Genomic DNA, 262452 nt, shown 5'->3' on the forward strand with positions numbered 1-262452 from the left:
TCCGTCCTGACCTGTCCTGTGCCAGGAGCAGCTAGAGCTGTTCTTGGTTCCCCAGCCCCTGACCCTGACTAGTCCAAGTCCTTAAGGACCCTTCCTATATCATCTCCATTCAAGGCCAAGGTCAGGGACACCAAAATGCTGGGTACTTGCTCCACCGCCCACTTTCTGTGGGACTGTGGATAAGCCACTGGTCCTCTCTGAGTTGTCTGAAGAGTTGCTACCATGTGTTGGATACTTATCCTGTACTGGCCACTTACCCTATTTCATTCCACCATCTCTCCTTCCTTTCTTTCCTTCCTTCCTTCCTTCCTTCATTTTGTGGTGCTGTGACACTGAGTCTCCCCAGGCTGTTCTCAAGCTTCAAGGTCCTCCTGACTCGGCCTTCCCAGTGCTGGGGCTATTCCCAGGCATTCAAAACCATGCCCTGCTCTGAGACAGTAGTCCCTTACTCCAGGGCACGCAGGATGTGAATGCAAAGCAAGAACCCTACCACCTCATGCTTCCTATGGCCACGCTTCCCTTTTGCTTTTGTTTTTTAATTTTTTTTTTATTTATTTAGGAAGGAGAGAGAGAGAGAGAAATGGGCACACTAGGGCCTCTAGCCACCATAAACAAACTCCAGACACTTGTGCCACCTTGTGCATCTGGCTTACATGGGTACTGGAAAAGCAAACCTGGGTCCTTAGGCTTCACAGGCAACCTGTTTCCCTTTTTTTGACTGAAGGTGGGGGCCAGGGGACGATCAGGACTAGATGAGAAAAACAGGTCCATCCCACTATGATCTGGGCATGGTGACACACACCTGTAATCCTAACACTGGGGAGGTAGAGGCAGGAGAATCAGGAATTCAACGTCATCTTTGGCCACATACAGAGTGTGAGGCCAACTTGGGCTACATGAGACCTTATCTCAAAAACAAAACAAAAAACTGGCTGGGCATGACGGTGCACACCTTTAATCCCAGTAGTCAGGAAGCAGAGGTAGGAAGGTCGATGTAAATTGGAGGCCACCTTGAGTCTACATAGTGAATTCCAGGTCAGCCTGGGCTAGAGTGAGACCCTACCTCAGAAAAAGAAAAAAAAAAAAAAAAAAGGGCTGGAGAGATGGCTTAGCAGTTAAGCGCTTGCCTGTGAAGCCTAAGGACCCCGGTTCGATTCCCCAGGACCCACATTAGCCAGATGCACAAGCGTCTGGAGTTCATTTGCAATGGCTTGAAGCCCTGGTGTGCCTATTCTCTGTCTGTCTTTCTCTCTGTGTCTGTCACTCTCAAATAAATAAATAAATAAATAAAAACAAAGCAAAACATAAAAAAGACTACTATGAAGTCTGGGAGATGGCTCTTTCTACTCACATCCTCAGAACCCATGTATAGCCAGGCCAGATGTGGTAGTATGAGCATCTTTGATCCCGGTGCTCTTACAGAGAGGTGGGAGGCAGACACAGGAGAAACTCACAGCCCTGGTCTAGGCAGTGGCGAATAGCAAGACAGCCTGCCTCAGGCATGGTGGAAAGTGAGGAGTGACACCTGAGATTGTCCTCTGACCTCCGTGTGCATGCCTTGGCATACATGCCTGCACTCACACATGTGAGCACACACATACACACAGACACACATACACACAGATCAAAAAAACAAAAACCATCATGGCTCCAGAGGGCCACTGTTCAGACAGGAGCTGGCCTCAGGCCCTCCCCATCCCACCTGTAGCAAGCCTGGGATTGGAGCAAGAGGGACCCAAGGCTGGCCTGGTGGTCAGTTCAATATCAGCACCCCTGCCACGTGAGCTGGCTTCCATCCCGGGAACTTGCCCTGTCTGGAGGAAACAACTCCGCTGGGTGGGCACAAAGCCAGTGTCTGGCAGACCCAGACAGGTCTCTGGGTTCCAACAGGCCCACTGTTTGTGCTGGAAGGTGCCCCAACCTCAGCCCACAGCTCAAGCAGGGATCATTAGGGGCAAGCTGGGAGGGGACTAGACTCAGCTGTCCATTCCTTTTTATGGGCACAGGGACCATTTTCCAAACAAAAGTTGGGGCATGTGGGCTAGAATAGAATTCTTTTCTTATCAAGTTATTTTGGTGAAATTATTTTGTCTGACAGGATTATAAAAATTAGCTCACCCCAGGTGTGGGGGTTGTAACTTAGTATTAGGGCATTTGCCTGACATGGGTGAGACCTTGGTTTCCATCCCAGTAGTACAAAGAAAGGAAGGAAAGAAGGAAGGGAGGGAGGGAGGACCTGGGAATGTAGCTCAGTGGGCAGAATGCTTATGTAACGTGCACGAAGCTGTGGTTCTGGCTCCAGCCACACAGAGCCTGGGCATGGTGGTGCTCACCTGTAATTCCAGCTCTCAGCAGGTGGAGGCAGGAGGATAAGGAAGACGGTCAAGGAGCATTTATCCTCTCACATGTTTTCTAGGTCCGGAGTCTGGGTGCAACTCAACTCGGTCCTCTTGCTCAGGGTCTCCCTCAGGCTGCCATCAGGCAATGAATGGAAGCTGGCCATCCTTGTAAGGCTGGTAGTGTCCCTCAAGCTCTTGCCCCATGGGCCTCCCACAGCCCAGGAGCTGCTTCCTTTCCGAGCAGGCCGGGGAAGGAGGATAGGGGAGGAGGGGAGTGAGAAGAACATGAAAGCTAGAAGCCTCTGTCTCTGTTTATTTATTTATTTATTTATTTACTTATTGTTTAAAATTTTATTAGCATTTTCCATGATTATAAAAAAATATCCCATGCTAATTCCCTCCCTCCCCCCTACACTTTCCCCTTTGAAATTCCATTCTCCATCATATTACCTCCCCATCACAATCATTGTACTTACATATATACAATATCAACCTATTAAGTACCCTCCTCCCTTCCTTTCTCTTCCCTTTCTATCTCCTTTTTAACTTACTGGCCTCTGTACTAAGTATTTTCCTTCTCATGCAGAAGCCCAATCATCTGTAGCTAGGATCCACATATGAGAGAGAACATGAGGCTCTTGGCTTTCTGGGCCTCGGTTACCTCACTTAGTATAATCCTTTCCAGATCCATCCATTTTTCTGCAAATTTCATAACTTCATTTTTTTTTTTTTTTTTTTTGTTTTTCGAGGTAGGGTCTCACTCTGGCTCAGGCTGACCTGGAATTCACTATGTAGTCTCAGGATGGCCTTGAACTCTCGGCGATCGTCCTACCTCTGCCTCCCGAGTGCTGGGATTAAAGGCGTGCGCCACCACGCCCTCATAACTTCATTTTTCTATACCGCTGAGTAGAACTCCATTGTATAAATGTGTCACATCTTCATTATCCACTCATCGGTTGAGGGACATCTAGGCTGGTTCCATTTCCCAGCTATTATAAATTGAGCAGCAATAAACATGGTTGAGCACGTACTTCTAAGGAAATGAGATGAGTCCTTTGGATATATATCTAGGAGTGCTATAGCTGGGTCATATGGTAGATCAATCTTTAGCTGTTTTAGGAACCTCCACACTGATTTCCACAATGGCTGGACCAGATTGCATTCCCACCAGCAGTGTAGAAGGGCTCCTGTTTTTCCACATCCCCGCCAACATTTATGATCATTTGTTTTCATGATGGTGGCCAATCTGCTCTGTCTCTGTGAGATAGGTATAGAGTGAGAGCCTCTTGCCACTGTAAACAAACTCCAGATGGGTCACATTGTGTATCTGGCTTTATGTGGGTACTGGGGAATTGAACCCAGGCCAACAAGCATCAAGCATTGCAAACAAGTGCCTCTAACCATTGAGCAATATCCTCAGCCCCTCTATCTTTGTGTGTGTGTGTGTGTGTGTGTGTGTGTGTGTGTGTAAGCCAGAAGATACTTGGAGTCTCAGGTGTTGTTTCTCAAAAACACCGTCCATCTTTTTTTTTTTTTTTTTTGGCAAGAGAGAGATAGAAAAGAGACCAACAGAGAATAGGCATGTCAGGGCCTCCAGCAGCAGCAAATAGACTCCAGATACATGCGCCACTTTGTGCATCTGGCTTTATGTGGATACTGGAGAATCAAACTCAGGTCATTAGCCTTTGCTGGCAAGTGCCTTAGCCACTGAGCTATCTCTCCAGCCCTCCTCCACCTTTTAAAATTTTATTTATTTATTTGAAAGGAGAGAGAGAGAGAATGGGTACACTAAAGCCTCTAGCTACTGCAAACAAATTCCAGATGCATGTGCCACCTTGTGCATCTGGATTTACGTGGGTGGGAACTGGGGAATCAAACCTAGGTCCTTTGGCTTTGTAGGCAAGTGCCTTAACCACTAAGCCAACTTTACAATCTTCTTTACCTTTTTTGAGACAGGTTGTCTCATTGAACTGGAACTTCCAAGTAGGAAAAAAAGAGCTCCAGTGATACTCCTGTCTCCTCCTCACCAGCACTGAGATTGCAAACACCACCGTGTCTGGCCTTTTCAGTGGGTTCTAGAATCAGCCTCAGGTGTTCATGCTAGCAAAGCAAGCACTACCCACTGAGTCGCCCATGAGTGAAAGTGATATTCCGTTGTTTTGCCATATTATTTTTTTTAATTAAATTTTTACTTATTTATTTTTAGGGAGGGGGAGACAAAGAATGGCAGCAATAGGGCCTCCTGCCACTGCAAACAAACTCTAGACTCATGTGCCACATTGTGCATCTGGCTTTACATTGGTACTAGTAAGTGCCTTTAACCATTAAGCCATCTCTTCAGCCCCAAGATTTAAATATAAAAGTGTGAGCTCACAGTGCCCTCGGGGTCTTGCCAAGGACGCATGCCAGGCTGGGCGCGTCTGCTGGCGAAGCTGCATGTGCAAGGTGGTGGGGCTCGGCAGCCCCGCTGAGGCTCCCCGGGGGTTCATTAGAGCCGCCTCTCTGTGAGGGGCTCTGCCTTCTGGCCCCTATCTATCTTACGTTGCCCCCCAGTACAGCTTGCAGGTCTTAATTGTCTTGAGGAGTTCATATATTTGGTAGCTAGTTTGGACTCTTCACCTTGGGTGGCCTTCTCATAGGGTTGGACCATGTGTATTTGAGTATTTGAACTAGAGCTCTCAATAAACATGACACATGCTGTTAAAAAAAAAAAGTGTGAGCTCAGAGGGCTAGAGAGATGGCTTAGCTGTTAAGATGCTTGCCTGCGAAGCCTAAGGACCCATGTTCTTCTCTCCAGATCCCACATTAGCCAGATGCACAAAAGTGAGGTAGGTGCAAGGTTGCACATGCCCACTAGGTGGCGCAAAGTGTTTGGTGTTCAATTGCATTGGCTGAGGCCCTGGCATCGCATTTCTCTCTGTATCTCTCTGTTTCTGTCTCTCTTAAAATATAAATTAAAAAAAAAATTAGGGTGTGGTGGAGCATACTTTTAATTGCAGCACTTGGGAGACAGAGGTAGGAGGATTGCTGTGAGTCCAAGGCCACCCTGAGATAACAGAGTGAATCCCAGGTCAGCCTGTGCTAGAGAGTGAGACCCTACCTTGAAAAAACCAAACAAACAAAAAAGTTAAAAAGTGTGAGCTTGGGCTGGAGAGATGGTGTAGTGGTTAAGGTGTTTGTTGGCAAAGCCAAAGGACCCAGGTTTGATTCCCCAGGACCTACATAAGCCAGATGCACAAGGAGGCACATGTGTCTGGAGTTTGTTTGCAGTGGCTAGAGGCCTTGGTGTGCCCATTCTCTCTTTCTATCTGCCTCTTCTTCTTTTTTAAAAATAAATAATCTTAAAAGAAAGTGTGAGCTCATGCCTTTAACACCAGCATTGGGAATGTTGAGGTAGGAAAATTCACACCCCGGGCTATAGAGTGAGTTCTAGGTCATCCAGGTCTAGAGTGGCACCCTGCCTCAAAACAAACAGGGCTGGAGAGATGGCTTAGCAGCTAAGACATGCGAATCCTAAGGATCCGTGTTCAACTCTCCAGACCCCATATAAACCGGATGCACAAGGTGACGCAAGTGTACAACATTGCCCATGTACACAGATGGCGCACGTGTCTGGAGTTCGACTGCAGTGGCTGGAGACCCTGGTGTGCCAATTCATTCTCTCTCTCATTAAAAAAAAAAAAAAAAATACACACACACACACACACAAAAGACACTTGGGAGGCAGAGGTAGAAGGATTGCTGAGAGTTTGAGGCCACTCTGAGATTACATAGTGAATTCCAGGTCAGCATGAGCTGGAGACCCTACCTCAAAAAAACAAACAAGCAAAAAAAGCTAGAGAGATGTCTTAGCGGTTAAGTGCTTGCCTGTGAAGCCTAAGGACCCTGGTTTGAGGCTCGATTCCTCAGGATCCATGTAAGCCAGATGTACAAGGTGGCACATGCATCTGGAGTTCATTTGCAGTGGCTAGAGGTCCTGATGTGTCCATTCTCTCTCTCTCTCTTTCTCTCTGCCTCTTTTTTCTTTCTGCCTGTTTGTCATTCTCAAATAAATAAAAAAAAAACCACAGCAGATTTCTTTTTTTTTTGAAAAAGGAACAAAACAAAAAGTGTGAAAGCTGGAGCTGGGAAGATGGCTTAGTGGATAAAAGTGCTTGCTGCACAAGTTTAAGAGCCTTGTTTTGCCATATTCTATTTTATCCCATTATTGTTGTTATTTATTCATTTATTTATTATTGGAGGTAGGGTCTCACTCTAGCCCAGGCTGACCTGGAATTCACTCTGTATTCTCAGGGTGGCCTCGAATTTATGTTGATCTTCCTACCTCTGCCTTCCAAGTGCTGGGATTAAAGGTGTATGCCACCACACCCAACACTATTATTTTATCTTTGAGAAAGAGAGAATGGGTGTGCCAGGGCTTTTCAGCTGCTGTGAAAGAACTCCAGACGTGTGTGCCCCTCGTGCGCATGTGTGACATTGCATGCTTGCATCACTTTGTGTCTGGCTACGTGAGACCTGGAGATTCAAACATGCTTTTGAAAGTTTCACAGGCAAGCGTCTTAACTGCTAAGCCATCTCTCTAGCACTAAAATAAAATATTTTAACTAAATCAATAAAATAGAATAATTTTTTTAAAATATGGAACACTTCACGAATTTGCGTGTCATCCTTGCGCAGTGGCCATGCTAATCTTCTCTGTATCGTTCCAATTTTAGTATATGTGCTGCTGAAGCGAGCACTAAAATAAAATAATTTAAAATATTTTTTAAAACTCCCTGTCTCTTGTAAATAAATGATTTTTAAAAAGGGGACTGGAAAGCTGGGTGTGGTGGTGCACACCTTTAATCCCAGCACTTGGGAGGCAGAGCTAGGATTGCCGTGAGTTCAAGACCATACATACTGAATTCCAGGTCAGCCTGAGCTAGAGTGAGACCCTACCTTGAAAAACAAAAGAGAAGAAAAATTAAAAAGAAAAGGGCTGGAGAGAGAGCTTAGCAGTTAAGGCACTTGCCTGCGAAGCCTAAGGACCCAGGTTCAATTCCCCAGTACCCAAGTAAGCATGCACAAGGTGGTGCATGCATCTGGAGTTCACCTGCAGATGTTGGAGACCTTGGCACACGCATTCTCTCTCTCTATCTCATGTAAATCAATTAAAATTTAAAATAAATAAATAAAAACTTAAAAAAAAGAAAGAAAAACAAAAACCAATAAATAAATAAGCCAGGCATGATGGCGCATCCCAGTACTCAGGAGGCAGAGGCAGAGGAGGATAGTCGTGAGTTCAAGGCCACCCTGAGAGACTACATAGTGAATTCCAGGTCAGCCTGGACTAGAGAGAGACCCTACCTTGAGAAAAACAAAAATAGAAAGAAAGAAGCAAACAGTAGAGGGAAGAACATTCTAGGCTGAGAATATGCAAAGGTGGGAGAGTTCTAGGAGCCTTGTAGAACAAAGAGGTGTAAGAAGACAGCCACAGAGGAGGTTCTGACCACTCAGGACTGTGGTCATGATTCCCTTGATGGAAACCAGAAAGAAGTTATGGAATCTGACTGCACATTGAAGGATTCCTCCTCGCCTCTCCTTCCTGGTTTTAGAATTCACAGAAAAACAACTGTTTGGGCACATTTGAAATAACAGTCCAAGGGCGGGTGGCAGCCAGGAAGCCAACCTCAGGGCTTCACAGGGGTCTGGAACACTGGGGGAGGTACCAATGGCTGCCACAGGGGTGAGCTGGGTCTAATGAAAGCCTGGATGTGTCCAGGAGCCACAGAAGGGGAGGCACAGTGAGGGAGATGGTCAGATGCTTCTGGAGGATGGAGGGTGAATTGAATTTAAAGAACTGCTTCAGGGCTGGAAAGATGGCTCAGCAGGTTAAGAGAACTTAGTACTCAAGTTCAATCCCCAGCACCCACGTAAAAAGCCGAGTGTGGAAACATGCTTGCAATCCCAATTCTGAGCAGGGCAGAGACAGGAAGATCACTGGGGCTCATTAGTCAGCCAGTCTAACCAAAAACGAGCCGCTCCAGGATCAGTGAGACACTCTGTCTCAAGGAAATCGGAAAGGCAACAGAGGGGACTGTGGAGATGACTCAGTAGTTAAAGGCGCTATTTGCAAAGTCATTTGGCCAGGGTTCAGTTCCCAATGCCTACAAAAAACACAAAGCAGGGCTGGAGAGATGGCTTAGCGGTTAAGCGCTTGCCTGTGAAGCCTAAGGACCCCGGTTCGAGGCTCGGTTCCCCAGGTCCCACGTTAGCCAGATGCACAAGGGGGCGCACGCATCTGGAGTTCGTTTGCAGAGGCTGGAAGCCCTGGCGCGCCCATTCTCTCTCTCCCTCTACCTGTCTTTCTCTCTGTGTCTGTCGCTCTCAAATAAATAAATAAATAAATAATTTTAAAAAACACAAAGCAGCACAGGTGTCTGGAGTTTGTTTGCAAAAGTAAGAGGCCCTGGAATGCCCATGCTTTCTCTTTCCCTCTAAAATAAATGAAACAATATGCATATATTTAAATTATTTATTTATTTATTTGAAAGAAAGAGATTGGGGGCAGTGTTTGGATATCCCAGGACCTCCTGTGACTGCAAACAAACTCCAGACACATGCACCACTCTGTGCGTCTGGTTTTAGGTGGGTACTGGTGAACTGAATCCAGACCAGCAGGCTTCGTAAGCAAGTGCCCTAATTGCTAAGCCATCTCTCCAGCCCAAATAAAAATATCTTAAGAGGCTAGGCATGGTGGCACACACCTTTAATCCCAGCACTCAGGAGGCAGAGGTAGGAGGATCAGTATGAGTTTGAGGGCACCCTGAGACTCCATAGTGAATTCCAGGTCAGCCTGAGCTAGAGTGAAATCCTGCCTAGAAAAACCAAAGACAGGGCTGGAGAGATGGCTTAGCGGTTAAGCACTTGCCTGTGAAGCCTAAGGACCTCAGTTCAAGGCTCAATTCCCTAGGACCCACGTGAGCCAGATGCACAAGGGAGCGCACGCATCTGGAGTTCATTTGCAGTGGCTGAAAGCCATGGCGTGCCCATTCTTTCTCTCTCTCTCAATCTCTCTCTCTCTCTGTCACTCTCAAATAAATAAAAATGAACAAAAAAAAAATTAAAAAAAAAGAAAAACCAAAGACAGAGAGAGAGAGAAGAAAAAGAAAAGCAATAAAGGAGGACATGGGACATCTTTTCTCTGGCTTCCACATAGGGTACACACACACATTCACACTATCCGCACACCAAAAAATAAATAAAATAAGAAGCCTGATTGCAGTGAGTTCAAGGCTAGCCTGGGTTACAGAGTGAATTCCAGGTCAATCTGGGCTAGACTGAGAACCTGCCTTGAAAAAAAGTAAAATAAAATAAAAAGAGCCCCTTTAGGAAAAAGATTATGCAATTTTTATGAAGAGGAATATTTATTTAGATAGAGAAAGAAAAGCATAATTAATTACTGGAGACGTGGAGCTGGGATCCATTCTTCTGACATCTTTCTGGGCAGTGCGTCAGGAATTCGGACTGGAAACACTTCCTGAGTGTTCCTGGACTTCCTCCCTGTCTGCAGCACTCCATGACTCCCTGTGACTCAGCCCTCCCAGGGTCTCACCAGGGGCAAAAGCTTCATTACAGTGAGCTCACCTGGAGAGCCTGGGGGCCAGCAGGGCCACACAGGGTACAGACCACATCATGCTTTAGGAAGGAGGAGCTTTGGGTACCAGGAGTGTGGGTCTGCAAGTGGGGGTGAATATTGTCAAGAATGGAAAGCCTGACGCCATGGTGCACGCCTTTAATCCCAGCATTCGGGAGGCAGAGGTAGGAGGATTGCTGTGAGGTTGAGGCCACCCTGAGACTATGTAGTGAATTCCAGGTCAACCTGGGCTAGAGTGAGACCCGCTGGACTGGAGAAATGACTCAATGGTTAAGGCACTTACCTGCAAAGCCAAAGGAACCACGTTTGATTTCCCCAACCCACGTAAACCAAATGCACAAGGTGGCACATGTGTTTGGAGTTCATTTGCAGTGGCTGGAGGCCCTGGTGCACCCATTCTCTCTATCTCTCAAATAAATAAATAAAAATAATTTTTTATTTTGTTTTTCTTTTTGTTTTTTTCAAGGTAGGGCCTAGCTCTAGCCCAGGCTGACCTGGAATTCACTATGTAGTCTCACGGTGGCCTGAAACTCATGGCAGTCCTTGTACCTTTGCCTCCCAAGTGCTAGGATTAAAGGCATGTGCCACCATGCCCAGCATATAAAATATATATATTTTTAAATGGAAAACTGGAGAGAAGACTCAGTGGTTAAGGTGCTTGCCTGCAAGGCCTAATGACCTCAGTTCAATTCCCCATTATGTACATAAAGCCAGATGCACAAAGTGGCACATGCATCTGGAGTAAGTTAACAAGGAGACATAAAGGGAAGAGAAAGGAAGGGAGGAGGATACTTAATAGGTTGATATTGTATATATGTAAGTACAATGATTGTAATAGGGAGGTAATATGATGGAGAATGGAATTTCAAAGGGGAAAGTATGAGGGTGGGGAGGGAGGGAATTACCATGGGATTTTTTTTTTAGCTAAAAACCTGTATTTTTAAGTCTAATGTAATGTTTAACAACCTGCGGTTAATCAAACATTAATTTAGGTAGCTTATCCAAATGGATCTCGCAGATGTACTGGTGATGGAAACCCATCAGGGCATCACTCGACCACTGAGCACATGGTCAGCCTTTCCCCTCCTTTTCCATCAGTGTTCCCACAAACTGCCTGCCAAGGGTGGTTAATTACAGACCCGAGTCACTGCCCATACACTTGGTTTCAAGTTATGTTTGGGCTGAGGTGGCTTAACGGTTAAGGCGCTTGCAAAAGTCAAGGAGCCTAGGTTCGATTCCCCAGTACCCTAGGCGGCGAATGCATCTGGAGTGAGTTTGTAGACCAAAGGCCTTGGCGCGTCCATTCTCCATGTGCCTTTCTCTTTCAAGTAAGTATGAAGCTCCTGTCCAATCCACTTCCAACCTGATCGCACATCCCAGTTGGGTTGGAAATCACTCAGGGCAGCGGACATGTTGTGGAAGGGAAAAGCGTGCGAATACGCGCGCCCTGGGCACTTTAGCCCTGAGTGAACACCGCCTGCCCCCTCCGGGCCCGGGAACGGCGATGTGGCTCGCGGTTAAAGGGGCCGCCCGCGGCGGGCCAAGCGGCCCCAGTTATGCGCGAGCGCGTACTGTGGCGCCGCAGCTAGACCCCCGCGGCCACGTGCAGGCGCGGCGGGGGATTTTTTTTTTTATAATCATGGAAAATGTTAATAAAAATTTAAAAATTAAAAAAAAAATGGAAAACTGGAGAGAAGACTCAGTGGTTAAGGTGCTTGCCTGCAAGGCCTAATGACCTCAGTTTAATTCCTCATTATGTACATAAAGCCAGATGCACAAAGTGGCACATGCATCTGGAGTCCATTTGCAGTGGGTAGAGACCCTGGCATGCCTCTGTCTGTTTCTCTTCTCTTTCTCTCTCTGCTTGCACATAAATAAATAAAAATATTTTTTTAAAAAAGTGGGTGGGCCGGGCGTGGTGGCGCACGCCTTTAATCCCAGCACTCGGGAGGCAGAAGTAGGAGGATTGCCATGAGTTCAAGGCCACCCTGAGATTACAGAGTCAATTCCAGGTCAACCTGGACCAGAGTGAGACCCTACCTCGAAAAACCAAAAACAAACAAACAAAACAAAAAAAGTGGGTGGGATGGAGGGATGGCTTAGCAGTTAAGGCATTTGCCTGCAAAGCCAAAGGACCCAGGTTCTATTCCCCAGCACTCATGTTAGCCAGATACACAAGGAGGCGCATATGTCTGGAATTTGTTTGCAGTGGTTGGAAACCCTGGCATGCCCATTCTGTCTCTCTCTCTCCCTCTTTCTCTGTCAAATAAATAAATAAATAAAAATAAAATATTTTTTTTTAAAAAAAAAAGAGTGGAGCTGGCATGGTGGTGCATGCCTTTAATCCCAGCACTCAGGAGGCAGAGGTAGGAGGATCGCCGTGAGTTCAAGGCCACCCTGAGACTACAGAGTGAATTCCAGGTCAGTCTGAGCTACAGTGAAAACCTACCTTGAAAAACAAACAAACAAAAAAGAGTGGAGATTCCAGTGAGACAGGGCTGAAGAGTGGATCAGTGAGGGGACAGGGGATAGCTAAGGAATTAAGACAGGCTTCGGTAACCTCCCAAGCAAGTAAGGCCAGGCCTGTCTCGGTGCTGTCGCCAGAAGGGCTCTGCCTGGCAAGGAGAGGCCTTCCCAGTTTGCTGAGGCTCAGGGCCCCTCCTGGCCTAGGCCCCATCCTTCTCATCCCTCACTCTGGAGCCCAAGCTGACTTGCTGAAGGGCCGTGGGAACTGGCAGGCTTGGCACGAGCTGGCTCAGGCCCTTGAACCAGGGGATTAACACCCAGACTTTGTTATCACAACCAGGGTGCAGGAAGCTGGGCTGTGTCCAGTAAGACAGATGGGCACAGGCTTGGGACCTGAGAGTGAGACTCCATGTGCTGAGTCAGTTTCTCTAGGATAGTTCCTTCCCTCCTCCCCTTCTTTCCTTCCTTCCTTTTTTTTTTTTTAAACTTTATTTTTATTTATTTATTTGAGAGAGAGAGAGAATGGGCATGCCAGGGCCTCTAGCCACCACAAACGAACTCCAGATGCTTGTGCCCCCTTATGCATCTGGCTAATGTGGGTCCTGGAGAATCGAACTGAGGTTCTTTGGCTTTGCAGGCAAATGCCTTAACCGCTAAGCCATCTCTCCAGCCCCCTTCCTTTCCTATTTTATTTATTTATTTGTGTGTGTGTGATAGAGAGAGAGAGAGTGAGGGTCTCTTGTCACTGCAAATGAACTCCAGATGCTTGTGCCACTTTTTGCATCTGGCTTTACATGGGTGCTGGGGAACAGAACCTAGTCTGGCAGGCTTTGCAAACAAGTGCCTTTCAACCATGGAACCATCTTCCAGCTCCGTTCTGATTAGGCTGGAGAGATACTAAGATTACTAAGTACTAAGTAAGACCTAGAACTCAATCATCCTCTAAGAACAACTGGTTCCTTCTAGGTGTCATGCTCCAGTGCTAGGGACACAGAGAGCAACACGCAGCTCTGCTCCTGGCCTGCTGAGGCCTTGGGACAAGTCGGCCAGATGTACACAGTTCCTAAATCTATCTGGAGTTCTCACAGGCTTCTCAGAAGTGGGGACAAGAGTGTATTTGCCAGGCATGGTGGGTCACACTTTAATCCCAGCATTTGAGAGGTTGAGGTAGCAGGAGTCATAGATTTTTGAGCCTAGCCTGGGCATCAGTGTGAGCGCTCAAGTCAGCCTGGGCTAGAAGTAGTCCCTGCCTCAAAAAAAAGCAAAAGTAAAATGAATAAATAACTAAAAACCCTTCTTTATTTCCTTCCTTCCCTCCCTTGTTTTTTTTTTTTTTGTTTTGTTTTTTGGTTTTTTTTTTTTTTTTTGCTTTTTTGAGGTAGGGTCTCACTCTAGCTCAGGTTGACCTGGAATTCACTATGTAGTCTCAGGGTGGCCTTGAACTCACGGTGATCCTTCTACCTCTGCCTCCCGAGTGCTGGGATTAAAGGCATGTGCCACCATGCCCAGATCAGCATGACTTTTCTTTTTTCAGCATGACTTTTATAGGCAACAGAAATGCAATTTATGGGGCTGGAGAGATGGCTTAGCGGTTAAGCGCTTGCCTGTGAAGCCTAAGGACCCCGGTTCGAGGCTCGGTTCCCCAGGTCCCACGTTAGCCAGATGCACAAGGGGGTGCACGTGTCTGGAGTTCGTTTGCAGAGGCTGGAAGCCCTGGCGTGCCCATTCTCTCTCTCTCCCTCTATCTGTCTTTCTCTCTGAGTCTGTTATAAATAAAGAAAAAAATTATAAAAAAAAGTTACATTAGAAATGCAATTTATTTTGAGACAGGGTGTCTCAAGGTAGCTCAGGCTGACCTCAAACTCACTATATAGCCTTGGCTGTCACCAAATTCCTGACCTCCTGCCTCTAGCTCCCAAGTGTTGAGATTATAGCACACACTGCTACACATAGCTCAGAAATATAATTTTAACTGGTTTAAGGAAAACTAAAAGCAAAGAATGTGGGCTGGAGAGACAACTCAGTAGTTAAGGTACTTGTCTGCAAAGCCTGACAACCCAGGTTCAATTCCACAGTACCCACATAAAGCCAGATACACAAGGTGATGCATGTGTCTGGAATTTCTTTAAAGTGGCAGAAAGCCCTGATGTGCCCATTCTCTCTCTCTCCCTGCAAATAAACAAACAAAATATTTTTTAAAATGGAGGGGGTAGGCTGGGGAAATGGCTCAGCAGTTAAGGCATTTGCCTGTGAAACCTAAGGACCCCAGTTCGATTGCTCAGGACCCACACAAGCCAGATGCATGAGGGGCACATGTGTCTGGAAATAGTTTGCAGTAGCTAGAGACCCTGGCATGCCCATTCTTTCTCTCTCTGTCTCTTCCTCTGCCTCATTTGCTCTCTCAAATAAATAAATTTAAAATATATACATATAAAGTTAAAAAAAAATACAAAGGGCTGGAGCTGGAGAAATGGCTTAGCGGTTAGGGCACTTGTCTGCAAAGCCAAAGGACCTAGGTTCAATTCTCCAGGACCCACGTAAGCCAGATGCACAAGGTGGTGCGTGCATCTGGAGTTTGTTTGCAGTGGCTAGAGGCCCTGGTATGCCCATTCTCTCAATATCTGTCTCTCTTTCTCTCTCTCAGATAAATATTTTTTAAAAATGCAAAGTGCTGAAAGAAAAAAAATCTACTATCAGCCAATAATTCTATATCTAGCAAATATTTCTGCCAAAAATGCAGCTTAGGGGCTACAGAGATGGCTTAGTGGTTAAGCACTTGCCTGTGAAGCCTAAGGAGCCTGGTTCAAGGCTCCATTCCCCAGTACCTATGTAAACCAGATGCACAAGGTGGCGCATGCATCTGGAGTTCGTTTGCAGTGGCTGGAGGCTCTAGTGCACCCTCTCTCTCTCTCTCTCTCTCTCTCTCTCTCTCTCTCTCTCTCTCTCTCTGTCTCTACCTTTTTCTCTCTCTGTCACTCTGAAATAAATAAATAAAAACGAACAAAAAATGCAGTTTAGAAGAGCCAGGTGTGGTGGTTCATGCCTTTAATCCCTGCACTCGGGAGGCAGAGGTAGGAGGATCGCCATAAGTTCAAGACCACTCTAAGACTACATAGTGAATTCCACATAAGCCTGAGCCAGAGTGAGACCTTACCTCAAAAAAACAAAACAAGCTGGGTATGGTGGTGCACATCTTTAATCCCAGAACTCCGGAGGCAGAGGTAGGAGGATCACCATGAGTTCGAGGCTACCCTGAGACTACATAGTGAATTCCAGGTCAGCTTGAGCTAGAGTGAAACCCTACCTCGAAAAACAAAACAAAACAAACAAACAACAAAAAAAAAGCAGCCTTTTCAGACAAAACAAAACAAAACAAAAAAACCCACTGGCCCCAGACATCCACAGGTAGGATTTTAGGCATGGTTGGCTCCAACCAATTAAATGATGACATCAGTTATCATTCTGTCTCTCTTCACCCTCCATCCTCTGTGTTGCTCCAAGGGGTGGTGGAGTGATGCCAGGAAAACCAGCCTCCTGCCAGCCAACAAGCCCTCCAGGAAAAAGCTGCCTCTTTCCAGATAGTTCCAGCCACAGACCTGGGGATCATCAAATTGGCTGCCTATCCTGGAACTCACAGCAACCACGATTAGCTAGACCTGAGTCATGTACATATCCTCAGAGCCAAGAGGGTGGTGGCAGTCCCACCTGAACCGCAGACACTGAGAAACTGGGTGGAGCTATCAGCAGCTGGGAAGAAAATGCTGTGCTAAGAGGAGCCACGCAGGGCCTCCTGCAGGACTTGGATTCTCTTACCACAGTGTCTTCAAAACATCTGCTCTGTGGCCAGGGGCAGTGACACATACCTTTAATCCCAGCACTCAGAGGTAGGAAGATTGCCAACAGTTCAAGGCCAGCCTGGGCCTAAAGAGTGAGTTCTAAGCTGGGCGTGGTGGCCCACGCCTTTAAAACCAGCACTCGAGAGGCAGGGGTAGAAGGATCCCCAAGAATGCAAGGGCACCCTGAGACTTCACAGTGAATTCCAGGTCAGCTTGAGCTAGAGTGAGACTCTACCTCCAAAAACCAAAAATAAATTAAAAAAAAAAAAAGTGAGTTCTAGGTCAACCTGGGATAGAGTGAGATACCCTGCCTTGAAAAACAAAACAAATTAACAAAACAAAATCTGTTGTTTTGTGTGTGGTATGTGGTATGGCCACCTCTAAATACCTCCTGGGGGCTGGAGGGATTGGCTTAGCAGTTAAGGTGCTAGACTGCAAAGCCTGAGGACCCAGGTTTGATTCCCCAGGACCCATGTAAGCCATATGCACAAGGTAGTGTATGCATCTGAAGTTTGTTTGCAGTGGCTGGAGGCACCCATTCTCTTTCTCTCTCTCTCTCTAATAAGTAAATCTAAATAAATAAATACCTCCCAAGTATTATTTTTTTTAGAAATTTATTTATTTGTGCGTGAATGGGGGGGGGCACACGCTTGCCATGGCACCCATATGGAGGTCAGAGGACAACCTTGAGGTATTTGTGGTCTTCTTCCACCTTCTCTGAGACAGGATCTCTTGCCACTGCAAAGGAGCCTCAGTCTAGCTAGCCAGTGAGCTCCACCTTCCATTGTCCAAAGTGCTTTGGGATCATAGATGCGTAAGTTGCTCTGAATGTGCCTTTATATGGGTGCTGGGGAGGATGGAGCCATTTCCCCAGCCTGGCACCAGGCTTCTGGTTTTTTAGGGAGTGCAAGCCAAAGACAGACAGAGAGAAAGAGAATTGGTGTGTCAGGGCGTCAGCCACTGAAATCCAACTCCATGCACTTGCACCCCTAGTGGGCATGTGCAACCTTGTGCTTGCCTCACCTTTGTGTGTCTGGATTACGTGGAATCTGGAAAGTTGAACATGGGTCCTTTGGTTTTGCAGGACAGTGACTTAACCACTAAGCTATCACTCCAGCCCTTCCTCTCCTATTTTTTATGTCATTTCTTTTGTTTTGCCTTCATAGTATGCAGGTCTTGTGTACTTAGTGACAACCACTGTAGATCATACATGCAACTACCACTTTGTGTCTGGAAAATGGCATTCCAAGCACTTCTTCCCATCCTTTGACTCTTAGATTTCTTTTCTACCACCTGTTCTAGTCTACAATGGTCTGAAGCCTTGGAGGATGTAGTAGAGATGAACTCTCCACTGTCACTTCTTAGCACATTGATGAGTTGTTTTTGTTTTTGTTTTTGTTTAATTTTCGAGGTACGGTCTCTGTAGCCCAGGCTGATCTGGAATTCACTATGTAGTTTCAGGGTGGGCCTTGAACTCATGCAATCCTCCTGCCTCTGCCTCCTGAGTCTCCTGAGTACTGGGATTAAAGGCATGCGACACCACACCCTGCTTTTTTTTTTATTTTATTTTGAGGTAGGGGGTCTTGCTCTAGCCCAGGCTGACCTAGAATCCATGTAGCCTCAGGGTAGCCTTGAACTTACAGCAATCTTCCCACCTCTGCTTCCCAAGCGCTGGGATTAAATGTGTGCTCCACCACACCAGGCTACCATTTGATGAATTCTGAGTCTCCTAGTAGTTACCACCATCTTAAAAGAGAAGCTTCTCTAGCCAAAAGTGAGGGCAGCATTAATATATGGGCATAAACATACAAATTTAGACAGTTTGGTGGGCACAATATAAGTATTTAGCCAAACAACAGTAGCAGTTTCCCCCTTAGGGCTTATGGCCTTCCCAGCCTTTGGTTTTTGTTTTATGTTTTTTCGAGGTAGGGTCTCACTCTAGCTCAGGCTGACCTGGAACTATGTAGTCTCAGTGTGGCCTCGAACTCACAGCAATCTAATCAGAGAGCAGTTGGTTACCCATGTAACAGTCATGCCACTATTGCACAAGTGGGCACAGCTTGTCTAGTTGGTTGGTTGTACATCTCCCAGCAGAGTCCTCTGCTGGTGAAGACTGTTAATGACTTTTCTCTCCCAGCAGGGCGCATAGCACTTTCCAGCACTAAGGCAGTTAGTCAGCAGGGAGCCTTCCAGCTCAGGGAACACAGCCTCTACTAGCTGTGGCAGCTGAGACCCTAAAAGAAAGGGATAGGAAAGGGGCATGGGGAAGTATCCAGGGCAATGGGCAGTTTGCCGATGTCCAGTCTGCTGGGGAGCGTGGCACTGGTGCTTTCATCCACAGTGGAGGCTCTGGACCCCACAAACAAGGATTGGGCACCTGCTAGCTGTGAAGTAGAGTCAAGAGCTAACGGAAATGAAGTCAGCCAACCGTCCTGGTCCCTAGATGCAGAAGTTACAAGGAGTTGGTAAAGACATAAGCAAATTCATATAATAGCTATTAACGGTGGAATGTGAGGTTTGATTCCTCAGGACCCACGTAAGCCAAATGCACAAGGTGGCGCAAGTGCCTGGGTTTTTTTTTTTTTTTTTTTTTTGCAGTGGTTAGATGCATGGTGCCCCCATTCTCTCTCTCTGCTTCTCTCTCTCTAGCTGCCATTGTCTGTCTCTCTTTCTCTCAAAATTAAATAAATAAATAATTAGGGGCTGAAGAGATAGCTTAGTGGTTAAGTGCTTGCCTGTGATGCCTAAGGACCCAGGTTTGAGGCTTGATTTCCCAGTACCCATGTAAGCCAGATACACAAGGTGGTACATGCATCTGGAGTTCGTTTGCAGTGGCTAGAGGCCCTGATGCCCCCATTCTCTATCTCTCTCTGCCTATTTCTCTCTCTGTCTGTCTGTTGCTCTCAAATAAATAAATAAAAATAAACAAAAAAATTTTAAAAAATAATTAAAGCTGGGCATGGTGGGACACGCCTTTCATCCCAGCACTCGGGAGGCAGAGGTAGGAGGATCACCATGATTTCGAGGCTACCCTGAGAATACAGAGTGAATTCCCGGTCAGCCTGGGCTAGAGTGAGACCCTACCTCAAAAAAACCAAAAATAAATAAATAAATAAATTAAAGAAATAAATAAAAATATAGATGAAGGCTGAAGAGATGGCTTAGCGTAAGGAGTTTGCCTGTGAAGCCTAAGGACACAGGTTCAATTCTCCAGTGTCCACATAAGCCAGCTGCACAAGAGGGCACATGCATCTGGAATTTGTTTACAGTGGCTAAAGTCCCTGGTATGCCCATACTCTCTCTCTCTCTCTCTCAACTAACTAACTAAATAAATAAATAAAATATTCAAATGGAAAAAGTGAGTCCCATGGCTTAAAAAAAAAATAGATGAAGCCAGGTGTGGTGGCGCATGCCTTTAATCCCAGCACTCAGGAGGCAGAGGTAGAAGGATCACTATGAGTTCAAGGCCACCCTGGGACTACATAGAGAATTCCAGGTCAGCCTAGGCTAGAGTGAGACCCTACCTTGAAAAAAAAAATAGATGAGGGACAAGTTGGAAAGAAGGAGGGATTCAGTGGAAGGGAGATATAGGAAGAGGAACAAAGAAGCGTGGTGGGAGTGGATTATGATCAGGGTTCATTGTGTATGTGTATGGAGCTTGTCAATAAAATCAAGACAGGGGGCTGGAGAGATGACTTAGCAGTTAAGGCTCTTGCCTGCCAAGCTTCAGGACCCATGTTTGATTCTCCAGATCACATGTAAGCCAGATGTACAAGGTCACACAAATGTGCAAGGTTGTACATGCGCGCAAGATGGTGCACTTGTCTGGAGTTCGATTGCAGTGGCTAGAGGCCCTGGCTCACTAATTCTTTCTTTTTCTCTCTATCTCTTAAAAAAAAAAAAAGCTTAAAAAAGGCTGGAAAGATAATCTAGCAGTTAAGGTGCTTGCCTGGGAAGCCAAAGGACCCAGGTTCGATTCCCCAGGACCCATGTAAACCAGAGGCACAAGGTAGAGCATGCATCTGGAGTTTATTTGCAGAGGCTGGAGGCCCTGGTGTGCTCATTCTCTCTCTCTATCTGCCTCTTTTTCTCTCCCTCAAATAAATAATATTTTTTTAAAGGCTAAAAAATACAAGACAAAGACTGTACCCCCTTGCCTGCTGGGGTACCTGAGGAGAGAAGGCAGGTCTGAGGCTGGTTGGGAGGGAGGGAGCAAGAAAGCAGGGCTTCTGAGCTGGCAGACAAAGGGCGTGTGTTCTTAGCCAGCTCACTTCCTGGGTTTCCATTGCAGGAAGTTTGGCACCTGCCTATCGGTGACGGTGACAGCGATATACAGAGCTGGTGCAGGAGACTCTTGGCTAGGACAGTCCCCTCCATTGGGAGCAACAGCAGAGTTGGAACAGAAGTCCAGGGGTGCTGGGCGGCTGGTGAGTGCTGGCAGTTGGACCCTCACACTGTCCTCAGACTATCCCAAGCATGGAATAGACTGGGGAGAGGGAGCTGGATCCTGGGCTGAGTCACTGTGACCTTCAGCAAGGCCCTACATCAACCCATGGGAGCCTTATTGCCCTTGGGGGAGTGTGATGGAGGTATGGGGAGGGGGCTGGGTCCATTTTGACCTTACTTAATCATCTCTTGGGGTCTACAGCAAACCTCTGGCTGGCACTGTCCAGTTTCTGCCTCAGTGGCTCCCTCCTTCTTCCAGGGGAGGTTATGGGAGTCCTTCAAACCTGCTGGGGGCATGCACTATAGGTTAGGTGAAGGGTGCAGGCAACCTCATTGCAGTGTGGAGCTCTGGTCCCCGGGCTGTATCTGTGGAAGGTGACAGTGGTTCTGTCTCTGGGGCCAGCAGAGGAGTGTGCCCAGGGGCACCCTCTGTTCTTGTTTGAACCCTGCTCTGCCCCTTGGCCTTGGCATGGCTCTGATCCTCTGCAGTGTCTGATCTGGGAAACACCTACCAGCCCTGGGGTGCAGAGCCTAGGGGGTTAAACAAGATGTTTGAAACGGACTCATGGAAGCCACTAGAAATGACAGCTACTGTTGGTGACTGCCTTTCTTACTTCAGGAATCAAATGGAAAAGGATGGAGTGACAAAAAGGAGGCCACCAGAGAGTGAGGGACTTAGAGAGACAGAGGCAGGGAGGATAGGGCTAAGGGCCAAGGCACTCCCTCCTGACCTCCAGTAGGCATGTGTCCTTCAATAGCAGTCCCAAGACCTCTCTGGGGGCGGGGGGCTGGCTGTGAGATGCAGGAGGGTGCTGAATCCTGTCTGGCTGACCCCTAGATGGCTCTGGGTTCAGCGCTCCCCTGGCCCAGGCCACTGTGGCTTTAATCAAAAGAACAATCTGTTTGCCTGAATCAGACCCGGATTCCTTTTCCCAGCAATGCTCTGAGGCCTCCAGGGACCTGAGCGGCCCATCCCCGCCCCAGCCCAGGCCCCAATGGCCCAGGCTCTGCGTTCCCTGCCCAAGCAGTGTGGACTCCAGTTTGCGGAGGCTGGGGACCAGTAACGCGGTCTAGAGGGAGCACAGCTGACCCCGTTGCCTACCTCAAATCTCCTAAAGGGGCACCCTGCCCCCCCCCCCCCGTCCCCCGCAGGACCCTGGGGCCCACTTGCGGCGGGATTAGTGACCCTACAGTCAGTGGCAGCTCAGGACAGCCAATCCAGGCTATCTGCTTCTCTGTGGGTCACTGAGAACCCGCTCCCAGGTGCATCCCTTAAAAAGCTCCAACTCTAGCCTAGGTTGACCCCCTGACTATGCGCTCCTTTCTTCAGTTTTAGCGCCGAATCCCCAACCATGTTTCAGGAGTTAGGCAGCGGCGCCTCCTCCCCCCGCCACACCCCATGTTAGAGAAGAACCCGAGGAAGGGTCACCCACTTTAGTGTAAGCTGTCTCTTAGGACCCTCGTCCAACCTGGATGTCAGCATCCTTCTCCACCAGACGGGACAGGTGGGGCCTTTAACCCAGGTGACCTAGGGGGGGGGGGGGGATAAGGATCACTCAGGGTGCACAAAGGAGGGAGGTGGGGGTGGGAAGCGGAGGAGGAGGGGGAGAGGTGGAGGGAACAAAGGGAGGGGGAGGGGCGGCGGGCAGGTGGGGGGGCAGGTAGGGGAGCGCGCGCCCCCTCCCCCCGAGCGTCACCTTTTATGGTAAGGCGCGCGGGGCGGCGGGGCGGAGGGAGCGAGGGGCGGGAGCCGAGGGGCGGAGGCCGCCGCTCTGCGCCCCGGAGGGCGGACGTCGGGCTGGAGCCGCCGGGACGTGCGGCAGGTAAGCGGGGTGCGGCGGTGGGGGGTCCCGTCCCGGTGTCCGGGCCCCGGCAGCGCCCCCGGTGGTCGTGCGGGCAGCCCTGCGCCAGCGTCCCCCCTCGGCCCCCGCCGGACCCCAGCCAGCCTCTGCGCGCCCCGGTGGGAGGGGGGATTGCGGGGCGGGGAGGTGCTGTCTCTCCGTCCCAGCCTTTCGGGTTCGGTCCGGCTGTCTGGGAGACTGGGGGACGGCGAGAGGGTCCTGACCCTGCCCCGGAGCGGGGCGCGCTGAGCGGAAGCTGCCCGCACAAAGAGGACAGCGTCCCGCACATGGATCGAATTAAAGTCCCCGGCGGTGACCCGGACAGCTGCCCCTGCTTGGCCGTCTGAGCCAGGGCGCCAGGTTTCCGAAGCTGGGGTTGGGGGTGGTGGGGGTCCACGGGCTCTGTGCTCAGGCCGGGTCAGGCGAAGGGAAGAAAGGCCCCCAGGAGCCCTCTCTCTGGGCCTCTGATGCGTGCTGGGAGCCGGTGGGGTGTGCGGAAGTGGCCCTCTCCAAGGTGTGTGGCACCCCAGATCTGAGGACCCAGGGGAGAGGCTGAGCAGCAAGCACCCCGATTCCTGCTTTCAATAGTGGGAAAAGCTCTCCTCCGGCCCCTGGGCTCCGCCTCCTCCTCAGCCCCCCACCCCGGGCGCCAGGGGAGCAGCTGTCCTCCTCTGGGCACCTATCAAGTGCCAAAATCTCCAGGGCCTTCTCCTGTATCCGCTCAGCCGCCCTGCAGGGCAGACTTCTATTCACCTTATGAATAAAACCAGTCCCAGAGAGATTGAATGGCCCGCTGGAGGTCCCCCACAGTAGGAAAGAGGTGTGGCCCAGCGAGAGCCCAGCTCGCTGCCTCTTGCGCTTTCCTGGGGCAGGAGAGGATGGTACCGGACCTTCTTTGAGGCTGCAAGGTGGTGCCCTAGGGCAGCCTGGTGGGGGGATTCCCACCTCCAGCAACGTTTAATTCTCGTCCCAAACTTACACTGCCTTATGAAGGTATTAAATTAGAACTAGTTCCAAAAGTGTTTTTGTTTTTGGAGATGGGGTGCAAAGGAGTAGGGGGGGTGCTCCCTGCAGCCAGCCCATACCCTCCTTCCCGCTGCAGCCTGTAACCGGCCTGGGTGGCTGCCTGGCTGGCTGGCCTGTGGGCTCTCAGCCTCCTTCCTTCCTCTTGACAGGAAATGACTTTCCTTCCCTTTGTTCCCACTTTCTCCGCTTACCAAACTGGATCTCTGATTCGACCTCCGGGGGAAAAGGATGGGGGTGGAGGGTCCTCTGGATGTGGCGGGCCGGGAGGTTGTCTCATAACTCCCCTCCCCCCAGGGTGAACTCGGGGACTTGCGACCAGAGGGAAGCACAGGCTCCCCCTCCTCATGCGATCTGACAGGCTTTGAAATTCCCCAGGGCAGTGCCTTCCCTTGGGGGCCTCAGGTCTCCGCTGCCAGTTTGGGAATGACGGGGCGGGGCCAGGAGGAGGAGAACCGCTCCCCAGCTGTGAACATCTGGCCCCAGCCCGGAGCCTTTCTGAGAAAGCAGGCAATCAGATTGTTTCCCGGAGGAGTGAAGTAGGGGTCAGAGTGGCTGGGAAGGAGATGGAGGGGCCCCGAGCCACCGCAGTCTTCAGGGAACTGCCCCCAAATGTGTTGACCACACACGCAAGAGCCTGGATCAAGCCGTTGTAGGGTGGGGGGGGGGGGGAAATGATGCCATCCAGGGAAAGAAAGGTCCGAGGATCCAGGTTGGATAACACCCTGGCAGAATTTCAAGCATGCTGCCTAGGGCGTGGGAAATGCACTTGAACTCTTAGGACCCCACCGAGCCCACTTGTGAGTGGAGGGCATGATCCAGCCTCTTGCAGCTGACTTGGGAATCATTAGGCTTTAATTCTTTTAAAGTTGGATTTATTTACTTGTATGTGTGTCAGTGTATTTGTGTGTGTATGGGCACGCCTGGGCTTCCTGCTGTCCCAACAAAGGCCAGAGGCTTGAGCTATGTTGACGGATGTGGGGGGCTTAGAAGCTGAACCTCGATCAGCAGGCTTTGCAAGCAAAGAGCTTTAACCACTGAGCCATCTCTTCCCAGCCCCCATCAGAGAGTTTTGTTTTGTTTTGTTTCAAGGTAGGGTTTCACTCTAGCCCAGGCTGACTTGGAATTCACTATGTAGTCTCAGAGTGGCTGTGAACTCACAGTGATCCTCCTACCTCTGCCTCCCAAGTGATGGGATTAAAGGTGTGTGCCACCACGCCCAGCTGGACTTTGTGTGTGTGTGTACACACGCATGCACTATGGTACTCTTGTACAGGTCAGAGAATAATCTTGTTTGAGGCAGGTCTCTTGCTCACTACTGTGTTGACCAGGCTAGCTGACCCTTGAGTGCTTACAAGTGATTTTCCTGTCTGTCTTCCTTCTTACACAGATGCACCAGGACAGTGCCCGGTTTTGGGTTCTGGGGATCTGAACTCAGGTACTCACACAGCAAGCCATCTGTCCAGCTCAGAATATCATCAGAATTTTGGGATGCATGGAGCTGATGGCACAGTTCCTTGCATATGATAAATATGACTTGCTATTTCTGTTTAAATCCCAGATACCCTCTAAAATCACACAGTAGATTCTGTGAAGGTGAGGAGGGGCAGTGAGACAGTTTTACTGCCTGTGTGTGTGTGTGTGTGTGTGTGTGTGTGTGTGTGTGTACGTATATATATGGTGTGCATGTGCTTGTGCACAGGTATGGAGGACAGCCCTCAGGTAGTCCTTGCCCTCCACCTCATCTGAGGCAGGGTCTCTCCTCATTCAAGAGCTTCAGGGAGATTCTCTTGTCTTCACTTCCCTTCTTCCATTGTCACACCGGGATCACAGAACCCTGCCTTAGCTTCTGCCACTCCATATGGTGTCATTTCCCCTGCTCCCTGCTTTATATTATCAGACTGCACTAGATACATTTCTTCCCCCTGAAATAGAGTCTCACTGTAGCCCAGGCTGACCTGGAATTCACTATGTCGGCCTTGAACTCACGGCCATCCTCCTACCTCTGCTTCCCCAGTGCTGGGATTAGAGGCGGGAGCCACCACGCCCAGCATTGGAACTCACTCTGTAGCCCAAGGCTGGCCTCACTCGTGGCGGTCTTCCTACCTCAGCTTCCCAATGCTGGGATTTAAAGCTTTATATAGATTTTAAACCAAACAAACCAAAGTGGAATTTAGGATCCTCGGCTGTTTTGTTGGTCTTATTCTCCATCAGCTATTATCCCACAAAGGCCCCCACACACTGAGATGCCTAGAGAGGCCTGTGAGTGGCCCACACTACCTAACCCCACTGCTCAAAGTCCCACTGCTCCCCAGCCCCCCGCGACTCCCCCACATCTGCGGCTGAGCTGCAGTATCTTGTCAGAGTGACCCAGGCGGAAAGGAGAGAGATTAAAGCACATTTTCCATCATGAGCACCATGGCTGGGTGCCTGGCAGGACTTCTGGACTGAATGTGGTCCAAGTCACCCACCTCAGCCGTGAGCCCAGAGGCTGCTGTCTATAGGAACTGCTTGCTCTTTCCCAACACGGGGAAAGAGATCCAAGCTTTGATGCCTGCGCTGTACACTGCTCGGGGCACCAACGACTGGAGACAGGCAAGGTTATCAGGAGGAGTCAGACACCACAACACGTTGATAGTGAGCCAGAGGGTCCACTGATGGGCCTGTCATCACCCTGTAGGAGCAGATGGCCATCCTGTGCTGAGAGCCATAAATCAGGGGGGCTTCAGGGAGGAGGTAAGGTTTAAACTGGTCCTCCAAGGGAAAGCTGAAATTCACCTGGGGTGGGGGGAGCGGGAGGGGAAGAGTATAGGGCAGAACCCCTCAAGAGGACTAGTTTGTAGCGCAGGCGATAGGACAGCTTGCTGTCTCCTCAGCGGGTGTCACTCTAGCCCAGGTCGATTTGGAACTTGCTGTAGCCCCAGGCTAGCCTTTTAAAAAAATTGTTTATTTATTTATTTGACAGAGAAAGAGGGAGAGAATGGGCATGCCAGGGCTTCCAGCCATTGCAAACGAACTCCAGTCACATGCGCCCCCCTTGTGCATCTGGCTAAAGTGGTTCCTGGGGAATCGAACCTGGGTCCTTTGGCTTTGCAGGCAAACTCCTTAACTGCTAAGCCATCCCTCCAGCCCCAGGCTATCCTTTTTACTTTTTGTTGTTGTTGTTATTTTTATTTGTTTATTTGAGAGCAACAGACAGAGAGAGAAAGAGGCAGAGAGAGAGAGAGAGAATGGGCGCGCCAGAGCCTCCAGCCACTGCAAACGAACTCCAGATGCATGCGCCCCCTTGTGCATCTGGCTAACGTGGGTCCTGGGGAATCGAGACTCGAACCGGGGTCCTTAGGCGTAACAGGCAAGTGCTTAACCACTAAGCTATCTCTCCAGCCCCAGGCTAGCCTTTAAAAAATTTTTTTTTATTTATTTGAGAGTGAGAGAGAAATGCAGATAGAGAGGATTGACATGCAAGGCCTCTGGCTACTGCATATGAACTCCAGATGCATGTACTACCTTGTGCATCTGCTTTATGTGGGTACTGGGGAATAGAACTCTGGGCCTTAGGCTTTGCTGGCAAGTGCCTTAACCTGCTGAGCCATCTCTCCAGCCCCAGGCTAGTCTTGAATTCATGGTAATCCACCTAGCTCGGCCTCCTGAGTGCACCAACCACACCTGGCTTACTTGTCTCTGGCTCCCAGAGCCTGCCCCACCTTCCCTGCCTCCTGCTCTGACCTTTGGGCTCTCTTTCTCTGCAGCAGAGCTGACCAGAACCTCCTAGACTTGCAGTTCTCTTCCTGGACAATCAGGACATCAGGTGAGGGAGGGGCTGATGGCTGGTATGCTGGGCAGGTATCTGTCAGCTGCCTGGGGCTGGGTATTGGAGAAGCTGTCCTTGGGAGGTGGCCAGGGAAAAGCGATCTTTAGTGAGTTGACATAGGGCTGCCCTTTTCTCTGGGCATAGGCCACTGGGAGGGGCAATCTGGGCGTGTGGCCCCTTGTGGCCAGGGTACCCAGTGAACACCTGTCCTCCCTGAAAGCCATCTTCTGCCCTCCCTCTCTCTTTCCCTCCTTTCCATGCTCACTGGAGAGCCCAGGCTGGCCCAAGCAAGCAGTCATCCTGCCTCAGGTCCCTGTCTGGTGGGGATAGGGATGGATGGGGCTGGGCCACCAGCATGGGAGGCAGGTGGCTCCTGAGTGCTCTGTCACAGCCTGAACCCCCACTCTGCCCCGAACACCAGCAGGTGCTGTCATGGCCTCCAAGCCAGAGAAGAGGGTGGCCTCGTCGGTTTTCATCACCCTGGCACCCCCTCGCCGTGACACGGCTGTGACTGAGGAAGTGCGCCAAGCAGCCTGTGAGGCCCGACATACCCTTCCCTGGGAGACCCCTGCCCCCCCAAAGACGCCCGGGGCTGGCTCAGCTGGGAGCCTCAACCGCAGGAGTCCCTCCGGCGGGGCTGCAGGCTCAGTTCCAGTTGTCTCCTCCCAGCTCTCCAACGGAGGTGAGAGAGGACTGACTTCAAGGGAACCGGGATGATAGTGACGTCACTGAGGTGGGGAGGAAAGGGTAGGCGGGCTCCGAGGCACCCGTTCATCAAATGCTAACTCTGGAACCCGTCTGTCTTCTTATGACTCCTGGCTCCTCCAGTCCTCAGCTGTGTGCTGTTGGCAGGTTGGATACCTTTCTGTGCCTTAGTTTTCTTTTTTTTTGTTGTTGTTGTTTTTGATGTGTGTGTGTGTGTGTGTGTGTGTCTAATTTTATTTATTTGAAAAAGAGTTTGAGAGGGAGAGAGACAGAAAGAGAATGGGTGCGCCAGAGCCTCTAGCTGCTGCAAACAAACTCCAGAAGCATGCGCCCCCTTCTGCATCTGGCTTATGTGGGTCCTGGGGAGTTGCACCTGGGTTCTTTGGCTTTGCAGGTAAGTGCCTTAAGCACCAAGCCACTTCTGTACCCCCTAATGTTGCTCTTTTGAAGTAGGGTCTCACTACCTGGAATTCACTATGGAGTCTCAGGGTGGCCTCGAACAAACAGTGATCCTCCTACCTCTGCCTTCCAAGTGCTGGGATTAAAGGTGTGTGCCACTGTGCCTGACTTTCCTGTGTCTTAGTTAACTTACTTTGTAAAAGAGGAAAACTTGGTGCTAGAGATGGCGTGGCAGTTAAAGACACTTGCTTGCAATGATGGCCCTGGTTCAGTTCTCCAGCGTCCATGTAAAGCCAGACGCGCAAAGTGACACATGCACCTGGAATTCATTTGCAGTGGCAGAAGGCCCTGGTATACCCATACTGTCTCTGATTCTCTGTCTCCCTCTCTTTGTTTTCCTCTTTAAAAAAAAAAAATATTTTGGAGCCATCCTGAGACTAGATAGTGAAATCCAGGTCAGCTGGGCTAGAGCGAGACTCTATCTCGAAAAACTTAAAAAACAAATTTTGGTGCTGGAGAGATGACTAGAATAAGACCCTACCTCAAAAGAAAACAGAAGCTGGGCCTGGTGGAGCATGCCTTTAATCCCAGTACTTGGGAGGCAGAGGTAGGCTGTGAGTTTGAGGCCAGCCTCGGATTACAGAGTGAACTACACAGGTCAGACTGGGCTAGAGGGGGACCCTAGCTTGAAGAAAACAAACAAAACAAAAACAAAAACAAGCTGGGCGTGGTGGCGCACGCCTTTAACCCCAGCACTCCAGAGGCGGAGATAGGAGGATCGCCATGAGTTCGAAACCACCGTGAGACTACATAGTGAAAAAAAAAGAAAGAAAGAGAGAAAAGAAAACAGAAAGAGCAAGTGTCTTAATGTAAGGAGAGGCTGCAAAGGTGAGAGGGTGCATCTGTCTATTCATAGCTGGTCAGGATTGCTTCTCTGAGATCTAAATGACAGGCTGGTTAGGGAGAGTGGGAACAGCCAGAACTAAGGCTCTGAGGCACGAGTAAGTTAGGCTGTTTTACTCCCTCTTTTGGGCTCCAATGCTTGCTCGCTGTGTGATTTTATTTTTATTCTTATTTTTTTTTTGAGGTAGGGTCCCACTCTAGCCCAGGCTGATCTGGAATTCACTATGTATTCTCAGGATGGCCTCAAACTCATGACAATCCTACCTCTGTCTGGGACTAAAGTCATGCACTGCCATGTACTACTTGATTTCTAGCCCAGGCTGACTTGGAATTCACTGTGGAGTGTCAGGGTGGCCTTGAACTCATAGCGATCCTCCTACCTCAACTCCCAAGTGCCTTTTGCGCTGGGGGTGGAAGCCAAGGCCTCAGGCATTGAGCTGCACTGGTGAGCCTTGCTGTTTCCTCTTGCTGGGCCTGGGTTAGGTTTCCTCTTCTGAAAAATGGAATTTCAATTATGCATGGGACGTGTGCTTCCGAAATGACTTTTCCTTTATTGGTGCCTGGTCTGAGCTGATCGGGTGGCCAGGTGACAGGAAGCCTTGCAGTTCTCTTTCCTGTCACTCCCTGTTGGGTTGGGTAGGAAGGAGGAAGGGTGACAGCCTGGAAGGGTGACAGCCTAGGATCTGGGGTGTGGGAACCGGACTCTTCATCTGACAGAGGACCGTGCTGCAACAGTGAGGCTCCAAGATGCACAGAATGAGACATCTCCAGTGGCCCCGTGACCTGGGAGCACAGACCAAAATATTGGCCTTTTGTTCCAATGATTCAAATTGGCTTTGCTTTCTATGTAGTTGATTAATACGCTTAGAAAGGACGTTACACCAAACCGGTTATATGTACATATAGAGCACATTTGATTACTGAAATAGATTTAAAGAAGGGCACAAGAGCTTAAAGTTATTTTGTCCAACCTTTTAAAATGTGGTTGTCCTGTGGCAGCATAGGTCATATCTGAGGCATAGAAAGTAGGCACATCTTATCCTGTAAATAAATATCTGATAGCTATAAATACAGGCAGAACCTGTTACCAGTCTTGGAGACAATACAAATCTAAACCAATTAACTTAATCTAGAAATTGTCAGAAAAGGACAAGTGAGACAGTATAAAGTCTTAGCACTTGCACTTGAAAACATCTTTTTTTTTTTTGTTTCCGAGGTAGGGTCTCACTTTGGTCTAGGCTGACCTGGAATTAACTCCGTAGTCTCAGGGTGGCCTCGAACTCATTGTGATCCTCCTACCTCTGCCTCCCAAGTGCTGGGATTAAAGACGTGCACCACCACGCCAGGCAAAAACATCTTTTGATGAGTCCAGACATCTGTGTGGGTACTAATTACCCAGGGAGAGCTTGAAATTATTTCTCTCAGATAAAGACCACTGTTTCAGCATGAGACCATACCCTAAAGTAGGGGAATATGTCTTTTTTTTTTTTTTTAATTTTTATTAACATTTTCCATGATTTTTTTTTTTTTTTTGAGATAGGTCTCACCCTAGTCCAGGCTGACCAGGAATTCATTATGTAGTCCCAGATTGGCCTCGAACTCTCAGTAATCCTCCTACCTCTGCTTCCCGAGCGCTGAGATTAAAATTGTGCACCACCACGCCAGGCTCAAGAGTTAATTTTGTTATTAGCACTGGACTTGAGATGCCAGAAATGAGACAGTTACTTTACATATAATAGAGCAGAATCAGGTCTTTGTTGAGCCACAACAGCTAAGTTCTAATACAACCCTAACAGGGGCATAATGGTTATAGTGACTGAAATTAAATCACTTGGACCTAAGTGATTGAATCTAGTGATGGTCATTCAATAGGATTAGCTATCTTTAAAGTCACAATGTCTTTAGGTATGAGTACCTCATCCTTGGAAATTAAACACTTATACGTGAACCTTTATCTTAAGACTCAGTTTCTCCAATAGTTAAAACCTTGATGAAGCCAGGCATGGTGGCACACGCCTTTAATCCCAGCACTCGGGAGGCAGAGATAGGAGAGGTAGGAGGATCTCTGTGAGTTCGAGGCCACCCTGAGACTATATAGTGAGTTCCAGGTCAGCCTGGGCTAGAGTAAGACCCTACCACAGAAAAACAAAACCAAACAAAAAACCTTGATGAATACAGGACCCTAAAATATGGGGCTGAGTGATGGCTTAGCGGTTAAGGCACTTGCCTGAGAAGCCTAAGGTCTCAGGTTCGATTCTCCAGGTCCCACATAAGCCAGACGCACAAGTGGAACATGCGTCTGGATTTCGTTTGTAATGGCTACAGGCCCTGGCGGTCCCACTCTCCCCCACCACCCCACCTCTCTCTCTTTCTCCCCCTGTATTTCTTTTCTTTTAAAAATATTTTATTATTTATTTATTTGAGTGAGAGAGGAATAGGCAGATAGAGAGAATGGATGCACCAGGGCCTCCCAGCCACTGCTAACTCCAGACCCATGTGCTCCTTTGTGCATCTATCTGGCTTATGTGGGTCCTGAGCCATTTCCTCAGTCCTTCCCCTCTATTTCTTTTTTTTTGTTTGTTTGTTTTTTTGTTTTTTTTGAGGTAGGGTCTCATTCTAGTCCAGGCTGACCTGGAATTCAATATGGAGTTTCAGGGTGGCCTCAAACTCACGGCAATCCTCCTACCTCTGCCTCCCGAGTGCTGGGATTAAAGGCGTGCGCCACCACGCCCGGCCCTTCCCCTCTATTTCTAATAAAGAAAGAAAAAAAGAAAAACCAAATATGGTGGCACACACCTGTAATTCCAGCCTTCCTGAAGCAAAGGCAAGAAGGTCAGCAGTTCAAAGCCACTCTCTACTATACGTCAAGTTAGAAGTTTACCTGGACTATGTACCTGAGACCCTGTCCCAGGTAGCAATATCACACCTTGGATAAACCTCATTGGCTACAAATACCACCACTGTGGAAAACCAATTAGTAGGATTAAAAATAAACAATTAGCTGGGCATGGTGTTGCAAGCCTTTAATCCCAGCACTCAGGAGGCAGAGGTAGAAGGATCCCTGTGAGTTTAATGCCAACCTGAGCATAGTGAATTCACATAGTCAATTCCAGGTCAGCCTGGACTAGAGTGAAAACCAAACCCTACTTCCCTACCTCAAAAAAATCAAAAAAAAAAAAAAAAGAAGAAGAAGAAGAAAAGAAAGAGAGAGAGAGAGAATATGGATTCTGTTTAACTAGGTATCAGAACAGGCCATTAAGACATGTAATTAAATCAGTATAAGGGGCTGGAGAGATTACTCAGCAGTTTAAAGTGCTTCCTTACAAATTCTCACAGCCTGGATTTGATTCCCCAGTACCATGTAAAACCAGAAGCAAAAAGTGTTACATGTGTCTGGAGTTTGTTTGCAGTGGCAGGAGGCCCTGCTATGCCCATACTCTCTCTACTTCTTACAAATAAATAAAAATTTAAAAAAATAAATATAAGATTAATAGGAGGTACTTGGTACTTATAACCTAGTCTATAGCCTATGGTGAGCCAGGTGTGGTGGTGCACACCTTTAATCCCAGCACTTAGGATCACTGTGAGTTCAAGGCCACCCTGAAACTATATAGTGAATTCCAGGTGAGCCTTGGGCTAGAGTGAGACCCTGCCTTGAAAACAAAAATAAAGAAAAAGTAAAAATAGAAAATAAACAATTAAGCAAAAAGAAAGCACCGTAAGAAAGCTGGCCTGGCCATTCCTCTGGAGACCAGCTAGCATCTGACATCTCATCAAGTGCTATCCGCTTAGGCATCCACCTCTCATCCTGGGAAGAGTTTCCCTGTGCACACAAACACACACACACATGCAGACACACATACACACAAACACACAGGCACACACACGGGGGGAGGGGAGGATAAACATTTGCACACAGCCGCTGCTTCACTCTTGCCTGTGTTGATTTTTCTCGTGGAATGGTATCCTTACTAATAATCCCAGCACTTAAGGCTACAGCAGGATCATCCCCCTTCATTAGGGTTGAGGTGGAGGGATGCCCTCCCACACGTCCCTTGCATTCTTGCCATTTCTTTTCTTTTCTTTTCTTTTTTTTTTTTTTTGGTTTTCGAGGTAGAGTCTCACTCTAGCCCAGGCTGACCTGGAATTCACTATGGAGTCTCAGGGTGGCCTTGAACTCATGGCGATCCTCCTACCTCTGCCTCCCGAGGGCTGGGATTAAAGATGTGCGCCACCACGCCCGGCCATCTTGCCATTTCTTCACAGCCTGTTTTCCTGAAAACGTGAGGTGGGGCTGGGAGACACCTCAGCTTTTTACCTCTGAGAGTGGAATCCTGACTCATGAGCTTGTCCAGAATTGGGTTCCCACACTCCATCAGCCCATCAGTCACCCCTTCACCCCAGGGCTTGTCCCAACACAGCTGGGCCCCACCTAGGTAAGGGACTTCTGACCCAGCCAGGCTGCATGGGGTTCAGAATCTAAGTTGCATATTTATTTATTTATTTATTTTCTAACAGAGAGAGAGAGAGAGAGAGGGAGAATGATGGGGCACACCAAGGCCTTTTGCCACTGCAAACAAACTCCAGGTACATGTGCCACTTTGTATATATGGCTTTACATGGACACTGGGGTTTTGAACCTCAAGCTGTCTCTTTCCCATAGAACCGCATGCAGCATAGCTTCCTCCGGCTTTCTGTCAGCTGGTCTACAGGGAGGAGGTTTGCAGCTCAGCTCCAACTTGACTTTTTAGTGACCTTGCAGCCCAAGCATGTGGAGTCTTCAGTAACAGGGTCTTACTGTCTATTCCGAAGAGCCTCGGCAATGGCCTGTAGTACTTTGTATGCATCAACCTCCCTGGCCAACAACCACTGGAAGGTATCTCATCCTTGGCACTGAAAATTTTCTAGTAACATTCTATGACTTCTGGGTACGCCATAGTCCAAAGAAGTAGGTTTCCATATAACTTATTCATAATGTCTTAGATTTTGATTAACTCTCCCCCTACCCTTCCTTTACTCAATCTCCTCCTCTGACCTCACTTAAGCCATTTCACCCCAGTAATCTGTTCTTCTACTTACATATCTACAATACCATCCCCTAAGTCCTCCTCTCTCCTGCCTCCCTTATAGCCTTTCCTAGCTTACTGGCCTCTGCTACCAAGTTTTATTCCAACTCACACACAAGTCTAAGCATCTGTAGCTGGAATCCACACATGAGAGAGAACATGTGGCATTTGGCTTTCTGGGCCTGAGTTACCTCAATTAGTGTAATCTTTTCCAGATCCATCCATTTCCCTACAAATCTCATAATTTAATTTTTCTTTATCATTGAATAGAACTCTATTGCATAAATATGCCACATCTTCATTATCCATTCATCAGTTGAGAGGCATCTAGGGCTGGTCCCATTTCCTAGTTATTGTGAATCAAGTGGCAATAAATATGTATGTTCAAGCATCTCTAAGGTAGTGAGATGAGTCCTTAGGACATATGCCTAGGAGTGATATAGCTGGGTCACATGATAAATCTATTTTTACCTGTCTCAGGAACTTCCACAATGCCTATACCAGTTTACATTCCCACCAACAGTATAGAAGGGTTCCTCTTTTTCTGCATCCTCACCAGCATTTATTGTCACTTGTTTTCTTTTTTTTAATATTCCTTTCTTTTTCTTTTTCTCTTTTCTTTTTATTTATCTGAGAGCAACAGACACAGAGAGAGAAAGAGAGAGAGAGAGAGAATGGGCATGCCAGGGCCTTCAGCCACTGCACACTAACTCCAGATGTGTGCGCCCCCTTGTGCATCTGGGCTAACATGGGTCCTGGGGAATTGAGCCTTGAACTGGGGTCTTTAGGCTTCATAGGCAAGCGCTTAACCACTAAGCCATCTCTCCAGCTTGTCACTTGTTTTCTTAATGATGATCATACTGACAGGAGATGGAATCTCAAAATAGTTTGATTTTCATGGAAAATGTTAATAAAAATTTTTAATTTAAAAAAAATTTAAAAAAATAGTTTGATTTGCATTTCCCTAATGGCTAAGCAAGCACTTTTAACTGCTGAACCATCTCCCCAACCTTTTTTTCTTCCCTTCCTTCCTTTCTTTATTATTTTTGTTTGTTTATTTGTTTGAGGTTAGGGTCTCATTCAAGCCCAAGCTGTTCTGGAATTCACTCTATGGTCTCCAACTGGCCTCAAACTCACAGTGATCCTCCTACCTCTGCCTTGTAAGTGCTGGGATCAAAGGCATGAGCCACCACACCCGGCCTTTTCTTCATTTTATTTATTTATTTGAGAGAAAGAGAGGAAGAGGCAGATGGAGAGAGAAAATGGGTGTGCCAGGGCCTCCAGGCACTGGAAACTCCAGATGCATGTGCCACTTTGTGCATTCCAGGCCAGTCTGGGCTAGAATGTGACCCTATCTCAAAAAAAATTTTTTTGGGGGGGGCCTGGAAGGATGGATTAGTGATTAAGGCACCTGCCTGCAAAGCCAAAGGACCCAGGTTCAATTCCGCAGGATCCACGTAAGCCAGATGCACAAGGTGGCACATGTGTCTGGAGTTTGTTTGCAGTGGCTGGAGGCCCTGGTGCACCCTTTCTCTCTCTTTGCCTCATTCTCTCTGTCAAATAAATAAGTCAATAAAATATTAAATTTTTATGTGTTTGTGTGTGTGTATGTGTGTGTGTGTACATTCCCAGGGTCTCTCACCACTGCCAACAAATGCCTGTCCTGCTTTATGTTGGTAGCTGAGAAATTGAACCCAGGCCAGCAGGCTTTGCTACCAAGCTCCTTTATCTACTAAGCCATCTCTCCACCCCCGTTTGTTTTTAAATATTTTGTTTTAATTTTTACTTATTTAATTATTTGAGAGAGAGAGAGAGAGATGAAGAGGCTGATAGAGAGAATGGGCATGCCAGGGCCTCCAGCCGCTGCAAATGAACTCCAGGTGCATGCACTATCTTGTGCATCTGGCTATTGTGGGTCCTGGGGAATGAAACCTGAGTCCGTTGCCTTTGCAGGCAGGTGCCTTAACCACTAAGCCAGCTCTCCAGCCCTATTATTTGTTTAGTCAGTCATATGTACGTGTGTGTGTGTGTGCGCGCGTGCGCACGCGCGTGCCTTCATATGTGCATACCAAGGACTTTCACCACTGCAAGTGAATGCCAGACACATGCATCACTTTTTCTGTCTGGCTTTACATGGGTACTAGGGAATTGAACCTTGGCCAGCAGGCTATGTACCCAAACACCTTCAACAGCTCAGCTACCTTGCAGGTCCCCTTCTTGGGTTATTTTGAGTGACCACATTTCCTACCAGGTTCCTAGGGCTTCCGCGGTAACATAGGAGTCCGAGACCGCTAGTGTTTGTTGCCCAGAGTCATGAGAGTTCCAACCCACAGCACCTCATAACTGTCACCAGGATCTGTTTGGGAATCAGGGTGGCAGTTGCCATGCTCCCCAGTGGAGGGCTCTCAAAGCACGTGGGGCGATACTCCCCTGACTCTGTAGGGAAGCTGTTTGTAGCCCACTTCCCAAGAATGCAGAGAGCGAGCGATGGAGTGTGGAGAGGCATCTTCTTTATTTTAACATTTTGTTTTTATTTAATTAGTTATTTGAGAGAGAGGGAGAGAATGGTCATGCAGAGCCTCTAGCCATTGCAAACGAACTCCAGACACATGTGCCACCATGTGCATCTGGCTTACGTGGGTCCTGGGGACTCGAACCTGGGTCCTTAGGCTTTGCAGGCAAGTGCCTTAACTGCTGAGCCATCTCTGCAGCCCAAGAAGCACCGTCTTAGGGGCTGACCATGCTACGCCCCATCAGGGCCTTTCATCAGGGGCTTCTGCACTCTGGCTCACGTGGGCAGGGCTGCGCGAAGGGATGTCACAGCTGCTCTTCCCTGAGTCCTGGCCGTGGGCTGCTGGCTGCAGATTCCTCATCTGTGTCACGCTCACAGTAGCCATCAGGACTCGATGCCTTCTTTCCAACTGACAATTTAAGAGTTGTGGTGGCACATGCTTTGAATCCTGGTACTCGGGAGGTTAAGGTAGGGAGATCACTGGGCCAGCCTGAGACTACACGGTGAATTCCAGGTCAGCCTGGCTAGAGTGAGACCCTACCTTGGGTGGAAAGAAAGAAAGAAAGAGAGGGGGGGGGGAGGGAGGGAAAGAAAGAAGGAAAGAAAGAAAGAAAGAAAGAAAGAAAGAAAGAAAGAAAGAAAGAAAGAACGAACGAAAGAAAGAAAGAAAGAAGGAAAGAAAGAAACATAGAAACAAAGAAAGAAACAAAGAAGGAAGGAAGGAAGGAAGGAGGGAAGGAAAGAGAGAAAGAGAAAGAAGGAGGAGGAGGGAGGGAGGAAGGAAAGGAAGGAAGGAAGACAGGAAAGAAGAAAGGAAACAGAAAGAGAGAGAGGGTCAGGCATGGTGGCGCACGCCTTTAACCCCAGCACTCAGGAGGCACAGGTAGGACCATCACCGTGAGTTCAAGGCCACCCTGAGACTACATAGTGAATTCCAGGTCAGCCTGGGCTAGAGTGAAACCCTAATTCAAAAGAAAAGAAAAGAAAGTGAGAGGGAAGGAAGGAAAAAAAATCCTCCCTCTTGCCCAGAGGTACACAGCAGTCAGTGATGTTGGGCGGAGCCAGGTCCTAGTGAGTCTGGTCCTGAGCCTTTGGCCCTACTGTTTGGTCAGCAGACACCTCCCCGCCTCACCCTTGTCCCCAGTGGAGAGATTCTGGCTACCCTGGCTCTCTTCCTGTTACAGAATGCGCTCCCCCACCGCCTCCCCTGAATGATGAGGACACCCTTGCAGACCTGGAGCTCCTCCCGCCGCCACCTCCTCCGTCACCCCCTCCAGCCTTCCTGCCTCCCCCGGATGAGGAGCCCACTATCCCAAAGGGGGTGTCGTCACTCATTTCGGACTTGGAGCAGCTGCACCTGCCCCCTCCACCACCCCCACCACAGGTACTACGCAACCCTGGACCCTGTGTGTGTGTTGGTGGGGGGGGTCTGGCCTCTCCAGGATTTCCAAGGTGATGTGGTCCCTTGTGCCTCAGGCCAGTCAATCTTCAAAGCTCTTCCAAGTTCCTAAACTGGTAATAATTGTTTTTGGATTTTCAAGATCCCTAGAGAGGGCCACCACCCACTTTGCTCCTCAGACACCCCCTCACCACCCCTGCCCCAAGGAGGACATGTCCTGGGTCTGACCCAAACCCCCATGAAGCCTAAGAAATCCACTTAACCCTTTGTCCTTCACAGAGGCCATGGCATGGAAGAGGGGTCGGGACCAAGGGCTGGGTCCCTGTAGACCAGCATCCTGAGCGAACATCCCAAAAGAGCCCTTAGACCTGGGAGTCAGGACCAGAGAGATGGCTCAATGGTTAAAGGTGCTTTCTTGCAAAACCCAATGGCCTGGGTTCAAGTCTCCAGTACCCACATAAAACCAGGTGCACAAAATGGCGCATGCATCTGGAGTTCATTTGCAGTGGCAGGAGGCCCTGGTGCATCCATGCTCTCTCTCTTTCAAATAAATAAATAAAAATATTTTAAAAGATCTGGAGAGATGGCTTAGTAGTTAAGGAGCTTGCCGGCAAAGCCAAAGGACTCAGGCTCGATTCCCCAGTACCCACACAAAGCCAGATGCACAAGGTGTGTCTGGAGTTTGTTTGCAGTGGTTAGACGCCCTGGAGCATCCATTCTCTCTCTCTACCTCCCTCTTTCTCTCTCTTTCTCAAAAAAAAAAAAAAAAAGTCAGGCATGGTGGCACATGCCTCTAATTCCAGCACTTGGGAGGTAGAGGTGAGAGGATCGCATGAGTTCGAGAACACCCTGAGAACACAGAGTGAATTCCAGGACAGCCTGAGCTAACGTGAGACCCTATCTCGAAAAACCAAAAAATAATAATAAAAAGTAAGTCAAGGGACTGGAGCGATGCCTCAGCAGTTCAAAGCACTTGATTGCAGAGCCTGCCAGCTAGAGCTCTGTCTCCCCAGCACACCTGTGACAACGGGAGGCGGAGTCAGGAAAATCTAACCGGAAGCAAGACACTGTCTGAAAGAAGGTGGAGCACAGATGCGTGGAGGCTGTCCTCTGACCTCCACACACGCACACACACACACATACGTACACAGGTAGATAAGTAGTTTTTGTTGTTGTTGTTTATTTTAATTTATTTATTTGAGAGTGACAGAGAGAGAAAGAGGCAGAGAGAGAGAGAATGGGCGCGCCAGTGGCCTCCAGCCACTACAATCGAACTCCAGATGTGTGCGTCCCCTTGTGCATTTGGCTAATGTGGGACCTGGGGAATCGAGCCTCGAACCTGTGTTCTTAGGTTTCACAGGCAAGCACTTAACCACTAAGCCATCTCTCCAGACCAATAAGTGTTTTTTTGTTGTTGTTGTTGTTGTTTTAATTTTTTAAAATTTATTTTCGCATGTGTCATGTGTTGTTCTAATTTTTTTTTTTAATTTTTATTTATTTATTTATTTGAGAGAGACAGACACAGAGAGAAAGACAGATAGAGGGAGAGAGAGAGAATGGGCGCGCCAGGGCTTCCAGCCTCTGCAAACGAACTCCAGACGCGTGCGCCCCCTTGTGCATCTGGCTAACGTGGGACCTAGGGAACCGAGCCTCGAACCGGGGTCCTTAGGCTTCACAGGCAAGCGCTTAACCGCTAAGCCATCTCTCCAGCCCTGTTGTTTTAATTTTTTTTGTTCATTTTTATTTATTTATTTGAGAATGACAGAGAGAGAGAGAGAATGGGCGCCCCAGAGCCTCCAGTCACTGCAAATGAACTCCAGATGCCTGTGCCCCCTTGTGCATCTGGATAACATGGGGCCTGGAGAATCGAGCCTCGAACCGGGGTCCTTAGGCTTCACAGGCAAGCACTTAACCGCTAAGCCATATCTCCAGCCTGTTGTTGTTTTTTTGAGGTAGTGTCTCACTCTAGTCCAGACTGACCTGGAATTCACTATGTAGTCTCAAACTCTTGATCATCCTCCTACCTCTACCTCCCGAGTGCTAGAATAAAAGGTGTGCTCCACCACACCGGCCTTTTTATTTATTTTTAAAATTATGAATCTTTTAATTTATTTATTTGCAAGCAGAGAGAGAATGGGCATACCAGGGCCTCTAGCCATTGCAAACAAATTCCAGACGGATGTGCCCCTTGTGCATATGGCTTACATGGGTCCTGGGGAATTGAACCTAGGTCCTTTGGCTTCACAGGCAAATGCCTTAACAGCTAAGCCATCTCTCTAGCCCCACGCAAGCTTTTTAAAAACGAATAGGAGTTACCCAACACTCGGGAGGCAGAGGTAGGAAGATGGCCAAGAGTTTGAGACTGCATAGTGAATTCCAGGTCAGTCTGAGCCAGAGTGAGACCCTATCTCAAAAAAAAAGAATAGGAGTCAAGCTGGGCCTGGTGTTGCAGGCTAATCCTAATTACTTAGGAAGCTGAGGCAGGATTGTAAATTCAAGGCCTGCTTGGTCTACAGAATTGAGCTCAAAGCCAGCCTCACCAACTTCACAAGATTCTGTGTCAACATAAAAAGCAAAAAGAGGGGCTGCAGAAATGGCTAAGCAGTTAAGCACTTGCCTGTGAAGCCTAAGGACCCCAGTTTGAGGTTTGATTCCCCAAGACCCACGTAAGCCAGATGCACAAGGTGGTGCATGCATCTGGAGTTTGTTTGCAGTGGCTGAAGGCCCTGGCATGCCCATTCTCTCTCCCTCTTTATCTGCCTTTTTCTCTCTCTGTCACTCTTAAATAAATAAAAGTAAACAAAATTTTTAAAAAAGGCAAAAAGAGGGCTGGGGATGTAGGTCAGTGGTAGAGCACTTTTCTTCCATGTATGAGGAAATCCCACTGGTAGAAGGAGCCCCGGGCAGAGAGTGGGGAAACCCTGGCCCCCTCCGCTATGATAATCTTGCTGAGCTCTCAAAACAGGTTACTTCTCCAGCCTCGAGTCCCTCCTCTGTACAGTGGGGCTAACTGCCTGGTGGTGCCTAGATGATCAGAGTAAGGTGGACCTTATTTATGGGACCCCCACCAGATGACTTCTCTCATCTTCCCAACCTGTGTCCCTACAGGGTCTGTCAAAGGGACCTGTCCATCCTCAGTCCAGCCACCTCAGATCTTCAGAAGAGGAGCTGCCTCCTCCACCAGAAGAGCCTGCCACCTTTGCCAAAAGAGAGGCATCCACAGGTGAGGCCACAGGGCTGGTCCCCCTGCCTCAAAGGACCAGCATGGGCTTTGGGTGGGAGGTTGGGGGAAGCAGGGCCCCCACCACAGTGCCTGCCCGAGGTCACCTGACGGATGGCTGTGCCACAGTGCATCTACTTAATGCTGCCTTCACCTGCCCTCTTCACAACTAAAACCCTTTGAAGTATTAACCCACATCGTTTACTGTGATGCCAAAAGTTTACTAATTGATTGATTGATTGAGAGAGACAGAGAATGGGTGCACCAGGGCCTCTAGCCACTGCAAACAAACTCCAGATGTATGTGCCACCTTGTGCATCTGTCTTTATGTGGGTACTAGGGAATTGAACCTGGGTCCTTTCACTTTGCAGGCAAGTGCCTTAACTGCTAAGCCATCTCTCCAGCTCCACATACCCTTTTGTTGTTGTCGTTGAGATAGAGTCTCTTGTAACCCTGGTTAGCCTCAAACTCACTGTATAGCCAAGGATGACCTTGAACTCCTGGGATCACAGGCATGTGCCACCACACTGGGTTTCATGCCATGCTGGGATTGAACCCAGGACATGCTAGGCAATTGTGCTACTAACTGAACATGGCCACAACCTCCCCCCACTTATTTTTTTTGAGGTAGCGTTTCACTTTAGCCCAGGCTGACCTGGCTTAGTGGTTAAGGCACTTGCCAACAAAGCCAAAGGACCCAAGTTCAGTTCCCCAGTACCCACGTAAAGCCTGATACACATGGTGGCACATGTGTCTGGAGTTCATTGCAGTGCCTAGGAGTCTCTACTGCATTCTTTATCTCAAATAAAGCCTGAAGTGTGGGCTGGAGAGATGGCTTAGCAGTTAAGCGCTTGCCTGTGAAGCCTAAGGACCCCAGTTCGAGGCTCAATTCCCCAGGACCCACATTAGCCAAATGCACAAGGGGCCGCACACATCTGGAGTTTGTTTGCAGTGGCTGGAGGCCCTGGTGTGCCCATTCTCTCTCACTCTCTGTCTTTCTCTCTTTCTCTCTCTCTGTGGCTCTCAAATAAATAAAAACAAACAAAAATAAATAAATAAATAAAGCCTGAAGTGAGAGAATCACAGTGAGTTCAAAGCCAGCCTGGAATACAAAGTAACTTCCAGTCAGATTGAGCTAGGATGAGACTTGTCTTCAAAACAACAAAGCTGGGCATGGTGGCACACATCTTTTTTTTGGAAGGAAATGGTTTATTTTCAGCTTACAGTTTTGAGGGAAAGTCTACCATGGCATAAGCAGGCATGCCAATGCCACATGTCATTTTAGCAGGGGGAATGCAGACAGATTAAGTGGGACAAGGTGTAAAACCTCAAGGTCTGCCTCCAGCGACACACTTATTCCAGTAAGACTCCACCTTCTAAAGGTTCCATGACTTTCCTAAGTCATGCTTCCAGCTGGGGAGTAAGTATTCTAACACTTAAGTCTGTGAGGGACATTTAATATTTTGAATGGAAACCATTATATTCTCCCCTTGGGGCACACATCTTTAATCCCAGCATTTGGGAGACTGATGTAGGAGAATCACTTTGAGTTCAAGGCCACCTTGGGCTACAGAATTCCAGAACAGCCTGGGTTAGACTGAGACCCTACCTTGGAAGAAAAAAAAAGGGGAGGGGAGGGTAAAAAAAAAAAGTTACCAATTTTGGACTTTGTTTTTCAGAGTAGGGTTCTCATCTCATGCTAGCCCAGGCTGACCTGGATTTTACTCTGTAGTTCCAGGCTGGCCTCGAACTCACAGTGATCCTCCTACCTCTGCAAATTAAACCTGTGTCTGGTTTTTGAGTCAGGGGGTGCTCAACTGCAGCGCACAGGGGCTGTTCTGCACTTGCTCTGCATCAGCATGTGCTGTGGCTCCTGACTCCTCACAGCGACATAGCACTCCCTGGTAGAGACATGACCTTGGTGGATGGAACCAGCTGCCTCCTGGTTGAAGGGTTTTCAGGTGGTTTCTTGTTGGAACCGTGCTGAAATGAGTCACCTTCCACATAGGTTTTTCCAACTTCTGCAAAATTGTTCTGAGGTAAATTCCTAGAAGAGGAAGTGCTGAGGCCAAAGGACTGGTACATTTCTCAGTTTGGGTTTTTCTTTTTTTTTTCTTTCAAAATCACCCTCCTTAGTCATCATGGTCAGCAGCGTGGAGCCTGTTTTCTGTAAGCCTCTTCAGCGCTGTGTGTGGCTCGTTTAACATGGCTGTGAATTGCTTCCAAGGGAACCCTGCCCCAGGCACTAAGCATATAGTCATGACTAATGCAGAATTCACCTTCCCAGGCCCTATAGGGAGAGGAAGCAAATTGCTTCATTTGAAAGAGAGAGAGGGAGAGGGAGAGAATGGGCACACCAGGGCTTCCAGCCACTGTAATCAAACTCCAGACTCATGTGCCACCTTGTGCATTTAGCTTATGTGTGTCCTGGGGAATCGAATCTAGGTCCTTCAGTTTTGCAGGCAAACATCTTAACTGCTAAGCCATCTCTCCAGCCCCTCCCTTTTTTGAAAAAATTTTTTATTTATTTGAGACAGAAAGAAAGAGTAGTCAGACACAGAGAGAGGGAGAGAGTGAATATAGGCATGCCAGGGCCTCTTGCCCCTATAAATGAACTCCAGACACATGCACCATTTTGTGCATCTGGCTTGACATGGGTACTGGAGAATTGAACCTGGGCTGTCAAGGTTTGTAAGCAAGCCCCTGTAACTGCTACACCATCTCTTCAGCCTTACTTGTCTTTCGGTGGGATGTTTTGTTGGTTGGATTTTTTTGAGGCAGGATCTCACTCTACCCCAGGCTGATCTTGAACTCATGGAGATCCTCCTACCTCAGTCTCTGGAGTGCTGGGATCAAAGGCGTGTACCATCACATCTGGCCAATGCTGCATGTTTGGTTTTGGCTTTGCAAGAGGCACTTACGTTCCCTTCCCAGAATTCATCACAACTCTCTTGGGTTCATCAGATGCCCTGGGCATTACAGGCTGGACCCTGGGTACTCTGGGTATGTTCTGGGCGGTGATGGGGTACACAGTCAGTCCTTCTGGACTTAACTGGTAGCAGCCGGTGTCTCCTTTCTACCCTAGATGTCTGTGGCTTCTGTCACAAGCCAGTATCTCCCCAAGAGCTGGCTGTGGAAGCCATGAAAAGGCAGTACCATGCCCAGTGCTTCACCTGTCGTACCTGCCGCCGCCAGCTGGCTGGACAGAGATTCTACCAGAAGGAGGGGCGGCCCCTCTGTGAAGTCTGCTACCAGGTACACCCCCACCCCCGCTCCAAGTCGTTGTATGCCACACGCTGAGCTGCTCATTTGAGTGGTGTCACGTTATTTCATGGCCCATAAAGCTTCGGAGAAGGGTGTGCCTTGGACCCATTTCACACATGGAGAAGCTGAGGCTTAGAAAGGTGAAAGAACGCAATCAACAGCAGTTTCCTGCAGCTGTTATAATGTGTTCCTTGGCTTTCTGGCACTATACTAAAGTACCTGGGACAGTTCAGTTATAAAGAGAAAAGATTTACAGAGGAGGCAGGAGGAGCAGAAGTTCAAGGCCAGTCTGGGCTTCATAGCAAGCAAAGCCAAAGGACCCAGGTATTCCCCAGGACCCCCGTAAGCCAGATGCACAAGGTGGTGCATGTCTGAAGTTGGTTACATGTAATCCAGAGATTTGAACTTGGGAAAGCTCAGGCATCCCTAACCACTGAGAAACCCCCAACCCACAGGAAAGATTTTTTGTTTGTTTGTTTGTTTGTTTTATTTATTTTGGTTATTTGAGATAGGGTCTTGCTTTAGTCCAGGCTAACCTGGAATTCACTATGTAGTTTCAGGGTGGCCTCAAATTCATGGCATTTCTCCTGCCTCTGCCTCCCGAGTATTGGGATTAAAGGTGTGTGCCACCATGCCCAGCCAAGAAACTCTTTTTAAAGTTTTTTATTATATAATTTTATTTATTTATTATATTTTATTAACAACTTCCATTATTGTAAACAATATCCCATGGTAATGCACCCCCTAAGGTGTATGTATGTATGTGTGTGTGTGTGTGTGTGTGTGTATATATATATATTTTTTTTTTAACTTATTTATTTGAGAGAAAGAGGGGGGAAAGAGAGAAAGAGAATGGGCATGCCAGAGCCTCCAGCCACTACAAACGAACTCCAGATGCATGTGCCTCCTTGTGCATCTGGCTTAACCGCTAAGCCATGTCTCTAGCCCTCAGTAGTATTTTTTATTTTCAAGGTATAGTGTCATTTTAGCCCAGGCTGACCTGGAATTCGCTGTGTAGTTGGCCACAAACTTATGGCAGTCCTCCTACCTCTGCCCTGAGCGCTGGGATTAAAGACATGTGCCACCATGCCTGGCTTCCAGCAGTATTTGAATATATAAAATAAATAAGGGAATCCAAAAAGGAAGAAACTCAGAGTAGGACATGAGATGACACCAGAGGAAAAGTTAGTCATTTATCTCAGAACAAAGTGTGGAGCTGGACGTAGTGGCCATGGAATGGCTCTGAGGCAGTGACTCTGCACCCCAGGCTACCCTGGAGAAGTGTGGCAAGTGCGGAGAGGTGGTGCAGGACCACATCATCCGGGCACTGGGCCAGGTCTTCCACCCACCTTGCTTCACGTGTGTGGCCTGTGCCCGCTGCATCGGGGATGAGAGCTTTGCCCTGGACAACCAGAACCAGGTGTACTGCGAGGCTGACTTCTACAGGTAGGAGAGGGCCCTGGGCGCTGGTGCGAAGGGAGGGCAGGGTGCGACGCAGCCAGGACGGAGGGGTCAGGTCAGCACGCCCTGATCTACCTGTGTCTGGAGAAGCCATCTTCCTGTTGAACTCCCCACATATTTCAGCAGCACCTGCTGGTGGCAAATGCCTTTGAGCCCCTGTGCTTCACCAGGCACACCATCTGAGTTCATTCGGCCCTCAGCCCCGCATAGATGGGGTGTGCTGGTGCACGCCTATCATCCCAGCACCAAGGAGGATCGGAAGTTCGAGGTCATCCTTGGCTTTGTAGGGAGTTTGAGACTAGACTGAACTACATGAGGCTCTGTCTCAGGAAGAAAAATAAAATAAAATAATGTAAAATAAAAAGCCCCGCCCTGTCGTATGGGTGGGCACAATGAAGGGTACGTTTTCCCTAAAGTGGAAGCCAAGCCACACAGCAACTAAGAAGTTGGTGCGTATCAATACCTCAGCTCAAGGACTTGACTTGCGGCCTCGACCCTAGACCCTAGACCACACTGCCTCCCTGTCTTCCTCTCCCTCTCTGACTCTAATAAATAAATAAATAAGTAAATAACTTTTTAAAAGATAAGATAGGCATATAGGGTAAGTAAAAACAAAGCGATGCCATGGTCCCAGGTCCACCATTGCACTTGTCCCCAACATCCCCATCGCTTCTGGGCCTGCCAGGAAGGGTTCGTGCAGGTCTGGGGGAGCCCTGGGAGGACTGCTGCAGCCCGGGTTCCCTCCCACCGTCGTCAGTGTGAACACCCCTCCTGCGCGGGTCTCCCTCCCTCCAGGAAATTCGCCCCGGTGTGCAGCATCTGTGAGACTCCCATCATCCCCCGGGACGGGAAGGATGCCTTCAAAATCGAGTGCATGGGAAGAAACTTCCATGAAAACTGCTACCGATGCGAGGTGAGTGGAGTGGAGCCGGGGTGTGAGAGGGTCACGCCGAGGCCCTGGCCAGCTGGTGCCTGCAGCCCTGGCTGGGTCGGGGACACACCCACGGGCAGCTGAGTTGGGGGGCTTTGCTCACTGCCCACTAGCAGAGATGGAGAATGAAAATGACACTCGGCCTTGTCCATCAGAGCTCGAGATTGTGGTGGACACCAAACTACAACAGCATGAGCCCAGGGGAAACAGAGGACCCACCCTGTGCCGAGGTGCATGCAGCCACGAGGTTTCTGATTGGCCCATCGTGGTCACGTGCCGCTCCTGGACCAATCCCAGGGCCTGGGATCTGGCACGCTAGGATTAACAGCCCTTCCTGGCTGGTTGGCAGGACCCATGAAAGGGGCAGAGAGAGGGGGTCCCTGGCAGGCCCACGCTGATGGCCTTTGTGGGGGTTGGAGAAAGCATGTATAAATGGGCTCTAGATGAAGGCTGTGGTGGGCTAGGAAGATGACTCAGCGGTTAAAGGCATTTGTTTGTAGCTGGGATTAAAAACATTTTCTTGGGGCTGGAGAGATGGCTTAGCAGTTAAGCGCTTGCCTGTGAAGCCTAACAACCCCGGTTCGAGGCTCGATTCCCCAGGACCCACGTTAGCCACGCGTCTGGAGTTCGCTAGCAGTAGCTGGAGGCCCTGGCGCACCCATTCTCTCTCTCCCTGTCTCTCTGTCTCCCTGTAAATAAATAAAAATTTTTAAAAAGGCGCACGCCTTTAATCTCAGCACTTGGGAGGCAGAGGTAAGAGTATCACTGTGAGTTCAAGGCCATCCTGAGATTACATAGTGAATTCCAGATCACCCTGGACTAGAATGAGACCCTACCTGGGGGGTCTCACACAACTTTAACCCCAGGAGTTGGAGTTGGGAGGCTGACATGAGTGAGTTCAAGGCCACCCTGAGACTACAGAGTGAATTCCAGGTCAGCCTGGGCTAGGAAGATACGCCACCTCAAAAAAAAACAAAATGAAAAGCATTCTCTTATCAGGTACGGTGATGCATGCCTGTAATCCCTGTACTAGGCAGGCTGAGGCAGGAGGGCCATAAGTTCAAAACCAGCCTAGACTACACATTGAGACCCTATCCAAGAAAGGAAAGGTATTCTTGTAGATTAGGGAACATGTACCCTAGGTCTTGCAGCTTGAACAGAGGGGGAGGAAGTCCAGAAAGAAGGAAGAGCTTGTGAAAAATCTACTCCAAGAACAAACTTCCTGAAGAATCAGAGAGATGGAAGTTTCTAGGTGTGTCTGAAGTGTAGAGGGCCTGAGGCTGTGTGGTGCTGGAGAGATGGGAAGGGCCTGGTGGGCACGTAGGCTGCAGGAAGGGGTCAGGCAGATATGGGAGGCTGCTTAGAGGCTGGTACCGGACACCCAGTAGAAAACACCCTGGGAGTGGTCACACAGGGCATTGTAATCAGAAAAGGGTGGCTAAGGCTACAATCACTTTATAGCTCTCCTGTCACCATCTTAAAGCTCTTTTTAAATTATTTTTTATGGGGCTGGAGAGATAGTTTAGTGGTTAAGGTGCTCACCTGCAAAGCCTAAGGACCCAGGTTCAACTTCCCAGGACCCACTTAAGCCATATGCACAAGGTGGTACATGTGTCTGGAGTTCATTTGAAAGTGGCTAGAGGCTCTTGTGTGCTCATTCTCTCTTTCTATAAGTAAAAATAAAATAAAAACATATGTTGGTGGAGAGATGGCTCAGCAGCTAAGGCACTTGCCTACAAAGACAGAGGACCCAGGTTCCATTCCCCAGGACCAATGTAAGCCAGATGCACAAGGTGGCACATTCATCTGAAGCCCTGGCATGCCCATTCTATATCTCCTTCTTTCTTTTTTTTTCTTTTTTTTTTTTTTTTTTTTTTAGGTAGGGTCTTGCTGTAGCCCAGGCTGACCTGAATTCACTGTGTAGTCTCAGGATGACCTTGAACTCACAGTGCTCCTTCTACTTCTATCTCCTGAGTGCTGGGATTAAAGGCGTGCATCACCATGCCCAGTTTATATCTCCTTTATCTGTCTCTCTCTGTCTGCCTCTTTCAAATAAATAAAAATAAATTGTTTTAATGCTAGGTGTGGTAGTGCAGCCTTTAATCCCAGCATTTGGGAGGCTGAGGTAGGAGGATTGCTGTGAGTTCAAGGCCAGCCTGAGACTACATAGTGACTACATAGTGAATTCCAGGTCAGCCTGGGCTAGAACCAGACCATCCCTCAAAAAACAAAAACAAAAATTAAAAAAAAATTATGCTTGTATGTGTATGGACATATCCATGTATGCACCAGGGTCTCTAAATAAATACCAAATGCATGTACCACTTATTGCTGGGGAATTGAACCTGGGTTGACAGTTTTGCGAATAAGTGCCTTTAACTTCTCTGAGCCATCTCCTCAGCCCCCATTTCAGAGTTTGTTCTTGGTTTTTTGAAGTAGAGTCTCACTCTAGCCCAGGCTGACCTGAAATTCGCTATGTAGTCTCAGGGTGGTCTTGAACTCATGGCGATCCTCCTACCTCTGCCTCCAAAGTGCTGGGATTAAAGGAGTGTACCATCACACCCAGCTTTTCAAAGTTCTGTCTGTCTATCTATCTATCTATCTGTCTGTCTGTCTGTCTGTCTGTAAGCAGAGAGAGTATGGGTGCACCAGGGTCTCTAGCTACTGAAAACAAACTCCAGGTGCATGTGCCACTTTGTGCATCTGGCTTTATGTGGGTCCTGGCAGGCTTTGTGAGCAGGTGTCTTAACCGCTGAGCCATCTTCTCTCTCCTCAGCCCCCATCTGGTAGTTCTTTCTTGTTTGTTTGTTTTTACAAGGTAGGGTCTCAGGCTGACCTGGAATTCACTCTATAGTCTCAGGGTGGCCTCAAACTCACTGTGATCCTCCTATCTCTGCCTCCTGAGTGCTATGGGATTAAAGACATGCGCCAATGCCTGGCCTCCATCTGGTAGTTTGTTTTTTTTTTTAACATATTTTATTTAATTATTTATTTATTTATTTATTTGAGAGAGAGAGAATGGGTGCACCAGGGCCTCCAGCCACTGCAAACAAACACCAGGTGCATGTGCTCCCTTGTGCATCTGGCTTACGTGGGTCCTTTGGCTTTGCAGGCAAATGCCTTAACTGCCAAGCCATCTCTCCAGCCCCATCTGGTGGTTCTTAATCTTTGGTCACTTTCCTTTGTCCTGAACCCTGCAGGTGATGTTGCAGGTCTGTCTGGGGCTCTAGAATCCCCTCCATTCCCTCCTAGTTCCCAGGACAAAGGTGGCATTTTTAATGGGCGTCACCTCTTCAGGGGGCCCTAGGGCAAATCTCTCAATCAACCTGTGAGTAATTGTAAATGTTTAATCACTCACATTTATTGATTTATGGGCCTAGCAATTGATTTAAAGAGCTATGTGGAAGCAAGGAGCTGTTTTAACTGCTGTTGTCAGGGAAACAGGGGAAAGAAGTTGATCAGTTACTTCATGGGTAGGTTGCCTTGGTGATTAGAGTTCAAAGTCTGATAAGTCATCCATGAGGAAGACGAAATATAGCTGTCACCACCATAATCCTAGTTAGGTCCCTAAGTAAGTGGTTAGCATTCCTTTTTTATTTTATTCATTATTCATGAGAGAGACAGAGAGAGAGAGGCCAACAGAGAATGAGAATGGGTATGCCAGGGCTTCCCAGCGCTGCAAGCAAACTCCAGGTGCATGTGCACTTAGTTCATCTAGTTTGTGTGGATAGTGGAGAATCAAACCCGGGTTCCGGGCTTTAGGCTTTTCAGGCAAGCACCTTAACCTCTGAGCCATCTCTCCAACCCCTTTTCCTTTTTCCTGTCTCTCTTTCTTCCTTTTTCCTTTTCTTTCCTTTTCTTTCTTTCTTTCTTTCTTTCTTTCTTTCTTTCTTTCTTTCTTTTTTTTTTTTTTAAAGGTAGGGTCTCACTGTAGCCCAGCCTGCCCTAGAATTCACTATGTACTCTCAGGGTGGCTTTAAACTCACAAAGATCCTCCTACCTCTGCCTCCTGAGTGCTGGGATTAAAGGCACGTGCCACCACGCGACTGGAGACTAGCATTCTTTTTTTTTTTTTTTTAATTATTATTTATTTATTTAGAGAGGCAGAGGATGGGCGTGTCAGGGCCTCTAGCTGCTGCAAACGAACTCCAAAAACATGCGCCATCTTGTGTATCTGTCTTACATGGATCCTGGGGCATCAAACCTGGGTCCTTTGGCTTCTTTTAAGCATGGCTAGGAAGCAGATGACCCCCGTTTATCCATGATCACCTTAACCAAAGCTGCCTGCCTGGGTCAGTCAGGATTCCGACTCTCTAGGGATTACAGTTTAGAAGACAGGTGTGGTGGCACGTGTCCCAGCACTCCCAACGCTTGAGGTAAGAGAATTGCCATGGGTTTGATTCTAGCCTGGGTTCCAGGTCACCCTGGGCTAAATGGAGACCCTGCCTCAAAATAAAAACGAATACAACAAAAAAGATGGGGAAACAGGTTCAAAAAAGTGCTTTTGTCCGGGTGAGTCTAGCTGCCTTCTCCCACAGACTTATGATACGGGGGTGTGGTTGAGGTCTTTTCCACGCCCGATTCTAGCTCAGGAGCAGTTGCAGTTCCCCACTGGGGCTTGAGGTTTGTCATTGGATGCCCTCACAATGCTTAACAAGTGGACATTGTGAGTGACCCAGATACCTGAGATTTCCTTATCACCTGGAGACCAGGGTGGAGTTGCAGAGAAGAACCACACGAGGGCGCTCCACCCTGCTAGCTACTGAGGAACCCAGATTACAAACCCTGGTCCCTGCTAAATCCTGATGGCCAGTTGTGTACCCAAAATTGTCTCTATGGGAACCAGATCAGGTGTGTGCAATTTCTGGTCCTTGAACTGAAATGCTGAGCAGGAATTGTTCTGATCCCGTCATGACTTCAGCATGTGCCCAGGTAAGGCCCAGATAAGTGCAGGCAAAAGGGTGAAGTCAAGACTGGAGAGATGGCTCAGCAGTTAAGGTGCTTCCCTGCAAAGCCTAATGACTGGAGTTTAATTCCCCAGTTCCCATGTAAAGCCAGATGTACAAAGTGATGTATGCATATGGAATTTCTTTGCATAAGCTGGAGGCCCTGGGGTACCTACTCTCTGTTTTTCTATCTCTGTGTACTTGCAAATCATTTCGTTTGTTTGTTTGTTCTGTTTTTTGAGGTAGAGTCTTACTCTGGCCCAGGTTGACCTGGGATTCATTATATAGTCTCAGGCTGGCCTCGAACTCATGGCGATACTCCTACCTTTGCCTCCTGAGTGCTGGGATTAAAGGCGTGCGCCACTACGCCTGGCTAAAAATATTTTTTAAAAAATGGTGAAGGGCTAGAGAGATGGCTTAGTGGTTAAGGCATTTGCCTGCAAAGCCAAAGGATCCCGGTTCAACTCTCCAGGACCCATATAAGCCAGATGCACAAGGTTGCACATGCATTTGGAGTTTGTTTGCATTGGCTGGAGGCCCTGGTGTGCCCATTCTCTCCCTCCCTCCCTCTCTCTCTCTCTCTCTCTCTCTCAAATAAATAAATAAAATTTAAAAAAAGAAGAAGAAATGGTGAAGGGCTGGAGAAATGGCTTAGCAGTTAAGGTGCTTGACTGCAAAGCCTAAGGACCCAGATTGGACTCCCCAGGACCCACATAAGCCAGATGCACAAGGTGGCACATGTGTCTAGATTTTGTTTACAGTGCCTTTTCTCTCCCATTCTCTCTTGCTCTCTTTAAAATAAATAAATAAATATTTTTTTTTAAAGGCCAGGAAAGGTGGCATACACCTTTAATCCCAGCACTTGGGAGGAAGAGGTAGGAAGATCACCATGAGTTCAAGGCCACCCCGAGACTACATAGTTAATAACAGGTCAGCCTGGGCTAGAGTGAGACCCTACCTCTGAAAACAAAAACATAAAAAGTGGTGAAGTCACCAAAGTTTGAGCCCCAAATCCCACTCATTGTGCTGGAACGTGGGTCAGTGCTTGTTTAGCATCAAGGCCTGGGTTCGATGCCAGCGCCTCATGAAACCAGGTGTGGGAGCTCACTCCTATAATCCCAGCACTATTGAGATGAAGACTAGAGGGTCAGAAGTTCAAGGTCATCCTTAACTACATAGCCATCTGAGCTCCTGTCTCAAAATACATAAGTTAAATTAAGTAAATATATGGGGTTGGGGCGTGGCTCAGTACTAGAGTACTTGCCTAAGTGTACTTGGTTCCATCAGCAGGATTGAAAATCAAAGGCTCCTTCATTCAGCCTGGAGACCTGATCGGATCCAAGCTCTGAGAACGGCAACAACCCTTGCCCCTCTCTGGACTTCAGTTTTCCCTCCTGCAAAGTTAAGGACTGAAAGCTGTGCGTGGTGGCACACAACTTTAATCCCTGCACTAGGGGAGGCAGAGATAGAAGGATTGCTGTGAGTTCGAAGGCACCCCGAGACTACAAAGTGAATTCCCAATCAGCCTAGGCTAGAGCAAGACCCTACCTCATAAAACCAAAAAATAAATTAAAATACTGCTGGATTGTGGTGGCACACACCTTGAAACCCAGAACTTGGGAGGCTGTGGTAAGAGGATCACAGTGAGTTTGAAGCCAGCCTGGAACTAGAGTGAGTTATAGGTCAGCCTGGACAAGAATAAGATCCTATTACAGGGGGGAAGAAAAAAGGGGGCTGGGCTGGATTCAGGATTCATTTTTTCACTTAGCACAGGCCTGGTCTGTGCCTGGCTGGTCTTGTCAGCTGGTTTCTTCTGCTTTATGTACCTTACATTCCAGAGGGCTGCCAGGATTCAGACCCTGTAGCCTGGGCATCTGATGACCCCTCCAGGGTCTCCCTCTAGTGTTCTCAGCTCTCCCTTCCCAGTCTGTGGTCACCACACACCTCCCTACATCCCTGCATCTGCTATAACCTCATGGAGACCTGGCCTCGCGTGGTGGTTTGAATGTAGTGTCCCCCTTGGCCTCATGTGTTTGTGATGAAACCTTATGCCCCATCTCCACCTCCATCTCCACCTGGCGGAGCCTTTGGGAGGCAGAGTCTAACTGGAGGAGGGTGTCACTGGGGGCAGACCTTGAGGTTGATTAGCCCAGCTCTGCTGTGTGTTAGTTATCTAGCTCTTTTTTGTTGTTGTTTTTGGTTTTTTGAGGTAGGGTCTCACTGTAGCCCAGGCTGACCTGGAATTCACTACGCAGTCTCAGGGTGGCCTCGAACTCACTGCGATCCACCTTCCCCCGCCTCCCAAATGCTGGGATTAAAGAGCTACCACAAGGGGCTGGAGAGACGGTTTAGCAATTAAGGCATTTGCCTGCAAAGCCAAAGGATCCCGGTTCAATTCTCCAGGACCCACATAAGCCAGATGCACAAGGGGTGCATGCATCTGGAGTTCCTTTGCAGTGACTGGAGTGCCCATTTCCTCTCTCTCTCTCTCTCAAATAAATAAATAAAATGTATTAAAAAAAAAAAGAGCTACCACAAGCCGGACGTGGTGGCACATGCCTTTAATCCCATCACTCGGGAGGCAGAGGTAGGAGGATCGCCATGAGTTCGAGGCCACCCTGAGACTACGTAGTGAATTCCAGGTCAGCCCGGGCTAGAGAGTGAGTGAGACCCTACCTTGAAAACCCAAAAAATATAATAATAAGAAATACATAAAAATAAAGTGCTGCCACACCCAGCTGAGCTAGCTCACTCTTGCTGCGCCCTCCTGTTGAGACAAGATGTGAGCCAGTTCCCTGCTTTGCCATGCCTGACATCCCATGTCCCCTCTACGCTGTAAGTTGCCTCTGTTTAGTCAGGTGTTTGGGCCCAGCCACGAGAAGAGAACTGTTAGACCTCGGCATTAGGAGGGAACACGGAATGAGGAGCCATCCTCCTCAGCCTTGGGAGGTGCAGTCATTTAGTTTCTCCAGCAAATGCTGAGTGAGTTTCGTGCCCCCTCCAAACACACTCACACCCGTGCCTTTGTCTCCCCAGGACTGCAGCGTCCTCCTGTCTGTGGAGCCCACGGATGAAGGCTGTTACCCCCTGAACGACCACCTCTTCTGCAAGCCCTGTCACGTGAAGCGGAGTGCAGCAGGGTGCTGCTGAGGCCCTGCCACGGCTCCTCCCTGACTCAGTTTCCCTTCCTGCCCTGCTTGTGCCCACCTTTCTTAGCCTCTCTGGGGACCAACAGGCAGCTCAGCCCTGCAGATCTGGGAAGCAGAGTCCCGAGCCCCCGTGGCATGGCCTCTCCCGGTGCAGACATGGGTTGTAATGCACAGTGTCCTCCAGGCTTTTGGCTCCTCCTTCCCGGCCACCTGCAGGCTCCTCACATCCCACTTTGCCAATGGCCCCTCTGCAGTGCTGGCCCTGACCTGCTAGATGACGCCTGAGCCCCTGACCCTGACCCTTAGCTGTGTAGCAGACAGTGCTGAGACCACTTTAGCATGGGGGGGGGGTACTGAGCTGTTTGAAGAAAAACTCCTAGATCCTGCTTAAAAAAAAAAAAAATGCTTTGTGAAAACTGTGAAATCGAAATAAGAAACTTTGTTCTTTGGATCTGGGGGAGATAATTTCATGCCTTTACTCTCAGCACTCAGGAGGCAGAGGTAGGAGGATCGCCTTGAGTTCGAAGCCACCCTGAAACTACAAAGTGAATTCCAGGTCAGCTTGGGCTAGAGCAAGACCCTACCTCAAAAAAACACAAAAACAAGAATGTGACCGGGGGCTGGAGAGATGGCTTAGCAGTTACGGCACTTGCCTGTGAAGCCTAAGGACCCATGTTTCACTCTCCAGATCCCACGTAAGGCAGATGCACAAAGTGGCACAAGGTGGCATGAGCATGCAAGGTGGCGCACCCATCTGGAATGTGGTTACAGTGGCTGGAGACCCTGGCGTGCCAATTCTCTTCCATAAAAAAGAAAATGACAAAAAAGAAAAAAGAAAAAAATAATGTGACTGAGCTGGGCGTGGTGGCGCACGCCTTTAATCCCAGCACTCGGGAGGCAGAGGTAAGAGGACTGCTGTGGGTTCGAGGCCAGCCTGAGACTCCATAGTGAATTCCAGGTCAGCCTGGGCCAGAGCGAGACCCTACCTCGAAAAAAAAAAAAAAAAATGTGACTGAGTAGTGACCCAGCCATGGGCCATGGGTCACCCCCCTCCAGGACATGTCATGCTGAAGTGGGGCTAGAGCCAGGAGGAAGAGAGTGGTAGCCTGCCCCTCCTGTCAGCTTCACTGAGTCCTCCGTAGATGTAGACTGAGTGCCTTTGGTGTACTTGGGGAACAGGAATGCAGCTAAGTGTCCTTCCCAGGAGGTGCCAGGGTGGGCATCTCTTTGGCCTCCCCATTGTATCCCCTGAGTCCTCCTTGAGCCCTGCAGACAGGCCACACATAACCACTGCCTCCACTGTGTGCATCTGTGGATCTTTCCCTTTAAGGAAATCCACTTGTTCTGCTTTGTGAATTCTAAGGCATCTTGTAGAACAATTAAACACGTGCTTTCTTCCCTGGGCCTTGTTTCTTTCTTCTTCTTATTATTATTTATGTGCACAGTGTGTATCAGCCATGTTGGTACCATTGTTAGCCCCCTCACTGTCCTCTCCCCTCCACAGGGACCCTCCTCGTTGGGGAATGTGGGTTGTGCATTGTGGGGGTGGCCATCAGTTATGGGGAAGAGGCAATGTCTCGGTGCATAATGTCCCAACATGTGGCTCTAACAATCTTTCCGCCCCCTCTTTCATGAATTTCCCTGAGCCATGTCGGGTTCGTTTTAGGTCTGCTTCGGTGATGAGGCCTTGGGAGCCTTTGTGTCTCTGGATCTCTGGTTTGGTAGTTGAGTGTTCTCTGTGTCTGTCTCCACCCTTGCGCTGGAACCAGGTTCACCAAGGAAGCAGCACTCTTGCTCTTTTCCCCAATTACTCTATGGTTCCAGCTGGGGCCCTGGTGAGGTGTGATGGGCTGATTCTCTCCATCTTTCCTTCCCCAGAAGGTGCGGATGGTTAGGTGGATGCCATCTTGACTGGAAGACCTTGTTTTTTTTTTACGTAGCGTCTCACTATAGCCCAGGCTCACCTGGAACTCATTCTGTAGTTCCAAGTTGGCCTTGAACTCATGGTGATCCTCCTACCTCAGCCTCCTAAGTGCTGGGACTAAAGGCGTGGGCCAGCACACCTGTTTTGTTGTATATGGTGTGTGCAAATGTGCATGCCCCCTGCCCACACATGTGGCAGTCAGCAGAGAGTGTCAGGTGTCCTTCCCTGTCACTCATCTGTGTTTTTTCATAAGATGGAGTCTCTTTGTTTGTTTGTTTGTTTAAGAGAAAGAGGCAGATAGAAATAGAGAGAATGGGTGCACCAGAGCCTTCAGTCACTGCAAAGAACTCCAGACACATGCCTTGTGCATCTGGCTTACGTGGGTCCTAGAAAATAGAACCTGGGTCCTTTGGCTTTGTAAACAAGCACCTTTAACTGCTGAGCCGTCTCTCCAGTCATGTTCAGTCGGAACGGCTGACCAGCAAGCCTGTCATTCTGCCGTTGGTGCTCTGCACACCCAGATGTTTACATGAATGCTGGGGAATCAAACTCGGGGAACTCGGTCTCCTCGGGCAAGCGCTGAGCCTTTTTTTTTTTTTTTTTTCGAGGTAGGGTCTCACTGTAGCTCAGGCTGACTATGGAGTCTCAGGGTGGCCTTGAACTCACGGCAATCCTCCCATCCTCCCACCTCTGCCTCCCGAGTGCTGGGATTAAAGGCGTGAGCCACCACGCCCGGCAAGCACTGAGCCTTTTGAGAATGTTTTGTTATATTTGGGGGGAGGTGGAGGCAGGATCTCATTCTAGCCCAAGCTGGCTTGAAACTCACTGTGTAGCCCGGGGTGGCCTTGAAGTCATGTAGCTCCTCCTACCTTAGCTTCCTCAGTGCTGGGACTAAAGGTGTGAGCCGTAAGCCTGGCTCCCAGGCAGGGTCTCACCCTAGCTCAGGCTAACCTGGAACTCACTCTCTAGGTCCAGGCTGGCCTCAAACTCACAGCAATTATTCTACATCTGCTTCCCAAGTGCTGGGACTAAAGGCATATGCCACCATCTCCAGCTTTTTTTTTTTTTCTAAAGTTTTAAAATATTTTATTTATTTGAGAGAGAGAGGCAGATAGAGAGAATTCGCTCAGTGCACCAGGGCCTGCAGCCCCTGCAAACGAACTCCAGATGCATGTACCACTGTGTGCATCCAGTTCTACATGAGTACTGAGGAATTCGATTTGGGTTGTTAGACTGAAGGCAAGTGCCTTAACTGCTGAGCCATATCTCCAGCCACCGCCCCAACCTTTTTTATGTATTTGCAAACAAGGAGAGAGTATGGTAGCCCCAGGCTCTTGCAGTGACAAAGGAACTCCAGATGTATGTGCACTTTGTGCATCTGGCTTTATGTGGGTACTGGGGAACTGAACCCAGACCCTCAGGCTTTGCCAACAGGTACCTTTAGTTGCTGCTCCATCTCCCTGTAGTGTCTCAGAAAGACGGAAGGCATCACATCATGAGGGACTCCTAGAAAGTGGGGTTTGCTCAGGAAGTAGAGAGGAGGGTTCATGATCGGTAACTTGGGTCCTTGGAATCCAAGTGCAGCCTCAGCTGTTATGGGGAGAGAAGCAACGATGGCCCAGCACGATGGGAGGCACGAGGCTCAGGACATGTCTGCTGGGTGCTGTGACGTTTGACTTTCTGTCACATCCTCATGGTTGCAGAGTGATCTTGTTCTGAGTGGGCGGCTGAAAAGGCCCTTCCAGATCCCTGCTCTTAGCAGCTTCTAGTGGCTCCGTCTGATTAATGTAATCCGGTGTCACATTCCCTCCTGACCCAACTTGACTCTATCTGGTCATGTTTGGAGGGGTGCTCACCTGCAGGGATTCTGGAACATGTTTTTGCTTTCCCAGCTGCACTCGTGTGTGTGTGTGTGTGTGTGTGTGTGTGTGTGTGTGCATGTCACTATGTACGTGCAGGTCAGAGGACACGTTCAGAAATTCAGATGTGGGTCCTTGCCTTCTGCCTTGTTTGGGGGAGAAATTCTTATGATTCACCACTGCAAATACCAGGTAAGCTGGCCTTCTAGGCATTCCTGTCTCTGCCTCTCTTCTCACCCAGGGCATGCTGGGATTACAGACGCTAGCACGGTAATGTCCGGCTTCTATGTGGGTTCTGGGGGATCTGAACTCAGTTCCTCCTGCCTGTGCAGCACTTTACTCACTGAGCCATCACCCCAGTTCCCAGCTGCAAATTTGTGGCTCTATAAGGGGACAAATCCAGGGAGATTTCTACTGTGTGCCAGCTCTCCTTTCCCCAGTACCACAGCCTTCTCCATCCCTCTTTCTCCTGCTTCCAACTAGAGCCACCTGGGCAAAGCTGACTTTCCTTCTGTGGAGCGCCCCCTATGGACAGAGATAAAATGCTGTGTAGGTGTGGGGGGGATTCAGCGTTGAAACAGGTTCTCAAATGCCCCAGGCTGGCCTCAAACTGGCTATGTAGCTGAGGCTGACCTTGAACTTCTGGCCCTCTGTCACTACAGATGTGCATCATCATGCCTCCTATGGTTTCAAAGGCAGTCTTCTTTCTTTCTTTTTCTTTTGTTTTTTGCAAGGCGAAGATGGAAACCAGGGCCTTGTGCATGCTAGGTAGACCGTTTAGCACTGAGCTAAACCTCCAGCCCTTCAAAGTCACTCATTTTTTTCTTTTGAAATTATTTATTATTTTGTTTGGTTTTTGTTTTTCAAGGTAGGGTCTCACTCTAGCCCAGGCTGACCTGGAATTCACTCTGTAGTCTCAGGGTGGCCTCGAACTCACAGTGGTTCTCCTACCTCTGCCTCCCGAGTGCTGGGATTAAAGGCGTGTGACGGGCTGGAGAGATGGCTTAGCGGTTAAGTGCTTGCCTGTGAAGCCTAAGGATGCCGGTTCGAGGCTCGATTCCCCAGGACCCATGTTAGCCAGATGCACAAGGAGGCGCATGCGTCTGGAGTTCATCCCATTCTCTCTCTCTCTCTCTCTCTCTCTGCCTCTTTCTCTCTCTATCTGTCGCTCTCAAATAAATAAATAAAAATAATAAAAAACAAACAAACAAAAATAAATAAATAAATAAAGGTGTGTGCCACCACGCCCGGCACAACTTTTTTTTATTAACAACTTCAATGATTATAAATGATATCCCATGCCCTCCCTCCCCGCACTTTCCCTTTTGAAACTCCATTCTCCACCATATCCCTTCCCCCTCTCAATCAGTCTCTCTTTTATTTTCATGTCATGATCTTTTCCTCCTATTATGATGGTCTTGCAAAGTCTCTCTGCTTTTTAAATTTTAATTTCATTTCTGCATGTGTTTATGCATGTGTTTGTGTATTAGCACACCAGGATCTCTTGCCCCTGCAAACAAATGCTAGATGTATGAACCACTGTTGCACTTTGGTTTTATATGAGTGCTGGGAATTAAGCCCTGGCTGGGTGTTTACTTTGGTAGCACAGATACTAAAATTGAAGCCAGGTTGGTAAGCTTTGCAAACCAATATCTTTTGTTTTTGTTTTCAAGGTAGGATCTCACTTTAGTCCAGGCTGACCTGGGACTTGATCCTCCTACCTCAGCCTTCCAAGTGCTGGGATCAAAGTAGTGTATCACCCACGGCAAACTAGTTCCCTTAAATGCTGAGCCATCTCCCCAGCCCCTCAATGACATGGTTCTTTTTTAAAAAGAATTTTTTTTACTTATTTGAGAGAAGGAGAGAGAGGAAGGTAAGGTGAGAGGAGAGAGAGAATGGGTGGGCCAGGGCCTCCTGCCACTACAAATGAACTCCAGATGTAAGTACCACTTTGTGCCTCTGGCTTTACATGGGTACTAGGGACTCAAACCCAAGCTGTCAGGTTCTTTGAAGCACATGCCTTTATCCACTGATCCATCTGTCCAGCCCCAAAGACTATATATATAATTTATTTTTTATTATTTTATTATTTTATTTTTTTTCTGAGGTAAGTTCTCAGTCTACATCAGGCTGACCTGGAATTCACTCTGTAGTCTCAAGGTGGCCTCAAATTCACAGTGATTCTCCTACCTCTGCCTCCCGAATGCTGGGATTAAAGGTGTGCATCACCACGCCCAGTTTCCAGAGACATATTTCTTTTTCTTTTTTTTTTTTTTTTCAAGATAGTGTCTCACTCTGCCTCAGACTGACCTGGAATTCACTATGTTATCTTAGGGTGGCCTCAAACTCACAGTGATCCTTCTACTTCTGCCTCCCTGTGCTGGGATTTAAGGCATGCGCACCAAGCCCGGCTTTTTATTTTTTTTTAAGAGGCCGAAATTGCCTTTCTTTCTTTTATTTTTTATTTATTTGAGAGAATGAGAGAGGGAAAAAGGCAGACAGAGAGAGAGAATGGGCGTGCCAGGGCCTCTAGCCACTGCAACCAAACTCCAGACACATGCGCCACCTTGCGCAGCTGGCTTATGTGGGTCCTGGGGAATCAAACCAAGGTCCTTTGGTTTTGCAGGCAAACCTCCAGTTCCCAAAGACGTGTTTTGTTTTTATTGTTTTGGTTTTTTGAGGTAGGGTCTCACTCTGGCCCAGACTGACCTGGAATTAACTCTGTCATCTCAGGGTGGCCTTGAACTCATGGTGATCCTCCTACCTCTGCCTCTTGAGTGCTGGGATTAAAGGCATGCGCCACCACACCCGGCTAAAGATGTGTTTTTTTGTTTGTTTGTTTGTTTGTTTTTTTGAGGTAAGGTCTTTTATACCCATGTTAGTTAGAGAGACAGACAAAACAGAGAGCAAATGGGCATGCCAGGGCCTCTAGTCACTGCAAACGAACTCCAGATGCATATGTCACTTTGTACATCTGGCTTTATGTGGATACTGGGGAACTGAAACCTGGTCATTAGGCTTTGTAGACAAGTGCCTTAACTGCTGATCCATCTCTTCAGCCCCAAGGCACTTGTTTTCAAAGCCTGCTGGCCCAGGCTCAATTACCAAGCCACTCACACAAACCTGACACAAAAAGTGGTACAAGGGGCTGGAGAAATGGCTTAGTAGTTAAGGCGTTTGTCTGCAAAGCTAAGGGATCCAGGTTTGATTCCTCAGGACCATTGTAAGCCAGATGCACAAGGGGCACATGCATCTGGAGTTCGTTTGCAGTAGCTGGAGGCTCTGGCATGCCCATTCTCTGTCTCTCTTCTATTTCTCTCTTTCTGTCTCTCTGCTTACAAATAAATTAATTAAAATTTAAAAATAATCATTTTAAAAAAGTGGTACAAGCATCTGGCTTTTGTTTGCAGTGGCAAGAGACCCTGGTGGGCCCATACACACACACACACACACACACAAATACATATGCATAAGTAAAATTATGTTTAATATTATACATATTGGGAAGGAGAGATGACTCAGCAGTTAAGGCATTTGTCTGCAAACCCTAACAACCCAGGTTCGATTCTCCAGTACCCACATAAATCCAGATGCACAAAATGGCACATGCATTTGGAGTTCTTTGCAGTGGCTGGAGGTCTTGATGTACCAATTCTATCTGTCTCTTTTCTCTCAGTGTCTCTTTGCTTGCAGATAAATATATTAAAAAAAATATGTAGGGCCAGGCATGATCCCAGCACTCAGGAGGCAGAGGTAGGAGGATCGCCATGAGTTCAAGGCCACCCTGAGACTACATAGTGAATTCTAGGTCAGTCTGGGCTAGAATGAGGCCCTACCTAGAAACAAAACCAATAAATAAATAAATAAAATTATACATGTAATATAATCAAATAATATATATATTTTAAAGTCTGGGGCTGTAACTCAATGGTGGAACATACTTAACTAGCATGTAAAGAGGTGGAGGCCCTGAGTTCCATCCCCATCACCAAAACAAAAGAAACAAAATATTTATGACCTCAAGTAGATCCCTGAGAGACAAGGAGAAGAGCTAACAAAGCGGCGACGTGCAGTAAGAATCCCCAGTGGGACACGCATCCCCTAGGCAGGCCCTACGACCGGGCCGGGGCTGCACCTGAGGGCAGGTGCGGCTCACGGCCGCTAGAGGGCAGCATGGGCCAGAGAGCGAGACGGGCCCGCGCCCCAAGTTATCAGGCCTCTCACCTGCTTCTCGGAACACGAAAGGGAAGGGGTCAGCAGCCCACCCTCCAGAGCGGAGAGCTGGTTGTCCTGAAGCAGAGAGAGAGAGAATTCACTACAAAACCGGAAAGTGAGAAGAGTGAGTGATGACTCCGTGAGATTGCCTCAACTGTCCCAGGAACATGTCCTCTTTGCAAGACCTGTGATCAAAGCCCTCACTAAGGGGTTGGGGACTTACCTCAGTGGATGAAAGCGCAAGGCTCTGGGTTGGGTCCTCAGCACTGAAAATAATAAGATAGATAGATAGATAGATAGATAGATAGATAGATAGATAGATAGATAGATCGATCGATCGATCGTACCATCCATACATCCATACATCCATACATACATACATACATAGCAAGAGAACTAGACATCAGGGCCAGATTGGTGGTGCACACCTTTAATCCCAGCACTCCGGAGGCAGAGGTAGGAGGATTGCCGTGAGTTCGAGGCCAGCCTAAGACTACTACATAGTGAATTCCAGGTCAGCCTGGGCTAGAGTGAACCCCTGTCGCAAACTCCCCTAGTTTGGCTCCACTAGTCCAAAGTCCCATCTGCTAAGGAGGTGAGGCTTGGTGTCCCCTTACCTGGGAATCTGGGCTTGACGCAGTAGACAGTCTTGCTACTTGCTACAGTGAGGAGCCTTGAGCCTTTCCAGGGGTCACTTTAGTTCATGGTACCCTTTGCCCAAAGCCACACTCAGGTGCTTGATGGTGTGATCTCACTTGTGCCCGCTACTCCAGGGATCGCTGCTAGGAAGCCAGGCGTGGAATGGAGCTGGTGGTCATCCTTGGCTATGTAGTGAGTTGAGAGACCAGCTGGGGACAAACATATAGTAAAAACAAGATGAAAACAGGGAATATGGAGAGAGAGATCAGAAAGGCATGGGGCAGGAGGGAGGCTGATCACACAAGGACAAATTTCAGTGATGTAGCAAAATAACTTATGAACTAGGTAACGCTGACGTTCCCAAACCAGAACAAAGGCACGTCACCTCAGAGTGAGTGCAATGGTCAGAGCTCCATGGCAGAGTCAGGATCAAAGTCCAGGGACACCTCTCAGGGCATCCTTTAGAGACCAACTTCAGAAACATCCATGTTCTAGAATGTTCCAGAAGTCATTGTGCAACCCTGATGCCGAAGGCCAACTGAAAAAAAAAAAAATCTAAGCCGGGTGTGGTAGCGCACGCCTTTAATCCCAGCACTCAGGAGGCAGAGGTAGGTGGATCACGGAGAGTTCGAGGCCACCCTGAGACTACATAGTGAATTCCAGGTCAGCCTGGGCCAGAGTGAGACCCTACCTCGAAAAAACGAAAAAACAAAAACAAAAACAAAAAAAACTTTGATGTGCTCAGCCTTTTTTGTTGCTGTTGTTCACTTAGTATTTGAAACAGGGTCTCACTCTGGCCCAGGCTGACCTCCAGCTCACTGTGATCCTCCTATCTCAGCTTCCCGAATGCTGGGAATTATGGGTGTGAGCCAACACACCCAGCCAGCCCTTCTTAAAAGTGCCGAGTTTTGATCCCACACCCCTGACTTGCCAGTGAGCTGTAATTTCCCAGTTCCCTGCAAAAGGACCTGACATCCTGTGTGAATCGTGAAACTTCTCCAAGGACAGTGGGGCTGAGCTACAGACAAAACCCTCCCATGACCTACCTTAAGAAAACTTTGAAGGCTGGAGAGATGGTTTAGCAGTTAAGCACTTGCCTGTGAAGCCTAAGGACCCCATTCAAGGCTTGATTCTCCAGGACCCACGTTAGCCAGATGCACAAGGAGGCGCACGCGTCTGGAGTTCATTTGCAATGACTGGAGGCCCTGACGCCCATTCTCTCTCTCTCTCTCTCTCTCTCTCTCTGCCTCTTTCTCCTGTCTGTCACTCTCAAATAAATAAATAAAAATAAAACCAAAAAAATTTTAAAAAGAAAAGAAAGCTTTGAGGCCCAGCAAGGCTGTAAGACATTACCACACAGTTTTCCCTTCTGGTTGCCCAGCTGTGGGATTGTAGCCTCTTATCCTTTAGCTGTTTTATAGCTGTGTAAACTACAGATGGGTGAAGATTCCATCCTGTTTGACATAGGTTTCCCTAACTCCCTTGTAGAAAGACTGGTTTGTACACTGATTTTGGTATTACTGACCTATAAATGTGTGTGCTCTGTGGCTGCCCTTTTAAGCTGTGAACACTCACCTGCTCCCCCAGCGAGTTTAAGGAAATGTTTAATGTCTGTGTAGGTGTGTGGGAGCCAAACCTAGAGGTGGAAAGTAGTGTCTTGTGCAAGGCTAGGCAAGTGCTCTACCGCTGAGCCATACTTGCCAGGCAGAAAGTAACTTTTTTTTTTTTTTTAAGTAGGGCCTGGAATTCACACTATGTAGTCTCAGGCTGGCCTTGAACTTCCTACCTCTGCCTCTCAAGTACTGGGATTAAAGGTGTGGACCACCACACCTGGCTAAAAATAACTCTTTTTTAAAAAAATTAGGGCTGGAGAGATGGCCTAGCGCTTGCCCGTGAGGCCTAAGGACCCCGGTTTGAGTCTCAATTCCCTAGGACCCACTTTAGCTAGATGCACAAGGGGGCGCTCGGGTCTGGAGTTTGTTTGCAGTGACTGGAGGCCCTGGTGCGCCCATTCTCTCCCTCTCTGTCTCTCTCAAATAAATAAATAAAAATAAACCAAAAAAATTTAAAAAATTATTGGGGGCTAGAGAGATGGTTTAGCAGTTAAGCGCTTGTCTGTGAAGCCTAGGGACCCCAGTTTGAGGCTCAATTCCCTGGGATCCACGTAAGCCAGATGCACAAGGTGGTGCATGCATGTGGAGTTCGTTTGCAGTGGCTGAAGGCCCTGATGCGCCCATTCTCTCCCTCCCTCTCTCTCTCTCTCTCTGTCTATTGCTCTCAAACAAATAAAGAAAAACAATTTTTTAAAAAAATTATTGGGCTGGAGGGATGGCTGAGGTGTTTGCCTGCAAAGCCAATGGACCCAGGGCCGATTCCCCAGGACCTACCAAGCCAGATACACAAGAGGGCGCATGCTTCTGGAGTTCGTCTACAGTAGCTGAAGGCCCTGGCGTGCCCTTTATTTTTCTCTATCTGTCTCTCTCTCTCTCTCTCTCTCAAACTTTTTTTCTCTCAAATAAATAAATTTTTAAAATTTATTTTCAAGCAGAGAAAGATAGAAGAGACACCAAGAGGGCCAGGGCCTCCAGCCACTGCAAGTAGACTCCACGTGAACTGGCAACTTTGTGTATCTGTCTTTACATGAGTACTGGGGAATCGAACTCTGGTTGCAGGCAAGTGCCTTAACCGCTGAGCCATTTCTCCAGCCCCTGATAATAACTCTTTTATTTGTTTATTTATTTAGTTTATTTATTTGAGAGTGACAGACAGAGAGAGAAAGAGGCAGATAGAGAGAGAGAATGGGCGCGCCAGGGCTTCCAGCCACTGCAGACGAACTCCAGACGCGTGCGCCCCCTTGTGCATCTGGCTAACGTGGGTCCTGGGGAATTGAGCCTTGAACCGGGGTCCTTAGGCTTCACAGGCAAGCGCTTAACCACTAAGCCATCTTCCAGCCTGATAATAACTCTTAATCCCAGCACTTGGGAGGCAGAGCCAGCATAAGACTACATAATAAATTCCGGGTCAGCCTGAGCTAGAGGGAGACCCTACCTTGAAAGACAAAAAGAAAAGAAAAGAAAAGAAAAGAAAGGAAAGGAAAGGAAAGGAAAGGAAAGGAAAGGAAAGGAAAGGAAAGGAAAGGAAAGGAAAGGAAAGGAAAGGAAAGGAAAGGAAGAAAAGAATTTCCTTATCTAATAGGTGTGTATGGATAGTTCCTTTGGCTTGGGTGGGTCCTTTGGGGATGTCCTGTTAATAGTGACCTACCGGCAGGAGGAAAGTGTGTCAAACAAAGGAGAGAAGAGAGGAAAGCTAGCTGCGAGGAAGGGAAAGAAGTGGGAGGAGGGATCCAGGCTCCCTTGGGTTACCTTCTGCGGCAGCTACTTGACCTGGAGATATCCTCTGGAACCTTAGAGGGGAAGGAGGGGCAGGAAAAGCTGGCATTCCCTTCATTCCTGTTTGGGGTGAGGCTGGAGAGGTGGAAGGAGAGGATCGGTTATGTCTGACAAGCAGCCCAGTTTCTGCAGGCTTAGGGTTAGGGTTAGGGGCAAGCAGCCTGCTGGGATGGAGGTCTTAATGGAGATGAGATGCAGTCACAACTGCAGCAGCTATCATTTCATGAGCCATCTGTCCACATGGCTGCCTCATGATTCTCTGAGCCCCACATTTACACAGGGAAGTAAAGATTCCAGGTGACTTGATAGCACATGACATTTAGCCAAACCCTTTCCCTTGACCTTAGCCTCCCAGATATGCATTCACTATCTCCCTCCCCTGTTTAGCTTGTTTGGGGTGGTGTCTCCTGTAGCTCAGGCTGGCTGCCCTTCAATTTACTACACGGCTAAGGATGACCTTGAGTCCCTGACCCTTGTGAACTAATGTTCCCTAGAAGGTAGCCACCTCCACATTAAACATCCTACAAGGCTGATTGACTGATTAGAGGTGATTGTGGAGAGTTAGAATGTTACAAGTGCAGAGCAGATTATCATGGGCTATCTTATTTCCTTTAATAGCCATTTATTGCCCACTTCTGTGTGTGACCTAACACCCTTGTGACTATGATGTAAATCCTTTGGAATGTCTGAACAGACCCCTAGCTTCCACCAACCCAAAAGCTACAATGTCATCAGATAGCATCTGAGGCCCATAGCCGAGATTCCCCTGCTGTAACCTGCCCACCTGATGTTCCCACCAATGCTCCAGCCCAATAAGACATTACAAAGAAAAGAAAAAGACTGGAGAGATTGCTTAGTGGTTAAGGCTCTTGCCTGCAAAGCCTAAGGACCCAGGTTCGATTCCCCAGGATCCATGTAAACCAGATGCACAAGGTAGCTGGAGGCCCTGGTGTGTCCATTCTCTCTCTTTGTCTGCCTCTTCTCTCTCTCAAATAAGTAAATTAAAAAATAATTTTAAAGAATAAATTGTCGGGGCTGGAGAGAATTCTCAGTGATTAAGGCACTTGCCTGCAAAGCCTAACACCTGGGGTTTGATTCCCCAGTACCCATGTAAAGGCAGATGCGCAAAGTGGCACCTGCATCCGAAGTTCTCTTGCAGCGCCACAAGGCCCTGGGAGACCCATTCTCTCTGTCTCTGTTCCCTCGATCTCTCTGTGCTTGCAAATAAATAAATAAAGTTAAAATAAATAAATAAATTTCTTTGAGATGAGAGAGGTGCTTTTTTTGTGTTAGTACTTCTTTTTAAAAAATTTTCAATTATTATTATTATTTTTTTTTATGGAGGAAGGGATTTATTGAAGCTTACAGATCCAGGGGAAGTTCCATAACTGGCAGAAGAAGCTGGCCTGCCTTCACAGGCCCAAGCAGACAGAGAGAGAGAAGCACAAGCCAAAAGCCCAATTATTATTATTTTTTGCTTGTGTGTACATGTGTGTGTGTGAGTGACCCAGAGATGTGGGGTGTTTGGTATATGGGCCCATGAAGCCCCCCATGCGCTCACCTGCTTCTGGGTACACTCACCTGTGGTTGCCAGAACAGAATGCCAGATATCCACCTGCATTGCTCTTCCTCTAGCTTTTTCTTGAGCCAGTCTCCTACTGATCCCAGAGCTTGCTACACTCTGGGGATTCTCAGGCTTCTGTTCCACTATGGAACTGGAGTTATAGGCAGGTGTACCCATGCCCATCTGTTTACGTGGACCCTGGGGATTGAATTCCAGATGTTTCTCAGGCCTCCTTAGGGCCTCATGCTTGCACAGGAAGTGGTTTTAACCTCTGAGCCATCTCTCTAGCCCTGTGCCTCTCGCCTACATCTCAGAAGCGCTGGGGTTACAGGTGAATGTCACCTTGTCCAGCTTCCTCCAATACTGTGGGCTTCCTTCTCGTGTAGGAAGATAGAATCGTGGCATTCCTGGTCACATTTAAAGGAGACACAAGAACTGAGAGGGGAGTGCTCTGTGGCCTCCTGGGCTGGATCCCGGAACAAGGAAGAGGTGCTATGGGAAAGTTGGGGACTCCCATGATGCCTAGCACTGGGTGAATCTTGCTGTGCTGATGTCTCTGTCTTTGTTTTGACAAGTAGATTGTAGTAGAGTGAGACTTCCACCAAAGGGAGATGGGGAGGTGGCTTAGCAGTTAAGGCGCTTTTGCTTGCAAAGCCTGATAATCCAGGTTTGATTCCCCAGTACCCATTGTAAATCTAGATACTCATGGTGACACATGCATTTGGAGTTCATGGGCAGCAACACTAAGACCTGGCATGTTCACTCATTCTCTCTCTCTACTTGCAAACAAATAAAAAGAAATATTTGTCAGGAAAAAATAAAAGGTTAGTATTTCAGAGGTGCAGGTCAGAGAAGAAAGCCTGGCACCTGAGCTGAGGACTGCGCTGTGGCAGGTGTGAGGACCAAAAGAGGCCAGCCAACAGCTAGTCCACTGACTGGAAGAGACAGCTGAGGAGCGGAGCGGGTGGCCCAGCATCCTTGGGTCCCTGCTTGTCACCAGGCCCTACACAGGGACAGCAGAATTCTCGATTTTAGAGCCAAGGAACCTGGAGGACTTAAGAGTCCAGCTGCCTGTCATCACACGGGTGGAGATCGCTCATACATCTGGCTAGTGAGCCAAGGCCCAGGTGTCCTGACTACAACAGGGCTCTTCCTGCCCCTCCCACGGCATATTACCTGGAGGCATCTCCGGGGGAGGACAGTGATGGAATGGGGTTGTGCAGATGAATTGGGGTCAGCTTTAGGACTAGGCTGATCAGGTCCAGATGGTCCTGTCCTGGGAAGTAGGGCAGAGGCCTGAGGGGTGAGAGTTGACTTGCCCCAGATGGATGAGTTGAGTCACTGGGGGCAAAGCTCACACTTCCTTCTTCCTGTGTTCTTTGATCCCAGCTTCCTGGAGGGAGGCATAGCCTGGATTCCTGGGGTGCTGGCTGTTCTCTCCCTGTTCTGCCCTTTGGTTTTGTTTGTTTTTTTTTATTCATTTAGAGGCCTGGAGAGATGGCTCAGTGGTTAAAGGTCTTTCTTGCAAAGCCTGTCAACCTGGGTACATTTTACCAATATCCACATAAAGCCAGACACACAAAGTAGCACATGTGTCTGGATTTTGTATGCAGTGGCAGGAGGCCTTGGCGTACCCATTCATTCTCTCTCTCTCACTCAAATAAATAAAATTTAAAATTCAAGCCGGGCATAGTGATGCACTCCTTTAATCCCAGCACTCGGGAGGCAGAGGTAGGAGGATCGCCATGAGTTCAAGGCTACTCTGAGACTACAGAGTGAGTTCCAGGTCAGCCTGAGCTAGAATGAGACCCAACCTCGAAAAAAAATTAAAAATTGTCAAGCCAGAGGGCCAGAGAGATGGCTCAGCATTTAAGGAGCTTACCCACAAAGCCTATCAACCTGCCTTTGATTCTCCAGTACCAATGTAAAGCAAGATGCACAAAGTGACAAATGCATCTGGAGTTTGTTTGCAGCAGTGGGAGGCGTTGGGGTGCCCATTCTCTGTCTATCTCTCTCTGCTTGCAAGTAGATAAATAAAAATTAGGGCTGGGAAGATATCTCAGTGGTTAAAAGGTGATTGCTTGGTTTTTCTTTTTCTTTCTTTCTTTTTTTTTTTTTTTCCCAGTTTTTCAAGGTAGGGTCTTACTCTAGCTCAGGCTGACCTATTAACTATGTAGTCTCAGGGTGGCCTTGAACTTACAGTGATCCTCCTACCTCTGCCTCCCAAATGCTGCCTCTTTCTCTCTTTGTCTGTTGCTCTCAAATAAATATTAAAAAAATGTTTTAAATATATATATTTTTTAAAGACTGAGGGTTGGAGAGATGGCCTATCAGTTAAGGTGCTTGCCTGCAAAGCCTAAGGACCCAGATTCGATTCTCCAGGTCCCACATTAGCCATATGAACATCATGGCACATGCATCTGGAGCTCGTTTGCAGTGGCTGGAGGCCCTGGCATGCCCATTCTCTCTCTGTCCCTCCATCCCTCTGTCTCTAATAAATAAATGAATAAAATGATTTTTAAAAAATTTAAAGACTGGGAAGGATAATTATTAAATTATTATTATCTATTGGGAGAAGTATAGAGCCAAGGAAAGGCACACACGTGGCTATAGATCCCACATGGAGGACCTGGAGGGGGAAAAAAAAGACAAGGAAAGAGGAAAGAGAAAAGCAAGTTCAAGGAACTCCTGCCATATGGGGAGCAGGAGGGGGTAAAGGAGCCCATGTGGAGAGTAAGGGCTAGAGGGCTTCACAGCTGGAAGCTCCCAAGTGGTCAGAGCGCCTGCCCTCCCCTTGCAAAGGTATTTATAACCTTAGTGGTGGGCTGTTTCCAGCTCAGGTGAACCAGAGGGACAGCTGGTTGGTTTGGGCTAGGGGCTGTCTCAGAAAAAGGTTTGCCCTGACACCAAGTTCCAGGGGCTGAACTTGACCAGCTACAATGTTTAAATCCTATGAAGGACCTCCCTCCCAGGAGGGGTTCTGGTTGTTTGTGGAAAAGCAGGTTCTACGCAAGAGATAAGAAGTCAACCATCTTTGATTTCTACCAAGCACAGACTTTCCTGCCTTTTTTACCTTCAGAGTCTAGTCACCCTAACTGTACCCCCCTGTCAGCATGATGGCCAGGATTTGAATCCCCAGTATCCATATAAAGCCATATGAATAAAATAGCACATGCATCTGGAGTTCATTTGTTGTGCCCATCCCTTCACTCATTCTCTCTCTCCTCTCTCTCTCTCTCTCTCTCTCTCTCTCTCTCTTGCTCACTCGCTCCCTATCTCTGCTTGCAAATAAATTAATTAAAATATTTAAATAAATAATGTTTTTAAAAGAAAATTGCTCACTGGGCATGGTGGTACACGCCTTTAATCCCAGCACTCAGGAGGCAGAGGTAGGAGGATTGCCATGAGTTTGAGGCCACCCTGAGACTCAATAGTGAATTCCAGGTCAGCCTGGGCTAGAGTGAGACCCTACCTCAAAAAACCAAAAAAAAAAAAAAAAAAAAAAAAAAGAAAGAAAGAAGGAAAGAAAGGAAGAAAATTGCTCATGTTGGTGTGGTGGCTCACATCTTCAATCCCAGCCTTCTGGAGGCAGAGGTAGAAGAACCACTATGAGTTCAAGTCAAAGTCCAACCTGAGCTTCCAGAGTGAGTTCCAGGTCAGCCTGGGTTAGAGTAAGACCCTATTTTGAAAAAGCCAAAAACTTGGGCTGGAGGGATGGCTTAGCGTTTAAGGCGTTTACCTGCAAAGCCAAAAGATACAGGTTCGATTCCCCAGGACCCACATTAGCCAGATGCACAAGGGGACGCACACATCTGGAGTTTCTTTGCAGTAGCTGGAGGCCCTGGCATGCCCATTATCTCTCTCTCTCTCTCCCTCTACCTCTCTCAAATAAAGAAATAAATATAAATAATTTTTTTTAAAAAAAAGAAAGAAACCAGTGTGCTGTGTGATGCTCCTTGTGATTGCTAAAGGCTGCTGGGAACCTTGAGAAAACTTGCTGCTGAGGACATTTTGTCTGCTAGAAACGTTGTCTCCATAATCCTACAGGTAAAAATTAAATTAGGGTCATGGGAACAGTAACAGTAACCCCATCTCTGGTGTTTGCCATAACCATTGCCACAACCAGCTCTTTCCAGTTTGGCTACAACACTGGAGTCATCAATGCTTCTGAGTCGATCATAAACTATGGAAGAGAGGTTAGAAGATCGTCCCAGTGATGGGCTGGTCACAGGCCTCTGGGCCTTGTGTGCGGCCATCTTTTCTGTTGGTGTCGTGATTGGATCCTTTCCTGTTGGACTCTTTGTGAACCGCTTTGGCAGGCACAATTCAATGCTTAGTCAACCTGCTGGCCCTTGTTGGGGGCTGCCTTATGGGGTTTGTCAAAAGACCTGTGGTAGTTGAAATGCTGATCCTGGGCTGCTTGATCACGGGCAGCTTCTGTGGACTCGGCACAGGTTTTGTGCCCATGTACATTGGAGCCGTGTCTCCTACTGCCTTGAAGGGTGCCTTGGCACACTAAACCAGCTGGGTATCATCGTTGGAATTCTGATGGCTCAGATCTTTGGACTAGAATTCATTTTGGGGTCTGAAGAGCTGTGGCCTGGGCTCTTGGCCTTAACCATCGTTCCAGCGATTTTACAGAGCACACTTCTGTCCTGAAAGTCCTTGATTCTTTCTGAAAGGAGGAAGAACATGCCAAGGAGATCCTCCAGCGCTTGTGGGGCACTCAGGATGTGGCCCAAGATACCCAAGAAATGAAAGACGAGAGTGCCAGGATGGCACAGGAGAAGCAAGTGTCCCTGCTAGAGGTCTGCCATTCCTCCAACCACCAACCTCACTGCCATCATGCTCAGCTCTCCCAGCAGCCGTCTGGGATTAATGCAGTGTTCTCTTACTCAACAGGAATCTTCAAAGACGAAGGTGTCGGTGAACCAACTTATGCTGCCCTCGGAGCTGGCGTGGTTAATACTGTCTTCACTATAGTTTCTGGTAGAAAGGGCAGGAAGGAGAACTCTGCATACGACGGGCCTTGGAGGCATGGCTGTTCTGTCCTCTGTCTCTATGTTGTTGAAGGATGATTAGGATGCCATGAGCTTTGTCTGTATTGTGGCTGTTTTGACCTATGTGGCCTTCTTTGAGACCGGACTGGGCCCCGTTCCCTGGTTAATTGTGGCCGCGGCAGTGGCTGGCTGTTCTAAGTGGACCTCCAGTGTTCTGGTTGGACTTCTCTTCCCCTCAGCTGCAACCCGCTCAGGACCCTACGTATGTATTGTCTTTGCCTCTTTCCTTATTATCTTCTTGGTCTTCACCTTCTTCAAAATCCCTGAGACCTGGGGCAGGACCTTTGAGGGGCAGGCTCAGTCTGGAAAAGGCTCTGGGATGGAGATGAGCATGCAGCCTACCGAGGAGCCCCCCTGCCAATGCTTGAGGCCGGCCTCCACCTCCCTTGCAACATGCCGCTGCTTGGTCTTTTCTCACCCCACACACTGCAAGACCCTCTGATGAACCCATCGCTGGGGTTAGGTGGATCATCAACGACTTCTTAAATATTTCTTTTTTTTTGGACATTCTCTTCTCATTTGCAGAGACCCACTGAGCCTACCTTCATTTCGGAAGGGATGGGCTGCATAGTGTATGACCACTCTGCCAGTTCTTCTTCCTTCAATTCTCAGAGTCTCCCCACCAGGACAGGAGGGTGCAGTCCAACCTTAGCTTGCCAGGAAACAAACAGATATCTATACAGTGTGGAGGGCCATGGGGAATTAAACAAGAACACCTTCCTCACTTCCGTACAGCTAACTCTGCATAGCAGAGTAACTTGAGTTTTATTTATCTTTATGTTTTATTACATAAATATTTATTTTTAAGTGTAATTTTACAAAATAATGAAAGCAAAAGGAAATTGAGGTTGAAGGGAGGTATTTAAGAGGCGTTATAGGATCTAGGACGTTCGATACTGGAAAGGTTATGATGCAACTAAAAGGGAGAATTAACTGAAGTGGGAAATGGCATTTGTTATTGGTGGACATGTGAGCTGGTCCCTGGCATTTGCATGTGGCCCCTTAACAGTTCTCTGTGTTCCAGATACAAGCTTGTCACTGGCATTTCTAAGAAGAGTTGTGTGCCTGTATTAAAATGCTCCTGGTTTCATATGGCACTCTTAAAGATAATTTTAACATAGTGTTACTAAAATCTATGGTTGCCATTAAAGTAGGCATTGTAGTTAGTGTTGTTCATTTTGGTTGGAGTCCAGAGAAGGGAAGGCTATTTGCGGGAAGCCTTCCCACTTTTCCTGGACCAATCAGCTCCTTCCCCTTATAGTGGATTCACTTTTTAAAAATAAGTAATCTCACTACCCATCTGGGTGGAAGAGCCATTCAAATTATAAACCTAAAAACAATGCTCCTTGGTAGAGGGTTGTTATTTTTCCATTTTGTTCTTTAAACAATTTTCTGTTGATTTTTGTTTTAGTTTGCTGCTTGAAAGGAATTTAGATGAGAATGTTCAAAGCTAACTTGGAATTTGTAATCTCCACTCTGGGAGGAATTTCTTCCTGAAAAATTATTCGGTTTAAGTATGTTGTTGCCCTAGGGTAATGCCATGCCTTCTGGGTCTGTTACCACGTCAAGCTACTCTTGTTACCATGTTACTGTGATGTTTGCCAAGTGCTCTGGGGGGCCTTGACTCTGTCTGGCAGACACATGAGGGGGACAGTGTGGGTAAGTGTTCAGCGTGGCCCATGCTGAAAGACAGGAATGCATGTGCACTGTCACTTTGCTCTGGTGACTTGTTTCTTTGTACCTGTACCTCCTTCTGGATGGAATATATTGAAACTCACCCCTGTGTACCTAAGCAACACTGCCTCCCTCCCCTGGGTGGAGTTTGTTCCCAGCATCTAGATTCAACTTGTGGCTCCATTTTCCTGTTGGCAAAAGGATGGTTCTTTCTTTGTGAGGTTAAGGATGGAGCTCAGGCTCACTGGAGCTAGGAGACAGAATGGAATAGGAAGGAGTGACGTCAGAGCAAGTGGCTCCTGGGGACTGCTTGTGAGGAGAGGGAGGCTTTGAACTTTCTTTTAAGGGAGTGAGGAACAACTTTCAAGTGTGGTGGAAGAAATGGCAACAGTTACTCCTGCCACAAGTCACATATACCTCCACAAGCACTCCCTCACTCCCCAGTTCTTTTTTTTTTTTAATTATTTTTATTTTTATTTATTTGAGAGCAATAGAGAGAGAGAGAATGGATACGCCAGGGCCTCCAGCCACTGCAAACAAACTCCAGATGTGTGCACCTCCTTGTGCATCTGGCTAAGGTGGGACCTGGGGAATCAAGCCTCGAACTGGGGTCCTTAGGCTTCACAGGCAAGCTCTTAACCACTAAGCCATCTCTCCAGCCCTCCCCAGTTCTTTATAAATGGAGATGACCCTATTGACACTCTCCATAGGTTGCCAGATCCAACTGCCCCTCCTTGGTGCTTACACATTTCAGACCCTCTTGGCAAACCCTCACATATAATGGTATTTCGGTCCTTGGTGATCCTTGTGGTCATTGAGCCTTTGGAATCAACTCACATAGCTATACAGAGGGGTCTGTTGGAAAGGTGGCTTGGCTCTCACTGTTCCTCTCTGCTCCTGGCTGAGTTGGTGGTAATGCAAGGTGGAGGATTTTCCCAATTCTCAGTGACCAGGTTGTGAATATTTCCAGGTGGGCATTCTATTAATGTTACTGAAGTTCTTGTTTCAAAATAAAAATTCTTAATGAAAAAAAATAAAAGAAACCAATTACTTGGAAGAGAAGAAGAAGGAGGAGAGAAAGAAAGAAAGAAGGAAGGAAGGAAAGAAAAGAAGGAAGGAAGGAAGGAGGGGAGAAAGAGAAAGAAAGGCCAGGCATGGTGGCACACGCCTTTAATCCCAGCACTTGGGAGGCAGAGGTAGGAGGATCGCCATGAGTCCAAGGCCACCCTGAGACTACAGAGTGAATCCCAGGTCAACCTGGACTAGAGTGAAACTCTACCTCAAAAAAAAAAAAAAAAGAAAGAAAGGAAAAAAAAAAAGAAAAAAAAGGGCTGGAGAGATGGTCTAGCAGTTAAGTGCTTGCCTGTGAAGCCTAAGGACCTCTAAGGACCCTGGTTTGAGGTTCAATTCCCCAGGACCATTGCTAACCAGATGCACAAGGGAGCACACGCATCTGGAGTTCATTTGCAGTGGCTGAATGCCCTGGCGTGCCCATTCTCTCTCTCTCTTTCTGCCTCTTTCTCTGTCTGTCACTCTCAAATAAATAAATAAATAAACAATAGAGTCTTTAAAAAAAATTAAAGTAAAAATCAAATTATCGCTCACATGTATGTGTGCGAGCGTGTATGCGTACATGCACGCACCCATGCGTGTCACGGTCTCTTGCTGCTGCGATAAAATGTTTGTCTGGCTTTTTGTGAGTGGCTGAGGAATTGAACTGGGGTTGGCAGGCTTTGCAAACAAATACCATTAACCAAGCCATCTTCCCAGGCTTTGGGAATTTTGTTGTTCTTTTTGTTTGTTTGTTTGTTTCTGAAGCAGGGTCTCATTTTAGCCCAGGCTGACCTGGAACTCACTCTGTAACCCAGGCTAGTCTTGAAGTCATGGTGACCCTCTTATCTCAGCCTTCCAAGTGCTGGGGTTAAAGGTGAGTTCTACCACACCAGGCCCTGCTCTGCACTTTGGGTCCAGGCTGGATGGCCTGTGTTTGTCCTGCCTTCTGAGCACCTCCACACCCTCTCTCTAAAGTCCTGGTAAGTTTCCACTTGGCCCCCAACTATCTGAGTCAGGCTTGACTAGTCACCCAGGACATGCTACAGGAAGTTGTGGACTTCCTTCTCCCTGGGGCTGAGTTCAATCACCCTGATGTTTCCTTCCCTGCCTCTCTACAGGGGCTGATCAGATATGGGACAGAACCATGCTTAACCAATCACTGGAACAAAAAAAAAAAAAAAAAAAAAAGAATTCAGGGCAGGGCAGAGCTTCTAAAGGCTAAGTGACAGGAACCTCCTGGGCTCAGGACAGGAGGAAATAACCCCAGCTACAGTATCCCCAGTGGCTAATGCTATCAAGGGCTTCCAGGTGCCTGGAGCTAACACAGAGGGCATCTGGAGAAGGTGGTAGAATTGGAGCCATGTAAAGCTCTTGGTTGTGGCCGGGTATGGTGGCGGACGCCTTTAGTCCCAACGCTTAGGAGGCAGAGGTAGGAGGATTGCAGTGAGTTCGAGGCCACCCTGAGACTATATAGTGAATTCCAGGTCAGCCTGGGCTAAAATGAGAGAAAAAGCTCTTGGTTGGGCTTTAACCCAGGATTTAGGGTGCTAGACTTTCAAGGTCATACTAAACATCCACTGAGCCAGTGGTCTCCAGGTTCTTGTCTTATGAATTCAAAGAATGAAATCCATACATCATAGAGGGTGACATTCAGAAAGATTGTAGTAGAGAGCTTATTATGGAGCCTAAGGGACGGAAGGAGGGTCCTGAGCAGATAATCTGCCTTGTAACTAATCTGGGTTTGTTAATTCTTAAATTTTTGTTTTGTTTTGTTTTTTGAGGTAAGGTTTCACTCTAGATCAGGTTGACCTGGAATTCACTATGTAATCTCAGGGTAGCCTTGAACTTTTGGCAATCCTCCTACCTCTACCTTCCGAGTGCTGTGATTAAAAACGTGTGCCACCATGCCCGGCTTCATTTTTTAATTTATTTGGGAGCAGAGAGAGTGAGAATGAGTATGGGCGAGCCAGGGCCTCCAGCCACTGCAAATGAACTCCAGATGCATGTGCTACTTTGTGCAGCTGGCTTTCTGTGGGTGCTGGGGAATTGAACCTGGGTCTTTTGGCTTTGCAGGCAAGCACCTTAACTGCTGAGCAAATTCTCCCCAGAATCTGGCGGGGGGAGGGGGTTAATAGCAAGGGGAACTCCTTTGAGGAGAAAGAAATCTAGGGAGAGAGTCAGGTTTAAGGAAAAAGAGATAAGAAGAGATCTTGGGAAAACTTCTTTAAGGAAAAAGAGATAAGGAGTTTTCCTCTTATAGGCTCAAGAACATTTCATTTATTTTCTTTTCTTCTTCTTCTTTTTTTTTTTTTTTTTTGAGGTAGGGTCTCACTGTAGCCCATGCTGACCTGGAATTCACTACATAGTCTCAGGGTGGCCTCAAACTCACAAGGATCCTCCTACTTCAACCTCCGGAGCGAGTGCTGGGATTAAAGGCTTGTGCTACTACACTCAGCTCAAGAACATTTCTAGTCTTCAGCCACTTTTACTTTCAGGGCCCTGTTCACCCTAAATTGTCTCAGCATTATGTCTCCATGTTATAGAGAGAACAGTAAGCATGCAACTGTCATTAAACATGAACAAGCGTAGCCGGGTGTGGTGGCGCACACCTTTAATCCCAGCACTCGGGAGGCAGAGGTAGGAGGATTGCCATGAGTTCAAGGCCACCCTGAGATGACAGAGTTAATTCCAGGTTGGCCTGGACCAGAGTGAGACCCTACCTCGAAAAACCAAAAAAAAAGAAAGAAAGAAAGAAAGAAAGAAAGACAAACAAACATGAACAAGCATGACATCCGCAACAGGCCCGGTAGGCGACTTTGGGTAATGTGTTTTTCTCCTGCTGTGACTGGTTTCCCTCTCTTGGGGACGTGCCCAGTCGGCCAAGGGCTGGTTTATCTCAGATGTGAGAGCCAACTGAAGTAAGACTCCTGGGAAGGGTAGGAGGCTGGTTGGGCTAGGCTGAAGGGCCTGGCACAGGGGAAGAGAAAAGACTGCTGATTGCTACAGCGAAGAAGAGGAGGTGAGGGTCAGGGAGGTTAGCTGGGGAGCCCTTGGAGGAAGGTCAGTTGCTTGGCCATGGATCATGAATATTGGAGTGGCCACACCCTTAGGGTAGAAGTGTCAACATACTGAAGCCTGGGCAGGACCAATGTTTATGGAATCTGTGAGTGACAGCTTAGAGTGAGGTGACTTAGAAAGAATTTCAACCAAGTCATGTGGAAAACTGTTATGGACCATTGGCCTTCTAGAAATTCCAGTCCTCTTTTTCCCGCTCTACTACAAGCCTGTAGAGTGCTATGGAAGGCTCTAGAATAAAAATAAAATTGAAAAAAAAAAAAAGAGCTGGGGGATGGGGATATGGCTCAGAAGTGGAGTGATTACCTAGAGGCTGAGTCTCACAATAGCTCAGTCAAGTAAAGTGCTGCCTCAGAAGCATGAGGACGTGAGTTCGAGCCCCAGTACCCAGGTACAGTGCATTGAGGTACCGGCCTGTTACCTCAGCACTGGGGAAGCAAAGACAGGAGGAACCCTGAGGCTCAAGTGTCTGGCGTTTGTTTGCAGTGGCTGGAGACCCTGGCATGCTCATTCTCTCTCTCTCTCTCTCTCTTTCTCTCTCTCTCTCTTTCTCTGCCAAATAAATAAATAAAAATAAAATATTTTTAAAAAAAGAAGGTGGATGATGCCTGAGGAAAAACATTAGAGATTGTGTTCTAACCTACAAACACAGGCACAAAGAAACTCAAGTAAATCAGATGCTTGCTTAGGCGCCGGTTTTAATCCCCAGAGACAGAGAGGAGTAAAAGAAGGGAGGAAGTAAAAAGAAAAAGGAGCTTGGGCTGCAGAGATGGCTTAGCAGTTAAGGGACTTGCCTGCAAAACCTAAGGACCTATGTTCGACTCTCCAGATCCCACCTTAGCCAGATGCACAAAGGTCAGGCAAGTGCAAGGTCACACATGCCCACTAGGTGGCACAATTGTCTGGAGTTCAATTGTAGTGGCTGGGGCCCGGGAGTGCCAATTTTTCTCTCTCTCCTTCTCTAAAAAAAAATAAAATAAAATAAATTATAAAGGTAAAAAGGAGGCTTATTGTGATCCTATTAGACCATTGGCACCGCAATTCCATGTATGTTTGTCACCATGAACCCATGAGCAAAACAGCTCCATGGCTCCTCCAGGCAGACCAAGGATACCAGGCACTTGTAGGAACCCAGCTGAACTAGAGTTAAGTATTAATTTAAAACAAAGATTCAAAACCAAAAAAAAAAAAAAAAAAAAAAATCAAGTTCTATTCCTTTGACCAGGAAGAAGCAGCTTTCCCTCAACCAAAGCCTAAGGTTATTTATTTATTTAGGTTTTTCGAGGTAGGGTCTCACTCTAGTCCAGGCTGACCTGGAATTCATTATGTAGTCTCAGGGTGGCCTTCAAACTTGTGGTGATCCTCCTACCTCTGCCTCCTGAGTGCTAGGATTAAAGGCGTGCGCCACCACGCCTGGCTACATAGGTATTTTAAATCCTGTAGAGGGGGATTGTGTGTTAGCATGGGTCCCTTCCTAGTGTATCTGCAAAGCAGGAGGTGAGGGTCATCCTGCCATGACTTCCAAGACTGCTAATGGCTGCCTACCCATTACAGTACCAACCTCTCCGAATTTGTAATTGTGCCTTGTCAATTCCTTGCAGACAAGAGGAAGTCCTGAGGTTCTGTCCCAAAGCTGCACAAATATTTGTCAGGGAGGAACTCATCTCTGTGCCTTCTCCTGAGTGGGATAAGGAGGCAGGTAAGTCACCCTATGGTGAAACAAACAAGACGTGCACTTTGGTCTCCTGTCTCTGAGGCAGAAAGGACATGTCTCACACTTCTTCTTCTCACAGTCTCTCTCCTGTCCTGATGATGCATGAGTGTGAGCAAGGGACCGTGAAACCTGAGCCACAGGCCCTAGCTGCTGAAGACAAGTCATAACTACTGGGAGGTGACCAAATGATAGGATCCTGGAATCCCCAGGCTGCTGATTTGCACAGGGTTAGGAAGCTGGGCATCTGGTCTCCGAGACACAGTGCCTGTTTTCCATTCCAGGTCTCAACTCCCACAAACTAGTTTCACTATTCTTCCCCCTTCTTCTCTCTCTCTCAAATAAATTATTTGGCTGGGCATGGTGGCACACACTTTTAATCGGGAGGCAGAGGTAGGAGAATCACCCTGAGTTTAAGGCCACCCTGAGACTACGTAGTGAATTCCAGGTTAGCCTGGGTTAGAGTGAGACCCTACCTCGAAAAACCAAAAAAAGGGCTGGAGAAATGGCTTAGCGGTTAAGCACTTGCCTGTGAAGCCTAAGGACTCTGGTTCAAGGCTCAATTCCCTAGGACCCATGTCAGCCAGATGCACAAGGAGGCACACGCATCTGGCATTCGTTTGCAGTGGCTGGAGGCTCTGGCGCGCCCATTCTCTCTCTCTCTCTCTATCTTCCTCTTTCTCTCTCTGTCTGTCGCTCTCCAATAAATAATAATGAAAAAAAAAAAAAACTTATTTGGGCTGGAGAGATGGCTGAGCAGCTAAGGCACTTGCCTGCAAAGCCAAAAGGACCCAGGTTCAATTCCTCAGGGCCCATGTAAGACAGATGCACAAGGTGGCACCTATGTCTGGAGTTCGTTTGCAGCAGCTAGATGTCCTGGCATGCCCATTCTCTCTCTCTCTCCCTCTCTCAAATTAAAAAAAAAAAAAAAGAGAGAGCGGGGTGGGGGAGGGAAGGTATTAACATGGGATTTTTTTTTATAATCATGGAAAATGTTAATAAAAATTGTGAAAAGATAAAAATAAATTAATTAATTTAAAAAATAAAATTAAAATTAAAAAAAAAAAGAGCCAGGAGTGGTGGTGCATGCCTTTAATCCCAGTACTCAGGAGGCAGAGGTAGGAGGATCGCTGTGAGTTCAAGACCACCCTGAGATTACATAGTGAATTTCAGGTCAGCCTGGGCTAGAGTGAGACCCTATCTCAAAAAACCAAAAAGATATATAATAATAATAATAATAGTAAAAATATTTGGGAGAGACAGAAAGAGGCACATGGTATGCCAGAGCCTCCAGCCACTGCAAATAAACTCGACACAGGTGCCACTTTCATCTGGCTTTACATGGGTATTAGAGAATAGAACCCAGGCCATTGGGCTTTGCGAAACAAGCACCTTTAACCCCTAAACCATCAACCCCGTTGTACTTTTAAATCCCTTGTTTCTGTTCCTCCTCGCATCGTCTCACATTGCCAGAAGGCTTTGCAAGCAAGCACTTTAACCACTGAGCCATCTTCCCAGCCCACTCACAGTCTAGGTTCTAGTGCTCACAGCTACCTGTTACCTTGAGAGGGGGTCAGTGGCCATGATTCCAAAGTGCATCTTTTTTTTTTTTCAAGGTAGGGTCTCACTCTAGCCCAGGCTGACCTGGAATCCACTATGGAGTCTCAGGTTGAACTCAAGGCCATCCTCCTACCTCTGCCTCCCGAGTGCTGGGATTAAAGGCGTGCGACTTTGGTTCATGACCAGTATAGAGTATACTGTCCTGTCCTGAGAAGGAAAAAAAGGTCTGAAATGTCCTAATTGTCTGTGGTGATGAGCTACACGTTCACACTAAGTCTTTCTTTCTACAATATTTTTTGTTTGTGTTTTGGTCTTTTTTTTTTTTAATTTGAACATTTGCTTTCAGTCTTAGGATTTTAATTATTTATTTATTTGAAAGTGAGCGAGAGAGAAAGAGGCAGAGAGAAGGTGAAAGAGGGAGGGAGAGAGAGAAAAAAATTTGTGTACTAGGGCATCCAGACACTGCAAATGACCTCCAGACACAATGTGCCACCTTGTGCATCTGGTTTACGGGGGATCCTAGGGAACTGAACCTGGGTTCTCTGGCTTTCAGGACTTAACCAATAAGCCATTTCTCCAGCCTGAGTCTTAGTATTTTAAAACTCTTTATTTTATTTGTTTGAAAAAGAGAGAGAGAGATTGGGCATGCCCGGGCCTCCAGCCTCTGTAAATGAACTCTAGATGCATGCACCACCTTGTGTATCTGGTTTACTTGTATGTGGCTGCTGGGAAATCAAACCTGGGTCCTTTGGCTTCATAGGCAAGTGCCCTTAACTGCTAAGCCATCCTGCCTCCCCCACCCCATGTTTTTGGTCTTTTTTATTTACTTATTTTTATTTATTTTTATTTATTTTACTTATTTATTTTTATATTTTATTTATTTATTTGAGAGAGAGAAAGAAGCAGAGAGAGAAAAAGGAAGAGGGAGAGAATGGGCACCCCAGGGCCTCCAGCCACTGCAAACGAACTTCAGATGCATGAGCCCCCTTGTACATCTGGCTTATGTGGGTCCTGGAGAATTGAACTGGGATCCTTTGGCTTTGCAGGCAAACATCTTAATGCTAAGCCATCTCTCCAGCCTTGATTTTATTTTATTTATTTATTTATTTATATATTTATTTATTTATTTTTGAGGTAGAGTCTTGCTTTAGCACAGGCTAACCTAAAATTCTCTATGTAGTCTAAGGGTGGCCTTGAACTCACAGCAATCTTACCTCGGCCTCCCCAGTGCTGTGATTAAAGGCATACATTATTACACCTGGCTACAATATATATATATATATATATATTTTTTTTTTTTTTTTTTTGAGGAAGGGATATTTATTGAAGCTTACAGATCCAGGGGAAGTTCCATAATGGCAGAAGAAACTGGCCTGCCTTCACAGGTCCAAGCAAAGAGAGAAGCCAAAAAACCAAAAACCAAAAGCCACATAGCACACTTTAGGAACTCTAGCTAGGCACACTTTGCATATCTTTAGATTGAAATCTGAAACCCACCACCACACCTTAAGATCAACCCAGTAACACTGCCTCTAGCCAGGTGGCTGCAGATGAAAACTACAAAGTAAGAAAACACTGAAAATATTGGGGGCCATCTATTCAAGCTACCACATTTCACCCCTGGCCCCCAATAGATTCATAACTATCACATGTTGTAAATTGTACTCAGTTCAATTAAAAAGGTCCCCACAGTCTTGACCAATTTAAGATAGTAAGCTCTGTAAAAATCAAACAAGTTAAATACTTTCAAGGCACAGAGTAATCATTTTCAACTGGTACATTGCATGGCAAGGAGAAACTAAAACAATGCAAACTCAACCACCATCAAACAAACATCAAACTTCTGCAGTTCAAGTTCAGTATAACCAGAGACTCAAGTCCACCCCTCCAGCTGGGCAGAGTAGCCAGGGAACACTTCCATCCTAGGCCAACAGTGCGCACTATGTGGCTACAATATTTTTAATTATTTATTTGCAAGCAGAAAAAAGTAAAAGAGAGACAGAGATAGACAGAATGGGCCTTCAGCCACTGCAAACAGACTCCAGATGCATGAGCCACTTGGTGCAACTGGCTTTATGTGGATACTGGGGATTCAAACTCCCGTTGTTAGGCTCTTCAGGCAAGCACCTTAACTGCTAAGCCATCTCTCCATCCCTCTTTCTCTTTCTTTCTTCTGCTATTTTAAAAAAATATTTTATTTGTTTATTTGAAAGAGATACAGAATCCAGGCATGGTGGCACATGCCTTTAATCCCACCACTCAGGAGGCAGAGGTAGGAGGATTGCTGTGAGTTCAAGGCCACTCTGAGACTACATAGTGAATTTCAGGTTAGCCTGGGCTAGAATAAGACCCTACCTCAAAAAACAAAAAAGAAAAAATAAAAATAAAGAAAGTGATAGAGGTAGAGAGAGAATGGGTACACCAGGGCCTTTTGCCACTGCAAACAAACTTCAGGCGCATGCACCACCTTGGGCATCCAGCTTACATGGGTCCTGAGGAACTGAACCTGAGTCCTTTGACTTTGCAGGCAAGTGTCTTAACTGCTGAGCCATCTCTCCAGTGTCCCCCCCCCCTTTTTTTTAAATTACCAAAGGATGGGCTAGAGGAGATGGCTCAGTGGTTAAAAGTGCTTGCTTGCAAAGCCTGATGGTCATGTTGAATTCCCCAGTACCCCTGTATAAAGCCAGATGTACAAAGTGGCACATGTGTCTGAAGTTTATTTGTAGGGGCAGGCAACCCTGGCACACCCATCCACACATTATCTGTCTCTGTCTCAATCTCTGTCTCTCTCTCTCTCTCTGTCTCAAATACCATAAATATATTTTTACTTTATTTTATTTTTTCATAAATATATATTTTTTATTTGCCAAAGATGAATTCAAGCACAAAAGAAAAACCACCCACACATTTAGCTAGACTGAAAGACAAAGAGGCCACTTCAGTGGAAATAGCAAGCCAGGCATTTCAGAGGCACCAGACACCTTTGTTCTCTGGATGCTGGGGAGCGTGGAGATGGGGGACAGGAGTTCCCCCAGAGTACAAAAGAAAATGTCAAACAGGCAAGTGGAGCTGAGCCCGTGACCCAGATTTGTCCTTCATCTGAGTACTGAACAGGTTCCAGCTCTTTTATTTTGGGATCTCTAGTCGTAAAATGAGGCTAGTAGGGCTCACAGCTTAGTGTCAGTGAGGTATTTATGAACTCTAATTACTGTTTGGAAAAGGCTTTGAGATCCCTCAGATTAAAAAGTGCCCATTGCGGGAGGCAAGATGGACTGGTGTGGCTTTGAGGGCAGATATATTTTGTGGGTGTCACTGTGGTTGTTTACTGAGGCAGTGGAAGGGGGTTGGTTAAGATCACATGGCACAATTTTGCAACGTGACCCAGAACAGAGCGGCAGGAAACTTGCACGGGCAGACGTCACACTAAATGGTGCAGAGACATTTCGCTGAGGATGCATCTGTCCCCCAGAGGCAAAATGCTTAGCTCTGTCATGTACGAACAGGCCGAGAAGGATCTGGCGGTGCCAGTTAGAAACGCACATACTGGCGAACGGTGGCGGTGGCGCAACCCCCAGCCGCCAAGGTACGTGGGTATGTTTGTCCTGGTAAAGTGGTGGACACCTTGCGGATGGCAATCTGAGATGGCAGTTTGAGAGGAAGCTTAAAGACCCCATTGGTGAGGAGCTGAACGAGAAGTTGGCCAACAAGTCCATTTCAGCTACGTGGCGGTGTCCCACGCATTCCTGATGAAATTCCGATTGGGACGGTCCAGGGCGGCAGCCCCGAGCGGTGCGTGTCTCTCGAGGGGTCTTCCGTGACCACCTCCTTCCCCCGAGGTCTCTGCAGCAGCCTGCAGGTGCTGACACCGCGCAGGTTTAGGTGCGGGCGCATGGGACAGTGGAAGGAGCACACGGCGCGCACGGACACCGGGAAGGAGATGGGCTTCCGCGTGGTGGTGGACGACAGCTTTGTGGGCACGTCCCCCACAGGGCCCCGCTCGAGGGGCTGCCAAAGAAGGGGGCGCCATAGGCGCTAGTGGGATCCATCGGTGAGCAGGGGCCTGGGTCTTCTCTCCTGGTGGACCAGCAGCTAGCCCTGGGGCTCGGGAGAGACTTCAGCCCTGATGGGTGGAGCAGTAAGGACAAACACACAGATGCCGAGGAGTCTGCTAGTCCCCTTTCCTCGGCCCTTGCTGCACCTGCTCCTTCTAAAGTTACCCTTAAAGTCCTGTTCAAAAAAAAAAAAAAGTCGGGCGTGGTGGTGCAGTCTTTAATTCCAGCACTCGGGAGGCAGAGGTAGGAGGATCTCCAGCAGTTCGTGGCCACCCAGAGACTGCATAGTGAATTCCAGGTCAGCCTGGACTAGAGAGAGACTCTACCTTGAAAAACCAAGAAGGAGCTGGAGGGATAGTTTAGCGGTTAAGGCATTTGCCTGCAAAGCCAAAGCACCTAGGTTTGACTCCCAGGACCCACATAAGCCAGATGCACAAGGTGTCCAATGTCGAAATTAAAAAAAAATTTTTTTCTTAAAAAAAAAAAAAGAGCTGAGCCATGTCTGGTGACACACGCCTTTAATTCCAGTACTTGGGAGGCAGAGGTAGGAGGACTACATAGTAAATTCCAGGTTAGCCTGAACTAGAATGAGACTCTGCCTTGAAAAATCAAAAACAAAACAAACAAACAAAAAACAGGTGCACAAAACAAGCATACAAACAAAAAGCTGGGCATAGTGGCATATGCCTTTAATCCCAGCACTTGGAGGGAGAGATAAGAGGATTGCTTGATGATCAAGGCCACCCTGAGACTAAATAGTGAAAATTCCAGGTCAGCCTGGGCTAGAGTAAGACCCTACCTTGGAAATCTAAAAAAAGAAAGAAAGAAAAAGAAAAAAAGAAGGCCAGGTGTAGAGGCACATGCCTTTAATCCTAGCATTCGGGAGGCAGAGGTAGGATTGCTGTGAATCTAAGGCCACCCTGAGACTATACAGTGAATTCATATCTTCATCACTAGTGATAATAATGAAAAATGTGAAAATGTTGTCATGAGTTGGTTCTCTTCTCCTTGTAGATACTCCTTTAGGAAGAAAAATGGGGCTTCTCTGAGGAACAAAAACTCAGCGGAAAGGAGCTGCTTAGATAGCTCAGCAAGGAAGGATCTCACTTTAGCCCTTGGAATGCATACAGACATGGAAATGTGTTGGCATTTTTCCCCCTCAGTATTTTTTGAAAATATTTTTTATTTATATATTTGAGAGAGAAGCTGGGCGTGGTGGTGCACACCTTTAATCCCAGCACTCAGGAGGCAGAGGTAGGAGTATTTCCGTGAGTTCAAGGCCACCCTGAGACGACACAGTGAATTCCAGGTCAGCTAGAGTGAGACCCTACCTCGGGGAAAAAAAAAAAAGAAAAAAGAGAGAAAGAGAGAAAGAGGCTTAGAGAAAGAGAGAATGGACACACCAGGGCTTCCAACCGTTGCAAACGAACTTCAGATGCATGAGTCCCCCCTTGCATATCTGGCTTATGTGGGTCCTAGGGAATCAAACTAGGGTCCTTAGGCTTTGCAGTCAAACGCCTTAACCACTAAGCCATTTCCCCAGCCCTTCCTCAGTATTTTTATCAGCATAACTTTGGTCAGCAGCCCTATAATATTTTGGAAGATCATATGGATTTATCATCAAGATACAGCATTTGCTTTGTAAATCTATTTTTTTTTTTTAATAAGGGGCAGGGCTGGAGAGATGGCTTAGTGGTTAAGTGCTTGTCTGTGAAGCCTAAGCACCCCAGTTCGAGGCTTGATTCCCCAGGACCTATGTAAGCCAGATGCACAAGGTGGTGCATGCATCTGGATATGAGCATAACAGCAAGCCTCTCACACAAACTGCCTTTAGCCCAGTCCAGACAAAGCTCTTTCTTCCCCTCATAAGCCAAACCTCACAGTCCATAGTTCTTACTGCATTCAGGTCTTTCAACTCTGACCAGAATAGTCCATCAAGTTTTTACTTATAGCACTGCAAGGTGTCTCTTAGGCCAAGGTTTCAATCCTTCCACATTCTTCAAATCAGTCCCAAAAGGTCAAAAGCCACAAGTGAGGTTTCTAGCAGCAACTACCCCACTGCTTGGTACCAGTTTTACCATTGTGGTCAGTTTCTCCTTGCTGGAACAAACATTCAACCAAAAGCAGCCTGTGGGAGGAAAGGCTTTATTTTGGCTTACAAATTTCAGGGGATAATATTTCCCCTGAAATAATTTCCATGATAGCAGAGAAAACTGATGGCATAAACAGAGGCTGGACATCACCTCCTGGCCAACATCATGTGGACAACAACAGCAGGATAATGTGCCAAACAATGGCAAGAGGGAACTGGCTATAGTTCCCATAAGCCTGCCCCTAACAATACATCGCCTCTTTGAGGCTCCAATTCACAAATTGCCACCATCTGGGAACTTAGTATTCAGAACACATAAGTTTATGGGGAACACCTGAATTAAACTGCCACACCATGTAAGCCAGATGCACAAAGTGGCACATACATCAGGAATTCATTTATTTAGTTAAAAATAAATAAATAGCCAGGTGTGGTGACACACAGCTTTAATCTCAGCACTCGGGAGGCAGAGGTAGGAGGATTGCCATGAGTTCGAGGCCACCCTGAGACTCCATAGTGAATTCCAGGTCAGCCTGTGCTAGAGTGAGACCCTACCTCAAAAACAAACAAAATAAATAAACAAACAAACTGGCTGTGGTGACACACAACTTTAATCCCAGCACTCAGGAGGCAGAGGTAGGAGGATTCCAGGAGGCCGACCTGAAATTCACTATGTAGTATCAGGCTGGCCTTGAACTCATGAAGATCCACCTACCTCTGCCTCCTAAATGCTGGGATTAAAGGCGTGTGCCACCATGCCTGGCCTGGCTTTGTTTTTTTCTTGAAAAAAAAAATATATTTTAAAATATTTTTTGTTCATTTTTATTTATTTATTTGAGAGTGACAGAGAGAGAGGCAGAGAAAGAGACAGATAGAGAGGGAATGGGCATGCCAGGGCTTCCAGCCATTGCAAATGAACTCCAAACGCTTGCGCCCTCTTGTGCATCTGGCTCACCTGGGTCCTGGGGAATTGAGCCTCGAACCGGGGTCCTTAGGCTTCACAGGCAAGCACTTAACTGCTAAGCCATCTCTCCAGCCCTGTTGAAAATATTTAATTAATTTATTTATTTGAAAGAGAGATAGGAAGAAAGAGGCAGATAGAGAATGGGTGCATTAGAGCCTCCAGCTCCTGCAAACAAACTCCAGCTGCATGAACCACCTTGCGCATCTAGCTTTATATGGGTACTGGGGAACTGAACCCAGATTCTTAGGTTTTACAGCCGATTCCCTTAGCTGCTAAGTCATCTCTCCTGCCCCTCCTTTTTTTTTTTTTAAGGTAGGGTTTCACTCTAGCTCAGGCTGGCCTTGAACTCATGGTGATCCTCCTTCCAAGTGCTGGGATTAAAGACATGCACCACCACACCCAGCTCCCTTGCTTGGTTTTAGAGATAGAGTCTTGATATGGGGCTGATGGGATGGCTAAGCAGTTAAGGCATTTGCCTGCAAGACCAAAGGACCCAGGTTCGATTCCCCAGGACCCATGTTAACCAGATGCACAAGAGGGCGCACAAGTCTGGAGTTTGTTTGCAGTGACTGGAGGCCCTGGCACACCCATTCTCACTTTCTCTCCCTTTCTCTGTCAAATAAATAAATAAGTAAATAAATATAAAAGAGTCTTGCTATGTATCCAGGGAGGCCTGAAACTCGTGATTCTCTTGGCTGCATCACTGTTGCTGGCTGAATGTGTAGTATGCATAACAAATTCACTTCTAAAATTAATTCAATGAATATATAATGAGTAGTACTGTTTGCCAGGCTTTGGTCTCATCTAAATCATTTCCTGGGTAATAAAATGCACCAAGACATTGCCAGAGACACTTATATAACCTATCCAGGAACATAAAACATGAGTACAGATCCCTTTGACTGGCATAGTGTGTCATTATTCCTATTAAGTTGGAAAAATAAAATATAGATAATTATCTGCACTCTTCTTAGTAAGTTGGTGACGTTTCTTGTGTGGACTCACTTAACCACATCTGCTTGCCAGCATTCTTCTGCTACTTTGTGCTTCTGGCCTCACATGGGTACTGGGGAATTAACTCCAGTAGTTAGGCTTTTGGGGCAAATGCCTTAATAGCTGAGCCATCTCTCCAGCCCTATTCAATTTTTTCTACTCTATTACACTTAAGTTAACTTCCTACTCCATCAGCAGTATTGTACACAAGTATATTTCTTTTCCTACCATTTGGCTCTTACATTCTTTCCACCACCTCTTCCGCATTAGACCCTGAGCCTTGGAAGGTGTGATTGAGATGTTACTCAGTACTTCAGTCACTTCTTTCCAGCACTATGATACCTTCTGAGTCGTCCCAAGGTCACTGCCATCTGAAAAGAGAAGATTCTCTACCCAAAGTGACAGTAGCATTAATATAAGGGTATAAATATTAAGAGAAGTGCTTACTGGGCAGTTTGATAAGCACAGTATATACACTTATGCAGACATCAGCAGATGTTACACCCCTAGGGCTCATGACTACCCATTTTGAGTTTTCAGTATCAGGGATGCATTTCTCCCCATGGAGTGGGCCTCCAGTCCAATTGGAGGGCAGTTAGTTTTCACCATGACAGATGTGCCACTATTGCACCCATTGGCTCATTTGGGCTGACTGGCCAATTATAAGGCTTGCAGTGTCCACTGTTGAGTGTCTTCACTGCTGGTATCTCTTCCTCCCATTGAACTGCATGTAGAATGGCTTCGTCCAGCTTTCTGTCAGCTGGTCTACATGGAGGAGGTTATCAGCTCAGTTCCAGCAGGATTTCTCAGTGGCCTTGCAGCCCAACTATGTGTAGTCTTCAGCAATAGGCTCTTATCATCTATTCCTGGTGGGAAACCAAGGGCCTTGGCAATGGCCTATAATGTTTTGGGGGCATCAGGGACCTCCCTGGCCAACAACTCACTCAAGGTATCCCATCCCTGGCACTGAAAATTTTCCAACAACAATCTATGGCTCATGAGTGTCCCATTGTCCAAAACCAGAGGATTCCATATGATTTATTTGCATCCTCTTAGATTTTGATTAGCCTTCCCTCCACCTTTCTTTTACTCAATCTTTTCCCCTGACCTCACTTTGGGCCTTTGCACCCCCATTAATCTATTCTTCTACTTATATATATATATATATATACACAATACCAACCTATTAAGTACCCTCCTCCCTTCCTTTTATATCTTCCCTTTATATCTTGGAGCTAATTTTCAAGAGGAATGTGGAGGGATTTGAAACCTTGGCCTAAGAGATGCTTTGCAGTGCTGTAAGTACAGCTTGATGGACTATTCTAGTCAGAATAGAAAGACCTAAATGCAGTAAAAACTATGGACTGTGAGGTTCGCCTTATGAGAGTGAGAAAGCTTTGCTTGGACTGGGCTAGCGGTTTTTTTTTGTGTGAAAAGTTTGCTATTATGCTCGTGTCCTGAGAAGTTGTGCAGGGTTGCTTTGCATAGAAATGAACTGGTGTGAGCAGAGGGATATGACAAAGGACAAATGAAATATTTGGGTGAACTGCTGCCCATTCAGTTGCAATTGAGAGATTATAACCTTTGAGATTGGGCCAGCTGACCTGCACTGGGGCAACAGGAAGAATGTAGACTCTTTTGAAGGGGCCTTAGTGCTCCAGGAGTGTCCTGTTCTTCAAAGTCTGTTTTATTCCCACCCCCCTGGATTAACAAATTGGCCCCCTACCTGGTATTGTGGAGTATAAGAAATGCAGGAAAGAGACGGTCATTGGTTTTGCAACATGGTCTTGTGTTTTGGAAATGGCCATGGGCAGTGTGAAGCAGGTTTGCTTGATGCCTGCATGAGGATGAACCCTGGGTTGCAGTGGAGACCCAGTGGAGATGCCAGGACCACAAGATAGCTGCTAAGGAGAGCTTCCAGCCCCAATGAAGTTTCCTAGGACTGTGAGTAGCTTAGCTGGAGGGGTGGAATTGGAAGTCCAGGGACTTGTTGCTGGTTAGAATTATCGGACTTGGAGATTTGTCACTGGTTAGTTGTTGGACTTGGAGTTACAGAGTTTGATGTTTGCCCTGTTTAAATCTTGTACTGGCTGAATGTTTCTTTGCTATGCCTACTGCCATCTTTTGCAGTGTGAATGCTATTTCTGTGCCATTATGGTTTTTTTTTGGGGGGGGTATTTTTTGGTAGATGGCTCAGTTAGAAGATCTTGGACATCATTGGAATTGGTAGAAACTATGGGGACTTCTAAAGTTCTAAAGTTGGATGAATGCACTGCATTTTACATCATGAATGGTTAATAGTTTATGGGGGCCAGGGATGGAATGTGGTGGTTTGATTCAAGTGTCCCCCATAAACTTAGGTGTTCTGAATGCTAGGTTCCCAGCTGATGGATATTTGAAAATTAATGCCTCCTGGAGGGAGCATATTGTTGGGGGCAGGCTTATGGGTGTTATAGCCAGCTTTCCCTTGCCAGTGTTTGGCACATTCTCCTGTTACTATTGTGCACCTTATGTTGACCAGGGGGTGATATCCACCCTCTGCTCATGCCATTGTTTTCCCTGCCATCATGGAGCTTCCCCCTGGAGCTTGTAAGCCAAAATAAACCTCTTTAACCTACAAGCTGCTCTTGGTTGGGTGATATCTAACAGAAATGTGAACTTGACTGTAACAGTATATATATATATATATATATATATATATATATATATATTCATGTTTTCTTTTTGAGGTAGGGTCTCATTCTAGCCCAGGCTGACCTGGAATTCATTATGCAGTGCCAGGATGGTATCGAACTCAGTGTTCCTTCTACCTCTGTCTACCAAGTGGTGGGATTGAAGGTGTGCACCACTATGCCAGCCTTTTCTTTTTGTTATTTGTTTTTCGAGGCAGGGTTTCACTCTAGCTCAGGCTGACCTGTAATTAACTATGTATCCTCAGGGTGGCCTTGAACTCATGGCGATCCTCCTTACCTCTGCCTCCCGAGTGCTGGGATTAAAGGCGTGCACCACCATGCCCAGCACCAGCTATTTTTTTTAAAGACTATTTTATTTATTTGAGAAATATATATATATAAATTTATTTATTATATTATATTTATTTATTTTATATATATATATATATATATATATATATATATATATATATATATATATATGAGAGAGAGAGAATGAATATGGGTGTGCCAGGCCCTCTAGCCACTGTAAATGAACTCCAGATGGATGGATGTGTCACCTTGTGTATATGGCTTATGTGGGTACTGGGGAATCGAACCTAGGTCCTTAGGCTTCACTGGCAAGTGCTTTAACTGCTGAGCCATTTTTCCAGGTCCCATGGTTTTTTTTTGTTGTTTTTGTTTTGTTTTGTTTTGGAATAAGAAGTCATGTACCCGCCAGGTGTGGTAGCACAGGTCATTAATCCCAGTACTTGGGAGGCAGAGAGAGGAGGATCCTCCTACCACTGCCTCCCAAGTGCTGGGATTAAAGGTGTGCGCCACCACGCCCGGCTTTCATACCCTTATTTTAATGCTACTCTCACTTTGGGTAGAGAATCTTCTGTTTTCAGATGGCAGTGACCTTGGGATGACTCAGAAGGTATCATAGTGCTGGAAAGAAGTGACTGGAGTACTGAGTAACATCTTTTTTTTTTTTTTTTTTTAATTTTTATTTGAGAGCGACAGACACAGAGAGAAAGACAGATAGAGGGAGAGAGAGAGAATGGGCGCGCCAGGGCTTCCAGCCTCTGCAAACGAACTCCAGATGCGTGTGCCCCCTTGTGCATCTGGCTAACGTGGGACCTGGGGAACCGAGCCTCGAACCGGGGTCCTTAGGCTTCACAGGCAAGCGCTTAACCATTAAGCCATCTCTCCAGCCCCTGAGTAACATCTTGATCACACCTTCCAAGACTCAGGGTCTAATGCGGAAGAGGTGGCGGAAAGAATGTAAGAGCCAAAGGAAGGGTAGGACTCCTTACAACGTGTTCCCATCAGATATAAAATGGCCTGGATATCCATGACTTCACAGTGCCTGACAGTACCTACACAAGACCATCATAAAAGGAGGAAACAATCATGACATCAAATTAAAAGAGAGACTGATTGAGATGGGGAGAGGATATGATGGAGAATGGGATTTCAAAGGGGAAAGCAGGGGGTGGGAGGGTATTACCATGGGATATTTTTTATAATCATGGAACATGTTAATAAAAATTGAGAAAAGGAAGTGTGGGGGTGGGGAGGGAGGGAATTACCATGGGATATATTTTATAATCATGGAAAATGTTAATAAAAATTTAAAAAAAAATTGAGAAAAGAGCTGGGGAAATGGATTAGTGGTTAAGGCGCTCGCCTGAGAAGCTTAAGGATACTGGTTCGATTCCTCAGGACCCATGTAAGCCAGATGCACAAGAGGGCATATGCATCTGGAGTTCATTTGCAGTGGCAAGATTCCCTGGCATGCTCATTCTCTCTTTCTCTCTATATGCCTCTTTCTCCCTGTCTCTCTCTCAAATAAATAATAAAATATTTTTTAAAAAATTGAGAAAAAAAATTACTGGGCTGGAGAGATGGTTGAGTGGTTAAGGCATTTGCCTGCAAAACCAAAGAACCCAGGTTCAATTCCCCAGTGAGAAGGAGTAGGCAATTAGGGTGACTGGGTCCCTGAATGTTAAAAGGCAGGAAAAGTCTCCACTTTGCTAGAGATCAAAGCAAGATCTAGGAGGTCTCTCCTAGGATTTAAATTTAATCCTAAAGCTTAGACCCCAGAACTTGGTTGGCCTCTTCCCAAAACAGCCCCTAGCTCAAACCAATCAGCTGTCCATCTGGCTCACCACCATAAGGTTATAATACCATAAGATTATAAATACATTTGCAAGGAGAGGGCAAGGTCTCTGGGCTGCCTGACAACTGGTGAACCTCCAGCTTCTGGTGTTTCTCCTTGGTGTGGCCAACTGGGAGAACCCCCTAGCCCTTATTTCCACATGGGCTCTTTACTCTTCCTGCTCTCCACATGGCAGGAGCTCTTTCAACTTTCTTTTCTGTCTTCTCCGAGGTCTTTCTATGTCCTCCACATGGGCTCTCAATCCATGTGGGTGTCTTTCCTTGGTTCTATACTTACCTAAATAAATATAATTTAATATTTATCCTTCTCAGTGTTATTTTATTCAATTCTTTGTTTAAAATTAGATACAAACCACTCGGCATGGTGGCACACACTTTTAATCCCAGCACTCGGGAGGCAGTGGTAGGAGGATCACTGTGAGTTCGAGGCCATCCTGAGACTACATGATGAATTCCAGGTCAGCCTGGGCTAGTGTGAGAACCTACCTTGAAAAACAAAAACATGGAATTTCAAAGGAGAAAGTGTGTGTGGGGGGAGGGAATTAACACAGAATATTTTTTATAATCATGGAAAATGCTAATAAAAATTAAAAAAGAAAAAGAAAAACAAAAACAAAACTAGACATACTAGGGTTTGGGGTTCACGAACTTTCCTGAACCCCTAGCACCCTGATACACCAGTATCCACATAAAGCCAGATGCACAAGGTGGCACTAGCAGTGGGTAGAAGCCCTGGTGCGCTCATTCTCTTTCTCTCCCTTACTTTCTGTGGTGGTTTGATTCAGGTGTCCCCCTTAAACTTAGGTGTTCTGAATGCTAGGTTCCCAGCTGATGGAGATTTGGGAATTAATGCCTCCTGGAGGGAGTGGATTGTTGGGGGTAGGCTCATGGGTATTATAGCCAGTTTCCCCATACCATTGTTTGGCACACCCTCCTGTTGCTGTGGTCCACCTTCTGTTGGCCAGGGGTTGATGTCCACCCTCTGCTCATGCCATCGTTTTCCCCAGCCATCATGGAGCTTCCCCTCGAGCCTGTAAACCAAAATAAATCTCTTTTTCCCAGAAGCTGCTCTTGGTTGGGTGATTTCTACCAGCAATGCGAACGGGACTGCAACAGTAAAGTGGTACCAGAAGTGGAGTTACTGCTAGACACCTGACTGTGTGGCTTTGGCCTTTTGGAGCTGATTTTCAAGAGGAATGTGGGAGGATTTGAAACCTTGGCCTCAGAGATGACTTGCAGAGCTGTAAATACAGCTTGATGGACTATTCTGGTCTGAGCTGCAAGACTTGAATGCAGTAAGAACTATGGACTGTGAGGTTTGGCTTATGAGGATGAGAAAGAGCTTTGCTTGGACTGGGCTAGCAGTTTGTGTAAAAAGCTTGCTACTATGCCTGTGTCCTGAGAAGTTGTGCAGGGTTGCTTTGCATAGAAATGAACTGGTGTGTGCAGAGGGATATAGCACAGAAAGAAAAATCTTTGGGTAAACTGTTGCCCGTTCAGCTGCAACTGAGAGATTACAACTTTTAAGATTGGGCTAGCTGACTTGTGCTGGGGCAACAAGAAGAACGTAGACTCTTTAGAAGGGGCCTGAGTGCTCAAGGAGCGTCCTGTTCTTCAAAGTCTGCTTTATTCCCCCCTGGATTAACAAATTGGCACCCTACCTGGTATCGTGGAGTATAAGAAATGCTGGAAAGAGGGTCATTGAGTTTGCAACACGGTCTTGTGTTTTGGAAATGGCTATGGGCAGTGTGAAGCGGGTTTGCTGGTTGCCTGCATAGAGACCCCATGGGGCCATGAGGATGAACCCTGGGTTGCAGTGGAGACCCAGTGAAGATGCCGGGACCATGAGATGGCTGCCAAGGAGCTGCCTGCCCGATGAAGTTTCCCAGGACTGTGAGCAGCCTAGCTGGAGGGGCGGAATTGGAATGCCAGAGACTTGTTGCTGGCTAGAATTATCGAACTTGAAGATTTGTCACTGGCCATAGTTGCTGGACTTGAAGCTACAAAGTTCGATGTTTGCCCTGGTTGTTTTAAATCTTGTATTGGTTGAATGTTTCTTTGCTATGCCCAAAGCCATCTTTTGCAGTGTGAATATTTATTCTGTGCCATTATGGTTTTTTTTTTTTTTTTTTTTTTTTTTTTTGGTATTATGGCTCAGTTAAAAGATCTTAGACTATGGGGATGTATGAACATCATTGGGATTGATAAAAACTATGGGGACTTTTAAAGTCAAACTGAATGCATTGTATTTTACATCATGTATGAATATCAGTTTTGGGGGGCTGGGGCGGAATGTGGTGTTTTGATTCAGGTGTCCCCCATAAACTTAGGTGTTCTGAATGCTAGGTTCCCAGTTGATGGATATTTGGGAATTAATGCCTCCTGGAGGGAGTGTATTGTTGGGGGTAGGCTCATGGGTATTATAGCCAGTTTCCCCATACCATTGTTTGGCACACCCTCCTGTTGCTGTGGTCCACCTTCTGTTGGCCAGGGGGTGATGTCCACCCTCTCTGCTCATGCCATCGTTTTCCCCAGCCATCGTGGAGCTTCCCCTCGAGCCTGTAAGCCAAAATAAATCTCTTTTTCCCAGAAGCTGCTCTTGGTTGGGTGATTTCTACCAGCAATGCGAACCGGACTGCAACACTTTCTCTCTTAAATAAAATAAAAATTAGCTGTGCATGGTGGCTCACGCCTTTAATCCCACCACTCGGGAGGCAGAGGTAGGAGGATTGCAGTGAGTTTGAGGCCACTCTGAGACTACATAGTGAATTCCAGGTCAGTCTGGGCTAGAGAGAGTCACCTACCTCGAAAAACCAGAAAAAGAAGGGGGGTACTGGAGGGATGGCTTAAAGGTTAAGATGCCTGCCTGCAAAGCCAAAGGACCCACATTAGCCAGATGCACAAAGGGGTGCATGTGTCTGGAGTTCATTTGTACTTGTTGGAAGCCCTAGCACACCATTCTCTCTTATTATTCTATCAAATAAATAAATGAATTTTTAAAAAAGAGAAAAAAATTGTATGTGTGTGTAAGTCACAGTATCTGGGCTCCATCCTCTTTGAGACAGGGTCTCTTGCCACTGCAAATGTACTGCTGAACTGCCAGACTGCAAAGGGCCTCAGCCTAGATAGCCTGGGGTTTTCTATTCTCCTGGCTCCACCTCCCATTGCTGTAGGTAGGCTGGGATCACAGATGCATGTGCCACTTTGTGCATCTGACTTTACATGGGTACTGAGGAATTGAACCTAGGCTGACAGGTTTGCTAGTGCGTTTATCTGCTGAGCATATCCCCAACCTCTCCACTACCCTCTACCTCTTCCACCAAGATAAGCACATGGGAACAAAGATCTGTTTCTTTCATATTCTGTGATGTACTCTAAGCTCAACGAAGCTTGGACACATGGTTGATGCTCAAAAGTTATAAATAAATGAATATATAAATGAATTTTTAAAAAGCTTGGCTTTTAAAAGTCTATGATGTATTATGTAATCAGACCACTGAAACCATAATACCAAAATGATAAATTTCAGGTTTCATATCACCTGCAGTTGTCAGGACAGAATTTTGCTTTAGGAATGACCACTTAGACAGGATAAACACACGTTGAGTGTCTCATGAGTGCTTTTTACTTTTACAGATGTATTTGTACTTTCCTAGCAAGGTGTAGGCTATAAGGACTTGTTCCCTGAACTTCCAATACTTCTTAAGCACCGGGAAGTATTTTACAACTATCTCAGTGATTTGCCTCAAAGGGGAAAAAACTATTACAGTATGTGGGAGTGCTAACTACTGCCAAAAATATTTTGAAGGACTTCCCATATTACTAAAATCTCCAAAAAAGTCATTTATCTTTACCAGGAAAAAGTTATTGTTTTAAATTCCCTCTTATGTCTGAATTTGGCATGAAAAGCTTTCCCTTCCTGGAACAATGAAAAGAACCTTAGGTCTTTCTTCCATTCAAAAATACAAAAAATACACATTTCACTTTAATACCAGCACTCAGGAGGCAGAGGTAGGAGGATCACTGAGTTTGAAGCCAGCCTGAGACTACACAGTGAATTCCAGGTCAGCCCGGGCTAGAGCAAGACTCTACCTCAAAAAATAAAAATTATATATATGTATATAATTTTTGTTTTCGAGCTAGGCTGGCCTTGGACTCACAGTGATCCTCTTACCTCAGCTGGGATTAAAGGCGTGTATCACCACCAAAAATTTTTTTTTTAATATTTAATTTTGTTTTTTATAGGTTAAGGTCTCACTCTAGTACAGACTGACCTTGAACTCATGGAAATTCTCCTACCTTAGCCTCCTCACGCTGTCGACTTAACATACGTTTAAGCAACCATTAGCAAAACAAAGTGCTTTATTTCAAATGATTTACAGAATCTCAAAACAGTATAAAAATTTTAAGCTCTATGCTGTGCTTGCACTTACAATGAAACGAAACGAAACGTGAAATCTGGAAGCCATCAAATCCTGATCGGTTCCCTCAGCAATGTTTTTGATCTTTCCATCCTATCATTAAAAGCTTTACCCTCCCATTACAAAAGCAGATAACCAATCCCTATAATTATACATAGGAAGAAAAAAAACACCCCAAAAGCCTATCGCTGAGACGAAAATAGACTTGAGCCAGGGAGGGGCTCTCCATTATGAACTAAGGCTGTTGTGAAGGAAAACCTACAACAAAACCCTTTGCAAAAAAGAATCAAAGCTGGAAGACAAATTAAGCAGCGTTACTCTAATTTCCTGGCATTGTTGAATCGAGCCACAACATTTTTTTTCTTTTTAAATTTTTATATATCTTTTCGAGCCACAATTTTTCACATTAAAAAAAAAGAAACCTCACATTTACTAAAATCAGTGTGGGGAAAACACATTGTTTTCTGTACTTGAGTCCGCCAAGGGCACATTTTATTTAATCTGCTTTTAATATGCTCATCAGGGACTTTAAAACGAAGGGGGATGGGAATACGATCAGATGACAGCATGCATGCATTAACGTTCTCACTAAGAACTGAAACCACACGAAGCCAAACGGGAATGAGCTCACCAGACAGAAATAAGACATTACTGGGCATTGTTCAAGCTCTGGGTCGGACATAAAGGACCTTATCCGAACACGGTTGCGCAGCGAGCCAGCCAATGAGAAGCAGGCTCTGGGCCCCGCCCCCAGCGCATCAGAGACCGCGCCTCCGCGTGCCTCTCGGGATCACCTCCGGTTCCTGCCCGTTCGTGAGAGCTGCCACACCGCACCTGACCCCCTTTCCTTGATGGCGCCATGCCCGACGTGTCCCCGCGTTCGCGGCTTTCAGCCTGACCAGCTGCGTGCCGTACCCAGGGCACGCGGGTAACACCCGCGTTCAAGGAGCCTGGCGCCCACGGGGGACGAGGGACTTTTCACACGCCGCCCTGAGGCGCGCGCGCGCGCGTTGGAAACCCGACGGCCTCGCGAGTTCAAGAACAAAGGGGACGCGCCGCCGCCAGGCCCCGCCCCGCGGGCACGCGCGCCCCGCCCCCGCCCCCTGGGCCGCGCGAAATGGCGGCCAGCGCGTCTCAAAATGGCAGCGGCGCCAGAGAGGGAACGCCCGGGGCGCCGCCGCGCCGCTCCTTTGCCCTCGTTCGAGCATCGCGTGAGCCGTGGGCAGAGCCCCATGGCCCGCGTGTCCGGGTACCCCGCTCGTTCCCACGCTGCCCGCCCCCGCGTCCCCCACAGCTCTCCCACGAGCTCTGACGGCGGCCACGCTGAAGCTAACGTCTTGAGCCCTCGAGAGGGCGGCCCCGGGCGGTGTACGCGGTCAAGTCGCCCGGCCCTCGGCCCGTGCCCACGACGACGGGTTAAGGCACTTTCTCCCTGTCAGGGCCTCGATGGCACAGTTTCCTGCTTTAGCCGTGGCTGGACGTTTGGAGGCACGGCGATGGCAGTGTGTTCAGATTAGGTTTTTTCTCCCTCTCGCTCGTTCCAATGCATTTTCCAACCCCCAGCTTCCCATGAGCTCTGTTTTTTCCAGAAACTTCTCAGGGAAACGGCAAAACGCTGTAGGCTCTGAAGCCTCCGCCTTCTCGGCGCACGCGCGTGCCAAGGGTGTTGGTGGGGGAGCTGACAGCGGAGCATGGTACGTGCGCGTGCGGGGGGCGTAGATGTGTGAGAGTGGTACGTGCGCGCGCACCGGCCGCCGGCTTGCGAGGGCTGTTCTTTCACAATGAGGGGAGCAGGTTCTCCCCTCCCTCGAGGTTCCGTGTTTGCGCAAGCGCAGTGGAGCAATGTTGCTTTCTTTTGAGGGGCGGGGCGGGTCCTACGCGCGCCTGCGCACTTCCACGCGGAGTTCTTTTCCGCGCTGCCTACGGCAGCTAGCGCCTTTGAGGTGAAGAGCGTCTGAGGAAGACGCTTGTCCGTTTCCTCAGCTCCAGGCGGGGCAGTTGTACCTTTTCAGTATTTGCTGATCATGTTCTGGCGAAGCTGCCTTCCCTTGGTCCTTGAGAACTGTGATAGGACCGTGTCTCCCTGGCTTCTCTCCCACGCGTGCCCGCGCCATCTTTGAGAGGCTCCTTGAGTGGATGCGCTGAAGCGTGTGATGGAGTCACGTCTAGACTCAGGCAACAGCCCAAAGGCCTGGGCGGTGCGCAGGTCATCTTCTACCCAGAATTCCCGCAGCCATATCGAACGTGGGGCTCGCTGGGCCTCGGCGCCGCTCGGGGCGGGGATGCCGAGTCCTCGCTTGATTGACGGGGCGGGGCTGGCCCCGTGGTCTCCGTGGTGATCGCAGTCACTCGGGAGGCGACCCCTTCGGAGTGTTGTGGGAATTATTGCCGGAGATAGGGATGTTTAGCAATAATTTTTTTTTTAAAGACAAGAAACAGACTCTTCTGTAATTCCGCTGCATCCGTCCCGCGTGTGAAGTGCAGCCATCGTCACCGTCCCTCGGCTGGTGGCCGGCCTGTGGGCCGGAGCCGTGGCCCACGCGCGCTGTGCTGAGGGGACGATTGGAGGAGAAAGCACGCCGGCCGTAGCCGTGGGGCCCAGCCGAGCCGCCAAGCTGGCCTTGCTGTGGCCCGGGAACGCGCGGGCGGCTGCGGGTGCGGGTGCGCCGGCGAGCGCGGGCCGCCAAGGTCAGCCCAGGGCACCTCTCTGGGCGGAGCCGCTCCCGGCCGGCCGCGAAGCCGGCCGGATCTGTCTCGCGGTGGGAACGGGGAGGTGCTGCGGCGGTCCTCCGGGCCCTCGGGGTGTCACACCTGCTAGAAGATGCTCACTCCAGCGCGGCCAGAGTCCTCCTGCTGACCATACTGCCATCTGAGGCTTGTACAGGACCGCTCCCTGACAGCTCCTGGGAACGCAGATTAGGGATCAGAGAACCTTTCAAAGCACCGTTGCTGTGCTGGGGCTGCGGATAACACTGAGGAAGGAACACTGGAGTGCTCTTTAAACATAGAACAGGAATCAAATTTCAAGTAATTAGGGTCTCAAGAAACCGAACATTTTTGTTTGTTTACTTTTGAGATAGGGTCTCTCTCTAGCCCAGGCTGATCTGGAATTCACTATGTAGTCTCAGGGTGGCCTCGAACTCACGGAGATCCCCCTACCGCTGCCTTCCCAGTGCTGGGATTAAAGGCGTGCCCCACGACTCCCGGATAAGGGGAACGATTTTGAAATGACTGATTTACTCCTGTGGATTCCAGGTGCGTGCCTGCCAAGGTCTCTTACTCCTGCTGCAAGAGAATGCCTGTCTGGCTTTACAAGGGTGGCTTGGGAATTGAATCCAGGCTGGCAAGCTTTGCAAGCTAGTGCCTTCAACCATTGAGCCATCTCCCCAGCCCCATGGGAAATTTTTTTAATTGAGAGGGATGTAGGGCAGAAGTATCTTGTTTAAAAATGCTAGGAGGGGGCTGGGGAGATGGCTTAGGGGTTAAGTGCTTGCCTGTGAAGCCTAAGGACCTCGGTTCGAGGCTCGATTCCCCAGGACCCACGTTAGCCAGATGCACAAGGGGCACACGTGTCTGGAGTTCATTTGCAGTGGCTGGAGGCCCTGAAGCGCCCATTCTCTCTCTCTCTCCCTCTTTCTCTGTCTGTCGCTGTCAAATAAATAAATAAAAATAAACAAAAAAATTTAAAAATAAAAATGCTAGGAGGGTGTTCTTTCTTTCTTAACGTAGGGTCTCATTCTAGCCCAGGCTGACCTGACGTTCAGTATGTCTTCTCAGGATGACTTAGAACTTGTGGCAATCCTCCTATCTCTGTTTCTTAAGTGCGGAGAGTAAAGGCATGTGCCACCACACCCAGCAACTTTTTCCATTTTTGACATTTTCCTATATGTATATGTACTTTAATCTTATTCCCCCATTACCCTCTTTTATCTTCCTTCCATTAACACCCTCTCCATTAACCCCCATCTTACTTTCATTCTTTTTTTTCCTATTATATCGAGTTTTTATTTCATTTTATTTTACTTATTTATTTTTGGTTTTTCGAGGTAAGGTCTCACTCTAACTCAGGCTGACCTGGAATTCACTGTGTAGTCTCAGGGTGGCCTTGAACTTATGATGATCCTCTTACCTCTGCCTCCTGAGTGCTGGGATTAAAGGCATGCGCCACCATACCTGGCTATTTATTTATTTTTTGAGGTAGGGTCTCACTCTAGCTCAGGCCGACCTGGAATTCACTATGTCTTCTCAGGCTGGCCTCAAACTCATGGTGATCCTCCTACCTCTGACTCCCTAGTGCTGGGCTTTGAATATTTTTTTCAAAATGAAAGGCCTATGTTTATATCTGTGTTTATTTTTTATTTGCATTTTACTTTTTCTCTCTAGGCTGCTTTGACATGGTTCCTACGCTGCCATCTTAACCCTATTTTTATTTGTTTTTTTTAAAGTATTTAAAAAAATTTATTTGACATTGGGAGGTGGGGAGGCAGATAGAAAGAATGGGTGCTCTAGAGCTTCTAGCCATTGCAAAGGAATTCCAGATGCGCCACGTTGTGCACCTGGCTTATGTGGATTCTGGAGAATGAAACCTGGGTTCTTAGGCTTTATAGGTTAGTGTCTTAACTGCTGAGCCATCTCTCTAACCTCTTCTTCCTGCTTTTTTCCTTTTTTTTTTTTTGGCATTTGTGTGTACATGCTGTATGTAGGCCAGAGAACAACCTTAGGTGAAATAATCAGGTACATAGTCCAATTTTTGTTTTGTTTTATTTTACTTCAAGGCAGAGTCTTATGGTAGTGCAGTCAGATCTGAAACTCACTATATAGTCCAGGCTGGCCCCCAACTCAGGGAGATCTTCCTACCTCAGCTTCCTGAGTACTAGGATCAAAGGTATGCAGCACCATGCTGGGCTCTGTCCATTTCTTTTTGAGACATGGTTTCTCACTGGCGTAGAAATTTCTAAGTAGGGTAGACTAGTTCGCCAGTGATCTCTAGGGATACTCTTTGACAGTCTTCCCATTGCTGAGATTACAAGTGCCTGCCTCCATGCCTAGTGTTTTAAGTGGGTACTGGTGATCAGTTCAGGTCCTAAACAAGTACTTTACCCATTGTGCTATCTCCACAGGCTCTAGGTCTGTGTTTAAATTATCTTGTGGACATGGGCATGGTGGCACACACCTTTAATTCCAGCTATTGGAAGGCAGAAGTAGGTGGACTGCTGTGAGCTTGAGGCCACCCTGAGACTACATACTGAATTCCAGGTCATCCTGAGTTAGAGTGAGTCCCTACCTCAAAAAACCAAACCATCCAGGCATGATGGCACATACCTTTAATTCCAGCACTCGGGAGGCAGAGGCAGAAGGATAACCATGAGTTTGAGGCCACCCTGAGACTACATAGTGAATTCCAGGTCAGCCTGGACTAGAGTGAAACCCTACCTCAAAAGAGAACAAAAAAATCAAATTATCTTGTGGAGGTGGGAAGCATAAGCTTCCCTTATACATGGTTATACATGATACTCTAATAGTATTCAGTGAAATGTTTAGTTATGATTCTTACTCTTTTTTTTTTTAGTTTTCTGAGGTAGGGTCTTGCTCTAGTTCAGGCTGACCTGGAATAATTTGCTACGTAGTCTCAGGGTGGCCTCGAATTCATGGCACCTCTGCCTCCCGAGTGCTGGGATTAAAGGCGTGTACCATCATGCCCGACCTTACTAGATTTTTTAAACTTTTACTTTTTATTTTCATTTATTTGAGAGAGAAAGAGGCACGGAGGGAAAGAGAAAGAGAGAGAGAGGGTGAGAGAGAGAATGGGTGCACCGGGGCCTTCAGCCTCTGCAAATGAACTCCAGATGCATGTGCCACTTTGTGCATCTGGCTTACATGGGTCTGGGGAATCGATCCTGGGTCATTTTGCTTTGTAGAGAAGCACCTTAATTGCTAATCAATCTCTTCAGCCATTTTAACTATTTTATTGACAACTTACATAAATATAAATACACCATAGCGGGGGGGGGGGGGGAGGAGGGCGGGGGAGGTGTCTGTCGTTAATCCCTGTACTGAGGAGGCAAAAGTAGGAGGGTCACTGTAAGTTTGAGGCCAGCCTGGAACTACAGTGTGAGTTCCAGTTTAGCCTGAGCTTGAGACCCTGCTTCAAAAACAAACAAGCAGGGCTGGAGAGATGGCTATGCGGTTAAGGCACAGCCTAAAGAACTAGGTTCAATTCTGCCGGTCCCACATAAGCCAGATCCATATGGTGGTGCATGCATCTGGAGTTGCTTTGCAGTGGCTAGAGGTCTGGCATGTCCATTCTCTCTCTTTCTCTCTCTCTCCCCCACCCATCTCTCTGTCTCTAATAAATAAACAAATAAATAAATAAAACAAATCTTTAAAACAAACAAAAAACAAGCTGGGCATGGTGGTGAACATCTTTAATTCGCGCAGTTTGGAGGCAGAGGTAGGAGGATCACAGTCAGTTCGAGGCCACCCTGAGTTTACATAGTGAGTTCCAGGTCAGCCTGGGCTAGAGGGAGACCCTATCTCCTACCTTGAAAAACTAAAACAACAACAACAAAAACCCTAATATCATAATCCCCTCCCATCTGAAGGACTCAGGAACCAGATGGATGCCATGACAGGCTTCAGAGTCCTCAGTAGGCCTAAGTTTCTGTTTCCTGGCAAGGTCTAAGTTTTTGTTTTTTGGTAAGGGTGGGTTTAACACTTACTGGAAACTGATTACGCCATACATTCCAGTAGTCATAGATAAGTTCAATTCCCCTAGCCCCAGCACGCCAACTCTGAGCCCGCCAAAATCCTAAGCCAATCAGAACAGTACAAGTGCAGTTACTGTTTAAATCAACCAATCATGTACCCATCCCCTTCTTCTATGTTCAAATCCCTATAAAAACCCTCCCCCACCCCCACCACTCCACTCGGGGCTCTTGTATGGATTCACTGTGTTGGCGAAGTCAACAGTCCGAGCTTAAGAAAGCTCCTTGCCCTTGCATACGTGTTTGGTTCTCCTTGGTGGTCACTGGGGGTGCTGAGAACTGAGCATAACCATATCACTCTCCCTTCCAAATCCACCCTCCACCGAATCCCTTTTCTCCAACTTGTCTCTCTTCTATTTTTAATTTTTTTTTATTATTTTTTTCAAGGCAGGGTTTCACTCTATCTCAGGCTGACCTGGAATTCACTATGTAGTTTCAGGGTAGCTTTGAACTCATGGCAATCCTCCTACCTCTGCCTCCTGAGTGCTGGGATTAAGGGTGTGCGCCACCATGCCTGGCTCTATTTTCTTTTCTTTTCTTTTTTTTTTTTTCAAGGTAGGGTCTTACTCTGGCTCAGGCTGACCTGGAATTCACTATGTAGTGTCAGAGTGGCCTTGAACTCATGGCAATCCTCCTACCTCTAGCTCCTGAGTGCTGGGATTAAAGGTGTGTGCCACCACCCCTGGCTCTATTTTCTTTTCTTTTTGCTTTCTTGTCTTGTTTTGTTTTTCAAGGTAGGATATGTAGTATCAGGGTGGCCTTGAACTCTCAGTGCTCCTCTTATCTCTGCCTCTCCAGTGCTGGGATTAAAGGCATATGCCACTACACCCTACACCCTCTATTCTATTTGTATGCTATCATTTTAAACTCCTATTATGTAGGCCTTGTGTGTAGCTTCAGCCACTGTGAGGTCATGAATATCTAGGCCACTTTGTGATTGGTACTAGATGTTTTCTTAGAAACAGTATTTAAAATTCATCTAGGTTTTTTTTTTTTTAATTTTATTTATTTATTTGAGAGCGACAGACACAGAGAGAAAGACAGATAGAGGGAGAGAGAGAATGGGCACGCCAGGGCTTCCAGCCTCTGCAAATGAACTCCAGATGCGTGCGCCCCCTTGTGCATCTGGCTAATGTGGGACCTGGGGAACCGAGCCTCGATCCGGAGTCCTTAGGCTTCACAGGCAAGCGCTTAACCGCTAAGCCATCTCTCCAGCCCTCATCTAGGTTTTTGAAAGAAAGTAATCTTGAGACATTCTCTCCTTTTAGCCAAGGTATTTTCTAAATATAAGTTAGATGGTTCCTAGGATTTCTGCTGCATATAGCATGAAAAAAAAAGCCTGTATCTTTTCTATCAACACACATTGATTTTTGTTTGTTTGTTTGTTTTTTTCGAGGTAGGGTCTCACTCTGGTCCAGGCTGACCTGGAATTCACTATGTATTCTCAGGGTGGCCCTGGAACTCTTGGCAATCCTCTACCTCTGCCTTCCGAGGGCTGGGATTGAAGGTGTGTGCCACCACGCCTGATATTTTCTTTTTCTTTTTGGAGACGAAGTCTCATGTAATCTAGGCTGGTTCCAAACTTTCTGTGTAGCCAAGGATGACCCTGAATTCCTGATACTCCTGCCTTCACTTCCTGCAGGTGCCTTTATACCTAATTTTGAACTTTAACTTCTTTAAGTCTTGAAAATAAATTAATTCTACCATTTAGTTCTTTTAGGATGGATGTGAGTCTAAGTCAAAACTTTACTTATTGAATATTATATAAGTTTAGCAATTATTACTATCCTATAGATTGTTGCAAAAAATTGAAGCTGTGTGATTTAAGGAATGATTGGTGTTAAACCATAATAGTTTAACAAAAATGGAAGCAGTTTCAAAATTTGAGAAAATGTGTTTATTTGGTAGACAGACAGAGAGAAAGAGAAAGAGAATTCAGTGCATCAGGGACTAAATGAACCCCAGATATATGCATCACTCTGTTGTATCAGATCTTACATGGGTACTGAGAAATCAAACCTGGGTTGTCAAATTTTGCAAGCAAGTGCCTTTAACCACTAAGCAATCTCTCCTTCCCCTCCACCCTTTTTATAAGTTTTTTTTTAAATTTATTTTTATTATCTATTTGAGATAGAGAGGGAGAGAGAGAATGGATGTGCCAGGGCCTCCAGCCTCTGCGTACAAACTCCAGACGCATGTACCCCCTTGTGCATGTGGTTTACGTGGGTCCTGGGGAATTAAACCGAGGTCCTTTAGCTTTGTAGGCAAAACACTTTAAAATATTTTTTATCTATTTATTTGAGAGGGAGAAAGAGAGAGAGGCAGAGAAAGCTGGGCGTGGTGGCACATACCTTTAATCCCAGCACTTGGGAGGCAGAAGTAGGAGGATCACTGTGAGTTTGAAGCCACCCTGAGACTACATAGTGAATTCCAGGTCAGCCTGTGCTATAGCAAGACCCTGCCCTGAAAAACCACAATAAATACATACATACATACATACATACATACATACATACATACATACAGGCAAAGAAAGTGAGAAAATGGGCATGCCAGGGCATGTAGCCACTGCAAAAGAACTCCTGGTATATGTGCATCACTTTGTAAGACTGGATTTTTGTGGGCAGTGGGGAATTGAACCCAGGTCATTAAGCTTTGCAGTCAAGTTCCTTAACCATTCAGCAATCTCTCCAGCCCTATTTACTTATTTAAATATTTATTTATTTATCTATCTATGAGAGAGAGGCAGGAGAGAGAGAGAGTATGAATGGGTGCACCAGGGCTTCCTGCTACTACAAATGAACTCCAGACACATGCACCAACTTGTGCACCTGGCTTTATGTGGGTAAAGTGCAGGCAAGTGCTTTAACCACTGAACCATCTCTCCAACCCATATTTATTTTATTTATTTATTTACTTAGTTTGGTTTTTCAAAGTAGGATCTCACTCTAGCCCAGGCTGACCTGGAATTCACTATGTAGTCTCAGGGTATCCTTGAACTCATGGTGATCTCCTACCTCTGCCTCCCAATTGCTGGGATTAAAGGCATGTGTTACCATGTCCAGCTTCCGTATTTATTTTTGAGGCAGAGTTTATGTATCCCAGGCTAGCCTCAAACTGGCTATGTAGCTGAAGTTGACCTTGGCCATTTGATCTTACAGCCTCCACATCCTGAGTGTTGGGATTGTAGGTATACACTGCTAAGTCAGGTTTTATGAAGTGCTGATCAAATCCAGGGCTTCGTACATGCTAGACAAAGCACTCTACTAACTGGGCTAAATCACTAGCCATATTTTCAATTATTATCAGTTAAAACATTTTAAATATTTATTTTTATTTATTTATTAGAGACAGAAAGAGGGGGAGGAGGACAGAGAGAGAGAGAGAGAGACAGTGAGAATGGGCATGTCAGGATCTCTAGCCACTGCAAATGAACCCCAGACACATGTGCCACCATATGTGCATCTGGCTTAGGTGGCACCTGGAGAATCAAACCTGAGTCCTTAGGCTTTGCAAGCATGCACCTTAACTGCTCAGCTATCTCTCTAGCCATTTTTTAAAATTTATTTATTCAAGAGAGAGAGAGAGAGAGAGAGAGAGAGAGAATATGAATGGATGTGCCAAAGCCTTTGGCAACTGCACATGAACTCTAGGCACATGCACCACATTGTGCATCTGGCTTAGGTGGGTATTGGGGAATCTAACCTGGATCCTTAGGCTTCATAGGCAAGTACCTTAACCACTAAGCCATTTCTCCAGTCTACAATCTTTTTTTTTTTGGTGTTCACGGTAGCCCAAGTTGACCTGGAATTCACTATGTAGTCTCAGGGTGGCCTCGAACTCACGGTGATCTTCCTATCTCCAATTCTGGTGCTGGAGAGATGGGTTAATCATTAAAAGTGCTTGCTTGGTGGGGGAAACCAACTGCTCTCTAATTGGACTGAAGGCCCACTCTATGGGAGGGAATATGTATGTGCCTGGTACTGAAAACCTAATCCAAAGCCTATGGAGAGGTCATGAGCCTCTCATGCATATATTACTCTCACCAAATTGTTCTGAAATCACTTAACTAAATGTTCATATTCATATATTAATGCTACTCTCACTTCTGGTTAGAGAAGCTTCGCTTTTCAGATGGCAATGACCATTGGGATGGCCCAAAAGACAATACAGTGCTGAGAAGAAGGGACAGAGGAATATCTAGAACTCAAACATTTCACACCCTCCAAGGCTCAGAGTCCATTGCAGAAGAGGTGGTGGAAGAAAGGCAAGCGCCACATGTTCTCCCTCATATGTGGATCCTAGCTACAGATGACTGGGCTTCTGCATGAGAATGAAAATGCTTAATAGCAGAGGCCAGTTAAAAAGGAGACATAAAGGGAAGAGAAAGGAAGGGAGGAGGATACTTAATAGGTTGATATTGTATATATGTAATTACAATGATTGTAATGGGGAGGTAATATGATATAGAATGGAATTTCAAATGGGAAAGTGTGGGGGTGGGGAGGGAGGGAATTACCATGGGATATATTTTATAATCATGGAAAATGTTAATAAAAATTAAAAAAAAAAAAAAGAAGAGGTGGTGGAAAGAATGTCAGAGCCAAAGGAAAGGTACCACTCCCTACATACAACTGTCTGGACAGAATTTGGCCTCAATATCCAAGACCTTGCAGTGCCTAGCAATACCCACACAAGACCCTCATAATAGGAGAAAAAGATGATGACATCAATTTAAAAGAGAGACTAATGGAGAGAGGGAGGGGATATGACGGAGAGCAGAGCTATGAAGGAGAAAGTGGGGAGGGGAGGGAAATACCATGGTTTGTTGTCTGTCAGTATAGAAGTTGTCAATAAAAAAATATTTTTAAAAAGTGCTTTCTTGGGCTGGAGAGATGGCTTAGCGGTTAACCGCTTGCCTGTGAAATCTAAGGACCCCGGTTCGAGACTCAATTCCCCAGGACCCATGTTAGTCAGATGCACAAGGGCTCATGCATCTGGAGTTCGATTGCAGTGGCTGGAGGCCCTGGTGCACCCATTCTCTCTCTCTGTTGCTCTCAACTAAATAAATAAAAATGAACAGAAAAAATTTTAAAAAGTGCTTTCTTGCTAGTCAGCTCTAAAATGACCACATGAGAACTGGACAATATCAACAAATTCCTCTTGTTAGAATCAGAGGTTTTATAAATTTTGTTGATTTGCATGTGTGTGGTGGGGGGTAAGCCAGGGTCTCTGGACATTGCTAATGAATATCAAACATATACCATTTTTGGGGCCCAGCTTTATGTGTAGGAAGGAGGTCCAGCCAGCAGGCTTTGCAAGAAAACACTTTTTTTTTTTTTTTTTTTTTTTGAGGTAGGGTCTCATTTTAGCCCAGGCTGACCTGGAATTCACTCTGTAGTCTCAGAGTGGCCTCAAACTCATGGTGATCCTCCTACCTCTGCCTCCTGAGTGCTGGGATTAAAGGCATGTACCACCACACTGAGCCCTAGCTAGTATATTTTTATACATTGTATTTTAGAAGAAATGCTTATACTTGAAGTGCATGTTTTCTTATGAAACAGTTTCATTTCAATTGCTTAGGACCCAAATTATAACTAAATCCTTGTTAAATATCTAGTAAGTAATCTGATCTGTTTATATGTGGATATTAATTTATCTGTTCTAGTGACTAGGAGAGCCATCAAAGCCTGGCGTGTGCTCGGTTTAGCTGCCTTCCCGAGCTCAGCTTCTATTACGCATGACTGAACTCTTGGAGCATGTGTGGCATGCTAAATACAGCAGCTCTTCATGGTGTGAAAATGGGACTTGATTAAAAACAAATCTATTTTAATTCCTCTTTGCAAAAGGCTCTGCTTCAATGTCACCTTTCTGAATTCTCATTAATATTCAAATGAGGATATTCACCTCACCATTCATGATCATAGAAAATCACAACCTACTTTTTTGTTGTTTTCACAGTAATGGGGATGAAACCCAGGGCCTGGCACACACTAGGCAAATGTTCTCCCATGGCACTACAATCCCACAACCTAGTCTTTGTTCTTTTTCAATAACTGTTAGGATTAGAAAATATTTTCCAAAGAATAACAGAGCAGGTCACCATTCTTTTTCTCCCTCTTTTTTTTTTTTTTTTTTTTTTTTGTTCTATGGAAAATATAGAAATATACAGGCTGATGAAGAAAATTTGCCCTGGTGAAAAATTTTAAACTGGACGGAAATGGAGAAATGCTTTCCCAATGTTTCCTGAGACATTGTCAGCAAAAATGAAAAGCACTATGTAAAGGGCATGTACTTACCAGTTTGGTTGTTTTGCAATAGAAAGGGCCAGGGGAGCCTGGGCCTTTAATCCCAGAGGTAGGAGGATCATCCTGAGCTCCAGGCCACCCTGAGACTACACAGTGAATTCCAGGTCAGCCTGGGCTACAGTGAGACCCTATCCCGAAAAAACCCAAAATACCAAAAACAAACAAAAGAAACACATGATAATTCTTGCCTTGCTTTTTAAAATCCTGGCCCTTTTTCTTTTTCTTTATTTTTTTTAGGCAGGGTCTTGCTATAGCCCAGACCTACTTGGAATTCACTATGTAGTATCAGGGTGGCCTCCAACTCAGGGGAATCCTACTTCTGCCCCACTCCACCTGGAGTGATGGGACTAAAGGTATGTGCCACCATGCCCTGCACACGTACTTTTTTTTTTTTTTTTGAGGCAGGGTCTCACTCTAGCTTAGGCTGACCTGGAATTCATTCGAATTCACAGCGATCCTCCTATCTCTGCCTGCCTAGTGCTGGGATTAAAGGTGTGCGCCACCACTCCTGGCTTTTTTTTTTTTTTTTTTTCTTTTTCTTAAGACAGACTCTCAAGTAGCCTAGGCCTTTGCCTCCAAAGTGCTGGCATTACAAGTGTGTGTCATGATGTCTGGCTCACATCTTGTACCATTGTCTTAACCCTATGATGTTTGGACTTGCTTAGCCTTCTGAATGTTCTGAGAGGAGGGAGGGAATAAACGTGATGAGATCTGCTGAGATCAGGTTTATTAGTCCAGGATAGACTATTAAACCAAATACTAGAAAGGTCGAGTGATGTAATTTTATACCTTCTGATTAAAAAAGAAACTTAGACTACAAGTAAAACTGAACAACAAAAACCAAAAAACTTATCTTGTGTAACCAAAGAAACACTTCTGTACATGACCCCAGTTGTCAGTGCTGTGATTTTTGATACAATATTTTCCAATTCAAAATAGTGCCTATACAATTGGCACAGCATGGTGGCCCATCCCTGTAAGTCCCAGCACTGAGGAGTTTGAGGCAGGAGGATCGCAATTTCAAGTCATCCTTAGCTGCACAGTAGGCTCCAGGTCAGCCTTGTTGCTGGCACAAAGCACCGGACCAAAAGCACCTTATGGGAGGAAAGGGTTCATTTTGGCTTTTGCAGTCTGAAGGGGAAGCTCCACGATAGCAGGGAAAAGATGGTGGAGCAGAGACTGGATATCACCTTCTGGCCAACATCAGCAGGCGAGTGTGCTAAACAATGATGAAGGGGAAACTGTCTATACCACTTATAACCTGCCCCCCAACAACACACTTCCTCCAGTAAGGCTCCAATTCCCAAATTGCCACCAACTGGGGTCAGGCATTCAGAACACACGAGTTTATGGGGTCTCCTAATTCAGACCACCACACCTAGCAAGGGTATATGTGCGTGTGCTTGGGGGTAGTATGTATTTGTATTTAAGGACGCAATGAAGGAGACCAGATATTAAGAATGTGGGCTGAACCTGAAGCATCCCTTTATTATTTCTGTGCATGAAATACAGAATTGCTTGAAAGTTCTAATTAACTAGAATTCTTATGTATTTTTTCTGTAGTTGCCTTAAATGTGCGCTTACCCTGACTCTCTGTAAGATGGCGTTAATAAAAAAGTTCACATGCAAATTTCAAAAGCCCTTTAGGCTGGAAAGGTTGCAGGTCTAATCCTCTTCTGTTTAAGAAATTATACTAGTAGTTCAGTGGTAGAGTTCTTGCCTTCCATGTACCAAGGCCTTGGGTTCAATTTCTGGCATTGCACATAAAATAGGTGTAATAATAATAATATAAAGAAATTATACTAAACCCTTTGAGAACAATTAGACTCAACACAGTTCTGTTTCTCAATACAGTTCTATTTCTCGTGCATGGTAACGATTAGCAAAGATATCTTGCAAAAGATTTCGCAAGACCCATATATAAAAAAAGATGCTTAATGTTACAAGCCAATGATTCTTGGGAGGGATGGGTTTCTGGAGCGTTCGTCCCTAGTCTGGGCGGTGAAAAGGGCGGCCTCGTCCTGACCACTTTCCCAAGCAGGCGGGGATCCAAGCACCCGGAAACGGGCAGGGGAGGGCCGCAAGGCGAACAGGGGGCAGGGTTTCTGGCTTCCGGGAGCCTCTCCCATTGCAAGCTAACACTCTCTTTCCTGTTTCCCCAGGCTAGCGTGATCGTGAGGCCATAGGCCACCCCAGCCTCCCAGAACCCCATCACCCGCGAACGCGGCGGGCGGCCAGCCTCCCGCACCGCTGCGCGCCTGCGCACTGGGGCTGAGTGCGCGAGCGTCGCTTCCCGGCCCGCGTTCCTCCTCCAGCTCCCCCGCCCCGCCCCGCCTTCTCCGCGCGCCTGCGCGCCGGCTGGGAGGAACTCGGCGTCCTGGCGGGCGGACGCGCGCGCGCCCGTGGCGAGGGGGCGGCGGCCAGGCGGCGAGAGGCGGGCCGCGCGCGCCGGTGGGAAGCGTCCGGCTTGCCACAGCGCCAGCTCCCGTCGTAGTCTCTGCCGCCCGGGTCCCGCTCGCCCCTCCTCCTCCTCCTCCCGCTCCCCCCGCCCGCCCGCCCGCCGCGGCCCGCGCGCATGCGCTGCCGGAGCGCGAGGGTCGGCTTCGGGTGTGTGGTGGCGGCAGAGCGGAGCAGCGAGGCCCGAGAGTCAGAACCTGGGGGAGAGGGATGGTCTCTGTACGGGGGGGAGCCGGAGGAGCCGCCGCCGCTGCCGACGCCACCGCCGCAGCCGCCGCCGCCGCCGCCCCGGCGCCCGCCTCCCGGCGCTGACGGCCGCGTACGAAGCCGGCGAGGGGGAGCCAGTCACCGCGGCCGCCGGCACGCCGCCCAGCATGGTCCGGGAAACCAGGCACCTCTGGGTGGGCAACTTACCGGAAAATGTACGGGAAGAGAAGATCATCGAGCATTTCAAACGGTGAGTGTGACACGAGGCCCCGGCACCGCGCTCACCCCTCGGCTACCGCTGCCGCTCCGGCCCGTTGCCGGCCCCTCCCCGTGCGCGAAGCGGCGGCGCGGCGGTCCTGGCCGCGGACCCACGGGCGGCGCGGCGATCCGCGGCAGTCCTCCGACCTCTCGGCCCTCCGTGGGAAGCGGCGCCGGGACGTCGGCACACCGCTTGGTGCCGGGAGCCGGGCTGCCGGCTGCTCTCTCCCTCCCGGCTCGGAGGGAGGAGGCCGGACGCTCGGCGTACGCCTGGCGGCAGCGGCGGTGGGCGACGTGCTCTAGCGGAGCTCTTGCTCGCGGGGTCGCGTCCTTGCACGCCGGCCCCGGGATCCCGAGCACGCCTCGTAGCCCGGCGAGCCCGGATGCAGATAACTCCCGTGCCTCGCTCTCGAGATGTCCGACCTGGGCCCGGAGTACTGTGCAGAACAGAACCGCCGAGCTGGAAAGACTTGAGGCTTGGAGAGTCGGTGGAGTGGCAGATGCTTTCTTCATGGGCTGCGCGGCCGGGTGGAGCGCGCTGTCTAGAGAGCGGACAAGCCGCGCCCGGACCAGCCTACCAGGCTTCTGCTGGTGCTTGCCCCGTGCCTGGCTTGGTGGACTGGGCGGACTCGCGGCACATACTGGGTCTCGGCGGCGGACCCGGCGCCTGCGGGGAAGGGAGGCACCGAGGATGCAGTTCCCGAGCTGCTCGGGCCCTCTTGTACGAGCGGGTTAAATATATTTGTTTATGTATTTACACAATGTATGTGTGTATGGGTATGAGGGCTGCGGGGTTCTCTTGCCGCTGCAAATGAATGCCGTATGCTTGGTGCACTTTTTGAAGCTGCGTGGGTGCTGGAGAATTGAACCCTGGACTGCAGGGTTTGCAAATTAGCGCCTTCCATTGCATGGCCATCTCCCAGCTCCCTTCGCCCAGCTGTTTTTAGAATGATGGTGGTCAGCACCCCCAAAATCCATTAATGAGATAGGCAAAACCTGCAAGCCTTTTACCATTGGATATGTCTATTTATTTTCCCCGAATACTTTTTGTTGGTAAAATATTTAAAAATGTTGCTTTTGGTACGCCTTTGTATGCATGCTGTAACTGGTAGAGGCCTCAGTACACATTCCCACTAACAATAACGTTTCTTTCATATTTGTCATCCACAGAGGAGGGACAGAACAGATCTGTGGTTGCCCTTGCACATTACTGTTCAGGACCCTGAATGTTCCAAGTTTGGCTTGCTCTGAATTCCTCTTGTAGCTAGTGAGTGAGGGGAGTCATGGAACGCTATTAAGAGAGTCAGCTGGGAAAACCAGGCTGCGACGCTCCTTCTGGAGCCCTGGGCCGAGCGAGGACCCGAAGCTGCGGCCTCAGCGGCTTCCTTTCCGACGGACGGACGGACGGACGACCATTGATTCTGTTGGCCGTTGCTGTTGCCAGGGTATTAAATCCTCGCCCATGGGGCGCGCGTGTGCGCGTGCCCGCGTGTGAAAAGGAGCCGTGCATGGCAAGGCCATTCATAACCTGCTCGTGTCCCTGCGCGCTCCCCGGGACGCCGGTGTTTACTACGCCGTGCCCGCGCGGCGGGCGAGGGGGAGGCCGGGAGCGGGGCCTGGCCTTCCCGGGGTGGAGGACACTGCGGCAGCTTGGGCTCCCAGAGATGGGAACTTTTCTCCCGGCGGGGCGGGCGCTGCTCCACCCCTTCCCGGCCCGGTCCCCGCCCCGCCCCGCCCCGCACGCGGAAGTCTTCGGGGAGGCGTGTGGGTGCGGAGGACGGGAGAGGAGAACCCGCCGCGGCGGGCTCGCGTGTGTCTGGTGGAATTCCTGGCCGGGCTCTGCCTGGGAAATTCGTACGCGCCGACGTGCAAACACGTGCACTGCCGCCTTCGCCCCGCTCCATGTTGTCACTCACCGGATGCGGGTTCCAGACACCTGCCCCTGCTCACGGGGAGGGGACTTCTGCCACCTGGGGGGCGGCCCGGGGGTGGCCAGTCGTGGGGTCGGCGAGGGCTGGAGCGTGCGGCTCGCCGGCTGGGCTTCCTAAGATGGCGGCGGGGCGCTGCTGTGGGAACCGCGGGCGGCGGGCGGGGCTCCCGCGGCCCACCTGGCTCTGCTCGCCGCGGCGGGGGCGGCGCCGTGGTGCGGGCAAGAAAGCTGGTTATTGTGAATCTTAGTACGCTACTGCCCCTGAAACGCTCATCTTAAAGGCGACGGTCTCCCTTAAAGGAATGTGTTTTCTTTTTGGGATAGCTAGTACGTTTTTAATAGGCTCAGAGTGGAGAGATGTCTACCGAAAATAATCCCTCCTTTACCGTGGACCCCGGAATCCTCACTTCCTCCTCCTCAGCCCCAGGCTGGGAATTTCTATTTCTGGTTTCTACCTACAAGAAGTGTTCTTGCTGGTCCAGCGTTGGAGCTAAATTGACCAGCCTTTCATCCCCATTGTGAAATGTTTGTAAAACATGTCATTGGTATTAGGAGGGGAAACGAAATTTGAATAATTTAGATGAAAGGGATGAAAAGGTATTTTGTAGTAGAATGATGGCTCAGCGAGAAAACTGAATGGCACTCACCTCAGAATGAGAAAACACTGCAATATCTACAGTAAAACTGAAGCCCAAGTGCCGCCTCCTCCCTTTTCCCCAGCTGATTACAGCATTAACTAATAACTGTTTTACGGGATTAAGAGGGCTACACTGGGAATACGTTATATAACACGTTTGCAAGATGAATGTTCTTTTAGCAGTGATTAGGCTTTTGCAGTATTTGGACTGAAACAAAAACAGGGCTAAATTAGCTGTGAAGGCAGGGCAGTTTAGAGATATGGTGTTTTTTTTTTTTATTTAGTTTACATATATTGAGAGAACTTGTTTTTTCCAATTTACATTTTGATTAGTGCTTTTGGTGGACAATAGATTGAGGGAAGGATGCTGATTTTCCTTCTCTTCAATGCCTGAGAAAGACCCAGCTCTTAGAGCGTAATCAGCATTTAAAAAAATTGGCTTTACCTTCTTGCATAATAATAAATCTATTGTGTCATTCTCTGTACAGCTTTCCATATGCTGAATTAAAAAATTAAATGGGGACTATTTCTGAATAGGGTGTTAGTTAACAAAGATTCATTACAGAGACACAATGGAGAAAGTCCTTTCCTTTGTATGTTAGCTGAGTTGTAGGGGGAAGGGAGGACTTACACAACAATTGCTTGCTGTCTTAGTTGTAAGAGAGAGGTGTGTGCAAAAGCCACTCCTTGAATTAGAATGAGCATATGAATAGAACCTTTTAAGATTTAAAAATTCTTTATGGCTTATTTTCATATTTTAAGTAAGTCACATATTCAGGCTTTTCCCATCCACCCACCCATAGTAATTTTACAGACAGGTTAATACAATGTATTTGAGCAGGGTAAATTGGTAAATGAAACCCACTTTAAAAATGTATTTTGTTTTTACTGATTACATATGTGGCTGTGTGGGTGTGTGTTTTGAGGTAGGGCCTCCCTCTAGCTCAGGCTGATCTGGAACTCACTCCTTGTAGCTCCTGGTTGCCCTCAAATTCACAGTGATTGTCCTACTTCTACCTCCCCAGTGCTGGGATTAAAGGTGTGTGCCATCATGCCTAATTTTCAATATTTGATCACAGTGATTTTCCTGAGCTTAAATATCTGGAATGTAATATATATTACATATGTGCTGGCATCTGTACTTTTTAGACATTGTAAGATAATACTGAAGATTTTCCTCATCTTTCATAACCTAATGATATTTTTCTTTGTCTCTCTTTAGCCCAGGCTGGCCTGGAATACACTATGTAGTCTCAGGTTGTCCTTGAACGCACAGCATTTTCCTATCTCTGCCTCTTGAGTGCTGGGCTTAAAGACGTGTGCCACCATGTCCGGCTGCAACTTTTAAAATTTTTGTTTATTTATTAGAGAGAGAAAGAGGAAAAGAGAGAAAGCAAGAGACAGTGGGCATGCCAGGGCCTCTAGCCACTCTAGACACCTGAGTCCTTTGGCTTCCACAGGCAAGCACCTTAACCACTAAGCCATCTCTCCAGCCTTGACTTTATCATTTCTATATCTTTTGAGACCCAAATGGTTTCTGTGAAGGTACTACTAGTTATTTTGTTTTATTTTTTTTATTTTTATTAACATTTTCCATGATTATAAAATATATCCCATGGTAATTCTCTCCCTCCCCAACCCCACACTTTCCCATTTGAAATTCCATTCTCCATCATATTACCTCCCCATTACAATCATTGTAATTACATATATACAATATCAACCTATTAAGTATCCTCCTCCCTTCCTTTCTCTTCCCTTTATGTCTCCTTTTTAACTTACTGGCCTCTGCTACTAAGTATTTTCATTCTCAAGCAGAAGCCCAATCATCTGTAGCTAGGATCCACATATGAGAGAGAACATGTGGCGCTTGGCTTTCTGGGCCTGGGTTACCTCACTTGGTACTACTAGTTTTGAATATTTATTTTTGCAACAAGTTTTGCATGTTATAAAAATTAACACAGAAATTCAGCTATCCTGAAAGTTACATTTAAATTAATACAGCCAAGTGTGGTGGCATACACCTTTAATCTCAGCACTCAGATATGTGAATTTTCATGAAAAACACACCCTCTTTAAAATATAGCTAGGAATGATGGGCGAGCTGAGGAAAGAGCATCATGGTGAATTTGAGGCCAATCTGGACTCCATGAGTTCCAGAGCAGACTGAGCTACAATGAAAGACATTGTCTCTAAATAAATAAGTAAACAGAGTTTAAACAACTCGTCAAACTAAGAGAAAAGTGAGGCTTGGAAGACTTCTTAGGAAAGGTTTTGCTCTCAATACCATTAGCCATATAACCTCTGTGTAGAATTTTCTGAAGCTGTAGTGCTCCCAAGACTAGAATATCTCACACATCAAGCCTGAAACCTCTTAAGCATATCAAGGAGTATAATAGCGAACAGAACAGCCAAGAGTCAGCAGCAAAGGCAGATGAAGAGACGCCCTGCCCAGTCAAGTGCCACCAGGAAATGAAATACATCTTAAGCATTCTGTAATAATTTTTTTTCAAGGTAGGGTCGAGGTAGTGCTAAAGCCCAGGCTGGCCTGGAACTCACTCTGTAGTATACCGTGCCCAGCTAAAAGTACACATTTCTTTCCTTTTTGTTTTTTTATGAGGTAGGGTCTCACTCTAGCTCAGGCTGACCTGGAATTCACTATAGAGTCTCAGGGTGGCCTTGAACTCACTGTGATCCTCCTACCTCTACTTCCTGAATGCTGGGATTAAAGGCATGCTTTCCTCTTTCTTGTCTCCCCCCTTCCTTTTCCTTTCCATTTATTTCGTGGCGTTGGAACCAAAGCCTTCACCCATGGTGAGCAAGTTCTCTGCCACTGACCAACAGCCCCATTCCTTGCTGTTGCATTCCTGAATCTTTTGCACTGGGGGGAACCTATTAAAAGCACTAGTATTAGTTAGAGCTGCAGTTAATTATTCCATAGTGTTTAAGAAACTTAAAAAAAATATTTTATTTTTTTAACTTTATTGATTTGAGAGAGAAAAGGTATGTGTGTGTGTGGGGGGGAGAATGGGCACATCATGGCATCCAGCCACTGAAAATGAACTCCAGACACATGTGCCACCTTGTGCCATCTGGCTTACCTGAATGTGGGGAAGTGAACTTTAGGTCCTTAAGGTTTGCAGGCAAGTGCCTTAATAACTAAGCCATCTTTTCACATAGAATTTAGAGTAAAGCATGGAATCTGAATATACCCTGAATGCATATATTTAATAAAAATTGAGCTTCTGGATTTTGATATTGGTGGTATTAAACAAATGTTACTCACTTACTTGAAACAGATGCTGTAACCTTAAGCTAGCACTCAGTAGATAGAAGCGGGAGGACTGCATAGCTCTGCCTCAGAGTGAGAGAGAGGGTAAACAGTAATGTTGACCTGTACTTACATCTAGAACCTTCTTTTAATTATTTTTGTTTGTGTGTGCAAATGTGTGCATGCCAAAGTGTATGTGTTGTACCGAGGACAACTTCAAAGTTGTCTGTGTTCCACCTTCTTTGAGCAGAGTCTTTTGTCCTTCAAAGGAACTGTCAGTGTGCAGGTGAGCTTCAGATTCTCCTGGTTCTTCCTCCCACAGATCCATTGGGATCACAAAGGCATGCGCCACTTTGCATCCAGGGTGATGGGAATTGAATCTGGGTTGGCAGGTTTTGCAAGAAAATACCTTCAACTGCTGAGCCATTTCCCTAGCCCACATTAAATTTTTTTTTTTGACAAATTTTTTAGCTGGGCGTGGTGACACATGCCTTTAATCCCAGCACTCAGTAGGCAGAGGTAGGAAGATTGCCCTGAATTCAAGGACACCCTGAGACTACTACATAGTGAATTTGAGGTCAGCCTGAGCTAGAGTGAGACCCTATCTTGAAAAATCAAAAAACAAAAAACAAAAATTTTAATGTTATGTGAGGGGGGGGGGAGGGAGGGAGGAGGGAGGGGAAAGGGGTAGAGAATGGGAGTGCCAGGGCCTCTAGGCACTGCAAAGGAACTACAGACTCGTGCCCCACCTTGTGTATTTGGCTTCCCTAGGCATTGGGGAATCAGATCTGGGTTCTTAGGCTTCTTCACAGGCAAGCACCTTAACGACTAAGCCTCCAGCCGCCACCCCCCAGCCCACTTTTAAAATATTTTTTAACAATATCCCATGGTAATGCCCTCCCTCCCCCCATTTCCCCTTTGAAACTCCATTCTCCATCATATCCCCTTCCCCTCTCAGTTTCTCTTTTATTTAGATGTCGTCATCTTTTACCTCCTATATGATGGTCTTGTGTAGGTAGTGTCAGGCACTGTGAGGTCATGGATATCCAGGCCATTTTGTGTCTGGAGGAGCACATTGTAAGGAGTCCTACCCTTCCTTGACTCTTACATTCTTTCTGCCACCTCTTCTGCAATGGACCCTGAGCCTTGGAAAGTGTGATCGAGATGTTACTCAGTACTCCAGTCACTTCCTTCCAGCACTATGATACCTTCTAAGTCGTCCCAAGGTCACTGCCATCTGAAAAGAGAAGATTCTCTACCCAAAGTGAGAGTAGCGTTAATATAAGGGTATGGACATTAAGAGAAGTGATTACTGGGCAGTTTGATAAGCATAGTATATACATTTTTCCAGACATCAGCAGATGTTACAGCCCTAGGGCTCATGACTACCCCTGTTTTAAGTTTTCAGCATCAGGGATGTAGTCCCTCCCATGGAGCGTGACTCCTGTCCAAATGGAGGGCAGTTGGTTTCCACCATGACAGACGTGCCACTATTGCACTTGTTGGCTCATTTGGGCTGGCTGGCCAATTAGAAGGCTTGCAATGTCCACTGTTGAGTATCTTCACTGGTGGTATCTATTTCTCCCATTGCACTACATGTAGAATGGCTTCTTCCAGCTTTCTGTCAGCTGGTCTACATGGAGGAGGTTATCAGCTCAGTTCCAGCAGGATTTCTCTGTGGTCTTGCAGCCCAAGTATGTGGAGTCTTCAGCAGTAGAATGTGCTTCTTTATGCATCTGGCTGTTTTTCGAGATAGGGTCTCACTCTGGTCCTAGGGAATTGAACCCAGGTCATTAGGCTTTGTAGGTAAGAGCTTTAACCACTGAACCATTTCTCCAGTCCCCTTACTTGCCTAGTAGCTAACTCATTTTGAATGAAAACAATAGCATACTCTGTTGTGGAAATGAAATGCTAATATTCTATTAGAAACCTTTTAAGTTTTTTTTTTTTTTTTTAAATTTTTCATAGGGTTTTGCTGTAGCCCATCTGACCTGGAATTCACTTGGTAGTCTCAGAGTGGCCTTTAACTCTCAGCAATCCTCCTACCTCTGCCTTCCTAGTGCTGGGACTAAAGGCATGCGCCACCATGCCTGGCAAGTGTTTTTTATTTTTCAATGCTGAGTCTCATTCTAGGCCAGAGTGACCTGGAACTTACTTTATAGTTCCAGACTGGCCTTGAACTCAGCAATCTTTCTACCTCTCCTCCAATTCTGGTTTTAAAGGCAGTTACCATTATGCTTGGCTTCCCTTGTAAGTTTGGAGTGATAGAACTGAATTTTATGTTATTTTAATTTATTCATTCATTTATTTGATAGAGATACAGAGGCAGGCAGAGAGAGAAGGAAGGAGAAAATGGCATGCTAGGACCTCCAGCCATTGCAAACAAATTCCAGACGCAAGTACCACCCTGTGCATCTGGCTTACTGGGGTATTGGGGATTCGAACCTGGGTCCTTAGGCTTCACAGGCAAATGCCTTAACTGCTTAAGCCATCTCCAGCCCTTCAAGTTGAATTTCAGTGTGTGGAAATAAATGTTTTACATATTTCATGATTGTCCCCTTACATGTGTTCCTATCCACTATTCTAAAAATTACAGTGTCTGAAAAAGCAGTAGAGGAATGATTATATCCTAACTTAAATTCAGTGAGTTATTTATTTTTTTAAAATGATTTTCATGAGCTGGGTGTGGTGGCGCATGCCTTTAATCTCAGCACTCGGGAGGCAGAGATAGGAGGTTTGCCATGAGTTCAAGGTCACCCTGAGATGACAGAATTAATTCCAGGTCAGCCTGGACCAGAGTGAGACCCTATCTCGAAAAACAAAACAAAACACCAAAAAACCCCAATTTTTTTCTTAGCATGGTGTGGTGGTGCACACCTTTAATCCCAGCATTTGGGAGTCAGAGGTAGGAGGATAGTGGAGAGTTTGAGGCTACCCTAAGACTACATAGTGAATTCCAGGTCTGCCTGGGCTAGAAACCCTCCCCCATTCAAAAAGAATGTTTTGCGACAGAGTTTCATTGTATTCCAGTCTTTGAACATGTTATATGGCTGCAGTGACATTGGACTTAAGGTTCTTGTGTCTGCCTCTGGAGTAGAGCGCCCCCACACCCTGTTTATGTGGTTTTAAGGATCAAGCTTGAGACATTGTCATGCTAGGCAAGCGCTCTATCAGTTGAGCTTCTTCCTTAGCCTGAGTTTTGGTTTTAATTATTCATGATATTTTTCTCTCTCTCTCTCTCTTTTGGTTTTTGGAGATAGGGTCTCACGTTAGCCCAGGCTGACCTGGAATTCATTATGTAGTCTTAGGGGGCCTTGAACTCATGGCAGGCCTCCTACCTCTGCCTCCCAAGTGCTTGTAAAGTGGGCTAAACTCCCTGTCCAGGGAACCCTATGGATCCACTTTTTTTCTACCTCCCAGTGCTGGGATTTCAACCATGTGCCACTACACCTAGCTTTATTTTACATGAGTTTTGAGGATTAAGCTCAGGTCTTCATGATTTGTAGGTAAACTCTTTATACCTTGAGCTATCCTCCCCACCCTTTTTCTCCCCTGCCTCACCAGGTAGGGTCTTACTCTAGCCCAGGTTGACCTGAACTCAGTATCCCTAGGCGGGCTTCAAACTATTTTTTAAATTTAATTTAATTTTTTTTTTTTTTTTGGTTTTTTGAGGTAGGGTCTCACTCTGGTCCAGGCTGACCTGGAATTAACTCTGTCATCTCAGGGTGGCCTTGAACTCATGGCGATCCTCCTACCTCTGCCTCCCGAGTGCTGGGATTAAAGGCGTGCGCCACCACGCCCGGCTAATTTAATTTTTTGAGGTAGGGTTTGCTGTAGCCCAGGCTGACCTGGAATTCACTTATCTAATTTCAGGCTTGTCTTGAACTCACAGTAATCCTCCTACCTCTGGTGGAATTAAAGGCATGTGCCACACATCGTCTTGCTCTGGAGGCAGAGTTAAGAGGATTGCCGTGAGTTTGAGGCCACCCTGAGACTATATAGTGAAATCCAGATCAGTGTGGGTGAAGACCCTACTTTGAAAAACCACACGAAAAATACTTATTTGTGCCTGTGTATGTGTATGGACATGATAGGGTCTATTGCTGCTACAAAGAATGCCTGTCCAGCTTTATGTGGGTGGCTGGGAAATTAACTTGGTCTGGCAGACTTTGCAAGCCAAGTGCCTTTATTTTTTACTTTTATTTTTAAGGTAGAGTCTTATTCTCGTCCAGGCTGACCTGGAATTCACTATGTAGTCTCAGGGTGGCCTCAAACTCATATAGTGATCCTCCTACCTCTGCCTTCTGGATTCCTTCTGGTATTAAAGGTGTGTACCACCACATCTAGCTCCCAGCATCCTTTTAAAAAATATTTTTATTTTTTCGAGCTGGGCATGGTGGCGCATGCCTTTAATTCCTAGCACTTCAGAGGCAGAAGCAGGAGAATCTCCGAGAATTTGAGGCCATCCTGAGACTACATAGTGAATTCCAGGTCAGCCTGGGCTAGAGTGAGACCTTACTTTGAAAAAATAAAAATAAAAGTAAATTAATTAAAATATTTTCTTTTATTTATTTGAGAGAGGGAAAGAGGCAGAGTGAGAGAGAGAATGGGTGCTCCAGGGCTTCCAGCCACTGCAAATGAACTCCAGATGTATGTGCCCCTTTTGTATCTGGCTTACATGGGTACTGGGGAATCGAACTGAGATTCTTTGGCTTTGCAGGCAAGCGACTTTACCACTAAGCCATCTCTCCAGCCCCAACCATTTTATTTATTTGTTTATTGGAGAGATAGTAGGAACACCAGGGTCTCCAGTCACTGTAAACTAACTCCTGAGGCATGCGCTACATTGTATATGTGGCCTACATGGGTACTAGAGAATCGAATCTGGGTCCTTGGTCTTCTCAGGCAAGTGCCTTAGCCACTACGCCATCTCTACAGCCCTAAAAATATTTACAAGAATGAATGGGCATGCTAGGGCCTCTTGCAACTGCAAGTAAACTCCAGCCACTTGTGCATTTGGTTTTGCTCTTATACTGGGAAATTGAACCCTGGGCTGAAAGGCTTTGCAAGCATTCACCTTTAACCACTGAGCTATCTCCCTAGCACTCCCCCTCCCCCTGTCTGCCTTTCTCACTGTATCCCGGTTGATTAAGAACTCTTGGCAAGTCCTGAGATGTCATGCCTCTTGAGTGCTGGAGTCATAGGTGTGTGTCAATATACCCACACCTTCCCTTCTGATGTGGGATCCTAGCTAGCACTACCACATGTTCCTTTTGGCTGTCTTATCTCCTCTGTGTATTCCTGTTCCACTGGGGAGATTGAACCCAGGGTTTGTGCATGCTAAGCATGCACTCTACTCCTGAGCTCTATTTCCTATCCAATTCTTAGGCTTTCTAATTTTTGTTTTTGAGATATATCCCCCTCGCCCCCGTCTCTTTCTCTCTCTCTCTCTTTTTCTCTGTGATGGATGTCAGAGGACAGTACAACCTCAGGTGTCAGTCCTTGCCTTCCAGTTTGGCACAGGGTCTTTTGTTTGTGCAGTGGGCACCAAATTAGCTTGTATCCTGGGATCTCCTGTCTCATGTCTCCTGACTTGTGCTACTGCATCCTGTTTAGATGGGTTTTGAGCATCCATACCTCAGGCTTGTGCAGTAAACACTATCCACTGAACCATCTCTCCAGCCCAGATTGAGAGTTTATTTATTTATTTATTTTTGGTTTTTTGAGGTAGGGTCTCACTCTGGTCCAGGCTGACCTGGAATTAATTCTGTCATCTCAGGGTGGCCTTGAACTCATGGCGATCCTCCTACCTCTGCCTCCCGAGTGCTGGGATTAAAGGCGTGCGCCACCATGCCCGGCATGAGAGTTTATTTATTTTTTAATTTTAGTTAATTAATTAATTTATTTATTGTTTTGGTCTATTGAGGTAGGATCTCACTCCAGTTTAGGCTGATCTGGAATTCACTATGTAGCCAGTCGATCTCACAGCAATCCTCCTACCTCTGTCTTCCAAGTGCTGGATTAAAGGGTTGTGCCACCATGCCTGGCAATATTTTTTTTAATTTTTATATATTTATTAGCAATAGAGGGTGGGAGAGAGAGACAGACAGAGAGAGAATGGGCACTCCAATGCACCCCCATATGCATCTGGCTTATGTGGGACCTGGAGAATCAAATCTGGGTCCTTAGGCTTTGCAGGCAAGCACCTTAACAACTAAGCCATCTCTCTAGTGTTAGTTTTTAGTTTTTTAATTATTTATTTGAGAGCAACAGACAGAGAGAGAAAGAGGCAGAGAGAGAGAGAGAGAGAATGGGTGTGCTAGGGCCTCTAGCCACTGCAAACGAACTCCAGACGCATGTGCCCCCTTGTACATCTGGCTAATGTGGGTCCTGGGGAATCAAGCCTCAAACCAGGGTCCTTAGGCTTCATAGGCAAGCACTTAACCGCTAAGCCATCTCTCCAGCCCTCCAGCTTTAGTTTTTATGTAGTCTCAGGGTGGCTTTGAACTCCACCTACCTCTGCCTTCTGAGTGCTGAGATTAAAGGTGTGTGCCACCACGCCTGGCTTATTCATTCTCATTCTCTCTCTCCTTGCGAATAATTAAAAAAGTAAGACAGAGCTAGGTATGGCAGCACATTCTTTTAATCTCAGCACTCAAAGGCAGAGGTAGAGTTGCTGTGAGTAGGGGACTGTAGGGATGGCTTAGAGGTTAAGGCACTTGCCTGCAAAGCCAGAAGATCCTGGTTTGATTTCCCAGTACCCATGTAAGCCACATGTACAAGGTGGTACATGTGACTGGAGTTTGTTTTGAGTGGCTGAAGGCCTTGGTGTGCTCATTCTTTCTCTTTCTTTCTGCCTTTTTCTTTCTCAGTCTCTCTCAAATAAGTAGAAATAAAATATTTAAAAAGTGGGGTATTGGGCTGGAGAGATGGCTTAGCGGTTAAGTGCTTGCCTGTGAAGCCTAAGGACCCTGGTTCGAGGCTTGATTTCTCAGGATCCACGTAAGCCAGATAAACAAGGGAGTGCACGCATCTGGAGTTTGCAGTGGCTGGAGGCCCCAACGCGCCCATTTTCTCTCTCTGTCACTCTCAAATAAATAAATAAAAATGAACAGTAAAAAGTGGGGTTTATTATTTAAGAGAAATTATATATCAATTTTATGCATAGTTTAATTTCAGAAATAGATTTTTTTTTTTTGAGGTAGGGTCTCACTCTAGCCCAGGTGACCATTCACTATGTAGTCTCAGGGTGGTTTGGAACTCACAGTGATCTTCCTACCTCTGCCTCTGAGTACTGGGATTAAAGACATACGCCACCACGCCTAGCAGGAATACATTTTTGAAGTAGTCTTTATCACCATGAAACAAAGATAGCAGGTTTTGGCTATTTTTTTTGGAGATAGGGTCTCATTTAGTCCAGGCTGGTGTCAAGCTCCTACTTAGCTAAGGATGACTTTGAACTTTGATCTTCTTAGGCCTCCTCTTCCTGGGTGGTGGGATTACCTGGCTTGCTCTAGTATTCCTAGTTTATCTGGATGTGGGTTTTGTGTATCCTAGGCAAGCACCGTACCAACAGAGCTAACATCTTCAGTCCCTAAATTTTGGTCTCAGTCAGGTATGCTTGGCATATAAATTGCTTTTCAGGTATATCTACTAGAAAACATGATGTTCCTGAAGGACATCTGGCTGGGTACTGTAATCTGACACAGTCAGTAGGCTGAGGCAGGAGGGTTACCAGTTTGAAGTCAGATGGATTAATTAGGAAGATACTGTCTTCTGGCTCTAGGAGTTAACTGGCAAAGCAGGATAAGACACACTTGGTTGTGTTATTTTCACCAGTGAGATGTAGTTCTGTTGCCTTGCTTTAAGAATGACTCATTGAGGATTGTTTTATGAAGTGGGAGGAATTGTGTGCAAATGAAGTATTTGGGGATTTATTTCTGATTGTTATTAGGTCATTTGGAAAAGCTGGAATTAAAATTACTGTTGCATTTCTATTGATAGCCAAGTCAATAGAAGGGGGTGGTATTGAGTGAAATCACTAGGTTTTTATATATTAATGATATTTAGGAAAAGGCTGGCTTTGAATTCATGATCCTTATGCCTCATCCTCTTCAGCATTTGCCTACCACCACAATAACTGGCAAGTAATACTATTTAATTAATTTATTTACTTTCAGTGCTTGGGACTGAACCTAGGGCCTCATGCGTGGTATGACATATTCTACCATTGAAGTACACGTCCAACCAATTTATTTAGCATTAGTTTGGAGCTAGGACATATTAGGGATCTTAAGATTTGTGTGATTAATGTTGCTATGGAAGTTAAGGAGTTTCTTTTGGAACTGATGGATCATTTTTAGACTCGGAAAGGGTCTCTTTTTCCGTCTATTAGGAAACTGAAGATTATGTAAATAAATTCCATGAGGCTACTGATGTTTGTTTTTTCCCCCCAGGATTTGAGAGTGAAGTCTCTAGAGCATCATTTTGTGTGTGTGTGGGGGGGGGGCTAGGGGGTTGAGGTAGGTTCTTACTCTAGCCCAGGCTGATCTGGAACTCACTCTGTAGTCCTAGGTTGGCCTCAACCTCACAGCAGTCTATTTACCTATGCCTCCTGAGAGCTGAGATTAAAGGTGTGAACCACCTTGTCTGGCTACTTTTTCATTTTTTTCAAGAGGAGGTTTTTGCTTTTTATGTAGTTCAGGTTGACATCTTGAATGCATATTTTTTTCCCCCTAGGTAAGGTCTCACTCTAAGCAATGTTGACCTGGAATTCACTGTAATCTCAGGGTAGCCTCAAATTCACAGTGATCCTCCTACATCTATCTCCCAAGTGGTGGGAGTAAAGATGTATGCTACCAACCCTGGCTTATGTATTTTAGACTACCCTTAAATTAAAGCCTGCTGCCACAACGACCCCAGTGTTAGGATTACCGGTGTGGGATACCACACCCAATTTATGTAGTTCTGGGGATTGAGCCCAGGGTTTTCCTGCATGCTAGGCTAGCAGTCTACCAATTGAGCCACGCCCCCAGCCACTTTTTTTTAGCTTAAAAAATTTCAACTTCTTCTTCTTATTATTATTTTTGTTTTGTTTTCTTTCGAGGTAGGTTTTTACTCTAGCTCAGGCTGACCTGAAATTCACTATGTAGTGTCAGGGTGGCCTTGAACTCATGATGGTCCTCCTACCTCTGCCTCTGGAGTGCTGGGATTAAAGGCATGGGCCACCATGCCCAGCCCAGCTTTTTTTTTTTTTTTTTAATATATAGCTTTTTATTGACAACTTCCATAAATATAGACAATGCTTGATCACAATCCCATCTCAACATTTGTCTTTTCACCCTCTGAGATCCCCCTCCACTGAATCCCTTCTTTCCAACTAGTCTTACTTCTACTTTGATGACATCATTTTTCCCCTCCTCCTATGAAGTTTTGTGTAGCTAGCTAGCATCAGCCACTGTGAGGTCATGAATATCAAGGCTACTTTGTATCAGGATGATAGCATTGTAAGGAATACTCCCCTTCCTTTGGCTTTTACATTCTTTCTACCACCTCTTCCACAATGGAGGGTGTGGAGTCATAGGCTTTTGACCAAGTTTTCATTACGTGGCATGAAATTGTCCCTTGAAGAGGACCTCAAATCCAATCAGGAAGCAATTGGTTTTCCCCAGTCAGACATGTCACCATTGCAGCAATTGATTCATTTGGCCTGGCTGGACAGTTGTAAAGCTTTCAGGGTCCAGTGCTGGTTAAGACGGCGGATGGATGACTTTTCTCAAAGGGTGTGTGTTCCATAGCTTTTTATAGCATCCTGACAGAATAGGGAGGAGGCTTTCAACTCAGTTCCAGCTTGATTTCTCAGTGACCGGCAGCCTAAGCAGCTTTACATTTTCTTTTAAAAAGGTGGGAACTGAAGGGCTGGAGAGATGGCTTAGCTGGTTAAGCGCTTGCCTTTGAAGCCTAAGGACCCTGGTTTGAGGCTCAATTCCCCAGGACCCATGTTAGCCAGATGCACAAGGGGGCGCACATGTCTGGAGTTTGTTTGCAGTGGCTGGAAGCCCTGGAGTACCCATTCTCTCCCTCCCTCCCTCCCTCCCTCCCTCCCTCCCTCCCTCCCTCCCTCCCTCCCTCCCTCCCTCCCTCTCTCTCTCTCTCTCTCTCAAATAAATAAATAAAAATGAGCAAAAAATTTGAATTAAAAAAAGTGGGAACTGAAGCTGGGAGTGGTGGTGCACGTCATTAATCCCAGCACTTGGGAGGCAGAGGTAGGAGGATCGCCATGAGTTTGAGGCCACCCTGAGACTACATAGTGAATTCCAGGTCAGTTTGAGCTACCTTGAAAAACCAAAAAAAAAAAAAAAAAAAAAAAAAAAAGTGGAAGCCTGGTGTGGTGGCGCACGCCTTTAATCCCAGCACTCGGGAGGCAGAGGTAGGAGGATCACTGTGAGTTCGAGGCCACCCTGAGATTCCATAGTGAATTCCAGGTCAGCCTGGGCTAGAGTGAGACCCTACCTTGAAAAACCAAAAAAAAAAGAAAAAGAAAAAAATATAAGGTAGAAACTGAGCTAGAAAGATGGCTTACAGTTAGGGCGCTTGTCTGAAACTCAAGGACCTACATTTGATACCTAGTATCCACATAAGCCAGATGTATAAGGTAGCACATGCATCTGGAGTTTCCAGTGGCTGATGGCCATGGTATGCCCATTCTCTCTCTGCCCCCTCCATTCAAATAAATAAATAAGATATAAAGATTAAAAAAGGAGAGGGGGGCTAAAAACTGCCAGGAGGATCACCATGGGTTCAAAGCCAGCCTGCAAGTACATACTGATTTGCTACATAATGACCAGACTACATAGTGACCAGACAGGTCAGCCTGGGCTAGAGTGAGACTATACCTTAAAAACAAAAAACCCAAAAAACAGCTAGGCATGGTTGTGCACACCTTTAATCCCAGTACTTGGAGGCAGAGGTAGGGGGATTGTTGTTTGAGGCCACCCTGAGACTATATAGTGGATTCCAGGTCAGCTCTGGCTAGAGCAAAACCCTACCTTGAAAAACAAACGAAGAAAACAAAACAAAACTGAAAAAATTTATTAAAAGTGATGGAAACTTAAAACACACTAGGACTGGGCTTGAGAGTTAGTTCAATGGTTAAGGTGCTTGCCTGCAAGGCCTAATAACATGGGTTTGATTCCCCAGTACCCAGGAAAAGCCAGAACAGAAAGTGGCACATGCCTTTGGATTTCGTTTGCAATGGCTAGAGTCCCAGGCATACCCATTTTCTCTCTCTCTCTCTATAGCGTGTGTGTCTGTATATATACAAATAGATAAAAATATTAACTAAAAACATACTAGGGGTTGTAAACGAATTCTGCTTTCTGGTAATGTCAGCTTCATCAGGGGAAGTATAAATTGTGATTGTCAGCAAATGAGTACTATATTTAAAAATATTTGTGGCCTTTTAAAATTATTATGTTTTTATTTTTATTTATTTACTAGAGACAGAGGGAGAGAGAGAGAATGAGTGCAGCAGGGCCTCTAGCCACTGCAAATGAACTCCAGACACATAGGCCACCATGTATATCTGGTTTAGGCATGGGATCTGGAGAATTGAACTTGGGTCCTTAGGCTTCACAGGTAAGTAAGTGCCTTAACCACTAAGCCCCTTGTGGCCTTTTAAAAATGCCAGATTAAATGTTCATAAAATATAATTATCAATTAATAATGGTATTTATGAAATTTTTATGAGTTAAAAATTTTCAGCTGGGCAGGGTAGTGCACATCTATAATTCCAGCACTCTTGAGAGACAGAGGTAGGTGGATTGCCATGAGTTTGAGGCCAACCTGTGTTAGAGTGAGACTCTACTTGGGGAAAAAATTAAAAAAAAAATTATTCCAGGTTTTTTCACATCAGTGCTTCAAAATGCAAAAGTTGTTATAAAAGTTTTATTATAGGAATGTAAATGTAGCCCAGTTAGTATAGTGCTTACCTAACATGCATGAAGCCCTGGGTTCAATTCTCCACACTTTATAAATTGAATGCCACACTTGTAATCCCAACATTTGGAGAATGGGGGCAGAAGGTTCAGAAGTCTTAAGATCCTTGGGTACATACTAAATTTGAGGCCAGGGACTGGAGAGATGGCTCAGTGGTTAAGTCACTTGCCTGCAAAGCCTAAGAACCTGGGTTCAATTCCCCAGTACCCATGTAAAGCCAGCTGCACAAGGTGGCACATGCATTTGGAGTTTGCAGTGGCTAGAGGCCTTGGCATGCCTGCTTCTCTCTCTCTCTCTGCTTGCAAATAAGTAAATAAAATATTAAAAACATGAATTTTTTCAGCCAGCCTGAGCTACATGAGACCTTCTATATAAAAAAAATACAGGCTGCACATAATGGCTCATACACTTTTAACCTCAGCACTCATGATGCTGAAGTAGGAGGATCATTATGAGTTTGAGACCAGCCTGGGCTATGACTTCCAAGATCACTCTGGGCTTGGCCTAAAAAATTTCCCTGCCTACCTTTCCTCCTTCCTTCCTCCCCTGAGGGGGTTTGGAGAGAATGAGATTGAATGAACAATAGGCATACCAGGGCCTCTTGCCACTCCAAATGAACTCCAGACTCCTGTGCCACTTTATGCATCCAGCTTTATGTGTTTATTGGAAAATTGAATCTGGGCCGTCAGGCTTTGCAAGCAAGCATCTTTAACCACTGAGTCATCTTCCCAGGCTCCCCCCCCCCAATAATTTGTTTTTCCAAGATGGAGGCCTCCCTGTAGCGCAGTCTGACCTGGAAATAACTCTGTAGCCTAAGGCTTGCCTCTAACTCACAGCAGCCCATCTACTTCAGCCACCTGAGTACTGGGATTAAAAGCATGCACCACCATGTCTGGCTTCCCCAAAATAATTTTTTTGTTATGTTTTGCTTTTTAAATTATTTTTATTTTTATTATTTGGGAGACAGAAAGAGAGAGGAAGAGGGAGAGAGAATGGGCGCGCCAGGGTATCCACCCACTGCAAATGAACTCCAGACAGATCTTGTACATCTGGTTTACATAGGTCCTGGAGAACCTGCACCTTTGGCTGTGCAGGCAGGCACATTAACCTAAGCCATCTCCCCAGCCCCAAAATAATTTTTTAAATTATTTTATTTTTATTTATTTGAGAGAGAGACAGACAGACAGACAGACAGACAGTGAATGGGCACCCCAGGGCCTCCAGCCACTGCAAATGAACTTCAGATGCATATGCCATCTTGTGCATCTGGCTTACGTGGGAACTGGAGAATCAAATGGGGATTCTTAGGCTTAGCAGGCAAGTGCTTTAACCAGTAAGCCATCTCTCCAGTCCCCCAAAATAATTTTTTAATATTTTATTTTATTGATTAGAGATAGTGAATTCTCTCACCAGATACTCTAGCCACTGCAAAAGAATTCTAGATGCATGTGCCACCTTGTGCATCTGGCTTACATTGGATACTGGGAAATTGAACCTGGATCCTTAGGCTTTGCAGGCAAATACCTTAACCACTGAGCCATCTCTTCAGTCCCTCAAAATGATTATTTTTTAAATTTTATTGACAACTTCCATAATTGTAAACAATATCCCATGGTAATTCCCTCCCTCCCTTCACTTTCCCATTTGAACCTCCACTCTCCATCATATCCCTTTTTTTTTTTTTTGGGGGGGGGTTTCTAGGTAGGGTCTCATTATGGCCCAGGCTAACCTGGAATTCACGATGGAGTCTCAGGGTGACCTTGAACTCACGGTCATCCTCCTACCTCTGCCTCCCAAGTGATGGGATTAAAGGCATGCGCCACCACGCCCAGCTATATCCCTTATTTTGATGACATGATCTTTTCTATTATGGTGGTCTTGTGTAGGTAGTGTAAGGCACTGTGAGGTCATAGATATCCAGGCCATTTTGTGTCTGGAGGAGCCCATTGTAAGGAGTCCTACCCTTCCTTTGGCTCTTACATTCTTCCTGCCACCTCTTCTGCAATGGACCCTGAGCCTTGGAAGGTGTAATAGAGATATTTCAGTGCTGAGCACTCCTCTCTCACTTCTTTTTAGCACAATGGTGCCTTCTGAGTCATCCTAAGGTCACTGCCATCTGAAGACAGCAGTGAACTTTAAGAGAAATGTTTACTGAACAGTTTGCTGAGCACAGTATATACATTTAGCCAGATAGCAGCAGATATTACACTTCTAGGGCTCATCTAAGCCATCTCTTCAGTCCTTCAAAATAATTTTTATCTTTATGTTTTTTGTTTGTTTTCGCTTTTCGAGGTATGGTCTTGCTGTAGCCCATGCTGACCTGGAATTTACTATGTAGTCTCGGGTACTTAAACTTACAGCAATTCTCCTACCTCTGCCTCCTGACTGCTGGGATTAAAGGCATGTAATACCTCGCCCATCTTTTTTTTTTTTTTTTTTTTTTTTGGTAGGGTCTTGCTCTAGTCCAGGCTGACCTGGAACTCACTGGAATCTCAGGGTGGCCTGGAAGTCACAGCAATCCTTTTATCTCAGCTTCCCAAGTGCTGGGATTAAAGGCTTGCACCACCACGCCTGGCCAAGATAATTTTTTTTCTTTCTAATATTTTATTTATTTGAGAGAGGGGGCGGGAAAAAGAAAGAGACAGAGTGAATGAATGGGTGTGCCAAGGCCTGTAGCCACTGCAAACTCCAGACGTATGCACCACCTTGTGCATTTGGCTTTATGTGGGTTCTGGGGAATTGAACCTAGGTCCTTTGGCTTTGCAGAAAAGTATCTTAACCACTGAGTCATCTCTCCAGCCCTTTTTAAGTTTAAATTCATTTGCAAGCAGAGGGATAGGAGAGACAGAGAATGGGTGCCCCAGGCCTTTAGCTGCTACAAATGAACCCCAGATGCATGTAGCATCTGGCTTTAGTAGCTCCTGGTGAGTTGAACCTGGGTCCTTTGGCTTTGTAGGCAAGTTCCTTAACCGCTAGGCCATTTCTTCAGCCTCCCAAATTAGTTATTTTTTAAAAATATGTTATTTATTTATTTGACAGAGAAGGTGGGGGGGAGGGAGAGAGAGACAGACAGACAGAGAATGAGTGGGCACACCAGGGCTTCCAGCCACTGCAAACGAACTCCAGATGCATGTGCTCCCTTGTGCATCTGGCTAACGTGGGTCCTGGGAAATCGAACCTGGCTCCTTTGGCTTTGCAGGCAAATGCCTTAACCACTAAGCCATCCCTCCAGCCCCCAAATTAGTTTTTAATAGGAGCCTTTCTTCCCTTCTTTGAAACAGGTCTCAAGAAACATTTTGAAATTTTTTTGATATACATCAATGACATTGACTTTATTTTTTTCAGATATGGCCGCGTGGAAAGTGTCAAAATTCTCCCCAAGCGGGGATCTGAAGGAGGAGTGGCTGCCTTTGTGGATTTTGTGGACATCAAAAGTGCTCAGAAAGCTCACAACTCAGTCAACAAAATGGGAGATAGAGACCTCCGAACGGATTATAATGAACCAGGCACCATTCCGAGTGCTGCTCGGGGATTGGATGATACAGTTTCCCTAACATCTCGTAGTAGAGAGGTTTCTGGGTTCAGAGGAGGTGGTGGAGGGCCTGCTTATGGTCCCCCACCATCACTTCATGCACGAGAAGGACGTTATGAGCGGAGACTTGATGGGTAAGTTCCAAGGTTTCTGTAGGCAGGTATTTTGTATTTCATGTGGTGAGAAACAGAAACTCATATTTAGGGGCCCCAGATGGATTTTAAAGTTTTGGGCATTTTCAATGTTTCCTGTTTTGGGTTGGAAACGGAAGTGATTTCTACCCCAGTGGCTGGTATCTTGTGGAATCGTAGAGGATGTGTTCTGCAGCAGATTGGATATCTACTCCTGAGATACAAAGTGGTTGAAGAGTTCCTATGGCAGCTGCATTCCTGGAGTTACCTGTCTTCTAGAATTGTATCCCTTCTTTTGGATAATCTCAAGACCGTCCTTGGATATATTCCTTCTTCCAGTTGGAGCTATTTGGCTACAGGTTTTATCTTCGGGCTATGTGGAATATTGCCGGAGTATTAGAACCTGCAGATTCTTTTAGAAGTTGAATCGTGTCTGTTGGTTTTCACTACATAAAGTCTACAAATAAATTGGATTGTCACAAAATATGTAGCAGCCCTTAATGATTCAACCATTTGGATTCTACAAACAATGCGTGAACATGGAAACGTGTGCTCGGATGAGGAAGACAAAGGCAGGGCTTGATCGTTCCATTTTGGATCTACACACTTTCTGTGTTGGAATTTACATGCCTTGATGGAATGGGGGAAATTAAGATGATGGACATTCATAAATGCTGGAATATAGCCCTCCTTTTCTAAGTGCTGGAATATGTGGGATGTCTGCTCTCAAGACTCCATTAGCCCAGGGAAGAGGATTACTATCTTACTTCTTGATTTTTTGCTGTCCTGTTAAAAGTACTTTAGTTTTGGACACCTGTTGATCAGTTGTGGATATAGCAGTCAAAATTGACTGAGCTGGATGGCTACAAAGTGAATTGGTTGCGCTCCTCACTTGTTGGAATTGTAGAAGATCTTTCCTGGCAGCTACCTGATTCATATTTAGGGCTGGAGATTTTTATGAATGTGGATCAATTTATAATTGTCTACTATCTCAAGAAAGAAGTCTGGGGGTTTGAGAGTTACAGTTTGTTTGGGACTACTTGCTTCCAGTGGAATTATTTTGTCTGGTCACTAAGATTTTTTTTTTCTTGTGGTTCATCTAAATATGATTTGACACCCTTGCCCATTAAGAAGGTGGATTACCCCTGTAAGAGGGGCCAAAATTGGGGAAGTTATGTTCACAATTCTCTCCCTAGATTTAATTGGGATTATAGGTCGTGTTTCCACAGTTGGAAAAGGTTGGTATGTCCTGACCTGTGTATATTAGCCCCTCTCCTAACCCAAGTTACACTCTTTCTGTCTTTCTTTCTTTTTCCCCACTAACTCTAGAAGTGTTTAGTGCTAATAGATGAATGAGAGACTAGCCATTAGATGTCAGCCCCACTAGCTTTTGTACCTGCCTCTGGGTCTTTACATGTATCTAGACAGTGTTAGCTGTAGCAGTACTTTTGCTTATTGCTTCTGTAGATCAGTAACAACAGCTTTCACCAATTAACTCATTTGATAGGGTGCTGCAATGAATTACTTATGAAGTCTTAAGTCTCAAAAGAAACTCTGCTACACATTGAAATATACAAATTTCAGAACTGTAGAAAAAGAATGTCATTTAATATAATTAAGAAAGAAAGACCTTGTTTGGGGTGTAGATTGTTGTGTCTGTCTTCTTTCTTTCTTTCTTTCTTTCTTTCTTTCTTTCTTTCTTTCTTTCTTTCTTTCTTTCTTTCTTTCTTTCTTTCTTTCTTCAATAACAGCAAAATAAACAAAAATGGCCTAAGGAAATAGGGTTGCTACTAAGAGAAATGCTGAGTGTAAATGACACTAGTGGAGATATTTGGAACCTAAGAATGTATTGGGAAAATGACAATTCATTTCCACGAAACTTGGCACCATATAGCCTTCATTAGAGAGATTGTAATTCTTTATTATTCATGATTCCTTAGTTCTTTTGGATACAAGATTGATCCAGAGGTGAGGTTGCAAGGAAGACAAGAGAATGGGTCTTTTAGGGACTCAAGAGCTGAGTTCTGTGCCCTGCAAAAGTAGAGAACTTAGAATTTGTTTCTGTGGTAGAATTCATATTTAATATTAACACACAATAGCATGCACATTAGTGTGCACACATTAAGTTTTACACTCTTACGCTGATGGATATATCCTACTAAGCATCCTAAGTGGACTGGGATGTGGGTTATTGGTAGAGTGCTTGTCTAACTAGCATGTATGAGGCAGTGGGCTGGATCCCAATGTAGCAGTACAAAGTTATAAATAAAGTCTTCTAATGACTAAGTACAAAGTGAATTATGAGTAGTATTTTTAAACCTTTTTTGTATATTTTAATAGCACAAGGAGATGAATAACTTACTTGTAGGAAAATTCATGTAGAATAACCTAACAATGTAATATTTTGATATTTTAACCGGTTTTAACATTCCATTTTTAAGAATATTATTTATTTGAGAGAGAGAGAGTGAGTGAGCGAGAGAAGCAGATAGAGGGAATAGGCATGTCCGGGCCTCTATCTTCAAATGAACTCTAGACATATGCACCACCTTGTGCATCTGGTTTAAATGGGTACTGGGTACTGGGGAATTGAACCTGAGTCCTTAGGCTTCACAGGCAAGCGCCTTAACCACTAAGTCATCTCTGTAGCCCAAGATTGCATTTTTATTTAAATGTAATTGTTTGGGCAATTTATGTGGTCTAGTAGTTATTTATAAGTACACAAACAGTAAAAGTTAATGAGAGCCCTGATGTAGTGTCATATGCCTGTAATCCCTGCTTTTGGGGCGCCTAAAGCAGGAGGATTGCAAGTTCAAGGATAGCCTGGGCTACATACATAACAAAAGCCTGTCTCCAAAGTGAAAAAAATTGTTAATGAGAAATGCTTGCATTTAAATGTTTTTCCTGTTCTTCCTGTTGCAGAACATGCACGGCACCAGGGCTGCAGTGTTTTCTGTTTAAGTGTAATGTGCAGTATGGCCTAAGATCAACTTAATCAGTACATAAGCTTTGCATATGTCTCTTTCATTCAGATGAAAGTAAAAGCTTCCACATTAAAATGATGGTGTATATTTTTCTTGCATACATATATTTCTCTGTATAAGCCAGAAAGCCTATAATAAATGGCCATACAGCCTGCAGAATGCTACTGAAAGCCCAGCATACAAGTAAAGCAATGATTGATCCCCAGTGAAAATAATCTTTAGAGTTGAGTATAAAGTGTTAAGCTTGTTAGTTTAAGCAGATACTATTTAGAAAGTGATCAGTTTCAAAGAATTCTGACATGGATGTTTGCATGATTTGCTTTTTAGTTCTGCTTGCTCCTTTCTGATTAAATATTTCCCCCTCCAAAATGCAGGGCTTCAGATAACAGGGAGCGTGCTTATGAACATAGTGCCTATGGACACCATGAACGGGGGACGGGAACATTTGATCGGACAAGACATTACGATCAGGATTACTATAGAGACCCTCGCGAGCGGACTTTACAGCATGGACTCTATTATGCTTCACGGAGTCGAAGTCCAAACCGCTTTGATGCTCACGACCCCCGCTATGAACCTAGGGCTCGGGAACAGTTCACACTGCCAAGTGTGGTACACAGGGACATCTACAGGGATGATATTCCCCGGGAAGTCCGAGGCAGAAGGCCAGAGCGGAATTACCAGCACAGCAGGAGTCGCTCACCACATTCATCCCAGTCTAGAAATCAGTCTCCTCAGAGACTGGCTAGCCAAGCGTCTAGACCTACCAGGTCCCCTAGTGGCAGCGGCTCAAGGAGTAGATCCTCCAGTAGTGAATCGATCAGCAGCAGCAGTAGTACCAGCAGTGACAGGTAGGTGTCCAGACAATCTGGCTTTAATATATTCTCAAATGTTCATAGATAAGTGTTAATGGTTTTTAGCAGAGTAAGTTTTCTTTAAAAAAAAAAATCTTCGGTCATATATGTAATGAATAAAGGAACTTTGATTAACATGTGGCTGTTGGCTTAATCAGAAGATGATTTGCAAATGCTGTTTATTCTCTAGATGCTCAAAGTTAAAATTAAGTCACCACAAAGAAAGAGAAAGGATGACAGAAGCTGTGACACAGAAAATGTGGTCTCTCTGAAGTTTTAATTTCTCAGAGTGTATAGTACCAGCTTATTGTGGCTGAACATTTGTAAAAGCTGTTTGGTTCAATGCATGCTGGTGAAATAATATAGTTGATACATTTATTATCAGTGACTAACTTCTGTACACATTTTAGCATAAAGAGCTAGTAGCTGTGTTTGTAAACATGAGTAGAAAGGTTTTCTTTCATTGTGATATGTTTTCCAAAGCTGAGTTAACACATTTCATTAGTTGGGATACTTTGCTTTTAAACCAAGGAATTTTAGTTTAAAGGTGAGCAATTGTAAATCAAAGGTGATCTTGAGCTGGGCATGGTGGCACAAGCCTTTAATCCCAACACTTGGGAGGCAGAGGTAGGAGGATCACCATGTGTTCGAGGTCATCCTGAGACTACATAATGTATTCCAGGTCAGCCTGAACTAGAGTATGACCCTGCCTTGAAAAAAACCAAAAGTAAAAAGAAAATGTGATCTTAACAAAGAATCTTAGAAGTTAGGCATGTGGTCACAGATCTAGGTACATGCTACTTTTTTACTTTTAGTAATCTTGGACAATTACTTATGCTATCTGGGCCTCAGCTTTCTCATCTTTTTTTTTAATTTAATTTTTTAATTTTTTTTCTAAATATTTAAGCTTTCTCATTTTGTATAAAAACCTTATTGTAGAACTAGCTGTGGTGGTGCATCCTGTGATCGCAGTCCTCAGGAGACTAAGGCAGGATTGTTTTGAGTTCAAGGCCACCCAGAACTACAGTGAGACCCTCTACTACCCCCCTCTCCCCAAGAAAGATAAACAATCGAGAGCCCTCACAAAACAAGTAACCCTTACTTACTATAAATGTTAAAATGAAAATAGCATGTTAAGTGCTTACTGTAAGCAAGTACCTTTATCTGCTCAGCCACTTCTCCAGACCCACGTGCTTACTGTAATACCCGGAAGATGTCAGATAAATTCCACTCATAAGTGGAAGCTATTATTATGACTTCAGTTGCTGCTTTGGACATTTCCTGTTTCCTTCATCTCTTAGATGTCCTAATTTTAAATTTAAAAGGTATATGTTTTAAACTTACAGGGTATACAACTTCTTTGACCTGAGTAGAAGCTCCAGATTATGTAGTATTGCTTGCTTACATTTAAAGAAAAGCAAACAGAGACAGGCCTGATAGTGCATGCCTTTAACCCCAGCACTCAGGAGGCAGAGGCAGGAGGATTGATCACCTTGAGTTCAAGGCCACCCTGAATTCACTAGAGTGAATTCCACATCAGCCTAGACTAGAGTGAAATCCTACCTCAAAAGAACCTAAAAAAAAAAAGAAAGAAAGGCCAACAGTCATGTAGTTGAATAGCTTTATTAAAGGTTTCCTAAATTTTCTAATATAAAAATACTAAAATGTGCCAGGTATGGTGTCTCATGTTTGTAATCCCAGCACTTTGGGAGGCTGAGGTAGGAGGACTGTTGTGAGTTCAAGGCCATTCTATACAACAATCATCATCATAATGATGAAGTGAAAGTCTTGTTGGCTTGTCCTTGTACTCTAGATAGAACTCAAACATTTGGGAAAATTAAACAAGTAGTTGTCTTAATAAGTCAGAGAAGTTTGTTCCAGCTTTGGAGATCTGTGACATGGATGCAAACCTTGATCATCTTGATGTCATTTGGCATATTGTGGAGATAAATGAATTCATTTGAAGACTACAAATTTATTATAAAATCCAGTTGTGTTTTACTTTTTCTTCATAGTATTGTCTAAAATCTTCAAATCTTTGGCATTTCCCTCAAATTTGCCTCCCTTAAAAGAATGTCACAATATCTTATTTGATCAAAATTTATTGCAGGGTTGGGGAGATAGGTGGTTTAGCATTTAAGGCACTTGCCTGCAAAGCCAAAGGACCCAGGTCTGATTCCCCAGTACCCACTTAAACCAGATGCGCAGGGTGGTGCTTGTGTCTGGATTTTGTTTGCAGAGGCTGGAGGCCATGGTGCACCCATTCACTCTCTCTATATATATTTCTTTCTCTCTCTCTGCCAAATAAGTGAATAATAAATAAAATGAATTGTCAGAGGCTCACTTAAAAAGAAAAAAAAAACCTATTGCAAACTAACAGCCAGAAGTGGTGGCTCATGCCTTTAATCTCAGCATTCTGGAGGTTGAGGTAGGAGGATTACCATGAGCAAGTATAGCCTGGGCTACATAGTGAGTTCTGAGTGAGACCTTGCCTTAGAAAAAAACAACTGAAAGCAGTCTTGAAATATTTTTACCCCCAAGTTTTACAGCACCTTGCCTTACTAAAAAGAAACAGAAAAAAAAAAAAAAACTTTATTGAAAAGCACTGTGTGTTGGCAATGTGGGTGTCAGAGGATAATCAATGAAATAAGGCCTTCAGGGTGACTTTATTCTCTGGATAGGTGTTACAGTAATTTGGGGTCTGGCCTTCAGAATAGTAGACTCAAAAGATTATACTCAGAAATGATCTGATGAATTAATCCTTGCTGGCCAACTTTAAAAGCAGGTCTATGCTCTGTTTAAACTTCTGGAAGAGGACACACCTAGGAAACATAACTGGGCACCGAATTTCAATGAAAAGTGGGTGAGCAAGAAGATGTTAGCAGTTACTGTATCAGTAACTGCATCTAGATTTGTCCTCTTACACCAAAGGACACATAAAATAGAAGTTTAGAAAGCCATGCCTATTTTTACTTTTTATTTTTTTTTATTTTTTTAATTAATTTATTTATTTGAGAGCGACAGACACAGAGAGAAAGACAGATAGAGGGAGAGAGAGAGAATGGGGGCGCCAGGGATTCCAGCCTCTGCAAACGAACTCCAGACGCATGCGCCCCGTTGCGCATCTGGCTAACGTGGGACCTGGGGAACCGAGCCTCGAACCGGGGTCCTTAGGCTTCACAGGCAAGCGCTTAACCGCTAAGCCATCTCTCCAGCCCTTACTTTTTATTTTTAAGGTAAAATCTCACTCTAGCTCAGGCTGACCTGGAACTCACCCTGTACTCGCAGGCTGGCCTTGGACTTCCAGTGATCTTCCTACCTCTGCCTCCCGAGTGCTTAGATTAAAGGCCTGTGCCACCACACTTGGCCAGTGTTTTATATTTAAGCCAACTCCCTAGCCCTTCTCTCCCTCCCTTCTTCCTCCCCTTCTCTCTCCCTCCCTCCCTCCCTCTCTCTTTTGAGGTAGGGCTTTGTTATAAGCCCAGGCTGACCTGGAATTCACTATGTAGTCTCAGGGTGGCCTCGAACTCATGGCGGTCCTCCTACCTCTGCCTCCCCAGTGCTGGGATTAAAGAGGTTCACCACCATGACTGGTTTATATTTAAGTTTTTATCAGTGTTAAGGGGCCTGTGTTTCTTCCCTCTGATTTGCATTGTTGAACCATATCTGACAAGGAGATGAGATTACTAAAATCTGCTGCTTCCCTTGGACCTGAGGAACAAACAGGCCAGTTTTTGCTGTGCCCCTCCCCCCATTTCTTTCTTTAATTTTTTTTTTTTTTTTTTGAGGTAGGGTCTCACTGTGGTCCAGGCTGAACTGGAATTAATTAACTATGTAATCTCAGGGTGGCCTCAAATATACCCCGTGATCCTCCTACCTCTGCCTCCCCAGCTCTTTAATTTTAAAAAATATTTTAATTTTATTTCTTTATGTAAGAGATAGAGAAAGAGAATGAATGAGAATGGGCGCACCAGGGCCCTCTGTTGTGCAAATGAACTCTAGATGCATGTTCCACCTTGTGCATCTGCCATAGTGGGTCCTAGCGAATTGAACCTGGCTCCTTTTGCTTTGCAGACAAGCATCTTAACTGCTAAGCCATCTCTCCAGTCCTCTTTAATTTTTTTTTTTTCGAGGTAGGGTCTCACTCTAGCCCAGGCTGACCTGGAATTCACTATGGAGTCTCAGGGTGGTCTCGAACTCACAGCGATCCTCCTACCTCTGCCTCCTGAGTGGTGGATTAAAGGCATGCGCCACCATGCCTGGCTGATTTTTTTTTGTTGTTGTTGCTTTCAAGGTAGTATGTCTCACTCTAGCTCAGGTTGACCTGGAATTCACTATGTGAGTGGCCTGGAACTCATAGCGATCCTCTTACCTCTGCCTCCCAAGCACTAGGATTAAAGTTTCCTCTTTAATTTTTAAAAAATTATTTATTATTTATTTATTTTTGGGAAGAGAGAAAGAAGGGGAGAGAGAGAGAAAGAGAGATAGATAGACACACTATGTGGGTGCTCAGGGCCTTCAGCCACTGCAAACAAACTCCAGCTGGCCTCGCAGCCATCCTCCTATCTCTGCCTCCCGAGTGCTGGAATTAAAGGCATGCACCACCATGCCCTACTCAAAAATTCCTTTTTTCTTTTTTAATATATCTTTTTTAATTTATTTGAGAAGGGAAAGAGGGAGACAGAAAGAATAGACACACCAGGGCCTCCAGCCACTGCAGGTGAACTCCAGATGCATGCGCCCCCCTTATGCATCTGGCTTACATGGGTCCTGGAGAATTCAACTGGATCCTTTATTTTTTATTTTAATTTTTTAAAATTATTTTTATTAACAACTTCCTTGATTATAAATAATATCCTATGGTAATGCTTTGCCTCCCCCCACTTTCCCCTTTGAAACTCCATTCTCCATCATATCCCCTCCTCCATTCAGTCAGTCTCCCTTTTATTTTGATGTCATGATCTTTTCCTCCTATTATGATGGTATTGTGTAGGTAGTGTCAGGCACTGTGAGGTCATGGATATCCAAGCCATTTTGTATCTGGAGGAGCACATTGTAAGGAGTCCTACCCTTCCTTTGGCTTTACATTCTTTCTGCCACCTCTTCTGCAATGGACCCTGAGCCTGGGAAGGTATAATAGAGATAGTGCAGTGCTGAGCACTCCTGTCACTTCTTCCCAGCACCATGATGCCTTCTGAGTCATTCCAAGGTCACTGCCATCTGAAAAGAGAAAGTTCTCTACCAAAAGTGAGAATAGAATTAATATATAGGTATGAATATTAAGAGAAGTGCTTACTGGGCAGTCAGATGAGCATAGTGTATACTTTTAGCCAGACAGCAGCAGAGGTTACACCCCTAGGGCTCATCACTATCCCTGTTGTAGGTTTTCAGTGACAGGGATGCCTTCTTTCCCATGGAGTGGGCCTCTGGTCCAATTATCTAAGGCTTGCAGTGTCCACTGTTGAATATCTTCACTGACGATTTCTCCAACCAGGATACTTTGGTTTTGCAGGCAAACACCTTAACTGCTAAGCCATCTCTCCTGCCCTCAAAGCACCCCCCCCCCCCCCGCCAGGTAGGGTCTCACTCTAGCCCAGGCTGACCTGGAATTTACTATGTAGTCTCAGGGTGGCCTTGAACTCACAGCGATCCTCCTACCTCTGCCTCTTGAGTGCTGGGATTAAAGGTGTGCACCACTACGCCCAGTTCAAAAGTTCTTTTTTGTTTGTTTTTTACCCCTAGGGTTTTTTTTTTTAAATTTTTATTAACATTTTCCATGATTATAAAATATACCCCATGGTAATTCCCTCCCTCCCCACCCCCACACTTTCCCATTTGAAATTCCATTCTCCATCATATTACCTCCCCATTACCAAAAGTTCTTTTTAAAAGTTGTTTAAAATTTACACTTGTATAATGAATACAATACAGCTTGGCTGTACAGTGGAAGAAAGTATCTCTTCCATCTCTTTGGGAAATTAATAGCCTTCAATTCTCTTTAATTGTTACAGCTTTGGTGAAACGATTTGTAGCAGTGCATTTCAAATGAGTAAACATAGGATTAATAAGTCTGGTTGTGAAGTCCTTATGAATGACACACCTACTGTTTCTGCACAGCTATTCATACATAGCATATCATTGGTGATAAATGGGGCTGCTTGGCATCAGCTTTCCTGTGTACCCTGTGTGTGCTGTGTAGGAAGGACATTTAATGAGTTATTTTTCCTTTTACAGAACTCTTTTAAAGCAATAAATTCCATGAAAGCATTTGTTGCTTAATTATTATTTTTTAATGTAGTGTCTTGGTCTAGCCCAGGCTGACATGGGATTCACTATGTAATCTCAGGGTGGCCTTGAACTCACAGTAATCCTTCTACTTCTGCTTCCCGAGTGCTTGGATTTAAGGCATGCACCATCATGGCCGGCTATTTTTTTGAGGCAGAGTCTCACTTTAGTCCAGGCTAACCTAGAACTTTCTCTGTAGCTCTCTGCTGACCTCTCATTCATGGTGATACTCCTACCCCAACCTTCCTAATGCTAGTATTAAAAGGTATGTAACTTGACTTTTTTTTGTTGTTAGTTTGAGGCAAGGTCTTATATAGCCCAGATTGACCTTGAACTTGTTATTACCTGAGGATGACCTCGAGCAATTTTTTTTCCTGTGTATGTATGTATGGGTATGCATGTATGTGGGAGTCATTGGATGTCTTCCTCAGTTGCTCTTTACTTTTTTTTTTTTTTTTTTTTGGTTTTTCGAGGCAGGGTCTCACTCTAGTCCAGGCTGACCTGGAATTCACTGTGTAGTCTCAGGGTGGCCTCAAACTCACGGCGATCATCTTACCTCTGCCTCCTGAGTGCTGGTATTAAAGGCATGTACCACCAGCCCGGCTCACTCTTTACCTTTTTATTACTGAGGCAGGGTCTCTTCATTTGAACCCAGAGCTCACAGATTGGGTTAACCAGTTTGTCCAAGGGATCCCTTGTCTCTGCCTCCCAAAGCACTGGATTGCAAGTGGCTGCCAAGCTCAGTAGGATGCTGGGAATCCTAACTCTGGTTATAAATACTGGCAGGTGATTGGGAAGCAAGGGTATATTTTGCCTTTAGTTTCTAGAGGAAGCTTTATTGTGGCAGGGGAAAGATGGTAGAGCAGAGGCTCAGAATCACTTCTTGCTATAGCAGCAGGCAGAAAGCTGTAAGACAGTGAGCTCAAGAGGCCCTGGCATACTAATTCCCTTTCTCTCTCAAATACATTTTTTTAGTATATTATATTTTATCTTTTTGGGTTTTCAGGGTAGGTTCTCACTCTAGCCAGGCTGACCTGGAATTCACTATGTAGTCTCAGAGTGGACTGGAACTCATGGTGATCTTACCTCTGCCTCCCAAGTGCTGGATTAAAGGCATGTGCCACCACGCCCATCCATCCATCCATCCATCCATCCATCCATCCATCCATCCATCCATCTATCCATCATCTATTTATTTATTAGAAAGAGAGAAAAAGAGAGAGAGAATGGGTGGTGCATACATCTGGGATTTGCTTGTAGTGGCTAGAGGCTCTGGCCTGCCCATTCTCTCTTCTTCCCTCTTCATCCCTCCCTTCCTCAAAACCACAAGGGCTGGAAAGATGCTTAATGGTTAAGGTGCTTGCCTATAAAGCCAAAGGACCCAGATTCAAACCCTCAGTCAGGATCCATATAAGCTAGACACACAAGGTAGCACATTCATCTGGAGTTCAGTTGTAGCGCCTGGAGGCCCTGGCACTGCGCACATGCTCGTGCTTGTTCTCTCTCACAGACCAAAGAAAAAAGTTGTGAGCAGGTGGGTGGTGCATGCCTATAATCCCAATACCCTCGAAGCAGAGATAGGAGGATCCATGATTTTGAGACCAGCCTGGAACTAGTGAGACTCTACCTCAGAAAACAAACAAAAAAAAATTTTTTTGTTGTTTTTTTGAGGTAGGGTCTCACTCTGGTCCAGGCTGACCTGGAATTAACTCTGTCATCTCAGGGTGGCCTTGAACTCATGGCAATCCTCCTACCTCTGCCTCCTGAGTGCTGGGATTAAAGGCGTGCGCCACCACGCCTGGCACAATTTTTTTTTTTTTTTTTTAATGTGAGAAAGATACCTGTGTTGAGACCATTAAAAACAAACTACTTGGGCTGGAGGGATGACTTAGCGATTAAGGCTTTTGCCTGCAAAGCCAAAGGACTCATCCTCCCCTTCTCTCTGTCAAATAAATAAAAATTAAGGAAAAAAAAAGAAAAACAAACAAAGTGCTTGTGCTTGTTGGAATATACAGAGAAGGTTAGTATGGCCCCCAGGCAAGGATTACATGCAAATTCATAAAGTATTCCACTTTTCAAAAATTTTTATTTATTTATTTATTTGACACAGAGAGAGAGAGAGCATGAATGAATGGGCACGCCAGGGCCTCCAGCCACTGCAAAAGAACTCCAGACACATGCGCCGCCCCCCCCCCACTTTGTGTATCTGGCTAATATGGGTCCTAGGGACTCAAACCTTTGTCCTTTGGCTTTGCAGGCAAACGCCTTAATTGCTAAGCCATCCCTCCAGCCTAGCATTCCACTTTTAAAGACAACAGGAAAACTACTTGTCAACTACAAAAAGAAAAAAAAATATATATTAACATGGATTTCCATGATTGTGTGTGTGTATACTTATTTAAATTGTATCTCTCTCTCTCTCTCTCTCTCTCTCTCTCTCTCTCTCTCTGTGTGTGTGTGTGTGTGTGTGTGTGTGTGTGTGTGTGTGTGTGTGTGTTTTGAGGTAGGGTCTCACTTTAGCCAGGCTGACCTCAAATTCACAGCAATACTCCCACCTTAGCCTTCTGAGTGCTGGGAATAAAGGTGTGAGTCACCCTTCCAGGCTTATTATATATTGTGGGTTTTTTGGAATAGCCAATGTATGTTTTGGGGGCACTCAATGGATTTTCAGGAAGGAAGGATAAAGGCTTAGAGGATTCTTCCTCCTCATCCCATTCTAGGGTCTCACTCTAGCCCAGGCTGACCTAGAACTCACTTTGTTGTCCCAGGCTAGCCTAAAACTCACACTGATCCTCCTACCTCTGCCTCCCAAGTATTTGCTGGGTTAAAAGATGTATGCCACCAGACCCGGCTAGAGAATTACTTTTATTTAGAACGGCCAGTATCAAAAACCAAAAACATTTTTTGGTGTGCTCAGTATTGAACCTGGAGCCTTTCATGTGTTCTTCACTGAGCTCTACTCATAGCCCAATAAATGTTCTGAAGAGGCCGGGCGTGGTGGTGCATACCTTTAATCCCAGCACTTGGGAGGCAGAGGTAGGAGGATCACCATAAGTTTGAGGCTACCCTAAGACTAAACAGTGAAGTCCAGGTCAGCCTGGGCTAGAGTGAGACTCTACCTCAAAAGAACAAAAACAAAAACAAAAAGTTCTGAAGAGGACCTATAAACCTACACTGTTTTCCTCCCTTCCTTACTAACATGCTTCATGAATTTACATGTCTTCTTTGCACTGGGGATAGGCGGGGTCTGTTCTGTTTTGTTACAGTTTTAGTATATGTATTGCCCAGTGAACACAAGAGGGATATTTCCTACTTTGTCTTGTGCCCCTCCCCCTTTTTTTCACCTAGAATGCAAATAATTTTGTCTTTTTATCCTAACTAAATTACTACATATTGGATTTCACATAGCTGATTTGTTTTTGGTCTGTTTTTCTTTCTTCCTTTTTCACGTTTTAAAATACAGATTGAAGTTGGTTTTTTTGTTTTAAAAATTCAAAGCACAAATCAAAACTATCCTTTTTCACGTCCACCTGCACTACAAATACTTCTTAGTTTAAGGCTCTTTTTGTACTGTATCAAGCTTATGGAGGAAAGGTACCCCAAATCTCCTCCAGTCTTGAAAGGGTCAGAATGTGTCAGTGAAAATCTGTGATAGGAGTAAAAAATGTATTCTGATATCTTTGGACCTTTCTAGCTGTTAATGAAATTCTCAGCTTGAAATTTCCAACTGTTACTTTAGGAAGAGCCAGGTGATTTTTTTTTTATATAAATGTATATTTATTTATTTGAGAGACGTGGGGTTAGGGCAGATAGAGAGAAAGAGAGAATGGGTGTGCCAGGGCCCCTAGCCACTGCAAACAAACTCAACATATGTGCCTCCTTGTGCAGCTGGTTTACATGGGTCCTGGGGAGTTGAACTTTGGTCCATAGGCATCACAGGCAAACACCTTAACCGCTAAGCCATTTCCCCAGTCTCCAGTTGATGGTTTTATTGACTGTAACAAAACATTCCATACCCTCAAATTTGTGGCGCGTGAATACTTTGGAAAACTCTTCTACTTAGAGGGTGATGCATTGCCAGAACAAGAGAGAATAGCATTAGTGTCTGTAATCTTTGAGAAACAATAGATAGGTCTGTGTCTTAAAATGTTGCTGGGCGTGGTGGTGCACGCCTTTAATCCCAGCATTCGGGAGGCAGAGGTAGGAGGATTGCCGTGAGTTCAAGGCCACCCTGAGACGCCATAGTGAATTCCAGGTCAGCCTGGGCTAGAGTAAGACCCTACCTCGAAACCCCCCCCAAAAAAAAAAAGCTTTTTTTTTTTTCCTCCCCTTCAGAAGTATTTGCTCATTCCCTGCAGTCATTAATGCAGTTTTTAGGGCTTTGTTAAGCTTGCTATTAGTGTTTAGCAAATGTCTTCTTTGGCAAGAAATAACAGTTTTTCCCCCATTCTCATCAGTAGCAAACTGCAGAGGTCATTGGAGAAGCCCTGTTTTCCAAATGTTCTTTCTGTCTGCTGCAGTGTGCTTTCTTGTGCAACACTGTACACACAACCTTGTCTGTGGGGTTATAAAGGCTGGGCAAGCCTTTCTTGTGCTAAATACGGAAAATTGCTTGCTAATTACACTGGTGGGTCTCTTTCCCCTTGTGGATGTCTATAAACAGGCCTTTCCTTTCTGGCTTTCCAGAAATACTGGCTAGTGTTGCATTGCAGCAAGGCTATTTTTCCTTTCTTTATTTTATATTTTTTAAATATTATTTATTTATATGCAAGCAGAGAGAGAAGAGAGACAGAATGGGTATGCCTGGGCTTCTAGCTACTACAGACATGTGCCACTTTATACATCTAGCTTTATGTGGGTACTGTGGAATTGAACCTGGGTGGTTAGGCTTTGCAGTCAAGCACCTTAACCACTGAGCAGTCTTCTCAGCCCCCTTTCTTTTTCAAGTGGTAGGGTTGGTATCTGATGCTATGGTCCTATGTGAATAGGTCTAACATCCTGGAAACAGGTCTGCTGGGCTTACCGCTTACCCATGTTTGCTCTGCTGCTAAAGAACCCAGAACAGGTAGACCAGAGAGGGGAGCATTCAAACCAGAACCTGAACCCACTTCCACTGGGCAGCAGGTATCTGAATGTCATGGGGGAAGCCAGGAGCTGCATGTTTGTAACTGAACCAGCCTAAACTGGAATCGTCCAGTTTGACTTGGCTGCTTGCCACCTCTAGGAGGCTTCCTTGTTTTGCCAGTGGTTCTGGTGTGTTCAGATGTGGCTCAGCTCCTGGCCCCATGACTGGGCCCTGGGAGGAGGGCCTACCCTGCACGGTGAGCTTACCCAGCTGCCTCCCAATTTGGTGCTCCTGTGAGGGAGGAGGTTCAGCTTCCAGGTAAAACCTCTCAGACTAGAAGCTGGTGGTGGCTGTTTTTCCTTTGCTTGTCTTCTACTACCCCCAGAAGCTAAAGTCTGAGCCACAACATGATTATCAGGGAGCTTATTGCTAAAGTTTTTGGCAACTTTGCTTTTAGTCAGGTTAGTGTCTCTCTTTTCCTTCTTTCTGTTTGGGGTTTGCTGGAGTTAATTTTGGATTTCTTTTTTTAAAATTTTAATTATATTTTAAATTTTTCTAGATAGGGTCTCACTGTAGCCCAGCTGTCCTCAAACTCACAGCAATCCTCCTACTTTTGCCTCTCAAGTGCTGTGATTAAAGGTATACATGTCCAGTTTATTTATTTATCTATTTATTCGAGGTAGGATTTTACTTTAGCCCCGGCTGACCTAGAATTCACTGTGTAGTCTCAGGATGGCCTTGAACTCACGGTGATCCTCCCACCTCTGCCTCCCTAGTGGTGGGATTAAAGGCATGTACCACCATGCCTGGCTCCTTTTAACATTCTTAAATAATTTAATAAGATAATTCAGCAGATTAAAGATCTAAAAAATAAGTTTTAAAATGAAAAATGACAAGCCAAATTGTATTTTTGTAAAAGTTTGAGTAGCCTGGCAAAGTGACATACATCTTTAATTCCCCTAAATTCAGTCCCTAGTACTGTGGGTGGGGAGAAAGGGTGAATTTTATTTTTTGCATTGCTGGGGTTCTTTACCAGACTGGGCAAATGCTCTACCATACCAGGCATCAGTTCCTTTCATTATTTTTTTAGTTTATTATTTAGTGAGCTTTCATTTTTCCAGCAGTTATATGATAAAGTAGATCCATATTCCTTTTACCTAGTCAATGATCACAAGGCTAAAGATAGTAATTGCAGCTGTAATTGTATTCTGAAGAATTAACTTGTTCTTAACCTATGAGCTAGCTAACCACAAGCCACGTATTCAGCTCAGTTTTAAACATTTTCTGCTAAAAATAAGGTGCTCTTTAGAAATAGTCTTTGGGCTGAGATGTAGTTCATGGTGCAGTACTTGATATTTACCTACTATGTACTACGTTCTGAGATCCACCCCTGCCCCAGCACCAGTTAAAACAAAACAAAACACCAGGAAAGCAAATGGTATTGTTACTACTGTTTGCTTATCAGCAAAAAAAAAAAAAAAAAAAAAAAAAGGTGGGTTTAGTAAGAATCATGAGGTTATTGTTTTCCTTCTGCCTCCAATTTTGCCTCAGGAGAGTCAGCTAGGCACCCTGGTTTAATGGAGCTCACCATCATCCTCTCCATAGATTTTCAGCGTGTGTGATTTCTGGTGATAGAAGAAATGAGTTATACTAAACAGCTGAAGTTAAAATATTGGTTCCCTAATAAATAATTTTTACTCTAATATGCCAATTGTCAGTAATCTCTTGAATTTAGAGCTTAGAGAACTCCTCATTAAGTTGCTCTCCAGGGCTTTATTGATTGGTTATACAGTTGACAGCTGCAGTGTGTTCCCCAGATCCTGTGTAATAGTTGCACAGTCACCAGTTAGAGCTGACTCAGCCCAGTGTGACATCATCTCTGAGGAAGTTTACCTGGGCAGCAGGTTGTGAGACCCTTGCCTCAGAAGTCTAACACTATGAAGAAAAGCTGGAGGCAGCGTTATACAGTCCTGCTTTGAACTCTCACCTTTCCTTAGGAAACAGAATGACTGCTGACTGCTTTACTTTCTTTGTAGGTTGTCTGTGTGAAGGAGGTGAAAACTCAGCACTTTAGCCATTTTCTAGTTCCCAGTCCTGTGGCATTAAGTACATTCATGTTACTGTACAAGCCAGCACATGACCATTTTCAGAACTAATTTATCTTCCCAAACAGAAATTTTGAGCCCACTGATAAACACCTACCAGTCCCCTTCCTTTCTCTTGTTCCTGGACACCATCATTCTACTTTTGATCTACGAATTTGATCACCCTTAGGACCCAATATGCAATCATAAATGGATTTTGGTGTCTAATTTATTTCATCTAGCACATTATCTTCAGGTAAAATGTATCAGGCCACACTCATTTCCTTTGTTTTTTTTTTTTTTTTTCCCCAAGGTAGGGTCTCGCTCTAGCCCAGGCTGACCTGGAATTCATTCTGTAGTCTCAGGGTGGCCTTGAACTCTTGGCGATCCGATCCTCCTACCTCTGCCTCCCAAGTGCTAGGATTAAAGGCATGCACCACCATACCCAGCTTCTTCTTTCTCTTCTTTCTCCTTCCTCCTTTTTTTGGCTAACTTTTTTGTTTGTTTGTTTTGTTTTTTGAGGTAGGGTTTAACTCTAGCCCAGGCTGACCTGGAATCCACTATGGAGTCTCAGGGTGGCCTCGAACTCATAGCAATCCTCCTACCTCTGCTTCCCGACTGCTGGGATTAAAGGTGTGTGCCACCACACCTGGCTTTTTTTTGGCTAACTTTTTATTGACAACCTCCCTACACATAGACAACATATGATCCTATATAGTCTCCTCCTACCACCCTCCCCTCCTCCCCCTCCTGAATCCCCCCTCCACTGAATTCCTTTCCAACTAGCCTATCATCTATTTTGATGTTGTCCTTTTTTTTTTTTTTGCCTCCTGTTCTGTTGGTCTTGTGTAATATTCAGTTCCTCTTAAGGCTGAATGATAATAATATACAGCTTTATAGCAAAACCACTCGCCAAACAAATAAAAAGAATGTGAAGAGCTGGGTGTGGTGGTGCATCCTTTTGGATTGCTGTGAGTTCAAGGCCACCCTGAGACTACATAGTGAATTCCAAGTCAGCCTGGGCTGGAGTGAGACCCTACCTTGAAAAATAACAACAAATATATGTATGTAATCTCCACTGCAGTTGATTTATCCATGCACTGTCATAGACGGTTGGTTTCAGGCTCTCAGTGTGGATGATAAGAACCTCCTATGAATGTAGATGTACAGTTGTCTGTTGGAGCCTTGGTTTTGGTCCTCTGGGACACAGAGCCACAAGTAGAACTATTACATTTTAGTGGAACTGTCATACTGCTTTTCACAGTGCTTGCACCATTTTACCTGCCTACCACAGTGGTACAGAAGGTTCCAGTTTCTTCACATTTATTTATTATTTATTTATCATTTGAGAGAGAGAGAGAAAACAATGGGTGCACCAGGACCTCCAGACACACGTGGGTCCTGGGGAATCGAACCTGGGTCCTTAGGCTTTGCAGGCAAACACCTTACCACTAAGCCATCTCTTCAGCCCTTCACATTCTTTTATTTATTTATTTATTTGTCTATTTGTTTATTTATTTATTTATTTATTTGAGAGCGACAGACACAGAGAGAAAGACAGAGGGAGAGAGAGAATGGGCACGCCAGGGCTTCCAGCCTCTGCAAACAAACTCCAGACGCGTGCGCCCCCTTGTGCATCTGGCTAACGTGGGACCTGGGGAACTGAGCCTTGAACCGGGGTCCTTGGGCTTCACAGGCAAGCGCTTAACCACTAAGCCATCTCTCCAGCCCAGCCCTTCACATTCTTTTTAAAAGTTATTTTTGTTTTGTTACTTGAGGTAGGGTTTCATTCTAGCCCAGGTTGACCTGGAATTCACTCTGTAGTCCCAGGCTACCCTCAAACTCACAGCAGTCCTCTGACCCCTGCCTCCAGAGTCCTGGGATTAAAGGTGTGTTCCACTGTGTCCAGGTCTTCACATTCTTTTTATTTGTTTTGATATAAAGCCACAGAACCCAGGCCGACATTGAACTCACTGTGTAGCTAAGGTGGGTTTTGAGCACTCCATCTCTCTCCTCTCTCTCTCTCTCTCTCTGGTTTTTCTTTTTTCTTTTTCTTTTCCTTTTTTTTTTTTTTTTTTTTTTTGTTTTTCGAGGTAGGCTGACCTGGGATTCATTATGTAGTTCTGTAGTCTCAGGCTGGCCTGGAACTCCTACCCCTACCTCCCAAGCACAGGCTGAGAGGTGGTGGTTTTTCAGTGTAGGTTCTCACTCTAGTTCAGGCTGTCCTTGAACTCATAGCAGTCCTCCTACCTCAGGTTCACAAGTGCTGGAATTAAAAGGTGTGTGCCACATTCCCTACTCTCTCTTTTTGTTTTTAAATTTATTTGCAAGGAAGGAGGGAGAGAATGGGTACACAAGGCCTTTTGCTGCTTCATTTGCTCTCCAGATGCATGTGCTACTCAGGTATCTACGTGGGTTCTAGGGAATGGAACCCAGGCTGTCAGCCTTCACAAACAAGCATCTTAACTGCTGAGCCATCTCTTTCTTTCTTCAAGGTTGGGTCTTGCTCTAGCCCAGGCTGACCTGGAGTTCATTGTGGGTCTTACTCTAGCTCAGGTTGGTCTCAAACTCACAGCAATCCTCCTACCTCTGCCTCCTGAGTGCTGGGACTAGAGTCATGCATCATCACACCCAGCTTCTGAGTCATCTCCTTAACCTCCCCTCTTTTTTGGTTTTTAAAGGTGGGGTCCCACTCTAGCCCAGGCTGACCTGGAACTCACTATGTAGTCTCAAGGTGGCCTCAAACTCATGATAGTCCCCCTATTTCTGCCTCCCAAGTGTTGGGATCAAAGGCTTATACCACCATGCCCAGTTCCCACCTCCCCCCCCCCCCCCCCCCCCCCCCGTAGGGTCTCACTCTAGCCCAGGCGGACCTGAAATTCACTATGGAGTCTCAGGGTGTCCTTGAACTCACAGTGATCCTCCTACCTCTGCCTCCTGAGTGCTGGGATTAAAGGCATGCGCCACCACGCCTAGCTTCAACCACCTCCCCCTTTTAAAAATATTTATTTATTTATTTGAGAGAGAGAGAAAGGCAGACAGAAAGATACTGAATATAGGCGTGCCAGGCCTCTTGCCACGGCAAACAAACTCTAAACACATGTGCCTGTATTTACATGGGTATTGAGGAATTGAACCCAGGCTATCAGGCTTTGCAAGCAAGTGCCTTAAACCTCACTGAGCCATGTTTCTAGCCCAGGTTTTGAACTCAATCTTCTATCTTAGTCTTCCTAATACTGGGATTACAAGCCAGTTTCCTCACATCCTTGCTGATGTTTGCTGTTTTCTGTGTGCTTATTAACTTACTAAATCAGCCTAAAAAGTGTAACTGGTTTCATTATGGCATTCTGATTCATATGTGTCATTCAGTATACTACATTTTCATTCACTTTTTCCTTGCTCTGCCTAATACCCTCCCTTTACTTTTAAAATTATTTTGTGAAAGGGTCTCATGTAGCTCAGGATACACACACACACACACACACACACCTTGAACTCCTGATCCTCCTATCTCTACTTCCCACATGTTAGAGTTACAGGTGTGCAACACCATACCTACTATCTCTTTTTCTTTTCAAATATTTATTTATGAGAGAGATAATGAATATAAATGGAAGTATCAGAACCTCTTACTGCTGCAAATGAACTCTACATGCATGTGCTACCTTAGATTTCTGGTTTTATATGAGTACTGGGAAAGAATCTGGATCCATAGGCTTTGCAAGCGTACCTTTGACTGCTGAGCAATTTTCCCACCCCCATCCCCACTTTTTCTTTTTAAGGTTTAGAGAGACTTTATAGATTAAGAGGAGGAAGTACAGAGAGCTCCCACCATGAGGGAGGCAACCCGCCCTTTTTATTTTATTTTTGTTTATTTATTTGAAAATGACAGAGAGAGAGAGAGAGAGAGAGAGAGAGAGAGAGAGAGAGAGAGAGAGAGAGAGAGAGAATGGGCGCGCCAGGGCCTTCAGCCACTGCAAATGAACTCCAGCTGCATGCACCCCCTTGTGCATCTGGCTAATGTGAGTCCTGGGGAATCAAGCCTTGAACCAGGATCCTTAGGCTTCACAGGCAAGGGCTTAACTGCTAAGCCATCTCTCCAGCCCCAACCCTCCCTTTGAAAAGTTTTAAATTTATTTTCTAGCAGAGAGAGAAAATGAATGTGAATGGGTGTGTCAGGTCCTTTAGTTGCTGCACATAAACGTGTCACTTTATGCATCTGGCTTTACATGGGTACTGGGGAATCAAACCTGGGTCCTTTGGCTTTTTGCAGGTAAGGGCCTTAACCATTGAGTTATCTTTCCAGCCACTGTATTCTCAGGGTGGCCTCAAACTCACGGGGATCTTCCTACCTTTACCTCCCGAGTTCTAGGATTAAAGGTGTGTGCCACCACACCTAGCTTTTTTTTTTTTTAAGGAATGTCTTTATCTTTTTAAAAATTTTTATTTATTTATTTACTTAAGAGAGAGAGAATGGGTGTGTCAGGGCCTCCAGCCACTGCAAACGAACTTTAGACGCATGTACCCTCTTGTGCATCTGGCTTACATCGGTCCTGCGGAATTGACCTGGGTCCTTTGGCTTTGCAGAGCAAATGCCTTAACCGCTAAGGCACCTCTCTAGGCCCATGTTCTGAATAATAACGATTTTGTTAGGTGTGATGCTTATATCTGAAATTGTAGCATTGAGGAGGATGGCTGCACATGTGAGGCCAGCCAGTCTGGGCTACTGAGTGAAACAGTGTCTCAAAAGCCATTCTGTGGCTCAGTGTAAAGACACCTGCTTGCACAGCTTGCTACTCTAGGTTCAATTCCTCAGTACCCACTTAAAGCCAGATGATATACAAGGTGGTGCTTGCATCTGGAGTTGTGTACTCATACACAATCCCCCCTCCTTTTTTTTTTTAAATAGATAAATTCCCTTTTTAAAAGCCACTTTAGTAAGTGAGAAGTAGTGGCTTTTGTTGTTTTAGTGTAGACTGATCTGGACCTCTTGATCCTCAGACCTTCTGATTTTTCTGTGGAAGTCTGCCAAGTGCCAGGATTATAGGACTGTACCACCATACTAACTCATAATCTTTTTTTTTTGTTTTTTTTTTTGCAGTAGAGTCTCGCTCTTGCCCAGATTGACCTGGAATTCACTATGTAGTCTCAGGGTGGCCTCGAACTCAATGGCAATCCTACCTCTGCCTCCTGAGTGCTATGATCAAAGGTGTATACACCATCATGCACAGCTTTTTGGCCTTTTTTATTTTTCCCAAGGTGGGGTCTCACCCTGGTCCAGGCTGGACTGAAATTCACTATGTACTCTCAGGATGGCCTTGAACTCACAGCGATCCACCTACCTACCTATCTCTGCCTCTCGTGCTGGGATTAAAGGCATATGCCACCATGCCCAGCTAACTTGTAATTTTTTAAAAGATGCTTATTAAATAATGAAATAACACAGTAGTAGTAAGGGAAAAGTAGCCATTTTAAGATAAATCCTAAGTTTTGTTGTTTTAGTTTTATTTTTTTGAGGTAGGGTCTCACTCTACCCAGGCTGACCTGGAATTCACTACGTAGTCTCAGAGTGGCCTCAAACTCAGGGTGATTCCCCAACCTCTGCCTTTGGGGTGTCAGGATTAAAAGAATGTGCCCACCATGCCCAGTTGCATGCCACTTTTTCAAAAGAAGATAAAGCAGTCGAAGAACTTTTGGAACCCAGGGCTTTTTAACTATGATCCTGTTTACATTGGAGACCAGAGAGTTTTTCCTTGTAAGGACTGTCCTGTGCACTGTAGGATGCTTAGCACTATCCCTGACTTTTATCGACTAGGTGCCAGTTAAATCACCCTCCCTACTCCCCATTGAGAAATTCTGAATGTATTCGGAAGAACCGAGTTTGTGAATGAAATAGGATAACCATCCAAAGGCTCTAATCTTTGGTACATATTTTCCTTTTCTTCTCTCCCTTATATTCCCCCTCACCTTGGGCCTGCATGCATGCTGTCCCTGAGCTATACTCAGACTAAAGTCACTTTTTTTTTGTTTGTTTTTTTTCGAGGTAGGGTCTCACTGTAGCTCAGGCTGACCTGGAATTCTCTCTGCATTCTCAGGGTGGCCTCAAACTCATGGCAATCCTCCTACCTCTGCCTCCCGAGTGTTGGGATTAAAGGCGCGCGCCACCACGCCCAGCTAAAGTCACTTTTTTGATAGGTACAGTGGAAAGTCCTAGTGTGGTGGCAAGGTGTGCAGCTCTGTGGTGGTAGTGCTTTCCTACCATGCACTAGGCACTAGGTTCAATCCCTAGCCCTGCAAAAACCAGCTAGCTAACAAGCTGACTAACTAAAAATCCAAAGCAGAGAGTACATAGAGTGCTAGGACCTTAGGTAGAATAGCCATTATTGGGCTGGGGGGAGGTGCTTGGTTGTGCAGTGATTGTATAAAAGCACAAGGATCTTTTAAAAGAATTTTTATTCCAAATTTTTATTAACAATTTCCATGATTATAAAAATATCCCATGGTAATGCCCTCCCTCCCCTCACTTTCTCCTTTGAAACCCCATTTTCCATCATATGCCCTCCCCATTTTAATCAGTCTCTATTTTATTTTGATGTCATGATCTTTCCCTGTAGGTAGTGTTGGGCACTGAAGCACAAGGATCTTAGTGCACATCCACAGCACTTGAGGGGTAAAGTAGTGTGTGTTGGTATGTAATCCAGTGCCAGAGAGATAGAGAAGGATTCCTGGGGATTGCTAGCTTGTCTTTCCTAACTGAATTGTTGATTGACTATCCTAGATGAATATTAGTAGGTTTCAATAAAAAGTTTTGTCTCAAAAAATTAGGTTGGGCTGAAAGATGGCTTAGTTGTTAAGCTGCTTGCCTACAAAGCCAAAGGACTCAGGTTCAATTCTTCAGGACCCATGTAAGCCAGATGCATAGGGTGGCACATGTGTCTGGAGTTCATTTGCAGTGGCTAGAAGCCTTGGTGTGCCTATTGTCTCTCTCTCTAAATAAATAAATAAAAATAAATAAGAAAACGAGGTGAGAGCCATTGAAGAAGACAATGACACTGTCTTATGGTCTCCACACACATGCACTCACTAACTTTTTATTTTTTATATATATTTTATTTTATTTTTCCAAGGCACGGTTCCACTCTAGCCTAGGCTGGAACTCACTCCATAGCTTGCATTCATGATGATCTTTCTACCTCAGCCTCTAGAGGGCTAGGACCAAAGATGTGAATTCCTACATCCAGGAGTTCACCTCCCTCTCCCCACCAAAAGAAGGTTGGGGAGCTGAGTATGTGGCATGTGCCAATAATCACAACAAGATGGAGGTGGAGACAGGAAGTCCAGGAGTCCAAGGTTATTTTCATTTACATAACAAGTTCAAGGCTAGACTGGACTTCATGAGAGCACCTGGCCTCCAACTGTTGGGTATGAATAGTGTATATATGTAACCTCAGTGTTCTTGATGGCACGATCTGGACCAGCCTCCTAGCAGGCCTGGACTTTGTGAAGGAACCCTGTCTCCAAACAAAAAAAGGGGCATCATTACTTGGGGTTGAGGAAAGCACAAGGAACAGTGGGTACATTTTGAATTGCCCAAACCTGGGAGAAAATCTGCTTAATGTTTTGTTCTTTACCCAAGCATTTGTGTATTGCTTGCGTGTGTGTGTGGGGGGGATTAAATTATTAGTTCCCTGATTTGATGGAAAGTTATTGGAGAAATCCCTGTAGCTCTCTAGACAGCCCCCAGTCCAGCCTAATTAGTGAGCCCCAGATCAGTGAAAGACCCTATCTCAAAAAGTGGTGGGTAGTGTACCTGAGGATGACACTTGATGTTATCTTCTGAACTGTCCATGCATACACATGTACCAACCAGCACACATGTAGCCTTTGCCTCCACCTCCAAAGTACTATAATTATAGGTTTGTGCTGCCACCTCTGGTTGGAATATTAAATTCAATAAAATATATCTCTTCCTTAACCTATGTAGAAACTTTTTTCTTCTTGATTTCCAATTGACTGTCTTTCCTTCTGAGCATTTCATTAAACCTAGGAGAATAATGAACTCAATTTCATTAACTGAATTCCACATTATCCACTAACAAGAGTCACATACCACACATTTCTCCATCAGCCATTCAAAAAACATTTTAAAAAATTTTATTTACTTGAGAGAGAGAAAGAGAATGGGCATGTCAGGGCCTCCAGCCTCTGCAAATGAATGCTAGATGCATGCATCCCTTGTGCATCTGGCTTATGTGGGGCCTGGGAAATTAAACCTGGATCCTTTGGCTTTGCAGGCCTGTGCCTTAACCACTAAGCCATCTCTCCAAGGCCCCCTCCCTTTTTTCTTTGAGGTAGGGTCTTGCTCTAGCCCAGGCTGACCTGAATTCACTGTGTACTCTCAGGCTGGCCTTCCTTTTACCTCTGCCTCCTGAGTGCTGGGATTAAAGGTGCATGAGACCATGCCTGGCTTCATTCAAGATTAAAAAAAAAAAAAAATCTTTGATTGAGGGAGAATGAGAGAATGAATACGAGCATCCCAGGTCCACCTGCCATTGCAAATGAATTTTAGATGTCTATGGCACTTTGTGCATTTGGTTTTAGGAGGGTACTGGGGAACCGAACCTGGGCCTTCAGGCTTTGCAGACAAGTGCCTTTAGCCACTGAGCCATCTCACTAGACCTCAAAAAAAATTTTTTTTTAAGATTTTTTCTGGTCTTTTTGAGGCAGGGTCTTACTCCAGCCCAAGCTGACCTGGAATTCACTGTGTAGTATCAGAACTTAGGGCGATCCACCTGCCTCTCTGACTCCAAGAGTTCTGTGGTTAAAGGCATGTGCCAACACACCCAGCTTTAAATTTTTTAAAAATATTTTATTTTTTAAAATTTATTTATTTGACGGAGAGAGAGAGGGGGCGGGGAATACGGGTACTCCAGGGCCTCCAGACAAATGTGATCCCCCCCCTCGTGCATCTGGCTAAAAAAATTTTTTTTAAATGAATATACCAGGACTTTTAGTTTATGTGGGTATTGAGGAATTGAACCAGGGTGGATAGGTTTTTGCAAGCAAGTGCTTTCAACCACTGAGCCATCTCCCAGTCCACAAGAATTTTCTTTTTTGTTTGTTTCAAGGTAGGGTCTCTATCTAACCCAGTCTGACCTGGAATTCACTATGTAGTCTCAGGGTAGCCTTGAATTTACAGTGATTCTTCTACCTCTATCTCCAGGAGTGCTGGGGTTAAAGGTGTGTGCCACCACTCCCAGCTTCACAAGAATTTTTTTTCTTATTTGGGGACGGGGAAGTTTTCAAGGTAGGGTCTCACTCTATCTCAGGCTGACCTGGAATTCACTATATAGTCTTAGGGTGGCCTTGAACTCATAGTGATCCTCCTACCTCTGCCTCCTGAGTTCTGGGACTAGAGGTGTGTGCCACCATGCCCAGTGTACAAGAAAGTATGTATGTATGTATGTATGTGTTTGAGAGCAACAGGCAGACAGAGAAAGAGGCAAATAAAGAGAGGATGGGCGTGCCAGGGCCTTCAGCCACTGCAAACAAACTCCAGATGCATGTGCCCCCTTGTGCATCTGGCTTATGTGGGTCCTGGGGAGTCGAGCCTTGAACCGAGGTCCTTAGGCTTCTGAGACAAGTGCTTAACTGCTAAGCCATCTCTCCAGCCCCTAAAAGAAATTTTTAAAATAGCAAAATCCCAAGTTAATTTACCCCCGGGATAATAGTACTACTAGTACTAATAATTCAGGGCGAGCATTTCTTCCTTGAAAATACAAAATAATAAATTCTCCAAATATTGAAACTTTATGAGTGCCACCATGATATCACAGTGGAAAATTCTATGCTATGTAACTTTCTTTTTTTTGCATAGAATTAGGCAAAATGTATGCAGACCTGGAGAGAAGTCTTAGCAGAAAGGCTGAGGGCCTGAGATGATCTATTTGACACTGAGTTCCATTTCCCAGCATATACATCTATAATCCTAGTAATATGGGGAGCAGAGAAGAGAGAATTGCTAGGACTCACTGATCAGCCAGTTTGACACCCCCCTCCAAAAAAGAATCCTGCAGTTCTGGGTTCATTGAAGTCCCTGTTTCAAGGAAAATGGATGAGTGATAGAGGACACCTGACCTCCTCTGGCCTCTATCTGTGCACAGGGCATATACACATTATTACACTACCTATACTGCACACATGCCAAAAAAATGTTGTATGCAGTTACCTACAGTTATATATATGATGTGTTTGAAGCATAAATGAATTTTGTGTTTAGACTTAAGTCCTGTCTCCAGGACACCTCATTATGTATATACAAATACTAAATTCTGCAACCTAAAAGCATGTTGAATATAAAGCACTCGACCTGTCGTAGATGGAGCTGCTAGTGTGTAGCATGCCTGACATCCCCCAACCAGATGCATAAGGGTTGTGCTACTTAATTCTTAGCACGAACAGAGGGTATTGGCTTTGTTGCTTCCATTCTATAGCTGACACTTAGGAAGAGGCTCAGTGATCTGGACACATGGAATTTACTTGAGCCATGATTTAAACCTGCCTCTGGATCCAGAACCATTATATCCACTGCTCTATTATCATTCGTGTTCTTATTCTATCTAAATTATATTCACTAGTCTTTCTTCCCTTTTCTTTTAATGAGAGAGAGAGAGAGAATTGGCATGTCAGGGCCTTTAGCCATTGCATTTGAATTCAGACACGTGCACCACCTTGTGTGCATGAGTGACTGTGTGTCTGGGTTACGTGACTCCTGGGGAGTTGAACCTAGGTCCTTATGCTTTGCATGCAAGTGCCTTAACCACTAACTCTCCAGCCCACTGGTCTTTTTTTTTTTAAATTAGTTAATTTATTTGAGAGTGACAGACACAGAGAGAAAGACAGATAGAGGGGAGAGAGAGAGAATGGGCGCACCAGGGCTTCTAGCCTCTGCACACGAACTCCAGACGCGTGCGCCCCCTTGTGCATCTGGCTAACGTGGGACCTGGGGAACCGAGCCTCGAACTGGGGTCCTTAGGCTTCACAGGCAAGCGCTTAACCGCTAAGCCATCTCTCCAGCCCCCACTGGTCTTTTTTAAAGTTAGGGTCTTGCAGTAATATAGCAAGTTCTATTTATTATTCACCTTATTTAATAAACAATGTGTTGGTTACTATGGGTAATAATTTTTCTGTTGCTATAATAGAGAAATGCTAACTTCTTAAAGCGTTTTTACTTACTAGAGAAAGGATGGGGCGGGGGGAGATAGAGAGAGGAAAAGACAGACAGAATATGGTATTAGGGCCTTTTGCTGCTGCAAGTGAACTTCAGACTCTTGTGCCACTTTGTACATCTGGCCTTCTGTGGATACTGGGGACTTGAACCCAGGCTAGCAGGCTATGTAACCTTTAACCATTGAGCCATTTCCCCAGCCCTGACTTTTTTTTTCTTAGAGTTTGGCAGAAAACAAGGTAGGCAAGAGGCTGGCCTTAAACTCTCAGTGTTCCTGCCTCAGCCTCCCAAATGCTGGAAAGCCACCACTCCTGTGTCTCACTAGTCATTTCAATTGGAAAAAAAATCAGGTCATTCACAGAATGTAACAGTTGCATTTTGGTAGTAGGTATCAATAAAAGAATGTTGCTTTTGCTTCCATAGTCTCCCTAGTGTTTGCTGTCTTTTATACTTCTGAGGACTGAGCATGATAGACCGAGTGTAGGGCTTCCAGAAACTCCAATCTTAAGGTTTAGGCCAATTCCTTATTGCTAGTTTTAAGGGTTTTTGTTGGTTTGTTGGTGTCTTTTTTTTTTTTTTTTTTTTTGGATTTTTCGAGGTAGGGTCTTACTCTAGCCCAGGCTGACTTGGAATTCACTATGTAGTCTCAGGGTGGCCTCGAACTCGGCGATCCACCTACCTCTGCCTCCCAAGTGCTGGGATTAAAGGCGTGCACCACCATGCCTAGCTGTTTTCCCCCCCCCCCCAAGGTAGGGTTTCACTCTAGTCCAGGCTGACCTGTAATTCACTATGTAGTCTCAGGGTGGCCTTGAACTCATGGCAGTCCTTCTACCTCTGCCTCCCAAGTGATGGGATTGAAAGTGTGCACCATCACGCCCAGCTTTAGTTTTTTAAAAAATATTTTATTTATTTATTTGATAGAGAGAGAGAAAGGGGGGGAATGGGCACACCAGGGCCTTCAGTCGCTGCAAACAAGCTCCAGATGCATGCACCACCTTGTACATCTGGCTTACATGTGTACTGGGGAATTGAGCCTGGGTCCTTAGGCTTCACAGGCAAATGCCTTAACTGCAAAGCCATCACTCCAGCCTCTAGTTTAAGTTTCATGTGCTCCTTCTTTTCTGTTTGCCTTTGCACTAACACCCATGGGGGCTCTTCTCCTTTGCCTCTGCAGCACTGATTCCAGCAGCAGTTCCAGTGATGACTCTCCTGCCCGGTCAGTACAATCTGCAGCCGTCCCTGCACCTACTTCCCAGTTGCTTTCACCTCTTGAAAAAGATGAGCCTCGTAAAAGTTTTGGGATCAAAGTTCAGAATCTTCCAGTTCGCTCTACAGGTACATGTTAGATGATGTACGTTCCTCTTAGATGCTATGGAGGAATGAGATAGACTATATTTTTTTCATTGTAGTGAAATAAGTTTTCTTGTGTTTCTTTTTTATTTATTTATTTATTTTTTAATTAACATTTTCCATGATTTCTTGTGTTTCTTAACATTCAGTACTGTAGAAGAAAAGCAACTACAGAACTAGTTTGTTTGCTGGCTGTTGCCTTTTTACATACAAAGATTGTATGGAGGATTGCATTTTATATATAAACATTATACACACATTTACATGTGCATAGAGATATGCACACAGGGCTAGAGAGAAGGCTCATTGGTTGCACTTGCCTGAAGTGCCTAATGACCCAAGTTCAATTCCCCAGTACCTACATAAAGCCAGATGCATCTGGTGTCTTTTTGCAGGGGCTGGAGGCCCTGGTGCATGCACATGACTTTCCCCCAAGTATTTATTTAAAAATATGCATACAGAGATTGTAAAGTAGATGGGATATAAACAACACGTTTATTTTTATTTTTCTTTTTTTTAGTTTTTCGAGGTAGGGTCTCACTCTGGTCCAGGCTGACCTGGAATTCACTATGGAGTCTCAGGGTGGCCTCGAACTTACGACGATCCTCCTACCTCTGCCTCGCGAGTGCTGGGATTAAAGGCATGCACCACCACGCTCGGCTAAACAACACATTTTATTGTTGTTGTTGTTGTTTTTGGTTTTCTGAGATAGGGTCTCACTCTAGCCCAGGCTGACCTGGAATTCACTATGTAGTCTGAGAGTGGCCTCAAACTCGCAGCAATCCTCCTATCTCTATCTCCCGAGTGCTGGGAGTAAAGGCCTGTACAACCACGCCCGGCCTGCATAGTTTATTCAAAAACAGATATTTTTCTGGCTTAAATTTTTATTTGGTATTAGAAATAGTTTAAATATAGGGTTATAATTAACTTAGAAAAGTTAACTTGTTTTTGTTTGACTATTTAGATACAAGTCTTAAAGATGGCCTTTTCCATGAATTTAAGAAATTTGGCAAGGTGACTTCAGTGCAGATTCATGGAACTTCAGAAGAGAGATATGGTCTGGTATTCTTTCGGCAACAAGAGGACCAAGAGAAAGCACTGACTGCATCAAAAGGCAAACTCTTCTTTGGCATGCAGATTGAAGTGACTGCGTGGATTGGGCCAGGTGAGGCCAGGGAGCCAGTGCTAGTCACCAGTCCTGTCCACTGCTGTCATTCACATTTATGAGAGAGCAACATAAGTGTCCAAAATGTGGGTTCTATTCTAGTTTTATTCATCAACACAATACTGGGAGTGTGTCTTAAAAGGTTACTCACTTTAACATTAATAAAGAACATTATGAGGCTGGTTGTGGTAGAGCACACCTTTAATCCCAGCACTCAAGAATCAGAGGTAAGAGGGTTACTGTGAGTTTGAGGTCAGCCTGGGCTAGATTAAGATCCTATCTTTGGGGGAAAACCCATGTTTTGTTCATCACAGTGACAATGATTTTCAGGTGCTCTAATGAAGAAATAACTGACTTTTTAAACATTAATAAGAGTTGGAGAAAATCTAAAGGAGGGTAGGCAAGCTGTAAGTCTTAGTAGCTTCTTGGAGGAGGGAGATGGGTGACAGGATGAAGAAAGTCATGTCTTTTGAGTTAGAGTCTAATAAAGTAGGAAGGCCCAACACCAGAGGTCTGTCAAGCAGCTGCACAGTGGGGGAAGGGGTTCAAAGAAAGAGTGAGAATGAGCAATGTCAGGGTAGGCATGCTTAGGATTTTGGTCTATACATGAAGAAGAAAGAGAAAAGGAAAGCTTACACCTTTTGAGGTAGAACTCAAAAGCAGACAGGCTTAGTGTAGATCTGTAAGCTCAGTGGTTAAAAGCATTTGCTTGCAAAGCCTGATGGCCCAGATTCGATTCTCCAATACCTATGTAAAGCCAGATGCACTAAGTGGAGCATGCATCTGGAGTTTGTTTATAGTAGCAAGAGTCCTTGGCTTACCCACACTCTCTGTCTGCCTCTTCCTGTCTGTTTTTCCAGCCTCGAAAAGCTTTTAAGCCTTATTATTTAGCACCCAAGAAACAACTGGATTTTAGCTACATGACTTTTAAGAGGCTTGGTTGGGTTAAGTATAGGAAAATCAAAAGACCCTTTCCCAGAACTGGGTAACATTAGACACTGGTTTAATGATGTATATATTAAAATAAAATACACAAGCATTTTTATATTTAAATATATGAAATATGTGATAATATTGAATATTTAGAAACAGTAGAATCTTGTCATGATGGTTGGATTGACATAGTAGTAGTCACAAGTGCATTGAGACAGATGGAGTTAATTTGCTCAGGCCACAGAACCTTTTTAAAGGTCAATATCCAAGGGCACCTTGATTTACAAGAAAATGCCTCGTGGCTTCAAAAACTGTACTTACTCCTGTAAAGAGCATTAGGATTCTCTAAACATGAACTTGTAGGAAGAAGTTTGTTGTTTTGTTCTTGTTTTTCTTTTTCTGAAGATCCATAGTGTTTTTGTAGTCAAATGTTCTACTACTGAGCTTTACTCTTGACAGGCTGGTTTGGAAAGTTAAGTAGAGTATATATGGGAAAATGCTGCTTGTTCTCCCCCTTTGTTAAGCTGAAGTTCCAATTTCGAAAATAAAACAATTCGGTAAAAAGGAAGCTATTACAGATTTTAATATTGTCTATCTCAGGTTGGCCTCAAAATCATCTGAGGGTGACCTAAATGTCTGATTCTCATACTTTTTTAAAAAACTTATGTATTTTTTTATTGACAACTTCCATGATTGTAAATAATATCCCATGGTAATTCCTGCCCTCCCCCCACTTGCCCCTTTGAAATTCCACTCTCCATCATATCTCTTTCCCCTCTCAGTCAGGTTTTCTTTTATTTTGATGTCATCATCTTTTACCTCTTATATGATGGTCTTGTGTAGGTAGTGTCAGGCACTGTGAGGTCATGGATATCCAGGCCATTTTGTGTCTGGAGGAGCCCATTGTAAGGAGTCCTACCCTTCCTCTGGCTCTGCATTTTTTCTGCTTCCTCTTCTGCATTAGACCCTGAGCCTTGGAAGGTCTGATAGAGATGCTGCAGTGCTGAGCACTCCTTTGTCACTTTTTCTCAGCACCGTGATACCTTCTGAGTCACCCCAAGGTCACTGCCATCTGTAAAGAGAAGGTTCTCTAACGAAAAGTTAGAGTAGGATTAATATATGGGTGTGAACATTAAGAGAAGTGCTTACTGGGCAGTTTGAGCATAGTATATACATTTAGCCAGACAGCAGCAGATGTTACACCCCTAGGCCTCATGACTACCCCTGTTGTAGATTTTCAGTATCAAGGATGCATTCCCTCCCATGGAGTGGGCCTTCAATCACATTAGAGGGCAGTTGGTTTCTCCTATAACAGATGTGTCACTGTTGCACCCGTTGGCTCATTTGGCCTGGCTGGCCAAATCTAAAGCTTGCAATGTCCACTGTTGAGTATCTTCAGGGGTGATTTCTCTCTCTCCCATTGAACTGCGTGCAGCGTGGCTTTTCCCAGCTTTCTTTCAGCTGGTCTGCATGGAGAAGGTTTTCAACTCAGTTCCAGCAGTATTTCTCAGTGACCTTGTAGCCCAAGTATGTGGAGTCTTCAGCAGTAGGGTCTTACCATCTATTCCTTGTAGTAAATCAAGGGCCTTGGCAATGGCCTGTAATACTTTGGGGGCATTAGAGACCTCCCTGGCCAGCAACTCATTGGAAGATATCCCATCCCTGGCACTGAAAATTTTATAGCAACAATCTATGGCTCCTGAGTGTTCCATTGTCCAAAAATGTAGGTTTTCATATGGTTTATTTATATCCTCTTGGATTTTGATTAGCCCTCCCTCCATCTTTCCTTTACTCAGTCTCTTCCCCTGACCTCACTTAGGCCTTTTTACCCCCATTAATCTGTTCTTCTACTTACATATATATAATACCATCCTATTAAGTCCCCCTCTCCCTTTCTCTTCCCTTTATATCTCTTTCCTAGTTTACTAGCCTTTGCTACTGAGTTTTCTTCCTACTCACACTGAAGTCCAATCATGTGTAGCTAGGATCCACATATGAGAGAGAACATGCAACATTTGGCTTTATGGGCCTGGGTTACCTTAATTAGTATGATCCTTTCCAGATCCATCCATTTTCCTGCAAGTTTCATAACTTCATTTTTCTTAACCTCTGTGTAGAACTCCATTGTGTAAATGTGCCATATATTCATTATCCACTCATCAGTTGAGGGCCATCTAGGCTGGTTCCTTTTCCTAGCTATTGTGAATAGAGCTGCAATAAACATGGTTGAACAAGTATCTCTAAGGTAGTGAGATGAGTCCTTAGGATATATGCCTAGAGTGCTATAGCTGGGTCGCATGGTAGATCTATTTTTAGCTGTCTCAGGAACCTCCACACTGATTTCCACAATGGCTGGACCAGATTGCATTCCCCAGCAACGGTGTAGAAAGGTTCATCTTTTTCCGCATCCTTGCCAGCATTTATGGTCATTTGTTTTCTTGATGGTAGCCAATCTGACAGGAGTGACATGAAATCTCAACCTAGTTTTAATCTGTATTTCCCTGATGACTAGGGATGTAGAACATATTTTTAGATGTTTATATGCCATCTATATTTCTTCTTTTGAGAACTCTCTAGTTCCATAGGCCCTCCACCCCTTTTTTTCTCCTGAGGTAAGGTCTCACTATGAAGTCTCAGGGTGGCCTTGAACTCATGGCAGTCCTACTTCTGCCTCCCGAGTGCTGGAATTAAAGGTGTGTGCCACCATGCCCAGCTAAGCATAGCCCATTTTTTAACTGGCTTGTTTGATTTTTTATTTAATTTTTTGAGTTCTTTGTATATCCTAGATATTAATCCTCTATCAGATGTGTAGCTGGCGAAGATTTTCTCCCATTCTGTAGGTTGTCTCTTTGCTCTATTCACAGTGTCCTTTGCCATGCAAAAGCTTTGTAATTTCATGAGGTCCTAGTGTTTAATCTGTGGTTTTATTTTATTGCCTGAGCAATTGGGATTATATTCAGAAAGTCTTTGCTAAGACTAATATGTTGAAGGGGTTTCCCCTACTTTTTCCTGGAGCAGTTTCAGAATTTCAGAGCTGATATTATTAAGGTCTTTGATCCATTTGGATTTAATTCTTGTGCATGGAGAGACATAAGGATCTATTTTCATCCTTCTACAGATACATATCCAGTTTTCCCAGCACTATTTACTGAAGAGGCTGTCTTTTCTCCAGTGAGAATTTTTGGCATTTTTGTCGAATACCAGGTGGCTATAGCTACCCGGGCTTACATCTGGTTCCTCTGTTCTGTTCCATTTATTTACATGTCTGTTTTTGTGCAAGTACCATGCTGCTTTTGTTACTGTGGTTCTGTAGTATAGGTTAAAATCAGGTATGGTGATACCACCAGCCTTATTTTTGTTGCTCAAAATTGTTTTAGATATTTGAAAAATTTTTGTGCTTCCAAATGAATTTTTGGATTTTTTTTTTCTATGAAGAACGCCATTGGAATTTTGGTAGGAATTGCATTAAATTGCTTTTGGTAAGATTGCCATTTTCACAATATTGATTCTTCTGATTCAAGAACAAGGGAAATTTTTCCATTTCCTAGTGTCTTCTGCAATTTCTCCCTTGAGTGTTTTAAAGTTTTCATTGTAGAGATCCTTCACTTTCTTAGTTAGGTTTATTCCAAGGTACATTATTATTATTATTATTATTATTATTATTATTATTATTATTATTATTATTATTTGATGCAGTTGTGAATGGAAGTGATGCTCTGATTTCATCCTCTGTGTGTTTGTTGTTAGCATATAGGAAGGTTCCTGATTTCTGTTGGTTTATTCTGCTACATGACTATAGGGGTTTATCAGCTAAAAACAGTTTGCTGATAGAGTCTTTAGGGTCCTTTATGTACAGAATCATGTCATCTGCAAATAATGATTACTTGACCTCTTCCTTTCCAATTTGTATCCCTTTTATGTGTCTCTTACCTTATTGCTATGACTAAGACTTCCAGTACTATATTAAATAAAAGTGGGGACAGTAGACACTCTTGTCTTGTTCCTGATTTTGGTGGAAAAGCTTCAAGTTTTTCCCCATTTAGTAATATGTTGTCTCTACTTGTCATGAATAGCCTTTATTATGTTGAGATATGTTCTTTCTATTCCCAGTATCTGTAGGACTTTTATCATGAAGGGGTGTTGGATTTTTGCCAAATGCTTTTTCTGCATCTAATGAGATGATCATGTGATTTTTGTCCTTCAGTCCATTTATAATGTATTACATTTATCAAGTTGTATATGTTGAACCATCCCTGCATCTCTGGGATAAAGCCTACTTGGTTGGGGTGAATGATCTTTCTGATATATCCTTGCATTCTGTTTGCCAATATTTGGTTGAGAATTTTTATATCTATGTTAAGGGAGATTGGTCTGTAATTTGTTTTGTTTTGTTTTTGTTCTATTTTTGCCTGGTTTTGGTATCAGGGTGATGCTGGCTTTATAGGTAGGATTCCTTCTTTTTCTGTTTTTATGGAAAAGTTTAAGAAGCATTGGTATTGGTTCTTCCATGAAGGTCTGGTTAAATTCACCAGTGAATCCATCTGGGCCTGGACATTTTTTAGTTGGAAGATTTTTCATAACTGTTTGGATCTCCATACTTGTTATAGGTCTATTTAAATGATTAATCTCATCTTGATTTAATTTAGGTAAGTCATATAAGTCAAGGAAATCATCCATTTCTTTCAGATTTTCAAACTTAGTGGAGCATATGTTCTTACAGTATGCCCCTATGATTTTTTTAATTTCTCTGGTATCTGTTGTGATGCTGCCTTTTTCATCTCCAATTTTATTAATTTGTGTCTCTTCTGTCTCTCTTTTGGTCAGATTTTCTAAGGGTTTATCAATCTTATTTATCCTTTCAAAGAACCAACTCTTTGTTTCATTGATTCTTTGGATATTTTTTGGGGGGTTACTATTTCATTAATTTCTGCCTTAATCTTCATTATTTCTTCCTGTCTACTGATTTTCAGTTTGACTTTTTCTTCTTTTTTCCAGGCTTTAAGGTAAAGCATTAAATTGTGTACTTGCAACTTTTCTAATTTCTTTTCAAATTTTTTAAATTAACGACTTTCATGATTATAAAAATTATCCCATGGTAATGCTTTCAATATATTTTCTTTGGCTTTTTTATGTTTGGTAATTTAATTATAATATGGCGAGGAGGGGTTTTTTCCAGGTTTTGTCTTTTTGGTGTCCTAAAGGCTTCCTGCATTTGCATTGGCATCTCTTTCCTAATTTGGGGGAACTTTTCTTCTATGGTTTTTGTTGAAAATGCCTATTATGCCTTTGGAGTGAAATTCTTCTACTTATACTATACCCTGAATTCTTATGTTTGATCTTTTCATAGTGTCCCAATTGTCTTGAAATTCCCATTCATATTTTCCTACTAGTGTGTCTTTCTCTTTGTTGCACTGTATGATATCTGCCACCTAGTCTTCTAGTTTAGATATTCTGTACTCTCCTTCATCCATTTTACTGGTGAGGTTTTCTACAGAGTTTCTTATTACATTGACTGTGTTCTTCATTGCTAGTAATTCCGACTGGTTTTTCTTTATTATTTCTGTTTCCTTATTTATATCTTGTATTGACCTCCTTATTTCATTAAATTGGTTTCCTGTGTCTTCTTTCATTTTTTTCATTTTTGTAATCATTCTTTTCATATTCTTTTGAACTCTTCCTCAGGCATTTCCTCCAAATCAATCTCACCGGAGGTCTTTTATGATGCATTAGTACTTTTTGGTGGATTTATATTGTCTTGATTTTTTTGTGTTTCTTATGTTATAATGTGCATATTTTTGCATCTTGGATTAATTTTAATGCTTGGATTTTCTAATTATCTGCAGTATTATTAGATGTATCAATCAATCTGATGTTATATATCTTCAGGGTAAGAGCTTAAGGTGCTAGGTGTGGCCCTTAAAACTCTCAGAGTTTCTACAAAGTGACCCTAGATGATGGGTTTGCCTATTATGAAAGTATTCATGTATGCTAAGTGGAGCAAAATACAGGAAGATTCTAAAATTTAACTAAACAATGTACACATTCAGTGTAAAACAGCATAGAGTAATTTATGCAAGAGTAGGTATTATGACAACCAGATCCTCTAACAAAGTCACAGTCCCTTAGGGTGTGTGTGTCCCACAGCCTTAATCCTGTCAACTAGGATTTTTGATCTGTTGAGGGTTCCAACTCAGTTTGTGACCAAGTAAGACCCTTCCATGACACACAACAGAACAGAAAGCAAAGGCACTATAAATCAGGAAGCAACAAATGATAAGCCCCAAATATAGTTTATTTAAGAATAGCAAATCTTGGGCTGGAGAGATGGCTTAGCAGTTAAGGCACTTGCATGCAAAGCCAAAGAACCCAGGTTCAATTCCCCAGTACCCATGTAAAGCCAGATGCCACAAGGTGACACATGTATCTGGAATTTATTTGTAGTAGCTACAGGCCCTGGTATGCCTATTCTCTATCTGCCTCTTTCTCTCTCTCTCAAATAAATAAAATATTTTAAGAATAGCAAATATTGGGCTGGAGAGATGGCTTAGCGGTTAAGCACTTGCCTGTGAAGCCTAAGGACCCCGGTTCGAGGCTCTAGTCCCCAGGACCAATGTTAGCCAGATGCACAAGGGGGCACACATGTCTGGAGTTCGTTTGCAGTGGCTGGGGTCCCTGGCGTGACCATTCTCTCTGCCTGCCTGCCTGCCTCCCCCCCCTCCCCGTGGCTCTCAAATAATTAAATAAAAATAAACAAAAAATTAAGAATTGCAAATCTTACTACCCATCAGATTTAATATATACTTTATCCTGACATGGAAGGTACAGTTAGCACTTCTGATTTAAGCCTAAATACCAGGCTTATTTAACATGTACTGACGTGGTGTAATCCCAGCTGTCTTTTGGGATTATTTTGGTCTCAGTTATACTGCACTCTCACTTGGGTCCCTTCTTGCTGTGCTGTGGGCTCAGGTAGGCTGGGTGGGTTGCTGGATCACTGCTCTGGTCACCTGTGCTGGGTGCCTGGTAGGTGAGCTCCCTTCCCTGGGTCTTTGGTGCTTATGCTGGCAGTGGGGGGAGGCTGTGGATGGTGGTTCTAGTTCTCCCGCTGGTCCATGTGATCCTCTTCCTCACTAGCCATTCCTCCCTTCTTCCCTGCCCTCTTCCCTTCACGTTTCTTGAGTTTGCAAGGAGCTCCAGTGTGAGTGGTGAATCCCTCACTTGGCTTTTCCTGCAGCTCATGACAAGCTTTATGGCTGTGGCCTCACGGACCTGGTGCCGCCACTGCTGAAGCCACTTCTGCTGCTTCTATGGGCTCTAGACACTCTGGGTCTCTCCTACTTCTCTGCTGTGTTGATAATTTCTTATACACCTCACTTTTTAGTAGAAGAGTGTATTTTGCTAGGGTGGTTTTTGGCTTTTTCTCCCCTAGGCTGCTTTGGCATGGTTCCTACACTGCTATCTGATTCCCATCCTTTTACCTCCCAAGTTCTGGGATTATAGGTATGCACCACCGTAGAACATGGTGCTGAGGGTGAAACCTGGAACTTTGTGTGCATGTCCTACTGACTGAGCTCCATCTCTATCCCCCTCCTGTTACCTTTACCATTCCTTTATTATTTCCTTTAAAAAATTTTTTTGTTCATTTTTATTTATTTATTTGAGAGCGACAGAGAGAGAAAGAAAAAGAGAGAATGGAGAGAATGGTCGCGCCAGGGCCTCCAGCCACTGCAAACGAACTCCAGACGTGTGTGCCCCCTTGTGCATCTGGCTAACGTGGGTCCTGGGTAATGGAGCCTCAAACTCAGGTCCTTAAGCTTCACAGCACTTAACCACTGAGCCATCTCTCCAGCCCACCTTTTCTTGTTTTGTTTTGTTTTATTTTTTGAGGTAGTGTCCCACTCTACTCCATGGTGACCTGGAATTTACTATGTAGTCCAGGGTGGCCTCATACTCATGGCGAGCTTCCTACCTCTTCCTCCTGAGTGCTGGGATTAAAGGTGTGTGCCACTACACTTAGCTTATTTTACTTTTAAAAAAGATTTTATTTTTATATTTAAAAGGAGAGTGAGAAAATGAATGGGTTCTAGTCAGTTAGTGGATCTCTCTGACCTTGTACAAGATAACTTTTTTTTGTTTTGTTTTTGGAGGGCAGGGTCTCACTCTAGTTTAGGCTGACCTGGAATTAATTCACGATGTAGTCTCAGGGTGGCCTTGGACTCACGGTGATCCTTCTATTTCTGCCTCCCAAGTGCTGGGATTAAAGGCATGTGCCACCACTCCCAGCTGAAGAGAACATATTTTATGATGAAATTGGTAAGGCTAAAGTGAGCTGCCATTAGAGCCATCAGACTGGAGCAGTATGAGTATGTTCTGGCTCAGTTTACACAACATTGTTTACATCATCAATAATGTTCAGTGGTGGGAACTGCTCAATAGTTTCCCACCATGCCCAGTCAGATATACCTTGAGATTGTAGTCCTATAGGCAGAATGAGAAAGGTAAAGATGGGCTTGGAGAGATTGCTCAGTGGTTAAAGGTATTTGCTTGTAAAGCCTGTCAGCCAGGATTTAAACCCCCAGTACTGACATAAAACCAGATACACAAAGTAACACAACTATTTGGATTTAATTTGTAGCCCCAAAAGGCTTTGAAACACCTGTGCTTTTTTTCTCTCTCCTTCTCTGCCTTTCTTGCAAATTAATTAATTAATATAATTTAAAAATCTTAAAATTGTGGTGGCACACACCTTTAATCATAGCACCTGGGAGGCAGAGGTAGGAGGATCACTGAATTCAAGGTTACCCTGAGATTCCAGGTCAGCCTGAGCTAGAGTGAGATCCTACCTAGAAAAGCAACAACACCCTCCCCCCAAATCTAAATAAATAAATAAACTCAGGCTGGAGAGATGGCTCAGCCATTAAGGTGTTTGCCTGCAAAACCTAATGAACAGGGTTGGTTCCCTAGTACCCACATAACCAGATATACAAAGTAGCGCATTTATGTGGAGTTTCTCTCTCTCTCTCTCTCTCTCTCTAAATAAATAAATAAATAAATAAATTTTAGAATAATGAAGTTTGTATATTTTCAGCTTAGTTTTACTTTCATTAAAAAAATAATTAGGGCCAGGCATGGTGGCACATGCCTTTAATCCCAGCACTTGGGAGGCAGGGATAGGTGGATCACTGTGAGTTTGAGGCCACCCTGAGATTACATAGTGAATTCCAGGTCAGCTTGAGCTAGATTAAGACCCTGCCTTGAAAAAGCAAAAACAAACAAAAAAATTATTTGCACATGTTTGAGTGTCAACACACCAGGGCTTCTTGCTGCTACAGACAAATACCAGGCAATTATGTTACCTTTTTTTTTCTTTTTTTTTTTTTTTTGTCCAGTGTATACAGGCATTTGGGAATTAAACCTGGACCAACAGGCTTTGCAAGCAAGTACCTTTAACAAGTAACTGACCCATATACTCAGCCTCTGAGATTAAGTTTATTAAGTGTAGATTTTCCAGAAAAATAAACACATATTAAGGTATATATTAAAACTATTTGTTTTATTCTTCCTTTTTCTCCCACTTGCAGAAACAGAAAGTGAAAATGAATTTCGCCCCTTGGATGAAAGGATAGATGAGTTTCACCCCAAAGCAACAAGAACTCTTTTCATTGGCAACCTTGAGAAAACCACTACGTATCATGACCTTCGAAACATTTTCCAGCGCTTTGGAGAAATTGTGGTATGTATGCTGCTTTGATTATGTCTGGAAATGTGACATTAAATGTTATAATGATTTTTTTTAAGGCAGTGTCTCACTTTGTAGTCCAGGCTGGCCTCAAACTCACAGTGAGCCTTGGTGCCCCCAGTGCTGGAACTAGAGGCATGAGCCACCACACCCTGCTGCTTTTGTTTTTCAGAAAAAGTTTGTCATCTCAGACTGTCCTCAAATTTGCAAAATAGCTGAAGATGACTTGGATTTCCCAGTTATCATGACTGTTGGAATTACAGACATGAGCCACCACCACACACCTGCTTGCTTGCTTGCTTGCTCACTTGCTCACTTGTGCGCGCTCTGTCTTTCTTTCGATAGGGTCTCACATTAGCCTAGGCTGGCCTAAACTTACAGCAGTCCTTTTACCTTGGTCACCCTAGTGCTAGGATTAGTCATGTGCTATCACCCCACACTCCCCACTCCCCTGCCACTTTATTTTATATATATTATAACAGGTTTTACTCTTTTATCCCCTCACCCGTGATCCCATTACCCTAGGGGCCCTCTTCTGTGGGCTTATGGAATTCATTACAGGGTCATCAGACCTTAGTTAGTCCCTATGGGATAGCAGGGTGACTGTGCCTCAGGATATTCCTACCCATTCTGTGGCTCTTAGAATTTTTCTGCACCCTCTTTTGCAATGTTCCCTGAGCCATGAAAGGTCTGTTGACAAAGATTATTATTATTGAAGTTTTGTCATCAAACTGGTTTCTTTGGACCATTTTCATGTCTAAGCTAGGTGATTTTTACCAACCTCCTCTTAGGCAGTAGCACAGATTTTGTGCATTGCACATAGAGAAAGTTCTCCTTTTATAGTATGCCTTCAGTGCAGGGATGCTATTCTGATGTCTGTTCAGCTATCAATTGGATGTAGTGATAGAATAGATAGGAGCCTTCTGAGTCAAGATTGCATGTGGTAATCACATTTTGACTCCTAGTGCATCTGGCTTACATGGGTCTGGGGAATTGAACCATGGTCCTTAGGCTTCACAGACAAGTGCCTTAACCACTAAGCTATCTCTTCAGCCCCTAGGAATCACATTTTGAAAAGCAGACTTTTTTGTTATCGTTCTTCACATTGTATTTTAAGGAATCTGACACTCAATAAGGATTTTAGATATTACCAGAAGGAATTATTTGCGTGGGCTTACATTGAATTCTCTTTAATTTTTTTGTTTTGTTTTGTTTTGGGTTTTCAAGGTAGGGTCTCCCTCTAGCTCAGGCTGACCTGGAATTCACTATGTAGTTTCAGGGTGCCTCGAACTCACAGCAATCCTCCTACCTCTGACTCCCAAAGTGCTGGCATTAAAGGCCTGTGCCACCACACCCTGCCTCTTTAACAATTTTAACAATGGCATTATTAATTTAACAATTTGAATTCTGAGTTGCAGTACAAGAGCTTTCTGTGGGATGAAGTTTGTAGTTTGTGATGTGCTTTAAACTATCATGTACAGTTAAACTAGGAAGGGATTGTTGGGAATGGGACTTTGCAGAAATAAACACTATGCAAACTTGGCTATTGTGATTATGTTCTTGTTGGCATTGACTTTTTCAGGATATTGATATTAAGAAAGTTAACGGAGTTCCTCAGTATGCGTTCTTACAATACTGTGATATCGCCAGTGTTTGTAAAGCTATTAAGAAGATGGATGGCGAGTACCTTGGAAATAATCGCCTCAAGGTAAATGAATAATGCTGTTATGATTGATTTTAAATTTGGAGTTTGGGGGCATATATGCTGTAGACAGCCAGGTGTAGTGGTGTACACCTATAATCCCAGCACTCAAAGGTAGGTGGATTGCCTGAGACTGCATAGTGAGCTCCAGGTCAGCCTGAGCTAGAGAGCAAGACCCTATCTCAAAAACAAAACAAAACAAAACAAACCAACCAAACAAACAGAAAACCAAATAAACAAAAGGAATACATTAGAGTCAGAATTAGTGGTGCATGCCTTAAGAATGCTGTAGGACAGTTACCTACACAGATGGTGTACTTCCTAGCATCTTTGTCCCCTCAGACCATAATCTATACTTACAGTGTGGTTCACCGGGCAGGATTGTTTTTGTAAAGTGCTTTGTTTTAGTTTATAGAGGTAGGGTCTCAGCCCAGGCTGACCTTAAAGTTACTGTGCAGCCTCAGGGTGGCTTCATACAGCAATTCTCCTACCTCAGCATCCCAGAGTGCTGGGATTAAAGGTGTATGTCACCAAGTCCAACTAAAGTTGTATTTGAGTTTAACTAGATACTACCCACTTAGATGTTGATTTGAAGAATTGGGGTACAGCTCCATTGTAGAAGATGTCCTTTAGTGTGCATGAGTTCCTGGGATCAATACCCAACACTTTCTGAAAAAAAAGTTGATAAAATGTACAATTCTTATAGAAGGCTAGTTTTCTGAGAATTGTATGTTGAATAGTGATTGTGAACTGTACTAACAGAAATTTTACCCTTTACATTCAGCTGGGTTTTGGAAAGAGCATGCCTACAAACTGTGTATGGTTAGATGGGCTTTCTTCAAACGTGTCGGATCAGTACTTAACACGACATTTCTGCCGATATGGGCCTGTGATAAAGGTAGGTGAGGGGCGTTTGGTTTTGTTTTATTCTTCTGATTCTCTCCTCTTAGTGTTTTGCTGTCTGTCATCTCAGTGTCCACTGCTGCCTCTCCCTCTCTTTTTAGTAAGTTGTACTTTGAAACTAACTTTGCTGGGGCTGAAGAGATGGCTTAGCAGTTAAGGCATTGGCCTGCAAAGGCAAAGGACCCGCATAAGCCAGAAGCACAAGGGGGCGTATGTGTCTGGTGTTCGTTTGCAGTGCTTGAAGGCCCTCGTGTGCCCATTCTCTACCTCCCTCCCTCCCTCTTTTTCTCTCTCTTTCTCTCTGTGTGTGTTTCTGCCTCTTTCCCTCTCAAATAAATAAATAAAAATATTAAAAAAAACTAAATTTGCTAAAAACTTAATATGCTGGGACATGCATTAGCTTATGGTATGATGATGTATTTTTTTAATATTTAAAAATATATTTGGTTTATTTACTAGAGAGAGAGAGGCAGATATATATAGAGAATGGGTGCACCAGGGCCTTCAGTCACTGCACACAAACTCTAGATACATGTGCCACCTTGTGCATCTGGCTTACATGGGTACTGGGAAATTGAACCTGGGTCCTCAGGCTTTGCAGGCAAGTGCCTTAACTGCTAAACTACCTGTCCAGCCCTAAAGTATTGTTTTAAAGGCTTTTGAAATTCTAGCAGTGTAGCTCAGTGGTAGAGGGTATGCCTAGCATGTACAAGGCCCTGGGTTCATTTCCCAGCACTAGAAAAATAACAAAACTATACTGAAACAGATGAGTGTTTTGAAAGTTTCAAAATTACTTGGGTTGAAAAAAATATCATATTTATTTATTTGAGAGACAGAGAACAAATGAATGAATATGGGCACACCGTAGCCTCTAGCAACTGCAAACTCCAGAAATATGTACCACTTTGTGCATGTGGCTTACATGAGTACTGGGGAATTAGACATGGGTCACTAAGCTTCAGAGGCAAGCACCTTAACTGCCAAGCCATCTCTCTAGCCCATTTCTCAGGAATTAAAAAAAAAATGTATGTGTGTGTATGCATATGTATGTATGTATGTATAAAATTTTATTTTTTGTTTTGTTAGAGGGAAGGAGGGAGAGAGAATGGTTATTTCAAGGCCTCTTGCCACTGCAAATAAACTCCAGATACATGCATGACTTTGTGCATATGGTATTACATGGGTACTTGGGAAATTGAAGTCAGGCTGTCAGACTTTGCAAGCAGGTGCCTTTAACCACTGAGCCTTCTCTCCAGCCTCTCTTAAAGATTTTTATAATTTTCTGACATATAAAATTAGATAGGGCCTGGAGAGAGGTAGGAGGATCACCATGAATTCAAAGCCATCCTTGAGACTACATAGTAAATTCCAGGTCAGCCTAGACTAGAGTGAAACCCTACCTCAGGGGGGAAAAAAAAAGTATTTACATCTATACTATCAAAATATAGTTATGTACAGTGGATTGAATCCAGGACCTTATAGGGTTTGCTGTTGTGGTGGTGGTGGGTTTTTTATTTATTTAAGAGAGAGAGAGAGAAAGAATGGCATGCCAGGGCTTCCAGTCACTGCAAATGAACTCCAGATGCATGCCACCTTATGCATCTGGCTTACATGGCTCCTGGGGAATCACATCAGGGTCCTTTGGCTTTGCCCACAAGTGCCTTAACTACTAAGCCATCTTCTCCAGCCCACATGATGACTTTTTTTTTTTTTTTTTTTTTTTTGAGGTAGGGTCTCACTCTAGCCTAGGCTGCCCTGGAATTCACTATACAGGGTGGTCTTGAACTCACAGCAATCCTCCTACCTCTGCCTCCTGAGTGCTGGGATTAAAGGCATGCACTACCACGCCTGGCTTGATGACTTTTTAAATATATATATATATTATTTATTTATTTGAGAGGGAGAAGGAGGCAGAGAGAGGGAGGGAGGGAGGGAAGGAGAAAGAAAGAGAGAGAGAAAAAAAATAGTTGCACCAGGGCCTTCAGCCAGAGCAAACGAACTCCAGATGCATGTACCCCCTGCCCTCCTTGTGCATCTGGCTAACATGGGTCATGGAGAATCAAACCGGGATCCTTGGGCTTTGCAGGCAAACGCCTTAACTGCAAAGCCATCTTCCAGTCCACATGATGACTTTTTTTTTTTTTAAATTTTTTTATTTATTTATTTGAGAGTGACAGACACAGAGAGAAAGACAGAGGGAGAGAGAGAGAATGGGCGCACCAGGGCTTCCAGCCTCTGCAAACGAACCCCAGACACGTGCGCCCCCTTGTGCATCTGGCTAACGTGGGACCTTGGGAACTGAGCCTCTAACCGGGGTCCTTAGGCTTCACAGGCAAGCGCTTAACCGCTAAGCCATCTCTCCAGCCCCCCATGATGACTTTTAACAAGAAGTTTATACAGCATAATTTTCATCTCACCAATCTTAGAGAACACATCAATAAACAATAGGAAGTGTCTCCTGGCCCAGTTCCATGGAGTAAAAGTAAAGCTTTAACTCCTTAAAAGCATTTGACTTTGTGATGTTGAGTAGTTCTGACATTAATTTTAAAGGTAGCTTTTGTTCTTTAGAAAAATGCACACCTTATAGCCAGTATAAAAAACATGCAGTAGCTGTAGTGACCAAAGTTTGTTGAAATTCTTTCTTTCTTTTTTTTTTTGGTTTTTCGAGGTAGGGGTCTCACTAGCCCAGGCTGACCTGGAATTCTGAAATTCTTTAATTTAGCATTGTAATTAAAATTTTTAGAAATTTGTTTGCCTGTGCACTCACATATGCATGCTAGAGAAATGAATACCCATCGGGAATTGAACCACAGCTAGTAGGCTTTCAAGCAAGCACCTTTAAATACTGTGCCATCCATCTCCCCATCACCAGCATTTTTTTGTTTGTTTGTTTTTGTTTTTTTTTCTCCCTGTCTTGTCAAGGGCATTGATTTTCATTTTCTTTTCACTTTTTCCTTATCTGTTTCCCCTTTATTTCTATTCCTTCTTCTCAGTCTTTCTGTCTCTTTGTTTTCCTTGTTTTTTTTCTAAGTTAGGGTTTTGTTCTATCCCAGACAGACTGGGAGTTCACTATGTACTCTTAGGAAAGCCTCAAACTCACAGCTATCCTCCTACCTCTGCCCTCGTTAGTGCTGGGATAAAAGGCGTTCATCACCATACCCTGCTTGCCCCTACCCACCCCTAGAGTCTCATTCTAAGTCCAGGCTGACCTGGAACTCACTCTGTCGTCCCAGGCTGGCCCTGAACTCACAGTGATCCTCCTGCCTCTGCTTCCTTAGTACTAGGATTAAAGTTCTATGCCACTATGCCTGGCTTTATTTCTATTCTCTTACCTCCTCCTTCTCTTTGTTTCTTCCTTTTCACCCTCTTTCTTCCTACTTCTCCTCCTAATCCTTCTTTTTTCCTCCTATTCCTCTTTCTCTTCTCTCAATATATGTGAAGGCTACCCTAAAACTTCCTGTGTAATCTTAACTGGCTTCAAATGCAACATTCTCCTTCTTCACCTTCCCCTCTGCCAGGTGCTAGGGTTCAAATATGCAACCCTGCACCCAGTTAATACTTTTTTTTGAGTCCAAAGATAGATGAATAATTTTATTCAATGCAATGACACATCAGAATTGAAAAGAAATAAAGGGCTGGAGAGATGGCTTAGAGGTTAACATTCTTGTGTGCAAAGCCAAAAGACCCAGGTTCAATTCCCCAAGACACGCATAAGCCAGATCACAAGGTGGTGGCTGGAGGCCCTGGCATGCTTTTCTTTTCTCTCTCTCAAATAAATAAATAAAAAACAAAGGCATAATATGCCTGTAGTAGACACTTACATATATTGCTGAGATGAACTTCCAAACCAGGCACAGTTATAGAGAAAGGGAATTTATTAACGATAGAGAAGTTCCATAATGGCCGAATAAGCTGGCCCCCTTTTACAGTTGCAGGGGGGGGGGGAGGGAAGGAGGGAGGGAGGGAGGGAGAGAGAGAGGGAGAGGGAGAGGGAGCGCACACTTTAGGAACTACAAAAAAAGCTCCAGCACTTTGCATATCTTTAGACTGGAATTCCAAATCCACTACCACACCTTAGGGCTGGGCCCTAAAATCCACCCAGTGATACCTCCTCCAGCCAGGTGGTTGCAGATCTTCTAACCATCATAATACCTTAAGCCACAGCATCCCTAATTTCAGTATGTCCTAGCAAATTTTATTTTATTATTTATTTATTTATTTTTATTTTTTTTTTTGGTTCTTGGTTTTTTGAGGTAGGGTCTCATTCTAGCTTAGGCTGACCTGGATGGAATTCACTATGTAGTCTCAGGGTGGCCTCAAGCTCAGGGTGATCCTCCTACTTCTGCCTTGTGAGTGCTGAGATTAAAGGTGTGTGCCACCATGCCCGGCTGCAAATTTTATTCTTTGTTTGCTGCAGCATGTTTCTGCTTCATCAGGAAAAGACCACATTGTTTGTTTGTTTTCAGAGAGGATTTCATATGTGGCCTAGATTTTCTGATCCCCTGCTTCTATCCCGAGCACTGATGCACCACCACACTGGTGTATGTTGTGCAGACATGGAACACAGGTCTTCATGCTTGCAGGACAGCACTTTACCCACTGAGAGACTGCCTCAGCTTTCTGGCATTTTGTTTTTAGAATAAAATACATGCAGTACTTTTTCTTGGAGTACCCTTGTGTCTTATGATTATGTTGGGAATGGCGCTAAAGCGAATGGATAAAACTCTTAATAATTATTTTTTAAACAGGTGGTATTTGACCGTCTAAAAGGAATGGCTCTTGTTCTCTACAATGAAATTGAATATGCACAAGCAGCTGTAAAAGAAACCAAGGGGAGGAAAATCGGTGGGAATAAAATTAAGGTGGGCAGAATGACTTTCTTTTCTTTCCTTCTTTATTTCTTTCTTTTTTGTCTTTTTGTTGTTGTTGTTGTTGTTTTTGTTTTTCAAAGTAGGGTCTTGCTCTAGCCCAGGCTGACCTGGAATTCACTATGTCTCTGGGTGGCCTCGAACTCATGGTGATCCTCCCACCTCTGCCTCTGGAGTGCTGGGATTAAAGGTGTGTGTCACCATGCCTGGCTCAGAATGACTTTTAATAGAAACCAACAAAACTACTCAGATCTCACCCCCTTAATAAATCAGCATTTGTAGGTTGCCAGCAATGACAGCAGTTTGCAGAATGTGGTTTATTTGTCCTCTGATTTCAAGGGATATAATAGCATTTTTCTGTTCACTACTTGTTGGACACAGGTCTCTTAAGCCATTAGCCACATGTCCTTCCCTAATAGTCATCCGGCTGCTTCTCATTACTCTGAGTCTCTGGTGCTCAGATGCGCACTCTCAGTGCAGCAACCCCTTGCAGTTACATGGAATGTCTGTAATGTCCTATGCACATACTGGTCCATCAGCTTCTGTCAGAAGGATCTCATTTTTATCTTCATGCACAGGCTACCCAGTGGCTGCAAGAATAATCATCTTCCAGTATTACTTGTTTAAAAACGTGGTATTAATAGTTGTTAAGGGAATTATACACTTAATAACTGATGAAGATATTGTTGGTGAATAGGCATCATGGACTGTAGGAACTTTGAGACCCCTGTGAACAAAGTTGACATGCCTCCCACCTGCTGTTGTCAGTATTGCTCCAGCAGGTGCTTGATTCATGAGGTTTCATTTGAGGGCATAGAGTCTCACTATGTAGTTCAGGCTTCCCTCAAACTTGTGATCCTCCTGCCTCAACTTCCTGAGTGATGAGATTGCAGTTGCATGTATACACCTGGCCTTCTCAGTCCTGGACTGGGTTCTGGAACATTAAGTTCTTTTTTTTTTTTTTTTAGGTTAAACAAATATATTTTCTCTTACGAAAACTATTGCATTTGACAGAGATTACATCTAGAGGGCATGTGAAGAATTTTCAAATTTGATTATATACCGCATAATGAATATCTGATCAAACTTGGATTAAACTTCTCTTCTTTTGACAGGTGGATTTTGCAAATCGAGAAAGTCAACTAGCATTTTATCACTGCATGGAGAAATCTGGGCAAGATATCAGAGACTTTTATGAAATGTTAACAGAAAGAAGGTAGGTGTTTAGTTAAACTGCCTATCTTGCAGTGGTAGAAATACAACCCGGGATTGTGGTCATGCTAGGCTAACATTCTGCTTCTGAACTGTGTCCATGGCCATTAGCATAGCTTGGATTTTAATTCATGGAACGTAACCTTTAGATGAGATTCAGTTTTAATTTTGGCCTGGTGTGTTGACACACACCTTTAATCCCAGCATTAGGGAGGTAGAAATAGGAGGATTGCTGTGAGTTTGAGGCCAGCCTAAGACTACATAGTGAATTCGAGGTCAGCCTGGAGTAGAGTAAGACACTACTTTGGGAAAAAGAAAGAGAGAAAGAGAAAGAGAAAGAAAGAAAAGGAGGGAGGGAGGGGCAAGGGGAAGGGAAGGGAAAGGAAAAAGGAAAGAGAAAGGGAGGCCTGAAGGCCTTGGCATGCTCAGTTTTACCTTCCTGATTTTTTTTTTTTGAGGTAGGATCTCGCTCTAGCCCAGGCTGGCCTTGGACTAACAGTGATCTTCCTATTCCTACTTTGGCCTCTTAAGTGCTAGAATTAAAGTGTGCACCACCATACCCAGCTTCTCTCTTTGTTTTGAACAGACTCATGCCATCTAGGTTGGCTTTGAACTTGGTTAAGACTCTGCGTCATACTACCACCCCCCTCCAAATGTATATTTGAGAGCAGTATCCTAGGAGGATTGAATGTATTAGTGGACTTTTTAAAATTTTATTTGCAAGCACAGAGGGAGAAGGTAGAGGATATGAATTATGCACCAGGGCCTCCAGTCACTACAAAGAAACTCCACATGCATTTGCTACTTTGTGCATATGGGTTCACATGGATACTGGGGAATTGAGCATGGGTCCTTAGGCTTCATAGGCAAGTCCCTGAACTGCTGAGCCAACTTTCCAGTCCTGTTTTTATTACTATCATTTATTTATTTGAGAGTGAAAGAGGCAGATAGATAGAAAATGGGTGTGCCAAAGCCTCCAGCCACTGCAAATGAACTCCAGACACATGTGCCCCCTTGTGTGTCTGGCTTACCTGGGTCCTGGGGAATTTAGTCTCAAATCAAAGTCCTTAGGCTTCACAGGCAAGTGCTTAACTGCTAAGCCATCTTTCCGGCCTCCCCCACCCCTTATTTTTTTGAGATGGGGTCTCATTCTCTCTAGCTCAGGCTGACCTGAAATTTACTCTGTAGCACAGGGTGACCTCGAACTCATAGAAGCCCTCCTTCAGCCTCTGGAATACTTGGATTATAAGCATGCACTGTCAGTTCCCATCTTGAGTTTTGTGTATTAATATTTAAAATGCACTTATTTTAGTGATGATTTGGCTCTGGCCTTGTTCTTTAGTTAATTTCTATGGCAACCTATCCTTGTTCAAATGGCATTTATCTCCTAATGTAGGAAGCAGAATGGTAAAGGGCTTTACTGTGACCTGCTTTCAGATGTCAGTGTCTTGAATGCATTTCTTGCAATAGAACATGAAGTTTCATGCCTTTTTATAGAAAAAGAGGAGGAAAGTCTTCCCACTGAATAGTTGATGGCAAGAAAATGCTTCAGTCCAGTAGTTCAGTTCAGAAATATAAATAATATTTGTATTTTCAGAGATAGAGCTTTGCTATTTACAAAACATTATTTCATTTAATCCTTGAAATACTCCATTTGGTTGATAGGACTGTCACTCTTTCATATTTGCGTGTTTTGTTTTGTTTTGTTTCCAAGATAGGGTCTCACTCTGGCCCAGGCTGACCTGGAATTCACTATGTAGTCTTAGGGTGCCCTCGAACTCACGGTGATCCTCCTTCCTCTGCCTCTTGAGTACTTGGATTAAAGGCGTGTGCCACCATACCCAGCCTTCTTTCACAATTATGGAGGGAACTGATAGGTAACTTACTGTGATTGATTTAAAAAAAAAATTGATCAATTTGGTGCTGGGAAAGAACCAGAGCCTTGTGCTTCTGCGGCAAGGGCTCTACTACTGAACAAAATCCCCAGCCCAGGTCTGGTAACTTTTGAAGCAGGGTGTTACTAGCCCAGACTGGTCTTAAACTCATGTTGATCCTTGTACTTGAGCCTCCTGAGTGCTGGGATTATAGACATGAACCATCAGACCAGGCCTTATGTTAGGAAACTTTTCTAATGAGGTCATAGATTATTCAAAAAACCTAAGCATGGTAGCACACATCTTTAATCCCAGCAGCAGTAGGAGTATCACCATGAGTTCGAGGCCACCCTGAGACTACATAGTGAATTTCAGGTCAGCCTGGGCTAGAGTGAAACCTTACCTCACCCCCCCACAAAATAAAAATAAAAAAATAAAAAAAGCTGGGTGTGGTGACACACACCTTTAATCCCAGCACTCAAGAGGTAGAGATAGGATTATTATGAGTTCGAGGCCAAGGCCACCGTGAGACTACATAGTAAATTCCAGGTCAGCCTGAGCTCGAGTGAGACCCTACCTTGGGGAAAAAAAAAAATCAATCTAAGCATGGATGGGATTAGACTAAAAGTGCTTTGCCTAGCATGCAGAAATCCCAGGCTTTAACCCCCTCCACCACAAAACCCACATATGGTGACATATGACTGTCATCCTAGCATGCAGGAAGATCAGAAGTTAAAGGTTATCCTCAGCTGCATAGGGAGTTTGAGGCTAATGTAGACTACAATAAAAATCCTGTCTTAACAAATAAATAGTATTTCAGGGCTGCAGAGATGTCTTAGCATTTAAGGCACTTGCATGTGAAGACTAAAAACCCAGGTTCTATTCCCCAGTACCCATATTAAACCAGATGTACAAGGTGGCACATGCATCTGGAGTTTGTTTGCAGTGTCTAAAGGCCCTGATGTGTGCCCATTCTTTCCCTATCTGTCTCTTTCTCTAATAAATAAATTAATTAAAAAATAATTACCTATGTCAGCATAGACTCAATTGAAATAAATTGTTAAAAAATTTTTTTTTTAGCTGGGTGTGGTGGCGCGTGCCTTTAATCCCAGCACTCGGGAGGCAGAGGTAGGAGGATTGCTGAGAGTTCGAGGCCACCCTGAGACTACATGGTGAATTCCAGGTCAGCCTGAACTAGAGACCCTACCTCGAAAAACCAAACAAAAAAAATGATTACAATTCAAACATTTCAAGTGCCCAGAGCTACATATCATTAGTTTTGCTGTTGGAGTGTTACTACGAGCCAACAAGTGATTAGGTAATGTCAAAGGTCTCACTACATGTTCTAAGCTGGCCCTAGACTTGTGTAGCCAAGGCAGGGTTCAAATTTGCTGCCTTCTTGCCTCTGTCTCCTGAGTGCTGGGATCACAAAAATAGAAACTAATACATAAGGGACAAGGAGACAAAATAACTGATGCAGTCTTTTTCTATTTTTGACAGAGAAGAACGAAGGGGATCCTATGAATATAATCAAGATAGGACATATTATGAGAGTGTGCGGACTCCAGGAACATATCCTGAGGACTCCAGAAGGGACTATCCAGCTAGGGGGAGAGAGTTTTACTCAGAATGGGAAACATATCAAGGAGACTACTATGAGTCACGATATTACGATGATCCACGGGAATACAGAGATTATAGGAGTGATCCTTACGAACAAGATATCCGGGAGTACAGTTACAGGCAAAGGGAACGAGAGAGAGAACGGGAAAGATTTGAGACTGAGAGGGATAGAGACCACGAAAGGAGGCCCATTGAACGAAGTCAGAGTCCGGTGCATTTGCGCCGTCCCCAGAGTCCTGGGGCATCTCCCTCACAGTCAGAGAGGTTGCCAAGTGACTCTGAGAGGAGGCTGTATAGCCGGTCCTCAGAGAGAAGCGGGAGCTGCAGCTCGCTCTCACCTCCACGGTACGATAAACTGGACAAGGCTCGTTTGGAGCGCTACACAAAAAATGAAAAGACAGATAAAGAGCGAACTTTTGATCCCGAGAGAGTGGAGAGAGAGAGACGTTTAATACGGAAGGAAAAAGTGGAAAAGGACAAACCTGACAAGCAGAAGCGAAAAGGAAAAGTTCATTCCCCCAGTTCTCAGTCTTCAGAAACAGACCAAGAAAATGAGCGCGAACAGAGCCCTGAAAAATCGAAGAGTTCTAATAAACTGAGCAGAGAGAAAACTGACAAAGAAGGGATAGCAAAAAACCGCCTGGAACTCATGCCCTGTGTGGTTTTGACTCGTGTGAAAGAAAAAGAAGGAAAGCTCATAGACCACCCTCCGCTAGAGAAGCTGAAGGCCAGGATTGATAATGACACTGTTAAATCTTCTGCCCTGGATCAGAAATTCCTGGCTTCTCAGACAGAGCCTGCCAAATCAGATTCGTCTAAAGCAGAATCTGTCAGAGGGAAAGTGCCGAGGGAAAAGGCTCTCCCAAGCCACGTGGAAGTGGCTGATAAGGAAGGCAGACCTAAGCTCAGGAAGCACCCCAAGCCGGAGCAAACTGCCGAGGGGCCTAGTGCTGTGGAACTGGAGAAGCTGGAAGCAAGAAAAAGGCGCTTTGCAGATTCCAACTTGAAAGTAGAAAGGCAAAAACCAGAAGTCAAGAAAAGCAGTCCTGAGAAGGAAGATGCTCGGGTTCTTTTAAAAAAGCAGGCTGATGTATCATCTAGAGATGTCATTCTGCTAAGAGAAGGAGAAGCTGAAAGAAAACCCATGAGAAAAGAAATTCTTAAAAAAGAATCTAAAAAAATCAAGCTAGACAGACTTAGTACTGTCCCCAGCCCCAAAGACTGTCAGGAGCTTGCCAGTATCTCTGGGCCTGGCTCAAGGCACAGCTCCGACCTACAGGCACGACTGGGAGAACCAGTAAGTGAAAGTGCAGAAAATCAAGAAACTCAGTCAAAAAAACCCATCACCTGCAAACCCCAGCCCAAACAGATACCGCTGCTAGATGACCAAGGAGCAGAAAAAGAAGACACCAGGAAACATTGCTGTAGTCTTCGTGATGAAACACCTGAGCGGAAGTCAGGCCAGGAGAAGCCACATACTGCAAGCACTGAGGAAAAAATTGGCATTGACATTGACCACACACAGAGTTACCGAAAACAGATGGAACAGAGTCGTAGAAAACAGCAGATGGAGATGGAAATAGCTAAGTCTGAGAAGTTCGGCAGTCCTAAGAAGGATGTAGATGAATATGAAAGACGGAGCCTTGTTCACGAGGTAGGCAAACCTCCTCAAGATGTCACTGATGACTCACCTCCCAGCAAAAAGAAAAGGTTGGATCATGTTGATTTTGATGTCTGCACCAAAAGAGAGAGGAATTACCGAAGTTCACGACAAATCAGTGAAGATTCTGAAAGGACTGCCTGCTCTCCCAGTATCCGCCATGGTTCCTTCCATGATGATGATGATCCCATAGGCTCCCCTAGGCTAGTGTCAATAAAAGGCTCTCCTAAGATGGATGATAAAGGGCTTTCCTATTCTAATGCAACAGTGAGGGAAGAGTCCTTAAAGTTTAACCCTTATGATTCTAGCAGGAGAGAACAGATAGCAGATATGGCCAAAATAAAGTTATCTGTTTTGAATTCTGAAGATGAATTAAACCGTTGGGACTCTCAAATGAAACAAGACGTGACTAGATTTGATGTGAGTTTCCCAAACAGCATCATTAAGAGAGATAGTCTGCGGAAGAGATCTATACGAGATCTGGAACCTGGTGAGGTGCCATCTGATTCTGATGAAGACATGGAGCACAAATCCCACTCGCCCAGAGCCTCTGCGCTCTATGAAAGTCCTCGGCTGTCTTTTTTATTGAGAGACAGAGAAGACAAACTTCGTGAGCGAGACGAAAGGCTCTCTAGTTCTTTAGAAAGGAACAAATTTTATTCTTTTGCGTTGGATAAGACAATCACACCAGATACTAAGGCTTTGCTTGAAAGAGCTAAATCCCTCTCTTCATCCCGAGAAGAAAATTGGTCTTTTCTGGACTGGGACTCCCGATTTGCCAACTTTCGCAACAACAAAGATAAAGAAAAGGTTGACTCTGCTCCAAGACCGATCCCATCCTGGTACATGAAGAAAAAGAAAATCCGGACGGACTCTGAAGGAAAAATGGATGACAAAAAGGATGAGCACAAGGAAGAGGAGCAGGAGCGGCAGGAACTGTTCGCCTCTCGTTTTCTACACAGCTCCATCTTTGAACAGGACTCAAAGCGGCTGCAGCACCTGGAGAGGAAGGATGAGGAGTCAGACTTCCCTTCCGGGAGGTTGTATGGAAGACAGACATCTGATGGCGCGAACAGCACGAGTGACTCAGTGCAGGAGCCAGTGGTGCTTTTCCACAGCAGATTCATGGAGCTCACACGAATGCAACAGAAGGAAAAGGAGAAAGACCAAAAATCCAAAGAGCCCGAGAAACAGGACGATACAGAGAATCATCCCAAGACCCCAGAATCTGCCACGGAGACTAAGGAGGTAGAGCTGAGAACCCCCGTTTCAGCTGGGCCAACTAGCATCTCGGCTGCAGCTCCAGAGCCTGCATCAGTGGCCCCTGAGAAAACCAGCGAGAAAACAGCAGAGGTTCCTGTGGTGACTGAAGAGAAGACTGTAGAGTCAGTCCCTGTCACAGAAGAAGCAAAGCCCGTATCTGAGCTGGCTCCTGTCTCTGTGGAGCAACCAGAGCTGTCGGACTTGCCCTCGGCACCTGACACCAGGGAAGATGCCACTGCAGAGGCAGCTACTGTGGAAGAAAGTTCAGCCACTGACCCACTGCCTTACCTGGATGCTAAGCCTCCAACTCCTGGGGCCTCATTTTCCCAGGTAGAAAGCAGTGTGGATCTTGATCCTGATAGTCCCCGGCCACCTTTAAGACCAGCTCAGAAGTCTGAGGACACCGAAGAGCCAAAAGTGGAAAAACCAGATCCAGCTGCAAACACTGAACCTAATGCCAGTCAAAAAGCTGAAGTCTCCCCTGAAGTCCAGCCCCCAGCTTCTGAAGAAGTAGAGGCCGGCCCTCCTGTTGTCACTAAAGATAAGAAGACCACCAAAAGTAAGCGCTCCAAGACTCCAGGTCAGGCAGCTACAGCGAGTGTGGTGGAGAAGCCTGTTACAAGGAAGAGTGAGAGGATAGACCGGGAAAAGCTGAAGCGGTCCAGCTCTCCTCGGGGAGAGGCTCAGAAGTTGTTAGAACTGAAGATGGAGGCAGAGAAGATTACAAGGACTGCTTCTAGAAACACTGTGGGGGACTCTGAGCACCCCGAGCCAAGCCTGCCTCTTAGCAGAACGAGGCGCCGGAATGTCAGGAGCGTCTATGCCACCATGAGTGATCATGAAAGCCGCTCCCCTGCCAAAGAGCCTGCCGAACAGACCAGAGTGACCAGGAAGAGATTGGAGAGAGAGCTGCAGGAGGCCGTGGCCGCTCCCACCACCCCTCGGAGGGGAAGGCCTCCCAAAACCCGGCGGCGCGCTGAGGACGACGACGACAATGAGGCAAAGGAGCCAGCTGAAACGCCCAGGCCAGCTGAGGGATGGCGGTCTCCACGCTCTCAGAAGTCGGTAACCACTGGTGGTCCCCAAGGAAAACGAGGGAAAAATGAGCCGAAAGTTGCTGCTGCTGAAGTTGCTGTTGATGCGAGTCCCCAGGTGAATGTCAAAGAAAATACCACTAAATCCAAGGGTGATAAAGAAGAAGCAGGGAGTGAACCAAAGCGTGATAGAAAAGAAACCAGCACAGACAAACACACACCTGAGACTCCCCCAGCTGACATAGTGGAGAAGAAAACAGCCCCTGAAAAAAACTGCAAATCAAAGAGAGGACGTTCTCGTAACACTCGGTCAACAGTGGACAGAGCTGCACATCTGAAGAGCCTGGACACAGCTAGCAGTCCCAGTGTGACCATGGGGACTGCAGAACAGGCCACAGACAGAGAAGCTGAGGTTGTAGCTATCTCCCCTGAGAAAAATGAAAGTCTCCAGAAGGAAGGTGGGCCCTTATTCCAACCAAAACATGATCCAGTCAGTCCTGACAAGGAATCAGAGAAGGAAGATGGGTCTGCTTCTCAGCCATCACCAGAAGCTAATCGGCTAGCCAAGCAGATGGAGCTGGAGCAGGCTGTAGAGAACATTGCCAAGTTCACTGAGCCCTCTGCCAATGCAGCATACAAGGCAGCAGCCACAGGTGCCCCTGAAGGCCACACCACCCAGGACAAGGACAAGCCTGCACCACAGGCAAGCGAGACTGAACTAGCTGCAGCCATTGGTTCCATCATCAATGATATTTCTGGAGATCCAGAAAACTTCTCTGGCACTCCCACTTACCCTTCAGGATCTCAAACAGATCTGCAGCCCCCAGAGGAAGGACTGGAGCCTGAGACTCACGAGGCTGTGCCTGGAATCCTAAAGACAGAGTCAGCTACAGAGTCTTCTGGGCCACCTGCTAGTATCTCTAACCCTTCAACAGGCCCAGCAGATACCAAGGAAGCCAGAGCAAACAGCAGTGAAACCTCACAATCAGTCCAGGAAGTCAAAGGGCCTAAAGTGGAAGTCCCTCATCCCCGTAAAGAGAAAGGGCGCCAGAAGACCACACGTTCACGCCGGAAACGGAATGCAAACAAGAAGGCGGCGGCAGTGGCGGCGGCGGCAGCTGCTGCAGCTGCTGCTGCTGCTGCTGCTGCTGCTGCTGATACTGCTGCTACTGCTGCTACTGAGACGCATGCCTCTGAGGCTGATCAGGTTCAAATCAAGAGTCCTGCTACAAATGAGGAGGCAACAGCACCACCTCCAGAACCTGTCCAGGAAGAAAAGCAGAGTGAAAGGCCCCACTGCACTCCTCCTCAGGCATGTACTTCTGACCCAAGCAAGACTCCTCCTGCAGAGAGTTTGTCCCAAGAAAGCAGTGTGGAAGAAAACACTCCACCTAAAGCAGCTGCTGTCCCAGACCTTCCCCCACTTTCCCAGCCAGCACCAGTGGAGGACGAACCTCAAGCCAGGTTCAAGGTGCACTCGATCATTGAAAGTGATCCAGTGACACCACCCAGTGACTCAAACATACCCCCATCCACTATTCCTTTGGTGACTGTAGCCACGCTTCCATCCCCTGTCACCTCTGCTGCAATCCCACAACAGAACCCCACTACTAAAGTAACAGAGTGGATCACAAGGCAGGAGGAGCCATGTGCTCAGTCTACTCCATCTCCAGCTCTTCCCCCTGACACAAAGGCCTCTGACATGGATACGAGCTCCAGTACGCTGAGGAAGATCCTCATGGACCCAAAGTATGTGTCTGCTACAGGGATTTCTTCCACAAGTGTCACCACAGCTATCGCAGAGCCTGTGAGTGCTGCGCCTTGCCTACATGAGGCACCTCCCCCTCCAGTTGAACCTAAACACCTTCCTTTAGAAGAAAAAATATCAGCTGCAGTCACAAATGCCTCTGACACACAGACCTCAGAGGTTCCAGCAGCTACTGACAAAGAAAAGGTGGCCCCAGTCATTGCCCCAAAGATTACATCTGTTATTAGCCGAATGCCTGTCAGCATTGATTTGGAGAATTCACAAAAGATAACTTTGGCAAAACCAGCTCCTCAGACCCTGACGGGCTTAGTGAGTGCCCTGACTGGCCTGGTGAATGTCTCTCTGGTCCCAGTGAATGCCCTGAAGGGCCCTGTGAAGGGCTCGGTGGCCACGCTGAAAGGTTTAGTGAGTACTCCTGCTGGGCCCATGAATGTTCTGAAGGGGCCCGTGAATGTACTCACTGGGCCTGTGAATGTCCTTACCACTCCAGTGAACGCCACGGTGGGCACAGTAAACACTGCCCCAGGAACAGTGAATGCTACCCCGGGTGCAGTGAATGCCACTGCAGGTGCAGTGACAGTCACAGCAGGTACAGTGGCAACTGCATCTGGTGGTGTGACCGCCACAACAGGCACAGCAACCATGACAGGAGCAGTGATTGTGCCATCAGCCAAGTGTAAACAGAGATCAAGCAGTAATGAAAACAGTCGATTCCACCCTGGGTCCATGTCAGTGATCGATGACCGTCCCACAGACACAGGCTCTGGTGCGGGCCTGCGCGTGAATACTTCTGAAGGGGTCGTGCTCCTGAGTTACTCAGGCCAGAAGACAGAAGGTCCACAGCGGATAAGTGCCAAGATCAGCCAGATCCCTCCAGCCAGTGCAATGGACATTGAATTTCAGCAGTCGGTATCTAAGTCCCAGGTCAAACCTGATTCTGTCACACCATCACAGCCTGCACCCAAAGGCCCTCAAGCCCCTTCAGCCTTTGCAAACGTGGCCACCCATTCCACCCTGGTACTGACTGCTCAGACGTACAATGCCTCTCCTGTGATTTCATCTGTGAAGGCAGACCGCCCATCCTTGGAGAAGCCTGAGCCCATTCACCTCTCTGTGTCTACACCTGTCACTCAAGGTGGTACAGTGAAGGTTCTCACCCAGGGCATCAATACACCTCCAGTGCTGGTCCATAACCAGCTGGTCCTCACCCCAAGCATAGTCACCACTAACAAAAAACTTGCTGACCCTGTCACTCTCAAAATAGAGACCAAGGTCCTTCAGCCAGCTAACTTGGGATCCACCCTCACTCCCCACCACCCTCCTGCTCTGCCCAGTAAATTGCCTACAGAAGTGAACCACGTCCCTTCAGTTCCCAACACCCCAGCAGACCGAACAATCTCTCACTTAACTGCCACAAAGTCAGACACACATTCTCCTCGACCCAGTGGGCCAACTCCATCTCCATTCCCAAGGGCGTGCCATCCCAGCAGCACCACGTCCACAGCGCTTTCCACCAATGCCACTGTCATGCTGGCTGCAGGCATTCCAGTGCCCCAGTTCATCTCCAGCATACACCCAGAACAGTCTGTCATCATGCCACCTCACAGCATCACCCAAACCGTATCCCTTGGCCACTTGTCTCAGGGTGAGGTGAGAATGAACACGCCCACATTGCCTAGCATTACCTACAGTATACGACCAGAGACTCTTCACTCTCCTCGGGCCCCCTTGCAACCCCAGCAGATAGAAGTGAGGGCCCCGCAACGCGTTAGTACACCTCAGCCTGCCACAGCCAGTGTGCCTGCTCTGGCGTCTCAGCACCCTCCTGAGGAAGAAGTGCACTACCACCTCCCTGTTGCTCGAGCCGCAGCCCCTGTGCAGTCAGAGGTGCTGGTCATGCAGTCTGAGTACCGGCTGCACCCCTACACTGTGCCCCGGGACGTGAGGATCATGGTGCACCCACATGTGACAGCAGTTAGTGAACAGCCCAGAGCCACAGAGGGGGTCGTGAAGGTGCCGCCACCCAGCAAAGCCCCTCAACAGCCAGTGAAAGAAGCTGCCAAGACACCAGATGCCAAAGCAGCCCCTGCCCCTGCCCCTGCCCCTGCCCCTGCCCCTGCCCCACATGGGGAGGCCCGGATCCTCACAGTCACCCCCAGCAATCAACTTCAAGGCCTGCCTCTAAGCCCACCTGTGGTGGTGACCCATGGAGTGCAGATTGTGCACTCCAGTGGGGAGCTGTTCCAGGAGTACAGGTATGGTGACATCCGCACCTACCATGCTCCAGCCCAGCTCACACATACACAGTTTCCTGTCACTTCCTCCATCGGCTTGCCCTCCAGGACCAAGACTTCTGCTCAGGTAAGGAAGCCAGGTTCCTCACACTCTGTCTATTTGCCTTTGCTTAGGGGCCTTTGTTGTGGAGATGGGTTAGGAAGCCGGCCAAGCCCTCCCTGAAGATACTAACCTCCTTGAGAGTATAAAGAGGGGCTTCTAAACTTGGGGTGGCAAGTGAGGGTCAGATTCTAGCACAGAGAGCTCTGGGTATGGGGAGCAGGTTTGCCTGCAGGATGGGGAGGTAGGTGTCGGGTGACTACTTACTGTTGACTGAAGTTCCCTCAGTGGGCTTGACTTCTATAGACATTGCACATACGACTCCTTGGGGCCCATTACATTCTTGGTTGGAGGCAGGGCCTTGTGCGCAGTGGACTGACTATTTCTTTGCCTTCCTTTCCAACTCTAGGGCCCCCCTCCCGAAGGTGAGCCCTTGCAGCCCACTCAGCTTGCGCAGTCCACACAACCTGCCCAGCCAGTGCAGTCCATTCAGCCTGGCACACCCACACCACCCTGCCAGTCTTCTCAACTCAGTCAACCTGGGCAGTCAACAAGTGGCAAGATGTCTCAGGTCTCTCAAGAGGCAAAGGGAACCCAGACAGGAGGAGAGCAGCCTCGCCTTCCAGCTGTTCCTACAAACAGGCTGCCCGAGCCCCACACTCAGATTCAGAGGGTGCAAGTGGAAACAGGCCAACCGGCTCTCCCTTCGCCTGTGTCAGTCTCCATGAAGCCTGATCTCCCAGTACCTCCTCCCACTCAGGCAGCCCCAAAGCAGCCACTGTTTGTCCCGACGACCTCAGGCCCAAGCACCCCACCAGGACTGGCTCTTCCACTCCCAGAAAACCAGCCAACCCCCAAACCAGATTCTTCTCCACATCTGACTTCTCAGAGACCCGTGGATATGGTGCAGCTTTTGAAGGTAAGACGGGCAGGGGCTGCCCTTGCTGGGCCACCAAATTGCTGTGCTCATTTGATTGTAGACGAGCTAGCTGCTGCCAGGGCCACGTTGGACATGCTGTGAGCTCACTTCTACTTTCTTCTCTTGGGAGCAGAAGTACCCCATTGTGTGGCAGGGCCTGTTGGCCCTCAAGAATGACACGGCTGCTGTGCAGCTCCACTTTGTCTCTGGCAACAATGTTTTGGCCCATCGGTCCCTACCCCTCTCTGAAGGAGGCCCACCACTGAGGATTGCCCAGAGGATGCGGCTGGAGGTCTCGCAACTGGAAGGGGTTGCCCGCAGAATGACGGTAAGAATTGTGGGCCCCAGGTGAACTTTTGCTCAATTCATAGGGAAGGAAGGGCATGAGTGGCCCCCACCAGCATGTTTCCTGGCATGGCATACAGTCATGGTATTGAAGTAGATGATGACAGACATTGTCTACTTAGCAAGCAGAATACCTCTAGACAAAAAAACAAGGGTTTTGAACTGGGCATGGTAGTGCATGCCTTTAATCCTAGCACTCAGGAGGCAGAGGTAGGTGGATCACTGTGAGTTTGAGGCCACACTGAGACTGTATAGTGAATTCCAGGTCAGCTTGGGCTTAGAGAGCAAGACCCTACCTCAAAAAAAAAAAAAAAAAGGTTGGGGCCCTAGAGAGATGGCTTCATGGTGAAGGCTCTTGCCTACAAAGCTTAAGAACCCATGTTCAACTCTCCAGATCTCACATAAGCCAGAAGCACAAAGGTAAGGCAAGCACAAGGTCACACATGCCCATCAGGTGACGCAAGTATCCGGAGTTTGATTTTAGTAGCTGAGACCCTGGCGTGCCAATTCTCTCTCAAGTTAAAAAAAGGGGGGGGGGGTTCTTCTTTCCACAACTATTACAGACTTACAGAACCATCTCTCAGGTGTGTATGTGTGTGTGTGCGTGTGCTGGAGTCGGGGCAGTGGTTGTAGACCTAGCACCCTGGGTTTGACATATGATGCTGTTTGGCCAGGAGGTCCTTGACCATTGTCCTCTGTTTCAGGTGGAGACAGATTACTGTCTGCTCCTGGCCCTGCCCTGTGGTCGTGACCAAGAAGATGTAGTGAACCAGACTGAGTCCCTCAAGGCTGCCTTCATCACTTACCTGCAGGCCAAGCAGGCAGCAGGGATCATCAATGTACCCAACCCTGGCTCCAATCAGGTTGGTTTGCTGCTCCACCCCCACCCCCACATTTGTCACAGCCTGAGTCAGGTCAGGGCAGGAGGGCTGATTAATCTGGTGGTGTGGGTGCATACAGTACCAACTAGAGTAGCCCAGGAATTCCCAGGGGAAATGGGCAAAAGGGCATTTGAATAGAGAAACAGCAATGTGGGAGCAGCTACCATGGTGGGACCTGAAGAGACCCTAGGGAGCAGCTGAGGATTGTCTTGACCTCAATGATGTAGAGGTTCTTGAGTAATGGTAATAGTGTCCTGATACCAGCTAGTTTTTGCATGTAGCCTGGCCTGATCCTGCCCTCTGCATGGGCCCACTTCAGGGTCTGCCAGACGTAAGTATAGTGGGGAGGGTGAAGACCTTGGATCCCACTTTCTTTCTCACTCCTCCTCCAGCCCGCCTATGTGCTGCAGATCTTCCCACCCTGTGAGTTCTCTGAGAATCACCTGTCGCGCCTGGCCCCTGACCTCCTTGCCAGCATCTCCAACATCTCTCCCCACCTCATGATTGTCATTGCCTCTGTATGAGGCTCTGAATGATCACCACCTTGGGGTATTTTCCTGAGGCTCTGCGGCAAAATGTGAACACCGGACAGAGCAGTGGACAACCCAGCCAGGCAAGAGGGGAAGCTACTGAGAGCAGACTCCTGGACGCCAGCCAGCTTCCCATGCCCTCATGCCTGCCCAGCTCCATGGGACAGACCTCTTCTGGGTGGTGGTGCTTGCTGCCTTGTATGTTTACATGAAATTTTCGCCCAGGACAGACCACCGACCCATGGACTCACCAACACCTTAGGGGCTGGGTTTCTCTCTCCTCTTTTTGGAGAAAAGGAACAGGGCAGTGGAATTCTTTTTTTTTTTTTTTTTGTTTTTATTAAGAAACAGAACTGCCTTTGCACTAAATTAGTGACTTGGACTTTTGCACAGTGAGGACAGGCTGTGACACTGGACATTTTGGTGTACGTGGACATTTATCGTGGACTCTAATGCAGGACTTGGGACTTCTGCTGAAACCTTGGGGTCAAGGAACATTTCATTGGGTTTTTTTAATTTTTTTTTTTGTCCCACCTCTTCCCTTCCTCTGCTCATTGGACATGTCATCCTTTCTTAATTATCCTGCTACCACCACCTTTGACTCACCAGATGTACAGTTTACAATCGAGTAAGAGTGAACAGAGAAGGATTTCCCTGGTGGGATATGCAGAACTTGGGATGTGTGTATATATAAATATATATAATATATAAATATATATAATACTGGCGTAAATCAAATTTCCCTGACATACATTTTTTTTAATCTGTGCCAAAAATGTGTTTTCAAAGAAAATCTTATTTTCATACTCAGACTTTGTACCGTCACTCATTTGTATAAGTGCGCTTCGTTACAGCACGGGTCCTGCTCACAACACGAAAGTGTCACACAGCACCTGTACAGAAAGACTGGCCAATCCTTCCTGTGACCTGGACCTCTCCCTGACTTCCTAACACTTATTAATTTATGAAACTGTTTTTCTCAGCGCAGTTTTGTTTTGTGTGTCCATTGGATTACAAATTTTATTAAAAAATACAAAACACCTCAAGTGTGTGGTTGTTGTTCAGCAAGGTCCTTGGATTCCAAGAAGGAACTGTGCTTGCAAGGCGTTGTGCCCTCACAGCTGTGCTCTTTCTGCCCCACCCCAAGTATGTGAACTTGCTTTTGTGTGATCTAACAGTTTCCCAAAAGACTTTCATTTTGTACAAGAGAATTTTATCATATATGCTGAACTTTTAACATTGTTCATTGTGGCATAGATATCCACGAAGCATGGGAGGCATTGCAGATTGGTATACACAATGTAGTCCTTCCCTTCCCCACCCTGCAAAAACTCGGCTCACACACAGGCCCTCCCTGCTGCCATTACTGGTTCCTGTAGTGGCAGGGACAGTGGCTGACCTAGGTGTTCCAGGGGCAGTTAATTGTTCGTACAAGCTGCTTGGAGACAGGAGAAAGCTGTGATGCCAGGATCTGGGGAAGCAGGGACAAAAGGACCACAAAGTCTGAGGCTGGTGCTATTCAGTGGGGCTCCTTCCTCTGCTCAACCAGTGTACTTGTGCAGTAGCGTCATCTCTGAAGGGTAACAGCCCTGCTTGCTATGATTCTAATGAAAGGTCCCACTGCCCCGCCTGCTGGCTCTGCGCCAGCCTTGTGAGAAAGACAGTTCAGTGAGAGCACTGGCTTGGTCTCCTCGGTGCTCAAACAGGGTTACTGGTGAGCAAGTCCCAGGCCCCATCGGGTCCCCAGGCCCTATCTCTTCATCTTTCTGCCTGCTTGCTGCTCTAACTGAAAGAACTTGAGCCAAGCATAACAGAAGTGGCCAGAAAGAATAAAGCCTGGGTGTCAGTGAGCAAATGGCTCCTCCCACTGGCTCCTTCCTCTGCCAAGCAGAAGGGAACAAGATCGTCGTGCTGCTCCCTGGGTTAGAGTCCAGGCTTGTTGAAGGGAAGGGAAGTGGAGCTGCCTCACGCCAACTTTGGACACAGCTTGCGTAGACAAGTCCCTGAACTCCACTCTATAGGTGGGACGCCAGAACTTTCCCAGGAAGCTTGGTCCCTGGAACCCTTCTGTGGCATCAGCCACACACCAGTGGCAGCTCCCCATCCACCCCACAGGGACTTAGAGACAGCATTAGAAAATAATCAAGTTTATTCTCTAGGGTTCTAGGGTGCCATCCATCCTTAAATAAAACAGTCAGAAGGGCTGCCTGCTCACTCTGCAGGTGGTGAACATTCAGCAGCTGCAGGTGGGGTCTCTGCCAGTGCAGGCTGGCCGTCAGCTCCATCCCGAGGGCGAAAGACCAGCTCACCAGTCTGTAGCACCTGCCCAGTTGGCCATGTGGTGCCTGGCCCATACTGTTGGTAGAAGTCCGCATCTGTCTGGAACATGACCAGTGCCTGGGCTGTGTGGATCCGAACGTGCTGGGCCAGGCTGTTGGCATCCAAGAACTTGTCTCCACAGGAGTCACACGCGTAGAGGATGTGGGTGTTGGGGTCTGTGGAGGTGGGGGCTGCAGTCAGGATGGGAAGGGCCCTGGGTCCACTGGCGTTCATACCCCAGGATGCCCTTCTCACCTTCTTCCTGCACCTGCTTCACAGCCTTGCTGATCTCGGCTTTGAGTACTTCCGTCTCATCTGCTGTCACTGCGGCCCCCACTGGTACCACTGTGGGCAGAGTCAGCAGGGCCTGAGGCAAAAGCCTCATGGACCTACCCCATTGATGCCACCAAGGTAAGGCACCTGTGGCTACCCTCTGCTGCCCACAGCCCACACCTGTAAGCTGAGTGACGGCTGTTGCTGCCAGTGCCTCTGTGGCCAGTGTGACCATGTCATCCACAGTGACCACGCTGACCTCACCACCTTCTTCTGGCTCCAGGATCTTGATGCCTGCTTTGCCCTGGTGCACAGTCTTCACATGGGAACGCAGGTTGTCCACCCGGTTGAAGCCCCGACCACACTTGTCACACAGGTACGGCTTCTCTCCTAGTGGGGAGGCAAAGTTTGCTTCTGCCTTGGAGAAAGAGCAGTTGGGGTGGCAGTACCCCAATAGCCCCACCTTCTCTGGCAGGAGTTGCCTCCAAGAGCACCTGCTGCCCCCCCTGGGTGCTTTTGGGGAAGGGGAATTCTGCATGTGACTCAAACTACCTTCAGAGTTAACCTGCAAGTGAGTATGGCACCTAAAGGCAGCTTTTCATACTCCTACCTTCCCTCTGACGCAGGTGTGGGCCAGGAAGGGCATACGCAGTTGGGGGGCCCATGCTCACCAGTGTGGATGATGATGTGCTTGGACAGGTCCCCCACATTCACAAAGGCCTTGCTGCACACGCTGCACTTGTGGGGTCGGATGTTGTCATGGTGGCGGATGTGATTGGCCAACTGGCTGGACTGGACGAACCTACAGGACCACATAGGTAAGGCTCACACTGACCTACAGGAACCCGGGTGTGGGAAGGGACTAGGGTTCCCCACCTCATATTCTAGGGGAAGGACCCTGGGACACACACAGCCTGAGGCTCTGGGTCCCACGGCGCCCTGGGGTGAGGCGGGACAGCACCTCTTGCCGCAGCGCTCGCAGACATAGGGCTTCTCTCCTGTGTGCTGGCGCACGTGGGCGATGAGGGAGCTGGCCTGGGTGAAAGCTTTGCCACACATCACACACTGGCAGGGCTTCTCCCCTGGGAAGAGGCAAAAGCCACTGGCACCCATCCTGCTCCCCTACTTCTTCCCCAGCTCCCACAGGGCCTGCTCACCCACCCGTGTGGATCCGAACATGCCGCTGCAGCGCGCCAGGGTCCGCGAACTGCCGCTGGCAGTGAATGCATACGTAGGGCTTCTCCCCGCTGTGGATACGCAGGTGCCGTTTGAGGTTCCCTGGGGTGAGAGAGGGCAGGCCTGGCATGGCTGCATTGTGAGGGGCCCGAGGAGCAGACGTGAGGACAGCCAGGGCACCCGGGGCCTACCTGAGGTGGTGAACTGCTTCCCACACTCTCGGCACTTGAGGGGCCCGTCGGCGATGTGGATCTTCAGGTGGGCCTTCAGGTTCCCCACCTGTGCCCAGGCAGGGGCTCAGAAGGGCCCCCTTTGGACTTGACCTCTCCCCAGCCCCTCCCTCCCGGAACAATGGACTCTCAGCTCCATCCCTCCTCGAGGACCAGGTCCTGGTAGGGAACAGGCCAGCCACTTCCTCCGGAACCTTTGCCCTCTTGGGTGCCTGAGCACAGTGGCTGGGAGCACCATCCCCACAGGAGAGACCCTGCTCCCAGGTGCAGTGGCTACTCTACACTAACTCCGGGGAGCTCCAGGAGGGGTGCACACCTGGTTGAACTTCTTGTCACAGTGCGGGCACTTGTGTTCCTTGTCAGTGTCATGAGTCTCCAGGTGGCGCATCTTGGATGTGGGGTCAGAGAAGGAGCGGCCACAGTAGTCACACTGGTAGGGCTTCTCACCACTGTGCACCAGCTGGTGGCGCTTGAGGTTGCCCGAAGTGGTGAAGAGCTTGCCACAGTCCCCACAGCGGTACCGCGCCTCGCCTGAGTGCCGCTTCTTGTGCAGGTTCAGCAAGCTGATGAGCCGGTAGCTCTTGCCACACTCCTCGCAGCCATAAGGCTTCAATGGGCTGTGAGAGTCAGAAGGTGACAACAGGGCAAGGTGCTTGCTGGCTTCCAGAGAGGCCCCCAGCCCAGGGAGGGTGAGCGGCTACCTGTGGGTCTTCTCATGGGCCTTGCATGCAGCGGGGTCTGAGAATGCTTTGCTGCACTCCCGACACGAGAAGGGTTTCTCGCCCGTGTGGATGCGGATGTGTCGTTTGAAGTTTCCTGTGTGTGTGAATTCCTTCCCACAGTCCTGCAGGCACAACAGGAAGGGGCGTGAGGGGATGCAGAGGCCAGGAAGGCACAGGGCTGACACTGCCCTCGGCCCCGCACCTCACACTTGTGGATGATGGAGCCATAGGCCTTGGACTCGGTGCGATCCCCGTAGGTGCCTGAGCGCAGGCTCCGGACCTCTGTGCAGAGCTCCTGCCCAGAGTCTGTGCCCGCAGACTCACTCTCCTCAGGGGGCTCCCCGTTCTCCAGGTGCAGCCCCTCTTCCTTGACTGCAGCAGGCCCTGCCTCCTCCTCCTCTTCTCCTTTGCTGGCTGGTTCCACTTCTATTTCTGCAGAGAAGACAGGCACTGAGGCACTTGGCTATGCTCAGAGCATCCTCTGGGTGTGGACCAACTCTGTCCCCCTGCACACACGGCCCTCTCTCAGGAAACAGTCCCTTTATGCCAGGAGATACTGGGGATGGTGGCCTGGATATGTGTTACTGGGGTGAAGGGCCTCAGACATGTGTGTACTGTGAGCACCAGCTGGGGTGTCTGTGAGCAGCATGGCATACAGCCTGGGTGGTGCCCAGAGCTGGGCAGAGGCAGAAGCAGATGTTTCAGGGCTGCATCAGGATGCTTCCAGCATGGAAACATGCCCAGGATGTGCAGCCAGAGCTGAACTCAAGAAGAGAAACAAGGGCTGGAGAGATGGCTTAGTAGTTAAGGGACTTGCCAGTAAAGTCTAAGAACCCAGGTTCAATTGCCCAGAACCACATAAGCCAGATGCACAAGGTGGTGTATGTGTCTGGAGTTCATTTGCAGTGGCTAGAGGCCCTGGTGTATTCATTCTCTCTCCCTCTCTCATGAACAAATATTTATTAAAAACAAAAGAGAAACCAGCCCAAGTGTGTGAGGGTCCAGAGGGGGAGAGCTACAGGGAAAAGAGAGCCAAGGGCAATGGAGGGCAGGCTGGGTGAACATGCACCTTGCTCTGAGCTCTCAGATAGGGCAGCCTCAGCTTCTGCAGCAGCCATGCCACTTGGGTCTGGCTTAAGTTCTGCAGGTGGAGGTTCCCGGGGGGCATCAGCCTTCTCTGTCTGTTCTGCACCTGGGAAGAGATGGGAAGTTGGGACAAAAGTTACTTTCCATGGCACAGACACTGTGGAACAGATCCAGGGTCTGTTCAAATGACAGGAAATTAGAGAAGTGCGGGAACCCATGCCACCCACCTCCCTGCCACAGGCCTGCACTACCTTGGGACCCAGGCTGCTGGCAGGTTATGTGCAGGCTGCTATTCACCACCTCCCTGCAGGCAGCCGGCTGAATCCAGACCACCACTTACCACTGGCTGCACTCTCAGCTTGGCCACCCCGCTCCTCTTTAAGCTCCCTGCCTGGGCCTGTGAGTGAACAGCTTCTCACTGGTTCCAGCCTGCTCAGTGTGGCGGCGGCAGCCTTTTCCTCTTTGGCTCTCTTGTCCCCTCCTGGAGATATAACAGGACAGACCTGCCATTTCCCATCAAGTGCCCACCACAGTGGGGGTGGGGAGACCTGAAACTTTCTAGCTCTCTGGGTCCTCCTTGGGGAGACAGGATCTAAGTAGTGGTCCTTTGGTTCATTCATTGAACACATTATTCCCAGGACACTGCACTACACACCTGTTGGAGCTGGCACTGGGAACACATGGTGAGAGTCTGTGCCTCTGTGGGCTGCAGGCTGGCAAAAGACCTCACATGTGCCGTCAGGACACTGGTTACATGTTAGTGCTTAGAAGTAAAAGAATATGATCCTTTGAAAACATACAGCCAAGAACTTGGCCCCCATCAGGTGGGATTCTGAGCACATCATGAGAGGAAGGAAGTTTTGAGAAGACAGCTATGGGGAAGTTTAGAAGCAAGCCCAGGCATGGCTCCTGCCCCAGGTTGCACGGGGACCCTTCTCACCAGCACCCCACAGTGGAGCTGGCAAATGAGGAATGTGAGACACAGGGAGGTGACCCAAAAGGTCAGAGGCAGGGCACCTTTGGGAAGAGGCTATCACTAATCTTACCTTCCAGGGCTGAGGCCTCGACACTGTCCCCACTACTGGTGGCTGACTCAGTGAGTGACTTGAGTGCGTGGCAGGCTGTGATGATGTCCTGCATCTGCAGGAAGCTGGCCACGGCTAACACGTCATCCACATTCTCAGGACTCAGGCTCAGCTTGGCAGTGTACATGAACTCGAGCACCTGCCCCAGGCCTGCCAGACACAGGACAGTCATCATAGAAACGCTTCAGGGCCCGGCCGTGGCAGCCTTCCGGTTCCTCCACCCATGGTGGCATGGAGGAGCTCTAGAAAGCTGAATGGCATGCCTTCACCACCTGTCTGCTGCACTGGAGAGTGAACAGCAGACAAGCCTCTAGAAAGGATACAAGAGGGGACAGAGGGCACCAACCAAGGACCCAGTGGGAACGCCTACCCTGCACACCCTTGACTAGCCACTGCACTTCACCACCAGAGGACACTCCAGTCCACTGTACCAGTATCGTCTTCCTTGAAACTTTGTCACCTGACCTCCAAGCCAGGTGTCAGTTTCCATATCTATAAAATGGGAGAACTCCTTGCCCTGACCGTTTTATAGCAAGTCACATCATTTTGGGCCAGGAGTCCAATTCAAGGACCAGTCCATTCTTCAATTCCCAGGTATACCCCCAGCCTGGGGCCTAGCCACCCTCTCATTACTCCCCACATTCCTGGTTAGCCTAAGCTGTTAGCTCCAGAACTGGCTCAGCCACAGAACGGTCTGCAGGGCCTAGGGCTAGCCCACTCTGTCCCTGATGAGAAGGTTTGGGTTCAGTGCAGTCTGAACTTACCAGGTGCCCTTCCTGCCAGTTTTCCCCTTAGAACTCCACAACTCCACTCCTAGTCAAATTCAGTCTCAACAGGTGGCAGGAGTTTGGCACCCATGGGTTTAGGGCTCAAGTTTCATGTGGGAGGCCTGGTGTGTCCCACAGCCTGCAGGAAATGCCCTAGGACCTTGAATGCTAGGGGGTGTCAGCCTCAGCTTTTGGCCTCAACAAGCTTGACCTGACCCCGACGGGGTACCTGCCGCGTTACTGATGTCCAGGTGCACCACGTCCTTCTGGTCCACAAACAGCATCTTGAAGTACTCGCTGCAGGCCGCCAGCACTGCCTTGTGGGCCTTGAAGTCAACACCGTCTACCACAAAGGTGCAGTCACACAGAAGCCCTAGTTGCCGCTGCTGGTTCAGCTGCTCCAAGACATGCTGGCTGTGCTGGGGGAAGTCCATGGCTGCAGAAAGCCAGAAGCCTGTGTTAGCACTGAGAAGGGACACCAGCCCAGCTCACGGTCAACTCCATGCTCCTGGGTGAGACACAAGGAGACAGGGAGAGGAGGCATTTCTAACGACAAGAACACAGATAACTCCAGACACTCACTACAAGCTGAGATGGAACAATGGTTCCTAGATTGCTGAGCTCACTGAACAGGGAAAGTTCCCCAAACAAAAAGTCATCAAGGGACCAAAAAACAGCAGCCCTTGTATCTTGTCCCCCTCGCCCCAGACATCAATCCTAGGTAAAGACATTAAGGACTCAAAACAGCAAATGAACACAAAACACATACTGCTGTCAATCATTTTAACAACGCAAAGACATGGTTAGTTTAACACATTTTACAAATGGGACATTCCACAAATTCTCAGAGTAAAGGGCACAGCTAGCTTTAAGACCTTTCTCTTTTGTTTATTCTGTCACGGAAGGTGAAATGACTGCTGGGAAGATAAGGTGGCTCTTTCATTGCCAGATATTTCAGAACTCAGTCCCTCTCCTCCTGCTTCCAGGGGCTCTAGGTAAACACTCACTCTGACTGACAGGCTCAGGGAGACCCAAAAAGCTCCAGAAACCTTTCATCTAGTGACTCTCAGGAGATCCCAAGGGCTGTTGGGCCTGCCCACTTCTCTGTCACAAGCTTCACTTAATACCTGCAAATTCCACACCCGTCTCAATAAATACGCCCAGAGAAGACCCGGGCCTGGTGCACAGTGACAAGCTGTATGGACCATGACTAGTGTCTCCACAGCCCCTTCCTGCCTGCATGCTGCAGAGTCCATCTTTAGATAGCCAACGAGTAGCCATGGTGTGACCCCCACACTGCCTGCCCCAAACCTCCACAGTGACAGCGGCTCTTGGCCAGCTGCTCCACACTGGTTTTAGACCTCATTGCTGCTCCTGGGCAGAGGAGTGACACTTTGGGGCGCCCTGCCCCACTTGCAGCAGCTCTGGCTGCTCCTGTTACATCAGCCTCCAGGGATGAGTCACTGGCCTGCAGCCTGGTGCACAGTGACCATGTAAGGCTGCGGGCTGAGGTGAGCCGAGAGGAAGCCACGCCCCTCACACCAGCACAGGTCAGCTCTGCGGGCACGATGCTCACCACTCAGCAGTGGCTGGAAATTTTTCAGATGTGGGGGTAGATGCCTGCTCTCAACATTCTGAAAGCTGAGGCTGCTGTTCCAGGCCAGCCTGAGGTTGCGTACCGGGTCCGTGTCTCAAAAACAACAGAAAAGTGGAAGCATAGCCGCGGTGACGGGCCACAAGACTTGTCAGGCCAGCCTGGACCACCCCTGCTGGAGACCTGGGACTCCTCCCTTTGGTCCTGAGCAGGGGCCCTGCTCTTTCTGGTCTCAGCAGTTCCACCGCTCTACACGGATAGCTGGAGTGCAGCCTGCCAGCACGAAAGGGACGGCTGACTGCAGAGCCAGCAGCCTCAGTGACACAGGCCAGCCCCAGCAAAGGTCGCTGCAGACACAGGATGTTTTATAACAGTACCTTTCTCTAAGCCAACGATCCCTAGAACAAGCAAGCACAGGGTACTATTACCGTGCCAGGATGTAAGGGGGAACCTCAGCGTCGCTGTTCCCAATACAGGCTATGGAGAGGAACCAGTCAGTGTCCACTCCTAGGGGTAAGTGCCCAAGGGCCCCAGGAGCCGAAGGAGTACACAGCAGGCAAGGTGTCAAGGGAAGCACAGCCAGAGGGGCTGGCAAGCCTGGGCCACGCTGCCTTGAGCTGTCTTTTCTCGGTGCAAAGGCACGCAGGCAGACAGGAATCCCCGTCACCTGCACAGTGAGTTTCAGAGCCTCAGATGAGGCCTGTACCCAGCACCGATTGGAAGGCTGGGCTGGGAGTAAACAAGTTTCCCAGGCTCGAAAACAACAGAACAACAGAACCCCCAGGGACAGAAGTGTCCCCAGGCCCCACTCGAGCTTGTTGAGATCAGGACCCTCTAGCAGGAAATGCCACCCTGGAGCTCCCAGGAAAAGGGCCTGGAAGGCAAGGCCAGAATGCCCTCCTGAGGCTCAGCACATTGTGGGAGAGGCGAGGTGCCCTGCTTTCAGAGACCTCAAGGTTTGAAAGATATTAACAGCCCCCCGCCCTGGTGGATGGTGGCCTGGTCCTCCAGGCATGTCCTCACAGGAGGCAACGTTTTGTAGCTGGCACTCCAGCGCTCTAGTGAGGAAGACCCTGCTGGAGGTGGGCTCCTCCCCAGATGTGGCTGGGAGGAGAAAAGCCAGGAGCCTCTCATCTCCATGGGGGCTTGCCAGGGTACCCCGACAAGAGCATCTGTGCGCATAAAGCTGGCTGTGGGAGAGAAAGGAGGAAGGGTGGAAAGGGAGAGAAGAAAAGGCAAACCTGTTCAACATGACAAAGCAGCAGCTTAACACAGCCAAGAGCCACTGTGGCACCATGTGGGGGCCAGGTGGTATTACTCACAGAAGTGGCACTGTGGGCTTTACAACCAAACTGCTCCCCTTTCCTCACCCATGGTCCCACTGACTTTATCCTCCCCTCAGAGAGGCTGGTCCCTACAAGGAAGACACACACCACAGGGGCAGGAGAACATGGAGGATGAGATGAGCCACAGCAGCTGAGACTAACCATAGCTTGCTGCTCTCACCGCCACCCTGCCTGCTGGGACCTGAACAGGACAGTGGCCGAGACTGACCACTGCTACCCTTCAGTGAGGACCTCTCACCCCAAAACAACCTTCAACATCCTCACTGTGCTTGACTTTGCTAGAAAGACCCTGAAACTCAGAGCCACGGAAAACAACTAAGACCACAGAGCCCACTGCCCTCAGCCCCAGGTGACTTTCTGGCTGCTTATGGACCTCCACCACTCACACTAACCTGACCTTCTGATGCAAAGTCCCAACTGAGAATCAAAGCTGGGTGTAGTGGCGCACGCCTTTTAATCGCAGCACTCAGGAGGCAGAGGTAGATGGACTGTCACGAATTCAAGGCTACCCTGAAACTACATAGTGAATTCATGGTCAGCTTGGGCTAGAGCCAGACCCCACCTCAAAAATAAATAAATATCGTGCTGCAGCTGAGCTGATAACCTCCTCCATGTAGACCAGCTGACAGAAAGCTGGAAGAAGCAATTCTACATGTAGTTCAATGGGAGGAAGAGATACCACCAGTGAAGATACTCAACAGTGGACACTGGAAGCCTTATAATTGGCTGGCCAGCCCAAAGAAGCCAATGGGTGCAATAGTGGCATATTTGTCATGGTGAAAACCAACTGCCCTCCAATTGGACTAGAGGCATGCTCCATGGGAGGGAATTCATCCCTGATACTGAAAACTTAAAACAGGGATAGCCATGAGCTCTAGGGGTATAACATCTGCTGCTGTCTGGAAAAATGTATACTATGTTTATCAAACTGCCCAGTAAGCACTTCTCTTAATATTTATACCCTTATATTAATGCTACTCTCACTTTGGGTAGAGAATCTTCTCTTTTCAGATGGCAGTCACCTTGGGACGACTCAGAAGGTATCATAGTGCTGGAAAGAAGTGACTGGAGTACTGAGTAACATCCCGATCACACCTTCCAAGGCTCAGGGTCTAATGTGGAAGAGGTGGCGGAAAGAATTAAGAGCCAAAGGAAGGGTAGGACTTACAACGTGCTCCTTCAGACATAAAATGGCCTGGATATCCATGACCTCACAGTGCCTGACACTACCTACACAAGACCATAAGAGGAGGAAAAGATCATGACATCAAAATAAAAGAGAGACTGATTGAGATGGGGAGGGGATATGATGGAGAATGGAATTTCAAAGGGGAAAGTCGGGGGAGGGAGGGTATTACCATGGGATATTTTTTATAATCATGGAAAATGTTAATAAAAATTGAGAATAAATAAATAGAGCTCCAAAATAAATAAATAAAACAGGTTGGAGAGATGGCTCACTGGTTAAGCCAAAGTTTGATTCCCCAGGACCCACAGAAGCCAGATACACAAGGTGGTGCATGCGTCTGGAGTTTGTTTGCAGCAGCCAGAGGCCCTGGCACACTTTCATTCTCTCTATCTCTCCTCTATCCTCTTCTCCTTCTCTCAGATAAATTTAAGAAAAATATATTTTTTAAAATTAGGCAGCATGGGGTTAAGCATAGGGGTTAAGGTATTTGCCTACAAAGCCAAAAGACCCAGGTTTGATTCCACAGGACCCATATTAGCCAGATGCACAAGGGGGTACATGTGCCTGAAGTTCATTTTCAGTGGCTGTGGCCCTGGCGTACCCATTCTCTCTCTCTTTCTGTCAAATAATTAAATAAATTTTTAAAAATTAGGCAGCATACCCTGGTGGCACTGCCACAGTTCAGTTTTCCCCTTGATTTATGAGTGCCTCCCATTGACCTCAGGGGTTAGATCTGAACATCCTTTTAGTAGCCAACAGACTAAGATACAAGCCTCATAAAAGAATCTTGAGTGGAATGAAAAAGGGACACTTGAGGGACACCTGCAATAGAATGCAAGACATGCAGACTGGACATTGGAACCCACAGTTCCATCAGACTCAGATGACTGCAGTTGACAACTTTGCCTAACAGGATGCAGTGCCTGGGCCAGGCCCAGACCCAGACCTAAAGGAGCCGGGAAAAGCATGCTTAGTCCCCAGCCGCCATGCCATAAGATGTTCAAGCTGATGCCTGGGAAACAGAGACCAATGTGTAGAGACCACGTGACATCCAGGGCTCTCTTTCCTGGACCTCTCAACCTAGCTGCCCACTGAATGCTGTCACATGAATGACCTCAACTAACATTCCAGGGAGCAAGACAACTGCCCAGACATCACACAAAGCTGTAAAAAACAGAAACCACTGAGGGCTTAACCCACTGAGTTTGGTTGGTTTGCTATAGAGCAAGGGTCCCCTTAAACAGATAGCACAATGATTTAAAAAAAAAAAAAAAGTGGGAGCTGGAGAGATGGCTTATCATTAAGGCATTTGCCTGTGAAGCCTAAGGATCCAGGTTCGATTCTCCAGGTCCCACATAAGCCAAATGCACATGGTGGTACATACGTCTGGAGTCCATTTGTAGTGGCTAGAGGCCCTGGCATGCCCATTCTCACTCACTCACTCTCTCTCTCTCCCTCTAATAAATAAATAAATAATGTCTTTTTTAAAAAGTGGAAGCTGGGTGTGGTGGTGCACGCCTTTAATCCCAGCACTGGGGAGGAAGAGGTAGGAGGACCGACGTGAGTTCAAGACCACCCTGAGACTACATAGTAAATTCCAGGTCAGCCTGAGCTAGAGCGAGACCCTACCTTGAAAAAACAAACAAACAAATAAATAAATAAATAAAAGTGAGGGCAAGAAAGATGGCTCAGTGGTTAAGGCACTTGTCTGCAAGCCTAAGGACCCAGGTTCAATTCTTAGTATCCACATAAAGCCATATGCACTAGGTGGCATATGCATCTGGAGTTTGTAGTGGCTAAAGGCCATGTCACGTTCATTCATTCTCTCTCTCAAATAAATATTTTTTAAATTTTTTGTTTATTTTTATTTATTTATTTGAGAGCGACAGAGAGAGAAATAGGCAGATAGAGAGAGAATGGGTATGCCAGGGCCTCCAGCCACTGCAAATGAACTCCAGACACGTGCACCCCTTGTGCATCTGGCTAATGTGGGTGCTGGGGAATCCAGCCTCGAACCAGGGTCCTTAGGCTTCACACGCAAGCACTTAACTGCTAAGCCATCTCTGCAGCCCTCAAATAAATATTTTATTTTTAAAAGGGAGGGGGGCTGGAGGGATGGCTTAGTGGTTAAGACATTTGCCTGTAAAGCCAAAGGACCCAGGTTCAATTCCCCAGGACCCACATAAGCCAGATGTACAAGGTAGCACCTGCATCTGGAGTTCGTTTGCAGCGGCCGGAGGCCCTGGCATGCCCATTCTCTCTCTCTCTGTCTCTGTCTCTTTAATAAATAAATAAATAACTTAAAAAATTAAAATTTAAAGAAAAAAGGGAGGGGGTATGATTAACCAGCAGCTGCCAAAGGAAGGTCCTCCATAGATGGGGAAGAGTGCCAGAGCTCTTCTGAGGTGCTGGGCATCTTTTATCTCTCTACTCGGATACACCTAGATCCAGTAAACTGAAGACAGAGACATTTCACATACTTTCATGTGGAAACATTTCAAAATTCAAAGTGCCAGACTCAATCTAGCTATGGCACAAAGGCCAGCCACTCATGGCAGGGCTTCCCTGATGCCCATGCCCTGGACAGTGGCAGGACAGTGAACCTTGGCAAAGCCAGAATAGCTGCAAAGGTACACATGGGTGGGGGCCAGAAAGGCTGAGAGGCCAATCTTTGTCCATAGGCCCAAACTAGGCAGCCAACTGCGGAAGGAAGCTCTTCTTGGGTCCTGAGATTCACTCTTCTCAATCCCACAGGTTTTCCAATAACAAAGAAATGGCGGGGTGGAAAGATGGCTTAGTGGTTAAGGTGCATGCCTGAGAAGCCTAAGGACCCAGGTTCAATTCTCCAGGTCCCACATAAGCCAGATGCACATGATGGCGCATGGTCTGGAGTTCATTTGCAGTGGCTGGAGGCCCTGACATGCCCATCCCCTCCCATCTCTAATAAATAAATAAAAATCTTAAATATATTAAAAAAGAAGAAATGGCATTCATAGAGGTGCTTCAGTATGATCAGTGGGCCATGCACAGCATACCCCACCCCAGCCAGGTAAAAAGTCACAGAACAACTATGAATATGACCAAGTTCCCTTCTGCAGCCTCTGACCATGGGAAGCTCACAGGACCTTATCCAGGGTCTGCACTGGTCTCCTGCTAGTGAAAGGGCTGACAGAGGGCTTCACACATCCATCACAGGAGTACATTAGGTCGAGTCCTGTGAATGCCTGGCACATCCTGAGCAGGCAGTTGTAACCAAGAGGCAGAAATATTGATTATAATGTTCTTTTTTAGGCCAAAGGCCTTATTATATGGAGTCTATATGCCTTTTTACTGGGTTCTTTTGGTGTACTCAGTGATTACATGGTGACAACCCTGTTAAGAAGTCATAATCATAAGCCATTATTCCTTCTAAATGTAATCTGGAAAAATCCCAGAATACAATTAACAAGAGAAGAGGCAGGAACTAAGGGATGAGTGCTGGCGAAGAGCCACTGGGAGTGAGTTTCTCTGTTAAGGGCGCTTTGTATTGACCAACTGTCCTGTTAGGCCTCTAGGGTGCTCCAGGCAAAGCCCAGTCTCTGTCCAAAGCACCAGAAGGCCTGCACTGGGCAGCTCGGTTTTGGACTCAGATGGACACCTGCCTAGCATGAAACGGGGCCAGGTTATCAGCAAGCACTGGGCTGCAACACCAGTGGATAACATTAAGCCAGGAAACAAGTGGCCACCACAGGAAACACTGAGCTTCACCATCAGGTCTCTGGTTCCCAGAACAGACTATAAAACAGGTTCAGCCGCCACAGAGGTCGCCACTGGATGTCCCACATTCACCCTTCCTGATGCCAAGTGGCTCAACCAGACACATGCTCAGGTCAAGAGAATGGACTTCACAACAGGCCACCCTTGCTGCCTTGAAAGCTATGTACCAAAACCACCACCCTTTCTCTTCTAGTGCAACCTGGCAAGAAGCAATTACTAGCAAACCCAGCCCTGTTGGCACAGTCCTCCTTGCTCAGCAAATACTCCTTATTTTTAAAACTTTTTCTTTCTCGGCTTATGTGTGAGAGTATGGGTGCACAGGCCATGTCCACGTATGGAGGTCAGAGGACAACTTCTGGGAGTCTGCTCTGTCTTCTTTGAGACAGCGCTGCACTGTCAAATCGCAAAGGGGCCTCAAGCTAGCCAGCCCGCAGGCTTTAGAGTCTCCCGACTCTACCTCCAATCATCTAGTTTGTGAGCACTGGGATCATAATGCATGTACAACTTACCACTTTGTATCTGGCTTTATATGGATTCTGGAAAATTAAACCCAGGCCGGCAGGTTTTATAAGCAAGCATCTTTAGCCACTGAGCCATCCCCCAGCCCCAAAATGCTTCTTAGATTGAATTCTCTCCATATATAAACATATATATGTACCTGTTTTTTTTTTTTTTTTTTTTTTTGATTTTTCGAGGTAGGGTCTTACTCTGGTCCAGGCTGACCTGGAATTCACTATGTAGTCTCAGGGTGGCCTCAAACTCATGGCGCTCCTTCAAAGCATTCATCGCCACACCCAGCTTTACCCACTTTTTTTTTTTTTTTTTTTTTTTTTTTTTTTTAGCAGTACTGGGGATTAAACATGCTAGGGAAGTGTTCTACCACTGAACTACATCCTCAGCTCTCTCACTTTTAAGACCAATTTTGCCTTTAAACATGCAAACCCGGCTTGGTCCCTTGTAGCAATACCACAGATTCTGATACCTCACCTTCTACTGCCAATGAGCACTCTGACCTTTTGGCTTCCACTGTATGTATTTCCACCAGCCCAGAGTTGGTAATGTTTTTTGTGGTTTGTATTCTAGACATTGTCATGTTAGGCAGCAAAGGCTGGTATTGAGCTGGTAGTCCTTCCTCTGTCTCCCAGGCGCTGGGATTACAGGTGTGAACTACCAGTCTGGGCTTTCTGTCCTTCACTCATGCTTGTCCTCCAACTTCTGCAGCACAAAGGCCCACATCAGGTACCAGGTGCAGGCGTCTTTTTCTCTTATACAGGGTCTTAAGTCTGGTGTGGTGGCTCATACCAATAATCCTGACACTCAGGAGGCGGAGGTAGGAGGAGTGCCTGGTTTTTGAGACCAACCTGCAGCCTCAGAGTTCCAGGTCAGCCTGAAGTAGACCCAGATGAGAGAAAGAAAGAGCGAGTGAGAGAGACAGACAAAAATGAGACAGGGTCTAGTGTAGCCTTGAACTCTTGATCCTTCTGCCTCTACCTCCCAAGTACTGGGATCGTAAGCACATGCCACCACGCAGAGGGCAGACTCAGCTCAGCCTGGGCTACAGTGGGACTCTACCTTGAAAACCAACCAACCAAACAAACAAACAAAAAAGGCAATGCAGGCCGCCGCAGAGGCTGCATGCATCACCAAGGTGTCAGTAGAACTGCTCAGGTTAGGAACATAGAGCCAGGAGTGGTGGTGCATGCCTTTAATCCCAGCACTCGGGAGATAGAGGCAGGAGGACTGCCATGAGTTCGAGGCCACCCTGAGACTCATAGTGAATTCCAGGTCAGCCTGGGCTAGAGTGAGACCCTACCTCGAAACCCCCCCCAAAAATTATAATTAGCTGATGGAGTAGATGTGTATTACTAAAAGGTCTGGCCTGAGAAGCTGGCATGGTGGTGACATTCCTGGAGGTTAGGAGAGATAAGAGTCCATGTGGGAAATCAAGACTTCTGCTCTGACTGGAGAAGATGGTGATCAAGGGAGCATACCTGGACAATGAACAAAGGACCAATGGACACAGAAACAAACCCAGCCTTTGAATCCCAGCTCTAAAGTCTAATGTGTGACGTCAAACATGGTCTCTGACTTGACTGTTTTTCCCCTCAAGTAGGAAAGCACCACAGATATGATGAGAAGATCCACAGCAGCACAGAAATCTGGAAAAAGCTACGCTGCATGCAGCTCCATGGGATTGAGAGACAGGTCATCAGTGGGGATAAACAACAGTGGACACTGCAAGCCTTAAGTTTGGCCAGCCAGGTCAAATGAGCCAATGGGTGCAATAGTCACATATCTATTACAGGGGAAACCAACTGCTCTCTAATTGGACTGGAGACTCGCTCCACGGGAGAGAACACATGCCTGATACTGAAAACCTATGACGGGGGAAGTCATCAGCTCTAGGGGTGTAATGACCGCTGGTGTCTGGCTAAATACATATATATACTATGTTCACCAAACTGCCGGTAAGCACATCTCTTAGTGTTCATACCCATATATTAATGCTACTCTCACTTTTGGCTAGATAACCTTCTCTTTTCAGATAGCACTGGCCTTGGGATGGCTCAAAAGGCACCATGGTGCTGAGAAGAAGTGACAGGAGTGCTCAGCACTGAAATATCTCAATCACACATTCCATGGCTCAGGATCCATTGTGGAAGAGGTGGCAGAAAGAATGTGAGAGCCAGAGGAAGGGTAGGACTCCTTACAATGCAATCTTCCAGACACAAAATGGCCTGGATACCCATGACTTCACAGTGCCTGGTACTACCTTCACAAGACCCTTATAATAGGAGGAAAAGATGATGACAGCAAAATAAAAGACTTAATAGAGAGGGAGAGGGGATATGATGGAGGGTGGAGCTGTGAAGGGGAAAGTGAAGCGGGAGGGAATTATCATGGATTATTGTCCATAATTATAAAGTTGTCAATAAAAATTTTTTTTTTAAATCCACAGCAGATAGGAAGTGCCACCCAGGCTCAAGAGATGGCTCAGCAGCTGAGGCGCTTGCTTTCATGGCCTAGTGACCTGGGTTCGATTCCCCACTCTGCACATCAAGCCAGATACACAAAGTGGTGTGTGCATCTGGTGTTCATTTGCTGAATGGACTTCTTTTGTTGTTTTGTTTTTTTGAGGTAGGGTCTCACTGTAGCTCAGGCTGACCTGAAATTAACTATGTAGTCTCAGGGTGGCCTCAAACTCACAGCGATCCTACCTCTGCCTCCAGAGTGCTGGGAGTAAAGGCATGTGCCACCACACCCAGCTTCTCTTGATCTCTTTTTTTATATCTCTCTGCTTGCAAATAAATACATTAATAATAATAAAAAAACAAAGGGCTGGAGAGATGGTTTAGCAGTTAAGGCACTTGCCTACAAAGGCTAAGATCCCATACTTAACTCCCCAGGTCCCACATAAGCCAGACGCACAAGGTGATGCAAGCACACAAGGTGGTAAATGCATCTGGAGTTCAACTGCAGTGATTGGAGGCCCTGGTGTACCAAGTCTCTCTCTCATAAAATAAAGAAGTGCCACCCAAACCCTGGCAAAGTAGAACTAGTACTACTTGCCTACCAATAATACACTGTCAACAGAAAGGAGGAGACCTCAAGGCATAGTGGCACATGTTTCTGATCCCAGCACCTGGGGAGGCAAAGGCAGGAGGATACAGAGCTTGGGGTTGCCCTTACCTACACAGTGAAGCCCGGACTCAACTGAGGGCTGGGTAGCTTAGTGGTAAAGTGCTTACCTACCAAGTATAAGATCCTGGATTCCCGGCACTAAAAGGACAGGGGGAGGAGTGAATTAGAAACAAACCACATCACCCAGCGCACACTTCCTGTGCCCATAGCAGCAGGGTAATGCTCTGGGGAGGCAATCTGACAGAGAAGGCCCACTCTAAGCCCCATCCTTGGCAACTCCACAGGGGAGAGGTCTGATGAGCAAATACTACCCCTGGGGACACATGGCCTGGCAGCATCTAGTCATGGAGCAGAGGTGACAGAGCATTCAGGAGGAGGACAGCAAGAGGCATGGAGTGGGGGCATGCTGGGACGCTGGGGGCACGTAGCCTCAGCGCAGGGAGGCAGGAAGTGCACCTGGGGCGGGCCTCACCAGGAACAGCTCTTCCTCTACTTCGAGGACAGAGGCAGATATCAGAAGCTGACAAACAGGGACACACCACAGCACTGGGACCTTGGGACCCAAAAAATAGAATGATGTCACCTTCGCTGGCACTGGAAAGGGTTAGCTGGTGCCCAGAATCAACACACTCTTACATGAGTCTCTCCGAACCGCCCACAAAATACCAGAAAACCAAGTCCAGGCCAAGAGTCACAGTGCTGACTCACACTTCAGAGAAGACACCCACACCTCTGGAGGGTGTAGGAGCAAGCGGTGATGGGGCTCCTCTGAAGAGTGGGAGGAGGACTTGGGGACAGTTGTCACTGGTGTCCTTTCTCTATTTTTAGTGTTACAACTTATAAATATTATACATTAAAAAATTAAACCAGATGAAATGAAGGAAAGAGGGAGGGAGAGACAGAGACAGGCAGAAATCTGTGTCTTTCTTTTCTATGTGCTATAAAGCCTTTAAGGCGTTCTCCAGCCAACTGTGGTGGGTCACACCTGTAATTCCAGTGCTCAAGACTGAGGCGGAGGACTACTGCTAGTCCCAGGCTGGCCTAGGCTACAAAGTGAAGCCAAGGAAGGATGGATGGAAGGAAGGGAGGGAGGGAGGGAGAGAAAGAACAAGTGGAGGGATGGAGGGAGGGAGAAAATAAGACATTTTTCTAAAACCTGATGACTCAAAATTTCTCAACAGGAAAAAATTTTCATAAGGGAAATGGAAAATTTTGGCAGTTTGCACAGAGAACATGTCACTCAGAAACTACGAGCAGAAATCCCTGAAGGGAACTCCCCTAGAAGAACCGTGGGCACACTCGTTTTCAGGTACAGACGCAACCCTGTTATGCTGTGCTGAGCTGAAGTGAAGCTGGGTGCAGCACTGTCGGCCACTGCTGGGGCTTTCAACTCCTGGCTGGCCTGCCACTCAGGAACTGAGCACAGCTAGCTTATCAAGACTCTCAGTCAGCAGGGAACAGACCTCCAGCCTCAACTCCCTTCCTGTAAAATGGGGATGACAGCAGAACTTTCTACCTCACAAAGCTGCTGCCGGCCGTCATCATCATCCCACAGAACCCCACGCCAGTAACAGTGACAAAGCAGAGACCTCCAAACCTGGTCCTGCCTTTCTTCTTCTTCCAGGGAGGGTCTCACTCTAGCCCAGCTGTCCTGGAACTCACCAAGTAGTCTCAGGCTGCCTCAAACTCACGGCGATCCTCTACCTCTACTCCTGAGTTCTGGTATTAAACCACACCTGGCCTTCCTGACTCCTAAATATGGATGTAAGAAACGAGTTGGGGAGATGGCTCAGTGGTAAAAGCACTTGTCACACAAGCATGATCACCTGGGATCAAACCCAGGGCCTTCTGCATGTGAGGCAAGCACACTACTAACAGTTATATCCCCAGAACCTTCTTAACAATTTTTGTTTTGTTTTGGTTTTTCAAGGTAGGGTCTTACTCTAGCCCAGGCTGACTTGGAATTCACTATGTAGTCTCAGGGTGGTCTCAAACTCACAGCAATTTTCCTACCTCTGTCTCCCAAGTGCTGGGATTAAAGGTGTGCACCACCATGCTCAGCTTAACAATTTTTAGAAGTATTTGATGAGCATGACCTGATATGAAGAGAGAGCAAAGGGACAAGGTCTTTCCAGATATCAAGAGTTATAGAAGCACAGCCAGCAGTGGCTCCGTAACTCTACAAATATGCTGCACTGAACCCCGCTGAGCTTTGTAAATGGGTTAACATATACTGTGGGAGTTTCTTAGCAATCAAGATGTTATTTCAGAAACTAGAGTCGGGCTGAGGAAATAACTCAACAGATAAAGTTTTTATTGTACAACTGAGTATCTGAGTTCAAGTCCACAGGCCCCACATAAAAATTCCAGAAACTGTAGAGGGCTTCTATATTCTCAGTGCACCTATGGGGAAAAGGGAGGTGGAAATTTCCTAGAGGATTGTGAACAGAGGGTGAACACGAGACTCTGCCTCAAACAGGTATCCTCTGATCTCTACCCATGCACCAGGGCACTTGTATACCTGCACATACATGTACACACAAATTGAATTCATTAAAATTTTAGGGATAGACAGATGGCTTAGTAGTTAAGGCACTTGCCGCAAAGCCAAGGGACCTTGGTTCGATTCCCCAGTGCCCACATAGAGCCAAATACACATGGTGGTGCATGGTCCTGGAGTTTGTTTGCAGTGGCTGGAGGCTCTGCCATACCTGTTCTCTCTCTCTCTCAAGTAAATACAATATTTAAAAGAAAATTTTAGCTGGGCATGGTGGTGCATGCCTTTAATCCCAGCACTTGGGAGGCAGAGGTAGAAGGATCACCGAGAGTTCAAGGCCACCCTGAGACTACATAGTGAATTCCAGGTCGGCTTGGACTAGAATGAGACCCTACCTAGAAAAACTAAAAAAAATAAAAAAAATAAAAAAGTGCTGGGGCTGGAGAGATGGTTCAACAGTTAAGGTGCTTGCCTGCAAAGCCTAACAACCTGGGTTCAATTTCCCAGTACCCACCTAAAACCAGATGTAAAATGGCGCATGTATCTGAAGTTTGTTTGCAGCATCAAAAGGCTCTGACACGCCAATTCAACCCCCCCCCACTCTACATGAAAATAAGAAAAAAAATTAATTCTTAGCCAGACGTGGTGGCACATGCCTTTAATCCCAGCACTTGGGAGACAGAGGTAGGAGGATCACCGTGAATTTGAGGCCACCCTGAGACTACATAGTAAATTCCAGGTCAGCCTGAGCTAGAGTGAAACCCTACCTTGAAAAACCAAAAAAAAAAAAAAAAAATTTTTATTTGGGAGAGGGAGGGAGAGAATGGACATATCAGGGCCTCTAGCCACTGCAAATGAACTCCAGACACATGCGCCACCTTGTGCATCTGGCTTACATAGAACCTGGAGAATCGAACCTGGGTCCTTAGGATTCGCAGGCAAGCACCTCCACTGCTAAGCCATCCTTCCAGCCCTTGGATGTTTTTATTTATTTATTTATTTTCTTTTTCTTTTTTTCCAGGTAGGATCTTGCTCTAGCCCAGGCTGACCTGGAATTCACTATGTAGTCTCAGGGTGGCCTCAAACTCATGGCAATCCTCCTACCTCTGTCTCCCAAGTATCGGGATTAAAGGCGTGTGCCACCATGCCCAGTACCTTTGGAGTTTTTTTTTGTTTGTTTGTTTGTTTTTAAATCAGGATCTCATATGGCCCAGGCTGGTCCTGAACTCAGTGATCCTCCTGCCTTAGCCTTCTGAGTACTGAGATTACAGACATGGCTCTCTGTGCCTGGCACAATATAAATTTCTTTATGATTTAGTATCAATATATTTGATTTGTATACTTATTTCACAACCTATGTATGCAGGGTGATGTAAGAATTTCTTATGTAAAAGGGGGGTGGTCAGTACGTGGAAACAGCCCAAGAAGCTGTGCTCTCAACAATGTTTTTTTTTTTTTTTCAACAATGTTTTGAAAGCTAGGGGTGAGTGATCCTAGGCAGAGCCTTGCAACAGGGACAGTGGAAGTGGCGCCAGCGGGGTGGCAGGACAGTTTGCGCTGCCACATCTCTCAGGACCAAAGCTGCGCTTGTGTTTGAGGTTACAATGAGCCATCAGGCCTGCTGCCTGCCTCTCCACTCTCAGCTGGATTCCCACATCTGAGCCTCAGCTCATGTGACTCATCAGACATGAGCGAGCAGTTCCCGGTCCTCACCCTTTGCTTCTTTCCTGCCTCGTAAGCTCAGGCCCTAAGAACCACACGTCTCCAGTGCAGTGCGCTGAATCCATGGGCTCTGGTTTTCTTGGCGACAGTATTGACATCAACCAGTCTTAGCTCACCCTAGGACTGTCGGGATGAGGATACACACCGTGAGCCCCCCCCCCCCCACACACACACACACAGGTGTGCTCCACTCACCACTGCAGTACATGCTGAATTCACTTGTGCCACAAGCTTTCTCTCTGGCCTCCTCTCATTCTATCACTTAACAACTATGACCAGCAAGACTGAAGTTATGAACTCCTGGGCAAGTGGCTTTGTGCATACGACAGAGAGCATTTTGTTTTCTCTTACCACTGCAGCCCGGCGGTGCATGACCTAACAAGAAGCAGCTTCAAAAAGGAAGGGTTCCTGTTGGCTTTACATCCATCGTGGGGAGGAAGGAGCCTGAGGCGGCGGGTCACGTTCCGTCCACGGTGAGGACGCAGAGTGAGGAATGCTGATGTTCATCTAGCGCTCTCCCTTTTACTTAGTCTGGGACCTCAGCCCACAGGATTGGAGTTGCTCACAGTTAGGGTGCAGTCCTCCCATCTCAATTAAGCTAATCTAGAAAATTCCTCACACTAGCACTAGGAAGGCTAAAGTAGAAGAATTGCCATGAGTTTGAAGCCAGCTTGGGCTGCACAGTGAGTTCCAGATCAGCCTGGGTTACAGTGAGAACATGCCTCAAAAAAATAAAATAAAAGCCGGGCGTGGTGGTGCATGTCTTTAATCCCAGCACTCGGAGGTAGAGGCAGGAGGATGGCCATGAGTTTGGGGTCACCCCTGAAACTACACAGTGAGTTCCAGGTCAGCCCGGGCTGGAGCAAAAACCAACCTCAAAAAAAAAAATAAATAAATAAAAGAAAGATGAAAGAAAGAAAATTCTTCAGACATTCCCAGAGATTTGTTTCCATGGTGATTCTAAATCCTATCAAGTTGACAACCAGAGATTAACCCTCACAGGACCCATCCCTATTGGGATGAACAATACTGAACAATGTATCACCTTGCCAAACACATCTGTGCATCCAAGCAAGACACCAACCGTCAGGGAATTCCTGAACTGTGGAAAATGGACCACCTGGTCTTTTCCATGCAAGGTGCTGAAACTCTGCAACTCCCCCATGGAGGCTGCCCTGTCAGCCTTATACACTGGAGGCCAGGTCTTCCATTGAAAAGGCTTGTATGTGCTTTGATATATGCAATAACCAAAGCCATTCGACTCTCTGAACACCATCTTCCCTTCCCTACAGTGCACACACATGACAGGGGCTCTGCAAGGCAACTGAGTTATCTGGAAGGAGAAGATGACTTCATTTCCACAATGCATCCTCTAACACCAGATTTTTCTATGCTCCTGTTTTCTTCCTCACCTCTATACACACTCTTTTTCCTGACCCTCTCAAGGGTCTGCCTTGCCTAACATATGTTAACACCAGTTGCCAGTTATGAATCTGGGGACTCGATTAAGCGCTTGACATGCACATGCAGCTCTACCCAGTAAAATTATGTACCACAAAAAGAAAAAAAATTATGTACCAGTAAGCCACTATCCCTACTGACCACTGCAGAGCCTAAGAGCCAGAGGTCAAGTACTCTGGACAAAGCATACAGAGAGTAAGTATAACTGTCAGGTACGTCTTCTTAGAAGCTTATGCTTCAGGCCAGGTGTGGTGGCGCACGCCTTTAGTCCCAGCACTCCAGAGGCAGAGGTAGGAGGATCACTGTGAGTTCAAGGCCAGCCTGAGATTACAGAGTGAGTTCCAGGTCAGCCTGAGCTAGAGTGAGATGCTATCTCAGGGGGAAAAAAAGAAAAAGAAAAAAGTTTATGCTTCAAACTGGACATGGTAATTGATGCCTTTAATCCCAACCCCAGGAAGGCTGAGATAGGAGATTACTAAAATTGAGGCCAGCCTGGGCTACACAGTGAGTTCCAGGTCAGCCTGGGCTAGAATAAGACCCTGCCTTGAAAAAGCAGCAGCAGCAGCAGCAGGGTGTGGTGGCTCATGTCTATAACCCCAGCACTCAGGAGGTTGAGGTAGGAGGATCACTGTTGAGTTGCCTGGACTACAGAAAGTGTTTCAGGTCAGCCTGTGCTAGAGTAAGAGTCTGCCTCAAAAAAGAAAGTGCTGGGCTTGGTGGCATTATGCAGCATTTGGGAGGCAGAGGTAGGAGAACTGCCATGACTTTGAGGCCACCCTGAGACTACATAGTGAATTCCACATCGTCTTGGGCCAGAATGAGACCCTACCTTGAAAAACCAAAAAAAAAGCAAGCAAGCAAGCAAGCTTGGAAACTCCTGAGCAAAACAGCAAAGCACACAGCAGTCTCAACTCTGCTCCTACCACCCAGATAACCCAGCCTCTAAAGGATGACAACCTGGCTTTCTGTTTCCTTGACTGTGACAGGGCTGGCTTCTCTGCCTTTGAGTCATTCTGCACCTGGCAGCAGGAAGTACCGACTTTTGGTAAGTGCTCACAGCAGACCCTGTGGAGCTCACTGAATTCTCAAAGCATTTCTGTGAGGGGGATGTTATGAGCCCTGCTTTCCAGATGAGGAAACTAAGGCTTGGCCATGGCATAACTGTCCACCAGAAATACAGCCCACCAAACAGGGCAGCAGGGATTCATGCTTGCCTCCAGTCTTGACTGCCCATATGCACCTGAGAGGACCTCTATAGTAACCATGTCATTCCTGCACAGTGCCCCCACACCCGGAGTGTCTTCACACTTGTGACCAGACCTTTATAGCACACTGCAGCGTAGGTGGCTATCCACATGACTAGGAGTGCCCTGCTCCTGAGATACAACCTCGGTCTAGTCCATATTCCCAGCATGTACCTAGCAGTGCGTGACATTTATTGGGCAAGAAAACACTACTTGCATGACAAGCCTGAGCACTCCGAGCCCAAGGCCCATAAACCAGCCCAGAGCCTGCGCTGCCTGCCACAAGGACAGGCCCCAGAGCACACCTAGCCCTCTCCCACTCCATGCACCACTGGACCTCTCCTCAGGCAGGGACCCGACCCGACCCCACCCTGACGGTCCTGCCACACTGGGACCAGGGCAGGTTCTCTCGGCCCGTGCTTCCTCCAGCACCTGCACAGTCCATTCTCTGGTAATGCCAGATGCAGCGGCTGACTTGTGCATGGGAACCATGTTATACACCTGCATCATAACCTCAACAGGTGAGAACATGCTCCCTGTTCTGTCTTGCCCTTTGGGGCACATGGAGTTTAGACGTGATAGCAGGAGCCAGAGCAGCCAGCTTGGACCATGAGATGGATGCCCAAGCTTGAGCCATGTGATCAAAGAAATCCTGCTCCACATGTGTACCCCAGAACCAAGTGACCTGCTCTCCTAGTGCTAGATGGCACATTCCAGACTGGTGTGGGAGGGGGAGGGATCAACATCTGTTTTGTTTCTGTCACTGTATTTGTGACTACTTTTTATTTTTTCGAGGTAGGGTCTCACTCTGGCCCAGGCTGACCTGGAATTCAGTATGTGTTCTCAGGGTGGCCTCGAACTCTCGGCGATGCTCCTACCTCTTTGCCTCCCAAGTGCTGGGATTACAGGCATGTGCCACCAAGCCCTGCTTGTGACTACTTTTTTGGAGCATTTTGTTTATTTTGTTTTGAGGCAGGGTCTCACTCTAGCCCATACTGGCCTTGAACTCAGGGCAGTCCTCCTTCCTCAGACTCTCAAGTGCTGGAACTAAAGGCGTGTGCCACCGTGACAGGCTGAGCAGTTTTATTTGTTTGCCTGGTATCTTTCAAGGTAGAATCTCACTATAGCCCAGGCTGACCTGGAACTCACTTTGTAGACCCAGGCTGGCCTTGAATTTACAGTAATCCTCCTACCTTTGACTCCTGAGTGCTGGGATTGAAGGCCTGGCTTTGGCTGAGCATTTTATCACATGAATGTTCAGTGCTAGGGATGGAATACAGGGCCTTGCACATGCTAGGCAAGCACTCTACCCCTGAGCCATGCCTCTGCCCTGCTGCGAGAATGTTAGATTGCACCTAACTACAGTCAGGTGTGAGCATTGCCCAGCAATCAGTCAACTCCAGTCTTTGTTAGGAAAAAAAAAAAAAAAAAGTAGGTCAGGTGTGTTGGGACATGCCTGTGATCTCAGCATTCAGGAGAGACAAAAGGGCCACTGCAAGTTGGAAGGCAGCCTGGTCTACATAGTGAGACCCTGTCTCAAAAAAAACACAAAAATTAGCCAGGCATGGTGGTGCATGCCTTTAATCCTAGCACTCAGGAGGCAGAGGTAGGAGGATGAGTTCAAGGCCACCCTGAGACTACATAGTGAATTCCAGGTCAGCCTGGGCTACCTCAAAAAAACAAACAAACAAACAAAAAAAAAAAAGTGCTTGCTTGCAAAGTCTGCCAGCCCAGGTTCAATTCCCTAGCATCCACCTAAAGCCAGACGCACAAAGTGGTGCATGTGTCTGGAGTTCATTTGTAGCCCCTATTATACATATTCTCTCTTACCACAAATAAAAATATTTAAAATATATATTTTCTAAAAACAAAACGAACAAAGATAAAACCTCCTTTCCTCATTGATCTCACTCCAAAATATTACAGACGTACCTCAGATCTCCAGATAGCCCAGGCCACTCTTCTCTGACAGTTTGTCTGTGTAAACTCCAGCTTGGCTCCCCTCCTCCAGCTCATTACCTGAATCATAAGACACCCAATTGGAAAATCCAGTAAGAACATGAAAGGAACCCACTCAGCTCTCCAAGAGCCACTCCTCTGTGCATTCATCTAATTGACAAGTGTAGAGTTTGGTACTCTCGAAATGTTACCATGTGTGGCAATCTGCTGCTACCTGACAAACGTGTGACAGACATGGGAGCAAAGATGAACAATCTCACCACAGTCCCCACACTCAGGAGCTCCTGCCTGGCCAGAAGCACAGCACAGTGTTGACAGTCTGGGCTGTTCAGTGCAGTGTAACCATTCCTCTAGGGTGTCCTGGACCTTCATTTTCATTTCACACCCTCACCCAATTTTAGTAAGAGGTTTGGTTTTATTTTTAATGGTGTGTGTGTGTGTGTGAGCGCAGGAACATGTATGCCATGGCACGCACGTGGAGATTAGAGGACAACTTTAAGGCGCGGTCCTCACCTTCCACCTTGTTTGAGGCAGTGTCTCTGGAGGTTCCTTGCTGTTCACCAGGTTAGCTGGTCCTCCAGCTTCCAAGAAACTCTCCTGTCTCCGCCTCCCATCTTGCTGTGGGTGTGATGGGATTACAGAAACCTGCCACAGCTTCTGGCTTTTTATGTGAAGTCTCGTGGTCCAAACTCAGGTACTTAGTGACAAATGTTTTATCCACTGAGCCTTCCCCCTAGCCTAGGGAGCAAATTTTTTGTGTTTTGTTTTTTTTGTTTGTTTGTTTTTGTTTTTCAAGGTTTAGTCTCACTCTAGCCCAGGCTGACCTGAAATTCACAATGCAGTCTCAGGCTGGCCTTGAATTCACAGTGATCCTCCTACCTCAGCTTCCCAAGTGCTGGATTAGTGATGTGAGCCACAGTGGCCAGCTTCACTTGCATGCTTTATGGCATACAACCACCCTCCCCCACTTAAAACTGTTCTTTGGGGACTGGAGAGATGGCTTAGCAGTTAAGGGGCTTGCCTGAAAACCTACGGACTCAAATTCAACTCTCCAGGTCCCACATAAAACCAGACGCACAAAATGACACAAGCGCACACGGCTGCACATGCTCACAAGGGGTGCACGGGTCTGGAGTTTGACTGCAGCGGCTGGAGGCCCTGGCACACCAGTTCTCTCCCCACTTCTCTCTCATTAAAAAAAGGGGGGGGAGATGAAAAAAGGGCTGAAGGGATGGCTTAGCAGTTAAGGCATTTGTCTGCAAAGCCAAAGGACCCAGGTTCGATTCCCCAGGACCCATGTTAGCCAGATGCACATGGGGGCACACACATCTGGAGTTCATTTGCAGTGGCTGGAGCCCAGGCACACCCATTCTCTCTCTCCTTCTTTCTCTCTGTCAAATAAATAAATATTTTTTTTTAAAAAAAAGGCCAGTCTGGAGCCGGGCGTGGTGGCGCACGCCTTTAATCCCAGCACTTGGGAGACAGAGGTAGGAGGATCTCCATGAGTTCAAGGCCACCCTGAGACTACAGAGTTAATTCCAGGTCAGCCTGGACCAGAGTGAGACCCTACCTCAAAAAACCAAAAAAAAAAAAGGCCAGTCTGTTGGGCTTGCCTAAAAAAAAAAAACAAAAAACTGTTTTTTGGAGCTAGAGAGATGGCTTAGCAGTTAAGGAGCTTGCCTGCAAAGCCAAAGGACCCCCAGTTCGATTCCCCAGGGCTTACATAAGCCTGGTGCACCCATTCTCTGCTTCTTTCTCTCTTTCACTCTCAAATAAATTTTTTAAAAAAATTTTTAGGGCTGGAGAGATGGCTTAAGTGGTTAAGGTGTATGCCTATGAAGCCTAAGGACCCAGGTTCGATTCTCCAGGTCCCATGTAAGCCAGATGCACATGGTGGCACATGCATCTGGAGTTCATCTGCAGTGGCTGGAGGTCCTGGCACACCCATTCTTACTCTCGCTGTCTCAAATAAATAAATAAAATGTTTTTTAAAATGTTCAAAAACATTGTTATTTGCTGGGTGTCTGAGCAATACCAACATACACCAGTCAGGAGACAACCCTGACTCCTCTGTGCCCTCTCACTGAAGTAGCCACAATTCCGCAGTTCTACCTCTAAAAGTCTCTCTCCAACCATCTGCCTCTGAATTTACTCAAGGCGACCCTAATTTCTCACCTGGATTAATCTAGCAGGTTCTTAATTGGCTTCCAGGCCTAATATATTCTTCAACTTGGCCAGCCCACAAAACTGACTCTTTTGTTGTGTTTTTGTTTTTTTGAGGTTGGGTTTCACTGTAGCCCAGACTGACCTGGAATTCCCTATGTAGTCTCAGGCTGGCCTCGAACTCACAGCGATCCTCCTACCTCTGCCTCCCATGTGCTGGGATTGAAGGCGTGTGTCACCACACCTGGCTTCAAAACTGATTCTTAAATCTTTTTCCATTAACCTAAAATTTGAAGTCCTTAATTAGGTTTGCAAGGTCCCAGCCTGCTTCCTCGCTGTTGCCGCCCATCTCTTCCTCTAGGTGGAGGAACCTCAGCTTCCTCAGTCTATAACTTCAACTAAAAATCTAAGCATCCTTTAGGTCTCGGCTTTCTAATGGACAGACTTCCTGGACTCACTCAAGACCCGTGTCTCTACTCTGTTCTCAGAGGAAGGAGGGCCCTTCCTCCAGCACAGCAGGGTGCTGAACTGCCGCGTCTCCTTCCCACCTGGGGCTCCGATAGATGATAACACAAATAACAGCAAGGACTAACATACACCGTACAGCATTCGCTCTGCAGTCTTAAATTACGGGCACTGTACACCTATTACCTCGTGTCACCCTCAATACACTTGAGACAAATTTCACTATCGTCCCTGATTTAAGCGCGAGGAAACCGCGGCACGGGAGAGCTTAAAGGGACAGCAAGGAACTGGGGAGCCTTGGAGAGTCCAAACCACGACTCAGGGACGGAGTCTCTGGTCTGGTCGGCTTCGCTTGCCTTATCCGCAAGACCTATGGAGCGCTGAGCCACTGCCTTCTGTGGCACGGATGGATGGATGGATGGATGGATGGATGGATGGATGCATGCATGCATGCATGCATGCATGCATGCAAGGGTTTTTATAAGGGGGTAGTGTCTGGCCCCCTAACTCTGCCCTCAGCCCCGAGGCCTGCGTCCTCCAAGCCTTCCCCACCTAGCCCACGTCCAGCCACACGTGCCGGCCCAGCATTTCGCCCCCTCGCGGCCGCAGGACGCCCACCCGCCGCGGCGCACGGGGTCAAGGGGCGGTGACAGCCCGGCGGCGGGGGCGGAGATGCTACCAGCTGGGGTGTCACACCCGGGGCCCGAGGCGACCCGCGACCCCACGGCCCGGGGCGCACTGCTGGCACAGCGCCCGCCTCGCCTCCCCCGCGCCGTCCCGCGATCAGATGGCTCGCAGCGTCCAGCCCCGCGGGGGGGGGGGGGGCTCGGCCCGGCTCCCGTCCCGGGGCACTTCCTCCCCTCCCCCACACAACCGTCCACGGCGTCCCGCCGCGCCCCACCCTCCGCCGCCCGCGGCCGCGCGCGCGAGACCGCCCCGGCGCTCGCTGGGCCTCACCTGCCATGTCCCGAAGCCCGCCACAGAGGGAGGCGCATCACGGCCGCGAGAAGGCCGGGGGCTGCACTCCGGAGCAGACAAAGGGCGCCGCCATGTTAGAGTCGGGCGGAACAGACCTCGCCGGCTTCCCGGCTGCAACTTCCGGCGCCTGCGCAGTGCCCTCGCCGGAGGCACGACCGCGGACACGCGCCTGCGCGTAGCTAGCCCCAAGTTCTACGTTAGAGTAACCTAACCCGGCACCTGGAACTGTCCTCTCCCTCACCCGCTCTTGGGTTTCTATCGCAAACCTAACAGTAGCAGCTTCCGTGGGTTCAAAGCTTACTGTGAGCTCTTGACGTGCGTTATCTCTTTAAATCCTCACGCCATAAAACAGTGCTATTGGTGCCCTGCGTGGTGGCACACGCCTTTACTCAGGAGGCAGGAGGATGACTAAGTTCGAGGCCAGCCCGGAGCTGTAAGAGTTCCAAGTCAGCCAGGGTAGAGTAAGACTCTACTTCGGGGGAAAAAAAAGAATTGTATTGGGCTGGAGAGATGGCTTAGTGCTAAGGCACTTGCCTGCGAAGCCTAACAACCTGGGTTCAGTTCTCCAGTACCCACCTAAAGCCAGATGCACAGGGTGGTACATGCGTCTGGAGTTCAGTTGCAGTGGCTGGAGACCCTGGTGTGCGCATTCTCTGTCTCTCTTCTATCTCTCTCACTGCTGGCAAATCAATAATAAACTTTTAAAAAGTATTGTATTTCTCCCATGCCTTTCTCCCTCCCTCTCTTCCTCTCCCCCCCCCCCCCCCGTCTCTCTCTCTTTTCTCCAGGTAGGGTCTCATCCTGGCTCAAGTTGATCTAGCACTCACTCTGTAGTCCCAGGCTGGCCTTGAACTCAGCAATCCTCTTACCTCTGCCTCCTGTGTATGTGGGCGGGGGGGAGTGGTTAATGCTGTGCACTACCATATCTGACTATTTCTCCCTTAAAAAAAAAAAAGACTTTTATTTATTAGAGAGAGCGAATGGGCACGCTAGAGCCTCTAGCCATTGCAAACGAACTCCAGACACATGAGCCACCTTGTGCATCTGGCTTACATGGGACCTGGAGAATCGAACCTGGGTCCTTAGGCTTCACAGGCATGCACCTTAACCGCTAAGCAATCTCTCCAGTCTTCCCTTTTTGTTTTAAACTATTTTATTTATTTGCAAGCATTGAGAGAATGACAATGGGTGTGCCAGGGCCTCTTGCCACTACCAAATGAACAGATTTTGTGCATCTGACTATACATGGATACTGAGGAACCCAACCTCAGCCAGCAAACTTTGCAGGCAAATTCTCCCCCTTTTTAAAGAAGAGAAAAACGAAGCCAGGTGTAGTGGCGCATACCTTTAATCCCAGCACTCAGGAGGTGGAGGTAGTAGGACTGTGGTGAGTTCAAAGCCACTCTGAGAATACATACTGAATTCCAGGTCAGCCTGAGCTAGAGTGAGACCCTGCCTCAAAAAAAAGAGGAGGAGGAGGAGGAGGAGAAGAAAAACCGAAGTGCAAAAAGAATAAGTAGCTGGACCTGATGGTGTTCATCGTCAATCCCAGCATTTAGGAGACAGAGGTTAGGAGCATCTGACAGTTCAAGGCCACCCTGAGGAATACATAGTGAATTCCAGGTCAGACTAAACAAGAGCAAGATCCTATCTCAGAAGAAAAGAAAAGGGGCAGGGTGTGGTGGCACATGCCTTTAATCCCAGCACTTGGGAGGCAGAGGTAGAAGGATGGCTGTGAGTTTGAGGCCAGCCTGAGACTACATAGTGAATTCCAGGTAAGCCTGGGCTACAGGGAGAACCTATCTCAAAACCCCACCACTACCAAAATAAATAAATAAATAAATAAAGAAAGAAAGAAAGAAAGAAAGAAAGAAAGAAAGAAAGAAAGGAAGGAAGGAAAGTAAATTGCCCATAGCCACATATCTTGAAAGTCACAGAGTAGAGATGTTAGTTTAGTTGTGGCTCCAAAGCTACAAGTGCTACCATGGCTTTTGTACTGTTTGCAGCACTGGGACTTCCAACACTTCATCACTGGGCTACCTCTCAGCCCTCTTTTCACAACCCCCCATCCCAGGCAGGGTCTTCCTCTAGCCCAGGCTGACCTGAAACTCACTCTGTAATCCCATGCTGGCCTCACATTCACAGTGAACCCCCAACCTCTGTCTCTAGAATGCATACACCACCACGCCCAGCTTCTCTTTTTGCTTTTTCAAGATAGGATCTCTAACCCAAGCTGCCATGGAATTCACTATGTAGTCAGTCTCATGCTGGTCTCGAACTCACAGCAATCCTCCAACCTTGCCTCCTAGGTGCTGGGATTATAGGCATGCACCACCATGCTCGGCCCTTTTTGGTTTTTTTTTTTTTTTTTTTTTTTTGAGAGTTTCCCTGAGTTGCCCAAGCTACCCTTAAACTCACCTCTGTAGCCCACACAGGCCTTGAATTTCTTTTTTAAAAATATTTTTTAAATATCTTTTAAAATATTTTATTTATTTATTTATGTATTTGAGAGAGGCAAAGAGGCAGAGAGAGAGAGAGAATGGGCATGCCAGGGCTTCCAGCCAGTGCAAAGGAACTCCAGACACATGTACTACCTTGTGCCTCTGGCTTACATGGGTCCTGGGGAATTGAACCATGGTCCTTTAACTTTGCAGGCAAGCGCCTTAACTGCTAAGCCATCTCTCCAGCCCTAAAATATTTTTATTTATTATTATTTATTTGAGAGAGAGAGAGAGATTGAAAATGGGTGCACCAGGGTCTCTAGCCACTGCAAACAAAGTCCAGATGTATGCACCACCTTGTGCATTTGGCTTATGTGGGTACTGGGGAATCTAACCCAGCTCTTTAGGCTTTGCAGGCAAGCGTCCATCTCTCCAGCCCTTAATTTTGTTTTTGATTTTTATTTATTTATTTAAGAGAAAGAAGGAAAAAGAGGCAGCTATATAAAAAGAATGAGTATACCAGGGCCTCCAACCATTGCAAACAAACTCCAGACTCATATGCCACCTTGTGCATCTGTTTTACGTGAGTCCTGGAGAATTGAACCTGGGTCCTTTGGCTTTGCAGGCAAGTGCTTTAACTGCTAAACTATCTCTCCAGCCTCCCCTCCCCACCCCACCCCCACCCCCTTTTTCTTTTTTGGAGGTAAGGTCTTACTCTATCCCAGGCTGATCTGGAAATTGCTATGTAGTCTCAGGCTGGGGTTGAACTCACAGCAATCCTCCTACTTCAGCCTCCCCAGTGCTGGGATCAAAGGCGTGTGCCACCAGGCTCTTCCAGGCCTTGAACTTTCTTTCTTTTTTTTTTTTTGTTTTGTTTTTCAAGGTAGGATCTCACTCTAGCTCAGGCTGACCTGGAATTCACTCTATACTCGCAGGGTAACCTTGAACTCACAGCAATCTTCCTACCTCTGCCTCCCAAGTGCTGGGATTAAAGGCATGTGCCACCATGCCCGGCTCAGACCTTGAGCTTTCTGTCCTCCAGCCTTAGCCCCTCAAGTAGCTGGGATTATGTGTCCACACTACCAGGCCCAGCCCCATTATGTTTTTCTACCCTAAAACCAGCCATCCCTGTTTCAGCAATTCCAGGATGTCCTCTGCCTCCCAAAGTGCTGGGATTAAAGGAATGGGCCACTATGCCCGGCTTCCTTGTCTTTTGGTCACCTAGATTTGATAAGAATTTCAACCCTAGGTGACTCCAACAACCTGTACTCAACCAAAAAAAACAAAACAGCTGGAAGCCAGGCATGCTGGTGCATACCTTTAATCCCAGCACTCGGGAGGCAGAGGTAAGAGGATCACCATGAGTTCAAAGACACCCTTAAACTACATGATGAATCCCAGGTCAGCCTGAGCTAGAGTGAGAGCCTACCTCAAAAAATAAAAATAAATAAAAATATTTGGGTATGTGTGTGCACACATGCACATGAACATGCCAGCGTCTGGCTGCTGCAGATAAATGCCTTTCAGCTTTACATGGGTGGTTGGGGAATTGAACCAAGGCTGGCCAGCACCTTTCACTGCTGCTGAGCCAGCTCCAGGCCCCTGCTTCCCCTCCCCCTGCCGCCCCACTTGTCCTATTTTGTTGCCTTGTGGCAGAAACAGCGAGTCATTTCACAGACTGTCCTACCTTCTGGATATTTCTGGTTTGTGTCCTTGTGCTGTCATTTAATTAGCTTCTGTCCCTGTATTTCCTGTAACTCAACTCCAGATGCCTGTGTTGATTCAGACGTGTACTTTGGGTTATGAGTGTGATTGGGAAGATAGTGCAATCTGTGAAAATCTCAAGCTGATGCAAAACGCCAGGTGTGGTACATTCACCCGTAATCCCAGTACTGCACGGGAGGAGGCAGGAGGATACCTGGGACTCACTGGCCAGACTGATAAAGCCTAAACCAATGAGAGACCCTGTCTCAAAGAGGACAGAAGGGTTCTTGAGGATGACGCTTACGGTTATCCTTTGGCCTCTAAGCCAATACACACATATACCTGTACACCCATGTGCATGTGCACCCTCCCACACACCCATGCATGCCCACACACCCATGCATAATTTTTCTTAACACTCCTCAGGTACTGTTGAGACCTCTTAGGGAGTGATATGTGGGGGGTGGGGGGTGGAGTACCTGCTTCTCCTTTAGAAAGTTCTTTGTCTACCTCCCCCCCCCAAGGGATAGTGTGTATTGTTTTGAAGTTTTTGAAGTTCTAGCCCAGGCTGACAATTCACTATGCAGACTCAGGCCGGCCTTGAACTCACAGTTTTCCTCTTGCCTCTACTCCCAAGTGCTGGCATTAAAGGCAGACGCCACTACACCTGGCTCTTGTTTTTTATTTGTATTTATTTGAGAAATAGAAAGAGGCATATAAGAGAGAAAGTGAGCATGCATACCATGGCCTTCAGCCCCTGTAAATGAACTCCAGATGCTTGTGCCACCTTGTGCATCTGGCTGGTGTGGGTCCTGGGGAATTGAAACTGAACCCTTCTGCTTCACAGGTGAGCAACTTAACCACTAAGCCATCTCTTCAGCTCCTTGTTTTTGTTTGTTTGTTTGTTTTTATTTTTTCTGTCTCATGAGGCAGGGTCTCATTCTAGCTCAGGCTGACCTGGAATTAACTTTGTAGTCTCAGGGTGGCCTTGAACTCACAGCCATCCTACCTCTGCCTCCCGAGTGCTGGGATTAAAGGCATGTGCAACAATGCCTGGCTAAATTTACTTATTTATTTATTTGAGAAAGTCAGAGAGAAAGAGAGAATGGGCACACCAGGGCCTCCAACCACTGCAAGCTCTAGACATATGTGCCACCTTGTGCATGTGGCTTACATGGGTCCTGGGGAATCAAACCGAGGATCTTTGGCTTTGCAGGCAAATGCCTTAACCACTAAACCATCCTTCCAGCCCTCTTGTTTTGTTTTTGAAGCATTGTCTCACTCTATCAGAATGACTCACTCTGTAGCCCCAATCTGGCCTTAAACTCACAGTGATCCTCCTATCTCTGCTCCCAAATACTGGGATTAAAAATGTGTGCCCAGGGCTGGAGAGATGGCTTAGTGATTAAGGCATTTGCCTGCAAAGCCAAAGGATCCCAGTTCGACTCTCCGGGACCCACGTAGCGCACCCATTCTCTCTCTCTCTCTATTTATGGAGGTAACTCTTTTGCTCTCTCAAACAAATAAATAAATAAAATATATTTAAAAACATGTGACCATGCCTGGCTCCAAAAGATAGTTGTTTTTGTTGTTTTGATTTTGATTTTTGAGCCAGGATCTCACTCTAGCCTAGGTTGTCCTGGAACTCATAGTGATCCTCCTACTTCAGTCTCTTGAGTTCTGGGAGATTCTAGGTGTGTTTTGTTTTTAAAATAGTGTCTTACCATGTAGCTCAGGCTGGCCTCAAACTCACAATCCTACTTCCCAGGCATAAAACACTGGAATTACAGGAATGAACCACCACACCCAGCTGTGATTTCTTCCTTGGTGCATCTGGTTTTACATGGGTACTGGAGAATCGAACTGGGGCAGTCAGGCTTTGCAAGAAAACACCTTTAAACACTAAGCCATCTCTCTAGCTCATAATTTCTTCCCTTAAATATCTTTATTTATTTATTTGGTTTTTCGAGGTAGGGTCACTTTCTAGCCCAGGCTGACCTGGAATTCACTATATAGTATCATGCTGGCCTCGGACTCACAGCGATCTTCGTACCTCAGCCTCCTGAGTGCTGGAATTAAAGGTGTGCGCCACCACGCCTGGCTAAATATCTTTGTCTGAGTCACTGACTTCACTAGAGGTTGTGAGATGAGCATCTCCCTAGAGGTTCTTCCTACATTCCCTTCTTGGAATTCTTCTGTAAACAAGATTATTGTGCTAGGTGTGGAGTGTAGAGTCTGAAGAATGGAGAATTTGAGGCTAACTTGGTACAATCCTTTTTTTTTTTTAAGAAAAACTGGGGGTGGGGGTGCAGGCCTTTAATCCCAGCATTTTGAAGGCAAAGGTACGAGGATCACCATAAATTCAAGAGCAGCCTGGAACTATACAGCGAGTTCCAGGTCAACCTGGATTAGAGTAAGACCCTGCCTTGGGAAAAATAAAAAGCATAAATATAAACATAAATAAATCTGGGTGTTGGAGAGATGGCTCAGCAGTTAAAGGCATCGACTTGCAAAGCCTGCCAGCCTGGTTTTGATTTCCCAGTACCCATGTAAAGCTGGATGCACAAGGTGGCACATGCATCTAGAGTTTGTTTGTGAAAGACCCCCAGAAGGAGACCTTCACTCAAGTCTCGAGATAGCACGCACCCAAAGACACACGGGAGACCCAACTTGCTGCAAAAGCATGAGGCTTTATTCGGGAAACCAGAGCTCTGGGGTCGACACGTATCTCATGCAGGAGACAGAGGAGTCGACCCTGAGCCCTATTGGGTGTTTCTTTTTATAGGGTTTTTAGCAAGGAAGGGAAAGGGGAGGGGTTTCACAAGGGTATTTGCCAAGCTTGTACAGTTATGTCTACATATCTTATTTGTGCATAACCAGAATTTAAGTCCTTGGTCAGGCTGTCTTGGGAAACTATTTTATTATTTTGGTTTTTCTCAAAACTGTATTTTTGTTTTTCCTCTTCCCGGGACATAGTTTAGGTTGACCCGACCAACCCATCTCTTGGGCCACCCGCAGCCTATCTTTTAGCCTATTTTTGATTTACTCCTTTCTGAATATACAGTTCAGGCTGTTCCCTAGCTGTAGCAACCAGCTGTTTCTTTACTAAGTTTACTTTAAAATTTTCTATCCTGCCTTTCATTTGCATCAGCAAGAGATCCCAACATGCCCATTTTCTCTCTCTCCTCTCTCTCTTTCTGCTTGCAAATAAATAAAAATATTTAAAAACTAAATCTGGGCCAAGGCCAGGCATGGTGGTACCGTACTTTAATCCCAGCACTTGGAAGACAGAGGTAGGAGGATCGCTATGAGTTCAAGGCCAGCCTGAGACTACATAGTGAATTCCAGGTCATCCTAGGCTAGAGTGAAACCTACCTCAAAAAAAAAAAAAAAAAAACTTTTTCATAGTAAAATTCACATGCTATTACAACAACTCACCCTTTTAAATTGTTTAGTACAGTGGTATTTAGACTCTCCATGGAGTTGTGCAACCATCACCACTATCTAATCTCAGATGGTTTTCATCACTCCAACAGAAACTCGGTTCCCATCAGTGGTCACTCCCCGTTCCTCCTCCCCATGTTCTGACAACCAGCAACTTGCTTTCTGTCAGAATGGATTTGCCTTGTAAGTCTACACAAGGAGGTGCTTGATGACCCACATGTTCTTATGCCTCTTTAAAAAAAAAATGGATTACCTATCCTAGGTTGTTGCTTATTTTCATTTTATTTATTTGTAAGCAGAGATAGAGAGTGCACCAGGGCCTCCAGCTGCTATAAACCAACTCCAGATGCATGTGCCTCTTTGTGCCTCCAACTTTTACATGGGTACTGGGAAATCAAACCTGGGTCACCCAGGTCATTAGGCTTAGCAAGCAAGCACCTTAACCACTAAACCATCTCTCTAGCCCCCTTTTCTTTTCTTTTTTATGAGAGAGGGTCTCACACTGTAGTCCAGACTGGCTTCAAACTCAAAATAATCCTCCTACCTCAGCCTCCCAAGTGCTGGGAATACAGTATGCTACCACGCTCAGTACTTTCTTTTTCTTTTCTTTCCTTCCTTCCTTCCTTCCTTCCCTCCTCCCTCCCTCCCTCCCTCTTTCTTTCTTTCTCTCTCTCTCTTTCTTTCTTTCTTTCTTTCTTTCTTTCTTTCTTTCTTTCTTTCTTTCTTTCTTTCTCCTAGGTAAAGTCTCACTCTAGCCTAGGCTGACTTAGAATTCACTCTGTATTCTCAGGGTGGCCTCTAACTCATGGCGATCCATCTACCTCTGCCTCCTGAGTGCTGGTATTAAAGGCATGCTTCACCATGCCCAGCTTTATTTATTTATTTTTATTTGAGACAGAGAGGGAAAGACAGAGAGAGAGAGAGAGAGAGAGAGAGAGAGAGAATGGGCATGCCAGGGCCTTTAGCCACTGCAAATGAACTCTAGATGCACGAGCCACCTTGTGCATCTGATTTACGTGGGACCTGGAGAGTCGAACCTGGGTCCTTAGGCTTCACAGACAAGCACCTTAATACTTAAACCATCTCTCCAGCCCCTGGCTTTTTTTAAAATTTTTTTTTTAATTTTTATTTATTTATTTATTTGAGAGCGACAGACACAGAGAGAAAGACAGATAGAGGGAGAGAGAGAGAATGGGCGCGCCAGGGCTTCCAGCCTCTGCAAACGAACTCCAGACGCGTGCGGCCCCTTGTGCATCTGGCTAACGTGGGACCTGGGGAATTCAGCCTCGAACCAGGGTCCTTAGGCTTCACAGGCAAGTGCTTAACTGCTAAGCCATCTCTCCAGCCCAGCCCCTGGCTTTTATTTATTTATTTATTTTGCTTTTTTTGAGGTAAGGTCTTGCTACAGCCCAGACTGACCTGGAATTTACTGTGTAGTCTCAGGCTGGCCTAAAACTCACAGCAATCCTCCTACCTCTGCCTCCCATGTGCTAGGATTAAGGGCATGTGTTACCATGCCCGGTTCTCTTTTTGGCTTTCTGAGACAGGATCTGACTGTGTAGCCCAGGCTGGCCTCCAACTTGGCATCCTTCCACATGCTGGGATTACAGACATGGATCATCATTTATTTATTTGTTTGGTTGGTTGGTTGGTTTTACAAGGTAGGATCTCACTCGGGCCAAGGCTGACCTAGAATTAACTATGTAGTTTCAGGGTGGCCTCAAATTTATGGCAATCCTCCTACCTCTGCCTCCAAAATCCTGGGATTAAAGGCATATACCACCACATCCTGTTTGCTTAGGTCCTTTTTAAGATGTTTAACACAGGCAGCAATGTTTAGTTAGAAGTTATTTACTTTTTTATTTATGAGAGAGAAAGACAATGAGTGTACCAGGGTCTCTAGCCACTGCAAACAAATTCCAGATGCATGTGCCACCATGTGCATCTGGTTTACAAGGGTTCTGGGAAATCAGATCCAGGTCCTTAGGTTTTGTAGGGAAGCATCTTAATTGTCAAGCCATCTCTCCAGCCCTGTTTTCATTTTTTTAATTTATTGTGCATGTGGAGACCAGAGGATGATATCAGGTCCTTAGGCCTTCACAAGCAAGCATCTTAATTGCTAAATCATCTCTCCCTAAAAAGCTTTTGTATGGCAAAGGACAGTGTGAATCCATCAAAGAGCCAACCTACAGAATGGGAGAAAATCCTTGCCAGCTATACATCTGACAGAGGTTTCATATCCTGAATATACCAAGAACTCACAAAACTAAATGCATTCTCTCTCTCTCTCTCATAAATAATAATAATGTAAAAAAAAAAAAGCCAGGCATGGTGGCACACTCCTTTAATCCCAGCACTCAGGAAGCAGAGGTAGGAGGACCACCATGAGTTCAAGGCCACCCTGAGACTTTGTAGTGGATACCAGGTCAGCCTGGGCCAGAGCGAGACCCTACCTTGAAAAAATAAAAAATAAAAAACAAGCAAAATACACAGGGCTGGAGAGGTGGCTAAACAGTTAAGGCACTTGCCTGCAAAGCCAAAGGATCCAGGTTCAACTCCCCAGAATCCATGTAAGCCAGATGCACAAGGGGGTACATGTCTTGAGTTCATTTGTAGTGGCTGGAGGCCCTGATGTGCCCATTTTCTCTTTCTCTCTTTGCCCCCACTCATATAAATAAATAAAATATTTTGAAAAGAGCATTCATTACTCTCTACTTCCTATTTCAAATGTGACCAGCTGCTTCATGTTCTTGCCACCCTGTTTTACCTATCATGGATTGTACCTTCAGACTATGAGCCAAAATAAACCCTTTCTTTAAAAAATAAAAAGATAAAAGGAAAGAAAGAAACAGGAGGCAGAGGTATGAAAAGAAAAAAAGAAAAGAAAAGAAATGGGGAAGAACACCCCTTTAATCCCAGCGCTCGGGAGGCAGAGGTAGGAGGATTGCCGTGAGTTCGAGGCCACCCTGAGAATACATAGTGAATTCCAGGTCAACCTGAGCTGGAGTGAGACCCTACCTTGAAACCCCCCCCAAAAAAAAAGAAAGAAAGAAAAAGAAAAGGAAATGGGAGGCAGAGGTAGGAGAATCACCATGAGTTCAAGACCACCCTGAGACTACATAGTGAATTCCAGGTCAGCCTGGATAGAGTGAGACCCTACCTCAAAATCAAAACAAAAAGAAAAGAAAGCAGCCAGATGACTGGGGTTTGGAAACCCAAGATTTGGCTGAGAAGCTTCCAAAAAACCTCTTCCAAGTCAGGAAGCAGCTGGAGTTGGAAGAGTACTGTCTATTTGGTAGGACGCTTATCTGCTTGTTTCCCTGGACCCAGCAGTAATCTGTTGACATAACCCTGTTGATCAAAGAAGTCCTCTAACTGCCTGAGGCTAGTTCCTGTGGCTCAGGGTGGATGGAACTCCCTCAGCGGTCTGGACCTGGGTCCTGATGCTATAAAAGGCCTGGCCTCCGGGTGAGGCAGCTACATACTGGAAGCACTGTCCAAGGACAGGACCCAGGAAGGCACGGTGGCAGCACCATGGCTCCTTCAGAGGACCCCAGGGCCTGGAGAGCTAGCATCAAAGAGTTCAGCTTGGAGACCAGCTCCGGTGAGAAGTGGTGCGGGGCACCTCGGCACTGAGGGGTGGTGGGCAGGCAGAGGTCTGATGGTAGATGCCCTGTGGGCTTCATGGTACCCAGGATTCTCCTACTACAGGTGAGCTTCACATTATTTCCTGTTATTCATCAATCTACTAGAACATAGTGTCCTTTGAGTCTGGCCATGGTTAGGAGCAGGTAGAGACAGAGCCACGGGATAAGGGTAAGGGTTGTCCATTTTCCAGTAAAAAAAAAACCTCCCACCCAGCCTGGCTTGGTGGTGCACACCTTTAATCCCAGCACATGGGAGGCAGAGGTAGGAAGATGGCTGTGAGTTTAAGGCCAGCCTGATATTACATAGTGAATTCCAGGTCAGCCCGGGTTAGAGTGAGTCCCTACCCTGAACCCTCCCCGCCAAAAACACTCACCAATGGTTAGGCAAACCACCCTGATTGAAATCAGTGGGTCAAAAATAAATAAATAAGACAGAAGAGATGGCTTAGTGGTTAAGGTGTTTGCCTGCAAAGCCAAAGGACCCAGGTTCAATTCTCCAGGACCCCACATAAGCCAGATGCACAAGGTGGCTCATGTGTCTGGGGTTTGTTTGCAGTGGCTGGAGACCCAGGCATGCCCATTCTCTCTATCTGCCTCTTCCTGTCTCTCAAATAGATAAATAAAAATGGAAAATATTTAAAATAAATAAATAAGTAAAACAAGGCATGGAAGTAGGACGGGGTCCAGTGGGATGGAGGAAAGGGAAGAGAGATGAGGAGTTGGGGGATAAAAGGCATCGTATACATTTATAAAGTTGTTGAAAAGAAGCACTGGAAAGATGGTTACGTGGTTAAAGGTGCTTGCTTGCAAAGCCTGTCAGCTTTGGGTTCAATTCCAAAGTCAAAGCCCTGGCACCATGGTGAAAGGCCCTGATGCACCTCTATACACACAACTGCAAGTAAGTCAACAAATATCAGGTAGTTAAGAGAGATGGTATATTTTTGGGTCACCTGAGAAGTTATTATTATTATTATTATTTTGCTATTGATGGGTTTTTTTGTTGTTTTGTTCTTCTTTTTATTTATGTATTTGTGAGCAACAGACCGACAGAGAAAGAGGCAGATAGAGAGAAAGGGAGAATGGGCACGCCAGGGCTCCAGCCACTCAAAACGACCTCCAGACGTGTGTACCCCCTTGTACATTTGGCTAATGTGGGTCCTAAAGAATCGAGCCTCGAACCGGGGTCCTTAAGCTTCAAAGGCAAGCGCTTAACCACTAAGCCATCTCCCCAGCCCTCTTTTTTTCTTTTTAATTTTTATTTACTTATTTGAGAGAGCACAAGAGAGAAAGAAGCAGACACAGAGTGAGAGCAAGAATGAGAGAGACAATGGGTGCGCCAGGGCCTCTAGCCATTGCAAACGAACTCCAGACACATGTATCACCTTGTGCATCTGGCTTACGTGGGTCCTAGAGAATTGAACCAAGGTCCTTTGGCTTTGCAGGCAAACACCTTAACTGCTAAGCCATCTCTCCAACCCTTGTTTTTCTTTTAAAAAATATTTTTATTTATTTGAAGGACTGAGAGGGAAGAGAGAGGGAGAATGGGCACACCAGGGTTGCTAGCCACTGCAAATGAACTCCAGACCTATGTGCCACCATGTGCATCTGGCTTACATGGGTGCTGGGGAGTGAAACATGGGACCTTACGTTTTGCATGCAAGAGCTCTAACTGCTAAGCCATCTCTCCAGCCCTTGTTTTGATTTTCAAGGTTGGTCTCACTCTGGCTCAGGCTGGCATGGAATTCACTGTGTAGTCTCAAATTGGCCTCCAACTCAGCAACTCACACCTCTGCCACCTGGATTGCTGGGATTAAAGGCATGAGTCATCATGCCTGGCTCCCCTTGTTTGATTTTTTAAATTTGTTTTATTTATTGAGAGAGAGAGAGGGACAGAGAGAGAGAGAATGGGTGTGCTAGGGCCTTTAGCCACTATAAACAAACTTCAGATGCATGCACCAGTTTGTGCATCTGGCTCATGTGGGTTTTGGGGAATCGAACTTTAGTCCTTTGGCATTGCAGGCAAGTGCCTTCCTTAACTGCTAAACCATCTCTCTAGTCCCCCTTGTTTAATTTTTTATGACCAAAATAAAAAGAAAAGGAACACAAGGTTTGGGTCATCATGCATTTTTTAAAAAAATTATTTTTATTATGAATATATATATGTATGTATGTATGTATGTATATATTTTGAAGGTAGGGCCTCACTCTAGTCCAGGCTGACCTAGAATTCATTCTGTAGTCTCAGGGTGGTCTCGAACTCACAGCTATCCTCCTACCTTTGCCTCCCGAGTGCTGGGATTAAAGGCGTGCTCCCCACGCCAGGCTACATATATATATATATATATATATATATATATATATATATATATATATATATGATTTTTTTTTTTTGAGATAGGGTTTCACTCTAGCCCAGGCTGACCTAGAATTCACTATAAGACTCAGGGTGGCTGTCTGCCTCCCAAATGCTGGGATTGAAGGCATACACCACCACACCTGGCTATTTTGGTTTTTCAAGGTAGGATCTCACTCTAGCCCAGGCTGACCTGGAGTTCACTATGTCTCAGGCTGGCCTCAAACTCACCATGATCTTCCTACCTTTGCCTCCTGAGGGCTGGGGATTAAAGGCGAGTGTCACCATGCCTAGCTATTTATTTATTTGAGGGAGACAAACAGAAGAGAAAGTGAGTATGGACACACACACACACACACACACACACACACACAAAGTTGAAAAAAAATCAACTATCAGCCAATAATTCTGTACCTAAACTAGCAAATATTTCTTTTTCTTTTTTTTTTTTTTTTTTTTTCAAGGTAGGGTCTCACTCTGGCTCAGGCTGACCTGGAATTCACTATGTAGTCTCAGGGTGGCCTCGAACTCTTGGCGATCCTCCTACCTCTGCCTCCCGAGTGCTGGGATTAAAGGCGTGCACCACCACGCCTGGCTCAAACTAGCAAATATTTCTGTCAAAAATGCATTTTAGAGCCAAGTGTGGTGGTGCGTGCCTTTAATCCCAGCACTGGGAGGCAGAGGTAGGAGGATCACTGTAAATTCGAAGCCACCCTGAGACTACCTAGTGAATTCTCAGTCAGCCTGGGCTAGGAGAGACCCTACCTCAAAAACATGAATAGTAAATAAACTCAGGACTCTCCCACACTAAGATCTTTCTCTGACACTCCAACTGCCCTCTCTACATATCACTTAGATTGTACAGAATGCATAAGCAAATGAATGTGCGATCGAGCCCCCACACCTGGCTGCGCCCACCTAAACCTTTGGCTCTTTCCTTCCTTTTAGATGCACAGCCGACCAGTCCTCCAAAGACCATCCCCACAGCTCATGTAACTTTCATCATTGACTGTGCCAATGGGAAACACCTGGGACCACCCCTTGTGCTACCCCAAGTGTCCAGACCCAGCCAGAGACCTATCACTCCGCCCATGAAGACATCCGTTGTGTTCCGTGAGGAAACCCGGCTGCGTCCAACTCAGGACACTCAGTTAAGCTGGGGAAGCCATGCCAGCGCCAAGGACACCTTGTCACCCTACAGAGGGATTGTGGCTCCAGCCTCCTTCCCCACCAGCATGCCCTGCTCCCAGGATGTTGCTCAAGCCAAGGAGAGCCCTTTGAAGTCTGTGCCCATGAAATCTTCAACTTGGGGGGCAGTTAAGGGCTCACTCAAGGCCCTCTCCTCCTGTGTCTGTGGGCAGGCTGGTGAGCAGGAAGAGCCAACGCGGGAAGAGGACTACTGCTCCTGGGACAGCCAAGCAGGAGCCTGCAGAGCCAGGAAAGAACGCTGACTGTGCTGACGGACATGGGAAAGCAGCCACGGGAGCCCGCCTCTGTCCTTGTCCTCTGCCACGGCCTCCACTGAGATCCGGTCAGGCAACCCCTGAGGAAAAACGAATACAAGGGAACATCTACTCAATGGGCCATGCGTCCTGGTTTTCTGGAAGCTCATGCTTTTGACAAGGAGAGGAAAGAAAATAAATAAAAGTGGGACTGGCAGGATGCTTTAGCGGTTAAGGTGTTTGCATGCAAAGCCTAAGGGACCCAGGTTTGATTTTCCAGAACCCCACATAAGCCGGATGCACATGATGGTGCATGCAACTTGAGTTTTTTTGCAGTCTGGAGGCCCTGGTGTGCCCATTCTCTCTCTCTCTCTCTCTCTCTCTCTTTCTTCTTCTTTTTTTGTTCTTGTTTTTGTTTTTCGATGTAGGGTCTTGCTCTAGCCCAGGCTGACCTGGAATTCACTATGTAGTCTCAGGGTGACCTCAAACTCACAGTGATTGATTCTCTTACCTCTGCCTCCATAGTGCTGGGATTAAAAGTGTGTGCCACCATGCCTGGCCCATTCTCTCTCTATCTGCCTCTTTCTCTCTTTCTTTCTCTCTCTCAAATAAATAAACAGAAAAATTTAAAAGCACCAAAAAAAGATGGCTTCGATGAGTGCTGAGTGAGCACTGGAATAGGCGCTGGGCTGCGACTTGAAGGGCAGAAATGCTTTCCCGGTGCAGAGCTGCCGAAGGGCTCGCTGAGCAGCTAACACGCGGGTGATGTCATCAAGGGAAAGAGCCAGCTTGGGACAGTGCTCTCTCCTCAGTCCCAATGGGCAGCTCCTCTCAGAGAAGACCAGAGAGGATGTCAGGGTGCCCTCAGCATGATGGGCAGGGGCTCAGATGCCAGCCTGGAGGTGGCAGGGAGCACTTGGGACTCCAAGGTATTTGTGGGTATGATTAGAAGTGGGTCAGGCTTAGGGAGGCTGGCCACAGGCCACTCTAGTGTAGAAGGCAGCCAGAAGGTATCTGATCTGAAGTGGGAAGAAAAGGGAGTGGGGGTTAAATGGGGTGTGGAAATGTGTGCCTGTGACTCCAGCACTCCAGACTACACACGCACAAAAAGAAAGAAAGGAAGGAAGGAAGGAAGGAAGGAAGGAAGGAGGGAGGGAGGGAGGGAGGGAGGGAGGGAGGGAGGGAGGGAGGGAGGGAGGGAGGGAGGGAGGGAGGGAGGGAGAGAGGGAAGGAAGGAAGGAAGGAAGGGAAAAAAGAAAAGAAAAGAAAAAAGAAAAGGATGGTGCCCAATAATAAAATGAGATTATGCCAGGCACGGTAGTACACATCTATAATGCCACACTCCAGTGGGATGTCCAGGAGGACCAGGAGTTCAAGGTCATCCTCTAGCTACATAGGGAATTCAAGGTCAGCCCATGCAACCCAGTCGCAAACAAAAGAAAAGAAACAATGCTTTATTGGACCAGATTGGGTATTTATGACTGCAGAGCAGAGTTGTGCTGCCCCCTAGTGATAAGGAAAAAGAGGCACTTGATTCTTGCCCTCTTATGTTCTCAGTCAGGGGTGGGTCACTGGTGTGGGTGTAAGGGTGTGTTATGAGTCTAAGACAAAGTAGTGGTGACATTCTGTGTCCCAAAGTCTCAGAGCTCCCAGAAACAAAACAAAACAAAACAAAAAACTGGCCAGGCATGGTGGCACATGCCTTTAATTGCAGCACTTGGGAGGCAGAGGTAGGAGGATCGCCATGAGTTCAAGGCCACCCTGAGACTACATAGTGGATTCCAAGTCAGCTGGAGCCAGAATGAAACCCTACCTCAAAAAAAAAAAGTCACATAACAGTCCCCCCCCCCATGTAGGGTTGCATTCTAGGCAAGTGCCTTAACCACTAAGCCATCTCTCCAGCCCTATTTTTTTAAATTTTTATTTATTTACTTATTTGAGAGAGTTCAAGAAAGAGTGAGAGAGAGAGGGAGAGAATGGGCATGCCAGGGCCTCCAGCCACTGCAAACAAACTCCAGAAGCATGCATCCCCTTGTGCATCTGGCTTATGTGGGTCCTGGGGAATGAAACCGAGGTCCTTTGGCTTTGCAGGCAAACGCCTTAACCACTGAAACATCTCTCCAGCCTTCCAGCCCTATTTTTAAGAGGTATACAGAATCTACTTTGTAGAAGCCAGGCATGGTGGTACACGCCTTTAATCCCAGCACTCGGGAGGCAGAGGTAGGAGGATTGCTGTGAATTCGAGGCCACCTAGAGACTCCATAGTGAATTCCAGGTCAGCCTGGGCTAGAGAGAGACCCTACCTCAAAAAAAAAAAAAAAAAAAAATAGAATCTACTTTTTTTATTTTATAGTATTTTATTTTTTTTGAGGTAGAGTCTCACCCTAACCCAGGCTGACCCAGAACTCACTCTAACCCAGGCTTGCCTGAAATTCATAGCAATCCTACTTCTGCCACCCTAGTGGGAGTACTGGGATTAGAAGCGTGCATGACTGCCTGGTAGGACACACTATTTTTTTAAAGACATTTTAAACAGATTTATTTATTTGAGAGAGAGAAAGAGGCAGAGAGAATTTATTTATTAGCCATTTTTCTTTTGAGATCACACTTTTTAAAAGTCTTTTGTTTGTGTGCTTGTTTGGTTTTGTTTTTTTCAGGTAGGGTCTCACTCTAGCTGAGGCTGACCTGGAATTCACTATGTAGTCTCAGGGTGGCCTCAAACTCTCATCAATCTTCCTACCTCTGCCTTCCAAGTGCTGGGATTTGTGTGTGCCACCACACCAGGCTTAAAGTCTTTTTGTGGTGTTGGGAATGAACCCAGGGCCTGCGGTACGCTAGGCAGATGCTTTTCCACTGAGCTGCATCTCCAGTCCCCAGAGGAAGCACTATTTCATACTTATTTCAACAGGGTAGGGAATGGAGGCACAGAGAGGTTGAGGGACACTCTGGAGGTCTCACAGGTAAAATTAGAACCTGTCCCTGGCCTGGGAATCCCCTTCTAGTGGACAAAGTAGGCAGTGAATGCTCAGATTCGAAACTAGGAAAAGAGACACATGGGCCGGCATCCAATGAGGCCTGGCAGGACTCCGGATTTTGTTCTGAGATGAGAGCGATGGAAACTGAGGCCAGAGTAATATGGACAAGCCTGCCTTTATATTTTTAATATTACTTATTTACTTGAAAGCAGAGAGGGAAGGGGAGGGAGAATGGGTGTGCCAGAACCTCCAGCCACTGCAAATAAATTCCAGATTCATGTGCCACTTTGTGCACCTGGCTTTACATGGGTACTGGGTAATTGAACCCAGGTAAGCAGACTTTTCAAGAAAGCACCTTAGGGCTGAAGAGATGGCTTAGTAATTAGGTGTTTGCTAAGCCTAAGGACCCAGGTTTGATTTCCCCAGAACCTACATAAGCTGGAGATGCACACAAGGGTGCATGTGTCTGGAGTTTATCTGCAGTGGTTTAGAGGCACATGGTGTGCTAATTCTCTCTCTCTCAAATAAATAAATAAAATTAAAAGTAAAAAAGCACCTTTAAGCGCTGAGCCATCTCCCCAGCCCTTAAATGCATTAAAAAAAAAAAAATCCCTCTCGCCAGGCGTGGTGGCGCACACCTTTAATCCCAGCACTCGGGAGGCAGAGCTAGGAGGATCGCCTTGAGTTCAAGGCCACCCTGAGACTACAGAGTTAATTCCAGGTCAGCCTGAACTAGAGTGAGACCCTACCTCAATAACCCCCCCCCCAAAAAAATCCCTCTGAACATGGCCACAGTTGCTCACACCTGTAATCCCAGCACTCAGGAGGCTGAGGACAGCAAGAACTGGAGGCCAGCCTGGGCTACATAGTGAGACCCTGCCTCAAAAGAACAAACAAAGGAAACAACAGAATCTCACAGAACAGGTAGAGGAGGAAGCCTAGGAGACTGGGCCTTTCCCCAGGCCAAGGAAAGCCATGGCTCATACTAGGCAAGAGGAGACAATGTAATTAATATGCATGACACATGCACACAAGGAAAGCTGATCACCCTCCTGCTTCTCCCCATTGCTGAGAGCCCCTGTATTAGAACAGAAGACCCAGGCAGCACAGGGAGACTGGGACCCAAGCTCAAGAGCCCTTTACTGCACATCTATCTTTCACCAGCAGGTGTCGCCCCATCACCAGCTGGAGGCCCATAGGTCCAGGCCTGGGCAGGGAAGAGAGCAGGGGCCTAACCAGACAGGGGCCAGAGCTTCAGGCTGCCTGTGGATCTGTGTTTTCCAAAGGCAAGCTTTCATTCTACCCAAGCCCTATTCATGTGGAAAAATGAGTGTTTGTGCTGGGCATACTGACATCAGAGTTTAGTGGTTTGGTGAAGATTCAGAGACCAGACATTCACCCTCATGTTCAGAAAAGGGAGCTGTCATATGCATGACCTCACAGTGCCTGACACTACTCCACATGACCTTCATAACAGGAGGAAAAAAAGTGACGACATCAAAGTAGAAGACACAGCCTGGAGTGGTGTCACATGTCTTTAATCCCAACACTCAGGAGACAGAGGTAGGAGGATCACTGTGAGTTCGAATCCAGTATGGGACTACAGAGTGAATCCAGGTCAGCCTGGGCTAGATTGAGACCCTACCTCAAAAACAAACAAAATAGGGCTGGAGAGATGGATTAGCGGTTAAGTGCTTGCCTGTGAAGCCTAAGGACCCCGGTTCGAGGCTCGGTTCCCCAGGTCCCACGTTAGCCAGATGCACAAGGGGGTGCACGTGTCTGGAGTTTGTTTGCAGAGGCTGGAAGCCCTGGCGCGCCCATTCTCTGTCTCTCCCTCTATCTGTCTTTCTCTCTGTGTCTGACGCTCTCAAATAAATAAATAAATAAAAATTAAAAAAAAAAAACAACAAAATAATAATAATAGAAGAGATACTAATTGGAAAGAAAGAATTCAGCAGAGGGTGGATTTTGGAGGGGGACAATAGGGATAATGAGGGAATTACCAGTGTTGTCTATACTTACAGAAATAAGTGGCTGGAGAGGTTGCTCAGTGGTTAAGGACTTGCCTGGAAAGCCTGATGACCCAGGTTTAATTCCCTAGTACCCATATAAAACCAGATGGACAAAGTGGCACATGCATATGGTATTTGTTTACAGTGGCTGGAGCTAAGGCATTGCCCATTCTCTCTCTCTCTCTCTGATTGCAAATAAGTAAATAAAAATTATGGGCTGGAGAGATGGCTTAGCAGTTAAGGTTCTTGCCTGAAAAGTCTAAGGACCCAGGTTTCTTTCCCCAGAAGCCTCATAAGCCAGGGGCACATGGTAGCACATGCATCTGGAGTTCATTTGCAGTGGCTAGACTAGGCCCTGGTGTGCCCATTCTCTCTCTCTCTCTCTCTCTCTGTATCTCTAGCAAATAAAATTAATAAGAAGAGATTAAATAAAAAGAAATTGTCAATAAAAAGTTTAAAAAAAAAAGGGAAAGGAGTTGTCACTGTGATGTCTGGCCAAGCACTGCATGTGTGACCACATGTGTGTAACATGCCACATCAGTTGTCTTCAACTTAGTCTGTGAATAGGTCCTTTTATTTTTTATTTTATTTTATTTTATTTTATTTTATTTTATTTTATTTTATTTTATTTTATTTTATTTTATTTTTGAGTTAGGATCTCTCTCTAGCCCAGGCTGACCTAGAATTCACTGTGTAGTCTCAGGGTGGCCTCAAAGTCATGATGATCCAGGTGTACCAGGGCCCTCAGCTGCTGCAAACGAACTCCAGATGCATGTACCACAGGCAGCCTGAAATACTGTAATCTGGCTTTACATGGGTACTGAACTCGGGTCATTAGGTTTGGCAGGCAAACACCTTAACTGCTGAGTCATCTCTCTAGCCCGGCAATTTTTTTTTTTTTGAGACAGGGTCTTACTATGTGGCCCAGGGTGGTATGGAAATCAATACATAGCTGAGCTGGTCTTGAACCTGCAGCAACTTTCCTGTCTCAGCCTCCCAGATGCAGTGATTACAGGTGTGAGCCACCATACCTGGCACTATTTTTTTTTTTTTTTTTTGGTTTTTCAAGGTAGGGTCTCGCTCTAGCCCAGGCTGACCTGGAATTCATTATGTAGCTTCAGGGTGGCCTTGAAGTGACAGTGATCCACCTACCTCTGCCTCTTGAGTGCTGGGATCAGAGGCATGTGCCACCAATCCCGGTCACAATTTTTTTCCTTTGTGTGTATATGCACATTTGTATGTGCAGGTAGAGGTCAGAGGCAACTTTGGGTAGGGCATCCACCTTAAAAAATTTTGTTTTTTGTAGAGCGAGAAACTACCTTGAAAAAAAAGAGAGAATAAATAGCATGCCAAGGTCTCAAACTCTTTTGTTTTGGTCTTTTGAGGTTGGGTCTCACTCTAGCCCAGGCTGACCTGGAACTCACACTGTAATACCAGGCTGGTCTCAAACTCACAGTGATCCTCCTATCTCTACCTTCTGAGTACTATGATTAAATATGTGTGCCACCACACCTGGGGTACCTTTCCCCCCCTTTTAAAAAGCAGGGTCTTCAGCTATAGCACTCCTAGGCATATATCCGAAGGACTCATCTCATTTCCTTAGAAGTAAGTGCTCACCCATGTTTATTGCTGCTCAATTTATAATAGCTGGGAAATGGAACCAGCCTAGATGTCCCTCAACTGATGAGTGGATAATGAAGATGTAGCACATTTATACAATGGAGTTCTACTCAGCGGTAAAGAAAAATGAAGTTCTGAAATTTGCAGAAAAATGGATGGACCTGGAAAGGATTATACTAAGTGAGGTAACCCAGGCCCAGAAAGCCAAGCGCCACATGTTCTCTCTCATATGTGGATCCTAGCTACAGATGATTGGGCTTCTGTGTGAGAAGGAAAATACTTAGTAGCAGAGCCCAGTAAGTTTAAAAGGAGACATAAAGGGAAGAGAAAGGAAGGGAGGAGGGTACTTAATAGGTTGATATTGTATATATGTAAGTACAATGATTGAGACGTGGAGGTAATATGATGGAGAATGGAATTTCAAAGGGGAAAATGTCGGGGGGAAGGGAGGGAATTACCATGGGATATTTTTTTATAATCATGGAAAATGTTAATAAAAATTAAAAATAAAATACAAAGTCAAAAAAAAAAAAGCAGGGTCTGAGTTTTTGGTTTTTCAAGGTAGGGTCTTGCTGTAGCCCAGGCTGACCTGGAATTCACTATGTAGTCTCAGGGTGGCCTTGAGCTCACAGCAAACCTCCTACCTCTGCCTTCTGAATGCTGGGATTAAAGGTATGTGCCACCATGCCCATTTTGTTTGTTTTTTAATATTATTTATTTATTTGAGAGAGAGAAAGGGAGAGAGAGAATATGGGTACACTAGGGCCCTCAGCTGCTGCAAAGGAACTCCAGATGCATGTGGCACCTTGTGCATTTGGTTTACATGGGTCCTGGGGAATTGAACCTGGGCTCTTTGTCTTCACAGGCAAATGCCTTAACACTAAGCCATCTCTCCAGCCCTTGTTTGTTTTTAAAGCCTTTGAGCACACTTGTAAAATTAGCCATGGAGGGCAGAATCAGTTCACAAAGGACTTCTCTGAAGCTGTGAGGTCAAGAGTGACTAGCGAATGCAACTCTAGGTTGGCACCGTACTCAACTTCAAACTGGGCCCCTTTATAGGCACCCAGGTGGTGGTGGTCAAGAGCTGGAGAGGGGGAGCTGGTAAAGTATTTTCTGTATAATTGTAAAGACTGAATTTGGACCCCCCAGCACCCACATAAATGCAGGCAGATGAAGTGACACGCCTTTTAATCCCAGCACTTGGAAGGCTGAGATAGGAGGAGGATTACTATGGATTTGAGGCCGGCCTGGAAGCCTGGGCTACAGTGAGACCTGCTTCACAAAAAAGGGGGGAGGGCTGGAGAGATGGCTTAGCGGTTAAGCACTTGCCTGTGAAGCCTAAGGACCCCGGTTTGAGGCTCGGTTCCCCAGGTCCCACGTTAGCCAGATGCACAAGGGGGTGCATGTGTCTGGAGTTTGTTTGCAGAGGCTGGAAGCCCTGGCGTGCCCATTCTCTCTCTCTTCCTCTATCTGTCTTTCCTTCTGTGTCTGTTGCTCTCAAATAAATAAATAAAAAATGAACAAAAAATATTTTAAAAAAGCGGGGGGAGAAGATGGGCATAGTAGGGCATGCCTTTAATCCCAGCACTCTGGAGGTAGAGGTAGGAGGATCACCATGAATTCGAGGCCACCCTGAGACTATATATTGAATTCCAGGTCAGCCTGGGCTAGAGCGAGACCCTACCTTGAAAAAACATAAAAAAGGTGGTGGGGGGCAGGAGAGCTGGTTAAGGCCCTTGCCTGTGAAGCCTAAGGACCCATGTTTGACTCTCCAGACACCACACAAGCCAGATGCACAAAGGTGAGGCAAGTGCAAGTGTCTGGAGTTTGATTTCAGTGGCTGAGGCCCTGGAACACCAATTCTCTCTCTGTGTCCGTTTCGCTTGCTCTTGCTCTCTAAATAAAAGGGGCTGGATAGATTGCTTAGTGGTTAAGGCACTTGCCTGAGAAGCCTAAGGACTAATGTTCCATTCTCCAGGTCCCACATAAGCCAGATGCACAAGGTGACGCAAGCAAGGTGGCACATGTGTCTGGAGTTTGATTACAGAGGTTGTCATTCTCGTGTGTGTGTGTGTGTGTGTGTGTGTGTGTGTGTGTGTGTGTGTGTGTGTATGGAGAGAGGTAGAGAGAGCCCAATTTGTTGGGCTTGCCTCCAAAAAAGAGCTGTGTGGAAAGGAGGGAAGGAGAGGAGAGAGGGGAAAAAGGGAATGAAGAATGGAGGGAGGCAAAGAGAGAAGGAGGGAGGAAGGACAAAGCAGAGAGGAAAACACTGTACAGTCAAGCCCTCTCTTCCACTCCCTAGGGCTGGCAGCTGTGCTGGAGTACACCACAGGAGACCCCATCCCTTCCACTAGCCCCTGACTCCCACAAACTGTCGCTCCTGGAGCCCTCCCTACCCCACCCGAGGTCAGGCCTCTGCTGGCTGTAACCTGCTTGCTCCAATGCCCCAGGCCCTCTGTGTACCCTGAAAACACCATCCTCCCCAGCTGCCACACCGGCTCCAACCTGCTGGACCCAACCCAAGGAGCTGTTAGTGCCCTCTCTTTTCTGGGGCCAGGGCCTAGGTAAGTAGGAGACACCCCAGAAATTCTCACCAGGCTTCATATTCACTGCACTCAGCTGCTGTAGGGAGAGAGGTTCAAGGTTGCTCTGGTTCAAGGTTGAGGGAACAAGGGTTTCAGGGGCTCCCTGCCTCTACTCCAGGGCTTGGAACAGAGCTTGTGAGGGGACAGGAAACGTTAAGCTTCATCCTCAAGTGTTTTTTTTAATAGTTTTATTTTTATTTGTTTGAGAGAGAGGAAGGCAGATAGTGAGGGGGGAGAGAAAGGGAGGGAGAAAATGGGCACACCAGAACCTGTAGGCACTGCAAAGCAACTCCTGAGGAATTAAAGTCTCAGGGTGGCCTCAAACTCAGGGTAATCCTCATATCTCTGCCTCCTGAGTGCTGGGATTAAAGGTGTGCACCACTACATTTTTTTTTTTTTTTTTTAGGTAGGTTTCACTCTAGTCTAGGCTGACTGGAATTCACTATGGAGTCTCAGGGTGGCCTTGAACTCACGGCGATCCACCTACCTCTGCCTCCCAAGTGCTGGGATTAAAGGCATTTGCCAACGTACTCTGCCCCTCTGGTTTTTGAATTTACTATGTGGCTGAGAATGACCCTGAAGCACTCTACCGTTGAGATACATCCATAGTCTTATGATTTTGAACTTCTGATTCCCCTGCCTCTACCTCCTAAGCCATCTCTCCAGCCTCTCCCTGTTTGTTTGTTTCTCCCCCCTGGAGAAAAGAGCATTCTAAACTCAGGTCCCAATGGTCCTGGCGCAGGGGGTTTACATGAGGCTGTGGACATCAGGACTGCACCAGAACTGGGTGCAGTTGGCACACGGGAGCCACGTACAGCTGTTGGTGTGTGCAGCAGCGTACCTGCCTCAACTTTCCAAACATACAAAGCACCCCAGGCAGGGAGAGGCTTTTATTTATTTTTTAATTACTTGTAAGTAGGGAGAAAATGGGCACACTAGCACCTCCTGCTGCTGCAAGGAAACTCCAGATCCATGTGCTATTTTGGGCATCTGGCTTTTCATGGGTACTGGATAATTGGAACTAGGCGGGCAGACTTTGCAAGCAAGTATCTTTAAGTGCTGAGCCATCTCTCCAGCCCTGTTGCTTTTTAAAAAATAAATAAATAGGGCAGTGGTGAATCAAACTTGGGTCATTAGGCTTTGCAGGCAAGCGCCTTAACTGCTAAGCCAATTCTTCAGCTTCTGTTTTTTTTTTTTTTTTTTTTTTTTTTTTTTTATGGAGGGTCTTACTCTAGCCCAGGCTGACCTGGAATTCACTATGTAGTCTCAGGCTGGTGTCCAACTCATGGCAATCCTCCTACCTTTGCCTCCTGAGTGCTGGGATTAAAGGTGTGTGCTACCACACCTGGCTTTTATTTTCTTTTAATTGGTTTTTCCAAGTAGGGTCTCACTCTAGCCCAGGCTGACCTGGAATTCGCTATGGAGTCTTAGGGTGACCTGGAACTCATAGTGATCCTCCGAAATCTGCCTCCCAAGTGCTGGGATTAAGTGTCCTCTACTGCCACCATGCCCGCATTTTTTTTTCTTCTTTGAGGTAGGATCGCACTCTGGCCCAAGCTGACTTGGAATTAACTATGTAGTCTCGGTAACTTCAAACTCTCAGTGATCCTCCTACCTCTGCATCTTGAGTGCTAGGATTAAAGGCTGACGCCACCATGCCTGGCCCGGCAAATTTGAAAACATTTTTATTTATTAGAGAAAGAGAGAGACCGAAAGAACAAGGAAGACGGAGAGATTAGGTAGGCCAGGACCTCTAGCCACTGGAAACAAACTCCAGACACATGTGCTACCTTGTGCATCGGGCTTATGTGGGACCTGGAGAATTGAACCTGGGTCTTTAAGCTTCACAGGCAAGTGCCTTAACCACTAAGCCATCTCTCTAGCCCTTGTTTTGGTTTTATGAATCAATGTCTTATCTTAACTCAGGTTGACCTGTAACTCACTCTATAGCCTAGGTTGGCCTTGGACTCATGGCAATCGTCCTACCTCAGCTTCCTGGGTACTAGGATTAAAGGCATGTGCCACCAGACCCTGTTGTTTGAGACACTGCCTCATTCTAACCCATGCCCACCTAGGACTCACTATACAGCACAGCATGATCTTGAACTCAAGATGATCCTACCTCAGCATCCTGAGTGTTGGGATTAGAGGTGTGAGCCACAGGGTGTGCCCAGCACAAGACTGTTCTGGGAGACAGCTGGTGCACATTTCAGGCCTGGGACTCTGCTTTTGTGACTCTTGAGCTGGTAGCTCTGCAGGGCTTGTCAGAGCAAAGCTCCTGCGTCCTGTCCTCTTAGGGTCTGGGGCACCATCTAACCTGGCCTCTAACATGTCTCCCATCCCAGAAAACTGAATCTTTTTCAACTTCCTTTGCCTGGTGTCCGGGACCCTTCCACAGTTACAAGACATGGAACTCTCTTCTTTATCCAAATTGCTGGAGCGGGCTTCCATGGAGGGTTGGATTTTTTTTTTCTAATAAGACTAAATTTATTCAATACCCTAGTAAAAGTTTTGATTATAAGTACCCAACAGTATAAAAAGTACAAAAACAGATCTGTAGATTTCTAGTATATTAATACGAAGTGCATAAGTACATACAGTGCATCCTACAGGCAGGGAGGTGGAGGGGAGAAGGCTGGTTGAGAACTAGTAATAAATGAATAAATACAGAAGTAGAGATGATCCATTATAGCATATTCTACCACCAATGCTGCAGCCAAAACGTACAAAAAAATCCCATTTCAAAATAACTCAGGAGGGTGATGACTGAACTCTTGTGCTCCATCCTCCAGGGCAATGGGCAAGCCGACTGACTCACATGTGCACATCGTGGCTCCAACTAGGTAGGCTGTTTCTTAGAGGAAATATAAATGTTTAGACTAAGAACTAGAAAACAATAAGATGCCCGTAGAAAGTGACTCACTCCTGGGCTGGAGAGATGGCTTAGCGGTTAAGCGCTTGCCTATGAAGCCTAAGGACCCCAGTTCAAGGCTCGGTTCCCCAGGTCCCACGTTAGCCAGATGCACAAGGGGGCGCACGCATCTGGAGTTCGTTTGCAGAGGCTGGAAGCCCTGGCGCGCCCATTCTCTCTCTCTCTCACTGTATCTGTCTTTCTCTCTGTCTCTGTCGCTCTCAAATAAATAAATAAATAAATCTTAAAAAAAAAAAAAGAAAGTGACTCACTCCTTGTACAATTTCAACTTTACAAATCCAGTTTTCAAAGTGAGCATGAGTCGTGGTGTCTTAAGGCAGGCACATGCTCCTCCCTCGCTGTGAGAAGTCGGAAGAGGCGCTATTGTACTTCCTGAACTTTTTAAGAAAAGAGGTGATCGGAGAACTTTGGGTTGGGTTCGACTGCTCAGTGTTGGGTGTGGATTTAGACATGCAAGACGTCCACATTCAGCATCTCAGTGCTCAGAAAGCCCAACTCAAAGAAGCCAAACGTAACACAAGTGACCACCTCTTTCTTCTAATCCACCTTAAATAGATGAGGAAAAAAAAAAAACAACCCAAAACCATAATAGGTCAAACAGCTTAATAAGTCAACTAACTACTCTATAGATAAAACCTCCACAAAGGTCAACTGAGGTAATCCAGAGCTAAAACTGAATTGTGTGCTTTCAATGATGTCCCCAGATAGTTCTGTAACACCATCGTCAACTACTTACACACTGCAAGCCCTCTAAGAAGCTGTCCCGAGAACCACGCACCTGTGTTCCTCTGCCAACCCGAATAAGCAGTCAGTCCATTTTGCTAGTTTAGCATTTCTAACCGAGCAAGTTCTCTACGTGTGGTGACGCTTTGGTACTATCTGCCTATCTTGTTCATCGCACAGGCTCCCCTCCTCAGAAGGAGCTCTGGTCCACACAAGGTCTTTTATCAATGGGAAGATGAAGCAGGGTGACTCAGGATGCATGCAGTTAAGCTGCCTGTGTCTTTAGAAATTACATTCCCCTTCAAGTTCTTTGTACCAGAAAAGCTCATTCTGTCCTGCTTAATAACCAGCAGTACAGGATTGAATAATCAGA

At 46.4% G+C, this 262452-nt stretch overlaps 3 protein-coding genes, 1 non-coding gene and 3 pseudogenes across 14 annotated transcripts; 4 read left to right on the plus strand and 3 right to left on the minus strand.

The window, feature by feature from the left end:
- Positions 1 to 6971: 6971 nt before the first annotated feature.
- LOC123461075 lies at positions 6972 to 7078 on the minus strand. The gene has a single exon (XR_006637393.1). It is a non-coding gene; the product is annotated as a U6 spliceosomal RNA (small nuclear RNA).
- A 4399-nt stretch (positions 7079 to 11477) lies between these two features.
- On the minus strand, positions 11478 to 11603 carry LOC123461365 (annotated as a pseudogene).
- A 10495-nt stretch (positions 11604 to 22098) lies between these two features.
- On the plus strand, positions 22099 to 55808 carry Fblim1 (filamin binding LIM protein 1). 7 transcript variants are annotated; one of them, XM_045151261.1, is made up of 9 exons: positions 22099 to 22228; positions 27340 to 27395; positions 27820 to 28080; positions 38168 to 38367; positions 41491 to 41605; positions 44688 to 44857; positions 46134 to 46312; positions 47123 to 47240; positions 55241 to 55808. In XM_045151261.1, the coding sequence occupies exons 1-9, from the start codon at positions 22197 to 22199 to the stop codon at positions 55352 to 55354; spliced, it is 1245 nt and encodes a 414-aa protein (XP_045007196.1). In that variant the 5' UTR covers positions 22099 to 22196; the 3' UTR covers positions 55355 to 55808. The 7 variants fall into 7 exon arrangements, with proteins under 7 accessions (XP_045007196.1, XP_045007197.1, XP_045007195.1 ...); XM_045151262.1 differs by having other exon boundaries at positions 27823 to 28080; XM_045151260.1 differs by having other exon boundaries at positions 22102 to 22228; positions 27337 to 27395.
- A 17202-nt stretch (positions 55809 to 73010) lies between these two features.
- On the plus strand, positions 73011 to 74445 carry LOC101613522 (annotated as a pseudogene).
- Positions 74446 to 86552: 12107 nt separating this feature from the next.
- On the plus strand, positions 86553 to 87169 carry LOC123460652 (annotated as a pseudogene).
- A 29127-nt stretch (positions 87170 to 116296) lies between these two features.
- Positions 116297 to 203573, plus strand: Spen (spen family transcriptional repressor). Of its 2 annotated transcripts, XM_045148916.1 has the most exons (15): positions 116297 to 116419; positions 137608 to 137928; positions 141284 to 141760; positions 167599 to 167759; positions 168739 to 168939; positions 179454 to 179605; positions 181194 to 181319; positions 182098 to 182211; positions 186965 to 187078; positions 188200 to 188300; positions 191671 to 199879; positions 200262 to 200771; positions 200905 to 201099; positions 201821 to 201979; positions 202390 to 203573. In XM_045148916.1, exons 1-15 carry the CDS (start codon positions 116337 to 116339, stop codon positions 202519 to 202521), a joined length of 11055 nt encoding a protein of 3684 aa, XP_045004851.1. In that variant the 5' UTR covers positions 116297 to 116336; the 3' UTR covers positions 202522 to 203573. The 2 variants fall into 2 exon arrangements, with proteins under 2 accessions (XP_045004851.1, XP_045004852.1); XM_045148917.1 differs by lacking the exon at positions 116297 to 116419 and having other exon boundaries at positions 137788 to 139163.
- A 1085-nt stretch (positions 203574 to 204658) lies between these two features.
- On the minus strand, positions 204659 to 234296 carry Zbtb17 (zinc finger and BTB domain containing 17). 4 transcript variants are annotated; one of them, XM_045148919.1, is made up of 17 exons: positions 234181 to 234296; positions 230569 to 230655; positions 221820 to 221850; positions 210415 to 210621; positions 209380 to 209568; positions 208674 to 208814; positions 208317 to 208439; positions 207450 to 207679; positions 207227 to 207369; positions 206842 to 207142; positions 206487 to 206574; positions 206281 to 206397; positions 206081 to 206201; positions 205791 to 205921; positions 205300 to 205509; positions 205102 to 205191; positions 204659 to 205022 (listed from the first exon to the last, which is right to left on the minus strand). In XM_045148919.1, exons 2-17 carry the CDS (start codon positions 230650 to 230652, stop codon positions 204739 to 204741), a joined length of 2490 nt encoding a protein of 829 aa, XP_045004854.1. In that variant the 5' UTR covers positions 230653 to 230655; positions 234181 to 234296; the 3' UTR covers positions 204659 to 204738. The 4 variants fall into 4 exon arrangements, with proteins under 4 accessions (XP_045004854.1, XP_004657675.1, XP_045004855.1 ...); XM_004657618.3 differs by lacking the exon at positions 221820 to 221850 and having other exon boundaries at positions 234181 to 234234; XM_045148920.1 differs by lacking the exons at positions 221820 to 221850; positions 234181 to 234296 and having other exon boundaries at positions 210415 to 210693.
- Positions 234297 to 262452: the final 28156 nt, after the last annotated feature.

This window comes from Jaculus jaculus, chromosome 5, assembly GCF_020740685.1.
Source record: "Jaculus jaculus isolate mJacJac1 chromosome 5, mJacJac1.mat.Y.cur, whole genome shotgun sequence".
Lineage (NCBI taxonomy): Eukaryota > Metazoa > Chordata > Mammalia > Rodentia > Dipodidae > Jaculus > Jaculus jaculus.

Bases quoted from the DNA above. Each gene is read 5' to 3' on its own strand.
- Zbtb17 (XM_045148919.1), bottom strand. From the start codon at position 230,652: ATGAGCTGGAGGAGGGGAGCCAAGCTGGAGTTTACACAGACAAACTGT. The intron at 208,440-208,673 runs GTAAGTGGTGGT...ATCTCTTCCCAG, and splicing joins AGCTGAGAGTGCAGCCAGTG to GTGCAGAACAGACAGAGAAG. The intron at 205,192-205,299 runs GTGTGGGCTGTG...CTCTGCCCACAG, and splicing joins AGCCGTCACTCAGCTTACAG to TGGTACCAGTGGGGGCCGCA.
- Spen (XM_045148916.1), top strand. From the start codon at position 116,337: ATGGTCCGGGAAACCAGGCACCTCTGGGTGGGCAACTTACCGGAAAAT. The intron at 137,929-141,283 runs GTAAGTTCCAAG...TCCAAAATGCAG, and splicing joins TATGAGCGGAGACTTGATGG to GGCTTCAGATAACAGGGAGC. The intron at 187,079-188,199 runs GTGGGCAGAATG...TTCTTTTGACAG, and splicing joins TCGGTGGGAATAAAATTAAG to GTGGATTTTGCAAATCGAGA.
- Fblim1 (XM_045151260.1), top strand. From the start codon at position 22,197: ATGTCAGCATCCTTCTCCACCAGACGGGACAG. The intron at 27,396-27,819 runs GTGAGGGAGGGG...CCCGAACACCAG, and splicing joins CTGGACAATCAGGACATCAG to CAGGTGCTGTCATGGCCTCC. The intron at 47,241-55,240 runs GTGAGTGGAGTG...TTGTCTCCCCAG, and splicing joins AAAACTGCTACCGATGCGAG to GACTGCAGCGTCCTCCTGTC.